Here is a 261,915-nt window from a genome sequence, read left to right as displayed (position 1 = left end):
GGGCCCGCACGATCGAGCTATTTTTTTGTTTTCGTATCTAAAGCGGACAATATATCATCTTTCTTAATTATTTTTTTTTTTAAAAAATCAAACGATACGTCGTTTGTATTGCCTAGCTTCCAGCCATTGTGGTGGTCAAAAGAACTGGACTAATGGTTTTTTTGACCAAAACATTATAGGGATTATAAGAAACATGATAAATCTATTTATAGCTTTAAAAACACCAAAAAAACCTTCTCAAAACATGAAATCAACTTGAAACAACTTTTTCTTACCTCTTTCAAGGTAAAAAAATAAGAAAAATAAAGTTTTAAACCAAAATTAATTATTCCCTTTAATTTTGGAAACTAAAGTGACCTATTATTTATAATTTGTGAAGTATAGGGACTATAATAATAAAAAAATTGCCTAGCCTTTTAAAGGCTCCTATTCCCCTCGTATCTTTTTATTTTGGTGTCTCATCTTTCAACTCTATCCTTTCCTAACAAATTGACATATAATTTAGTCTAATAAGGGTCAAATAAAAAAGAAATGAAAAAAAAAGGGATGGAAAAAATAGCACTGTGAACAGTCTGCTCATAGTGCCATGTGAAAGGATCCACAATATATTTTTTACAAATATCTTCTATGCGATTTAGTTTTTATGTTAATTATTATTGCGATATATAACATAATTGAATTCAATACATGTTAATAGCTCTCTTTTTCTCTTACTTTAATCTTTAATTTTTATAATTTTAATATTTTAATCTAAATTATATTATTAAACCTGATCTACTAAGTTAATTAGGAAAACTCAAGAATTGAGTTTCTAGTTGAACTTCCTAAGACAATTTATACCCAGCTTTTCCCAAGATAAATGTAACTCGTAGCTTTATACAAACCATAATACCTTGGAGATCTAGTTCTCAAACAGATGGAATCTGACCATTTCATCAACTTCAACACACCAGACCCTTTAATTGGCCTCCCTTCCTAGCAAACCCATCAAACAAAATATTACAAGTAACCGCATTTGGTGTCAACCTCATCTCTAAAGCTGCGTTCAACAACTCCATCACCTAATTTGATCTGCCTACCTTGCAAAACCCATCCATCATGGCAGTATATGCATAAATATCAGGTTATTTCCTTTCTCAAACAAATTGGAAAACACGACACCTGTCCTCGCACCATGCCTCTTTTAGATCACAGCACAGAAGTTTTCATCAGATATCCCGAGTGCACAGATAAAACACACAACTTCCAGGAAGCCAGCTGCTAGGTTAATTTGCGTGGGAGATTTTCATTAAATATACAAATCATGCCCGACATCCCCTTCACACTTTTAGCACTAGGCCGTATGTTTCCAAGAAATCTTACCTTAATCTAGAAATGTAATTGCAACATATAAACTATATTGTCGAAAAAGAGAGAAGCAAACCTTGTTGTCCTTTTTCCTGCTATGGACTTCACTTCTCTAGGATCAAATCCGATGAACTTCAAACACCACTAAACCTTAAAACTTCACTTCAAAAATCAAACACTAATGTATTAGATTCTTGGGATTCAAATAAACTCGTTTGTGAATTCACAGGAATTACCTGTAATTTTGATAAATCAGTCAAACTTAGAGGGTAATCCTTTATCTGGGTGATTTTATAAAATTATTTTTTGACTAAAGATACAAGGTATAATTTTTTAAATTAAATCACGGTCAAATCTTAAAAGTTTTTTTTAGTTATCCCTAAGATTATTCCTTTTCCAACTCAATCTCCAGGTGGAGTCACAACTATGATCTGAACTTTTAAAATCAACCACCACTCTTTTTACAATAAGTACATGCTTTAACGGCTAAATAAAAATAATAAACACAGCTAAACAATTATTTCCATTGCAGGAACAAACAAGACCTTAAGTAGCAATCACTTTTATTTACGCACGCTCAAATTATACTCACGTACTCCTACACACTCGTTTTCTCTCTAGGGAGCAGTCAACGAGCTCTAGCAAAATTGATTTGCTCATTCAGGACTTTGGGAGTTGAGGGGGAAAAAAAGGCCCAGAAAAAGCTCCCCACTGTTGGATCACATAGCTGGTAAAGGGAGGAGGCATGCGACAAATCCTGTAAATACGTACATGATTTATATAGGCAACTAATCAAGCCAAAAATAGGATTATCTCGGCAATCACATGTAGCTTGCAGAACTCAAATATCACGCAAGAAGCTGTGGCGCCACAGTCATTAATTTTTACCAACAGCCATAGTTTATATATATATATATATATATATTATATGAAAATTGTTACTTTGTAAATGAATTGGCCGAGGACAAGGAGAACACTGAGGCCACTAAGAGATGTTCCCTTCATGCGCCATGTTAAACCTCATCTCGAATTGTGCAGAGAATGAATAGGGAAACTCGAAACACCCACTCCAACATATAGAAGTACCAGTCAACATTTTGAAAATAAACCATATTTTTATGTACACCAAACTTCACCTCAAATAAATAAATAAAATTTGAAGTTGGAATGATGGGTGACATTCATTTCTCAAATAATACACCAGAAAGTGATGTATCCCAAGGAGTCCAGCTGGTGAAGCCAGAACCAGAAGGGAATATTAGTGCAGAGTACTGCACACAAACACACAGAGAGAAAGAAAGAGGGAGCGGTGTCAGGACTGGCAAGACTTCAGAATAGATTCCACAACAGGAACAGACCGATCCATATTATAGCTACAGTATTATTCCACAGGAGAGGGTTCCATTGACCCCATCCCGTGAAGTTCTACTCCGTACTGGTAACTTTACAATTTGCATGCAATGAAAATAGATCGAGCAAGCATTTAGGTATTGGCAAGTGGTTGAAGGGATTTGTTTAATTTTTTTATATTTTGGGTTCAAACCTTATTATGTATGCCTGTCATTCTCGCGGTGTTTTATATGCTCACTGGGTTTGCAGGATGTTCAATGAGCTGTGACATTAGTCATGGTATACGCAAGCTATCCGAACACCCATGTAAATAAAAAAAAAATACATCGAGCATAATAAAATAGGTGCTTCTATATTTTCTTTCTTCGTAGTTTTCATTTTTATTTCAGACAGAGAGGCGGCTGCCCCAATACATTGGGCGCTGTGGACTCTTATTTGTATGGTCTTCTCTTCTCTTCTCCTCTCCTTGTCCACTGCTTCTACTGTTTCTTCCTCTTGGATTAGCGATAAAGATCATTACAGAATCGCAGTTTAAGGACCTTCACTTTCTAGTTTCAACTTTCAAGCCTCTATCCTTGAGATCTAGAAGTTCACGCTTGAATAAACTAAAGGGTGTTTGGACTGTTATATACTTACGATCACCACCCAAGATTCTTTCATGGTGCGGTGTCCAATGAAAAGGGTCTGTGGTCCTCGATCATACCCATCACTAAAGTACCAAGAGATGAAAAATAAAAGAAAATTAACGAAACATTAATTTTATTTTAAATATTTTTTCTTCGTGCAAATCATGACCACTATTTGATGATTTTTTGGTGGATTTAATTTGGGTGTTTCTATATGCATATATGAACGACTCTTTATTAATTTGGTGCTAAAAATGACAAGGCACGTCCTTAATGGTTTTTAGGTAAACCTTATTTACGGTAATATGACAGAATATCATTCTGTTTTTTTATTTGTTATTGGCATTGTCAGCTTTAAAGTAAACATCAATTTTATCAGTTGGTACGATTCTAATAATTAAAATAACAAATATTTATATCAAATAATTTTATTTAATCATAAAAGTTAGATGGTAGCAGTTTTTTCCTAAAAAACAATAATGATGATGACAAATTGAGGTTGGTTTTGATTTTTAAGATTTATTTGATTTTCATTTTTTGAGTTATTTTGGGGTTGTTAGGTGTTTTATTTGATTGTTTTTGGTGTTTCGAGGTATTTTGGATGAAAGTGACAACTTTTTATGTTTTTCATTAATTTAATTAATTTATTTTTAATTAATTAATTAGTTAAAATATATGAATTTAATAGATTTTTAAACAATTAATTTTTTTTGAATAAGAGTATAACAATTTTTTTAAAATAATATTAGCATGTTTTTTTAAAATCTTATTTAGTTTTTTTTTTAATGGAATATATTTTATTATTATATAATTAAATAAAATTTATTTTAAAAAATATTAATATTAAGTTTATGACTTAGATCGTACACTCGGTAGATTAGCTTGGATTTTGTTTTCTACTTTTGGAGCAATTTTTAACTTTCGCTGACTTTATTGAACGAGTGCAATTAATACATGGAGGAGGCATGCTCCCTATAAATTGACACCAAGCCTCCCCCCATAATTAAGTTCACCCCCCTGCTGTGAAGAAAATGCCATTAACTACTCCACGACTGCAAGGTCCAAGGACATACCCTCCAAAATCATCGTATACAGCAAGCAAAACGTTGTCTCTTACCTTTACAAACAATATTTAGACATGTGGATCGCTGATTTTCCTCAATATCACACCAAACAATTTGACGAGACAACAAATTTGAGTTGGCTAGCTTGAGTGTTTAACCAAAAATTCAAAAACAAACAGCACCATTAAGCACTCCCCTACGTGCAACATAAGAACATGGGCTAATTAAAACCCCCAAGAAAAAACAATGCCTGAACCTTTAAGAGCATGATTGCCCATTGTATTCTTGCACGATAAAAGAAGGCAGGCTGTAGTCTGTAGATAGCTGACCGAGGAATGTCCCTCCCTTAAATAAATAACTGACTGTCACCAACTTTCATTGAACTTCCCGCAAACCGTCGGAACACTTCCGGCATTCCCTTTGGCAATCGCGTCTTTACCGGATCTCGTCCAAGAAAAAAAAAATGCTCTCATTTTCAAGAGTTTGCAGCTGACAGGAAGGAATTTTTCTTTTTCAAAGTAATATAGTCCTTTAATCGTATGGATAAAGGTTCTTATTTCCTAATATTTTTTAATATAATAGCAACCAATCGAATGATACTAATGTTTTTTTTAATCCTTACAGTGAAGGTTTATTCTTTGGAGTTAAGTTAGGACTAAATTTATTATTTGTTTTTTTTTTCTTCACTTGGAACAATATTATTTTAATATATAAAAAAAAACATTTTACCAAACAAATACTATCAGACTCCCGGTTACCTCCGAATCTTCCTCCGTTTTAGATTTTTCTAATAGTCCTAATCAAGACCTAACATTAACTGACCTTTAATTAATTATTTGGCAGCGTGTGCTCCACGCTCAATCCATTGTGTGTGTAATGTTGAATCCCAATAAGGTGATGTGGACTAAATGAAACCCATAGTGGTTTCCTTGTGCTGACAGATCTGGTCCCACACAGGGCTTTGTTCAAGATCCCCACGCGCAGTTACAGCCAGTGTATGTAGAATTGCAGTGTTTCTACACCCTTAAAATTCCACTACTATTCTTTTGCTCTCCCTCCCTCAAATGGTCTCTCTCTCTTATTATTATTATTATTCCTTTAAAATCTCAACCCCTAATCTCTCCGTCTCTTTCCCTGTCTATCTTATGCACCCTCCTCTCTCTTTCTTGTTTAGTTTTCTTTAAATACACATAAACATCCTGATTCTTAGTTGCTGAAAGGAAGGAATGACAGCACCAAATATGGCAGCAATCACAGCATCTTTGGAGAGGTCTCTTCAAAACTGTTCTCTAAATCACCACCGGCACCATCAAAGTAGTGGTGGAAGAGAAGAGAGGTCATCAAGTTCAGATGAGACAGATTCACAAAATCATTTACTACAGAACTCTGATACCTCCTTGGAGCTTAAGTCACATCTCTCTCTTCCTTACCACTGGGAACAATGTTTAGATTTAAAGGTAAATAGACCCTTTTAAATCATAAAGTCACTGCCCTATCTATAATTACAGTTATAATAAATGCAGATCTTGTATTTGGGTTTCCGTTTTGTTTTGTTATATGGTGTCTTTTTATTCATCAGTAGTGTCTTTCATTCACTGACTTGTATTTAATGCTTTCTTTCCGGTCTCACCTCCTTCCCCATATATACTCGGATTAAAAAAAATAGGGCTTTTATCCCTTGAAAGAACCCTAAAAGGGATCAATAATACTTTTCTTCGTTAATAGTTCTGGTATTGCCATCTTTGAATGTGCCCCTTTTGGTTTGCATTTCTAGAGTGAAAAAAGAAAAACCATGTCCAGATAAATTATGTTTCCTTTATGGTGAATGCTGTTGAAATTAATATGTAACAAAGGAATGAATTTTCACAGTTTGATCTTGTGTGGGTCTTTGATATATATAGGGTCGGTAACATTTTGATGAAGACGGTCAAGAGTCAAGACCAGCGTAGCGTTTGTGGGTGTATAATTATGTCAATATTGGATGATAATAGGCAACAGAAAAACACTTCCTTCTTGATAGCTAAATTGTGGTGGTCATCACTTGTTGTCTGTTCTTCTTTCTTAAATATTCTCAGAAATTGCATCTTTGTTGTTTATGGTGCTACTTTTTGATGGGTGTAAATGCAGACAGGGGAGATATACTACATAAACTGGAGGAATGGAATGAAAGCAAGGGAAGATCCAAGGATCACACAAGATTACAATGGTGATTTCTACTCAGAAGATGACAGCTCGTATGATAGTGAGGAGTCATCATCAGAATCCTCTCCTCCTTCCTCAAAAGAGCATTTTAATAATAGACTAGAGAAAGAAGATCATGTCTTGGTGGTGGCTGGTTGCAAGAGCTGCTTTATGTATTTCATGGTCCCAAAACAGGTGGAAGATTGCCCCAAGTGTGACGGCCAGCTTCTTCACTTCGACAGATCTGAAAATGGGTCTCCTTGAATAAGATTTCTTGTTTGATTCTTTTTCTTTAATTTATTTCCATGGGTTTCTTTTTCTCTCTAAAAACTCATTTGTATGCCTTTGATAGAATTTCAATGTGGAATGATCATGAAATGCGTGACAAATGAGTTGTATACCTGTTAGTTTACTACTAATATTCCACCAGATCTTTCCTTTTCTTCTTCTCGTTCCCTGTTAATTTTTTATTCATTACTTTTATTACAGAAGCCATTGAAATTGCTGAAGAGTCCTCTCGAGTGCTAGTGTCAAGATCAATATATATAAATCACAGTGCTCTCGGTTCATGCTTGCAACTTGTAGATTTCCTTCTCTTTCTTCCTTTCATTTTTTTAACTTCAATGGAAAGATTATTTTTTCTCCATGTTAATTAAGAGATTAATGCCATTTGAGAATGCTTGGAATGCACTTCATACTGTTAATGTTTGTTTCTGCCTATTCTTAATATCAGTATGCTAAACCACTACCAAATTGGAAACGAAGTAGTTCATTTAGTAATGTCAAGGGGCTTGAGCTTGCAATCTCCTGATTTTTTCAAGTTTGATTAGAAAAAAGGCCATGTTGTTTAAGTTTGATTGTATCCAGATTGAATGCGTAAAATCATTCGCACATAGAGTATAAGTTATTTAGATTGATGAAACTTCAGGCCTTATGTAAGAAAAGTGTCGTTCGACCATGTGACAACCTACACCAAAGTTGCCGCATTAACGATGTCCGAAGGGTTGTAATCCGGGATGGCTTCATGGGACTCGTGTAGAATATTTCTACCTCGGATTCTAAGTTTCTAACTAGTTAAAGGTGCATATTGCCATCTTGAAAATAAACCATACACAGTTTCCTGCATTAATTTCGCAATACTGTCTCTCCTGCATTAATTTCGCAATACTGTCTCCTGTATGCTCTCACTTTTATAGTAGCCTGTATGATGTACAACTTGAATCATTACAAAATCTATTATGATCTGTAAATACATGGGTTCTTTAAAGGTATAAGGGGTGAGGCAGTGTTGTATATTGCAGTGTCCAGATAGGGAACATGTGTTATAGAAAGAGAGAGGGCTAGGAGGAAAAGTGGGCGATTTTAGAGAAAGAGTATGTTTTTAGCTGGAAAGCGTGTGGAAGTGCTGTAAAGGGTCAAGCTTGCGCACACCTACTTAGAAAAGGGGTAAAATCCAAATGTGTAAAATTAAAAACACTACAAGTAAGGAGAAAAAAATACGAGATTAGAGAGAGAAGCTGTCAAGGAGACTAATGGTTTCCAAATAGTCCCATAATTGAGATAATGAATCAGCTATTTATAAGTAGATAAGAGCACCTGACTCTATCAATATTTTGACAACTGTGCGATGTTATGTATCTAGGAGAGATACATGGCTGACATTCTCATTTATCCTTAGAAAAGGTTAAAGGTAAGCTGACGACGACACCCAGCACTCCTAAAATATCCACCAAGTTTACTATTGTGAGCTTCAAAGATAATAACCCTCGAGGAATACTCAAACGATTCCCTTCGAAAATATTATCCTCTAGCACAGCATAATAATTGAAAAGATAATTTCTTAAGGTTAATAATTATTATATAATGAAATAAAAATATATGTTGGGATCTTATATATATGATATCTTAAATATTTATTGGGTTAAATTTATTCTAAACAATCATCAATTTTTTTAAAACGTCAAAATTTTATTAATATCAATATTCATTCAAAAATATTTTTACAACAATATTAAATATATCACTACTCAGATGAAGGTGGAGGTGAAGGGAGGAAATCTTGAGCCAAAAGATCCGGAATGAGGAGCAGGATAATGAAAAGCCATATATTCCATCATTTTCTCCCAATTCTTCATATTTTCTTCTTCTAATTTGGCTTTCATTTGTTCTTCTAATTTGGCTACTCACCTCGACTTATTCTAGGATTCTCACTTTAAATTCTAGCACTGATTGGCTAGGGTCGGATTGGTATGCAGCCCCTCATGCCTCTACTTGATTTTTATTGGACCATTAATTACTATAACCTCTAACCACAACTGGGGATCACGAGGAGGATATGTAGAAATATTTTTTTCATGTTTTTCAGCCATTATTGTGTTATATGTTTCCTATAAAACAAAAAAAGCAAGTCCATCATAATTAAAAAAAAATTACAATGAATATTTTTGCTTTGCTATTTACAAACTTCTTCATCCCTTTTTTGCTATCCGCTTTCCTTATATGAGTTATCTCATATAATTCCATTAGAGTATGCTCGTGTTCAAACAATTTTTTCTACAAAATAAAAAAGTTGTAAAAAAAATCTAAAAAATAAATAGTAAATCAAAACCAGGTGCCTTACATGGTTGACAACTAGAAGCGTTCCACCAGTTCATTTACTCACCGAACCTATGTTTCTTTGTTTCGATATTGCGACCTGAATTGTGAGTGTCTTTTAAAGTATTCTGGTGCTATAAATTTTTGAAACTTCTCCCAATTATCCTTTATGACGTGACTTAGTCTATACTTTATACATATTGCGATATCATCAAAGTTGATTTTGTTTTTCTTATATTTATGGGCATCATACCATAAACCATATAACTTGGTGCAAAATTTTTAATAAATATACATAAGATTAGGAGGTTTAAATTTAAAATTTTAAATATAATTTTTTTTAATTGCTTGATACTTATCTAATTGCGTTGTGATAATATGGCTTGCATAAGGATGCCATGAATATTTGTTAGATTTTAGATATATAAAAAACATTCAAATTGGTGATTTTTTTTTATTTAAACACAAATATCTAAATAAAACATAAAAATACATACACTAAAAAAAAAATGTAGACAATAAACTAGAAATAAAATAAAATGTTAATATACATTAAATGTATATATCAATATAACACGTGTCATTTCATTATCACACTAACATATACTTGATATAATCTAACAAAATCATTTGATTAAAAACAATCGTCATTTAAACAACAAAAATAAAAATAAGGACCTCCAGAGAAGAAACCTAAAAATCTACACATCAAATATACAGCAATCTAAATCACATAGGATGTTTCCCCGTTCAAAATATATAGGTTTTGATATAACACAGTTAATTGAGAAAATTTCAAAATATTAATTAACTGGTCTAGTTGTGGCTAACCACTGTGAGTATTTGTCATATCCACATTGGTTGTTGGTTTAGAAAGTATTAGGAGGGGTAGTAGTAGTTATGAATCATGATTGCGCTGTTGAATGTTCATTGCGTGCCACGTTTTGTTTCCATTTTGTTTTATTTGACGAATTTCTTTTCTAATTATGATATTGCGGACTTTAGACTCGTAGCGCTGAGCTGACAAGATTTACCTCCGATTTAATTAGAAAAGTATAGGAGAATTGAAGCAGTCAGCACTCAGGACTCAAGACCAGGACAGAGAAAGTTCAATGCACGTTAAACTACTTGAACATTAAGAAAACCCGAGCACGCTTTCAAGGTCAACGATCATCTGACTTTCTGGATCAAAAGGAGCCATTATAGATTATACATTTATAGCTGAAGTTTTGCGGTCAAAACTTCATTTAAGCTGGCTTGACTAGCTAGAGATGCATGAATGTTGAACGTCGGGCATCAAAGTCTTGCTAAGTTAATTTTTATATTTTGCTGGGATATAAATATTTTTAATATGCTACTTGCCATTATGATTTAATGAATGAATGATTCATCATAAAAGCAAAAGAAAGTGTAATTTGGGTGTTTGAGAGAAGATATAATACGATTTCATTATCAAATAATGAAGAAGCTATTCTAAATGGTATAAAATATTGTTCTTGGTCTATCAAAGAAATTAAATAATGAGGGGGGATTCGTTCATACTATATCATGATTTGATGCTAAAAAAAATTGATTTATCGTTGGGGACAGAACTAGCATTTTGCCTACGGCCCTCCATACTCTTGGAATTTCTTCGTTTCACCCCTAAATTTGAAGGTTATTTCACAAATGATTTCTATTTGGCTCTTTTTTCAAGGCCGTGCCAGACACAGACGTTAATAAAGAAAATGAACGAGAAACCTCTTGTACTGTTCTCTTATGTTTAAAAGAAACGAGTCTGTATCACCATAAAGGCGTAACAAGCTCTTTTGAAAAAGAAAAATGGTTTACCATATTTCTAATGGAAACTCACTGCTCATAGTTTATTAATTCATCCCTTTACCAGAAAATGAAAGACAAATAAAATTTACCATCATGCGTCCGACAAGATTTGAAAAAAAAAACCAGGAAATATAATTCTAGTCAATATTATACATTCTACTCTTTTGATTTAATTTTTTTTTGTTGGAATACAGTGTGAATCATGTTTTTTTAAAATTTAAATTTTTTAAAAAATTTATTTTTTTAATATTTTTAGATTATTTTAATATATTAATATAAAAATATTTTTTAAAAAATAAAAAATATTATTTTAAAATATTTACAAGAAAAAGTACTTTAAATTATGATTATTACCACAGTATAAAGTACTCCTTCAGCGAACTACATCAGTATTGCCCCGGATAGCGAAGCATGAGGGGCTGCATGCTGCTGGGTTATTTGTCAACATATGGAGAAACCATGTTTGGTCCCTATAAATTGAGCAGTATATCAGTTTGGTGCTTATCAGTTAAAAATTCACTATCACTCATTTAATTTCTGAAAGATTGCATGAAGACCCTGCAAGTTGAGCATTATTTCTGGTCCGTAATTATATGTTTAAATTGCTCTCCCCCACCCCAATCTAGGTAGACACTTTATCCCATTTTGGGTGTTCAGTGTTAATTCATTAACTAATAAAATTACGAAACATCGTTAAGGAGGGTTAAACTTAGCATTGAACCTTTCTTAACAGAAAACCAAAACACAATCCAAGTGTTTTATAATTTTTTTAAAACAACATTTTAAATTTTTAAATCGACATCAAAGAATCATCCCATTTTATTATCAATTTACGTTTACAGATATATCATTATAATAAAACGATAAAAATATATGTGATTCACCTGCAAGTGTTATAAAAAGAAGAAGAAGCAGAAATGTGATACTTTCCTATAGAAAAGAGTAGATGGTTCTACAAAAGTGGTGAAGAGTTTTAAAATTCAATTTAGTAATTAAGGTAATGGATTAGATAATTGGTTCAAATAATCCGATCTATTTTTTGTAATCAACCTATCTGGTGACTTGATATGAAAAATCTAAAGAGTTGATAATTGATAGCAGATGATGTTTGGTAAACTAGATGACCGGTAGTTATGATAGTAGTCAATGGTGCCTGGAAAGTCAGGTGATCAGTAGCTGATACTTGTAAAAGATTCTCTTTGATGGACGTGAGGACTCTTTGATGGTAAAGTTAGTATCTTTATAGAGAGAAAATGCAAAAATATTCTAGAGAGACATGCTCTAAAAAATATATATGCAGTAGAGAACGTAGAGATTGTGAACCTTTAACTTGAAGGATTTATCATTTATGGTGTATTTATAACCTATGAATTTTATCATTTCGTAGAGAGAAGAGGCTGAGGTGTAATTTTATCTTTGTGATATTTTAAGTCGTATCCTATTCAAAATAATACGTATTGGATCAATATAAATTTTGATAGATCCACATGTGATCTCAAAAAAATTCCTGACAAGTGCTGGGCTCGAGTTCATTAGAGATGAGAAATGGATCTGAGTGTGCTGTTTGAACCCAAATATGTTAGGCTCGAGCATGAAAGTCTGAGCCTATAGGGATGCTGGGGTGCACACCCAGCACCAAGGGTGCTGGGTGTGACAGTATAACCAATAGAGGCACGTGCTCAATTGGACTCGAGGGGTAGCCCGAGCCTAGGCTTTTTGGGTGTTGAGCTCGGTCTATCACGTTCAAGTTCACTCTCCTTGAGCCCCTGTTATATTTTGAGCTCGGGATACTGAGCTTGAGTCTAAATGGTGTTCTTGTTGAGTTTATTTTATTTGGATTCATTAAATTGATTGAAGTAAAGTGATGCTAAATAAACAAGGAGGTATAAGAATAAAAAAAAGATTAAGGAGTGGAAATCTTGCTTCTTAGATCTGGTTCATCCTGAATAAACACTTACATTGTGCTCAAGGTTAGAAACTTTTGGAGTGTGAAGCAAACAGGAAATTGCACATGGTATTGGAGGAAGCTTCTTAAACTTAGAGAGCTGGTTTGTGATTAATTCTACTACATCTTAGGGAATGGCAAACGAGTCAGTTGATGGTGGCACAATTAGCTTCCAGCTGGAGTTCTTGTTTAAGTTTATGGGCTGAGATTACTTATACAAGAACCCAGGATACCATCTGATCGATGCCAGGTTAGTGGAAGTCATTTGAGGATGGAAACTGGTAATGACCTAGTGCTAGATCTGATGCTCTCGCTGAGGTGCAAATGGTTATGTGTGGTGTTCTATTTCCTGATCCTGCTACAGATGATAAGCTGATTTGGAAAGCAAATACTAATGGTGAGTTTTCAGTTCGGAGTGCTTAGGAATTATTAGATGTAAGAACCCTAGAGTTAGTTGGCTTAAATCAATCTGGGGTTCTTTGAGTATCCTTGCTCAAAGGCTATCTAGAGTTATGTCTCCCTGAGATCTGGATATCGCAGAAGTCCAGGGAGCTGGTCTTCCGATTACAAGTGGGTCGTCGTGGCAAATTTGCAAAGATACAATCTAGGAACAAATCTTGGGACTTATTAGTATGGAATCAAGTCTATCACAAGTCCTACACATCACCAATCATAACAAGCCACTTCATCAAGCAATTCAAGTCAAAAAAATCTCAACGAATCCCCGTCCTAACTTAAATTATGTAAAACTTATCGAATAACTAAAATCAAGTTTGTCTTCTTCTTCACCAAAGCTTCAAAAATATCTCAAAATAGGCAAATTCAAAAATAGTACACGACAGCGACGTTAATTAATTAATAAAGTAGTAACCCATAACAGCCCAAACATCCTGACCATGGCGTGCTCTCCAATTCCAATGCTACCGTGAACACAATCGTATATAGATATTTAGAAGAATATCAAAACAGGGTTGTATTGATTTTGAAAGTATTTATTTTTTTTAAAAAATATATATTAAAATAATATATATATTTTTTTAAAATTTATTTTTGATATCAATATATTAAAATTATTTAAAAATTTTAATTTAAAATTAAAAAAAATATATATATTTTTAAAAATACTATTGGACTTTAATATCAAATGAGACCTTACGGTTATTTGACTAATTGCTTCTTTTATAGGTAAAATCAATTGATTATAATAATAATTAAAAAAAAATGATACTCTAAAATAATGACGGGTGTTATGATATATGTTTTTCAAAATATTTTTATTAGGAAATGTATTAAAATAATATTTTTTATTTTTTAAAATTTATGCATGTCAAAATAATTCTAATTTCTTTTTAATTTTTTTTTATAAGAAAACCGGGCTGCAAAAACAAATAGTGCTGAGAAGAGTATAGTCATAATCCTCATTACATACAAATTAATATACATTACAAAGCTAGCATCAAATTGTTTGATGCAGTAACAAACAATTCACGGAATCAAGAAAAGTATAAAATACATTAAAACTCTCGAATAAACAAACCTCTCAATTAAAAAACTTCACCATGAAACGAACGCAAATCCAAACAGCTGACAATCTTAAACACCTCTTCTGCGTAATGGCAGCTGCAAGTCCTTGCTGATAACTGTGTGTGTGTGTGTGTGTGTGTGTGTGTGTATTATTAGCAGCTAAATTTTCTCACAAGTCAGCAAAATAAAGCTACAATCTAGGAACAAATTTTAGACTTAATCAGATGGAATCAAGCTTTGTAGTAGGATGAGCTCAAATTTATATATTTTTTTATCAATGAAAATGTTCAATTATAAAATAAAATAAAAGTAAAAATAAAAGATTTGTTACCGTTTAATTATATACTAACAATTCAAACACGGAATATTATGAGCAGCCTTTTCAATTTACAGTACTTTACAGGTCCGGGAGTCACAGGTGTGAAGGGTTACTGGTCTCCATACCATGTTGATATATCTTGCCAAATCTCTAGCGGGTTTTTTTTACTGTTTCCAGTGCAGATGCAAGAAGGACATGGACACATTCTACTTTTATTTTGAACAAAAAACAGCATATGACTATATGAGAAATAAATTTGTATTTCAAGTGCAGTCGAGAATAAGTTTTTCCCTTTGCCAAAAGATTCAAGAAAGTGGAAATTGACAACGTATACGAAGCTCGAAACACTACTATAAACAAAAAGGCCTGGCATGCAAACAGATGAGAGACGAGTCAGTTGTGTGGTCTGAGGAGGTGAGGCCCTTCGTCCTAAAAGATTCGAATTTCAGACACAGGGAGAGATGCCCTTGACATGGTCCATGGGGGTAGGTCACTCATAGCTGGAATTAAGTACTAGGGACTACATGCATGAAGAAAACAAAGAATCCTTTTCTTTTACTTTCTTGACAGGAGAGAGGGATCTAAGGCTGAACTGTGAGGGATCGAATAAAGCGAAGATATTGCTATTATCGTTTCCAACAAAGTAAATCATACTTCCATTGTCCTAAATATTTTGATAGAAACATGTATATTTATATCATCACCCTTGTTTGATCAAGGTTGCAGGGTGCGCGCGGGGAAAGAGAGGAGGGTAGCTCCTGCTAAGCTGTCTCTTGTTCTTAATTTGTGTTTTCTTGACGCATGTATAGTTCTTCTGAAGTTCGATGGTTATATCAATATGGATTATTCAGAAACAAGGCCAAGTATACTGGTTATTTTCTTATCCCTTGTTTAACAGAAGACTTAACGTGTTTTGGGTATCCAATATAGAGTATATATAGGCAGATAGCTCCCATGTTTTTTCCATTTTAAACCCAAACATTCCATATCTTTAATGATTTAGAACAGATTAATACAGGTATACCTGTTGTTTCCTTCTCCTAATTAATTTTCTATTTTTCTTTGATTGTTTTTTAACAATCTCTTACAGCTGGGCTAGAAGACAATTGATCAGTTGGTCAAGGGGCTGATGTCGGAAGTTCAAAGGGAAGATAAGGACCCGCTTCCCCTGAAAACCTTTATCTTTTATAATACACACAGTTCTGGCTAGGGAATCTAGGTTTGTCTGTTCCAGTATCCTATCCTTGTTCTTCCCCTGAAAACCTTTATCTTTCTTCCATATTTTGCATCCTTTCCTATATATATATATATGGTATAAGGCTAATTACTCCTTTTGATGTTGCTCAGAAATCAGAATACCGACACTACTGAGCATGGGAGACATATTATTTAGAAAAGTTAAACCCGTCATATAATTTTTTTGAATTGTGTAAATATTTTTTTTATATTAATTCCAATGACAAAAAATCATTTAAAAAAGTCATTTGTATTTTAACATTAATAAAACTATTTATTGATTATAACTGACTAATACAACTCCAATCAAAATACGTTTTTTTTTTTACATAAAAATATATTAAACAAATTTTTAACACTTTTAACCAATATATAGGCATAACTCTCCAACATATAAATGTCATTTTGTTTCTTCAATAGCTCTTCTCTTGAAGCTGTAAAAATAAGAGATGAAAGCAAAAAAAAAAACGGAAAAAAAAAGAAGAAAAGTCTTTTTCTTTGGGCTTTCCATTTAGCACATCCATTGGAGATGCCCTTACAATGTATACATTTAACTTAGACCATTAGTTTGAAACGAAATAATTCAAACCCAATAATCTATAAATTAATACAGGAACTCGTTGATGCTCGCATTATAGCAAACACTAGCTATTTAATATGTGAGTGAGATATTTTTTTTTTAATAAAAAAAGAAAAATTGAACATGCAAGTTTTTTTACATAAAAATATTAAGTGCAAATAAAAAAATTATACACCTATTTAATTAAACAAATCAAGAATCATTTGTGTTAATAAATAAAAAAAATATATCATTAACAATAACTAGATATGTATATGAAAAAGTCAAGATGTAGATGTATATTAAAATATTTGATCTTGCAACATAGATCATTTATCCAATTATATTAAACAACTTTGTTTATTTATATCAACTTTTTATTTAATTAAATGATAATATAAATAGACACACACATAAAATTAATTGAATAAAATCAAAGAAAAAATATATCTCGCAAGGTTGCACTTATTGCAAATACTATCCAAAAATAAATTTTAATTATATAAAACATAAAAAAAACTATGAATGAATTAGAATAATCTCTTAAAAAATTATACAAATACAAAATAATTAAAAAAAAACAAACAAACACTATTTTAAAAAAGCTAAATACAAAAAATAAAAAATCAAAGAGAATGGATATTAATTTAAATATAAATTATAAAATTATTTAAAATAAACATATAAAAAAGCATGTTTTTTCAAAAAATAAAATTTTAAAAGAAAGAAGTCGGGCATCATTTAGCCTGGCTTGTTCAATTAGTAAGGGTCACGCGCATGTCTGCAAGACCAAGCCAGTGCGTGAGCCCTAAATTTTAAAAAATACAATCGGAGCCGATGACATGTTATCTATCCTAATATTTTTTGAATTTTTTTTTTTAGATTGACATGTTCCTAGATTTTGGTCACTGTAGTAGCTAAAAAAAATAGGGTTTTTGTTTATTTTTAAATCAAAAACTTATTTTCAATTAATTTTTTACCCAAAACACCTAGGAAAAAAAAACTTGTCAAACCATAGATGGCCTTAAATAACAAAAAGCACGTGGGAACTCGATACCTCCATTTTGCAAAGAATCGCAATTCTAGTTTTGGAAAAAATATAATGTTTGAAATATTATTTAATACAGAAATGTCTAGCATTTCAAATTCCTTTTTTCTAAAAAAATCTTAAATCTCTCCATATAAAATGCACCTAAAGTGGTAGTGGATGACTCCTTATATATCACAAAATGGAAATACAAAAAACAACTCTCTCTTGGGAAAAACTATATTATAAAGGGAAGAGGTCGTTAACATACTTATTTTAACCTCGACGGTCCTTAAATACCTTTGTTATCTTAAAATCCTTTAATTTATTTTCTCTTCTGACCATTAGATCTGGGAGTTGATTATTACCATCGTTGAAGAAATCTTTCTTATAGCATCAAAAACCCACATAAGGGATACGTAAAATGGAAACCTAAGAAGACCTCATCAAGAATAATATTAAAAAAATCATATAAATTGTAAATCAAATTAAAACACATCACGTCTACAGTTGATCCAGAATTATTAAAGAATACACATTAAATTAATTTGTACATATTTTACCAACAGACACTGGGATTGAAAGATTCAACAAGAGATTACTGTAAATGATATACACAATCCAACAAATACAAGCTGATCTGTTTAGCTTGTAAACCGGCAACAAGAATTCAAAAGAGTATCTCATCTTTTATCCTTAGCTGATGCAACAAACTTTCCGTAGCTGATGCAACAAAACTCTGTAATCTACAGTTAATGCAAACCGTATACTATGTATTTAAACAGCACCAAGAATACAGAATAAAGTATCAAATTCTATTATCTCAATTGATCTACTTCTTTATGGTATCAGAGCCTTTGCTCTAACGAGATTAATTCTATTCCTTTTCTTTCTTCACCTTTCTTCTTTTTCATTTTTTTTTCTCCATGGCTGAACCCAACAATTTCACAACAGCAACCCCTACGCTTACCACTTCACTCCCTGATTCTCCCACTCCTCTTATTTCTCTTACCAGTGGTCAACTCCCTCTTAAACTTACTCATTTGAACTATCCTTCATGGCGTGCTCAATTTAATTCTCTTCTTTTCGGATATGATTTGCAAGGCTTTCTTGATGGAACCAATCCTTGTCCTGATCGCACCTCTGCCATCTTTTCACCATGGATGCGTCAAGATCAACTTTTACTACATGTTATCCGTATTTCAGTCTCTGACTCTATTGCTCCTCTTATTGCATCAGCTAAAGCCTCAAAAGAGGCATGGGACAAGCTTACTCGTCTTTATGCCAGCCGCTCCAGATCACGTGTCATGAGCCTTAAAGAACGACTTGTTCGTCCTCGTGATTCAAGTTCTCTCAATGAATATCTCCTTTCCATTAAAACCGTTGCTGATGAATTAGCCCTCATTGACACCCCTATATCAGATGATGATATTACAATTGCTATACTCAATGGTGTTGGTCCTGAATTCAAAGAACTCACAGCAGGTATTCGTGCTCGGGAACACCCTATCTCCTATGAAGAACTTCATGATAAATTAATTGATTATGAGGCATATCTTAAAAGAGAGGATTTAAGATCCACTCCATCAGTGTTGTCAGCTAACTCTACTCAGCGTTTTAATTCTAATCGTGGTTATCAGTCCACATGGTCTTCAAATCGCAAAGCTCCACAACGCTTTAATTCTCAATCCTCGTGGTCCACTCCACGTCAGTTTCATTCTCCCAATCAGGCTTCTCCCTGGCAATCTCATCACAACACCTATCAGCGCCGTGGCTACAAAGGAATTTGCCAATTCTGTGACCAACAAGGTCATAGTGCGAAACAATGTCCCCGTACCAAGGGTCTCCTTGGTCCCTCACCTGCTGTTCACTGCACCACCACAAACACTGCCACTAGACAACCTTGGCTACTGGACTCTGCTGCCACCAACCATGTCACTGCTGATCTTCAAAATCTATCCCTCCAATCGCCTTATGATGGCCCTGATTCTATTCTCATTGGTGACGGTACAGGTTTGAGTATTACTCATTCTGGTTCCACTCAGATTAATCCCTTCACTATCTCAAATGTTCTCTGTGTTCCTTCAATACAGAAAAATCTAGTGTCTGTATCTCAATTTTGCAAACAACATCTGACTTCTATTGAATTTTTTTCTTCTCATTTTTCTGTGAAGGACCTCCGCACAGGGCAGATTCTTCTTCAAGGCCCGAATAAGAATGATGTTTATGAATGGCCTCAAACTCTGCATGTGCAACCGTCTGCTATGGTTGGTGTTAAAACATCAGTGAGTGAGTGGCATAAAAGGCTTGGTCACCCATCTTCTCGTACTCTTCAATCTTTACTTCAGCAATTTTCCTTACCAATTTCATCCAAAAAAAATCTGTGCTCCACGTTATGTTCCTCTTGTCAATGCAATAAAAGTCACAAGCTTCCCTTTACAGTGTCATCTCTAAAAAGTCATGGTCCTCTTGAAATTATTTATACTGATGTATGGGGTCCTGCCTCTGTTGACTCAATTGATCAAAACAAATATTTCATTATTTTTGTCGATCATTTCACTAAATACATTTGGCTTTATCCAATTAAATACAAATCTGATGTCTATACTATTTTTCCAACATTCAAAAATCTTGTTGAAAACTATTTCAAAGCCAAAATCATTTCCATTTATTCTGACGGCGGGGGTGAGTTTCAAAAACTCAAACCTATTTTCGCAAAATATGGCATCTCTCATCTCATGACACCACCTCATACACCTCAACACAATGGTATTGCCGAACGGCGACATCGTCATATTGTTGAGACAGGTCTAACTCTTCTTCATCAGTCAAATCTTCCTCTTAAATTCTGGTCTCATGCCTTCCAAACAGCTACATACCTTATCAATCGCCTTCCCACACCTATTTTAAATAATCGATCCCCGTTTCACGCTCTTTTTAGTGAAATTCCAAACTATTCCAAGCTTCGAATTTTTGGTTGTCTATGTTATCCTTGGTTACGTCCATATAACAATCACAAGCTTGAACCTCGTTCTCGACCTTGTATTTTTCTCGGTTATTCCCTCAACCAAAGTGCATACAAATGCTTTGACCCATCAACAAATCGTATTTTTATATCGCGTCATGTGGTCTTCGATGAAACTGTTTTTCCATACCTCTCCTCCAATCAACAACCCACTTCCACAACACAAAATTCTTCTCCTCCGTCAGATAATTTATCTCCAATTCTTGTCCCGCTCCTTACTGGTTCCATGCAGCACCAACCATCGCAGCTTCCAACAATAATACCATGCACAGTTCCAAGGTCTCTAGACATATCTTCTTCTTCGGGCACTGAAGATACTGCCCCAGCGGTCTCTCACAATCCTCCATCCCCACCTGCTCCTTTTATTGCCCCATCATCTCACCCCCACAGAGCACATCCCATGGTAACCCGTTCCCAACATGGCATTGTTAAACCAAACCGTAACCTTAATGCCACCACCAGACATACCCTCCCTACCACAGACGAACCCTCATGTGCATCACAAGCTCTTCGTGACCCGAAATGGCGTGCTGCCATGTCAGATGAATTCAATGCCTTACTACGTAATGGCACATGGGACCTTGTTCCTCCATCTTCCTCAATCAACTTGGTTGGCTGTAAGTGGGTGTTCAGAATCAAAAGAAACTCAGATGGCACAGTAAGTCGTTACAAGGCACGTTTGTTTGCAAAGGGGTTTCACCAGCGGCCGGGCATTGATTATACCGAAACTTTCAGTCCTGTCATCAAGCCCACGACTATCCGAATTGTTCTTAGCCTTGTTGTTACCAATGGCTGGCCACTTCGTCAACTGGATATTAATAACGCTTTTCTTCATGGAACGTTGTCTGAAGCAGTGTATATGTCTCAGCCTCCAGGATTTATTGATTCCCAGTTTCCGACTCATATCTGTCAACTTCGTAAAGCACTCTATGGTCTTCGACAAGCCCCCAGGGCCTGGTATCATGAACTTCGATCCTTCTTGCTGTCTTATGGTTTTACAAATGCTGTCTCAGATCCTTCTCTGTTTATATATCATCATCATGCACAACTCATATATTTTCTGGTATACGTTGATGACTTAATTGTAACTGGCAATGATTCCTCTTTTGTCAAAAGCTTCATCACAGCTCTGTCAACAAAATTCTCAGTTAAGGATCTCGGCTTACTCCACTACTTCCTAGGTGTTGCAGTGCTGCCTACCACCTCAGGTCTGTTTCTTTCACAGCATAAATATATACATGACCTATTGGTTCGCACGGGCATGGAAGGGGCCAAAGAAGTTGGCACTCCCCTAATTACCACTGGCTCTCTTGTCCTTAAAGATGGATCACCACTTGCCAATGCCAGTGAATATAGGAGTGTCATTGGGGCATTGCAATATTTAAACCTCACTCACCCAGATATATCATTTGTTGTAAACAAGCTTTCTCAATTCATGCATTGCCCCACTGAAAACCACTGGACAGCCACCAAACGTCTGCTGCGATATCTTAAAGGCACCATCTTTCACGGTCTCCATCTTCGCAGGCATCGCACTCCTTCATTGCATGCCTTTTCTGATGCTGATTGGGCTGGCAACGTAGATGACCGAACCTCAACAACAGCTTATGTAATATTTCTTGGTGGTAATCCTGTCTCATGGAGTTCAAGGAAACAAAAATCAGTTGCAAGATCTTCAACAGAAGCTGAGTACAGAGCCATTGCTACCACTGCTGCAGAACTTGCATGGATACAATCTCTCCTGGCAGAACTCCATTTTACTGTCTCATGCACACCAGTAATATATTGTGATAATATCAGTGCTAATTATGTTTGTGCTAATCCGGTATTTCACTCTCGCATGAAGCATATTGCCATTGATTTCCACTTTGTCCGTGACAAAGTAGCTACTGGCTCTCTACGTGTATCTCATGTTGCCACAGCTGATCAGCTAGCCGATGCCTTGACTAAGCCTCTGTCCAGACAACGCCTCTCTCTTTTATTGTCCAAGATTGGTATCTCCGATGGGAGCACCATCTTGCGGGGGTGTGTAAATGATATACACAATCCAACAAATACAAGCTGATCTGTTTAGCTTGTAAACCGGCAACAAGAATTCAAAAGAGTATCTCATCTTTTATCCTTAGCTGATGCAACAAACTTTCCGTAACTGATGCAACAAAACTCTGTAATCTACAGTTAATGCAAACCGTATACTATGTATTTAAACAGCACCAAGAATACAGAATAAAGTATCAAATTCTATTATCTCAATTGATCTACTTCTTTAATTACTACCCATATATTAATTATCTCGTCCTTTTAATAATTAACTGACAGTTGGGTTTGGAGGGCCAGGAATTATTTGCCGTCCCTTGCAGTGTGGTACTAAGCTCAATGATCCGCAAAAGCCCATTACATATACAGCAGAACCTGGATGCCATATTAAGCCTAGGGTCGGCAAAGGCCCATTACATAATGGGCCTAGATTGAATGTATCGGACTCTTGGGTTATGTTAGAATCCAAATTCTAAAATCATATTGCATCTCATTTTCGTTTTTCTCGACTCCCTTTTCGGTAATGGTATATCATATCTCATAGGATAAAAAAAAATTCAATTAAAAAAGAATGAGGATGGAAGTTATTTTTAATTTTCTTAATGATTTAATATTATTGAACTTAAAAAAAAAAAAGAATAAGTCCTGATAAAATATAAAAAACTTGACTATTCTATCAAACTCAGTTTTTTTTTTTGTTTTTTTCTTCGGCAGAAATGAAATAATTAATAGTCATTTAGTCATTTAATATTGAAATGCACTATATTTGTAAGTATTTCTTAAGAAAAAAAAATGACGTTACAAGCATTTATTGAGTATTTTTTTTATACATATAATATAATTTTTAATCACAAAAGACCCTTATAAATACCTATCAATTTTTACAAATACACATTCATCAGAATTATTTATTATTATTCTTATTCATTTATAATATAGAGATTTGTAGGACACTGCAAACGTCTATTGAAACAGAAACAACCATTTATAAACGTAATTTAATATAAATTAAATTGATAATGTCCAGTATAAAAGTATTAGATACAAAATTCTGTGTGGTGCAGAACCTGTGACAGACTGACAGTGTTCGATTTGTTACTGTTACAAACTGGTTTTCATGAATGATATTGGGCATATTATGGTACTAAAGAATTAGGGAAAAAACAAATGGTTGTTAAATAAACATTTTCATCGTCAAACTTTAGATCGAGCTTTAATGTGTCGATAATATAATATATTGAAATGTTTAGCTTCTTGATTTTTCCTACCTTAGCATTTTGTTGCAATTCAATGGAGATCCATTATGAAAATAACTATAAATGTAGTAATAAGAATCTGTGCCTTCAGATATTCTTACCTTGTAGCAGCTCCATGCCTCCTGGCCTGAAGGGGCAGAATAGCATAGTGGACGATCACTGCAGAAAGCCACTCGAGCAAATTGATAGATAGAGGGATCCAGCAACAGGGCCAGTAGAAGTTGATAGGTAACAGGCAGAAGTCTTCTCCAGTTTCTCACTAGGATCAGTTTCAAATATCAGTATGAAGAGAGATTCAAAGCCACCCTCTGTTAGTGCTCTCGCTGTCAGGTTTCCCCAAGCAGCTTCTGGAACAGACGGTCCTGCCTTCACTGCAATTTTAGATTTAGATAATCAGCAAACATACTTGTACTTGAAATAAAGTTTGATGTTCAGTTCACCTTGATCGTGCTCAAATACCGATTGCTCACAATAAATTAGCTATATTTAGGATTTGTTGTATCAACTTACAGTGGTGCCAGATGTTACGGGCTGTCGTCTCTGCCTTCTTGCCCCATTCATGGAACTTATGAATCACAACAGGTTCAAAGATTTTATGGCTTGACTTCTCTGATTTTTCTACAGCAGTATAAGCCACTTAAGGATACTAATAGATTTGTTGGTACTCAACGGCAACCCATAAGGCAGCTTGCCGGTTGTCAGGGTGGACATTAGGTGCTGGTGGTGGTCCCATGATGTGGGTGCCCCATTTCTTGGTTTTCTAATCCGGTAATGGTGGTGGATGAAGCTGCGAACCCTCTGTGACAGTGGACGATGGGGGTGGTTCAAGAAATTCTGCTCCTGTAGCTTTAGGAGCTGATAATGGTTGGAGTGGTACTTCATGCTGCTGTGTCTGTCGAGGTGTGCTTGTCATTCTGACCGGCTAGAACTGGATGGAAGGTAGATGTGGCAAGAGCAAAAACTAGCAGTGCGAGATTGAATTTTCCTTTGTAAAGGCCGATTGTTTTTATGGAGCTTGTAGAGCGCTGTCCAAATATAGAGGTTCAAGGTTTGGGTGTTCTACAGCCTCCACACACGTATTTCTTTGCATTGAAGAAAACAGATAAACCAGCCTTCTAGAGTGGAAACATCCTTAGCCTGTTAGCCACGTGCTCCCTCGAGAAGGGCTATCTAGATGAACAGGTGGCAATTCCAGAGAACTTTTTGGCCGCTTTGACCGATTGAAATTATCAGGAGAAGAATCGAAGTTTATAGACAGACACCATTGATTAATTTAATAGCTATGCTGTTTTTTGTTTAAATATCCGAATATGCTATCAGCAACCTTAATTTAATGGATCATGTCAAGGGACCTCATAAACTGATCCTATTCTAATTTAACTATGCATTTGCGTAACTCTTAATTATCTGTCTTCGAAAGTTACCACTTTAACTGATCCTATTCTAATTTAACTATGCATTTGCGTGCTCTTAATTATCTGTCTTCGAAAGTTACCAATTCACAAGAATATCAGAATCACGGCGTTTTGCTGGAAGAACTTCATTTTAGACAGTCCTATCTGAATATATGTAGGTTGAAGAGTCCATCATGTTTCATAGACGATATACTGTGCTCCAGCAATCAAACAACGACGGTTTTTGCTGCGTAAAAGTTTTCCTTTCAACAACACTGCCAAATGCAGAGGGATTATCTCAACTTGCACATTGGATAAACCTTCTTATATTTTCTTTGATCACGTCATGTTATTGTCCTTGACCATTTGATAACCTTTGGATGAAATGGAAAGACAATACTACCAATTAACTTTAAGATAAGATCACGGGGTTTTTTGGAGTTCCAATTCTCGCAATTATTAACGTTCACTAAAACTGAAATGAACCCATTATAGAATTCACAAGCCATCCGGGTCTCTCTCTTTTTTTTCTTTAATGTTGACATCATTTCATTCATAGAAACTCGAGTTTTGAGGAGTCTTTGAGTATTTAGCCCGCTATCTCCGTTCACGATGCTGTTAAGGCTTTTGCATATTAAGAAATGGAAAACGATGTTGAATGCGGTGGAGGGTGGGAAAAGTATATCAGAAAACATATCCAAATGCAACTCCGTTTTCAAAAATCTACATAACTATATAAAGTATAAACAACAATCAAAGAAAAGAATACATGATAGAAGAGGATAAATGAACGACAAGAGGAAAACCAAAAGAAAACTCCCTTCAGACAACAAACAATAAATCCACTAGAAACAGTGAAGATCGAAATTTTGAAGGGTATGCAGGATTCAACTCCAAATGCAATCATTGGCTAAGCAACAACTGGTTGAATTGCAATTCCTGCTTCCTTGAAACTTGACACGCTCTCTGATAGATTTTGCAAGGCTTTCTCGAAATTAACGAAACCCATAAACCAGAAGTCGTGCCCATCGGTGCTGACAATTTGAATGTACTTCCTTGATGGATTTTCCAGCATGGTCTCCGAGCTGACTCTGCTTATTTTGTCCAAGGGTATCATAAGCTGCTCAAAATAAGTTATTATTGAATTCATCAGTACCATGATATACACGGATGGCTATAGCAAGATCGAAAATTTAGTTTGAGCTTTGATTGCCAAAGATATTTAGTTTTGTTTTGCTGTATCTCCGTGAACTACACTTTTATATATGCACGATTTCTCTCAACTTGATCACCTTTTGTTTGCAATTTAACAGAGCTTAACTATATATAATAATAATAGCTATGAATGTAGTAAAATCTATCCGACTTGGTGTCTAGCGATGTATATACCTTGTAGTAGCTCCAGGCCTCCTCTCCTGAAGGAGCAGTATGGCACAGAGGACGGTCACTGCAGAACGCGACTCGAGCAGTTGATAGATAGAGCGTCCCGGCAACAGGGCCAGTAGATGTTGACAGGTAACAAGCAAAAGTCTTCTTCAGCTTCTCATTAGGATCGGTTTCAAATATATGCTTGAAGAGAGACTCGAAGCCACCCTCTGTTATTGCTTTCGCCGTCAGGTTTACCTTACCCCAGGCAGCTTTTGGCACAGATGGCCCTGTGCTAACTGCATTAAAGTGTATGTGCAGGTGCGTGTTAAAAACAGATCAGAAATAAGATTGGAAGATACACTTGAACTAAATTTGTTGTCTGCTTTGACGCCAGAAAATCGCTACTCTATCATGGTCACGGTCACAGTGATGATCAATTAGATAAATTTAATACTTTATGGTTTGTGAACATCGACTTACGATTGTGCCACATGTTACGGGCTACGGTCTCTGCCTTCTTGCCCCATTCCTGAAACTTATGGATCACAGGCTCAAAAGATTTCTGGGTTGACATTTCTGATTTGTCAATGGGAGTATAAACCAGGTATGGGTGCTCGGGGATTTGCTGGTGCTCACTGGCATTCCATAAGGCAGCCTGTTGGTTGTCAGGGTGGACGTTAGGAGCTGCTGCTGGTCCCATGATGTGGGTGCCCCATTTCTTGGGATTCTCATCCGATGCTGGTGGGTGACCATTAGGGTGGGATTCCTCCGTGACAGTGGCAGATGAGGTTGGTTCGTGGAATTCTGCCTCTTGATCAGCCTTAGGTGGTGGTGGAGGTACTTGTTGGGTTTCTGCCTCTTGAGGAGTGCCTGTCATCTTTACTGAATGGAAGGTAAAAGTGGGAAAACACAAAAAGCGGCAGCTCAAGATTGGTTATCTGATTCAGTGAGAACTCTTTGGAAGATTTGATGGTTAAATTAGTGCTAATAAACTGTTGATTTATAGAAGTTCAATTCATGGGTTATCCATATTGGACAATTTGCAGACGCGGTTTCGTTTTCGTTGCAATGAAGAAAGATGAGAAATCAACCTTCTAGATTAGCAAGAATGTGTTCAGCCTCTTTAGCCTGCCGTATAAATTATGCTCTTTCTAGATATTTTGAAAACGGGTGCCTTTGTCAAAGCACCGCTTGATATTATCACGGGTAGAAAAGAAGGTTTGTCTGCTTTGCATCAACAAATTAATAAAATATCTAAAAAAATATTAATTTTTCGCTTGTTGACCGATTGATCATCACGGTAAGAAAGGAAGGTTTGGCTGCTTTGCTTTGAAATACCCAAACATGTCATCAGGCGAAAGCAACATCTCTCTCTCTCTTTTTAATGGACAGAATCCTAAGGTATTGGTTAACATTGAAATATTTATAGTTTTTTAAATTATTTTTTATTTAAAAATATATTAAAATATCTCAATGACATCTTTTTCATGAAAAGAAATTTAATGGCATTAAAATCGATATTTTTTATGATAAAAATGTAGTTAACCAACAATTTTATCTTTTTTATTTTATTTTTTTATGACTATTTTTCGGATTTCAAAGGTTATGAAGTGAAAGGTAAAATAAATGAATTTTAGAGAACAAATGTGAAACTCATTAAAAAAAACCAAAAAGTAAAACTTGAAATTATTGGGATCAGACTATAATTCCCCGTGCCAAACTGAAAAGGGGTTGCATTTGTTTGGTCGTGTCAATGTTGGTTCCTGTTGTTTTAATTTTTTAAGATTGATAAAATCTTAGAAAATATATCATGAAGGAACCTCAAAAAAGTCTTCAGCTTATAGGACTAATCTTGGTTAGGTCTAAATATATTTTTCATCTAGATTAAATCCTCTATGTATTAATGAATTCTCAATCAAATCATTATGTTAATTTAGGTTAATGTAATGGTTAAGTATGGGATGATGAGAATAAATTATACTAATCAATACAAGAGTTTTGTATTTTATATATATGTATATATATATGTATGTATGTATGTATATATATGTATATATGTATATATAAAGTTTGGTCTACATGTGAGATTCACGTGATTCAAAAGTAAAAATCTTTGAAAATTTGCTTGTTTTTGTAAAAGAATATAAAATAAAAATCACATCATCATCAAGTATTACTTAATAGTATCGATCATTAATTCATTCTTACATTGCGGATTTAATTATTGTGGATCTAATCTAAACTAGCTTCGAAGTTTGGGGATTCTTACAAGGTTTGCCTAGCAAAAGGAAATTGAAGGAATAATTAGGTGGGAGTAGTAATCATAGTTTAATCTAAAGCCGATAAATATTTACCCAACACGAATGGATGAATATTTTTTTTATGATTGCCTTACTGGATAGATAATGAGTATAGTATAAATATTGTAAAATCTGATTCAAAACTTGCTTTAACCTAACTACGAAATATATATGTATATTATATTATTATATTTGTAGAATATTTAGATTTTTTTTAATATATATAATCATTTGCTATTCATTATCTATTAGAAAAAATATAGATATTTATATCTAACTCATCGTATCCATATCCAAAATAAATAATTATAAACTATAGATTATCTATTAAAAAGAAACATCGATATCCATGTCTAACTCGTTGAATCTCGAATATTCATTAGTATTTTTTATTTATTTAAGTAGTTATCGTATTAGGTGTTCCGCACATGATTAGCATTGGTTGTCAGGGTGGACATTAGATGCAGGCGGTGGTACCATGACGTGGCTGCCCCATTTCTTGGTTTCCTCATCCGATATTGGTGGTGGTTGAAGCGGCGACCCCTCTGTGACAGTGGACGATGAGGGTGGCTCATGAGATTCGGCTCCTGTAGCTTTAGGAGCTGATAATGCTGGGACTGGTACTTCATGTTGCTGTACCTGTTGAGGTGAGCTTGTCATTTTGACCGCCTAGAACTGAATGGAAGGTAGATGTGGCAAGAGCAAAAACTATCAGTGCGATATTGAAGAAAGCAGATTTTTTTTTTTTTTATTATTTTTGATGAATTGAAGAAAGTAGATGAATCAACCTTCTAGATTGAAAGTGTCCTTAGCCTGTTAGCCAGATGACTCTTCCGAGGAGGACTATCTAGGTGAACAGGTGGCAATGCCAAATAACTTTTTGGCCGACTGAAATTATCAGGAGAAGAATCGAATAGGTTTCTAGCTAGACACCATTAATAAATTTAACAGCCTGGCTGTTTTTGTTTATGATGTAATATCTAGAGTGAATGAAAATTAGGATTTTAAAATACTAATAAGTTTGGGATTTAATAATTTTCAATAAAAAGAATAAGTTAAACATCCCTATTTTTAGTCTTAATTTAAGAAAATTGATCGTTACATGAATTCAACTAGCATTGGAATTCATATATTAAGCAAATCCTTGTAAATCTTAACAATTAAATAACTATTATAATAAAAATATTTATTTCATATAATTAAAAAGAAATATAGTGTCTCTTGTCATTCCCTACTACTTGCAAAAAATACTCATCCTCTAGTTAAATATTAAAAATTAAACTCATTCTTAAAAGATTGAAACTATATTTCAACTCCCTCCTCGACCATGTTATCTTTAAGATAATAAGTCAAGTTATAAATTTTAAAATTATATATTTTTGTATCAATTTTTTTTTTTAATACTCTCTCAAATCCATCAGCTTATAAATTAACTTTGAAATTATTGGTAGTCTTTGGTAATAATTTTATGATTTATTAGAGTTTCTACTTCTTGCATGTACTTTTCAATGTTCTAAATTATGATTTCTATCCCACAATCCTTTTTTAATAAAGAGCAATATAATTAATGGTGTTTGATTATGCTATTCTAATTTATTTATTTTTTGGAGGTTGTCTGACTTAAATAATCTTTTTTTAGATAGTGTTTTGTTAGTGTTTCAAAATAAAAAGGACAGAGATAATTAAAATAAAAGAGACATGATGAAAAAAAGATAGAGATAGAATTTTGTTTGATAGTTATGATTCCTAAACTAAACAAATCCTTGTAAATTTTAATAATTAAATAAATGTTATAATAAAAATAATGATGTCATAAATTAACAAACAATATCCCACGATTAGTTTAAATATCCGGCTATGCTATCAGCAACCTTAATTTAATGGATCACGTAAAAGGGACCTCGTAAACTGATCCTATTCTAATTTAACTATGCATTTGCGTAACTCTTAAGTATCTGTGTCTTCGAAAGTTACCATTTCACCTCCGGTAGTTATTAACCTGTCTATTTCACAATTCGGTTGATTTGTGTATTGCTAAAACTCAAGCTGATAAGTATTAATACTAATTAAGGAGTTGAGGAAGCAATCATATCCTTTGCCGACATTGTGCCCGATCGGCTGGTAATTGTCTATTTTCTCTACAATTGATTTGTCATATCCTTCGCCGATATAGTGCCCGATCGGTTGATTTGTTAAGTAGCCACCGGCATGGAGCTTTTTTACCTTTTGTGATTCACTTTCAATGATTTGTGGTGGCAGCCTGCAACTCCGCTATTAATTCACTTTCCGCGGTGGGGATGGATTCTCTGCTCTTAGCATTTCCTGAAAAAACTTCATTTTAGACAGTCCTATCATGTTTTATAGACTATATACTGTGCTCTAGCAATCAAATTACGACGGTTTTGGCCAAGTAAAAGTTTTCCTTTCAACGACACTGCCCACTGCAGAAGGATTATCTCAACTTGCACATTGGATAAACCTCCTTAGATTTTCTTTGATCACGTCATGTTATTTTTGTTGACCATTTGAAATTATTTGGATGTTAAGATCAAATCACGGCGTTTTTTGGAATTCCAATTCTTGCAAATATTAACGTTCACAAAAAAACTGAAATGATCGAACCCATTATAGAATTGAAGCCCTTAAATGACAAGCCATCCGGGTCTCTCTCTGTTTTCTTTAATGTTGACAGCATTTCATTCATGTCATTCATATAACCTCGAATTTTGAGGAGTCTTTAAGTATTTAGCCCCCTATACTGTTAACAATGCTGTTGAGGCTTTTCCAAATTAAGAATGCGGTGGGAGGGTGGAGAAAGTATATCAGAAAATATATCCAAATGCAACTCCGTTTTCAAAAATCTACACAACTATATAAACAACAATCAAAGAAAAGAATACATGATAGAAGAGGATAAATGAATGACAACAGGAAAACCAAAAGAAAACTCCCTTCAGACAACAAACAATAAATCCAATAGAAACAGTGAAAATCAAAATTTTGAAGGGCATGAAGGATTCAACTCCAAATGCAATCATTGGCTAAACAACAACTGGTTGAATTGCAATTCCTGCTTCCTTGAAACTTGACACGCTCTCTGATAGATTTTGCAAGGCTTTCTCGAAATTAACGAAACCCATAAACCAGAAGTCGTGCCCATCGGTGCTTACAAGTTGAATGTACTTCCTTGGTGGATTTTCCAGCATGGTCTCCGAGCTGACTCTGCTTATTTTTTCCAAGGGTATCATAACCTGCTCAAAATAAATTATTATTGAATTCATCAGTACCATGATATACACGGATGGCTATAGCAAGATAGAAAACTTAGTTTGAGGTTTATTGACAAATATTTGTATTTTTGTTTCGCTGTATCTCCGTGAACCTACCCTTTTATAAATGCACGATTTCTCTCAACTTCACCTTTTTTTGGAATTTAACAGAGCTTAACTATATATAATAATAGCTATGAATGTAGTAAAATCTATCCGACTTGGTGTCTAGCGATGCATTTACCTTGTAGTAGCTCCAGGCCTCCTCCCCTGAAGGAGCAGTATGGCACAGAGGACGGTCGCTGCAGAACGCGACTCGAGCAGTTGATAGATAGAGCGTCCCGGCAACAGGGCCAGTAGATGTTGAGAGGTAACAAGCAAAACTCTTCTTCAGCTTCTCATTAGGATCGGTGGTTTCAAATATATGCTTGAAGAGAGACTCAAAGCCACCCTCTGTCATTGCTTTCACCGTCAGGTTTACCTTACCCCAGGCAGCTTGTGGCACAGATGGCCCTGTGCTAACTGCATTAAAGTGTATGTGCAGGTGCGTGTTAAAACATATCAGAAATAAGATTGGAAGATACACTTGAACTAAATTTGTTGTCCGCTTTGATGCCAGAAAATCGCTACTCTATCATGGTCACAGTCACTGTAATGATCAATTAGCTAAATTTAATATTTCATGGTTTGTGAACATCAACTTACGATTGTGCCAGATGTTTCGGGCTACGGTCTCTGCCATCTTGCCCCATTCTTGAAACTTATGGATCACAGGTTCAAAAGATTTCTGGGTTGACTTTTCTGATTTGTCAATGGGAGTATAAACCAGGTATGGGTGCTCGGGGATTTGCTGGTGCTCACTGGCATTCCATAAGGCAGCCTGTTGGTTGTCAGGGTGGAAATTAGGTGCTGCTGGAGGCCCCATGATGTGGGTGCCCCATTTCTTGGTTTTCTCATCCGATGCTGGTGGGTGATCCTTAGGGTGGGATTCCTCCGTGACAGTGGCAGATGAGGTTGGTTCATGGAATTCTGCCTCTTGATCAGCCTTTGGAGATGGTGGTGGTGGAGGTACTTGTTGGGTTTCTGTCTCTTGAGGAGTGCCTGTCATCTTTACTAAATGGAATTGAATGGAAGGTAAAGGGGGAAAACACAAAAAGCGGCAGATCAAGATTAGTTATCTGATTCAGTGAGAACTCTTTGGAAGATTTGATGGTTTGGTTGGTGCTAATAAACTCTTGCTTTATAGAAGTTCAATTCATGGGTTATCCATATTATATAATTTCTAGACACGGTTTCGTTTTCTTTGCAATGAAGAAAGATGAAAAATCAACCTTCTAGATTAGCAATAATGTTTTCAGCGTCTTTAGCCAGCCATATTGTATAAATTATGCTCTTTCTAGATATTTTGCAAAAGGGGTGCCAATGTCAAAGCACTGCTTGATATTATCACGAATAGAAAAGAAGGTTTGTCTGCTTTGCATCAACAAATTATTATGAATGGAAAATATCTAAAAAATACTAATTTAATATTTTGAATTATGCTCTGTCCAGATGTAGGATATTTTGAAAACGGATGACAATTTAGGATATTTCTAGATTAGCCAAAAAAAACTATATCTAGGTGCATGTTGTTAATATTTTTCTAGTAAAAAAATTAAATTGAATGGATTCTGAAGTAGGTTCAAATGTAATTAGAATAATTCAAATGTAATTAGAATAATTAGTAAAAATATAATTTAACTAAAAAAATTTAAGATGGTATTTTTATATATATAAAAAAAAACATTGAAGTGAAAACATATTAGATCGACCTGAGTTAATTCAAGTTCATCTATCAAATACCCAACTTGAATTATAAAACCATAATAACCACATATAAAACGAATTGAAAAAAGTTAAGTGCTGAATTTCTAATCAACTCAATATTTTGTTAAATTTTTTAAAGTACATAATTAAAAAAATAACCTCATTTAACCTACTAAACTTACGACTCAAGTCATGAAACAAGGATTAGCTTATATAAAGTAAAACAAAATAAATTATGAAGTCTTATTCTTAATAAATCAAATGTTGAAGAATGAAATTAAAATTAAATAATTAAAAAATAACAAAAAAAAACTTAAATCAACCCGGGTCAACTTTCCAAACCTATAACTCAAATCATAGGACTGAGATAATATCATAGAAAATAAATAAATAAAAATTGACCTTGGTTAAATCGAGTTAACATATCAAACTCGTGAATCAATTTAAGAAATTTAGATAACTCCATTGAAAGCAAATCAAAACAAATTATAAAACTCAATTCTCAATCAAGCAATTTAAAAATGATAAAATTAAAAAAAAATAGTAAAATAACTTAAATCTACCTAAGTTAACCAACAAAACTTGTGACCCGAGTAATAAGACCGGGATAACCTTGAAATAAATAATTAAGTTTAATTTATAATCAAACCAATGTTAAAATATAAAATTAAAAAAATACTAATTAAAAAGAAAACTCAGTAAACTTGGCTAACAAACCAAACTAATAATTTGTGATATAATAAACAGTAAAGAAATCATCTATTTTAGTATTTTTTTAATAATAATTTGTTTATGTTATCAGCCTGTTAAACCATATAAATTATGCCCGTAGGATATTTTTGACAACAGACGCCAAAACTTTGAGACCAAGGGACTTCACAAACGGGTTCTATTAAGACAGGTGCATTTGTCAATAATTTCTAGATCCTTCTTTTAGCAGCCCCATGTTGACCAGTTACAAGGATTATTGTTTGAAATATTAAATTTTATGATACATCTAAATCCAATCATTAAGACTTGGTTTGTAAATTCGATATGGTGGGTGCTGACGTGTCATGTTGTGTCTCGTGGCTTTTACAATCCGCCACATAAGAAAAAGTTTACTGGTTGGGTATGACATGGCATCCTTGAATGGGTGAGGAGACCTTTTTGATCATTGACTATTTAAAGGGACTTGACCAAGAGGACATCCGTGGTCGATGTAACATATTCATCAGCTTTAATGACAAATCGTACATACATTACATGCAAATTCTCGAAGCATGTGACATTGTTTTTTACGTAACCACTAAGAATATTTCGTAATATATTAATAATGCCCGAATACATTTATGTTTTAAAAAGTTTTTTAAAAAGATTAAATTTAATTTAATTTTTTTTATTTTAAATTAATATTTTTAAAATTATATACTGATGTTAAAAATAATTTTTAAAAAATAAAAAAAATTATTTTAATACATTTCCAAATAAAAAATACTTTAAAAAATAATTATAACTACACCCCAAACACCTATTAAATAAAAAAAACAAATTTTAGCTACATATAACATGGGAGATTGGATTCTCCACTTCAAACATTTTATGTTTTTATAAATTCAAATATTATAAATTAAATTGGTATATTTTTAATTTTCATAACTATTAATTAAACTGAAAAACTTATAGTATACTATAACTAGGTATAAAATCTCAATCATAACACTCTATCGAAAAACTAGATTTTAATGGTATAAAGTTACCAACTCATTATTATTTTTTTCAATTCCTTAATTTCATTATTTCTTCAAATTCATCTATCAAAATATATAAAATCATTTCCAATGATTTTCTATCAATCTAACATTCACTCCTTAAAAGTGATTAGAAATTAGTATCATAAAAACTCTAATTCCTAAACTTTTTTTTTAATCCTAATATATATATATATATATATATATATATATATATATATCAAAACATGTGAAATATTTTATTTATCCCTCAACCATAGTCACCTATAATTACTCATTAAACGATAATGTTGTCCTTTCCTATTCAATTTTTCATGGTATCACAGAGACATTAGTAGCCTCCATTGATGAGTCAGCCTTCTACAAACACAACAGGAAATACATAGCATCAACAAGTTACATGTAGTAGCAGAAGATCGGTCATACCAACAGCAGAAAAAACTCCAGCGACAGCAACTTCAAAAGATGCACAGCAATAGTAGCAACCGTTAAGATTGTCCAAAAATATTAGAAAATAATAATTACTTAATAATCCCTCTTCAATGACTGAACCTAAACTCTAAATTTAAAGAAATTTTGAGAGGAAAAACAAAAGTTTAAAACCATAACACAATGCTGGAAAATAAAGTACAAAGAAGTGTCAAAACAATACAGAATTAACCAACCTCAAACATTCTTCTTCAGCTCCTTTTTTATAGATAAATTTAGAAACTAAAAGTTAATGGACATCCCTGCTAATAATTTTAATTACGCACAATAAGCTAGAATTAAATATAAATATTTTTATATTTAAATTTTATGACTTTTGAGTTGAGAAAATTTGTTTATGAAACCTCAAAAGAGTTTTGGAAAAACTTGCCAAATCTTTCTTGTCATTAACTGGACAAAGTGGTGGGCTAGGCTAAAAAATATATTTTTTATTACCAAGTTTAAATTTTAGTTGGAAAAAAATAATATTTTATTATATAAAAAATTATTTTACAATGAATCTAAACTTGTGTCTAGGCCTAGACGCATACATGTGTAAGTTTAATCCCAAAGCTCAATTTGCTTAGGACATCTTCCTTTTAAAAGGTTTGGTGCTTTTTAAATTCAATTTTAACTTTTTAACTTTTCATTAAATAAACATAAAAAAAGGTTTTGTTTTTTTTTCTGTGTAGAATAGAAATTTTTTTAGAAAGTTTTTGGTTTTACAAAAATATATTAACCCATGATTTTTTTAAATTAATTTCTCATTAACCCATATTTTTTTAAATCATGTTAATGTTCCATATTAAATTACTTAAATTGAAAATTACTTTTTAATAAAATTTTAACCCAAAAAGTGAGTATACTCCACTTTTAATTTGGTTTTAAATATGTCCATTTAACCATATTCTTAGATAAAATTTCCAACAATACAACACATCATTAGTAGCCCCTTAAAAGTTGTAATAGTTATTGCAACAATAAACAACAATAACTACTTTTTTTTCTAGAACTAACCTTAACAACGGGACGTCAAATTAAGATCTTAGATGAGGTAGTATGGTATTTTTTTTAGGGGCATATGAAGATTTCCCAACTTGGAATCAATAAGATCAAGTTATATGCAATTTTTTTAATGGCACATGAAAAGTAAAACTTGCCTTTGAAGAACTTGTAATAGTTATCCGAAAATTATCAGATTAAATCAAGTTATATGCAATTTCAAGATATTGAAGACTTGCACTTCTTTCTCAAAAAAAAATAAAGAACAGACATCCTCGAATTGGCTTCGTTTGTGAAGTTTCAAAAACTACTTAGTGTTTGAACTCTAGAAGAACCCCGACTCTACGGTAGTGCCTGTTTGGCATTGCGGCCAAACCGGCTTTTTGAAAAAATTTAAATTTTTTTTTTTTTGCTAAAATTAAGTGCGGTTTGTACTTTTTGAATCGTTTTGATGTGCTGATGTTAAAAATAAATTTTAAAAAATAAAAAAATATTATTGACATGTTTTTTGGCATGAAAAGCTATTTGAAAAGCAGGTGGTGGTGCGTCTTTATTATGCTTCTTTTTTTTGCTGCTGATCTCACATCGAGAACAGCTCCTTGACAGTTGACCATATTTAAGATAGAGCCTTTATTTCTAAATGAGTGTTTAAGAACATTAATTTAAGGAAAGTATTGTTAAGATACGAAAAGGTTTTCTAGATAAAAAAAAAATGTGATTAAATTTTTATATAACTAGTTAATTAAAATTCTCAATGAACTAGAATTTAAAGTCCTTGTTGAAAAAAGGATATTTTGAACTTATAATCTATCTATAAATATATAAATATAAGGGGCAATAAATGCTGTTAAGGCTTTTGCAAATTGAGAAATGGAAAACGATGTTGAATGCGGTGGGAGGGTGGGGAAAGTATATCAGAAAATATATCCAAATGCAACTCCGTTATCAAAAATCTACATAACTATATAAACAACAATAAAAAAAGAAAAAAAGAATACATGATAGAAGAGGATAAATGAACGACAAGAGGAAAACCAAAAGAAAATGCCCTTCAGACATGAGACAACAAACAATAAATCCACTAGAAACAGTGAAGATCAAAATTTTGAAGGGCGTGCGCGATTCAATTCCAAATGCAATCATTGGCTAAGCAACAACTGGTTGAATTGCAATTCCTGCTTCCTTGAAACTTGACACGCTCTCTGATAGATTTTGCAAGGCTTTCTCGAAATTAACGAAACCCATAAACCAGAAGTCGTGCCCATCGGTGCTGACAATTTGAATGTACTTCCTTGATGGATTTTCCAGCATGGTCTCCGAGCTGACTCTGCTTATTTTTTCCAAGGGTATCATAACCTGCCCAAAATAAATTATTATTGAATTCATTATTAGTACCATGATATACACGGATGGCTATGGCAAGATAGAAAATTTAGTTTGAGCTTTGATTAGTACCTTTTGTTTGGAATTTAACAGAGCTTAACTATATATATAATAATAGCTTTGAATGTAGTAAAATCTATCCGAATTGGTGTCTAGCTAGCATGTATTTACCTTGTAGTAGCTCCAGGCCTCCTCTCCTGAAGGAGCAGTATGGCACAGAGGACGGTCACTGCAGAACGCGACGCGAGCAGTTGATAGATAGAGCGTCCCGGCAACAGGGCCAGTAGATGTTGACAGGTAACAAGCAAAAGTCTTCTTCAGCTTCTCATTAGGATCGGTTTCAAATATTTGCTTGAAGAGAGACTCAAAGCCACCCTCTGTGATTGCTTTCGCCGTCAGGTTTACCTTACCCCAGGCAGATTGTGGCACAGATGGCCCTGTGCTAACTGCATTAAAGTGTATGTGCAGGTGCGTGTTAAAACAGGTCAGAAATAAGATTGGAAGATACACTTGAACTGAATTTGTTGTCCGCTTTGACGCCAGAAAATCGCTACTCTTTCATGGTCACAGTCACAGTGATGATCAATTAGCTAAATTTAATACTTCATGGTTTGTGAACATCAACTTACGATTGTGCCACATGTTACGGGCTACGGTCTCTGCCTTCTTGCCCCATTCCTGAAACTTATGGATCACAGGTTCAAAAGATTTCTGGGTTGACTTTTCTGATTTGTCAATGGGAGTATAAACCAGGTATGGGTGCTCGGGGATTTGCTGGTGCTCACTGGCATTCCATAAGGCAGCCTGTTGGTTGTCAGGGTGGACGTTAGGAGCTGCTGCTGGTCCCATGATGTGGGTTCCCCATTTCTTCGGCTTCTCATCCAATGCTGGTGGGTGATCATTAGGTTGGGATTCCTCCGTGACAGTGGCAGATGAGGTTGGTTCATGGAATTCTGCCTCTTGATCAGCCTTAGGTGGTGGTGGTGGTGGTGGTGGTGGTGGTGGAGGTACTTGTTGGGTTTCTGCCTCTTGATATTCAGCCTTAGGAGACGGTGGTGGTGGTGGGTGTTGGGTTTCTGTCTCTAGAGGAGTGCTTGTCATCTTTTACTGAATGGAAGGTAAAAGTGGGAAAACACAAAAAGCGGCAGTTCAAGATTGGTTATCTGATAAAAGTGGGAAAACACAAAAAGCGGCAGTTCAAGATTGGTTATCTGATTCAGTGAGAACTCTTTGGAAGAAATGATGGTTTGATTGGTGCTAATAAACTGTTGATTTATAGAAGTTCAATTCATGGGTTATCCATATTATATAATTTCCAGACACGGTTTCGTTTTCGATGCAATGAAGAAAGATGAGAAATCAACCTTCTAGATTAGCAAGAATGTGTACAGCCTCTTTAGCCAGCCATATAAACTATGCTCTTTCTAGATATTTTGAAAACGGGTGCCAATGTCAAAGCACCGCTTGATATTATCACGGATAGAAAAGAAGGTTTGTCTGCTTTGCATCTACAAATTAACAAAATATCTAAAAAAATATTAATTTAATATTTTTATATAAAAACAATTTTAAATAATAAAAATTGTCATAATATCAAATACATAATTATACAAAATTAGTACTCCTTTTTTATATAAAAAAATTTATTTAGAATAATATTTAATATTTTGTATGAAATTGAAGATAAATAAATTTAATTAATGCTATAAGATCAAGGTAAAATTTTATTAAAAAATAATATAAATAGAAAACGTATTTTTAAATTTTCATTAACATATTTTTAATTTTTAATATAAACAGATATTTGTTTTCCATAAAATTCAGCTCACGTTCACCGGTCAGGGCTCGCCGACTTGAAGCAGGATAATGCGCCACTTCTTCGTATATAAAAATTTAAAAAGCGAAACCCTCCGCCGCCTATGACGAAGGAAACCTTAAGAACTTAATGTGGCATTTACAGTCACATGGGCTTTACATCCCAAGAGGATCTTTTCGGCCCTCAAACGCTAAAAACTATGCTTCGGCCTTTTTAGGTCTCAACGTTAATGGGTCTCATAAACTCTTAGCCCAGTCCATATAGGCAAAATGCATGATAAAATTAAAACTTAAAACGACAGGGACCAAATTGTAATGTTTCATGCCAAAGTGAAAAGGGCTGCATTTGTTTGGTCGTGTCATTGCTGATCCCTGTTGTTTCAATTTTCTAAAATTGATAAAATCTAAACTAAAAGAATGATTTTGGACCAGGACCTGAAGATAAATATAATATCTTCCGTCTCGTTTAACGGAGCTTTGAACTGTAACGTAATATTTTTTTGAATGGGAAATAGCTCGAAGTTCATCTTTGTTGTTTGCTAGAGGTATGATAGGACGGAGAGAGATCCACTGATAAGGCGGTTTTGGTGAGATTTCTATGCCGAAAGGAGGGCATTTCTCAGCGACGGAGTTCTTCCTAACCGCCCCTTATCAGTCGCGCTCCTTCTTCTCGTTTTGAAGAAATAGAAATAAATCAAGGTTTGAAGCCTAGGGGTTTCACCATCTGCTCTAACAGACTCTGCCTTCTCCGGGCATCTTAGTCGGGAATCAAATTCTCTTTCTAAAGAACTTCCTTTGTTCCACCGTATCTTCTTCCTTCCTCTCAAAACAAAGGATTCTATGAGTTCCTCCTTCCCTGCTTACCAGTCCTATATAACCACTTCTTTTTTCATTATCTTCTTCTTCCGTCTCTTATCTTTTAGTTACTTTGAGAGATGGGCAAAACTTTCCTGTTTATTCTGGTTTTTCTTTTCCTTTTTATTTATCATTTCATCACTAACTCTCTTTTTTTTAATATATAAAAAAAAAACATCACACTAAAAATAAAATATGTAAGAGTACCAAGCAATTATAAAATGAATTGCACCGAAACGATATTTTTAATATATATTGAAAAATATGAAAAAAAAGGTCAAATTAAAAGAAACATAAACTTAAAAAAATCACTTGTTTTTATATAAAAAAAACAATAGAATTAATTTGAGCTTCATGTGATTTCTTAACAGTTTCATTGACTAAATTAATCGAATTGATGAAGGATTTGCAACAACTAGAAAGAAAAAAAAGACTAGACTTAGTTGCACTGTGTCAATTTACAGTATAGTTAAATGTTGAGAAATAGTAAGAGAAAAATAAAATTGGCTGTTTTTTTTAGTTTATACTAGTTTGTATATCAAGTGAGGGGATTTTATTTTTTTAAAATGTGAAAACAATATATAGGTTTTAAGAAAATTCTTTGGTATTGATGTATTGTTATTAAACTTGAAAACACAGCTGTTTTGAATTTTTTATGGGGATAAATTTTTCTATTAATGTATCTCTTGTTTATCTTGGTCAATGCAATATTTTTAATTGAAAAAAAAATTTTGTTTAAAAAAATAATAATTTATGATTGTTAAAACATGTTAACAAATAATCTCAAAATAACATGTTCACATTTTGAGTGATTAAAAGCTAAAAAAAACATAAATATGATAAAATCACATTCAAAATTAAATTAAATTCTTAATAATAAAAAAAATTATTTTTAATGTGTTTTCATGAAAAATTTATTGTTAGTATTATTATTTTTAAATAAATTTCATAAAAAATTTAAAAAATTATGAAAATTCAAATAAAAATTTGTAATAATATTTAAAAATGATATCAGACGTAATTAATAAAAAAATCTTAGAGTTAAAAAAGACAACGAGAAGCTAATAAAAAAAGCGATTCATGCTACAACAAGAAACACACAACAAACAAGATAAGCAAAAAATTGAACGCCGTGGAGTATCCAGCTGTAATTACATAATCGGCTAAACAACAACGGGCTGAATTGCGCATTCTGCTTCCCTGAGATTCGACGCCTTCTCCAAGAGATGGTGGGATTGATAAATACTCGGAAATATATGAAAGAGAAGACTGAATTGTATAATTATCATTGAATAACTTTGTCTATACAAATAGCCTTACATAACAAGCTTATGCAACCCACGTTTAACAATCCTTAGAAACATGGCAAGACTAAATCAAATAAATAACAACACCCTTCATAGTAGGGATTTATTAGACTAAACAATAACAAACCAAATCAACTGGGATGCCTTCTCAAATTTGACGAAACCCATGAACCAGAATTCGTACCCGTCAATGGTGACAATCTGAATGTACTTCTCTGGTGGACTTTCTTTCATGGTAACTGGGTTGACTGTGCTCATTTTTCCCAAGGGTATCGTAACCTGCTCAAAGAAGTTTTCATTATTGAATTAATTAATACCAATATAGATGTTACTTTACATTTGTAACTCGTAACTACATGAAGATCCATGATCAAGAAAAACTTCAATGCACTAAAACATGTCAGGATTTCTGCCTCGCAATTTATTTACCTTGTAGTAGCTCCAAGCCTCCTCTCCTGAAGGAGAAGGATGGCACAGACGACGGTCACTGCAGAAAGCGACTCGAGCAGTTGATAGATAGAGCGTCCCGGCAACTGGGCCAGTAGATGTGGAAAGGTAACAAGCAAAAGTCTTCATCAGCTTCTCATTAGGACCAGTTTCGAAAATCTGCTTGAAGAGAGACTCAAAGCCACCCTCTTTGATTGCTTTTGCGGTCAGGTTTACCTTACCCCACGCAGCTTGTGGCACAGATGGCCCTGTTTTAACTGCAATCAAATGTAAAAGTAGATATATGTTAGAAGTAGTTCTCACAAACAAGAAAAAAAATTGTGTCAGCTCGTATGGCAGAAACTCGATATACTGGCGTTATAACATGCTCATTTCGCCGCGATCATATGATATACATTATCAAGGTCAAGTTCGGATTTTATGAATGATTGCATATCAACTTACGATTGTGCCAGATGTTACGGGCTGTGGTCTCTGTTTTCTTGCCCCATTCTTGGAATTTCTGAATCACAGGTTCCAATGATTTCTGGGCTGACTTTTGTGATTTTTCTGTATAAACCAGGTATGGATGCTCGTAGATTTGCTGGTGCTCACTGTCATTCCATAAGGCAGCTTGTTGATTTTCAGAGTGGACGTTAGGTGCCGCTGGGGCTCCCATGATGTGTGTTCCCCATTTCTTGGTTTCCTCGTCTGATGCCGGTGGTTGATTATTAGGCTGTGATTCTTCTGTGACAGAGGTTGCTTCATGGAATTCTGCCTCTTTGGCTTCAGGAGATGATTGTACTGTTGGGTATGACACACGTTGGGCTTCTGTCTCTTGAGGGGTGCGTCTCATCTTTACTTAAATGGAATTGAACGGGAGGTGGATTTTGGGCAAAAGAGAAAAGCTGGCAGTTCAAAATTGATATATTCTTGCAGTGGGCTTTTGTAAGATTTGATTGTTTTTAGCACTAAAGCGCTAGGAGAGCTGCCCTTTATGGAGGTTCATACTACAGTACACGGTTTCAACACGTGCGTGAAAGTTAGCCTGGGAGACTTGATTTCAACTTTGAGAGTTTGACTTTGTTGAATGACATGATAGTATTTTGTTAAACACGTACAGCGACTCATCTTTTCGATTCTGGACATGGACCGATCATATAACTGATGATGAGGCTGGACTGTGCAGCCCAAATGCAAAGCCCATGTACCAGAAGAACTACACCTGGCTCTCTCTTTTAGGTTATCAAATAAAACGATACCATTTTAGTTATAAGAAAATCAATGTAAAACCTAATCTTAATTAAATTATAAATCGATGAATAATCAAATTAACCCATTAAGCTAAGATTTATAAATGAATTTTACAACATGAGATAAATAAAATAAAAATTAAGCTTTTGACGTTCAACACGTGATAATGAATGATGGACACGTGTTATAAACATGCATTGAAATTATTTTGATAAACAAAACCTATTTAAAAAAGACTCAATATCTTTGTTTCTGTATGATCATATCTGTATCTAGCCTGTATTATTTTTTTATTTTTTTTAATTAATTTTTTTTCTCAACGTCATCACTCAATATTGAACAGATTGAGAATTGAGCTTCATAATTATTTTTTAATTTTATTTCTATAGGATTTATTATGATCTCATGACCCGAGTTACTAGTTTTACAAATTAACTAGGTTGACTCAGGTTTTTTTTATCCTTGTTTTTAATTGATTTGTTTTTCAATTTCATTCTTCAACATTGAATTGATTAAGAATGGAACTTTATAAGTTTTTTTATTTGCTTTCTATGGAATTATTTCAATCTCCTAACCCAGATTTTGCAAGTTAACCCTAGTTGACTCCTGTCAATTTTTATCCTTTTATTATTTTTTTCATTTAATCATTTATATTTGATTGATTAAGAATTGAGATTTATAACTATTTTTTTTATTTTCTTTCAACAGGGCTATCATGGTTTTATGACTCAAGTCACGAATTAGGTTAGTTAACTCGAGGTTTTTTTTCCTTTTTTTGTTATTTTTTTTTAATTTTAATTTTCAATATTGAGTTATTAGAAATTAGATTTTATAATTTGTTTCAGTTTGCATTTTATAAGATTATCTCAGTTTCTTGACACGAGTCACAAGTTTGGTCGGTTGACTCGAGTTCACTCAAGTGGTTTTTTATATCTTTTTTTTTATCCTTTAATATTGGATTGATTGAGAATTAATCTTCATAATTTATTTTGATTTATTTTATATAAAATTATCCTAAACTCATAACTCAAGTTTGACAAGTTAATCTGGGTTGACTCAGCTCATTTATTTAATTAAATTTTATTTTTAATTTCATCATTTAATATTGAATTAAATGAATATTAATTTTAATATTTTTTCAATTTATTTTTATGGAGTTATTAAGATCTCACGATCTAAGTAGTGGATTTGACAAATGAAACCAAGTTAATCCAAGTCAATTTAATATATAAAAAATATTTTCTTGATTTTTTGTTAATTTGAACTATATTGTTATCAATTTTTTTGAATTATCTTTAAATATATCAAGTTGATCAGATCATTTTATTTTATTTTTACTATAAAAAAAAAACATATCAATATCACTTGGATTTTTTTTCTATATTAAAAAAAAATACCCGGACCAAAACTTAGCGTAGAAAGGTAAGGGCCTAGTGTATCCTAAGATGAGAAGTTGATATTTTGAAGCTAGAAAGGTAGTTATGGTCTGTCTGGTCCGTTGACACAACGATTGAACTTTGAAGAGAGATTAGGTAATTAAACCAATAATTAAAACCTTAATAAGAGATCACGTCAGTAATCTCACTGGGAAACTGCCTGCTGAGGTAACCACAATTACGTTTTAAAAGGTGCTATTTATTTTGTTTCAAACAGCTTTTCCATCTCTGCACTCTATTCTTCACTCTCTCTGCTGTCAAAACCTCTAGCAAAATGAGTGGCCACCACCACCACCACCATTCACCACCGCCGCAAGGTAAGTCTCCAAGAGTTGACCATGTTCACCCTTTCTTTTTGGTTCAATTTTCCCTCTAGCAAAATTGATTTTTTGTTTCCAGCAAGAAGAAGACCGGGGTGCATATGCATTTTTTTGTGACAATGTTTTATGAAATTCAGGGATTCCACCTCCATATCCTCCGCCAGATTTTCAACCCCCGCCAGTGCCTGCACCACCTCCACCTGGTTATCAAAGCTATTTCTATGAAGGGCCCCCGCCTCCTCCTCCACCCTCTCACGCGTACCATGTTCGTCATGATCATGGGGGAAGTAGTGGTTGCTGTTCATTCCTAAGAGGATGGTACGTGTGATCTCTGACTCTATTAGTTTTTGGCTCCGCGTCTCTTAAACAAGTATGATGATGCAAATTGTTTCTTGTTTTTCATAGATCTGGAGTGCATCTCATTTGGGTCTAATTAAGCTTCCGTTGAAATTAATTTTACCCATGTTATTGATCCTTTAAAAGTTGTTGTAGAAACAGGCGACCATGTCTCCATTGGTGTTACTTCTTAGAGAGTGGTTGTTTTGTTTTGTTTTGTGTTGCTTTCTCCCTAACTCGACCAGTCGTTCTCCCCATTAAGCAGAGGAACTTACACCAACCTTTACCGGATCGAAATTTGGATGTCTGTAACAACTATCTCTTATGTATGTATATGAATGTGAAAAAGAAGAACTTCCCTTATAAGTGGTGTGGTTACAGATTATGGAGTCCAATCGATTTGGATTAACCATTTCGAAGTTCAAAATAAAAGGCAAAGGAATCAACTGTTTACGATGTAAATGCAGTATTTTTCATTCTGAAATATATTAAAATAATATATTTTTAAAAAAAAAATTAAAAATTATTTTTAATATTAATGCATTAAAATAATCTTAAAATATCAAAAAATTATTCATTTGAATAAAAAATATATATAAATATATAAATTTTTTTAAAAAATATTTTTAAAATGCAAAAACAAATAGCATTAAACTATAAGTGATGGTATAAAGAAGACATTTGGCTTATTTGGTATCCTTTGCTAGAACACAATTAGAGGAAGTGGTTATTTTGTCAAAATGGTTTTTTGATAGGAGAAAATGTAGTATTTCATGCTTAAATCCTTGATCTGGTGGTATTTCGAAGCCCTGTTGAGATGAGATTTTAACATACCATTCCCAGTAAACAGCTCTTCAAGTTGAATTGTGTTGCTCACCAAGAATCATCCACTTGGTGAGACTCGCTTTTTTTCTGTTGAGATTCATCCTAGTGGTAAGGAAATTGATGTTGCTGTGGTCTAACTGCAGCTTGGTGATGATTTATATAGCATCTAGCTGAGAGCAGAGGAAACCTTTATGAGCCTATTATTGATAGAGTAGAAGTATTTGAGTGAGCTACGAGACGACACCATGATTTTCCCCGCACCAAGGTTTTTCACATAAAAAAATTATTATTTTCTTTGATTGCTTTCTTGGCTTGATTTCTTACGTTGGTTTGATATTGCATGTTCGATTGCTTACTGAGATTCCGTTTTATTGCACAAAGAGGAAAAGGTTTTGACTTTATCGTGAGGATTTGTTGGGGGGTCGCTGGTGTGAGAGTGATTAGAAAGCTTTTCATAAGGTCTTAATGGCTTTCAGAAAGCTCAAGTTTGTGTGTTTAGAAAGGACTCGTACACGATCAAAAAAACAACCAAACTACAAGTCCCAAGTACTTTTCCCTCTTTAGATGTATGGCCTTCAGCCTCCGACTTGTAACTTGCAGAGTATTCTGCAGAAGTTGTACGGAATGTAGTTTTAATATACACAAGGGGAAAAAAAGTTGGTGAATTCGTATTGTAGATCATATGGAGAACCATCATTATGAACAGAAAATTCAAAATTACTCTCTCAAACTCTTACTTCAAAAACATTTTGGGATAGGGGTGATCTATAATTTCTTACGGGAACAAGAACAGGTCCAATATCAGAAGGACTAATACAAAACTTGTTTGCCCCCAAGGAGGTAGGTCCGCCCCTGCAAATAGAGAACATGCTTGCCAGGGCTAAACCCTAGCTTGTTTAATTTGATTGTATACCACAGCCATATGAATAATTTAAAAAACACTTGCACAAGCTTATTCAATTTAAACTCTTGAAGTAATTCATAGCAGAAGAAACTCCACCGAGCATGCAGGTAAATTATTCATGAACTAGTATGGAATGCAGGACGGAGAGAGTGCGGGTTAAGGCACAATATTCAAAACTTAAGATGGAAAGGAGCCTCAGAAATCTGAACTCCCTATGGATATAGGCCCATTAGAAGAAAGTCATTATTAGAATAATGTCTTGCTATCTTAGCAATCAAAATACCGTTGTGTTAGCATTTGCATCTACTTGCACAGCTTATTTTTTACTAATCTTGATTCACATGTAAAGTAAATGTGCAATTGAACGTAAATCCTCCTGGTGCTTATGAGTTATTCGATCTGTTCACAAGCTAGAAAATGATTTTGATTCTTTCTCCATGATTAAATTATCTCTAGATGTATCTTAGTTCTTCTTATCTTCCTTCACTTATCTTCTAATCCCTCCATACTTGCAGTTTGGCTGCTCTTTGTTGTTGCTGTGTTTGGGAAGAGTGCTGCTGCTGCCTTTAGGCCTTTTTATGTGTCTGGTATTTTACTTTCACGGAATTTGGCTGTTCTGTTTTAGAATGTAGTTTGGCTGTTCTTTTTTTCTCTTCAAAACTGGAGAACCAGCATGCATATTACATTTATTTTGTTGTGTCTTTATTGACTATCATGTCGATCTTAGTTCGTGGGAGTTCACAACGTTTTTGATAGAGAAACAACGTTGGTGTTGGTGATTCTCCATTCAACTTCATTAAGCTTTCCGTATAGCCAGTTTCTGGTTTTATCGACCAAACCATAGATGTGTATAATCATAAACTTGCCACAACTTAACTAAAGAAATCCTCTGACTGTTAAAACGCAGTGATATGAGATTATTTTCAAAAAGAGTTCAAAAATCCAGATAACCATTTTATCTGTTCTTCCCCCAATCATGTCAAAACCCCATTAACTAGATATGATTAGCATATGGATCTTTCTTTATTTTTTTGCAAAATGTTGAGAAATATGGTTAGTATCATACAGAAAGCAATTCTTTCGCTGTTTTTTGAAACATGTAGATAAATCTGATCGTTAATAAATCATATTGTTACAAGCTGTCAACTCCCAAGGTAGATAGACTGACAAATCTTCAACAAGGCTGGCAAATCTACAAAACAGATACTCCATTGATCTTGATAAATACACTAATTTATTTTAGTTGAGGTTTTCAATTGCCACAAATAACAATGGCGTGGAAATATTAATAAAGTAATCAAGGATTCGATCATCATTGATCCAATCAATCAGGAACAAGTCTTTTGCTTGAATCAGGCGTTGTTTATTTATGCTTTGTGCAACAGTTGCAGGGCGCGTAATGTTTATTAATACATTACCCAAATAGATTTTCTTTAAGTTGGCCGGTGCACGATGTCTTCACTATTAAAATTAGAAAAAATAAATAAATTGGGATTAATAATTATAGTTCCAAAAATTAGGATTAGGTTGCACATAAAAATAAAACGAAAAGGAAAGAAAAGGAGAAGGAAGAGGAAAGAAAGTTTCAACCTTTTGAGTTCGTTTTGGTTAATCCATCGTGTTAAGCATTATTATTAAATTTAGTCTAACTCATCAACTTTAAAACCTTTGCATCCGACTTATAATTTAACTTTGATTTAAAATTAAATTATATAAAAATTATTTTGATATGTCTCAATTAACTTAATAAATTCAAATATAATCTGAATAATAAGTAAAAAAACATAGTTTGAATTTAAAAGAATAATAATCAAATGACATTTTTAAAACATTAGAATGACAACTTGTTAGATTGAACTAGATTTTATAGCACAACATGTTAAACCTGTGACTCGGGTCATGAACTCCAATAAGTTTAAGAATATTTTTTTAAATTATTTTTTATTTAATCATACAGTAATAAAATTAAAGATATACTTATAAAATCAAGTGCAAATCAAATGTTAGAACGTTTATTTGAGACTGCAATAATCTCATAGAAAGTAAACCGAGATAAATTAAAAAAATAAATCCAAAATCAAATAAAAATTGAAAGATGATAGAAAAAAAAATCAAAAATAAAAGGAACACTTGCTTCACTCTTCATGTGAACAATGCACCTTAATTTTCAAAATCAAATAAAAATTGAAATATGAAAAAAAAAACAAAAAAAAAGGGACACTTGCTTCACTCTTCATGTGAACAATGCACCTGAATTTTTTTAGTTCGTAGTATGATCTTTCAGAGATTGCAATGGAGCAACTTCACCATTATTTTAAAACTTGATTAGACCTAATAAGTTAATTCAAGGTTAAATCAACTTAGATTTTTGTAAGCATATAAAAAATTAATTTAATATAAAAAACTAGGTAACCCGGCTAAAATTATTGAACTCATGGAACTTACTCTGAAATAATCCCTCAATCAAGTTCAAAAACTACGCACAAGTTATATTTCCTACATCCATGCCTTACATTAATTTGGGAAGGAGAAGAAAACTTTTTTTTCATGGCGTTTGGGGATTTCTCATTAATTAAAGATAATATTTTTTATATTTATAATTAATATTTTATAGTTAATATCAATAAAAGAAAAGTAATAAAAAATTGAGTTTTACAATAACTCTCATACACAATGAAATAAAAATTATATATATATATATATATATATATATATAAATACAACAACAAATTTATTTTGAATGATCAATTATTCTAAATATATATAAAACGAAAGATCAATATATATATAAAAGAAAAGTCATCCTTAGTCTTGTATATATAGAAGACTAAGGATGACTTTTCTTTTATATATAATACGAGATGACATGCCCGTGCGCTGCCGCGGGCTTATAAAATAAATACACTTGATAGTGTTATAACTGTGAACCAATGCTAGATAAGTAATAGAAATTAAAGGTATGATAGAGCAAATATTTCATGACGGAAAGATACAATGCTTTCACAACATGATTTAGCTTTTTAGTTAATAAAAAGAAAAAAAAAATTACAAAGCTAAATTCTCTATCAACTTAATATTAAAAAAAAACCAATAAAGATAATTTTGGAAGGAAAAAAACCCATGAGAAAAAATATTGCAACAATTGACAATGTTGTGTAAGGAAAACTATAGCGCTTTTTCCAATAAAATAAAATAAAAAACCATTTAGAGAAATATTGTAGCAATCCACAGTGTTTTGTGAGAAAAACTACAACGCTTTCCTCATATGATTTAGCTTTATTGTAATTATAATTTTTAACCAACTCAATATTAAAAAAAAAATCGACAAAGATAATTTTGAAAAAAATAATAAAAAAATCAATGGGAAAACACTGCAACAATTCATAGTGTTTTAAAGAAAAAAAAATATAAAGCTAAATTCTTAATCAGCTCAATATTAAAAAAAAATCGACAGAGACAATTTTAGAAAAAAAAAAAACAAAACAAACACCAAAAAAGAGAAAAATATCATGTTGGAAACACTGTAGCAATTCACAGTGTTTTGTGATGAAAGTTACAGTGCTTCCGCACATTATTTAACCTTATTTGTAATGATTTATAATTGTAATTCACAAACAACTCAATATTAAAAAAAAATGAAAAGGATAATTTGAAAAAAATTATAACAAAAAAAAACCATGCGGAGAGACACTGTAGCAATCCATAATGTTTTTATGAGCAAAGCTACAATGCTTTCCCCACATGATTAAGCTTTATTACAAAGTTAAATTCTTACCAACTCAATATTAGAAAAAATAAAATGGACGAAGATAATTTTGGAAAAAATATTATAAAAAAAGAAAACACAAGAAACTGGAAAAAAAAAACCATATGAGGAAAAATTGTATTAATCCATAGTGTTTTGTGAGGAAAAACTTGTAATTGCAATTCTTAACCAGCTTAATATTTAAAAAATAAAATTGACGAAGATAATTTTAGGGAAAAACATAACAAAAACAGGAAAAAACCATGTGAGAAAAAAAACTGTAGCAATCAACAGTAATTTTTGAGGAAATTTACAGTGCTTTCCTCACATATTATAACTGTAATTTTTAACCAGCTCCATATTAAAAAATAAAATAAAAAAGATAATTTCAGAGAAAAAAAAAAAACCATGCAGAGAAACATTGTAGAAATCAACAATGTTTTTAAAGAAAAAAAATTACAAAACTAAACTCTCAATTAGCTCAATATTAAAAAAAAAAATCGACAAATATAATTTTAAAAAATAAAAAAATAAAATAGAAAAAATATGTGAAAAAACATCGCAGCACTCCACAGTATTTTAATGAAAAAAATTAGAAAGCAAACATTTTAACCAAGTCAATATTTAAAAGTTAAAATTAACAAAATTAATTTTGAAAAAAAAATTAATAAAAAATGAAAAAAAGAAAAAATAGGAAAGTTGAAAAAAAAAGTAAATTTGAAAAAAAAAAAAAAAAAAAGAAACGGAAAAAAAGAGGAAAAGTTAGGAAAAAAAAAACAAAAAAGGAGTAAAGCACTGTTAAAAAATGAAAAAGTAGAAAAGTTGAAAAAAAAAAGTAAATTTAAAAAAAAAAAAAAGAAAAGAAACGGAAAAAAAAAGAAAAAGAAGGAAAGCACTGTGGATTACTGTTGTAATCCACAGTGCTTTGTGTGTGGGGGAACAGTGATTCCCCCACACCATTTAGATATTGTTAATATAAATATAAACCCTTCTTAAGTCGGTTATACTCTGAATTAGTATGGCGGCATCTGGGTGTTGGTGACTTTGATTAATCTTCTCATAGAATATTAGTAAAATTGGAAATTTAAAAGCAAGTAGAAACTTGGGGACAAAGCATCCGGCCAATTAAATAGGCACCAACAAGAGCATATATTCGTCGTCAAATCACCTTCCAATCAACAGCAGTCCTACGCAAACCTTTCTCAAAAAACCCTAAGCAATTCCCACTACAATGGCACCACCATCTCTCCTTGGGCCTCCAGAGATCAAGAAGCCAACGCCAACGCCCACTCCACCACAGCAAGCCTCAACAACTGTACGTAATCCCTTTGTAGATCTCATGGTAGACAATTTCAATAAAACCACTGTTAATCAATCACCACGAATGGGTTACACTGAAAATATGTCAGCCACCTTTCTCTCCTCGGGCAACCCCTGTCTTGATTTATTTTTCCATGTAGTACCAAATACCCCACCGGAATCCCTCGAGAAAAGAATACACTCTGCCTGGAACCACAACCCCTTGACCACCCTCAAACTCATCTGTAACCTTAGAGGTGTCCGTGGAACCGGAAAATCTGATAAAGAAGGGTTTTACACATCAGCAATCTGGCTACACAACAACCACCCCAAAACTCTAGCCTGCAATATTCCATCCATGGCGGATTTCGGTTACTTTAAGGATTTGCCTGAAATTCTTTACCGACTTTTAGAAGGGCCTGATGTGAGAAAGATCCAAAAACAAGAGTGGAGGCAGAGAAAAGGCAGAAAGACTGGAAGGAGAGCGGGATTTAAGATTGGGCAACCAGAGACTCTAGCGCCATTTCAACGCAACAAGAAAAAGCCTACGAATGCTAAATCGTCAAGAAATGCTGGGCCTAGCATTCCCATTCATATCAGAATCCAGAATGAAAAGAGAGAGGCTGAGATGGAGAAAGAGAATGCAAGTATTGCCAGGAAAGAGAGAAGGGCAGCCATGGCGAAGAAGGTTATTGAAAGATATAGTCATGACCCTGATTATCGGTTCTTATATGAGGGCATATCGGATTTCTTTGCGGGTTGCCTTAAGACTGATATGCAACACTTGAATTCTAGTAATACAACAAAGGTCAGTCTTGCTGCGAAATGGTGCCCCTCTATTGATTCTTCCTTTGATCGATCAACTCTGTTGTGTGAGAGTATTGCAAGGAAGGTATTTCCTAGAGAATCTTATCCTGAATATGAAGGAATCGAAGAGGCACATTATGCTTATCGTGTTCGTGATCGATTGAGGAAGGAGGTTTTGGTTCCACTTCGTAAGGTTCTTGAGTTGCCTGAGGTTTATATCGGTGCTAATAGATGGGATTCCATCCCATACAATAGAGTTGCTTCTGTGGCCATGAAGTTCTACAAGAAAAAGTTTTTTAAGCATGATGCAGAGCGTTTCAGACAGTATTTGGAAGATGTGAAAGCTGGAAAGACCAAGATTGCAGCAGGTGCATTGCTGCCTCATGAGATCATCGAGTCTTTGAACGATGACGATGGTGGAGAAGTAGCAGAGCTGCAGTGGAAGAGAATCGTTGATGATTTATTGCAGAAAGGGAAGATGAAAAACTGTATAGCTGTCTGTGATGTGTCCGGTAGCATGTCTGGGACTCCAATGGAGGTTTCTGTGGCACTTGGTCTGTTGGTTTCAGAGCTATGTGAAGAGCCATGGAAGGGTAAGCTAATTACATTCAGTCAAAACCCCATGCTTCAAATGGTTGAAGGAGATAGTCTTCTACAGAAGACTAAGTTTGTGAGGAGCATTGAGTGGGGCATGAACACTAATTTCCAAAAGGTGTTTGATCTTATTTTGCAAGTTGCTGTTAATGGTAATTTGAGAGAGGATCAAATGATCAAGAGGGTGTTTGTGTTTAGTGACATGGAATTTGATCAAGCTTCCTGCGATCCTTGGGAAACAGACTATCAAGTCATTGCAAGGAAGTTTACTGAAAAGGGTTATGGTAATGTAATCCCAGAGATTGTGTTTTGGAATTTGAGAGACTCAAGGGCTACACCAGTACCTGGTACACAGAAGGGAGTTGCACTTGTGAGTGGGTTTTCTAAAAATTTGATGAAATTGTTTTTGGACGGAGATGGTGAAATAAGCCCTGAAGCTGTTATGAAAGAGGCCATCGCTGGGGAAGAGTATCAGAAGTTGGTTGTGCTTGATTGATATGGTTGTCTGTATATAAAGAAAAACAAAAACATGAAAAGAAGCTTATTTCCGGTTCATAATTTTTCCTTTCCTGAGCTCTGGAACATGGCAGATATAATCATCCCTACCCCACTAGCATAACTCAAAATGTAAATTACCCGAGTTCTTAATATAAATTTTTTTTTTTCTCTCTAATTTTTTCTTTTCTCGCCTTCATAGTAACAGTCATCTTTTATTTTCTTTCCCTTCTCTCTATTCTTCAATTTCACATAAATTATTATTATTATTATTTAGGAAGCTATATTGTTGTGGAAATTATTTAGGAAGTTATTAGTTTGGCTTGAATTTCAAGTTTACTTGGACATTAAAATTAATATTCTCCATATAATCACTTTAATTGTAATTTTTTACTTGTTGATACACAATTTCAATACAAGTTTATCTCAAACTTTTCATCAATTTATCTTTCTTGCAATTTACTTTAGGAGTTATTTATTTCTAGATAAGTGTAAAATTAAAGTTTACTAACCATTTTGGAAATAATTGAATATAATTTGATCATGCGTTTCAGATAGCCTTTACGGTCAATTAATTTATTAAAATTGAATGTTTATTATTTAAACTATACTTTATAGTTTGATAATTATATTATTTTATGTCTGATATGAACAGTGCTTGGTTAATCCATGTTTGTGTGATATGATTTGATCCATTAGTTTTCTTAAAACCTTAATCTCTTAGTAACCTATTCAATCCATTGGTCTTAGAGAAACATTTTGATCTAATTTATTACTTCTTGCTTTAATTAAATACATGTGAGACTTGCATCTGTTTGGTCACAAGGCAATAACACCTCCTCACCTAAGTATTACTTTCAGATGTTCAAAAGAAAAAAGAGTTGAATCGGTAACATATAAATTACTAAGACAATTAAATATCTGTTCATTAATTTTCCTAGCCAAGTTAATTAATTGAAGAAAAGGATTCATAGAGACGTTCTTGTTGTTAACTATCCCCTGCAGCTGCATTGTTGCATCAGGAGATATCCCAGCTGCAATTAAGAACATACAGCTATGATGTTACTCTTAAGAATCATCTGTCCCTATAACCAAACCAAACAATAGCATGCTAGCCTCTAGAGATGCATTAAGAAATCCTGTTTAGTGTACATCGGACTGGAACACTCGTGCAGAGAACACAAGTCTTTCATCGTACAGTACACCCATCCTAGAAAGATAGAACAGTAGCACACAAAGCCATATCTGTTACATTCTATTTTCTGCTCAAAGCTATCAAATTTATGCCTAAACAACTGATATTAGGATAGCCAATCTCTTTTTCTTGAGCTGTTAGTTCCATTTAGCATTATTTAATGCTCAATCTAGACACTAATAAGTGCCGTTAAACCAAACACTTATTGAAGGTAGAGAATAACAGTGGCTAAATCAGAATTAAACCAAGGAATCTTCAATAAATTCAAATCTTCCATACTCCAAGGTTCTCACCCACCCATCTCATCGTTATGTAAATGAAGATCAAGGGACAATCAGAAAGAGCATTCAAATGAAAACACCATCCTTAACCTACAATGATTGTGGCGATAATTATCCAAAAGACACCACTAATGGAAGGAGGAGTGATTTAAATTCTTATGCCACATACCAAATCTAACGCCTCCTTTATTCTAAAATCCACACTTGTATAACGGATTGGACTGTGCAGCTTCCATCCCGCTACCATTTTGATCCCAACACCAATTATCAAGGTAATTAAGTAAATCCTAGCAGTTTCCACGTTGACACTCCAAGTGAATCAACAACTTGAGAGAACATTAAAAAAAAAGATGTTTATAAGGTGGAATTGTATATAATTACCGGCAATTGGCAGAAGGGAAGGCGGGGACTTTGAGTGATCAGGTTCCAGATCAAAACTGACAAAGCTAAGCGTTCCCCTGAAGAAGAAATCAAAGTTTTGGGCTTAGTGAAGCTGGAGATCAGTCTCTCGGGGACATGATAGACTGGAGCACTGCAAAATGCCGAATGCTCTGTACCTTGTACGGCGCTAACTTTTAACCAGACCAGAGACAGCAGATTAGAGGCTGTTTGGTAACGAGGTTAAACTGTTTTTTGAACAAATTTAAATTTTTTTTTTTTTTTGTTAAAATTAAATGTTGTTTTTTCTTTTTAGATCGTTTTGATGTACTGATATCAAAAATAATTTTTAAAAAATAAAAAAATATTATTAGCATGCTTTTCATGAAAAACTATTTAAAAAACAACCGTTACCACATTCACAAGCACCCTAAATGAATACTTGGCTTTCTCTCTTAATCCCTCCAGATTATTAACGGAAATTGAAAGTCTGTTTTTAGTTGATGGAAAATGGACCGGGCTTCGAATGTTTGATTCACCTTTTACCCCGTCAGCATTCAGTGGGCTTTAATTTACACAGCAATATGCGTATGCAAGCCCAGGGTATTATATCCTGACGATTTTGTACGTTTGCTGCGTTGCTTGTATAAGCTTCCGTTCGTTCATAAAAATATATACTGCAGGTTAATTCATTTATTTTATTAATTAGTCTTCACTAGATCTGTGTTTTTTCTCATAGGTGGAAAAAATATTCATGCAATGCAACCAAGTTTTGAAGTAAAAATTTTCATGCATAGACCTGAATTAGACAAATAAACTGGTATGATTTTATTCGATAATGAAAATGTAGGTAATCACCGCAAATAAATTAAATTAAACAAAAACAAAATTATGAGAACCTAAAAAAATTATCAATCAAAATGGAAAAAGCAAAGAAGCTCAAGCTTCATATCCCAGCCAACCCGGTGCAAAAGAACAAAAATGAAAATAAATAAATTATTTAAGTCAATCTAAATTATCATAGAGATAAGAAAACATAGTCAAATTTCCAACCAGTCCTATGCCAAAGGATAAGAATAAAAAATATATATTACAAAAGCACCAAAAATAAAAAATAGCAATCAAAATAATGAGGATTGTATTTAAATAAAAAAGGACAACTTATATTTTTTTATTGAATAATAAAATTAAAAAAAAAAGTTCATAACATGATCCAAAAAAACAGCATTTAAAAGAACGAGAATTAAATTTTAAAAAGATAAGATAAGAGGAAAACTTTCATTTTATTGATCGATTGGTGAAATTAAAAAAAAAAACTTAAATTTTATAAAAAAGAACTAGAATAAAAATTTAGTGATCAAAAGAATAAAAATCAAATCTAAAATGATAATAAAATGAGAGAATAACTCAAAATTTTTGACAGGGCATCATGAATTTCAAGAATATGAGAGGGAGAAGAGAAAGGAGAAAGAAAACATCACTAGCAATAAACTATGGTGAACCGATCTACATGCACCTCCATGCATTGAAGATAACAACTAGTTGCATCTATAGCCATCGTGGAGGATCGTTTTTTGAAATCGAAAGAGGTTGCATGAGAAGCTAAGTGTGTTGTGGCATCCCTTACTCTCCAGCTTTTGCAATGCACGTGCTAGCCGATCTTGCCTTTCCCATAAACTAAAGTCCCACATATTTGTTTCAGCATCCAATATGGTTCATAAAGTCCTAATTGTTCTAAATTAACATAATATAAACATATTTTGACAAATTGATTCTCAACTAATCACCAAGTATTTTCATCGACATTGCAAGACCCTTATATCTAAAAAACCAAAATAAAACATTAAGTCAACTAAAAAAAACATAAAAGGATCTAAGAAAAATGACAAAAAACATTTACCTTAATTGTACAACCGAGTCCTTGATAGGACAAAACTAAAAGGGCTGAATATTTATCAAAATCTTAAATTTGATTCTTAAAATTTTAATTGCTATAAGCTAATAAAATTGAATTTTATTTCTCAAAACTGAGCATCAACCAAGTAATGGAATATTTCCATAACAACTCAAGGTCCCTATTCATAGATAGAAAAAACAATATGCCTACCCTAAACCCATATTATTGCAATTTCAAATGATTTTTTTTATTAAAAAAATAAAAGGCTAAAACATAAAATACTGAATAATAAAAACATTATGGATTATTGTTGTAATCCACGATGATTTTTTTTTGGATTCCAATGACTTTAAAAGGAGATTTAGTTTTTTATTTTATTTTAATGTTTATGTAAACTAATTTGTTTTATATATTGTCCTTTTTAATAATCCTATACTATTTTTCAATAATTTTTTGTTATGAAAAAGTAAAAGAAAAAAAGGACAAGCAAGCAATATTAAAACATAGTTATTAAACCCTGTGTCAATAAAGATAAATAATGCAAATCCCTTTCACTAATTCACTTTGCTAAAAAGTTCAACAAAAAAAAAAACAACATAGTAGCAAAATCAATTAACTATGTCTTGAGATATGTATATATATATATATATATATATATATATATATATATATATATATATTAACTTGAACTATCCAAATCATCAAATAATCTATTTCCAAAACATATTAGGTTTTGAAAAATCATAAATGTCCATATACTAAATGCTTAATTTAATGAACTTGTCGTTTCTTTTTGTTTGAAAAGGACGAAGAAGAGTAATTTCGTTCTATGAAACGACGCAAAATGCGTGGAAAACGTTTCTGAGAATTTGAGAATTAAAATTAACTATAAAATTATTCGAGAATTCTGATGCAGTCACGTTTTCTTTTTTTAAAAAAAGAAGAAGAAGAAAAACGCAGAAATGAACTAGAAAAACAAATTAAGTTATACTAAAGCAGTAATTCTAGCAAGTGAGCACATGAAGTTTCGGTGGTACCTTCCTATCCATTTCCATCTCTACGAGACTGCTGCCACACTCGTATGACACGTGGCCTCACTCGCTCAATAAAATATGAAATTAAACGCAATCAAAAGAGCACGTTTTACTTTTAAATATTGTGTGATTTGATTCGAATATGTTTTAATCACGTTACTTGTACATCGACAACTTTATCGACATTATTTGTTTACTCATATCAATTGTTTTCTATCTGTCTCCACCCTCCGCTCCGGACCCATTCAAGACTCAATAAATTCAAGGCCCAGTATCCATTGAAGCAGCTCAAAATGCTGATAAATATGGTAGAATAATTAAATAGTAATACAAATATTAATAATTCGACCATAAATTAAATTAAAAATTTTGAGTCAACCCATTCGAGCTGGGTCAAAGGGTTAGAGACCATGTTTGGTTTCTATATTTTTTTGTTAAAAGGCTTTTGAGTTTAAAGGTATGCTAGACAAGCATCCCTTTAGTCTCTTCTTGGTATTTTTATTATAAAGAAAAATAAGTTTTTGCTAAATAAAATTTAAAAGAATAAATAAAATATTTTTTTCTTGCATATAGCTAAAATTTCTAAAGTTAATTTAAGTATTTTTGTAAATCAACTCCTAAAATAATTAAATAATTTCTCAACAGTTTAAACATGATCCATGCCTAAAATAACACATCCTTTTTTTAAGCAACCTGCCCATCCGCTTTTAGAACTACTTTTTGCGCAATCATTACACATTCTTAACATCGTTACAAATGAAGAGCTCACACAAACCAAATTATTGGTATATAATCAATAATAATCATGTTCATAGAGGATTCTAATTAAACATGCTAGTGCCGGGACCACGGGGATTTTTAAATAATGTTTTGCTAAAAGCATGTTTATAATTTTTAGAATTGAATTCAATTCAAAGGAATAAATCAATTTTTGTGTTTATAATTTTTTTGAGGATATTTATTTAAATTTTAAATAGAATTTAGATAGTACAAAAATAAAAAAAAAAATAAATAAGAGGAGAGACCCTCTAATTTGTAAATCAATTCCTTTTAAAATTAACACTAAAAATATTATTATAAAAATACCCCTTTTTTTTTCTTTTAAAAAAAACTTCTCTTGAATGAAAATTCACTTGTTCACTTTCCAAAGAAAACTTGAGAGTTCATAGTATATCGAAATTTACAAAATTCCTCCCTGCAGGTTGAATTCATAATTCCACACATTCACCTGACTGAAAGATTTCAGTATTTGGGGCCAGCGCAGTATTATAACTCGAACTAGTGTTTGATTGCATTTCAGAATTTATTATGTATAACATATCTGTATTTTCTACTGGCTTGCTTTTTATCAAGATTACTCTATTTATTTTTATATTTTAAAAATATTTTTTTTAAAATTAATTTTTTTAAAATTTTAAATTAATATATTTTAAGTGTTTTTAGATATTTTAATACGCTGATATTAAATATAATTTTTTTTAAAATTAAAAATTTTAATTTAATATATTTCTTAAAAAACAATTATAATCACGACTCATGCAGCTTAGTTTTCTTGGGATTGATTTACGTTGCTTAGTTTTCCTGTAAAGTGAAAGTAAAAGACAAGGGCATGGCTTGCGATGTTGAATATAAACAAATAACCTTTCTGATTGAGTTGAAAATAAGTTAAGAGAACTATTTAAAAAATACTTCAGTCATTTGGTATTATGGTTACGGGTGAGTTTCATCTATAACCATGATTTTTCTTATTTAATAAAGTAAAAAATATTTTGTTTTTTGATAGGACCCATCATTTATTAAAGTTGTGCCACAAGTTTATTAAAAGCTACATTTTGCTGCTTCTCCATGTAGTGGAGAGTGAACTCCTTTGTTCATGTGAATAGTGGAGTTTACTCTCCATTGTTCCGACTACTATTCCGGCTAGATTAAGTCTGATCTAACGCTAAATGCATTGAACCAGGTCCGACCTGGTTAAAAAAAATTTAAATTTTATTTTTTTTAATTGTATTTTATTCAAAAAATTAGAAGGAGATCACTTGATGACATAGCATTTACAGAATTTGATCGCAATCCTAATTTTATTCCTGCTGGGTCTGATCGAGTTAAAAAAAAATTTAATTTTAATTTTAATTTTTAATTGTGTTTTATTCGAAAAATTAAAAGGGGATTGTTTGATGACGTGATATTTACAAAAATTTGATTGCAGTCCTAATTTCATTCTTGATGATATTTTTACTTGATACTGTTGCGTGCTTACTAAACAATGAAAAATATAATCTTTGTTGGATAGATTTCGTACATGATGAAATTACACATAGTTTAATGGAATAATAAAAAATATTTGATATCAGTATTATTTATTTCATGATGTAATAACAGTAGTTAAATCTATAATATTTAAATTAAAAACCAACAATATTCATATATATATATATATATTAATTATTTTATAACCTCAATTTGAAAAATGTTTTTTTAATCAAACACATTAATTACTTTTTGTTTAACCTCAATTTCAATCACAGTTTTAACCAAGCATATATTTTTCCAAACTAACATCAACTAAAAGTATTTTTTATAAAATAATTGTTTTCAAACCACAACCACAACAAATATCAAAATACCAAACACACCCTTCACGTGGAACGCCGGCATGAAGGAGCTCGGTGTGATATTTTATTTATAAATAATTTATTCACTAAAAAAATTGTATCATGCAACTCTGAATTAATAATAACATCATTAAAATTGCTAATTCAATTTAATTTTATAATTATTCTAAATAATATAATCATGTAATTTAATATTTATTTAAAATATAAAAATCACAATAAACTATCAATTAAATTTGTTATTGAATTCCATACCTGCCGCAAAGAATATTCCGTTTTCATGTTTGATTTGTTCTATAAAGCAAGTCGGGAAAAGTAATTGCTTGAGCAAGAGTCATGCTTCTCTCCCGGAAAATCAAGCAAGACGACCCTTACGCGTGCCATCTTGTGAGGAATAATAAATAACCTCCAGGCAACACCTTCAAAACATCTACATACGGTGGTCACAAGACTCGCAACTGCTCCATGTACTTATTATATAAATATAAAGTAGAAATGAAACATGTAGCCCCAAACAAGGACGTGTAAATAAATAAACGAAACACGTAGACGACATGGAAATAGTTCACATCCACGGCTTTCACGGGCATTAAAAGCACGTTGAAACTGCAAATAGCTGAGCCGCGCTACTGCCGCTGCTTTTCGTGGAGTTTCCAGTGCAAATCGCGTGCCTGGTAAGAAGAGACATCTGCTGTACATCGGCAGATTCGGCACTACAGCTGGTTGCGTGTGCTGGAGGGTAAGGTATTATCGAGGGCCCTCCCTGCCAATTAAATCACGACCTTGACCCCTTCCTTCACGACGGGTTTAGCATCACGTTGTTTGTATGCCAAGATACCAAATGGCGTTGCTTACTTGGTTTTTATAAAATCAAACCTTTTTTTCGAGTCAATTATCGAGTCTCTGCCACTAATCTATGTCACGCGCCTCTCGACTAGGCATTGTGTTAATTATTTCCTAAGTGCTAGTTTGTTGAATTGCTTGCACAGGGGGGATGACTTTGCCGTCACGCTTGGGATATTTTAGAGGCAACAGTAACTAGACGGAGACCCGTAGATTTGAACACATGGTCACAGTATCTCGAACGATTTCGGTCACATGCTCCTTGAGCCCGTCCTTTTTTGCGTTCACGTTACTTGATGTTGTGCTCACAGCTGCCCATCTGCTGACTAGCGTCTAAACCACCGAGCTCCATGTTTCTTGAGCCCCGTTTTTCCTATCAGTCTAGCCCGTTGATTTGGTCATCGCGCGTGGATCATATTTAGTTCTCTAGATCGTCAACATTCAACTGTGTTGAAAGTTAAATAATGTATACTCTACTATTTGAGACTACTTGTCCACTGTGTTGAGAGAAGGAGCATGGTGTGCATTATTGACCGAGGACACTCCGGACTTTCTAAACGGAATGAAAAATATGGCACAGTTGTTTAAAATAGAAATCTCACCAACTTATTTTTGTTATCAGGGATATGTCAATTCTCATTCAGTCCACAGAGAATGTTTTTCTTCTTTGCGATTTTTTTTTTTATGTTTCTATTACTTTCGGTTGGATAATGAGTAATCCCCTTTTTTTATTTTAATAAAATTTGAATTAATTCTTTTATTTATTTTTAAAAAATCATTATATTATTATATTCTCAAACAAGCTCTGTGGGCTGTACTGGAGAAGTGAAGTGAGTTTATGCTATATAAAATATAATTTGAGAGTAAGAGTGGAGATTTTCGTGTTTTTTCGTTTTTTCTTTGCTTTTTAGGGGAGGTGAGAGGGAAGTGGAGCCAAACAAATTACCATACGTTTCTGGAATAGGGAGATATTTTCATTATTGTACCAAACAATTAAAGAAATAAATATGTTTTCATGTAAGATCTTCTCGAACGAGACAACAGCATATTTTGTAAATGTCTCGGAATAAATATTGTCATGACCTGAGATAATAGTCGACTTTTTCGTAAAAATATTCAAAATTGTTTTCTTTTTATGCACATTTTATATTACTTATGATTCATGGGTTTTTATCAACAATGAACTAAATGATATTGAAAAAGCAATCAGCTTAATTTTATTTATAATTATTTATTTGTACAAAAATAGTTTGACAAAGTAACAAGAAAAATAAGAGTACATTATTTAAAAAAAAACCGGTACAAATATATTTATATATGTAAGTTATAAGATTTCGATGATTAATTAATTAAGATATACAAAAACTAATCCAAATATTTACATTAATAAAATATATATATTCATCATTTGATCTTGTTTAAACAATGTTTTGTAACGAATAGCAAAAAAATCCTCATTGTGAAGGAAAACATGGGAATCAAATAAAATTACAATTTAATTACTGTATTTTTAGATGGAAAATATTATTTATTATAATTGTATAATGATGAAATTTCTTTTGATTATAAATAATATGGTTGTAATTGTTTTTTAAAGTATTTTTTTATTCGAAAATATATTAAAAATAATATTTTTTATTTTTAAAAATTAATTTTGATATAAAAAAATATTAATTTAAAATAAATAATAAAAAATTAAATGTTTTAAAAATTCTTTTAAACGCACCTCCACAGCAGTGGGAGCAAACAATGTGTTTCCGCATTTCCGGCCTTCATACACTGCCAGCCATCTACAATGTAACGACGACCCCAACCACTTGTTAGCTGGGAAATTGATTCGAGGAGAGAGAGAGAGAGAGAGAGAGCAGGCAAAACAAGAGCAACCGAGAATTTTAGTTTTTTCATAAAATGTTAAGATAGATGCTGACCCATTATTTAAAGTGTAATTTTTAAATGCAATAAAAAAAAGTGAATTACGAAAAATCTTGAAGATAATCTAAATCTTTTTTTTTTTTTTTTAATGTCTCTGAAATATTTAAAAGAATACTCCCTAACCAATTTAAAACACACATCAATGCAATGTAAGTAGATAAAAGGAAAAATTCAAAATAGCACAATGAAGAAAAAAAAAAAAACATGTATTGAAAATGCAAATTGCATGAGAAGAAAATTGAAATGAAATTGTGGTTATTTTTTTAAAATATTTTTTATAGTTAAAAATATTTTATTAATTTTTAAAAAGTTATTTTTATAATTAATACATTAAAATATAATTAATATTTTAAAAAAAATATAGCTATTAAAATTTAAAATAAAAAATAAAAAAATTAAATTTAAAAAAATATTTTTAAAATATAAAAACAAACGGTTTATAATAACGGAGTCACAAGCGCCACATCGTTTTAGACTTCCTTGTGCTACTAAACAACTCACCCTAGGTGCGGAGCTGTACCGGCCTTTTGTGTGACTGGCACGGAAACCACGTGGAAGAGGAGTCGCCAATAAATTTTTAATGAGACCCGGCCCACTTCCCATCTCCTAGAATTGTCAAGCTACTTCTCTCTGTCAATTCGTGCATTTTAGAATTAAGAAAGTTGTCTCAACATTTCCCAGTTTAAATAGCAAGACCCACTCGTCTCGTCTGTGCAGGCAGATAGCACTTGTTTTCTGAACAGTCAACGAAAAATTAAGGAAAGCAAAAGAAAATGTCGAGAGCAACCGTTGAACTTGATTTCTTTGGCATGAGCAAAGAGAACCGCTCCTCCTCTTCCAAATCCAAGTCTTTTAATCGCCAAAGGAAGCTTTCGAGGTACTGTTTTTGATTTTTTCCATTCTAATTCTTCTTCCACTATTATAATTCATTCTTCTTAACAATTTTCTCGTTGGGTTTTGTAGATATTCAGAGTGCCATTTCGCAAAATAAATCACCGAGCTTCTAAAATCTGTGATTGCCTCTGCGTTCTGCTTCCAACAAGGCTGCTCCAGCTTAACGGCAAGCAGTTGTCAAACAACGCATTCTCTCTGTGCCATCTACTCCTAACAAGCAGCTTCTCCGTTTCCTGCTTTGCCATGTCTATTTCCTCTCCCAGGTACTCAACTCTCAACTGACAGTTCTGCCTAATGAGCGTTTTTTCTTTCGGGGTAATGTTTTTAGCGTTTAATACTTAATATACTCGTGTTCTAGGCTCAATTTGGAAGAATCTCCGAAACCGCAAAAAAAACACCCTTGACAATTTTCTACAACGGAACCGTCGCTGTTTTCGATGTCCCTCAAGACAAGGTATGTAAAATATTATGAATTTTGTTTGCACTAATAAATGCCTACAAGTTGTTTCTTGTTTATTTCCTTTGTTAGATTATTAATTTTTTTTGTCAAAAAAAATTTATACAGGCGGAGAACATTTTGAAGTTTGCTGAAAAGGGATTCTCCAAGACCGTTGTTGAATCAGTAGCCGATCCAAGAGCAGATCACCAACAAAAGCTTCTTGAGAGTCTTGATGGAGGTTTGTGCTTGTTATTATTTTTTTGTTGCTGCCCGTACAAATTTGTGTGGGAATGTTTTTCAACCTTTACATATGCCAATGGTTAAATACTGACAACGGAAGCATTTGCTGCTGGTTTGTTGAACAGATCTGCCAATAGCTAGAAGGAAATCACTGCAGAGGTTTTTGGAGAAAAGAAAAGAGAGGTAATATTCTATCCTTCCTCCCTTTTTTTTTTTTTTTTTTCCCGACTTCATTCTGAAAATAAGGTGGTTTTTATTTTTGTTTTTGCACATAGCATAGATTGATTTTTAATTTTATTTTTAGATAGATGATGAATGCTTCGGATGGCACATATTTGTATCTATCAATTCATTTTGTTTGGTAAGTAGAATCTAGCTTTAATTTGTTTAGATTTTAGGCTGATATTATCTCTTCTTTTCTTCTGTAAAAGACTTGGTTATCTGGGATTTTTTAATGTATTTTTTTTAAAAAATAGCAAATCTTATGCTTAATCAAATTGTGATTAGTTAGGTGTTATTAACAAGATATAAATATGTATATTGTAGTGTATTAACCATTTAACAGATATTGTAATTCGAAACATGTTATCATAGCCAGATCGCCCAATCACTAGATTCTGAATCGTTATATTATTTAAACATTAAAAAATATTCCTATTAAAAATCATAATTACATGGAAGGTGCCCCAGTGATTGAATTTTCTTAATTAAATAATAATAATAATAAAAATTAAAAAATAAAAAAGATGCGACATTGTTTTAGACATCGGTAAGATCTCCTTGTTTGTGTTGCTCTCCGGAGCTTTATAAACAGAACGCGTTTTTGATGGTTTTGCAGGTTGACTTCGGCGACCCCATATGCTTGCACACCTACGACGCGTTTTTAAGGCGGGAAGGCCATGAAGAACCGGAAAGATGAGAAAGATGGTCTAAACAACAAGAAAAGGAAAAAAAAAACAAAACAGATATCGGAATATTTTTTCCATCTTTTTTCTAGCCGGTCGGCGTCTAAACTGCCTTTCCTCTTTTGAGTTTTGACTGATAGCGATAACGATAGAAGGACTAAATCTTTAGATTAAATAATAATTATTATATATGGGCTTAGTAGGTCCATGGTTGTGTTTCAGAGTAACGTTTTAGTAATTTTCATTTGGCTTTACCTAAAATACTCGTCATCTCACCTTCGGCGTGGTTCCTATGGTCTCCGTGTCTATCTCGGGCCATATTTTTTATTATGTCAGAAGATTGAGATCACATGTATCCTACTAATCATTCTGGAATTTTTTTTTTTAAATATATATATATATATATTTATAGTTGTTGGGTTGTTTAGTTCTTTTTGTCTGCCTTTGTTGGTTTAATTTATAAATATTTTTTAATACTATTATATGGATCCTTGTTCATCTGATGCTGACTCTAGTTAAGAGATTTATTTTCGCGAAAATGTTGAAGAAAGATGACTTTAGTAACAACTATGTTTCATAATTATTATTTAAACACGCACGTTTGTTAACGATACTGAAATGCAGTTGCCTATTGGTCGACAACAACTGCAATAAATATTATTTTTTTGTCGACCGGTGCTAATGGATCATAAAAATTATATTTAAAAATATTTTTATAATGTATTAAAATAATATATATATTTTTATTTTTAAAATCTATTTTTGATATATAATAAAAAACATAAAAAAATAATTTTTAAAAATCAATCTAAAAAAAAAACGTTTTCTATCCACAAATCCAAACACTATCGTTCAAGGGCATGGATGGGACCTTAAAAGTTTTGAAAAATTTCAATTTCTCAATTTTTTAGTTTTTCAAAATAGCAAAGCATTTGGCATCCCGATAAAAAAAGAATATCATATCTTCACTTTATTCTTCTTAACTTTAATTTCTTGCAATTGTAATCTCGGAGCACTCATGTCAAATATCAAAAGGCAGAAACTTAAGCGTTTATATTAGTGCGAGATATTTTTTTTAATTTCTTAAAGCCTCGATGCTTGTTAACATGTTTTCTAGGTAATGTTTTTTTTTTTTTTTAAAAAAATTATGTTATCTAGAATAGAAACGAATTCAATTAAGTAATTTCCTATCCTTTTACACGTCAAAAAACTAACTTAAACCAATGGGAAACCATCACCCTCCCTACAGTCTAAAGTCTTTACCGTCGCAGTTCCTTGTGGATGGATTAGCTAGGTGGCGGCGGCGGCACTCTTGAATGAGCCAGTTCATCGCTAGAGGAAAACTTTTGGCCTTCTTTTTTGGCTTCCAGGCAAGATGGCCGGAATTCAGACGGTGATGCGGTGGTCATCATCAAGTCTTTTCGTGGACCGTGCAAGATAAAGGGAACTACGGATAACCTAAACATCATGTATGTTAAATGTGCACCTCTCCCTCCATTTTTAATATTACTGCGTGGCATTCCACAGCTTATGAACAGCCAGCATTTTATGAATAAAAGAATGGAACGCAATAATTGAGAAACACTAGGGCTTGGGTAAGCACCGTTTCCGGTGGGCTGCCTGGCAAAAGCAAGTGGTTTGAGTGTCAACATTTCCAAACGTGATCAATGTTGTCTGCAACTGTTCACCGTGACGGGCAACCCATCCTAGAGAATATTCTTATCAAGTCCTTTTGCGCGAAACACGCTGTTTTCCAAGTAGAGTTGTAGGGTCTTGGTCGGATTGGATTCAGATTTTTCAGTTCTTCCTATCCCACTTTTTCAACGAGCATCTCTCTATCCAAAAAAATAAATAAAATGAATTTATGAATCAAAATAAATATTTATAAAAAAATTGGATCAAATTTATTGTTGTCTGTGTTTTACGGTTTAGTCTCATTTATTTTGATTTGGGATTTTATCATAATTTCTATTCTAATTTCATCTAATTAGGATCTCTATCAAACTACTCTAAAAAAAGGCGTTTCACTATTTATATAAATAATGAAGCAGATACAGAACATAATGTTTTTTGGAGTTGTAGATAATATGTACAAAGAACGTGCCTGTGAGTAGGGCTTGTGCGTGCTAGAGAGTGAAAGAATGACCTGTCGTTTTTTTGAGCCAGTGATGCTTGCATTTCTATTAACATATATGTTAAACAAGTAGGCAAATCAATATTTTTTTTTTGTGTAAAATGCAAGGATAAGAAGATGAATTAAGAAATTATTTGTAAGAAAAGGAAGACACGGACCAAATTAAAATATTCATGTTTCTTCAACTATAAGGACCAAAATGCACATTAATAGAATATTCCATACTCCACAGCGTTAGTGATACCAACCAAAGAAAAGACCAAAGAATGACAATCATGTAACATGCCGGGATAATATGAATACAACAAACAGTTCTGTGACTTTTTAAATACATTAAAAAGAAAGAAACTACAAGAAATATAAAGTTAACCAAATTATTATTGCTTCATTTCACATGAAGATGAGATGGTGGGATGATCCATGGATTATTTTCATAATAAGTTTTGTATTATCATGAAATATAAAAACAAAACTCTGCAATTTCTGGTAAGAAAATAAAGTTTCGTTTAATGTCCATGGCTCACTAAGCATGATTATAAAAGAATTGAAAATACTAAAAATCCCAATTTCAGTGTTCATGGCACAGTTATTAGATTGGCCTTGTCTGGCAGGCCAACTCGGAATCACAGGCTTTGATTAAGTTTGTTTTATTGAAAATTTAGGCTTGTAATTGGTTTAGAGTAAAATTTATTCACAATAATTTTGGTTAAGAAAAAAATACATTTTTTAAAAAAGAAAACTGCCAGGTTTTGCTGGACACCCTGGTTGACACAGGTCAAACAGTTTTCTTCCGGCCAATTGGTGATCCGGATTTTATTCTTTTGAATATAAGAGACCCAACTGAAACCCGGATCATCCAGATCCCGGGTTGATCCAAGAAGGCCGGGGCCGGTAATAATTAATACTTCAAATCGAAGTAAAAAAGGAAGAGATCCAAGTTTTAAGCACATACAACAAGGTTTTGGATCCATTTATCTATACGCTTGAATAGAGAGCGAGATCTACAAGGACAAATAAAGCAGATTAAGGTTTTACTTCTCAAGAGCATGGAGTCTGGAGAATCAAGTCTCCCATTGTTCACATTTAGACTAATCAAGGCATACGAGTTAGAATTAAACGAATAAAAACAAACCTCAGCTTAGCTGACGAAATAAATGACAAAAATAATGAAAATATGGGGTTAAATCCAAGCAAAACTAGGTTGTCGAGGCATCAAAAGCAACGGGAAAAAGCAAACTCAAACTGAAAAAGCAAAATGGGAATGGAGAGATGAGCATCAGTTTTAAAAAGCTCGAATTTTGAAGCTTCATGGATTAATCAGCAATCAAAATATTAATATCCTCATCACCTGCTCAAATCCTCCGTATCTTCCCATATAAAGTCAAAACAACAAACAAGAGAAAGAGGCAGCTAAGTTACACAAAGTGTAGAGCGAAAGCACAAAACAAATATGAAATCAGATAAAAAATCTCGAATCTCGCTTTAGTCTTCCGAATTGAGAACGCAGCGGCTGTAAGGTACTTTATATAGAGCAGAGAGGATCCGGAAACCCTAATCACTAAAACAAACATAAAACCGACGCCGTTTCTTCTTACAACTTGAACGCGCGCCGTCTATAGAAGAAGCACTTGCGGCTTCTAAGGTACTCCAATGTTTCACGTTTTATCGTCTGAATACATAAACTCCAACTTTTATCATATAAGTTTCATTGGATCATCTAATGAAAGGATAATTATAAAAATAAAATCTTTTATATTATTATTACCAGTTAGAATTTAAAGAATTATATTATATATCCCTAGTTAACACAAATTTCAATTCTAATGAGTTAAACATAATACTCTCATGTATATTAAAAATAAAAATACTACTACAAAAGATTTAGCTCAAGACAAGCTTATAATATTAGTTTAAAGGCAAATTAATTATTATTAATTTGATGACGAAGCTTTAATATAAATATTATAAAAGCTCTTTAATAGTATCCAATCATGCATGTCCCTTACCTCCTTTATTAACTTTTCTTTAATGCAAAATGGTCCCTAATTAGAAGCAACCATTGGGGAAAAAAAAACAGAAATAAACTCTTGCATGATGAGTATACTACAACAACATGATTTGTAATGAGTTTTGTGTCAGCAAATTATATAGATTTATGTATATGATGCATTTGTTTATTTATTTTTTATTAGCTCACAGTTCATCAAACAAATAGTTTATCATTCATGCGTCAAAAACACATATGATTTGAGAATAATTAATGAGTTTATAAATTTGATTTTCTCTTCTATTTTATTTGAGAAAATAATTTTGTTTTTTTGTTGTTGTTGATAAAACAGCTAAAATTTAAAAATAAAAGGAGGCAGTGTAATGGATTATCATGGCATAGCAGTAGCCTGTTAAACATGTTCAGAGTGTAGGGTCTGGGCCAGAACTGCACAGATCACTGCATGCTTTGTCCAATGGGACGTCAAAACTACGGGCTGGGTCTGCACGGCCCGGCCCTTATGCCTCAATCTCAATCTCTATTCCTCGTTCACCCCCCTCCACTGTAGCCGTTGATGGCCTTCACTCATTATGCTCTTCCGTTTATCCCTTCCAAATTTCTGTTAACCAAAATCAAAAGCGCATGATCAGATTGCTTCGCTCTAAATTACTACAACATCCTAATCACTGTAAATCCAACACCGCATTATGCATCATCACTCAACGTACGTTCTTAGCCCAACGCACTTCTTATTCTTCACCAGAATTCAACACTTACATTTATGGTTCTTTACTCCAAAGTTGTATCCGAAACGGTGACTACGCCACCGGAAAATATCTTCATTGTGAGATTATAAAGAAGGGTAATTGCTTAGACTTGTTTGCTAACAACATTCTTTTAAATTTCTATGTAAAATACGACTCATTACCTGATGCAGCTAAGCTGTTCGATGAAATTCCTGACAGAAATACGGTTTCTTTTGTTACTTTGATTCAAGGTTATAGTCAGTGTCTTAGATTTTCTGAAGCTATTGGGCTGTTTTCTAGGTTACACGGAGAGGGTCATGAGCTTAACCCTTTTGTTTTTAGTACTGTTTTGAAGCTGCTTGTCAGTGCTGAGTGGGCTAAATTGGGGTTTAGTGTCCATGCTTGTGTTTACAAGCTTGGTTTTAATTCTGACGCCTTTGTGGGTACTGCTTTGATTGATTGTTACTCTGTTTGTGGGTACGCTGAATGTGCAAGACAAGTTTTTGACGCGATTGAATACAAGGATATGGTTTCTTGGACTGGGATGGTTGCTTGTTATGTAGAGAATGAGTGTTTTGAAGAGTCTTTGAAGCTTTTTTCACGGATGAGGATAGTTGGGTTTAAACCGAATAATTTTACCTTTGCGAGTGTGTTGAAGGCTTGTGTTGGGCTGGAGGTGTTTAATGTGGGAAAGGCTGTACATGGATGTGCTTTCAAAACATCTTATTTGGAAGAACTTTTTGTTGGTGTTGAATTGATTGACTTGTACATCAAATCCAGGGATGTTGATGATGCTTTACAGGTGTTTGAAGAGATGCCTAAAGATGATGTGATTCCTTGGAGTTTTATGATTGCTCGGTATGCTCAGAGTGAGCAGAGTGAAGAGGCTATTGAGATGTTTTGTAGGATGAGGCGAGGTTTGGTGCTTCCTAATCAGTTTACACTGGCTAGTTTACTGCAAGCATGTGCGAGCTTGGTGGATTTGCAATTGGGGAATCAAATCCATTGCCATGTAGTTAAGGTTGGTTTAGATATGAATGTTTTTGTATCAAATGCTCTAATGGATATGTATGCTAAATGTGGAAGGATGGAGAACTCATTGCAACTATTTTCAGAATCACCTAACTGTACTGATGTGAGTTGGAATACGGTGATTGTTGGCTATGTGCAGGCAGGCAATGGGGAGAAGGCATTGAGTTTGTTTAAAGATATGCTTGAATGCCAAGTTCAGGGAACGGAAGTGACATACTCTAGCGTGCTTCGTGCATGTGCTGGTATTGCTGCCTTGGAACCAGGCAGTCAGATTCATTCCTTGTCAGTGAAAACTATTTATGACAAGAACACTGTGGTTGGCAATGCTTTGATAGATATGTATGCCAAATGTGGAAACATTAAAGATGCACGTTTAGTATTTGACACGCTAAGGGAACATGATCAAGTGTCATGGAACGCTATGATTTCAGGATATTCTGTGCATGGACTATATGGGGAAGCTCTAAAAACTTTTGAATTGATGCTGGAAACAGAGTGTAAACCAGACAAGGTAACTTTTGTTGGTATCCTGTCAGCGTGTAGCAATGCCGGACTCTTAGATAGAGGACAAGCTTATTTTAAATCGATGGTAGAAGAATATGACATTGAACCATGTGCAGAGCACTACACTTGTATGGTCTGGCTTTTAGGGAGATCGGGTCATCTTGAAAAGGCTGCTAAGTTGGTTCACGAAATTCCATTTGAGCCTAGTGTTATGGTGTGGCGGGCCTTACTCAGTGCTTGTGTCATCCATAACGATGTTGAACTTGGAAGAATTTCTGCCCAGCGTGTTCTTGAGATAGAACCAGAAGACGAGGCAACACATGTATTATTGTCAAACATATATGCTAATGCAAGGAGGTGGGGAAATGTGGCCTCCATTAGGACAAGCATGAAAAGGAAAGGAATCAGGAAAGAACCAGGCCTAAGTTGGATTGAGAACCAGGGTAGGGTTCATTATTTTTCTGTGGGGGACACTTCACATCCCGACACAAAATTGATCAACGGGATGCTGGAGTGGTTGAACATGAAAGCCAGGAATGAAGGTTATGTTCCTGATTTTAGTTCTGTTTTGCTTGATGTGGAGGATGTTGACAAGGAACAGCGATTGTGGGTCCACAGTGAAAGACTAGCTTTAGCCTATGGTCTAATTAGAACACCATCCATAAGCCCTCTTCGAATTATAAAGAATCTCCGAATATGTGCAGACTGTCATGCTGCAATAAAATTAATATCAAAGATCGTGCAGCGTGATATCATTATCAGAGATATGAATCGTTTCCATCACTTTCATGAGGGAATTTGCTCTTGTGGTGATTACTGGTGATTGATGTAAAAAGGTAGATTTTGGTTTTTTGGGAGCTAGACTTTCCATCTGCATGACAAAGTTCCTAATCATGGTGGTTCATTAATTATAAGGAAGCCTCTGCCTTCTGCTTTTTAGTCATGAAATCAAATCCATCAACATTTATGTCCATGCAGTGCTAAACTCTGACCTAACATGCAGTTGCACGTCAGCCATATATTAGCTCAGCTGCAAAAGGTACAAAAATAGTGAAACAACTCCGTCTAACTTTTTATGATACATTTTAGTTTGGGAGTTGGTCATATGATTTAATGTGCAAACAAGCACCGAAGTTTCCTGAACTCAGATGAATGCTGTGCGAATCATCTGTTGAACTTGGGTGCCTCATTCTTGTCTTTAGTAATTGCCTGTTGTTGGTTGATTCTGTTTTTGCCCTTTATACTTCTCCAAAGCTTCCAGTTTATATGCTCAAAAATATTTTGTGCGTGCATTCTGGGAAGATGAGGTTGATTAGAGAATGTATGGGGTCACTTTTCTATGCCAGTTGAATCCCTGAAATGATATATTGTGTGTCTTGTATAAATACATTGGAAGGAGTTAATCTTGTGTAGGGACTGGTTCTTGTGTAACTCAATGGATTGATTTTTTTTCCCATCAATTACAATGACAATGTTAATTTTTGGCGCTGGCAATTTTTTTTGTGCTAATTTATGTATTTGAAAGAAGTGGCAGCTCAACAAGATGCTCAAATTTGTGGAAATATTTTTATCCCTTATGCTTTCAATAGGTTCTGCTAATTATATCAAGAATAATCTAATCAATAAGGCTTAGGAGGCGATGTTTAGTTGAACAGCTTGGTCTTCATGATAGGTGGTTTTCAGGAAACATGATATTTAAAATATGAAGGCCCTTACATCTAATAAATTGAGAGCTTCCTTTATTACATAGCTGGCTGACTGGATTCAAGCATTATCTTTTGCATGGAAATGTTATCTTTAATTTTTCTATCATTTTCCGCACAAAAAAGAAAAAGAAGAGGATGTTACAGCCTGATTTTGTTATTTGGAATGTTCACAATTGACCTCAAATGTTCTTGCAGCTTTGGCATTGATCACAATGGATAGATTCTTTCACCCTAGAAAATGAAGTTCAGGAGGTATGAATCTACAACCAGTCTATCTATATATTGATTGATCTTCTTGAAGTGGTATTTTTTTTTTTAATTTGGTTTAGGATAGCTAGCTTCTTTTGAACTATATCTTGAGTGATTGATGTGATGCATCCCCAATTATTCACATCCGGTGCAGAAATTTATTGCCTTCGAGAAGGACGTGATTGTATAAAAGATGCACGTGTCTAAGAAAAGTGCTTCATGCATCCTTCTGGATTTTCTTGTTGGCTGTCCTATTATGATTGTTGTAGTTGATGAAAGCGCCTTTAAGCTCTGCCTTCGCTGAGGGACTACACACTTACTCTTTGACAGTTTAAACTTACAAAAGGGCAAGAGAGTGAACTGCCTTTATCCTCTCAAAATGTGCTTTAACTTTAGAATTTTGGTTTTGGAAGTGTTTATTTTAGTTGCTTTTTAAAGAGTTATTGATCATCAGAACACGAGGTCTCTTAATATTGAAGCTTGCTACACTGATGCCTTGTTAAATGTATATGATGCATCTTCCAGGTTTCATCTGGGTAAATTTATCCATTTTGGGGAAAGAAAAAAAAAACAGAGAGAATGAATTTTTAATGAAGTTTTTGGAATCAAATTGCCTCCCATATTGGTTTAAATATAACAAATTTGGTTCAAAACACTGCCTTCAATGATTATTCCCGAGGCAGCAATGGCTAGAGTTTTTTCATGCAAACATATGTTACAATTTGCCGTCCATGTTTTATGCTTGTTAAATCATCTACTTTCGATCATTGAAGTTGTCCTGGTGAGGCTTGGTGGAACCAAGTTATTATTTGTTTTGTGCAATAAACAAAAATGAAGAAAATGCCCTAGCATTGTATGCATGGTGGCATTTTTATGAATTAAACAGTCATGTTCTATGTGAGTATTGAAGGGTTAGAAATGGCAATGACAGTGATGAAGATGTTTCTGCAGTTGGGGAGAGGGAGAATTAAGAAAAATGAAGGAAAAAGAGAAGAAAGATACAAATCTGTGAAATTAAAAGCAGAACTGAAATTCATAAAATAATTACGAAGAGCTAGAAAGGCATGCAACACGATATAATTAGAAAAGAGAAGTCTAACCACTGCTTATTGCGGTGACTGCAAAAAATTACGTGTAGATTGGAAAGAGATGAAGAAAGAGGGAACTAGTTAAGACCAAAGCCAATTGCGATGCATGTAACAACACATGGTGGAGGGCCCGTATGTAATGTCCATGTGATTTGTCTGCTCAAAATTTCATAATCATTGTTAACAGTATACGGAGTGACTAGAATATAATGTATTCCACTGATGATAATGTGCTGTTGGCTCTTTGTGTAGTCCTCATCGTATGTTTGGATTTGTAATCATAGTTCTTGACAAGCATGCCATCCCATGAATTTAGCACCATCCATCATTTTCGTACCACATTCAAAGTTGTGGGCAATGAGACATCTTTATTTAAATCCTATTTGGTTCGTCTTTAGGTCAAACTGAGAATATGGTGCTCATTGACCACAACAATATCTTGTCCTCAGGGACCTTGCTCATGTTTCATTCAGATCCTTCAATGTTTGCAGTCATTGATAGCGGATGATATTCGTGATATGTCTCTCTAGCATGTATGTGCTCACAATTACTATTATATCACAATTTGCATCTGTATGGTTCATACTTCCGCTCGTACATGGCAGAAGGCATCATTTCACACTTTGGAAAAGTTCTAGATATGTTGGAATCCTCAGTGCTCTTCTTAGGACTTCTGGTTTGTTAGTCATGTTTCAAATAAAATCACTAGCATTATTGATGTCTTGACTCTTGAGATCCCTTCTCATCTTCCAAAATCATGTTATAGCCCATAGAGGATAGAGAAAATTTGCCATGCTAGCAAGTTCACTGCATCTCAAATTTTTACTGGATGAAAGGGCTATGGTAACACTGATGTTTCAACAGTCCCTCATTCCCCCTTACCGTATTTTAGTTGATCATGGACTTGGACTTATCATCCGAGAAAATTATCTTTTTTTTAACTTGCCCTAGCCTCTATTGTTAAATATTTGAATCTACTACTATTACTCCTGATGTGTTTAAATCTTTTTGATTGCTGTTCTAGTATTACTCTGCATGAAGCTTTGCTAAAGTTAGTGGTATCCACTGTGCTATGTTCGCTCATCATGAAGACAGATGCAGAAAGCTTTTGACGCATTTGAGCTTCTAATATGCGCTTCATATGGAGAATTGTAAAGGTTTCCATTGCTTGTTTTATAAGCCCAAATTAGATGAGTGGATATCGATTCCAGAAATGTCAAGGAAGCTGGATCCTTGTTTTTTTAAGCTTATAATGAACTGGCTTCTCTTTTTTATTAGTTTGGAGCCGAATTATCATCACTAATTTCCTAGCTCTTCTCATTTTGCTTAGGAACTTTTAAGAAAGCAGCAGTTGGACTTACAGATCAGGGGACCTCCTATGTTGGTGAGTATCCTCGTCAGAATAGAATTGACGAACCAACTATAACGATTTGGTGCTCTAGTTTTACCACTCTCAACTGGTTTTTACTAATTATGTCAATCTTAACATGAATTGCCAATTGACTTGGTTTCTATTTCGTCTTACTAACCATAATTTTTTAGCTCTCATCTTTCTCCTCGTGAGTGCGAAAGTGGAGTAAAGATTAAATCAGATTTATATCCATGACTTTGCGAGTATTAGAGCGTCTTTCTCATGGACTAAACATCTTGTTGCATCGGTAAATGATAAAGGTAGGAAACCATCCTTGTTGGACAGTTAATGAAAACGACCTCACCTTGCTTTCAGAATTAGCAAGGCCCAAGTGACAAGCAAGATTATCACTCAGGTAAACGATTTTTTTAAAATTTTATTGCAAATGACCTAACATTACCTTTAAGTTTGTGATCTTGAGGGAAGGTTTGGTAACAAGCATGTTGCTCCTATTTAGTTTCCCACGGTCAAGCTGTTTCTCTCAATTGAATAGATAACAGTTACACATTCCGGCAAGCTTAATAATTAGCATCGGCTACCATGAAGAAATAGAATATGGAAAAATGTAGGTGCCAATCCAGGAGCCACATGCAGGCTGGTGTCCTGTAAGCTGCCAATAACTAGTAAGGAAAGCGGAGAAAATTTACAATTGCACCCCTTTTTCTCCCTTACGAAAACCTCTTTTGCCATGTTTGGTACGTATGAGGTTAAAAATTTAGAGAAACAAAAATATTAAGAGTAAAGATCTAATAGTTCAAAGTGTTACAAGAGTAAAACAATAATATCAATAGATGAAAAGTTAAAGATGTTTGATAAGAATTGAAAAAAATATGGATAATAGTGAATCCCACTTAAATTAAAGCAAATGTAATATTAAATATAATTGTAAAAAAAATATTAAATAATATATATTTACGGTTTAAAAAGGGCGGGGGGGGGGGGGTGGGGAACACGGAAAATTAAACCCTTTTACTCTCTCCTCTCCAAGGTTAATATTTAACTCCCCCTTTGAGGGTTAAATGTTAACCTCCTTTTAATCTTTTCCTCCTCTAAAAAATGTATAAAACATGAGTAATTAAACAGTGTGAACAATGATAAATTTCTGTCTCCTTTACCCTCTCACCTACCAAATATATCCTAAACCTGAGCTAACTGGTAATTTTTCATCTCCTTTGCTCTCCTACCAAACAGGTCCTAGATCTAAGCTATCGGTTAAATTATTCTAGAGCCCACTTTATTTCTCTTACTACTAGACCATGGTGAGACAAAACTTCAGAAAGTATTTACATAAATATTTCAAGTAAAACTTAATGTTTCATATCCATGGAGTCTCATGTTTGACAATTCCCAGCTTATTTTTGTGGCCATCACAAGATTAAAAGCTTCCTTCTCCAGTACTGTGAAAGGTTAAGGGAGATATACCTCAAGGTTAAGAGAGTAGCGAAGTTTTGGATGTATTCGAGGGTTTAATTATTTTTAAACAGCTATGATGATTTGTGTTTTTTACATATTTTTTTTTATTCATCTTAATTAGGTGTTTTTATACATGCTTGTACCTATTAAAAAAAATCCTCAAGATCTAGAGTTTTGAGCATTTCCACAGAAGTACCACAGAACTGAGTTGGTTCTTTCTCCAAATACTATCACTCTCCTAAGTTTGATTTCACCAAAAGAACAGAAATTTTCCTTCTTGTTTTATGCTAAAAGAATTTATCTAAATATGAAGACGGTAATTCTTTCTCGTTTTTTTTTTTTTTGCCTTGAAAAAGAAATAAAAGATTAAGCATATATATGATGTTGGGAGAAACAGGTGTCAGGTGAATCTCAGAGAAAGACACTTGAAGGCTGTAAAGGAATAGCCGACCAACATGGACCGCTTTGTAGGAATATATCCTGTCATGTCTAACTGAAAATTGATGGAATTGCTTAGGCGTTGTTAAAATTAATATTTTAGCAACAGAGAAAAAAATACACACACACACACGTAAATGATACCCAATTTTTAGCGTGGCAGGTAGCATTCCTAGTCCTAGCCTGTTTTATTCACGAGGATCAAAATCCCCTTGTTTTAGAATTTCAATTTAAGTTGGAGTTGGAGTGAGCATGCACAACACTCCACCCATAAGAAAAGAAAAAAGAAAGCATCATGGCCAGGGGCGGAAGCAAGGGGGGGCTAGCAGGGCCCGGGCCCTCCCCTGCAACACAATTTTTTTTTAATGCTGGGTATTAGTAATTAAATGTGAGGAGATGCTATATTTTTTATTTTAATGAGGTGAGCTTTAAATTTAAATTAAGTGTGATTTTATTTTTGATTTCTTTTGAATTTACTCTTTACTACGTGTGAAGGGAAAAAATATAAAAATATTATTTTATAAAATAAAAAACAGAGACACTAATTTACCGTAATATAAATCTTGCAGCTGATCAAAACATAAATCACGAGCAAAATTTTTCTACAAAAAGATCGATGCAAAGCCACCGATTAATTTGTTTTTCATCAAACAAAACAAGGTAATTTAAATTTAAAATCTAATTTTGTTTTGTTTTGAAACGTTTGTTAATAATTTGATGATGTTTTTTTTTATATATATATAATTCTATCATTTTTGCTCCTTTTTTTTCTCAGATCTGCTAGTTCTACCAATTATTTTTTTTGAATTCTTGTTATAGTGATTTTTTTTTCTTCTAATTAATTAGATATATTTTACTGGTTTGTTTTGATTGTGCTTGAATATATATATATATATATATATATATATATATATATATATATAGCAGAGCCATCAAAATTATCAATTTTTTCTTATGATAAATGTTTTGATTTTAGGTTGAAACATGAACAAAATAAGAAGAATTGATTTTTTTTTTTAAAAAAATATTGATAACTCACAGCATATTGAACGAACTTTTTCAGTGATAAGGATTGTTAAAATAAGCCTTCGCAATCCATAAGATGGAGGATGATTTTCTTACAAATTATTTGATTGTCTATATAGAAAACAAATTGTTGAAAGATTCGCAATTGATATGATAATCGATGATTTCTATTCTATAAAAGAACGACGAGCACAGTTAAAATAACTATGTAAAAATCATTCTTTATTATTTTTTGCTTTATTTTAAAGTTTATCAAACATAAATAATGATTCGCTTTAGATAGTGTTTCTTATATATTTTGTATGTTTATATTTAATAGGTATAAAAATCAACAACATTAAAGTAATAGATATATTATTAAGATGAAATTAACATTATGGCTTTGACTTAATTTGATATTGCTCCAAATATTTTACCTTTGTTTTACAACTTATGTACAATAAATTAAAACAAATATTATATCTTGTTATATTAATTTTGGCCCCCCCTAACAAATAATCCTAACTCCGCCACTGATCATGGCATTCAATTTCAACGGATATATGAGCTTAGCCATGAAGTTTTTGCTAACCTAATAAAAAGAAGGTGGAAGATGAAAGAAATAAGGTAAACTCTTAGCTAGCTAGCTCTCAAGCTACACTGCATGGACGTCAGCTAGGAATAAAGGCAACAATTGACAGATAACGTTAACCAAATTCTTCATACACACACACAATATGTTCTTGTTTTCATAGTCATGACCTTTTCTTCCATTAATTTGTTTCCTGACATTTTGACCACAAGCTTTTGAAAACTACATATATACACAACCACAGCCATTTATCACTTGAGCTGTGTACACAAAATGTACAACAGTACCTGTTGCTTTAAGCTACATGAACACTCTCCAATGGCCATTGCCCTTTGAATATCCGATCAGATCATACCTTTGGCATTAACTTGAAGTCACAGAATCAAATGTGCATTAATACACAATTATTTTTATATTAATATATAAAAATAGCAGCCAACTAAGGCTTCCCTGTACATGGAAACAGTCAGGTCACGTATTTAAGTTTAAAAAGAAGGCACTATAAAAACAAATCTCTCAAGATATCCCATCCTATAAGATAAACGGTAACCTTCGAATCCAAGAAAATAAAAAAACGTGTGCTGATTACTTTTCCCTCAGTGTTTCCACATTGTGTATTTCATTGGTTCATTGACTAAGATGATCCATTTCATCAAAGAACCTAATATATATAGCTAGTGGGAGGAATATATGTGCTATGTTACAAGCCAATAATGTGACAAAAGATTGTGCACAAATAAAGTGCGGAGCCATATTGGCAAGATTCACGTTCGCATATGAATACTATTATCGGTGCATATATATTTGTATGTTTTTTTTATTTTTCTTAGCTAGTTATCATTATTAGTTTTATTTATTTATTTTGACCTTTTGATGATATATAGATCAAACGTCGACGTGACTCAACTATGACAAATCCATTCATGTTTTATATTCCGTCCCCCACATGAACTATATAATCAACTAAGATATGCATGGACCCCATCTTCCCACGAAGTTCAAGATTTGCAGACAGAAACAAAATGTAATTTTGATACCTTGATCTTTTGGTGTATTTGTTTATTAAAAAGTGGTTTTTTTCTCTAGAAAAGTGGGTTCTTATTATTTATTTAATATTTAAGAATTTTATAAAAAATAAGTTGTAAAATATTTTTTAATATTTAGTCATGTTATAAAAAATAAGTTAAAAAATAATTTATTAATTTTTTTTATTATTTTCAAGATTATTAAAATAATAGAGACCAAAGCTAACATATAAAAAAAATTAAAGAAGGTTGAAATTAAAAAAATTAATTTCATAAATTATTTCAAATAAAATAAATAGTAATCAGAATAATGAAAATTAAATTTGACAAATAAAAAATTTAAAAGATAATGAAATTAAAATTTTCTTTTTAATTTTATAAATTATTTTAAATAAAATAAATACTAATAAAAAGAATATGGACAAACATGATCGATAAAAAAAATTTTAATTAAAAAAATAAGAGAAAAATAAATGGAAATAAAAAGAATAAGAACTAAAATTGATAGAAAAATCAAATTGTAACAAATTATAAGAGATGAAATTAAAAAAAAAACTTAAAATAAAATATACAATAATAAAAAAAACTATAAATTAAATTTGATATAACTAATAAATAATACTAACTAACTAGTACCGCAAGTAGGAAAAAACCAACAAAGCACACACATTCGATCAGTATCTTTTTGTTAAAAAAAATTGATATAAAAAAAGATAAAGAAGATATTTATGGGGAAAATAAGGATAAGGATAAGGATAAAAATAAAGATAAATTTATTTTTTAAATAATTTTTATTCTTTCTAAAATGCGAATAACAAGGAAATATATATATATATATATAGGAAATATATATATATATATATATATATATATAATATATATATATATATATATATATATATATATATATGTCCTCTCTATATTAGTTATATTCATTTTTCTAATTTTAAAAGAGAAACCAAATACTATGATACATTTTCGCTGTCAAATTCAATAGAAAATAGAAATAAAAATGGCGGCAATGAAAAAAGAGAAAGAGCAGGAGGAGAAGGATACGTGGTGATGAAGATGTAGGGGAAGGGGGGGTCCACAGAGGAGCCCCCATGAACTCCGGCTTTGCACGCGCAGTCAGGTAATTGGGACCCACGTAGAAACAGACCCCCAGCACGTCCATGCAAAAATAAAAAATAAAAAAAAAGGATTAAGAGCGTGGAATTTTATGGACCCCAAGGCTGCCGGTATTGTCTGGGAAACCGGAGGCTGCATGCTTCTTACCTTGAACCATCGACCACCGTAGAGCTAGAATCCCTTCTCTGTCAATCTGGGTGGTTGTTTTTTCCGAGAGGTGGTGGGCTTCATCATTATTGTTTCTCATAAACATGGAGCAATGCAGAGTCCACGCTTTCAAGACTTAATTTTAACGGTGTGTGGCACTGACCCCAATACACACTACAAAGTGTGTTTCTTTTACCACTTCCCGAAAACAAATGCAGAGTTGATTGGTTTGTTTGCATGTTTGATTCTTTTTAGCGACTGATCTCCTTTGTTTTTGAGATTTGTCTATGGAAAGGAGGTGCATGGATTAATTACCGAGGAGAAATAATATAATTGCTCTTAATCATTTACTGTGTCTCGCGCCACAACATGAATTAGATTTATTTTAAAAAATAAAAAATTATTTAATAATCTTATTACATCGGGTTAATCTAACTCATTTCCTAACATTAGCTTAAGATTAAACTTCATAAACGCTATTTAACATGATTTAGTTGACACGATAATTTTAAAAAATATCTTTGTCAATTGTTAAAATTAACATACAAAATTTTTTTAATTTAAAATTAAATTGTGTGATAATTGTTATGACATGACAAAAATAACTTGGTTTGTTTAAAGACAATTTAACCAATCAGTAAATAAAACATGAAGATGAAATTAAGAAAAAATGATAAGATTGATGGGAAAAAACCTCTCGACTCAACTTCCTATTAGCCTGAGTTTATAATTAAATCGTGTGAAAGTTGTCTCAGCATGATTCAATTGACTTACAGTTAAATTGAATAACTTTTAAAAAAAGATAGAGTATTAAATTTAAAAAATAATAAAATAAAAATAAAAATAATCCAGTTGACTTTGATTGATGTTAGCTTTTTTCATAAAACATTCACATATATATTAATGAAATAATTACTCCTTTTCATGTTTTATCAATCAGTTAATATTTATAAATCCATAATTTTTCATGTTACTTTATAACTTGTTTGTTTGTTTCCTATTTTGTTTACTGCAGTACTGGAAATACTTTTAGTATTTCTAAAAAGGAAATTGCTGAAAAAATAGGTGTATTAAATTTGGAGACTAATGATTATATACTGCTTTTAATTCCCTGTTGTCCTGATTGGTGCGATCGCCCTCATATTGTGCTAAGCTCGTCACTCAAATGTAGTGACTATATATATATATATATATATATATATATATATATATATATATAATAACGATACAATTAATGCTATTAATTATCATATCATTGATCAGCTATGGATGCACAAGCATCCCATTAATTAAAAACATCATGTTTTATGAACCAGCTGGGAAAATAATAGAGAAAAGTACTTTGCTCTTGAATGCCACATGAACGAACACAGATCGATGGTGTGTGAAAATAAAAATAAAAATAAAAATAATTTCTATCGGTTTTCCATAGGAAATCACTAGCAGAAGTACTTTAGCGTCAGAACAAAAAGCTTTGTTTTTACCGGCTAATGAACTTCAGTTAATGTTTGGAAGGAGGGCGGGTCTAGCTTCGAAACCTACTATAAGGAAGGATTAATATGAACATTATCACATAGATAAAAAAAAAATTATATTTTAAAGTATAATTTAATTGATCAAGTTTTGAGTTTATTTTTTAATAATTATAAATTTAATTTTTTTCAGAGTTATTAGAAACTTTCATAATTATTAACTTCAAGACCTATAAAAATTAATCAAAATATATATATGTAAATTAATTCGGATATTTATATTAATAAAAAAAAATCATGAGGGATTCTAAATAAATGCTAAAATTGATTCTGTCATCTCTTGAGAAAAATCAAGAGGCCACTACCAATGCGAATGTGAGTAGTGAATTAGAGAGAAAAATGCATCTCAAGGGGAAAAGAAAAGGAAGATAGAGTTGAAAATAAAATGGACCCAAAATATATAAAAGAATAAAAATTAAGTGGTTAGAATCAGAGATAACGCATAGGAACAGAAGTCCACATCAATTAAATAGCATAGGATTTAGAGAGAGAGATGATTAATAGGATTTTGTTAATTAAGTCATTAATTTGTACCTTCAGAAAAGGAGCTTCAAGTTAAAATAACAACTCATATGTTCAACGACGTCGTCACTTCTCCTTATAGTTTATTCTTGTGTGTGTTTATTTTTCTTCTATCCATCTTTCGTGGATATTTTTTTTAATTAGCGTATTATCTTTTAATATGTTTGATTTATTATTTTTATATTTTAAAAAATGTTTCTAAAAGACTTGAATTTTAAATGAATTATATTTTGATATTTTCGAATCATTTTAATATATTAATAAAAAAAAATAAAATTTCGCTTTCATGCAAAAATGAAGTTATAGTGTTAGTAAAAGTTGGGTTGTGAAACATAAAAAGTAAAAGAGAGAGAGAGAGAGAGAAGGGGAAAAGGTGATGGAGCTCCAAGTCAATAGTAGTGTAATTGCAAGTACCCTTTTTCGTAGTAAAATTCATAATAAAGATAAATGTAAATAATGATAGCATGGAAGAAAGTGGATGGAGTTGTCAAAAAAGCGAATCTCTGAACCAGCCGGCCAAGAAAAAGAGGCAACACAATAGACATACATCCTTTTATATACAAACGTAGGGGCTTCGAAATGATGAGGTTTGTGTGAAAATTGATGATGTGTGTGGGGAGCAGTGTAGAACAACCTCATAAATTATTAATTAAGAACAAGAGGAAACAGTAAAATAAAATATAAGTTTTTTGAAATGTTTTTGATCAAATTAATGAAGTTTGAAGAATTGGGACTCAATTTAGAATGAGTATTTAAGTTTGGGACTAAGTTAAGCTTTCACCAAACTACTATATAAATTTCAAATATGTTTAAAATAAATACGAGCTAGGTTTATATGATTTCGTTGGTTCATATCCACAAAAGTTTGAACGTAAAACGCCTCATGGCTAAACTATAGAAAGATTGTACAGATTCATTTAAACATACTCTGCTTTCGAAGAGAGTAATGACAATTACGTATATTTAAGAATATAATTATGGTTATTTTTTTAAATATTTTTTATTTTTAACAAATTATTTTTTATATCAACTCATTAAAATAATATAAAAATATAAAAAAATATTAATTTAAAATAAATAAACAAAATAAATTTTAAATTTTTTTAAAAATAGTTTTAAATCATACAATCAAACAGAAATATCTCATAGGTAATGAGAATGTCCCCAAAGGAAAGATTGTACAGATGAGGACAAACCGCAAATCAAAATGTGGAGTACCATGACGATATCCAATTGATTGACCTACCACGATAGTCTTCAAGTAAATCTTTCGAGATTTCACGCAGCTTTTTCATCAAAGATAAATGCCTTGGAGAATATTTTCATTTCAGAATATTCTCTTTGATTTCTCATAAAAAAAATGCCCACATGATGCCTAGTTGCCTAAAGTTAGCCACCGGTTACCATAACAATGCAAGAACATTTCCTCAGGGTGAAAATTGAGTTTCTACAATTACACTTAAGCCACAATTATAATTGTTGATACATGAGAATTGAAACATAGAAAAATATTTCCTTACAAATTAAATGAATCAATTCCTTTAAATTGCTCCGATAGATGCATGATTTTTCTCCATAAATTCCCGAGTTGATTCTTGTGATATGAAAGGACAACATAATTCCCAGCATTCTCTAATAACTTGTAGAATAATTGGGTTGAGGGACTTGATTGCCTTCATCTTTAGATAAAAAGAAAGTGCTTCTAGATTTATACTAGATGATCTTGCTTGCTTAATTTATCTATCACAACGAGGAAAAACACATATTATGGATCGATAGAAAATTTTCATTTGAAATTTAAGAAATGTTTTTGATAAATTAATTAATTTTCCAAATTCCATCTACCAATAATAATTTATCTATAACATTTCTTCTAATTCTATCTCAAATATACACCGATGTTCGGAAATGTTTTCTAAAATTGTTTATAACTGCAATTGAAAATTCAATTTAGAAACTTTTGGGATTTAAGTAAAATAAATTTAATTTGTCACTTAATAAAATTAAGTATGATTTTGTAACTTACATGTTAGAATTAAAAAAAAAATGGATAATTTATTGAGTACCAATTAGTTTTTGCTAATTTTATGGTTAAGTTGGGAATTAAAAAAAAAAATAAATTTATGTGAAATTGATAATGATTAAATATATTAATTTAGATTGAATAAGTCTAAATTGAAGAAATGATAGATAATTTGTTGGATTCCAATTAATTTAGTCAATTTAGAGAAAATCAAATTAATGTGTAACTAATAATAATTAGTATATTAATTGATTATTCTTGAATTGAATAAATAATAAGTAATTAGTTGGGTATCGGTTATTATCTTTTTTTTTTGTCAACTTTAAAGTTTAGTTGAAAATTTTAAAAAAATTAAATTTGTATGGAATTGATAAGAATTAGATTAAGTATGTTTCAACTTATAAAGTTATAATTGAATTATAAATTTTTAAATTGAAGGAATTGAGTTACTTTGAGATTTAAGAAATGATGGGTTATTAAGTTGTTAGTTGATATTATTAGTTGATCTGCGTAAGTTAATTGTGACTCTTTTTTAAAAAGAAGGATAAGAATGTCTATTCACTTTAAGGAGTCCCCGTTTATGAAAGAAGTGCCCCCATCAACGTCCATGTAAAAACGAATAATATTGTGTAGAAGTGAGAAGGCGTTTCTTGTAATCAAAGGGAACATGCACTGCAAAGTGTGGTAATCCAGAAAAGAGGGGTTTATCGAAAAGTTGGCCCCCTTTTCACTTTTGAACGATCACCCCGCAACCCACTATGGAGAGGCTATGCCAAAAGACTATCCAACAAGCCTGCAAAAGGGATCCTCTCTCTCTCTCTCTCTCTCTCTCTCTGTTTTTTTTTTTTTTAATCGATCCACCATCGGTGTAGACAGAACCCTACCATTGTAGTTAATACCAGTCCCTGTCACGGCAACGCAAAAGAAAGCATGTTCATGAGCTATTGCTTGTGAAATGAGAGAGAGAGGGAGTTACATTGTACATTTGTCGACGCGCTATGACCTAGTTTTAAGATTTGTTTTTACTATATATCACACCCTATCTCAGCGGTCAATTCATTTAAGCTTTATGGTACTACGTCAATTTCGAATTAAAAACATCTATCTGCTTTCAATGTATGAATTATTAACTTGGTCTGAGTTTTCGGATCAATCTATCTTACTTGTAAAGGGCGTGGAGTTTTCTGCTTTGCGTCCATGTATGTTTATAAATTCCTGACACTAAAATACAACACAACTGTGGGATACAACATTAATAAGATAAATGTAGAGGTACCTGTTTCTCTTGATCATTCGTCACTTAATTCATTATTCAACATCACCTTGATCCAATCATGTAGAGAAATATATAGCTTTTTGATTAAGACGCGTGCCTGCAGTTAAACAATTTTGACATAAGATTATAATTATTTATTATCATTCCCCCCTTGGCAATTTTAGAAGCTAAGTTCCCACAAGTTACAAGTTTCTTTGCTTAGAGGAGGATTTAATATCCTAAAAGTTGTCCATGGTGGCTCATATGCATGGCTTGCATTTGGGGACATGTATAGGCCTTACGTACCATTCCCTCACTTCTCAAGCTACATGGAATGATTGATAAAAGAAATGATCAAGTGCATGGAAATGGTTTACAGCGCCAAAAGACATGGACGTATTGGCACAAATGTCAGCTACTCAGCTCCATCATTTCATAGCTCGGTTTCTGGGATAGCTTCTGCAAAACTTTTGTATGAACTGGTTTCTTTTGTTAGGATACTATATATAGTTATTCTGCTTGATTTTAAGTGTTAATAATAATGATCCTGCAAGACAAAATTAATAAACCCGGTTGCTTGCTAATCAGTGGACAATCTCGCTCAAATTGGAACACAGCAGTGCACAAAAGTTAGTCATCCACAATCCACACTGGCGTAGCTTGTTTGGAACTAGGAAAAGGGTTTATATATATCAATTCATTTTCTGTCAAGGAATTCCAGTATATATTTGTAATCAATTGAAAAATCATCTAATACATATAAGTTTTTTAATCCTAAATTGTTAAGTTATATTTTACATTTAAAGTATTCTGGTTATTTGATTGCTCTGAAAATTTTAATTTATAAAAAACATAAAAAAAATTAAACAGTGTTGATAGTACAGAATATAAGCTTGGAATTATAAGAACAATACTAGAGTTCGGATAGCTAATATTAAATTTAATATCTGATTTTTAAAAATTTAAAATTCTTTTAGTTGATAAATACAAAAGAACTCGAAAACATCCTTCTTCTTTTTTATTGGAAAAGTATAATTCATTAATAACCAAAAAGAGTATAAATATAATATAACTTGAGACAATTTTTATGAAAATAAACACTTGGTATATTGAACAATACGTATTGATTTTTAGGATAAATAACCCATTCACTTCATTTCACTTTGGTTTCTCCGAACTGTCCCTTTTCAAACTTTTCATGATATCTCACAAGTCAAGGAATAACCTACCACCACAATTCAAGTTGATAGTTAAATACGTTCGAGTAAGAGCATGAACTCTACCTTACACATAAGCCTTTGATCTTCCGCTATTGGATGAAAATAACGCTTATATTATAATAAAGAATTAACCTTGAATTCAAAAGTTTAATTTGTCAAGACAAGATAAATCCTGCATTTTTTCCTTAAAGGAATAAATAGTTGTATTTGTTAAACAGCTGGTGGATAGTTGAACTAGCACTTAATTTATAATATGTTGTTTTCAATTATTCTTTTAATTGAATTTGCTTACTATTTTTTTAAAATATATATAATATTAGATTGAAGGAGAAATATAGTAATGATTTTTGATGCATTCGAATTTCAATCTAGATTTATAGTTGAAAACAAAATTATTTATTTATGATCGAATTTTTACGAATGATTTGCATTAGAAACTCCTAATTGATTCTAAGCACTTAAGTGTTCGAGGTGATTAATAAGTAATTTTCCATTTTTAGTTAACCAACCGATTTGAAACTACTTCTCTGCCTTGCTATTTTTCCGATTGCAATAAGCTCGATCTCGCTAATTTCCAATTACCAACAGCAGCTGTCTCTTGCAATTTGATTAGTCATTTTATTGGTAGAAAAGGGAATGTCTTTTCAACAACTGTTGCCAAGATGTTGGCAAATTCAAATTTATAATATCTTTGCAAGAGAAATTGTGCGGTTGGTAAGTAATTTAAAATTCAAAAACGACACGCCCTCCCCTCTCTCCTCTTATTTCTTTTTTTTTTTTTCCTCCTAAGCAGCTCTCTCTCTCTCACACATTTTCTACAACCATCATCGAGCACCTATGAAAGCACCCGAGCATCGTAATAATGGTTAGATTATGTAGAAAACTCGTCTGAGTAGTTCAAAATTAGTTTTTTTTTTTTAATCCGCGGCGCAAGGTTCGGGTTTTTTTTTTTTACCTAGAAAAAAATGTAAAACTATCAAGCAGTTAAAAACTTGATATAAACAAGATATTTTTAAAATATTAAGATAACAATGATATTTTTTAAATAAAAATATATATTGAGACAATGTTTATGGACATTTTGTGCAAGGAACCTGTTTTATAATTGCTATTATTATATATTTAATACTTTATTGACCCGTTTTAGGAGTATTTAAATTTAATTATATTTAACTTCTTTCATGGATAGCATTTAGTTGTTTTGAAAACTACTGGGGGTGTATTGTAAAATATAAAACTACAAGAACAAAAATCAAATATTGATGAATCTTTTACATCAGGCCTTGGGGCAAGACTGAAGTTTACTCTGAATTCCACGATGAAGAGATCGAAGAACATCATCGTGAATTCTTTTTGTTTCATTTCTGAAAAAATCTCTTTCCTAGTAGAATTTTTGTTTTCGTTTTGCGGGAACGGTGGTACGCGATTGGTAATTGCCTGGCTTATCCAAGCTAATTATTACATGGAATTACTCTGTGGTCCTGTTGATGCAAGGCAGAAATTCACAAACTGTAGTGCATAGGGGGTTATAAAATCGAGGAGGGGTGAGCTTGTAAGGTTTATATGTGTGTGTGCACGCGCGTACTTGAGGTTTGACAATTATTGGCCATGGCTCAGGTTTCTGAAGCAGAGCAGAAGGGAAGTACGCACATGCATTCAAAGCCCGAAGACAAGCCTTTGCTCCTCTGTGCTCAATTACCTGCACTTGCCCGCCAGACGCCATGCATACTCTCTCTCTCTCTCTCTCTCTCTCTCTCTCGTTTTCAGCAAATTTAAACCCCCCACTTCTATTATCCCTAGCTTCTTCACTCACATGCATGGACTGAGATGGGCACTCATTGTTCCACATGCACATGCAAACAGAACTCTTTCTCTCTCCCTTCTTCAGAGTAAACACACGCAAATACAGAGACATGCCTACTGTATTGACTAGCTATATAGCTTCGTAGGTGGTGTGGTTTGTGTATTGTGTTTTGGGTCGCACTGTAGAGGAGTGAGTGATGATGATGGTATTCATGATGGCATGATGACGAGATTAAAAGCAAAATTACTTTTATAATTATACCTCAATTACTCCATCTCCATCTATTTAGTAGTGGGAGGGGAGAGACGAGAACCAACCCCACTTTTCTCTAATGGGAACATGCATTAGCATATTGAAAAAGTTATTGTTGATTGGTCCCCGCTTTGTACGAAACTTGAAATAATTTCCGTGGACTCTGATACATGAAATCATCTCTCTTTTGTGTCTTAAAAGTAATGAGAGAGAGGATCCCATGCATGATTATTACGTATACACCAATACATATGCTTTGATATATATATTTCTTCCCTTCCTTCCTTTCTAAAGGCGGAGTTTGATGTTTAGACATTGGTTGTTCTCTCTTCTCTTCTTTTGCTGCCTTTAATTTTGTTCACTGATGATGCGATGCAGTCAGTATATCCTTTGCGGACCCAACAAAATACCCTCCCCACCTTTTGCAAAAATTAACTCTCTCTACTGTTGGTTTTGTACTGTGTCGTCATCGCCATTGATTTTCTTTGCTATAATAACGTGCAAATTAAGAGGTGTTAATTTGCTAGTTGCAAAACTCTCAACTCTCATCGCAACAAAAGAGGGGGGGCCGGGGGGATTCTTCTTTTTTGTAGGGAAAAACAAAACGGCTAATGGAGAATCTTCTGACATTGCACCAGATATCCTGGATTTATGTCCAGGATTAATGGTTTCATACATAGTGTTTGCGGGAGCGTCTAGTTTTAGTCCCACTTTAGGTTCGAATTATTATGTCCAATGAGGTCAGTAGGAACTCTAGTCAATAAATAATTTAAGTTTCAGTAGGATCTACATCCTCGTTGAGAAAATAGGGTGCATATCATGAGTAGAGCCGAATAATTCCTGGATAAAATTATAAATAATGTTTTTTAAAAATATTTTATTATATATATATGTATGACAAGAATAACCTTGAATAATTTTCATTTTGTACTTGGGATTTTTTTTGTTAGGTGAAAACAGTTTTTATTTTTTAAAGTATAATTCACAGATATACTTTACTTAATTTTGAGGTATTTAGCCATTGCCCATTGGCAAGTAGCTGTTATAGTTTAAGCCGGCTTTGCATATCATAATTAATTTAACATATATATGCAATGTGTTTAAATAAGACCTAATTAATGATTAGTGAACTAGACAATTACTCCATCACTTAAAAATTGTTGGCCCATCTGATATTGGAGGATGCTGTGTGACTTATGATTATTAACCTAAATGAAATTCACAAAGTAATATATCTCTTTTAAAAACTGGGATAAATTTCAGGAGGTATTTTCAATATTGCTAAGTGTGCACATGCAATATAATTTATGTGGTTCAACTATATATAAACATATGAAATGAAACTTTGGGGAACTTATCAGTACCGCTTCATATTCTTGAATCTTGAGGGTGAATTTTAGGTAGAAAAATGTCACTATTATTTCCCCTTAGCTTTCATGCTTTTGTTCCAAGCTCAAGTCATTCAATGCCCATGCACTGTCAACAGAGGTTAATTAACTGTCTTACCTTTACCTCTTCTGTATTTGGAATGGGATGATATATAGTCCCCATTGGAGTACACAGTCAGATCCTTAAAAAAATCTTTGAATTTGATAATTGAGTTCAAATTCCATCAACATTCTCATTCTGTCAAGAAGCTAACAGTAGCAGGTTCGAAACCGAGATATCATCTAATCTCAATGTTACTACAATGTTGAAAAACAGCCTTAACAATACTCCATCTATGCATAAAAGAAGTAGGGTTTCTGATCTAGGAGTTTGAGATATAGAGCTAGGTAGAATTGTCTCATCAATGAATATATATAGCATCATTCCACTATAAAAGACCAGGCACGCAAAGTAATCTGCTTTTCAATAGCTTGCTAGCATGTCAATATATGTAATCCCATATGGAGTATAATTCAGAGTTTCAGTTAGAGAATTCGTTGATTGACCACTCTTTGAAAAGCGCCTTTGTTTGTTTCTTTTGGAAAACACAAGAAAAGGCATAAAATTATTAGTATTCTGAGAGAGAGAGAGGAGAAAAGACCATGTTTGATGGTCTGAAAAGCGAATTAGCAGCTTTTCAGGAATGAAGAGATCAGGCTGCTGCCAAGAGAGCTCCTTGCATCGAACCCCATTGTTCCATTTAAAAATCACATAACTCCTGTCAAGCTCTAGCAACTATACTATATGAGTATAAATGGATGCTGAAGCTATGGGAGTGTGCGTGATGTATATGCATTTACATTGTGAGAGAGAGAGAGAGAGAGAGAGAGAGAGAGAGAGATGATTATAAGAGTCCCGTACAGTACAGTTGTTGCAGGGAGGGTGGGAAGCACATGCTTATGCAAAGGAAAAGCCCACGTCGTCGTGTGCTTTTCGATTCTCGGGTTGTGGGGAAACACCATCATGCATGCCGAAGTCCCCAGTTAATGTTATTTATTTCTAATAATTACCTCTTAATTAACAGCACACATACTCTAATTAATTCCTTTCTTTATCCAGTGATTGTTTAACATCGTGTTACAGGTACTTTTTAACTATTTTTTATTTTTTTTTATATTCAGCACATTTAAATTATTAAAAAATATTTTAAAATTAAAAAAATCTAAAAACAAAAATTATCTCACGGACCGTAGCTAGTATCTTATGTTTAAATTGACAGGTAACGTCATTATGCCATTCCACTAGCTCGTAAGGCTGTTCGCAAAAGCATTCTTTGAACACATCTGGGAATGTAATTTCGATAGAGAGATACTACTTTATATTAAACAATGGTAACGTATATGTTTTGCGTTTAGTAAAAGCAATATTAATTTCTCTTTTTTTTTTTTTTGGTTTTCTGTAATAGCATTAACTCTGTGTTTTTCAAACCCGGTGCTAATTAATTAAATGTGACATAAATTGATTAAAATTGTTTCTAACTAATTTTCTTTTTCTCTCGGAGTAAAGTCATCCATGAAGCCTTTGCAATAGCTTAGATTCTTAAATTATACATGTCCTGAGTTTTTTGGGAATTAGGAAATTGCTTAGTATCCTTTAATTTGAGTTTATTTAGCAGTATGATTAATGTTACTTTTCAAATAATTTTTTATATTAAAATTGATATTTTTTTATTTTTTTTTAAAATTATTTTTGACATCAACATATTAAAATAATTTAAAAATACTAAAAATATATTAATTTGAAGTTAATAAAAAATAAAATAAAAATTTAAATTTTTAAAAATATTTTTAAAATATATAAACAGGCTTTCATCTAGCTAAGCTAAGTACATAAGAGTTGTTTTATGTCCGTATGCTTCAAAAGTACATCAACATATCTCTTGACGAGAAAAAAAATATATATGTATTTTTAATTTACTAAAGAATATATATATGTGTGTGTGGCTTGAGGAATATTAAATAGAAGAATGTGATGGATGGAATAGAACGTACCAACTGCATCTTATTAATTTGAAAGGGTAAGACGCGTGGAATCTTTTCAAGCAAGGGACCAAAATGAATGAGAGACCGGATCGATGGAATCAGTCTTTTTTAGCTGTCTGATTTCCGCAATAATCCTGATTGTATTGTAAGTTAGTTGTTTTTTAGATAACGTTTCTTAGGGGAAAAAAGATGGAGACATTTAGGATCATATTTTCTACATCCGGCTCTGTTTAAGGTTTGGATCCTAAATTTTAATCAAATCATTAAATTTTGATCAAATTTTTTGAATTATTTTTTTTAAAATTAAAATGATATTTTTTTAGTAAAAACAAAAATACAAAAATCAACGAGTCACAACCAGGTTTTTGACCGGGTCTTACCAGGTTAACCATGTTTTTTTTTTTTTTTTTTTCAACCCAGCCTGATTCTAGTTTCGGATTGGTTGGATTTCGAGTCGATCTCTTGGACCGAATCAAATTTAAAAAACATATTTAAGATTATTCGAGACATTTGTTAGGGGGTATGAAAAAAATAGTCAAGATATTTTTTTTGATTTTAAACTGCAATTTTAAACTTGATATTTGATGTGTACATAAACATATTCTTAAGTAGATATATATATATATATATATATATATATATATTTGTATGTTATTATTTCTGTCTTTTTTAATAACCGTGAAAGACTTAACAAGCAAAGCATTATTAAAAGTTGATTAAAACTCCAATATATCTAATCCTCCTACTCCTGCTATTGTGGCTAAAAAGGAACTTTTTCGTGATATTCTAAAAAGAGCGAGCCTTTTTAGTCATTTTCTCCTTGGAACATGCCCTAAAGCCTAAAGGTGTTAATTAGCTGGATGACCCTTCCAAAAATTTTATTATTCTTATTCCTATTCCTTTTTCCTCATTATAAAACGGCTAGAGCATAATATATTTCGTCGATTCTTGATTTATAAATTAAGTAAAAAAAATATTACCCTTCGACCACCTTAAGAATATAGTATAAAAACAATAAATATTATGGAGTAGCATTAATATTTTTTAACATAACTGACTGACTGGCCACCATCTCTCTTTCTTTTCTTTTCCTCTCTTTTCTTTCTCTCTCTTCTGCAACTATTTCATCATCTCACAAGCTTCCAAACAAAGAGAATTAATGGAAAGTTGCAAGTTTTATTCTCCTTGTTGTCTTTGGATATGTTTACGATGATACATCAAATAAAAACCCTTATCTGGTTAATGGGTATCTCTCTCTCTATTGATTCCATAATTTTAGCGCATACTTATGGCAACATCAACTATAGATCCCTCTTCCCAATATAGTCGTTCTAACACTTATAATCAGTTTGGAAACCTTCTTCATATCCATGGCTTACTTTGAGATCAAGAACAAGAATCATCATCATTTATATAGGCGGTTTGGGTTTCCAGCTTCTCCTTGGATATGACCATGGTTCCTGCTCAAAGTCTTTCTAAACAGCAACAGCAACAGCATCAGCATCAAATTTGTGATGGTGGTTATTTTGGTGAGGATGTCCGTACTTTTAAAGAGGGCCTTGGTCTTATGAGCAGATTAGAAGGTTATGACTCTTGTGTTAGCGAAGCTTGCTTATTAGGATCTGATCTAGTGGTGGCTAATATTCCCATGGCTGAAGATGAATCAAGAACTAACAGTCTTAATAATGAAGCTGGCTCAAGCTCAAAAGATGTTCAAGAAGAGAGACATGAAGGGTGGCTCCAATTGAGTATAGGCGGTCACACAACAACAGCAACACCAACAAGCCATGAGGGCAAGCACGATCATCATCATCATCATCATCATCAACAACAACAACAACAGCAGCAACAACAGCTAGTACTTGATTCTACAAGTAGAAGAGGAGGGTTGATAGAGCTTGATCTACTACCAGGTAGCAGTAGTAGAGTTTCACATCAAGCGAGGCCATTGAGTAGTCCTGTTTTTCACGTTCCTGATTTTAGAGCTCCTCCAAGGCCAGTCCCAAGTCATGTCACTAATTTTAGCAATACATCTTTATTCTTTCAACACCATCCAGCAGCAACTAGCTCAACCTATCCTCTTCATCAAGAGATAAACTGGCCATTTAGGCCTATGTTGCCCAATATAGCGACCGCCTCATCTTCTCCGCCATCCTCTTCTTCGTCTTTGATGCCATTGGGGTCCTATTTTTCGCGTCCGTTCCAAGTAAATAGTACTGGCATGGATTTTGCAGGACCGAGCTCCGACTTTAAAGTAATCGATCCTCCAAGAAGATCCCATTCTGGCATTTGGTTTATGCTACAAGCGTCTCAAAATCAGTAAGTGCAAAAGGAAAAGAGAAGACAAACGAGAAGCACATAGAAAGATTAGCCCCACCATTTTGTTTTTGTTTCTTTCTATCTTTTGTTTTCCTAAGTTAACTTTCAAATGTTTTTTATATCCAATTGGCTGCTTTGTAGTGATTTGTTTTTTATGTTCAAATTCAGAACGAAAGAACCCTTCTTGCCGCAAATATCCAAGAGCTACCTGAGAATCAAGTAACATATTTTATCTTCTCTACCTTTTCTTTTCTTTTCTTTTTTGTCTCTTTTTTGGTTCCCTTAATTTTGGGGGGGTTTAATATCTTTTTATATACTAATGGAATTGAAAATCCTTTTTGTCCATAGATATAATTTTTCTTTTTTGTTTCGATATTTGAAACCTTAGGGATGGAAGGATGACAGTTCGGTTATTAATGAAGTATCTGGTTAACAAGCTGAGACTGGATAGCGAATCAGAGGTATTTACATTTCCTTTTCTATTTCAGTGAATGCATAAAAGTAGTAGTTGATGGTACTGTGCTTTCTATCTTATCTTGCATATCTCATTTACCTAAGATCGGCAAGGCACAGACAAATAGAAGAACCAAAAATAGGAAACAAGCATATCTGTTCGAATTACTAGTTTTAATTAGACGAATATAGACAAGGGTGGTGTTAGAGAAATGACAGAAACAGCAGAGCTAAATGCGTTTCTCTAGCGGTATTTATTGTGTCTGATAACTTGATATTTAGGTGAGAAGTATATTTCTAGGTAGCCATCTTCTCTTTTTGTATCATCGGGCCATAATCTATTCTTGCAGGGATCGATGGTATAAGAACAAATTAAAATGTTTGTCTAAACAAGGTGTTGAGCCTTCTAAACTGGTCATGAATGCGGTGTTTAGTTAGTTATGGATGTTTTCCTAGACAAGATTGAAGAGGTGTAGGGTTTAAGTGTATTAATTTAGAGATAATATAGAGAACTACCTACCACCTTCTTTCCTATGACCACCAAAATAAATTGAAATCATGAGTAGCCTTTCATCCTTCACAAACGGGATTAATCAGCACTATATATTATTTTAGACCACAACATTTATCTTACTTATGAAAGCCATGTTTCAATGATATTAGATCTCCCACAAATAACGTATATGTGCAACAATAAAGTGAAGTAAAGCAGTACTATAACACTTAAGCATCTAGGATGGGTTGAAATGCAAAACCTTGGAGAAGAAACCCTAGCCCCTAGCTCGTTTTCTCGCTCTTTTACTCCTTTATTGCCTGTTTTAAGATAAAGTACTGCTCGGGAAGTCCGGAATTGTCTTGGTAAATTACACATAATCGAGGGTTAGTGGCTTGTTTATCTCTAAGAATTGAATACCGTAGAGGATTTGTCTTTAGTATCTCTATTGATACTTAGTGATATTTGCACTGTTAGGAATGGGATTATCGATAATTTCTCTGATTCTTACATCTTTAACTATTAGGAATGGGATTATTGATTACTTATCTGATACTTGTATCCTTAATGATTAACAAAACTCAAATTTTCCATCATGCAACGAAGAAAACTGCACTGGAGAAGGGTAATTGATATAGCTGAGAATTATTTCAGTCAGTATATTAAGGATCAAACATGTCCTAATTAATAAATAGATTTTGAATTAATTTCCTATATATGTTATCAAAAACAAAAAAAAAAACTCATTCTAAATTGAGTCCCAATTCTTCAAATTTCAATCTTTCTGTTATGATATTGGGATGCTGTAGGATTAAGATAGACTTATTTAGTCAATCTTTCGGTTCTTTAAAAAAAAAAAAAAAACATTTCGCCTACCCAATGCACTACGTGCATTGTATATGGAACAATCATATACATATTAAAAGGTGTATAGGTCTTACATGGAGCAAGGCAAATAATTGACGTATGAAAGTACCGGATATATATATAATAGATTAACTTTGTATTTTTTTCATTATTAGGGACATTATTATATACGATATAATTTGTGCATGGGAGGCATCATTAAAGGCGATTTGAGTTTTCATATCATATATATTCATTGCAGGCATAATTTTGTGTCCATCATTTACACAATGCTTCTCATGCACACTTCACAGAATACCCACTAGCTATTTCTTTCATTATTGCTATATATATATATATATATATATATTAGCATAAATCAGGCTCCTTACAAAAATTAATTGAGTATTTTTATGAAACATGTTCAGATACAAAGGTTTAATTGCTTGAAATTCGTGTTTCCTGATCTCTAACACATATTTAATAAATATCTTTTACTATATATCCTTAAACGCATTGAATATCGCTGGCTCAAAAATGCTTAGAGCTTCCATGAATCATATATGGAACGAATCATCTTCAATTTTAGGTAAATTGCAAAGTGAAGTTTTTTTTGGGAGCGTAAAAAAGAAAGCGTGCATAGCATGTAAATTAAAAGGGGGGCTATTGATCTATAAGCACCTATTTTCTTATGCATATTATTTGATAAATATTATGAGGATGTGGATTCTTGTTGATATACATGACAAAAATTAATCTTAACTATATATAATTAAAATAAAAGTTCTTAGAAAGGACATTTTTTGGCACATATATTTTTTAGATCGGATTAACTATTCTGCAAGCTCTAGATAAAATCCTTTCCAGCTGCCAAAAAACTCTAGATAATTCTTATTTCAAAATTAATAAATTTAGAGAGAAAAACATATCTGTGCTGTGCCAAAGGTAGATTTAGCATAGGGATAGTGGAATTATGTTTCATAGACAAAATGTTCTCTCATAAGAGTCTCATAGAGTGAAATGAACCTGTGATCTTATTGTTTGTTGTTATTTCAATTCTGTCTCATCGGAAAACCATCGACTTCCATTGCGTATCGCAATTATATACTCTATGGAAACTTTTCCTAGTGCACCCAAGACTGCCTTCTTATTGAAATATTGCAGTATCGTGCTGATAAACCAACGGGAGATATTAACATTTAAGGATTCATGATTCGCACTAAATAAAAGGAGCTAAATTTAATAAATGTTGCTATTCATACCTTGCTGGTTTACTTTGAAAAATTCTAAAGGCTAATATATAAATATTGTAAAGCTTTACGTCGAAAACGAATTCTGAATTAATTCAGCAACATTTTATTTGATTTAAAATGGTGTGTGCATGCATGTTTTACTTCAGTGTTTGTGTATTAACTGCTAAAAACTGCAACTTAATATAGAAATTAGTAGCAATACACTGTACGCGTGCCTGTCAAGTGCTTTCACTGCTCTGTGTTACATACAAGTAATTAAAGAAAAACTAGAAAGAACTCTAATCCATAAGGGAAAACATTTAGTCATAGAGCTTGTCTTCGGGCAGTAACTTCTCCATCGTATAGTAAAGCCAAAAAGTTGAATAGAAGAAGTTGAGTCATGTGGATCAATTAATAGTGTTCTTCTAGTACATGTTCGATCTTGCGCTGAAAAATTTCTCCAATTTGTGTTGATGTTGGTGCGATTTTCATCTCATCATACCTCTTTTTTTTTCCCTTTCTGATAGAAGACGATTACAATAAAAGGTAGTGCGTGTTTACTTGATCTAGCAAGAGCCATCCATTCTCCCTTGACTTCTACGGCTAGCAATGCTTAGGTTTGTTTCTAGGGTAACATACAAGAAAGAGAAGAGGATGTCAAGACGTATCATTAAAAAACTCGAACCTGGATGGATATATATATATATATATATATATATATATATATATATATATATAAGCACGTAGTGTTAGTTGAGTTCTCCATTCCTTGTCCTAGGTGGTTATTGCATACAGCATGTTTATCTGTTGTCTTCGTTACCTACAGCACATAAATATTCATAGGTTGTAACTTGACATGCTCAAAGTTCCATTTTGTTTTTATATATAATGTAGTTTTGAGTATAAGTTTGTAATTAGGTCAACCCTTATCTGATGATTAATTTGGATCATGCCCATATTCTTTTTTTAAAAAAAAAATTGATGTTGCTTTCTTGCCATGCCATGCCATGAAGCAAGGAGATATATGCGGTTAACACGATATCTTATACACAACAAACCAACCACCAAAAACCATCCGAACTCTTCTTTGTCTCTTTCTAGTCTTGAATGAGAGAGAGAGAGAGAGAGCATCCATCTGTTTTATATTCTTACCTAAGCTAAAGTACACACCTAATCACTAAAAAATCATCCATGTTATAAAGTATTGTTGTTATCTAAGTAACATGAAAAATTCAACATTCTTCTTTGCTTTTATAGAATTAGAACCGTTTCATGTTAATCAAACCAGATAGTTGGTATACATAGGCTGGTCAACTTAACTATGCCATCGATTTGGCGAGTTCCTCTTGGTGTCGGATCGATCCACCGCCCAAGAGACACATTAATAAAACCAGTTCCATAAAGTTTCTTCTAGGAAGTAATCAGTTAATGCCGTCCAGAATATGCAAGCCATCTTCTTTGAACACAAATATGCATGCAACGAAGTACTCAATGATTTAACCTTTTCAAGTGGGTGTGAAAGACGAGGTCGAGCTTATAATTGCATCCGAGGATTACAATGAGCCCTGGCTAGCTCTGCTAATAATCCGTTTTAGCGTAATTTAAGGAGTCTGTCCACACAAATTAATCAGTTTAGATTATTACCTATGTGAATCTAGATACTCACTTGATCATGATAACTTGTTTTCACACACACACACACACACACACACACCCACACCCATATAATCAATACGTGAGAAAGCCAAAAAGATGTCTTCATGGTGGAAAGTGTTGCTTCCTTTTTGAAAACTCTTCAAGCTAGCATTGACTTTAAGATATGTATAAAATTATCATCAACTTGGATGTGGGTTGTCCTGGCTTAGTTGACACTTGCTAACATAACAAAAGGGGGGGTTGATACTAGCACATCATATGAAATCATATCGTAGGGCCTAAAAAACCACACGTGGAGCATGTCATCATGGAAAACCCCCTCTCCAATCTGCATGCGTTACCTCTCCCCTTCGTCACGCTTTCGCTTCTTGCAGCTCAGCTTTTACCCCCCCCCCCCGGCCCTCTCCTTTTCCTTGGGATTATTGTGCTTAAAAAGACCCCATCATCAAAACACCTTAAGTGGTGCGCTTTGATCGAACCATAGACGACCCCATCTTCATCATCGCCATCATCATATCCCTCTCTCGCCAACCACAAGAATGAACTCCACTAAATGAAGAAAATTTTAAAAAATCCTTTCGTATGTTTTTACGTCGGAGGAAAGCAATGCATGAGTGAATAATCCACAACAGAATCATTCCAAGTTGTTGAAAAAGAACAAGAATAAAAGGCATTAAAAGACAGATAAGTCTCCTCCACGAAAATAAATTCTTTGTAGTTGGTGAAATCACGGTATGCATGCAAAATAAATTAAATATTTAATCCTTTGTAATTCTCAACAAATACCTGTCAAACAAAGGGTTGTTTGGACATGTTTTATCTTGCATAGATCCCAAGGAAGGAAAAACCAAACAATATATTAGTTCATGGAAGAATATTGACCGTATGATATCATTAGGGCTATTTTGTTGGTCGACTAAGCTACGTGAAGTAGACGTGCATGACATGAGACTGATGCATGGTTAGGTTTTATTGAAGCTAAAAACAAATCTTATTTATTTGTTTATTTTAATTTTTCCGTGGTTAGCGGGTCCATTACAAATTCTCCTTTTAGACTATGGTTACCGGTTAGGTTATAAAATCTTTGATGGTGTTTTATATAGTATAATAATAAAAATAAAAATAAAGTCTAAGCGCTCATGATTTTGGCTTACGAGCAAAGTCTAGGTGGGTCCCGTAATGATTAAACCCGGGCAGTGTTTGAGTCGTGGGTGAGGGGACGGGCAGCCCAAAAGGGTGGGTTGTCATGGCTGACCGCTGACCGAGTAAAAAGAACGGAATTTTAAGGGTAGAGCAGACGTTACAAAGATATACATGTATGGGGCCATGGCAAAGACGTTACCTAGTGACAAAGCATGACTTCAAAATACATCTCTTTTTTTAATGAATATATATATATATATATATATATATATATATATATTGAAAGAAAATTATGAATATTCAACTTCATATGATGTTCTCTTATTGAATATTTAAAATAAAAAAAAAACTATGAATCTTCAACTTCAAAATGCATCATAAATATTTATTTATACCTATTTGAATATCTCTATTTTTATTTTTTTTTGTGTTAAAAAAATCAAAGTCGCCATTAGCAACTTGTTTGCATTAATGTGCATAGATGCTTGCATCTTTCGTTACTTCCAAGTGATGATTTTGGAGTTACCTAGCTAGATGCTTACTGTTTTTTTAATTATTATTATTATTAGGGATTACAAAATTAACTTAGAAGCACACGATCAAGAAAAGAATTGATCTAGACGTAGTAATTTCTAGCTTGCTAGACCAATCGACGATTAGCAGTCGTGATGCTCTCCCTTGTCAAACAAGAGGAGAGAAGGAATCGATCGGCATGTTCTTGTTTTGACTATTTAGTATTTAAAAGTTAAAAAAAAAACAATTAATAATTACAAAGAAACAACGATATTCTTCCAATATATATGCACGGTGATAATGATGAGTAGGTATCATTACAATATCAAGCCCTTAAATATTTTTTGCTTTCATGCCTATGTGTTTAATGTAATTTAAATTATATACCTCGGCTAGCTGGCTAACGTGTCGTGTATTTTGGTGCGTGTGGATGATTATGATTTGATAAAAGCAGGTAGAGATGACGTGTAGAGGGCAACAGCTTCTTCCTTTCTTGACACTGCAGCATGTTAGGGATAACATCTGGAGCCCCAGAGAGGCACTCGCTTTGCTTCCAGAATCCTCAACCTCGGATCATGTCATGGTGCTGCACTATGGTAGAACTGCTTAAACGAGCCCCCAGAAATTCCTCGCTAGTTAATCCTCTCTCACTTGTATCGTTGTTAAGTTATCCGAACACTCTTTCTTCTTTTCTTTTCTTTTTTTCCGGCTAATGGGCTCTGCTATTTATTTTTATTTTTAATTTTTAATTCACTTCTCTAATTGGAGAAAATAGTTTGGAATACCCCGAAATGATGTTTACAATTTTGGGGTAAATAACATAACCGAAAATGTATTTCCAAGCTATGCGGGCTTGATCGATATTTAATTAAAATTGTTTTGTTAACGAGCACAAACTCCATCGAATACATCCTTTTCTTTATGACTTGTTTTCCTCGGTAAATCTTTTTCACATCTTTTTTCTATCCCATGATCCTTTTCGAAGGCCGTGCTGTCCAAAATACTCGTTGTTAAATAAAGCTTGACCGAGGACAAGTCTTAGCCCGGTTAGAGCATAAGCAACTTGATCCTACAGCATTCTTGTCTTGGTATTACACTGGCGCGCTGGGCTTGCTTGCATGTCAACCCTCCCCAACGTCGAGGATTGCTGACTGCGACCGAACTAAAGGATTGGAAACAGGCAAGAGGTGTCGTCTTAAAGTCAGAAAACCACCTCCATAATGACGCAGAACAAATCACAAGGAGAGAAAGGCGAAGGCACATCCACCCCCAGAACTCCAGTAGCATCCCCCAAAATATAGCAAACGTCAGTGTCAAACTGATACATGTAAAAAACCATGTCAAAGCACCGATTCGGTTCCGAATTCCTAGTCATTCCCGCACAATATACACAGAACTGCTACTCAGCTTTTCCAAATTACAATGTGAAGTCTCCATAGGTTACAATTGCAAATATTGAATATTGCTGAAAGCTTAATAATTTACAAGTTTCATCAACAGAAGACTTGGTACTGATTTTCAACTTCACTTCATCTTTAAACTGCTAAGACTCCACCCATCAGACACTTCGGATGCTCACCTGGACCTTAGACTGTAGAGGCTCCCCTCCACACGAGTATAATTTACTATTGGGGTAATACTAAGGATGCTTAGAATTTTTGAAAACATTCCGTACTGAACATGCCACATCACCAAGTAACGTAAAAAATTCCAAGCATCCCTCGCATCACTCTACAAATTACTATGTTACCACATTCGAAGACATTCTTCAGAACCACAAATCCATTATGAAATCTTTATTAAAAACCACCAAAACAAATCAGTGTACAACTTTCATTAAAACATACAGACAAAATACAAGCACGTTACAATTTAAGCAAGATATACCTCAAATAGCATTGAAGAAAGAAACCAAAGCGCAACTAATTTCAGAGAGATGCACAAATGATTTTAAAGGGGGATGAGGCTTCAGGAGTGACCCCCCCCCCCCATCATTTAGGTAAAGGATACGACCTTCATTGTCCATAAATATATCAATCAGGGACCCTAAGAGTCTTTAGCTTGCAGCTCTAGTGAGAGGCTAAGGACAAGAGCCAGGAGCCCAAAAGAGGGGTGCATGAAAGGAAATCCATTGATTATAGCATTCAACCAAACTACAGAAGCAATATGTGACATTATTAGAAACCTTGTAACACTAACAGAAGAAGGGGAAAGGCAGCTAAACCTTACTAACTTAAATGAAACAATCAAAAAGAATGGAAAACAATCAGGTAGAAATTTAAGATCGAAAGTACCTAATGGGTTTGTGATAGGTGGGTCAAAATTATAAATGGCTCTGCACATACAATTAGTACCTTCAATAGAGTAAAAAGTTTCTTCATATACCACTCACATTCAAAGAACAGTCGATTGCAGCACTGCTTTTTCCAGCCATGGGTGACAATAACTCTAACATCTAAGATCAGTTCTAGAAGGAACAAAATCATTCCAGAGGAGGCAGACACAAAACACTTATGATGTAAATGCTTTCCATGTACAGTGCATTGAGTTCTTCATTCAAAACGGATTTGTAAACTTTCCACACCACAAGCCAGCACATTATTTGTTAGGAGTCCATTTGGCATACAAATTGTTTTAAGTTTCAGCTTTTAGATTCTAAACGTTGCCATCTTCATTAATCAAAGAAATTGCTTCGAGTGTTTTGACAAACATACTTCTAACTTAAACTGTTTCCATTACATGTTCTCTACAAAGAAGAAAATCTTGGGAGATGATATTTTTCTGTTACCATTCATACCTGTCAAGATTACACCAAACCTTGAGCCATTCATTAGCAGAACCGTAAGTCATGAAAGAAAATCAACAATTGAGGTATAAGTATTGACTTAGAAATACATACACGTATAGTTTCATCCTAAAATGTTCTTGCAAGCCTATGAGTTGTCCCAAAAACAAGATGGCAATTTTACTTCTCTAAGACAAATTACATAAACAAGGTACAACCAAGCTCAGATTAAAGTGGGAGTGGATTCAGAGATTTGTTATATAAAACTTTCCTCAAACAAGAGGCGCATCCCAAGATAAATTTAGTCTTTTAACAGAAGGGATAAACAGGTTAACTGGTCGTCATATATGGCGCGTGCCAAAGCATGATCAGGATGCACCACCATTCTGGGCTTAAAATGGAAAATCAGCCAATGAATCCAAATGGAGTAACCATTAAAAGCAGTGGTGGAGTTGATCATCGATATTAATGAAGAATACAAAATTTTGACCTTGGTAACAGAGGAGCAGTATGGCAAGTCTAATGACACAATTGCATAACCTTAATAACAAAAAAAATTAGCACTCACACACAAGCATTACACCCAAAAAAAAAGATAGCAACGATTACACAATCATCTCAATCTCCAAACATAGAAAGATATAGTTTCAGCCTTTAAAACGATTACACCACAATCAGACAGCAAAATGACTCGATAATAACTATATCAAGAACGCACATCACATAGATAGGAAAGCCAAATGGCATTGCTAAGAAATAACTATCTTAAAGTGCGTGCAGCATGTACCTGTCCAACATGTGTGCTATAAACATGAAATGAGTGATAAACTTTCCATCTTCGTCTTCCAAATAAATTAACCTCACACTGATCATGAAATACTGTAGAAAGTACTATCAAACAAGTCAAATGCAAGATTAAAGAAAAGGGAACAGCACAAACTAGAAATCAATACCAAGAAACTACCACTTGATTCCAAGACTATACCATCATTGTTATTAGTCAAAAAAGATATAGTTCAAACCATCTCAGACATGCATTTTTGTCTATTATCACAATTCATCCATGACCGTGGTTTTTATACTAAAAAAGAAAGTTACACCAATTATACTAAAAGATATAAACTCAGGGGGAAAAAAAGAATAGAAAAGTTCATAACTCACGGAAACCCCTTTCGAAGCTTCTGGATTGCAGAATACAGTTTCCTTCTTGAACCAACCGCATTTATTCCCATATCTTTCAAATCCTCCAATGTCAATAATGGCAACACTTGATCATCCACTTCATGTATCTCAAAAACCGGCGCGTATCGACTTAAACCTAACTCAATCAACCAAGTCCTAACTCCTTCCCATTTTCGCTCCGAATTATTATCATTATCATTATTCTCCATTTCTATTCCTTCATTTTCCCTACTCTCTGTAACCCTAACTCGACCAGAGCCCGTAACCATTCTCCGATTCCCGTGCCAGAAATCTAAACCAACATTGTCAGCAGAATGGACTGGACTTTGGTCTTTTGTAGGACTATCAGAATCAAGATCGAATTCCCGAACAAACCCTTCCTCTCCATTTGAATTCTCCAAATTATTATCTCCTTCTTCGATTCTTGAATTCGATGAAATCCAATTCGATCTCACTCTCTTCGTTGTCGCTCTCTTCGCTTTCCTTCTATGTCCGAACTCGACAAGATTCAACTCTCCGTTTTGACTATTTTTAATGACCTCGTGTTCTTCAATCTCGTTGTCGTTCCCGTTAACGAGATGAGTTAAAGAGCGTGCTTTGATTGATTTCGAAGATTCTTTAGGGATGCGCCACGTGTTGTGTTGCGGATGCAGCAGCTTTGTTGAGCGTCGCATGTGCGATTCGTATGCTGTTTGATGGTGATGGTCGCCGATCTCGCCGAGACGGACGCTTGGTCGACGTTGCCGTTTGAGTGCTGGTGGCGGTGGCCCTCGGTTTTCTGATTGAGCTAGAGCTGTTGTTGTTGCAGTTGTGGTGGGCTCTGTGGCGGTGGGTGCTGTTGTGGTAGCAGTGCCGGTGGTGATTGGGCCTTCCGGTGGAAGTAACTCGGCGGCCATTTTTTGATGAGAGAGTGAAAGTGTCTGTTTAGAGTCTTTAGACTGAACTGTGCGTAGGATAAGGGTTTGGATAGGAGAATCTGGTGCTTTCTGGAGTATCGTGTGTTTTTATTCTGGACCGTTTGATGACGGATATGGTTTTAGGTGATTTTTAAGGAAATATCGGGGTCACGGCCAGTGACACAGGAAGGTGCTTTGCTAGGCCCAGCTTGACGTTCTTTCTATTTTGGGCTGATAAGGCTATGTTTGGTTACCCAAGTAAGAACTCATTTCAACGAAAAGGTACATCAAGTTTTCATGGTACTGTTTGGTTATAAATTTCATCACAATATCTCAAGATTTTTTTTCTTGCTATTATAAATTAATGAAGAGTATGTGATGATTGCTAAGACCAGTAAATTAAGTTTTATAATTTCATCTTTTAAGAAAAATTCATGTTAAGTTATGCTGTATTTATATCACATTCTTCATATATTTAAAGAATTAGTTGGTTTATTTTAGTTTATACAAAAATATTTCATAATATATATTTTTCTAAATTGAAAAAATAAATTATAATTTTATTATATTTTTCCTGACGTTAACTTATTGTAAATCAAATTATAGTTCGATTATACAAGTAGAAAATATAATTGCTAGTATTTGTAAATTTTGTATTTATATACAAAAGTCTGATTACCATTAGTTTAATGAGGTTCTCAGAACCCTTTCCAATAACTCTTGCAATTGACAATAATGAAATTGTATGCTAACAAAGTTTTGACTATATAAAAATATATATAAAAAAAAATTGGGTGAAAATCTATTAAAAAAACGCATGCATGATAAAACTTTTTGTAAAGTTTTTTGCTAACAAAAAGAAAAGATAAATAATAAATTCCCAAATGTAATATTATGATATTATGAAAAAAAATATGATGAAGCACAAGCTTGTTTGAAAGAAAACTAAATAAATTTAACATGCGAATCTAGCAAAAGCATTATAGAATTATTGGTAATTTACTTTTCAATGAATGATCGTTTTTGTAATTTTATCTCGTCATTATTTTATGCAAACCTAGCGCGGCCGGGAAGTGGAGGGAACCACGAATAATTTAATTATATATCTTATGTACGATACCCAACACAACCAAGCCCGTCTAGCTCAGTTGGTAGAGCGCAAGGCTCTTAACCTTGTGGTCGTGGGTTCGAGCCCCACGGTGGGCGAATTGGTTTTTTTACTTTTTTTCGCATTCTTCCCGTTCCACAGAACCATAATCTCGAAATTTTATTTTTCATAGAAATAACAATGCTTTTCTTTCTTTTTTAAAATGAAAATATGATGTAGTTCGAGGGTCATGTAGTTTTATCGATACTTTCTTATAAATACGAAAATTATAATCTCTAAACAAATTATATTCCTGATTTGTGGATCTAATTTGTTTTGGAGCTTGAAAAGGCAGTTTTCATGAATTTTTATATGATCAAATGATGGGTGATTGAGGGGTCAACCAAGACATAAAAAAAGTTTAGTCATTGATTTATTTTTTATTTAAAATTGTGGTTTGTAATTGTTTTTTAAAAGTGATTTTTATATTGAAAAATATTAAAATGATATTTATTTTATTTTAAAAAATTTATTTATAAGATCAGCGTATTAAAATGTTCTAAAATATATATTAAAAAAATAAATTTTATTAAAAAAATAAATTTTTATGGAGCATAATTTACATCACATTTTCAAATGAAGCTGATATGATGAAAACCGCCGGAAGGAAAACATTGAAAATGGGATAAAAAATTAAAGGGGTCACTTGATATAAATTGAATTTTTTACCCGAGGTTGTGACAAGAAACCTCGAGAAATAAATTAAAATTTACCTCAAACGTAATTATGTTACTATTCCGTGGCACGTTAAAGAAAATCTTAAAAGAGGAAGGCCTGTTCTGCATTTCTAGAAATGTCTAAATTGACTGTGGATTTAAATTGTAATTTTTTATTTTATTTTGTTCTTTGAGCTTTTCTTTCTCTTTAATTGCATTCATTTGAGACCAAATTAATGACTAATAACTCCTAGTTTATTTAAAGATTACATAGCTCATAGAAAAAGGATTAAAACAAAAAACACATGAAAATCAGGTTTTCATTACTTTACTTTACTTTACTTTGGTTTTCATTACTTTTCAGCCTTTTAGTTTTTTGAATTTTATTTTTTGATCCAGAATTTTATTTTCTTTATTTTTTTAGTTTCTAATTTAAGATATAAGAAATAAAATTGCTAAAAAAATATCAAACAAGGTATCAGTTAATCATATTTTAACTATAAAAAAATGATTATTGATGTTAACATATTCTATTTGACTATAAGAGTTTTATTGGGGTGTTTTATACCCTTCATCTTGTCAAAACAATAGATTGAAATTAAGAAATGATTTTTCCTTTTGGTTTGGCTTTGTGTTTTAAAACAAATTCTATGTTGTTTTTATTTGATTTGTCCTGAGAATTGTTTTAGTGTTTTTAAATAAAAAAATATTTATATTTTTCAAGTTTGATTTTTCAACCACCTGTTGGAAATAAGATGGTAGATAAAACGTTGCTTATCTTTAAAAAAAAATATGAGATGAACAACATGTCATCCATCTAGACCCCAACATATGTTTTTTTTTTTTTTACTTTATCTTATTTATTTCTTTAAATAAAAATTAATTAAAATAGATTCATTCAATTTATATGGAGGATGCTCGACTTAGTGGGTATTCAATTTTAATTTAGATTAATTAAAATAAATAATTTTTTTTGTGATGGTTTTTCACGAAACATCATTTAAGTTTTACTTGGTTTACAAATTATACTGAAACATGCTTTTTCTCATACCAGTTAGCAATTTTTTTAGCTTTCCTACAAGATTTGTTTTTATTGATTTCATTTAATTGCTATCCCAATCACTTTTGGTTTATAAAATATTAAATTATTCCAAATCAATTTGATTATAACTAAAAAAAACAACATCGACAATGTTTTTTTTATACTCTGGGTGCACAGTGAAAAACTGGGAGCTCTTTAGGTTTATATTTATATATATATATATATATATATATAACAGACCTCTGCTAATCCATATGCAATTGACGCTCAATTTCATACATTCATAGGAGATAGTACCGTAGTTATTAACTATATATCAATTCAATGAGTTGATCCAATAATTTATTAACTTGAAACTTGATTTGAATTGAGTTTCATTTCAAATTTTCTTAGAGATTGATTCGATTAAAACATGTTGACCAACTAGGTAAACTCTAAGGAATTTTTTAAAATTCTATTTGTCCAAGATCACCCCTTAACCTATTCCCAACATCCCGAGTCAACCGAAGTCTATTATTTCTCACCAGTAAGAAGACAAATAACACATACATTAAATATAAGCAAACTTCAAGGACATGGAACGTGCTTAAAACTGAGTCAGAGATTACTTTCTTTGGTAGACAGACCCCACACGGGAGACGACTCAACTTGAACATTGACTCAAGTAATACAAAAGTACATGTGATAAATAAACTGATTTCGTTGCCCTATCTGAATGCAATGCACATGAGCTCATAAACAGTCTCGAGGCTCTAACATGAGATCATTAAAAGTTAGATGGAGTGTTTTCCCTAGCAGGACGACTTCTTGAACTAATCTGCGTGTTTGCTTGATCCATGTATTCCTGGGCTGCTTGTTATGCATCAGTGATATTCTATAAGACAAGCCTGCACATATGATGTTGCAATCCGACAACGACACTCTACAAAAACAATTTGTTTGACAATCCAACATGGTTTACGAAGCAAGTGTGTGTGTTCTGAATCTCAGAAGATCACGTGATTTACTACCAGTAAACTAAAATGAAATATAATTAGAAATAAAATTAGAATTGTGATCAAATTCTGTAATTGTTATGTCATCAAGTAATTTTTATTTAATTTCATGGTATCATTGAATAATATTTAACACTAGTTTTTCGAATAAAATACAATTAAAAAATTAAAAATATTTTTTATTTTACTGGGTCGGACCCGCTTTAATGCATGTTGAGTTTTGGACCGGACCCGGTCTGGCCAGACAAGATCCAACCGGAATAGTGTAACATAAACAGTGTATCAATGTACACTGTTCATGCTAATTGCACTGTTCAGTGAACAATGTAATTAGCATGAACAGTGCGTGAAAAGTAGGAACTCCTTACTTTTCTTTCTTTACGTTTCGGACGCAAGAATAATGTGGAACCCATGAACAGTAAATCTCATTTTTATCTTTACCAAACGGCTTAAATCTGTTGTTTAATTAAAACGCAGTTACAGCTGGATAAACAAAAAGGCTCTTGTAATACTCGAAACATGTATTTATACTAGTTTATAATACTTCAAGAGACTTAAAAAATAAATATATTTTTAATAGTTACGTGCCACACCTAGAAGAGATCTAGGAAAATTAAACGAAACTTCGAATGAAATTCCAACACTTTGGAGTTCTGGATTCCTCAAAAGTGGGATTATCAGAATTGGGAACATGATTTTATGATGTTTTGCCTTGCATTTGAGTACTGCTTTGATAATGCTCTTTAGTAGTTCTTGAGGTGTGGCTGTAACAAGGAAGGGAGCATGGAGGATCCAGATTCTAGAATAGACGGCAATTGAAGTTCCGAGGTAAATAGCTCCTGGAATTGGCATGTTGATAAGGGAGGAATCAGTTATACTACAGGAGAAGCTTTGAAATCTAAATAACATGATAAATATTTAATTACCTGCCATGCTTGTGTCTCCCTGTTGAAGTTCACTTCAAACTCATCAATGAACGCTCCATTAAGCAAATCAAGTTGTGCTTCAAAAGACTGAACAGAGAAATATTCATGAGATTGCTAATTGCATACCAATATGAAGAGGCCATTTTAGGCAGTGCCTTCATTAGTTCTTACCTGCACTCGATCTTTTAGAAACTGGACGTATCTGATTATCTCATCCAGTACGCTAGCCTTGCCAGTTATCTGTTAATTATATGACAACCAATTGAAATAAAAACAGAATAATCGGTATTAGCAGACGACTTGGAAATTATATTTACCGTATCACATCCAGGAACTAGAGATTGCAGCAGCTTCATCCTTGAACTGATTCTCTCTCTTCTCACCTTCAAAACCATGTTTCATAAAGAATAAATAAGACAATCTGGCCGCTAATTAATTAAAAGCGAGCAGGTTCAATTAATCTGTCCTTTAATCAATTACCCTTTCAGCAAGGCTATGACTGTCTGTTGCTTCACCCCTCCTTGCCCTGACGTGAACGTAGCCTGTTGGAGGCTCAACAGGAACTTTCTTCTGTTTTTTTGCTGGCCTCACCCTCTTTGCATTTCTTGAGACAGAACTGTTTGGGTTTAGTTTCTGCCTTTTGCTTTCTCTTTTTACCTGATCACAGCCAACGAAATACAATAATGTCGTCATCAACATCAATCATATAATTTTCATGTAAACGACTGTCATGTCTTAATGAAGTACCTTTATGGCTGGCGACGAGTGCTTTCTCAATTGCCACAATGATGGGGTCATCGCCTGACTAACTTGATTTTCTTCGCAGCACTGAAGATCAACTGCCATGGACGAACTTGAATTATGCCTTGCAATCGTTGAAGAGTGGTCTGCAGTGCTTATGGAAGGGACTTTCGCAATGCTGTTGTCATCAGCATGGATAGTTTCAAGGATTCTTTCAGCATGCAAAGGGCTCTCCTGGAGACATTCATATAGAAGATTTGGAGAAAACAAAGTTCCGCTAAAAATGGTGTTTGAATCGAGCTGAAACTCGTCAACAACAGAAGCAGGATGCTGTTGCTGGTAAGAAAAAACTGCCATTTTGGGGTCTTCAAACTAAATTCTAAGTTGGCAGCAAAGCAGATGAGAGCTGGCACCTGGCAGGAAGAGGAAGGGACCGGTCGGTCTCGAAAAATTAAGAACCAATATATAGACGCCAAATACTGGAGGCGGTGGGGTATGGTGGAGTAATTTACTCACGGGATTTAAGGTTATAACAGTAAATAGCTTTTTTTAACTAGTTCTTGTTTTATATATAATGAGATAACATGTCTATCTACTTCTCCACGTTTATAAAATAAATATATTTAATAGTGTTATAATTATAAATAATAGAAACTAAAAATATTATAAAGCTAATATTTTATTATGAAAAAAAAGTTATATTAGGGATTAAAAATTTAGGGACTGAACAAAATAATTTGTAGTAATTCACAGTTTTTTGTGAGGAAAAATAAAGTGTTTTCGCCACATGATTTAGTTTTTCTATTAATAAAAAACAAAAAAATTACAAAGCTAAATTCTCAAACAACTTAATATTAAAAAAAAATCGACAAAGATAATTTTGGAATGAAAAAAAACCCATGATAAAAAATATTGTAGCAATTGACAATGTTTTGTGAGGAAAATTACAATGTTTTTTTCCCAATACAATCGACAAAGATAATTTTAGAAACAATCATAAAAAAACCATTTAGAGAAATATTGTAGCAATATACAATGTTTTATAAGAAAAACAACAACGCTTTCCTCGTATAATTTAGTTTTATTGTAATTATAATTTTTAACCAACTCAATATTAAACAAAATCGATAAAGATAATTTTGGAAAAAATTATGTGGGAAAATACTATAGCAATTCACGGTGTTTTAAAAAAAAATTACAAAATTAAATTATCAATCAGCTCAATATTAAAAAAAAAATTGACAGAGATAATTTTTGAAAAAAAAAACACAAAAAAATCATGTTAGAAATACTGTAGCAATTCACAGTGTTTTGTGATGAAAGCTACAGTATTTCCCCACATGATTTAACCTTATTTGTAATGACTTATAATTATAATTTTCAACCGGCTCAATATTAAAAAAATAAAATTGACAGAGATAATTTTTAAAAAAATCATAAGAAAAAAAAAACTATATTAAGAGACACTGTAACAATCCACAGTGTTTTGTGAAGAGAGCTACAGTGTTTTCTCCATATGACTAAACTTTATTACAAAGTTAGATTCTAACTTGTTCAATATTAAAAAAAATAACATCAAAAAATATAATTTTGACAACAACTATTATAAAAAAAAAACACAAAAAAATAGAAAAAAATCATGTGAGGAAAAATTGTATCAATCCATAATGTTTTGTGAAGAAAGTTACAATGTTTTTCTCACATGATTTAGCCTTACTTGTATTTACTTGTAATTGTAATTCTTAACCAACTTAATATTAAAAAAAAATTAACAAAGATAATTTAAAAAAAAAACATAAAAAAACACACAAAAAAAACTATATAGAAAAAACATTGTAGCAATCTACACTAATTTGCGAGGAAAATTGCAGTGCTCCCCTCACATATTCTAATTGTAATTCTTAACCAGCTTAATATTAAAAAATAAAATCAAAAGAAAGAATTTTGGAGAAAATCATAAAAAAAAAAAACAAGGAATACACTGTAGTTACTTTTGTAATCCACAGTGCATTAGGTGTTGGTAAATATTAAATTCTCCATACCTTTTAGCTTATTACTTAATTATTTCTTATATTCTATAAACTAACTAATTGATTAATTTTAATAAACTATATAGCATCGAGCAGCTATAATTAACTCATTAACTAATCGAGATGTTTAAAAATGATGTAAAACTTGTATAAACCACATGGTAGCCACTCCCAAATATTGTTAGAGTCCATGTACTTTTTTTAATATTTCAAGGATCCTGGTATTATCATTTTTTATATTTATAATGTTATATGATTGTCTTTATTAAGCAATTTCATAATGACAAGTGTAAATTACTAAGAAATTTTATCGTGTTATTAATAGCATCATAATAATTATTTTTAAATTTATTTTTTAAAAATAGATGTAATCAGAAAATAAAAATTATAGGTAAAGATATTCTTAATACTTTTGATGTATTATGAGTTTTTTTTTTGTGTTTGTTTTTTTAAAAAATGTTAATTCAACGGTAATTTTTTTTGTAAACTACCTACAACATATAATATTTCATTAATGTATATTTTAGTTCTTAAAAAATCTTAAATATTTAACTTATATATATGTAGAGAGATCTAGTGAATAAACTCCTTTAAAATACTAAAATCACCTTTCACAATAATTCTCAGGTATCCATATTTAGGCGTTTACTACAAAGACGACAACTTCCTATGGAAGGATAGTATTCATAAAATGACAACACTGAGAACTCAAATTCAAGAAAAAACAACTAGAATCTGAATGCCTCAGCATCCCTCCCTCCGTGCCTGTTAACTCTATAATACTAGCACAATTGGATTGCCGTACCTTCCGGAAAGACTTTTCGTGTTGACCTGAATTTTATTAAGCATTTGCAATCCTAGATACTGGTGCAAAACCAGGGGTTGTGCTTTGGTTTGAAACTAGGAAATTATCGCCACCGTCCAGATTTGAGGTTGCTGGACTCCCAGCCTGTTAAACACCGACCACTAGAGAGATCCGACCATCAAACGATCAACAGTATAAGCCATAGTTTTAAGATCCGGCCAGGTTCAAAGTCCGGGTTCCGGGTTTTGACCTGATCGTCGGGTCAATTTTTGTAAAAAAAATCAAAACGACATCGTTTTAGTAAAAAACATAAAAAATAAAAGTCAACGGGTTTGCAGCCGGGTCTTGACCGGATCGTCGGGTCATACCATGTTTTTTTTTTATTATTTTTTCTTCAACCCAGCCCTGTTCTAGCTCAAGATCCCGGGTCGACCTGCCGAACTGGGCTGGCTTTTCAAAACTATGGTATGAGCATCTCTTAATTTATGCGAGAAGAGGAGATGACCCTTTTGCTTCGCTATCATCTAAACGACACCGATTTCGACCATAATGTTTAAGGACAGAAGGTGCAGGGGATGCTATATCACTGCTGGATAATGGATATTTCATGTTCATCTGTAGTGTATTCTTAAATAATTTCTCATTTAATTATTTGGATAAATTATAATGACTAACTTTATACCCTTATAGGACATCCGATAGGATGCCATATTTCTATTTCACAACCGCTGTGAAACCTTCCTTCTATCCATATCTCTTTCTTTCTTGAAAAGCTAAACCACGTTTCCCTTACTTGTATTTCATTATTCCAATCTGTCAGTGTATATTAAGAACTTGGAGTGTGAAAATAAAAATAAAAAGCAAAACGAAGAGGAAACAAATTTTGCCAAGTGCCAACAGTACTTTCTGCATTAAGAACAAATAGATAGAGAAAGAGAAACTCAGAGACACACAACCTGCTGATGCTGATGCAGCCCTTCTTTTAGCTCCATTAATCACTCCCCCCCTATAATCTCATGAAAATATATCAATGTTTTATAATTTACTGGAAAGTTGTCTGTTTTAAAATCTACTTAAAATACAGTTTTTTTTATATAAAAAAAAAAAAACAAAACTATATCATTTCAACTCTGACAAGGCGTTGAAGGTCAAGAGAACTTATGCTCCTTTAAAAAACTCTTTCCTTCTGCAATTTCACAACTAATACTGTGGATGAATCAATTTAATAAGCAAATTATAAGGATGTTTGATAGTGTGATTATAGTTATTTTTTAAAGTGTTTTTTTATTTAAAAATATATTAAAATAATATTTTTTTAATTTTAAAATTTTATTTTTTATATAAATACATAAAAAATATATAAAAGAATTAATTTTTAATAAAAAAAATATTTTTTATCCAGTCTCCATATATTTGAGACGCAATCCTAATCGGCAATCAAGAAGTCACTTTAAGGCATGTTTGGGGGTATAATCGCGGTTACTTTTCATTTAGAAAAGTATCAAAATAATATTTTTATAATTTTTAAAAAAGTATTGTTGATATCAGCGTATCAAAATAATCTAAAAATATTAAAAAATTATTAATTTAAAATAAAAAAAATTATATTTTTTTAAAAATGTTTTTGAAATGTAAAAACATGTGATAAAATTCCATCAACTCTGCTAGCTAAGAATTTACCATATGACATTGGAGCTAAAACAACCAAGTAAAATTAAAAGATAGGTGAAAATTTTCTTCTAAAGATTACAACTAGAACTTTTACGCAACCTTTCACAAAGCTAAGTTTAAGAGTCGAATTCATGAAACATCACGAACTTTCTTGGAAACAGATTGAATCAAAGCAATGAAATTTAATCAAACAAAGTCAGCTAGCACATTCATCAAATTACCGACGAAATTCAGCGCAAGTAAATCACGTTTCTCGTAGGCATTGGCTTTGTGTTTGCATGATAATATACCAGTGAACGTAAAGACATTTCTAATTTATTTAACAGAGTATGTTACAAAGCAAAGAAATAATATGATTTAAAGAAACTTTGTGCTATACATGTACGCTCTTGATCGACAGAGACACGACACAAATGATATTGAAAAATTACATTACAGTTTTGAAAGATTAACATAGATATCTGTTGCCTATGCTCTGGACAACAGGAACTTATCCTTAAAAGAGTGGGGTTAGTAGACAAGGCATTGCCTGCTTCTTCTTTTTTTTTAAAAAAAAACACATAATATAATGGACTTTTTTTTTTCTTGTACATCTCCAAAGTCAGTGAATGGCACATGGTTCATGGAGAAGTGTTTGTTTTGAATACAGATAAACATAAAGCGAAAAATGAGCCACGGAGAGAGAAGGCAGTGCTCTATTGAGAAATGGGATGCCTGATCTCATGAGCAATAGAGTGCATGCATGCAAGCACGGTGGTATTTCCTTATACTCAACCGTGTTACAGAGCAATTGGCCCCCACTCCGACGTGGGCTGCTCATTAAAAACGGGAAGAATGCTTTCAAGAAAGCAAGCATAGCCGCCGGTAGCTGTTTGGTTCTGGGAAAAATAACGTTGTGCACCAAAAGATAGTATCTGGGCAAAAGATGTTTCGTAGAAAGCGTTCCAACGTGTCTAGCATGTTTTTTGCCTTGGATCGAAGAGCTGTTGACATCCTACTGGCTAGCTCCTAGGATGTATTGCTTTGAAAAATTGGAGCATGCAACGGAATTATCAAACCTTTGAAATAATGCCATGCTCACGGGTTGGCTTTTTGACAAGGATACAGCTATATTTTTATCTTGTTTTGTGTTTTAAAAATATTTATATTTTTTATTTTTTATTTTTTATTTATTTTAAATTAATATATTTTTAATATTTTTAAATTATTTTGATGTTTTAATGTTAAAAATAATTTTTAAAAATTAATAAAATTTTATTAATATATATTTGAATACGAAAAGTCAAGTCATGCTAGAAAAGTGACGTATTTTGTTCTTATTAATTATTTGGATTGTTATATTTGTGCTGCATAAATCTTTTGTAGGAATATTTATGAATAAACGGCATAGAGTTAATTAAATCCAGGTCTGTATTGCACGAAGCAATTAGAGTGTGTTTGGCATTGCGGTAGCTGTTGTAGTTGTGGTTTGAAAAAAATTATTTTATAAAAAGTACTTTTAATTGAGGTTGGTTTGAAAAATAGGTGTTTGGTTAAAACTATGATTGGAATTGAGGTTGAATAAAAAGTAGTTTAATGTGTTTGGTTAAGAATGCTTTTGAAATTAAAGTTATAAAATAATTTTAAAATATATATATTAATATTGATGGTTTTTAATTTAAATGTTGTAGATTTAACTATTGTTATTATTTCATGAAATAAATAATACTTTATATGAAATATTTTTTATTATTCCGTTAAACCATCTACAATTCCATTACGTACAAAATTCATCCGACAAGAACTACAATTTCTATAATTTTTTGAGCGTGCAATAAAATTAGATAAAATATTATCAGGAATAAAATTGATTTGATATTACAATGCGAGTGAATTTAATTCACTCTAAACTAGTTTTTCAGGAAAAAAATATTATTTACATGACAATACAAGTAAATTTAATTAATTCTAAACTAGTTCTTTTTTTTAAATGTACAAAAAATAAATATATTGAAAAAAAAAAACTCACGCGAACAGTGCAATTCACTTGCACTATTCGTGTGCACAGTGCAATTCACTTGCACTGTGCATGCAAACAGTGCAAGTAAATTGCACTGTGCATATGAGACCTCAACATTAAAAAGCAGCTCAGAGCTGCTGCGCAAAAATCACGCTGGAAACGTGAATTGTTATGGGGCCCACTAAATTTAAATTGCGTTTTTGATGTAACCAAGCATTGTGTTTGCTGTGGTTGCTTCAAACGCAGAAGCAACCACGCAAACAAACGTAATTTTAATTGGCCTAAATCCCATTATTTAATTTCTATTTAACTTTTGGATCGTGATTGTGATTAAATTTTACTAGTAGATTCTACGAATGCAATTCTATAAGATGTTGGTTTGCTATAATTAGCCAAGGTCCAAATTAGATCTAAAAAGTATTGTCCATGCATTTTTGTTATTTTTCTTTTTATTTTTGGATTTTCTAATTTATTTAGAATTTAGATTTTTTTTATTTTTAAAATTTTATAATCTATTTAAATTGATTTTTAGATTTATTTAAAACGTTGTCAACCAAAAATAAAATATTTAATATAAAATTCTGAATTAAAATTTTTATATGATAGCCATACTGGACACAATTACCAAACCTATACAATAACGCATGCTCAAAAGTAGGCTTTTGACAAGAAGCATGCCCTGCGGAACCGGGCGCGGTTACATCTAAGTAATTAAATTCTTAGGAACATTATATAATATATATTCCACATTTTCGATAGGTAATCGATTTAAAATCTTAATCAATGTTGGATTTTTTAAATAAATACTAAGCATGACTTGATATTGTATTTTTTTTATTAAAAAAGGCTTAATAAAAAACTAATAAGAATGAAAATGAAATATAATTTAAAATATAAATATATTCTATATTCTTAAATGTATTCAAATGTTTAAATGTTGCATATTTTTTTTCTAATAGAAAAAAATTTAAATTATGTTAATATTGATTTAATATAATCTAGTTGACTTTATATGTCAAAAATTAATTTATACAATCTATAAAATTATAGTTTGACTAAAAAAATTAAAATAATATTTTTTTAATATTAAATTCACTTGTTAATCAATATGTCAAGAATTTTTTTTTAAAAAAAACTTATGTTTAATAATATACTCGGATAAATCAGATGAGAGTAGATGAGAGTTGATGGAGAATATTTGTTTAGTTTTTGTGATTGGACACAATATAAAAGTGATTATCCACAAAACTTAATTATAAAAGTTAATTTTTTTTGTTTTTTTAAATTTATTTTAATGGATCCCACTTGAAACTCAGTCTCGAACTCTAAAACAAGTACACACGTAGAATGCTAGCTAGGCTGGTTGAATTTTTGATGTTTGGTCAATTACAGCTAATGTAGTGGATTGCTCAGTGCATGGCGTCCAGTCGGAGTGGTTCTCAAATTGATGGGCCACCGTTTTTAATTTGGCGGTATCTTGATTCCGCTGATTATGACTGAATTATCGTTGATATTTTGAATCCTTTGAGAAATGAAACTTTCCCGTAAAAAATCTGGGAAATTAGCGCATATATTTTTTTCCCCAGAAAAATAGCATATCTATGCGGTACTCTACTAGTATATATTGTTCTCCACGGTGCAACTCGAATTTATTTTTTTGTTTTTTAAAATCAAACAAGGTTAAAAATGGATCAAGTAACTTGACCCGGTCTGGATCATATTTGAAATTAACCAACCAAACAGAGATTTAAAAATATTGAAGGTAATAAAAGAAAATCGTTCAAGCTTTACTAAAGGATAGAGAGGAGAGAGAACATCGACGACGCCCTGTTGTCTAATCCTCTAAACTTGAACTCCATGATATTGTCTGTACAAAAAGTAGAAAAAAAGGAGCTCCCTTGGAGATTCTGACTGGGAGAAGAAAGACAAAGATGGCAAGTTTATAATCAATATAACAATATAGGTGCTCTATACTTGTAGCTGTCCCGCCGTTTCTTTAGCGGTTACTGGGAGGTTTTGTTACTATGTCTTTTAATTTTATCCTGGAAAAAAATAATTAAAATCTAAAATTAACTAGAAAAATAATTAAAATAAAAAAATAACAACATTTCTTAGATTTAATTTTAGAATCTTCTGAACTTTGTTACTATATATATATATATATATATATATATATATATATATATATATACACACACACAATCAAATAATCAATTCAAATAACCTGATCAATGATAGAAACAAGCATAAAAAAGCATCAAACAATCAACACAATAAATAAAAAGATAAAGTTAAGAAAGTGTGCACGGGGATTTTTTAGAGATTTAGATAATAATCTACTCCTTTTCATGAACCATCCTTCAAGAGTTTAATATCACATACAATCTTTTTAGTGAGCTTATCAATGAGCTTCCTTGTTTTTTGCTTCTTTTTTTTCCTTGCAATAGTATGTTTTTTTTAAATAATGACTTATAGAAATCACGAGATAAGTGGCTCGTGTTATGCTGAGGGTTAGGAATTTTATTTTCTAATAAAAAAATATCAAGGAAATGATAATTTAAATCAATATGGGTTAACATAACTAACATGTAACTTGGGATAAGAGATCAAGATAACCCATAAACAAAAAAAAAAAAAAAAAAGAGAAAAAACTACAAAGCTCGAGGTCCAATAACCTAACATCAAATGATGAAATAAGAAAAAATAATTTTTTTAAAAATAATATCAAAGAAAAAAACTCGAGTCAACCCATGTTAATTTAATTAACCAACCACTTGCAATATGAAATTGAGATAAAAAAAAAATTAAACTCTTAAAATAATGGCCTAGTAAAAAAAATCAAGTTCAATAAAAACAAAATATTGAAAAACAACTCAAACTAGTATGGGTTAACTTGACTACCTCACACTCGGGAGAGCCTCGCAGAAAAATAACAAAACTTAAGGGCCAATAATCTAATGCTAAATTATAAAATTAAAAAAACAAATCAATTTCAAAAAAAAGATCAAGAAAAAAATTAAGTAAAACCGAGTTAACTCGATTAACCCGCCACCCAAGATATGAGATTGGGATTACCCAATAAAAAAAATAGAACAAATAATGAAGTTTAAGGCCCAATAACTTGATGTTAAATAATTATTTTGATAAAAATAATCAATTTTCAATGAAAGGATTGATAAAATGAAATTAAATCACACTAGGTCATGAGATTAAGATTACCATGTAGAAAGAAAGATATGAAAAAATAACAAAGTAAAATTTCTATCACAAAGCAATTTAAAATCCAAATAATGCAAACTAAATTTGACATAAAAACTAAATGAGAAAAAAAAATTAGGGACTAAATTGAAAAACGATAAAGAAAAGAATAAAAAATAGTAATAAAAAAATTAGATCAAAATTAGATAAAAAAAATCTAAATAAAATAAGATGTTGATGGACAAAATTGAAAAAACATGATCAATAAAAAAGGATAAAAAAAATAGCAATAAAAAATAAGGATCAAAATTGGATAAAGAAAACAAATGCAATAAAATGATGAGCTGCGAGATTGAAAAACAAATAAATCAAGAAAATAATAAAACATCAAATAGAGCAATCAAAAGAATAAGAACCAAATTATATATAAAAATCAAATCAAGTAAAATTCTCAGGGGTGAAATTGAAAAGAAATCTAAAATTCAAAACGCATCAAAAGCAAAGCAAATAGTAATTAGAAGAATAAAGGCAAAAATTGATAAAATTACAAACTAGATGACACAATTGTTTTTTGAAAGAGTTGTCATGAATTTCTAGGCTAAAGGAGAGAAAAATGAGGAAAAAAAATCCATCCAAGTCCAACTATATTTTCCGTTACTTGCATATACACCACACCACTAGAAAAATAACGGCACACGTCGCTACCTGGATGGTAGAATTTGGTAGCCAAATGACCCTGCACACGTTGCTTGAAGAATGTGTTGACCATCATGTGCTGACGTATGCTTAACACGTGTCGCACCCTCACAGCTCGTAAACCATGGAGTCAAAATTTTGAAATTTTAAAATGTCCTCGATTATAATCAAGGCTTTTTTCAAGGATGTGTGCGGATTTATTACTCCCAATAATATTTTGGATATTCATCCTTTAAGGATTTCTTTATCCAAACATTAACGATGAATAACATATGAATTCCCCCCAAAATAAGATTTTTATAGTTTTTGGAATATTGGCCAATACCCTGTGGAGTTTTACAAACATGTTGTAAAATCCAGAAATGCAAGAAAATAATTTTTTGTTGTGTTTACGAAATCCATGCGAAAACACCTTTTTAAAACTTCCAATATTTTTTGTATATAAAAAAAAACGTTTAAAACATGTTAGGGTATTGGTCGTATGCAACACACAAGAAAACATTTTTTGATATGTATGTATATTTGCTGCCGTTGCGTCGAAAACCAGGTATTCTAAATACTAGATTTGTATCTTTACGGTATAAAAATACAAACCAACATTAAGCCATTTTGACAGAAATATGCAGGAAAATCAACAATATTTTTTCAAAGATTTTTCAGAATATTATATATATATTTTATTTTTATATATATATATATACACACACATATATAATATAATATAGTATATTTTATAATATATAATATAATATATTATGTGGGCTGGGCCGGCCCAAATAAATGAGCCAGACTCAGCCCAGCAGGAATTGGGCCGAAACAAGCCTGTACTGGTTACTGTACACATAATAACCGGGTTACTGTGTGCACAATAACCAATTAATTAATTAGCTAGTTACTGTGCACATACACAGTAACCGGGTAATTATTTTCTTGCTTGCAGAACATGCATAGTGCACGTTCTGCATGCAAGAAGATGAACAGTAAAACGAGATAAGGGGCAGATGGTTGACTTGTGGCGGTTCTGAAGGCGGTGCTACTAGCGGTTGCTGACCGGAGGATGGCTGGGATGGTGGTCGGCCTTTCTTCCTTTTTCTCTGTGTTTGTTTTTGTACTCTGTTCTCCTTTGCTTCCTTTTTCCTTCTGCTCCCAACTGTGCTGTTGTCGACTAGGAAGACTGTGGCAGCTGGTGGTGATGGCTTGGGGAGTAGCTTGGGCGGTGGTCTGTGGCTGGGGAGCTCGGTGACTGTAATTGTTCTTTCCTCTCTACAGCGGCTCCTTCTCTTCTGTTTTTGGCCCTCTCCTCTGTCTCCGCTCAAAAACTTCACCTCTCGTCCTCTGTTTTGGTTTCTCTCTTCTCTATACTCTCACAATACCTCTTCTCGTTTCAAACTTCCCTCTCTTTTCAGTTTTAAAAATAACTCCTCCCCCTCTGCTGGTGTTGAGACCAGCATTTATAGGCTAGAAGGGAGCGGGCTGTTGTTGTGCGTGGGGAGCAGGGGAGCGGCCTGCTGTCGGGCGGCTTTGTAGGGCATGCCTGTGCTGTTTTCCAGTCATATGGCGTAGGGCTTTAGCAGCAGCATGCGGTCACTATTTCCTTGTTTCAAGGGAGCGTGGGGCTTTAGGCAACGTGAGGAAATAGAAAGAGAGAGATGAACAGTGTATGTTAAAATAACACTGATTATTTTTATTATTATTATTATTATTATTATTGTGGGTATCCGAAAATGGATTATAACAACACTCATCGATAATTTTTAAAAAATATTATTTAAATTGTAAAAATTACAAAATCCCCTAAGAAATCCTTAAAAAACAATCATAAGGAAAACACTAAAACACCCCTGAAGCCGGTCTTTGTATTTTTTTTTTTTGCAAGGACAATCTTGTTATTTTACTATTTAAACAAAAAAAAAACGATGAAGAAGCCCCTCTGTGTAAGTCTATTTGTTTACAAGGGTATTAGAATAATTTTACTAAGTAATTTTGAAAAGACAAAAAAAATCCCTCGACCAAAAGGTTAACATTTTTTGCTTTTAAGGGAAATAAAATACTTTAACTGTGAAAAAAAAGCGTATCGATTAATTTGTCCTAAATTAATATTGTAATGTCCAATAAATCTTCTTGAAAAGATAATTTTATCTCCAATTGCAAGCTTTGTCCGTTTTTTTGAGAAGAATAAAAATATTATTTTAATTCACAGTAATACGTGTCTTTAACGATAATGATTAATTGATAACTTTTAGTATTTTTAATAAAAGCAAGTTTGGACAGCATGATGGATTGGAACCTTGAAGTGCATTTTTTAATTTTTATTTTTTTTCTAAATAAATAAATGGAAAACATGTTGTTTAACATAGCACATGAAAATAAAGATACAAGGAACCAAGCACCATAAAACCACAGTTTTAAAATCCAGACTGGCCCGGCGAGTCGATCCAGGATCTGGCTGATTCGGGCCTAGAACCGGTCTGAGTATAGGTAAAAACCCACTTAGAAGATGACCGGTAAAACATGGTCGACCCGGGCTACCCGGTCAAACCCGGCTGAAGGGTTTAAAGTATCATCGTTTGGGGACACAAACGATGAAGAACAACGATGCAGAATTGGGGACACAAACTCATAAAGAAAAACCTAATTAACGGAAGATTAATTTCAATTACAGAGGAGTAGAAGACATCTTAACAACTGTTGTTTCTCAAAAACCCATTTCACTACACACAAATATACACTTACAACTCAAGAGTAAGAGCATATCACTTTGTGAGATCGGAACCCTATGATGAGTTCACGGAAATAAATTTTGTTGATGGGTTGCCTTTCACGGACCCATTGATTGAGAAACGAAGCGGTGGTGATCCTTTAATCTACGATTGACGATTCTGTTATACAGCTCGTTCATTGCGTCTGTACATGGCTATTTTATTCTTCCAGTTGAGGTTGTTGTTGAGCACGAAGGAAGAATCACTTATGAATGGCTGTCTTCTACTACGCATTACAATGTTATTCATTACGCTTTGCTCCAAAAAGTGAAAGGGGCATGACATTTATATTATAGATTAGTTCTTTTAATTTGCAAGATAAAAAGAATAGTTTCTTCTTTGTTTTAAAACTAGTTAATTACTCCTAAAATCCATTTTATGTTGGTTTTTAATTTATTTTTTAAATGGTAAATAATATAAAAAGATTGCCCATAAATAAATTAAAAAATAATATTAAATTGAGGCACGAGTCAATAAACTAATTCATTAGTTTTTAAAATTACATAAATTGTTCATTTATTTTGTAAAATTAGAGGAATCTCAATGTTAATGTAAAAGCAATAATATTTATGCAAAATTAGATGTTTTTTTTTGGGTTGACCCTAGTCAATCCATCTGACCCGTGACCTGATCACCAGACTAGATAGATGACCGGGTCGGGTTTTAAAACTATGCATAAAACATAAAGAATTTGTAGCTGAATTTAATAAAAAAATAAATTAATATCAAAATTAAAAAAATGAACTCCAATTTGAATTAAGGAACCAAGCACCATAAAGCATAAAGAACTTGTAGCTGAATTTATTAAAATCGAAAATAATTTAATATCAAAATTAAAAAAACTGAACTACAATTCGAATTAAGATCAAAATCGAAATCGAATAATGAGAAAGAGAGCAAACGCGATTTCTTTTCTTACATCTGATAAGCTAGTTCTTTTTTTAATCCAACTTTAATTTATGAAAATCAATTGATTTTAAGGGTTTTTTTATATATATTTTTTGGCAAAACATATGCTTGCACAAGTCATCTTCCGCTATTTTTTTTAGGTGAATCAGCTTCTCGGAATTGTAGTCATGATTTTATTTTTTTTAAGTATTTTTAACATAATCATATCAAAAAAATAAAAAAATTAACTAAAAATAAAAATAAAAAATTTATTTTTTTTCAAAAATATTTTTTAAATACAAAAATAAACTGCTTCGAAGCGAGAGGAAGCCACACTGCTATGGCCTGAACCAACGAGGGACCAAGAAGCAGAAAATCTAAAGATCGAGGATGTAGGTTTCGATTGTTCAGGGTGTTTATACCGAGTAGCCTTAAATTTAACTAAGAGAACTTTATCAAGTACATGTACTTTTTTTATTTTGGTCATCATCTCTTCTCAAAATCCTAATTATCACATTCAATCTTCCTTGATTCAGGCTATCATTATCGAACAACTCTTGAAAATTCTGTGAAATGACAGTTGTAGTTGCATGGAGGACCCATTTATGCTTTCACCATCCTCTCTTATACCATGTTTGAAATCTTTCTTTCACTCAAATAGTTATAATTATAATTATAATGAAAGATTCGATCTTTTTTTTTTTTCTTTTTTTTTCACTTCTTGAAATGTTTTGCAGATTCGGCATTGCAGCAACTCTGTTGTAGCAGTTGCATCAACCACTGAACATAAAGAAGAGGGTCATCTTCCAGTAATTAATTCCGCCTCCAAAAAAGAAAAAGGTGTGTTTTGTGCTTCTTTTTGTTGTTTTAAATATTGGGTTATGTTTAATTTTTCGTATTTGAAGTAGTAAATGGTGAAACAAAGGCACCTGAATGGAAGAAGCTGGACGCTGAAGAACTTGGAATCAGTAATTCAATGATATCAAGACCTACAAGAGTTGTGCTTAATGGGCTCAAGAAGAAAGGTTGGATCATCTATATGTGCTATTATTCTTGTTTTTGTTGTTTTTATTTGAAATGCATTACTTGTATTGTTAGATATGAAAATGATCCTTGCTTGGTGTAGGATATGAGGTCTACCTTGTTGGAGGTTGTGTAAGGGATCTTATCTTAAAGAGAATCCCAAAAGACTTTGATGTTATAACTTCAGCTGAACTTAAGCAGGTTTTCTCTACCTAAATTCTTTGTTTTTTTTTTTTTTCCTTTTCCCAGTGTATTGACAATTGGTTTCGTTGGAAATTGGAAAGGCATCACATAATTAAACAATTACACTGTACCTTTTGTCGGGCGACATAAAGCTTGATGGCTAGAATGAATTTTTTGAAATGTAATTGAGAACTATACAAGCTCATTGTCGAAGGAGCTGGATGATGCTTGCAAAGATAAAAATTATGCCTTTTTAGATCCTACTGTGGAAGTAAAACGGCGTTCTATTTCCCTGCCCTGGTCAGTGGTCACACACATCACCGTCTAGAACTTTAAATTCCCTCCAATCTCCATTAATCTCTAACAAATATGTTATGGATACCTGTATGAATTGATCTCACTTATGAAATTCATCAATGTGAAATCGATCGGTATTCATAAATGTTATACGAAATCTATCTCAGATTGCATTCTTCTGGCTTGATCAATATTCTTGCCAATTCCGGGCCTTCATGCTTACTTTCATTTTTTTTTTTTTTTTTGTGGAGATGCTAATTATGCACATTAAACATTCTTGCCATCGCAGGTAAGAAAAGCCTTTCATCGATGTGAAATTGTTGGGAAACGGTTTCCTATATGCCACGTGCATTTGGATGATGCCATTGTGGAGGTTTGTCTATAACCTTCTATTCCATATTCAAATACTTGGCCAATAAAGTGCCCCCACCCCAGTAAGTTTATTTCCTGCGTTAAGAAAAAGTGATCATGATCAGGTCTTATTCTGTGATATTTCCAGTCTACTTGTGCATTTTTAATTTCCTTTAGTCTACCTACATGTTTAGGTTTAATGGAGTCTGTTTATTTAATAGGTTTCAAGTTTTAGCACTTCTCAATTGAAGTCTGATGGGAAATTCAATGGTAATGTCAGAAAACCTCGAGGTTGCAGTGAGCGTGATTTTATTCGATGGAGGAACTGCTTGCAGCGGGACTTTACAATCAACGGGTACATCTTTGATACTTGCATTTTTCAAGTTGGGATTAACAGATATCTGGCATTGGTTGTCTTTCTTTTAGCAAATTATGTTAGATAAGTTGTCTGAGAACTTTGCATAATTACTTGAAGGCAATTTTGTAACTTTGATTTTGTGATTCCCGTATGCTTTTGGCAGGTTGATTCTTGATCCATATGCGAACATAGTGTATGACTATATGGGAGGAATTACAGACATCAAGAAAACCAAAGTATGCACGCATCTGATAGAATTTCTGGTTCACAAGTTGATCGAGGCATGTTGAAATTGCTAATGACATTCATCTTTTAATGGTTATCTGTAGGTCCGCACAATAATACCTGCAAATCTTTCTTTCGTGGAGGATAGTGGTGAGTTTCTACCTCCTTATTAAGTGGTTAGTTTTTCTAGTTTACTGTTTGATGTACTGTGCTTTTGCCGAACATGATGCTCAATAGTACCGTTTTAAAGTGCTTGTACTCATTTTTTAGATAAATCATCTAATCCTGTCACTAATTAATCCCCAGGTCGCATTTTACGTGCAATCAGAATTGCTGCCCGTTTACATTTTGGTTTTTCTAGAGATCTTGCTCTTTCTCTAAAAGAGCTTTCTCATTCTGTGCTTAGGCTGGACAAGGTATTAATTTCCTCTTCCGAGTCTTTTAATGTCATTGGTAATTTCACTTCAGTTTTTTTTCTTCCATGTGCTTGTAGGGTAGGATACTCTTGGAACTGAATTATATGTTGGCATATGGATCTGCAGAAGCTTCTTTGAGATTAATGTGGAGATTTGGACTTCTAGAGATCCTTCTACCCATCCAAGTATCATGTTTCCCTTCTTGATATACAATGTAAAATTGGTGTCCATGAAATATTTAACTAGCTTCATGATGCAGGCATCTTATTTTGTTTCCCAAGGCTTTCGAAGACGGGATGAGAGATCTAATATGCTTCTGGTATGTGAAGATGCATGTTGTTATAATTGTGTTCTGCTTACACCTGTCCTTGTTTTACTGCCACTGTTTGCTGTCAAATATGTTGCATCATAGATGTTGTAGGTTGATTTTTTGCACATGCTGCGTTCCATCTGTCTTCTTCTAGCAAACAACACCATCATCTTATTCTTATCTCCTGCACTCTCATTGTCTTTAATAATACTGTTTTGTCTTTGTAAGACATCCCCCCTCTGTAGCATCTATACTAACGTAATTGCCTCTTCTTTGTGTTTTTTCAGTCTTTGTTTTCCAATCTTGATAGACTAGTAGCACCTGATCGGCCATGCCACTCTAGCTTATGGTGAGATGTAGTTGGTACTGCTGCAGTCTTATGGTCAAGTTTTTTTTACTTTTAATCGTTTATACGAAGATTCTGTTTTCTGGTTTGCATAATTAGTCACATTTAAAAAGTAGTCTATTGTTTGATAATCAATATAGTGTTGTGCAATCTGCATCCTGAGCTGTGATAAGGATTGTACCGAGTTGAAGTAAAGAAGGTGGACTGTTTCAAGATTTTGGATTTATACTTCCAATCCTTCAGGATAACTGTTGCAGTGTGTATTCTAATGATTGATATGTTATGCATGCATGTCTGGAATAGTTACAAGATAATTAATAGATTACATTGCACAGGTTAGGCATTTTCGCTTTCCATAAGGCTCTGGTTGATCAGCCTCAAGATCCATTGGTAGTTACTGCATTTAGCCTTGCTGTCCACAGTGGTGGATCTTTACTGGAATCCGTGGAAATTGCAAGGAGGATATCCCAGCCATATAAATCCAGTTTCCCTGAATTATTGGAAGCACGGAATCCAGATTCAAATAATGCATTGGTGCATAAAACCATCAATTTTGCTGCATTGGTCAAAACTGCGTTATGCAATATGACTGATGGATGTTATGTCTCTAAAGCAATGGCAAAATACCCCAAAGCACCGTCCTCAGATTTGGTGAGGATTCAGTTCTACAATTCATCTCTCTTGTCTTATTACACCAGCTCTGCTTTTGTTTAGCAACATAAATGAATCAGTTATCTGTGTCATACTAATGTGAATGAGACCTAAACATCTGTACATAATCAATGTACCTTTGTGCATCTATAAATAAACGAGAACAATCAAAACCATCAATATATTATCCATTTAACTTCCATTTTGTTTATTTGATTTGATTTGGACTAGTCTTCAATGCACCAACTATATGTAGATGAAGCCTAAGCATAAATGAGATGACCTGTTCCTCGTCCTTGCAAGAAGTTTAATCAGATATGTAACATGCACTATATTGATTCATCATTCTGAACCAATGGACTGTTTTTAAGGGTATTATTATTATTATTAGCAGCCACTTGATGGTTTTATTTTAATGTATGCTGGTGCTGCGTCTAAATTTTCAGGTTTTCATCCCCATGGCCTTGTTTCTAAGAGTGAGTAAGATTTTTGAATGCGTTAGAAGGGGCATGGAGGCAAGATTTGTGCACCGACAGGGGCGGAAGATTGACTATGAGTCTTTGGCAATGGGTAGCTTGGAGGAGGTTAGACATGTATTTGCAAGGATAGTTTTCGACACTGTTTACCCTCCAAACCAAAGCAATGAGAACTATGTTGCTAATCAAAGACCTTGACCGTACATTATTACCATTTGATTAATGACTTATTTTCCATCCAATCTATCAGAGTTTTTATATGCCCTCTGCATGATATAAGTGGTGTTTTTCGCGTCATCATATACCATCTGGGGAGACAAGCTAGGTTTTACGTGATATTGAAGTTAACACAAGCACCTCGAGAGATGAAAATTAGATCTGAAGTTTTTTAAATGCTATGATTGCTTGGTTTTTCCCCAGTGGTTTTTTAGTACACCATCCCTGATTCTGTCAGCTTTATAACCCTCTGTCTGAAGCAAGCTCTCGACGGTGGTTTTTGTTCAAATCCAAGCTCCCAGTCACCGGCAACCAATCCAAAGGTAGTGCAATAGTCAGCATAGGGTATGCGAAGGGCAGAGTTGCGTCTGTGAAGGTGGTTTTTTGGAAAAATGTCGTTAAACCTTCCAAGGGTTCGGTTGATCCTGGTAACACTTTCCCTCTTATATTTAAAAAATTATATTTACATATCGTGAAAGTCAGATTTAAAATTTGTTAAAAGACTAAAATATTCCTAATCTGATTCTTTTTTTTTCCACCTCTCTATATTTTTTTTTCACTTCTTTTCTTTCTTTCTTTTTCCATGTCTGGATCAATACTGAATTTTATTCTGTTTCACTGGTTCTAGTTTAAAAAATAGAATAAATTTCATTTTGCTTAAAATTTTAATTCAATCTTATAATCACAAATTTGACAAGTTAATATAATTGATTCAAAAAAAATTTTGTTAATTGATTTCTTTTAATTTTATCATTAAATATCTTTATTATTTAATTGATTATAAATTAAAATTTATCGATTATTTTGGTTTTTTTCTATGAAATTATTATAATCTTATTATTTGAATCTGTCTTATATTTTTTTAACTCCAAGTATATCTTTATCAAATGTTCAAGTTGTTTTTGAACTCGTCGAGTCATATAGGTCAACTCTTATATTTTTATTTGTATTTGAAATTTAAAATACATGATATCTATATATATATATATATATATATATATAATGACGAGAGAGAGGAAGTGTTACACTGTAGGGCTTTACGTTCCAAGAGGGTGACTGAGCCTTTAAATTTGTGACATCTTGGTGTATTCATGGGGATCATGAGTCAATGGCGTATTATCGGTGTTAGAAAAGTTCCAGTTATTGCATGCATAGACCAAGTTTCAACCTACTCTACAACTTGTCGTGACTCGTGAAGGAAAAGAATAAGGAGAAAACTTCTTGTTGAGTAGTGAGGTGGGCCTTGTGCTGGCCTGTTGCTCTTGAAACAATTCAAGAAAAATTTGTTTCTCAGCTTTTTATATTTTATATTGTTTTTTAAAAGTAATTTGTTTTTATAAATATATTAAAATATTTTTAATATATTTTATTTTTATTTTTAATATCAATATATCAAAATCATAAAAAAATACTAAATATTTAATTTAACACTTTTTTCAAGTAAAACATGCTTTTAAAGTACATTTAAAAACAAAAGATACCATTATTCTAGACACTCGGCTTTATAAAAAAGAAAGCAAGATTGTGGACTTCTCATTGGAATAACATCTCATTAACATATACGAAAAAGGACTTGTTATCTCACTGTGATAATAAACATTGAAATGTCAAGGTTTTTTTTTACTTTGGTCCTTGAAAGTTTTAAGGACTTTTTTTATTTAAAATTTAGTTTTTTTTCAATTTTATTTTTTAATATTAAATTTATTGGATGTTGGACTTTATAATTTATTTTCTATAAAATTATCCTGGTATCATTACCTAAATTACAAGTTTTGCAGGTTAATTGTATTGACTCGGGTTATTTTTTTCTCAACATATCATTTAATATTGTATTGATTGAGAATTGGGTTTTGTGATTGTTTTTAGATTTTTTTTTTATATGGTTAACATGATCTCGTGACCCAAGTCGCGAGTTTTACAAGGTAGCTAGGTTGATTGGACTTTATAATTTATCTTAATTTGTTTTTTATAAAATTATCTTGGTATCATTACCTAAATTATAAGTTTTGTAGATTAATTGTATTGACTCAGGTTATTTTTTTGTTATTTTTTTCTCAACATCATCATTTAATATTATATTGATTGAGAATTGGGTTTCATGACTGTTTTTAGATTTGTTTTTTATATGGTTAACATGATCTCATAGCCCAGATCGTGAGTTTTGCAATGTAGTTAGGTTGACTGGAGTTTTTTTTGTCATTTTTTTAATTAAATATATATTTTTTTAATTTTATCCTTCAGTATTGAGTTGATTTTGAATTAAACTTTATAATTTTATTTGATTTGTTTTATATTGATTTATCTCATTTTTTTATTTGTGTTTGACAAGTTAATCTAGGGTGACTCGGATTGTTTTTTTTTTTTAATTTAATCAGTCAACATTGTATTGGCCTAGTTTTGGGTTTCGTGTTTTTTTTTTATTATTATTTTCTTTCTATTAGGATATCACAATCTTATGAAATGTGGCATGATTCAGATTGCAAGTTTAGTCAGATGACTCAATTTTTTTGTTATTTTTTTAATTTCATACTTCAACATTGGATTTATTGAAATCTGAGCTTTATAATTTATTTTTATTTGCTTTTATTTGATTATTTTAGTCTTATGACCCATGTTCCCGAGTTGACTTGGCTTATTTTTTAGTTAAATTTTAATTTTTAATTTTTAATATTAGGTTAATTGAGAATTGTATTTAATATTATCTCTTTTGTTATTAGTTTTCTACATGGTTATAAGAGTCTAATGATTTGGATAACGGATTTGACAAGCCAATTCAAGTTGATTTAAGTCAGTCTAATAAACTGTCATTTTAATATTTTAAAAATAACATCATCTTAATTTTTTTCAAGTCAAACTATATTTTTATAAGTTATCCGAGTTATTTTTAGGCTTGTTATGTCAGTCAAGTCATATCATGTTAAATCATATATAGTTTTTTTTTACTAAAAAAATATATTAATAATACATGAATATTTTTTTTTACATAAAAAAACCAATCCAACCTATATTATAGCTCGAGAAATGATCTAGGGAAATATTGAAACTCTTGACTACGTTCAAAATAGGCTCTGTCTAATTTAATCCATTTACCTTGATAAAAATATGAATTTGATGCTTATTTTAGTATTTTGTGATAAATTTGATGTGTTTGTATTAAAAAAAAATATTTCATTACATTTTAAAACAACAAAAAATCAAAACATGCACTGGATCACATTATCAAACATGCAAAAACTCTAAAGCAATTGATTGAATTGACTTCGTGGGACTACAATTGGATGCTTGCAATTTGCAAATCTAGTTGTGGTCGTGAAGTGACAAGTTCTCTAGCAACTATTTTTTTTGTATTTCCTTTCCTGTTTAATTTTTGACAAATATATCATCTTGTCCCGTCCTTATGTATACATATGAGAATTACTTGGCAATCTTCTTCTTTTATCATGGTCAACGGAAGGGTCCTATGTCTAGTATTGTGTTTCAAATGGATTTTGGATAAATTTTGATTTTTTGATTTATTTATTTTTTATATAATTTTAAGTTGTATTGATGTGTTGATATTAAAAATAATTTTTTTAAAAAATAAAAAAAAATATTATTTTAATATATTTATAAACAAAAAATATTTTAAAAAATAATCGTTCTTGTATTCTTATACATTATCAAAAAGTTGACAATAAAGATAAGGGAAGTTGACAATAAAGATAAGGGATAATTAATAAAAACCATACACAGTAGTGGTTTGAGATCCCTTTCTTAAAATGGAAACTCTTCCATGGAGAAGAAGAACATGGTGTCTTCTTTTTATCAATAGAGCTTCTAAATATTCTTGTACGGTCAGATAAAAAACTGCATTTATTTTTTCTATAGATATTCAGATTAAATTGCGTGTATTTTAATTAATTTTATGAGTCTTGAAATTAATAATTATATAAGTTTCTAGTGGTTCTAAAATTTGTAAGACTCGAACTGATAATTTTTGAAAAGTAAATTTAAAATCTAACTAGTTAAATTAGACCCTTTAAAATTAAAAGCTGCTATTATTCTCACTCTACTATTTCATCAATATTTTTAATCTATCATGCTATTTTTTTTTTAAATCCCAATTTTACTGTAGATGAAATTACAATGAATCAAGACTGCATGTATATCTCATCATCGAGGCGGCATTAACTAGTGCAAGGTTTCGCATTCAAACAAGGAAGCTACTAAAAAAGAAGACACAAATTCCTGATCTCTCTGATATTTTTTTGGGGCACTCGAGTTTTTGGAGTTTTTAATGTTGATATTTGGAATTTTGAATTTTTTTTTTGGAAATTTCAGAATTTCTGTCGCGTAGAAATTGAATATTCCTTTCTTTCACCTGTAAAAAGGTCTTAAAAATTGAACTCCATCCGCCACCACCACCACCGCCGACCACTGTTACTGGTCAGTGGCACCATTCATTACGCTCTAATTTACTCACTTTATGTGTAATTAACTACAGATTAATCCCTCCTTTCAATTTGATTTCAAATCACGCATTTTGACTATAGTTTTAACTAACGACGTCAATGGTTAAATTAGTAAAAACCTATGCAGGCATGAGTGACTGAGAGCTAGTCACGAGTACATTAAATTTATTGTTATCTAAACTAGAGTGGTAACAATAAATTTACTATCATCAATATATCTAAAAGAGAGTGTTACATTCCATGCAACTGATATTTAATAAAAAGAAAAATAATACACTTTGGTCCCTTGAGTTTTTTTTTTTTTTTACATATTTTGTTTCTGTAATTTTAGTTGCTTACATTTCAGTTTTAAAAAATGCTAATTTTACAGCAATATTTAACACTCCCATCAATTTTCATTAAATTTACACTATCTAACATAAATATTCTACAACAATAATCAAGAAGTTTAAATTATTGCTGTGGAATAGTTATGCTAGATAGGTTGAGAGTTTGATTTAATATACAAGGTATTAAGCTTAATTACCCATGTGTCGTTAAATTCTTATCTTATAGTTGAGTTCAAATGAGTTTTTTATGGATGTGTAATTGAATTGATCTTTTATTATTATTATTAATAAGCTTGTTGAATATGATTTGTTATCTATATATATAGCTGAATTGATCTTATCTTATTAAATAAGTTTATTAAATATGATTTGTTGAGTTGATTTTTTTTTTTGTAGAGAGTTGAGAGGTTGCAAAAATTACCTCAGCCATATTTTTTTAAATAAGTCATAAGTGATTCTTCTAAATAAATTTTCTAATAGGCTATTTCCCAAAATAATATGCATATTGTGTCACTTTAAATTCTATTTCTAGAAAAAAAAATCCAATTATAAAATTGTAAATTTTAAAGGCTGATTTAATATAAAATTAAGATTAAGATGGAATTTTTGAGAATGTGATGGTGATTATTTTTTAAAATATTTTTTATTTAAAAATATATTAAAATAATAATTTTTTATTTTTTTAAAATTTATTTTAAATATTAATACATTAAAAAAATTAATTAAAAAAATTAATTTTAATTTTAATAAAAACCAAGTTGAAACTTAATCCGGATTTACTTTTGTACTTAAAAGATGAAGACCTACCTTTTCCAGATCGATGACGTGTAGGGTCCAGATCTAAAACCCATGATTCGCATTGCACTACCTCCTTACAAGAAACCCTCTCCTCTCCTCGTTCATCTTTCTTCCAATATCGTCGTCACCTATCCTACATTAATCCAAGTCGTTGTTTTTTCTCCCTCTCCCCTCCTTGCTCTCTAAAAATAAAAAAGAACAGAAAAAATATAACTTTTAACTTCACATCTCTATTTTTATTTACAACAACAAACAGATCTGAAATCCAAGATAAGAATTTTGAAAAGTTAGAAAGTTTGAACTGAAATTTGTTGATCTTCATATCTTTGAAATAAAGAAAAGAAAACGAAATCGAACTATTCTGTTTGTCTTTGTATTCAAGATTCATGAAATCTGTTAGATTCTTATCGATTATTTTTTCTTGATTGTGGAGTAGATGTTTAGATCCTGTTGAATTCTAGTATATTGAAAAGAAGAAAACCCTAGATAGGTAGCGATGGGTAAAAATGAGACCGCCGCCGCCAACGGCAGTGGTAAAATGGAAGACGTGGAAGAAGGGGAAATATCGGATACAGCATCAGTGGAAGAGATCAGTGAAGATGATTTTAATAAGCAAGAAGTTGTTGTAGTGAAAGAAACACCATCATCCACCACCACCAACAACAACAACAGCAAACAGAAAGTTTGGACGGTGAGAGATCTGTACAAGTATCAAGTTGGAGGTGGATACATGTCTGGCTTGTATAATCTTGCTTGGGCACAAGCTGTTCAAAATAAGCCATTAAATGAGCTGTTTGTTGAGGTGGAAGTTGATGATAGTTCCAAGAAATCATCGGTGTCTTCTGTGAATAGCAGTAAAGAAGATAAGAGAACTGTTGTGATCGATGATAGTGGTGATGAGATGGACGTGGTTAAAGTTATTGATATCGAGAAAGAGGAAGGGGAGTTAGAGGAAGGAGAAATTGATTTGGATTCGGAGGGGAACAGTGAGGGAGGAATGGTGAGTGTTGATACTGAGAAGAGGGTAAAGTCCATTCGTGAAGATTTGGAGATTGTTTGTGTGATTAAAGATGACAAGTAAGTGTGTGATCTTGTTACTGAAAGTGTGTGAATTTTTGTAGAAATGAAGACTGTGAAATACTTGGTGAAGGTAATTGCTATAATGGGATTGATTGTTTTGTTGGGATCTTTTTGTAGGTCATTTGAGGCTGTTTGTTTGAAACTGCATAACGCATTGGAGAGCTTGAAGGAATTGGTCAGGGTAAATGAAAATGGTTTTCCCTCAAAAGATAGTCTTGTTCGGTTGCTGTTCACTGCAATTGGAGCTGTTAATTCGGTGAGGCACTTAAAGAATATTTTTTCTACTCAATTTCATTCTTTAAGGAGTATTTATCGTTATATACATTTTGGTAAAGCTGTTCTATTTAATGCTAATTTGTGATGCTGTTGGAAACTTTTTGGAAACTGAATTGTTGTTCATCGCAGTTTTTTAGCTCGATGAACCAAAAATTAAAGGAGCAGAATAAGGGCGTGTTCATGAGGTTTGGACTTTGTCATGTTCGTTATTTTGTTTCATCAGATTTTTCGTACGTCAATTTTTTAGATGTCTCATCATTGGATCTTCTGGTTACAGGTTTCTTTCCCTTGTAAATAGCCATGATCCTTCATTTCTCTCTCCTGAGCATACCAAAGAGGTGTGTGATTTCTGTAACTTCGACTTTAGGATTGTTAGTCTTTGTTTTCCTACAAAGTGGCATGCTGCTAATTATGGGGGGATTGTTTGTATCTCCAAGGAAACATAAATAATATGTCTATTTTCACAGATTGAGCTCATGGTTTCCTCACTGGATTCTCATGATATTTTGTCAAGTTCAAGTGCTGGTGAAGAGAGAGAAACACAGGTTTCTGGTAAAGTGCACGAGAGGGATAATGATTCCTTATCGAAAACTGCAGGTTACGATTTGACTACTATGAATAGATTACCTTCTGCTGCTGAATCTTTTGTTCATAATAAGCCCAACTTTTCAATAGAACCTCCTAAACCAGGTGTACCTAGTTTTAAGAGCAGAGGAGTTTTGCTTCCTTTGCTCGACCTCAAAAAATTTCATGATGAAGACAGTCTTCCTTCACCAACACGGGAAACAGCACCTTCTTTTCCTGTTCAAAGATTATTGCCTATTGGGGATGGAATGATTAGTTCTGGGTTGCCTGTGCCTAAGGTGGCCTCTATCACAGAAGAGCCTAGAGTGCATCCCTATGAAACTGATGCACTCAAAGCTGTTTCCAGCTATCAACAAAAATTCAATCTTAATTCTTTTTTCACAAATGAACTTCCAAGCCCAACACCTTCGGAAGAATCTGGCAATGGGGATGGTGATACTGCTGGGGAGGTTTCTAGTTCATCAACTGTTAACTACAGAACTGTAAATCCACCTGTTTCAGATAGAAAAAGTGCTTCTCCTTCTCCACCACCACCACCACCACCACCTCCCCCTCCCCCTCCCCCTCCCCACCTCAACAATTCGTGCATTCGTGTTGTTATCCCCACTAGGAATTCTGCACCAGTGAGTTCTGGGAATAGTTCAACCGTGAAAGCATCAGCAAAGAGCAGGGACCCTAGGCTTCGATATGTTAATACTGATGCCAGTGCTTTGGACCAGAACCAGCGTACCTTGCTGATGGTGAATAACCCACCTAGAGCGGAACCTTCTGGAGCAATAGCAGGTTCAAGGAAGCAGAAGGTAGAGGAGGATGTTTTGGATGGTACTTCATTGAAAAGGCAAAGAAATTCATTTGATAATTTTGGTGTTGTTAGGGACATTAGAAGTATGACTGGAACTGGTGGCTGGTTAGAGGACACTGATATGGCTGAACCTCAAACTGTGAACAAAAATCAGTGGGCAGAGAATGCAGAACCTGGTCAAAGAATAAATAATGGAGTTGTTTGTCCTAGTACTGGTAGTGTTATGTCCAATGTGAGTTGTAGTGGCAATGTGCAGGTGCCAGTTATGGGAATTAACACCATTGCTGGAAGTGAACAGGCAGCAGTGACAAGCACTACTACAGCATCTCTACCTGATTTATTGAAGGACATCACTGTGAATCCGACAATGCTGATAAATATACTTAAGATGGGACAACAACAGAGATTAGCATTAGATGGGCAGCAGAAGCTTGCTGATCCTGCAAAAAGTACATCACATCCTCCAAGTTCAAACTCGGTACTTGGAGCACTTCCTGAGGTGAATGCTGTTTCCTCAGTGCCCTCAGGGATTTTGCCAAGATCTGCAGGAAAGGCCCAGGTTCCTTCTCAAATAGCTACAACGGTAAGTACTTAATTGTATGCCTGAGCATCGTGAAATGATGATTATTTTTTCCAAGAATGTGCTTAGTTGGGAATGGAGCTAAGTTGAGTGGAACCACGTGCCTCTTTGGAGTGCCTATGCAGTTGGATTTTGTTTGATCTTGAAATTAGTTTCATATTATATATATATATATATATATATATGTGTGTGTGTGTGTGTGCGTGCTGGAACAAGATCTTTACAAGTACAAAAAATATGTTAAATTTTATTGACGTGGTCTTGATTGCTTTTCTTCCTCTGGTATAATACAATAAGTAAATAAAATAAAACCTGTTGTGATTAGTATTAAACAGTTACAAAATTTTCAAAATAACTTTCCTAGTATGTTGAAGACTTCTTAATGATATCTGGACTTGGACCCTGCAGGATGAGTCAGGAAAAATTCGAATGAAACCACGAGATCCTCGTCGTGTTCTCCATAATAATGCACTCCAGAGGGCTGGGAGCTTGGGATCCGAACAATTTAAAACAACAACCCTTACATCCACCACCCAAGGGACTAAAGATAATCAAAACTTGCAAAAACAAGAGGGGCTAGCAGAATTGAAGCCAGTTGTGCCACCTGATATTTCCTCGCCATTTACAAAGAGCTTGAAAAATATTGCTGATATTGTATCTGTTTCTCAAACATGTACAACTCCACCTTTTGTTTCTCAGAATGTTGCATCCCAACCTGTTCAAATTAAGTCAGACAGAGTGGATGGCAAAACTGGAATTTCAAATTCTGACCAGAAAATGGGACCTGCTTCATCTCCTGAAGTGGTTGCAGCAAGTTCTCTTTCACAGAACACTTGGGAAGATGTTGAGCATCTTTTTGAAGGGTATGATGACCAGCAAAAAGCTGCTATACAGAGAGAGAGAGCAAGAAGGATAGAAGAACAGAAGAAACTATTTGCTGCACGCAAGCTCTGCCTTGTTTTGGATCTGGATCATACACTTCTCAATTCAGCCAAGGCAATTCTCCTTTTGTTGTGTAAATATGGCCCCTTTTTCCCTTCAGGATAACAGCTGACAAACAAGTTCTTTTGTATTAATTCAGCAATTTCTCACCCTTTCAGTTTGTCGAAGTAGACCCTGTGCATGATGAGATTTTGAGGAAAAAAGAAGAACAAGATCGTGAAAAGCCATACAGACATCTCTTTCGCTTTCCTCATATGGGGATGTGGACGAAATTGCGTCCTGGGATCTGGAATTTCTTAGAAAAGGTAACTTCAGTCAGGTTCAAGAACTGATTTGGGGCTTGATGTATTTTATGCAAACTAATGCAATTCTTGTTCTGCAATTAGGCTAGTAAACTGTATGAGCTACATCTTTACACAATGGGAAACAAGTTATATGCTACAGAGATGGCTAAAGTGCTTGATCCAAAAGGGGTTTTGTTTGCTGGACGAGTTGTCTCCAGGGGTGATGATGGAGATCTTTTAGATGGTGATGAAAGGGTTCCCAAGAGCAAGGATCTTGAAGGGGTGTTGGGTATGGAGTCGGGTGTCGTTATCATAGATGATTCGTTGAGAGTGTGGCCCCATAACAAATTGAACTTGATAGTTGTAGAAAGGCAAGTATCATGAATCTCATTGGAGACCATCATTTCTATGAAAGCATTTATTTCTATTGGTTGCATCTTTTTTTCTCCCTTTACCCATTTACCCATCGGTGCTGCAGGTATATCTATTTCCCTTGCAGTAGACGGCAGTTTGGGCTTCCTGGTCCTTCTCTTTTGGAGATTGACCATGATGAGAGACCGGAAGATGGAACTTTGGCATGCTCTTTAGCGGTGAGGCAAATCTTGTACTTGCCCTGAGATTCGTGCTACTGAACTTACAAACCCTATATCTTTTGTTTTTTGTTTGAAATAGGTTATTGAGAGAATACATCAAAACTTTTTCACCCATCATTCATTAGATGAAGCAGATGTAAGAAATATCCTTGCCTCAGAGCAGAGAAAAATTTTGGCTGGCTGTCGTATAGTTTTTAGTAGGGTGTTTCCAGTTGGTGAAGTCAACCCCCACCTTCATCCACTGTGGCAGACAGCTGAACAGTTTGGTGCTGTCTGCACGAACCAGATAGACGAACAGGTTACTCATGTAGTTGCCAATTCCCTTGGGACTGATAAGGTAACGCAACTGATTTTGCTCCGCTTTTCAGCAAGGATTGAAATCTAAATCAGAATTACTTATAACCGGTTTAAAATTTTGAAAAATGCAAGATACTGCAGGCCCTTCTCAGGGAAAAAAGAAGAAGAAATGAAAATAAACTGGGTGATTTAAATCATTCTTGTGCATTTTTTCTCCTTGATGTGAGATGTCTTTTGGAAGGGTAAATGTTTAGTTGTGTTTTAAGTCAGAGGCATGATTTCTATTGTTTTGAACAGGTGAATTGGGCTCTTTCCACGGGAAGATTCGTTGTCCATCCTGGCTGGTGAGAGTGTTCTCTATTGTTGAGTTTGGTTATGCAGCTTTGTACTGTTTTTCACATTTGACCAATGCCTTCACTTTTTCACCCTCGACCCTCTTAATTATCACAGGGTGGAAGCATCAGCTTTGCTTTATCGAAGAGCCAATGAGCAAGATTTTGCCATTAAACCATAACAATCACCAACATGACCCCCCTATCTGTTAAAAACTAAACCTGATTAACATGAAATCAAGATTTCATTAAGTGGAGATGCATTATCGGGATGTGAAGGTGAAGTTTCGGGCCAGACAGTTTGACATAGTTTTGACTTTGGGAATCCGCCCATTTTGTTGCCAATAATCTGAAGAGTTCAAATGGGAAATGACCGAGTGTCGTTGACCCTTGCAAGCTGTGGTGGCGACGTTGAAGGAAATTTACCTTCGGGGCAAGTCATGAAATTTGCCCTGGCAAGCCATCAATATACTATGGGAGAGTGATTTAAGGTCAGGAGACCAAAATCTAAAATTAACAAAGAAAATGACAGCTAAAGAGCGAGAAGTCATTACAGTGAGAAGGAGTGGGGTGACGGGGCGGGGGAAATGGAGCTGCGAGGGATAAATGATAAATGGGGTGGAAACGCGCCCTGCTCGTGCTATGTATAGGATTGAGATATTTTTTTGAAGTTGCAGATACGAAATTCCGAGTGGGTAGTGGTTGTCACTTGTCAGTTCCATTTAGCGTATGTGGCCCGTATGCTTTCCGTATTTGGAGGTGGCAAAGTGTGTGAATCGCCTATGCTTTACCTTGTGGCTGTAGCCTCTGTACGTTACCCTTTTTGTTGCTTTAATTTCTTTTCAAATGCCTGGGGTAAAAATAAAAATAAAAATAGGTAAAGAATGTGGAGATTGATGTATTCTTGAAGTGTAAGTGGTTGATGGTAGTTCGCCGCGTATCAATTTAAGGTAAAGGGGGTCATGTAAAATAAAATTATGGATGATGGTGTATAATAGCTTCCTTGAAAGGGAGCACCCATCACGATATTGTTTAACCAGGATTGTCAAAACGAGTGCTGCTGCCAACTGGTACTTTGCTTCTGGTGAAGCCATGGCCTTTCTTCCTTGTCTTCATGGCACAATCTGTCAGGAGTTGCTATAAATTGGTTGGTTGCCGACACTGGCAAGAGGACCACGGGAACTTGAATCAAACGATGTTCCATGTCTGGCTGCTGTTATTGTAGATGGTGGGTCTCCCAAGCATCCACGGGCTTCAATTTCCCGTGCTTCCTGAGATGGTGGATATATTTAGAGCAAGCTGCCTGCAGTTTTTCGTTTTGTCGGGAGAATCGACTCCCCTTCTCCTCCGAGGCATACGATCTGGCTCCGTAAGAACTTGCTTTTCATGGCAAATTGGAATCTGCTTGCAATGGCTTTCACGTTGTCAATCAGCCAATTAGGCAGACTTTGGAATATTAAAAGGCTAGAAAATGAATTTTATGTTACAATAACGATATAAATACTCCAAAATATCGCAATCTGCATGCCGCCCTGCACACAAGCTACCAGACATCTTACATGATATCGACTCCAACTAGAGACTTTTAAATGAATTTATTTTTTTAATCGAAGCTTTAATTCTCCAAACTATTTCACATAAAAAAAAACCTGATATGGGCTAGACCCATACAAAAGGCTTTCAGTCTAATCAAGCATAAGCAGGCTCCAACTCCAAGGCTTCAGAGTGAAAAAAGAAAGAAAATACTTGGAACATTTTGGGCGAGGATTTTCGTATCCCTGCCAATTACGAATTCTCTCTTTAGGTGTGTTTTCCGTGGTTCAAACGGAGTTTTCAAAAGGTTTTGATTTTTTTATTTTAAATTATCTTTTTTAATATTTTAAAATTATTTTAATGTGTTGATATTAAATATATATTTTTTTAAAAAATATTTTAATATGTTTTTAAGTGTTATTTTAAAAAAACACTTTAAAAATACATGCTTTCTTATTTTCCAAACATCCAGGAGGGTTATTAGTCAAGTTTGAAATTTAAAGAAATGGGGGTCCCTTGTTGTTGGAGTGTGAAAGAGTTCTAGAGGAGGTTGGTGTCCTTGAAGGTTTAACGCTCGTTATCAAATCTACCATTCTGCTTGCTTTGGTCTTATATCCAAGCTTTCACTCGACGAGGTTTCTTGGGACGGACCTTTCTCTGAGAAACAACTGTATTCAATGGAGGAGCAGGACAAAGATGACAAATCTGCTTCTTTTTCATGGTGGTCTGATAGCCATAAGCGTCCTCAACAATCCCAATGGCTTCAAGCTACCCTCTCAGGTTTTTCTCCCTGTCTCTCTAGGCTTTCATTCCTGATTCTTGAATAAATGTTCTATTCATTATAATGGTTATTTATCATGCTTTTCCTTTATGCAAATATTATTGCCATCTTCTCTCTGGATTACTAGCAATTCTTCACTTCTTTGCCAAGCTAAGATTAAAACAATTCCGCCTCTGCTTTTAATGACCCGTCTTGCTGCAAATTATATCCTTCAATGCACAAAAGCATTGCTATTAGCTAGGAGATACATCTCTTACCTCTCTAATGCTATCTTTATGGCTTCATCTGCTAATAAATTGTGAAGTTTGTGACAAAATGCAGATTTGGATAACAAGACTAAAACGATCCTAAATATTATACAATACGATGGGGATTCATTTGCAAAGAGAGCTGAGATGTTTTATCAGAGAAGACCGGAGCTTCTAAACCTGGTGCACGACTTGCACAAATCCTACCGTTCTTTAGCAGAAAAGTACTATCATCTTAGATCTGAATGCGTTTATGTTTCCCATTTGAGATCAATATCATCCTCTTCGTCATTAAACTCCTCCAAACAAGTTCAACTCTTCCAGGCATGTAACGAAGAAAATGCTGGAAGCACCAAATCGGAAGCACCAACTTCCCTTCCTGACTCGGTTGCAGAAGAAAAACATAGTATTAGACGGGAAAATGAGTCCATGTCAAGTGAACAAAACAAGATCCTGAAGACCGATCGTGATGATGACAGGAGCGTTGATGGAAGTGGGCTGGAAAAGATCATTAATGGTATTGGATTGAATGGAAACATTGATGGCGGTGATTTCCAAATGAAAAGCCTCGAAAAGGAGAAACTGCGGAATGAATTAAGGCTACAGGTCTCAGAACTTATAGATGATAGTTTGCAGCAACAGAGTGAGCTAATAAAGAGAAATGATGAGAAGAGAGAAGTGATCAAGCATCTTCGTGCCCAAATCAGCAGGCTAATGGAAGAGAACAGGGTCCTGAAGAGTTATCTACCAAGCTACAAGGTGGATATGAAACGGAACACCAAATCTCATGTATCAAAGCTGAAGGGGCTAAATTGCATTGGCAATTTTGAGGGCTAATTTGCATTTCGCACGAGTTTCGGTTGATAACCTAATAATGCAATCAAGTATCAGTTTAAAATGCCACCATTTCCTTAAGCTTTTTCGAACTGGCAGCCCTTCATTGCATTTCATTCCATTATAAAATGCCGAACTTCCTCTTCATCTTTTGTCTCTTGTTTTCCTATTTTGCTGCAAAGTGATGCAACTTCCATGGTGTTCATTGGCTTTCATTTTATTTTTTATTTTTTATGAGATAACAATAATACTTGTATGCAAGAAAGGATGTGCAAATAATGCCTTATCAATGATTTATTTGATTTGGATTTTATTTTATTATATTTTATTTTCTTGGTTCGAGCATTGGATATTTGGATTTTATTTGACTGTTTAACATAGATCTCTCTATCTTTCGAGCATTTTATTTTGTCCCCTGAATTGCTTCACTTTTAATTCATGGATCCTACGTGGAAATGGTGATTTCTAATGAAACAATTTAAAATAATTTTAGATAGTCACCTGTGCGCAGACGACTAATCATGTTTGTTTATTGGAATGAACCTTTTATGCTATGTATTGATCCGAATTTCTTGCTGGTTGCAAGTCTAGTTTACGAGATGCACATTAACACAGCTGATCACACCAATAGATAATAGGGTTTATTAAATTTCAAAATCCTCAATTATAGGTAGACTCTAATACATGAAATCTTAAAAATGTAATAATTGAGGCTTTAACGTGAGAGAATGATAAAATCAAATGAAAACAACATTTTCTAATAGTATTGTTTATAACCATCTAGAGGGATAAATAAAATGAATGAAGGGTCAAGATGCAGCTATTGCCTATTAGAATTTAGAACACTAAACCATCCCTAATCTGACCGTTAAAATAAGGCATTCCCATTCTATAGCTGCATTCTGGAAAGATATAGCATATCATTTTTTTTTCCCAACATAAGCAATGCTGGTGTTTTAAAGAACTAAAAAGAAATTAACATCTTGATCATTGATTTGATAAGTTCAATAAACTTGTTTAATTTAATGATATAATTAGAAAAAAATATCCAAAAAAAATAAGATAAACATAAAAAAAAAAATAATAATCATCTATAAAAAATAAAATGTTAATATCACAAGAAAAGAATAAAGAAAAATCCATTAGAGACTCACGATTTTTCCATTGTGGGCATTACCCTATCATCATTGATGGTTCTACCATTAATGTGAAAGGTAGATATTAAAAAAGATCACACAAACTGTTAAAAGCAACAACTCATAAAATAAATAAAATAAAATATCATAAAATGAATACGTCATCAATCAAATAAACGAGCAATTACAAGAACTGTACAACCTTTAGCTCCACAACTCAAGGTGTCTTTCAATTTGCAGCAGTTATCATGTCATCGTCCCACACATCATCCAACATGAGCAAAAACTTCTTACCACCTAACTTCTCTATTTTGTGTGTGTGTGTTGATTATCAAATTGTTGAACGTTTGGAGAAGTTGCTAGAATGGACTCAATGCTGACTATTGTCAATCCTTTTATGTTGAAATCAACACACACACACACACACACACTCCCAAATCCCCAAATCAAAATGCCCTTTCTATTCTTCATCGTCGTTGACTAATTCAGCAAGTGTTGTTTTACCCGGTAAGAGAATAACTTGAGATTTTAAACAAAAGGGCAGCATGAAATTTACAGTGAAGTAAAGAATGTTTTTTTTTTTAAAATTTTTTTTTTTCTTAGAAATATATTAAAATTATATTTTTTATTTTTTAAAAATAATTTTTGATATTAACACATCAAAACAATATTAAAACACTAAAAAATAAATTAAAAGCAAATAAATAAAAAAATCAATTTTTTTAAAAATACTTTTAAAATATAAAAATAAACAAATTCTAAAAACAGAATCTGCAATGCTTGGAACCGGATAAAGGATGGGATATGAAGACTCAGGAGATTTTGAACGCTGCATATTTGAATTTGGACGGAAATGTTGATTTTAATGAGTTTGAATTAATGATGCGATGAACTCATAAACATTAAAATTTTGTCTTTGAATATTGTCAATTATATATTCTTTAATCTCGTTATTGTCTCTCATTGCTCTTCGATTCAAGATGCAGGATATCATCATAAACCAAATTTACAGCAGCTGGTGGTTAGGGTTTGGTGAGAGAGGAGGAATGGGAAAGAGAAAGAATGAGAATCTTGCGACCACAATTGAAAGATTAAAAAATTAAAAGGGGATGAAATAATTTTTTTCTTTTTCTTTTATAAATTATTTCAAATAAAATAAATAATAATTAAAAAAACATAAACCAAATTTTAAAAAATAAATAAATTGAAGAGCTGTTTCGAAATTTTAAAGATTTTAAAGTATGAAAATCAAAAAGTGAAGAAAAAAGAGAAACTATCAGCGTTAAACCAAAAGGCTGTTGGCCATGCACACTGCTTATATAATGAAGGGGTTGCCAAAATAATTTAAACATCGCCATAAAATGAGATGTTTAGTTCCCAAACAGTGATAACAAGTTTCTAAAATAATATTTATTTTTATTAAAAGACCCATGAGTCCACTTAATACTAATAATAATAAAAAAAAAACATGATAAAGAAGAGAAATCTATGGAAGATAGTTTAATAGATTTTGCTTTTAATGTTAATTAACTCATTTTACCATGTAAAAAATATTGAAAAGACTAAAAAATCTTGTTTCTAAGTTTAAATTTTGTGATTTAAAAGGTAATTAAATTATTTTATTGGATAAAAAAATAAAAAAAACTAATCTATCCTCATGTGATTTAAAAATAACAATTATATCATAGTAAAAATATGAATTAAGGACAAATCTATCATTACAAATTTGTCATCCATGAGCATATGCAGAATAATTTAACGGTACGACAGCGGTCACGACTAGACTATACAGCTTAAAATATCAACCTAATGAAAAAAAATCTTTTTTTTTTGTTCTGATAAAATTTAAATAAATGTTGCCGAACACTGATTGTGGGAAGGCACCCGCTCCTTGAAAATGATATGTTTCGGAAGTCTAAATGTATTTGTAGAATGTATTGCCGGCATTAACCCGCCGCTACTCTTTACATTCAACCACTTCCACCTCTTGTATTTTATGGCATTACATTTGTCATATAAGTTCTCTTAGGCTTTGCTGCTTGTATCTCAATTGAGTGCACTGTAGATATAATTAACCATTTTGCGTGCCGTTAATTTTTGAATTTTTTTTTAATATTTTGAATATTTTAATGTATCAATGTTAAAAATAAATAAATAAATAAAATATTATTTTAATATATTTTTAAACAAAAATCATTTTAAAAACAACATTTATCCATGCCCCAACCAACTAACCAACTATTTAGCTTAACCTAACTTAACCAAATAAATCATATATATTAAGCATAAAAATCACATAGTATGATCATAAAAACATTCTAACATGGGGTGGAGATTCATCCCAATATATCATCTAAATATATATAAATGTGAGAAATACAATATTTTGTGTTTTTGTACTTGAGATATATTTTGAATAGACAACACTAATCTCATGCCAATGTAATGGACCGACACATAGGACTCACCCTTTTTTTTCCAGACCCTTTGAAGTTCAAATCCGAGGGAGCTCCACCATCCTAAAAAACAACAAAAAGAATGAAATCATCAGAGAATTTTCCAACAAATCACAGACAAGCTTCAAGTATTTTCTTTAAACCCCAAAATAAATCAATTTTTATTTAAAAGAAATTTATGAAATAATAAAACACTTAGGCCGACAAATACCTCATTAATGTGTTTCCTTCTTTTTGCTTTTTAAAGTTTGTTTTTATTTTACAAATTATTAAATTAATATTTTAATGAATTAATATTAAAAATAAAAATATTATTTTAATTAAAAAATATTTTTAAAAACATTTTTTACAACACCAAAAAAAAAAACGTGGCTATAAATAGTATTAAAGTTAGCAGTTGAGGCAAAGCTTACAACATCAACATACCAATTACCACCTCCACTTCTCTCTCCACAAACAGTGCAGCATTGCATTTCTCCACAAAGATCTAGGCAGCAAGCCAGCCCCTATAAAAGAGTGTGTGTGTGTGTATTTTAAAAAGATCCTTTTGATTTTTCTCACTCGGACTTCTACCACTCTATTTATTCATGGACCGGCAAAGAACTGAAAGCCCGCTCTACACGCGCCAATGGACCAGCGACTCAGGCGCTTCTCCGATGGCGGCAATGGTGCCAAATGCGCGTCACGGTCACCACGCGCGATCCTCTTCCGCTTCCGGATTCTCCACCATCAAGCGAAACCAGAATGTAGCGGCTAAAGCTGCGGCTCAGCGGCTAGCTCAAGTCATGGCTTCTCAAACTGCTGACGACGACGACGACGACGACGAAGGCGATGATCTAGGGTTTCGTTACAGTGCTCCTCCGCCTCTGTCTCTCTCGAGGAATGCTAATAGTAACAGTAATAATGTTATTGCTACAAGTAAAGCTTCGGTTACCACTGCGTCTTCAAGGATCAATAGATCTCCTTCACCTGCGGTAACTTCCTTTTCTTACCTTTTTTTTGGTTAATTTCTTTTTCACTGCAGCGAATTTGTTTCGATTCTGATTGAAAGAAAATGAAGTGTTGATTTTAAACGAATTAAGGAATGATTTAATTGTCTGCTATAAGTAAAGTTGGCATTTAGCGGCGGGAGTTAAGTCGAAAATTATGGATGTTAGATTTGTATTAACTTCAGCTTTCTGTAATTACAGCTCTATAACTTGGAAATTAAGGTGATACTTAATTCTTTTTTGGTATTGTGGTTCTTTCTTATACAAGAATGCATGATGTGCAAAAATGTGTAGGAAAAGTATATGCTAATTGGATTTTTTTTTGGTGGGTTCTGAATTTAGTTAGCTAGGAATTTTGAAGAGACTGCGGCGGGTCGGTCGACATCAGCTGGAAGGCCAGCAATGTCGCTTAGAACTGCAGCAGCAGTACCACCAGTGCCATTGAGCAAAGGATCGTTGAGGACTGCGGTTTCTTTACCGCCGATAGATCCTCCGAGAAATGGGCATAGAGATGGTAAAAGGTAAAATTAGAGAACTAAAACATTTATTCTGCTTTAACAGTGGATGTTCAAATTCTATCAGAATGACCTTTTTCTTTTTTGGAAAAGAATTATGGAATTCGTTGTATCAATTATCAACTATGTGATGCTACTTTTTTCCATGTTTTGTTACCTAACCTGTAACTTAAGTTGTGGGAGTTTCTTGTAATTATGAAAACATGATGCCAGTAATGGAAATGCAACACTTTTGTATGGGTTAAGGTAGAGATATAAGGTCGTGGTTTTATGTAGTCTAGTCATGCAGCTTCCTGGTCTGGCTCTGAATTAAAGGAATATCTTGGTCTTGAGGTGTAGCTAAGGAACTGGACTCGTTTAGTCTCTGCAAGGCCTAGCTTTGAAGTGGGGTTGCCAACAAAAAGACAATGTCTTTTTTTTCCCCTAACAACCAAGCTCTATCTAGCTTGAGCAATGCCCTCCTTGGTTCTGAAACATGCATCACCTAGCAGGACCAATATTTAGATAAGCTAGTCTTTGGCTTTTCACTAAAGGATGCGTGATTTTATGATATGACAATTTGGAGGCGTGAATTGTCATGATTACAGATTCTTGTCAGAAGTGGTAAATTTTAACTCAAAAGACACAGGAGATCAACACGAGGCTTCTGCACTCCGTGATGAAGTATGTACTCACCAGATTCTTGTTATTTGTTTTTCTCCCCTCTATGTGCAACAATCAATAGGTATTCTCTTAGAGACATAAAATGGATTTTGTTTACTATAATGAAGATTCCATGATAAGATTGATTCATTTTGCAGCTTGATATGCTACAAGAAGAGAATGGAAACATCCTCGAGAAGGTACAGTTGTTTTGATTTTTTTATTTTTCCAAACTAGTAATGAAGCCACATATGGTACAATTAAACCTGTATTTATTGTACAGCTCAGGCTTGAGGAAGAGAGATGCAAGGAAGTGGATGCCAGAGTCAAGGAGCTTGAGAAACAGGTGCTAAGTAGTTTCCATATTTTAAAGCACGTCTTAAAGCCTCAGCATATTGGCATCTTTTTGCTTGACTTGCATATAGCCTAAGGGTGCATTTCTTACAAGGTTTAAAGATAAAAATATACTGTTGTGTTAATAATTATAAGAGTTTTCCCAATGTGTGCTTGAGGGCGCACACATTGAAGGTTTTAAATTTCATTCCTGGTAAAAATGTCAATAAACAATGTGCTGTTGTTGATTATGACAATTTTTCATTACAGAGGAGTGACCTATAACTTCTAAGCCCGTGGAAGATAGAAAAAAAAAGAAGACGACCTTCACTCCTCTGCAACCAATATACCACTGCCCATTTTCAACCAAAAAGGTTTAAATAACCAACCGCCAATAAAAAAACTACCCTTATTTACCCATATGAACCCACCCTTAAAGTAGCACTCCTCATTCTAAACTTCACGCTGAACAGTGTTTTTCTTCCTAAACCTTGCTCTTTTACTTGATATTGGGTTTTACAGGTGTTGCTTTGAATTTGAAAGCCTCGCAGGTAATTCTTTCAGGTTCCCAACCTCCAATTTCATTAACACGTGCACTTTGCTGCTTGTCCTGGTTCCTCAGGTTGCTGCTCTTGGAGAAGGAGTATCTTTAGAAGCTAAGTTGCTGAGCAGGTTAGTTGTTCTGACAACTCTGGTGGTTCTTTATCTTTGTTAATATTCATGTAATGACATCTTGTGCTGTCATCTGCAGAAAGGAAGCTGCATTGCGACAAAGAGAGGTAATGAGGATGTATCCTTATGCTAGACTTGTCAATTTAGGTCACTGTCGCTATTTTAGCTTACCGAGGAGGACAAACTAAGACTTTTATTTGGACCATTAAATCATTGGAACTCCTGTGTTTAGACTTTTGATTCTGAGGTTCGAATGGCAGTAAGGAGGGGTATTTTGTCCATTTGTTTTAGGACCATGATGGTTTTCTTGCTGTATTAGCTTTAACAATGTTAAAGGCCCAAAGATCATACTCATTTTCTTTAAATTTTGTTCTGTTCTTCAGGCTGCCCTTAAGGATGCAAAACAAAATAATATGGTGGATAAGGAAATTGCATCTATTCGATCTGAAATAGAGGTAAGTAAGTCATCATGTGGTCCTTTAACACCTCTTAGATATTTTTCTGCATTTCTAAGTTCCTAACTCATCATAACTTTATGTGTACATTTCTTGCTTAAATCAGAATGCAAAAGATGAGGCATCAGTCGTTGTGCAACAGCTGCGGGGAGCTGAATCTGAAGTAAAGGCCCTTCATTCAATGACACAAAGAATGATATTGACCCAGAAAGAAATGGTTTGTGTCGGAATAGATTCAAATGGCTCCTTAATAATATATTAGAAACCATTAATTGTGTATCTGCATTTTAGGAAGAGGTTGTCCTTAAGAGGTGTTGGCTTGCTCGATACTGGGGCTTAGCTGCAAAATATGGTAATCTACTGGTCAATGTTTTGTTTTCTTATGTCGTATTGGAAATAACCTTTTGTTTTTAAATTTGTCTTGGTCTTTTTTTTCTGCATGAATTATGAGGCAATATTTTAACGAACTTTTCCCACAGTTTTATGTGCTATGACTTCTTTTAATTTACTATATACAATGGCTTGTTTAATATACTTTGTGCCTGACACCGAGCAGTTCATCCATCACACCTACCCATTTCATGTAATTCTCTTCATATTTATAGGTATCTGTGGGGATGTTGCTGTGTCAAAGCATGAATACTGGTCATCCTTAGCACCGCTTCCATTTGAGGTTGTTGTCTCTGCTGGACAAAAGGCCAAGGAGGAATGTTGGGAAAAAGGCTAGTACTTGCTATTTGGCTTTTGCAGTTGCTACTGTGTTTTCACTGGATAACAGTTTTAATGGGGTCAATGTGTTGGCTTGAACTGCTCTATTGTTTGTATCAAACTTTCTTTGGTATCTAATACTAGTAACTTTGAGTAGGTGAGGAGGACAGTGAGAAGAGAAGCACACTTGCTCATGACTTGAGTGATCTAACTGGAGAAGGAAATATTGAGAGTATGCTTTCAGTTGAAATGGGTTTGAAGGAGCTTGCTTCCTTGAAGGTTTATGTTATTCATTACTTGTCTTTCAACCATATTCTTCCATCTTATGTTTATTTTTGAGTTTCAATATGATGCACAACAAGCATTGTTTTTCATTCAGCCCCCTTCCATCTTTATTAACTGTTATCTTTGAACTATATAAGGTTTCTGGTTTTGCAAAGTGTTTTGGTGTTCTGATATTATATGTATTGTGTCACTTTCAAGGTTGAGGTTGCTATTGTGCTTGCACTGGCCCAACAGCGGCGAGCAAACGCTCTTAGACTGTCCATCTCAGGTATGAGTTGGCCTGTTGACATGCTGCTGATGCTGGCTTAAATTGTTAGATTTTATTCCTTATCACAGTGTTGTTTATGCTATTGTATCTTGCTGACATGCCCTTTCTGTTTCTTTCAGATGTCAAATCACATGGTGATCCAAAGTATATGGAAGCATTCGGTGAGTAGTATTTGGGCTACTTCTTGCATTTACCTTATAATCTACTTGGCTGAAATATGTAGTGCTATTGCCACACTTAAAGTTGACAAGCACTACCTTTCACTCGCCTTTTTTTTTTTATATCTTTTTTGGTCAGACCCATCATTTGCTGTTTCGAGATCACAGTTGTATATAATTCAAATCCATCATTTTTCTTGCAGAATTGAGTCCAGAGGAGTCTGAAGACGTTCTTTTCAAGGAGGTCTGGCTTTATTTATCATTTAACCACTGTTGTAATTTGTTTTCTAGAATTATGTACTTTATTTGGTTGGTGGAACTGCATTGTGAAATATGCAAGTTTCCAATATTTCTGCGATTGATTCAGTTTCCTGATGTTGCGATTAAATCTTCTTGTATATTGCTGTTGTTACTGGCCTCTTCTAAACAGTGGTATATTATAGAGTTTGGTGTCTGGTTGAAAATCTCAATTGGTGATTGACATTCTTCAGGTGCAAATTTGTAGAGAGAATTGATTAGTATCCGTGTGCCCCTTTGGAATCTTAACAAATAAGCTGGTGTATTTCTTTATTCTTTACTTATCTGTTCGGTTTTTTCCTGTGAAAAAACCTACCTGTGAATGGCCCATGGTATCGAATAATTGACAGCTTCAAAAATTGTTAGTTTCTGCACAGTAATGTCCATGCATTTTCTGTCCCGATTTAACACCAACACAGATAAGGGAGGAGCAAGTTTTTGTGTTGTGCTGAATCTGAGTAAGTTACAATATACTTGCACAGGCATGGCTTACATATTTTTGGAGAAGAGCCAAAGCCCATGGTATAGAGGAGGACACTGCTAAAGAATGACTTCAGTTTTGGATTAGCCGCAGCGTACACTCGCCAAGTTCACATGATGCTGTTGACGGTAATCTTCCCCTGTCCTTGATAGTTTGATGCTTGCATGTAGTTGTTGTACAGTTCTATGATAAGCATGCAGAGAAGATTGTATAACCGTGACACTTTTACTGGACTCACTAGAAGGCATTGTAAAATTACCATCTGCCAAATTCTTTCATTTTTCCATATCATTGACTCATCACTTATCTTGAGTATTCCATCTCAGTGGAGCAAGGCCTAACGGAGCTCAGGAAGTTGGGAATAGAGCATCGACTGTGGGAAGCATCTCGTAAAGAAATAGATCAGGGCTCTTAACACAGAAATCTTCCGGGTAACTGAAGGGCTCTGGTTGATGATGGCGAAACCTTACGCCATCAATTTTCTTCTCGATTTGTTTTACTGGGTTTTTCTTCTGTTTGTTGAAGCACCTACACATGTTGCAGAGAATTTACATGTTGCGTGGCTCTGGTCCTCACCTGCTAAATGCTATATAAAGTGGTTCATCTGTTTAGATGTTGTATATATACACGCACACATCTACATACAGGGATGGCATTTACATGAAAAAGTTAAATACAGTTTTGTTCAAATTGTAGAGAGCTTGCCATGGAAGCTTTGGAATTGAATATTTTCAATCTTGTTTGTGTACCTAATAATGCACACGGCTTAATTAAAGTTGAAAGGAACTAGCTATGCTCATTTTGATCAATCATCTTCTTGTCACAAGACTAACAGAAATAACAAGAGCTGAAATTTTCTTTTGGGTTCGCCTTTCCTCGTCGGAAACCAAAAGGAGAACTTTCATGAAATAAAATTGGTAAGGTTTGGACGAATATTTGTCTGCACTGCAGTGGGGTCTCAAAAGGTTTTGCTGGGTTCTGGCGCAAAACCTGACAATTTAAGAGCCAAGTTTAAATTTAGGCGGAAATTTGTGTAGGAGAGGGGAGGAGTTGAACTAGAAGGGAGCTGCGCTGTTTGGTTTGAGGACAGCTGAAACGATGGGGTTTTTAACGGAGGGTTGAGTCCCCGGTTATAGTTCCAAGTATCAGATGAGTGGGTTGGGATTCTATTCCTGACAAGGGGCGGAGTTATTTGCATTGAATCATCCTGAGATCTAAATACGGCAAGAAAATAACTCATCTTGTTAGCTCTTCCTGGTCAAAATTTGTTGACATCGTGAAGATTAAAAAAAGAAGAAGAGAGAAATGCGAAGCTGATATGACGCTTGGGTGATGAACAAGCTGATGCACGTAAATTGCTTTGTGACAAAATGGTTGTGGTGATTGTGACTTGAAAAAAAAAAAACTAGAAAGTGAATAGCAGAATGAGTCTCCTTTATGAAGTAGGCTGAGCATGAAGAAAGAAATTCTAGATCATTGGCAGCCATATGCTGCACATTGGATCCATTTTAATAGTGAATGGTATTTTTTTTAAAAAGTATTGATATGGTCAAATGAGGTTTTTTTTTTAAAAAAAAAATATTGAGATTATGATATATTAAATTGATTTAGGTTAATTTATTAAATCTATTATTGAATCATAAGATTATGATAATTCTGTAAAAAACAAATCAAAATAAATTATGAAAAACATTTCTTAATTAATTCAATATTAAAAAATAAAATTTAAAAATAAAATAAAAAAGGATAAGAAAAACTATTTGATTCAACTCAGGGTAACATGCTAAATCCGTAACTCGAGTCATGAGATCGAGATAACTCCATAAAAAAATAAAAAAATTACAAAGCCCAATTTCTAACCATTCTAATGTTGAAGGATGAAATTGAAAAAGAATCGATTAAAAAATGACAAAAAAACAACTCAGGTCAATCTGGGTTAATATGTTAAAACTATTATCTGGATCATGAGACCAATAAATTCATAAAATAAATAAATAAATAAATAAATTATAGAGCTTCATTTCTAACATATCCAATGTTGAAAGTTGAAATTGAGAAAACAAACCTAATCCATGAAATCAGGATAACTTCATATAAAGCAAATTAAAACAATATTATGAAGTCCAATTTCCAAAATAACCTAATATTGAAAGTTAAATTTGACAAAAAAAACTAAATAAAAAAAGAACATTAGTTGTTGGAAGGTGAAATTAAAAAAAAATATTAAGTTTAAAAAACCAAAGAAATAAACAGAGTCAACCTGTAAAACCCATTACTAGAGCTAGTTTAATTGAGGGTAACCATATGGAAAGAAAATGAAAATTTTTTATTAAGCCCAATTAAAAAAAAATAAAAAATGAATAGATTCAACTCTTGTTAATTCGCCAAATCTATAATCTGGGTCATGATATCAGGATAATTTCACAAAATTTTTTTATAAAACTCAATTTTCAACCAGCTCAACATTGAAAGATAAAATAAAAAATCAATTAGAAAAAATAATAAAAAAAGATATGAGTCTACCTAAGTTAATCTGTTAAATTTGTGACCTAAATCATGAGATTGTGATAAATTCATGAAAAATCAATCAAAATAAATTATAAAGCCTTATCTTTAACATATCTATTGTTGTTGGTTAAAAAAAATAAAAATTATGAGACTATTATATAACCCAAAAAAAAAAAATTGAAAATAAAAATGGTAAAGTATAATTACCAAAACAGTCTAATATTGAAAATAAAAAATAAAAATAAAATTCTTTTAGTAAGCAATGTTTCGTGAGTACAGTGATGTTTTTTTGATCCTTTTGACGATACACTTCAGTTGTTGGTTATATAAATAGGTTTTAAACTAACCTGTTGATATAGATAAGAACAGAGAAAGAGCATAATGATCATGTTCTCCATCGAGAGCTCCTTTTGTAGCCCCTTTGTGAATATTTTGTCAATTAGAATATCAACTTAGATTAAATCCCAAAAAGCAAGCTTATGTGGAGCCACTTGGGTTTTGTCACTTCTCTTGTGCAACGTTATAAAATGGCAGTCTGGGTGGCTTCGAAACGTTTCGATTTGGAATTCGATAATGAGCCCTTTTATTTTATTTTAAATATGGATGTTTTTAATATAATTTCTCACGCTCTAAATTTCTCTCGTGTGAGTCTCTCTCCACTCCTTCTCTGCCCCTGTAGCTAAAGTATAAAGCAAGCTCACACCACAACCCTAACCTTATACTAAAAAGTGTAAGGGCAGATTGACGTTTCGAGATGGTCATGTGCGCCTCAATATAATATAGGCATTACCTTCTTGATGGACACTCTAGGCAGAGAAAAACAAGCTTTTTTGGGTTAAAAGGTGCGCATGGGGAAAGAAGCGAGAAAGACTAAAAATTCTAAAAAAAGGTTATTTTGACCTAATCCTCTCCTGTCTACCATTTCTTCACTTTCTACCTAGTTGGTGACATGGTTAATCCCTTTTGTTCCCATTAAAATCTCTTTCCATTGGCCGGAGTATACCGACTACTTGTTCAATTTGATGTGAAGCAGATCTGCTAGAAACATCCCACTAAGTTGTTTTTCCCCACATTTCTTAGAGTGAAATGATTGCAAGAGATTAGATTATACTTTAACGTCGAGAAAGTTTGTATGGGATTTAGTTCAGGCGGAGATGGGCCATCGTAATGGACAAATGGAGGTTGGTTGAGGAGGTTCCAAGAGATGAATGCGAGGTCTGTGCTCTACCTTTCCTTCCGACGGTTTTGCCTTTTGTCTCCATGAATTGGTGGTCTCTGGCTAGGGTGGAAAATTGTCATCTCCTATAAGCATGCGTGGCATGGATGGAAACATCTTCTCCAACAAGCTCAAGTGGAAATCACCCTGACCTCATCATCACCTCAGACATAGAGAGGCAAGGTGTGTGTGTGTGTGTGTGTGTGTGTACACACACACCTTGCCTCTCTATGTCTGAGGTGATGATGAGGTCAAGGTGTGTGTGTGTCCTGGACATATTTATTGAAGTTATCGTTTTGTCCTTCCAGACAAAATATTGTATAGACTGGTTATATGATCTTTTTATTAAAGTCTATTAGTTATTATTAGATTAATTTGAGATATTTTTTTTTATCTCTTAAAAACATTATAAAATGATTAAATTAGAATTAAAAGCACAATTTATTAAACTAGAATCTAGGTTTTTTTTTTTTTTTTTTTTTTTACATTTTCAAGCATAATAAAATGACTCAATTACCCTTAAAATAAAAAAAATTAACTTGCATCCAATGGTGTTTTTTGTATTTTTATCATGTTTTTTTTAGTTATAATCAAGTTTACTTAAGGGCAAGTTGGTTTTTTAATAAATATATAATATAAATAAAAAGGTGGCCATCATTTGGGATGCCTCCACGCTCTTCAAGCATCGCGTGGGGAGGCTTTATATGGCCAAATGTTGTCTTTTGTTGTGATGTTTGAATAGTCTTGGCAACCCTTTATTGTCTAGACGAACGTGTGGTTAACAAATCTCTGATTTGATATCAACGATTTTTTTCCTTTATTTTTCTTTTTTTTTTTCAGTTTTCGTGCATGACCCTTTAAATTCTCAAAATAACTCTTCAATTTGTTTTATTTTTTTGATGTGGTCTATATTATTTTGCTTACTATTTTTTTATTTGAAACAATTTATAAAATTAAATCTTTTTTTTTTTACTTTATAATCCTTCAATTTTTTTATCTGTCAGATTTAGTTCTAATTCTTTTTATTGCTATTTATTTTTTTTTTGAATTTATTTTGAATTAATTTTTTTTCAATTACATCCTGTAAAACTTGATTTCAAATTATTTTTATGTCAAATATGGTTCTTATTCTTTTAATTGATATTTCTTTTATATTAGATCCTTTTTTATAAAAACTTTCCTTTTCAATTTTACCCCTTAAAATTTTTCTTATCATAATTTTTTTGATCTTGAATCTGGCTTCATGATTTTTCAAGTTTGTCTTATATGGAATAATCTTAATTCCAAGACCCAAGCCACAAGTTTGAAAAGATAGTCTATGTTGACCTAACACTTTTTTATGTCATTTTTGTAAATTTTTTTCAATTCAATTCTTTAATATTGGATTTGTTGAGGATTAGGTTTCGTTATTTTCTCTCTCTTTCATTTCTATGTTATGGGTTTCATAGGTTAACCCATGTTAACTTGATGTATTTTTTTTGTTTGATTTATCTATTATTTTTGTTTATTTTTTTATCATATTATTAAATTAATCAAGCTTATTGGATTTAGTCAAAGTCAATGACCTAACTCTCGTATTTTTTTTGTTTTTTTTTTAATTAAAAAAACACTATTATTTTCTAAGCATTTTTTTAACATAAAAAAAAAAATTTGATTTAGCTCACACCGTAGCGTGTGTCACCAATCTAATTACCTATGGCTAGATCACCTCGTAAAATTAATTTCAATAAAAATCTTTTATTTGCATTATACTCCCCAAGATTTTGAGGAGTTTTTAGCTTCAACAAATGCTCAAAAGAAAGAAGTAGGTGGAGGCGCAAATTTTAGAATTCTCAAAAGGCTGAGAGTTTTCTCAACTTTTAGAGAAAAATACCTTTCTTCGTACTCACAACCATGATGAAACTTATGGGACATTACAGACTTATTATTTTGAATTGATGCCACGATATCCTATGCTCGCAAACAAATGTCTGATGCGTGATAAACTTCGAATATTTTTCACTTTTGACCAGATGGGCAAATTATAAATGATTGTTACATTGATTTTTGGCTCATTTCTGAAACTTTTATAACTTTTACGTACTAATCATGTCTGTGGAGCTAAATTTAATTGCATTACGGAGGAATTTATAGAATAGCTTTTTAGGTAACATGTAGTTACTGTTCGTTTTTAAATAATTTTTTTATATTAAAATATATATTAATAATTTTTATTTTATTTTTTAAAAATTATTTTTGATGTCAGCATAATTAAAATAATTTGAAAAACACTAAAAATATATTAATTTTAAGTTAATAAAAATATATAAAACAATTAAATTTTTTAAATATACTTTTAAAACACAAACAAACAGCTGATCGTCCTTTAAAAAGCAGAGGCATGTGCTTGTCATCTGCGGTTTTAGATAGAAAAGAGTATAAAAAAAGGTATGGCATATCAGCCATAATTATGATCCGAAGATTGGAGTCTCAGATATCTTTGTTCCAGCACTACATGTATGCCTGTACGAGGGAAATAGAAATATGGGAAAAGAGAGTGACAATATTCATTAAGAAAGTAACTTAGCTTTCTCCCTGTATGAAATTACAATAGAATCATCGAGAGGCCATGCATCGCCATGAGGAAAATATAAAAAAGTTGGAAAAAATAAATAAAAGTTAAACTATGCTTATATTACAAGCCTCGCAAAAGCTTACTCGAAGCACATTTCCCAACCATGCCTGCCAGCCGACCACCTCTCATTTCTCCCTTTATTTTTCTCATTTTCTTTTTAAAAAAGTTAAAACGGCCACCAAAAACAAGTTACTAGGTACAAGATCACCTACGCCCTATAAGAGAAAGGGGGTCGAATTCATGTGTATGCACGTTGACAACCTTTTTTTTCCTTTCCTCTTCAATTTCCTCGATGTATTTTTTAGATTTGGGGAAAAAAAATTGTTTAATTGTCTTGACAAGACTCCCTCGTCTTACATTCACACGAGAAATCAGTGAAGAGATCTTAGCTCGCATTGCTTTTTATATACGAGAAAGAAGATCAAATTAATTATTTTAGAGGGGGGGGGGGGGAAGCACTTAATAATTGCTTTGAATAATATTTAATTAATTATTGTAATCTTTTTTATTTGAAAAAAACCATATAAGATTTATACCAAACAATTCCAATAGAGTACTCGTTTTATCCTTAAGTATGGTTAATTATATTGATTTGTATAAGGTTAAACGATTTGGATGATTTTATCTCCCTTGTCAAGATCTTTACTTGGACTCTAAGTTCGGCTTTTCGTATTAAATATTCGATCTACCAGGCTTTACCATATCTAATGAAATCCTTTTCTCTCTCTCTCATTGATTGATTTAATTTAATTTTTAAATTAAATTTAAAAAAAAAAGAAAAAAAAACTGACTTAGAATGACCATTCACCATGCTGGGATAAGTGGATTGCACTGTTCATCTATAATGCAATTTTTACCTTTCCTAAAGCACATAAATGTACACTTGGGCCTATACTTTTTATTTTTATCTTTCTCATCTATGGCTCTTGTAATTTTTATGTTTATATTCCGGTCATCAAACTTTATTTTCTGCACATTTCAATTTCTTATAATTAAAAACAATCATAAAAAATAAAGAGAACATAAAAAGTTTTCCACTAGTCACATTCCAACCATAAAAAAGATACATTTTGGTGTCAACATTTAAAAAATTTATTTTGATTTTGAGTTTTTATACTCATTGTGGAGCTTGTTATGTGGTTGGGAATGGGGTTATTTAGATTTCTAATTTTTTTTTATATGTTTTCATATTAAAACAAGTTAAAGTTTGGTTTTTGAGATTCTAAATCTTGGACTTCTAATTTTTTAATTATTGAAGATGAGAATAAAATCATGAACTCATATGATGGGTTTGACTATGGTAGCTCTTCCCTGTTCTTTTTAATTTCTTAATATTAAAAAAAATCATTTTCAATTAAAATAACTACAATGAAATTTTAAAATTTATAGGATGATACCATATATTTCAAATAAGATTAGAGGTTTTTAATAGTAATGATTATAATTATTTTATAAATAATTATATATGTATATTTTAAAAAAATCATGAAATGTTCAACGAGAACAAATTATTTAATTTTTGTTGCAAAGTTTTTATTAAATTTTTACATATTAATTATTCTTTTTATTTTCACATACGACATAAAAATTATCAATGCATAATTTGTTTGTGATTTATTAAAAAAATCATGTTATGAAAAAAAATATATTTTTATATATTTTAAAAAATAAATATACAAACAAAAAAAAAAACTATTTGGTCGACATGATTGTGTCTCAACATTCGTTGAAAATCTTTTTTCACGTCAAAGATGCATTTTTCCCTGTGTTGGTATGAACATAATTTTATCTTCATATATCATAACGAATGTTCTATACAAATCAAGTAAAATGCCTGAAACACATTCACTCAAGTTTTGTTTTGTGATAAAAAATTCTAAAATTGGATAAACACTATTCATTGTCTGAAATAGAAATTAAGTTAGTAAAATCTAATTTATTTTCCAAAAGAAGAAGAAATGATTGTTAATTTCTTCCGCCACGCAATGAATAAAAGATCGACCTAGATGAACCCTTCTGGTCGGCAACCGGGGTCTTTTTCAGGTAGGGTTTCATATCCATTCTTATAACAAGGTGACGTAGCTGAAGTAGCTCCAGGGAGGAATAAAGATATATAGGGGCAAAAAAAAAAAAAAAAAAGGTTTGTCATAATGCTATCTACTAGCAATCTACTCCTCCTCCACTTTTCCTTCTCAGGGAAGCAATTCTTTATGTTTCGATGGCCCATTTACAGGTCCCATTAATGGCGGAAGCAGAGAGAAAGAAGTCCGGTGAATGAATTGGGTTTGTTGAGTGCCAAGAAAAGACTCTTTTACTTGTACAGAGATCAGACAAAATGAAAGGTTTTAAGACAGGTCAAACAAAGTAAAACACCCCAAAAGATTCTTCTTTACTATGCAGAGAAAATATAAAGTTAGAATATTATTATTATAGCTTCAATTGCTCGTCCAGTACTATAGATGCGGTTTAACTTTCTCTGGATTTTATGTCTCCAGAAAAGGCTCGGACTCGCCAACAGTATCAGAGAAACATGTATGGAGAGATCTGGGCTTGTACTTTGTTTGCATATGATGCAGGCTTGATGACTGGAGCCATTGTTTCTGGGAAAACCAAACTCATGAATAATGATTCTGTCCATCTCTGTTTTTGAATTTTCAAACCATTCTCTTGAGATCGAGCAGATTTGGTTGTATATGAGATACAATCACAGGTGCTGTCATGTTCATCAAAAAATGGCTGCCTGATCTGAAAAAAGAAAAAGAAAAAGATGGCGTGCCAGAAAAAGCTCCTTTATGGTGGAAGCATACTGCGTGGTACCAAAACTGATACTATAATTTATGGTGTTTACGTTGTAATTACTGGATATTTAAATGAGATAGACGCAAATAACATTTTAAATGAGATGGACAGAGAAATTGATGGTTTTTTTATAAATAAAATAATAAAATAGAGCGGGAATACATATAATTTTTATTTTTCTATTTGTGTTTATTTCTCTCCTATGCTGTAAATATTAAGTAAATATAGCTTGAGCATCAATACTGTTTTGGTAAGGTTTTTTGGGGTCATTTCTGGGTTTATAAACCCTAAAAAGAAATATAGTTTTGGTGATTCATGATTTGGGTTTTGGTGGGGTGATATGATGATTCAAATTTTGATTTTTTTTTTAAATTTCTAAAACAGTTGTTTCAGCCTTTTTTTTTGTTAGAATAACTGATCCAAATAATATTATTTTCATAAAAAAATAAGTAAAAAAAAATTACTTATTTTTTATTTTATTTTATTCAAGTCTGAGTTGGTGAATTATTAGGTTGATTCACCGTGTTAATTTAGATTTATGATAATGTTTTTGATAATTGTAGCTTCTGTGATTAAATTCAGGTTTTTAATAAGTTATTTGCGAATGTGTTTGATGAAGGTTTTTTTTTTTTTTTAATTTATTTTTTAAAATTTTTATATTATTTTGATGTTATAATTTTAAAAATAAATATTATTTTAATATATTTTTAAAAAACAAATAGCACTGTTATATCCTCTGTCTTCCAGAGCGCATTCTCTCTTTTCATTTTCACTTGACAGTCACACATCATTTGCTGACTGAAACATCAAGTCAGCACCCATCTGTTTCTGCTCCAGCCCTCTCTTCTCAAAGGGACAAAACTTAATGAGTGCATCTTAAAATTAAAAATAAGAAGAAGAAAAACCCCCAAAACACAGATTCCCCCTTTCTTCTCCCTCTCTTCTCTTTTTATATAATGCCCCCCAATGAGCAATGCCTTAGCTGCCTCTCTCTCTTCTCTTTTTGCACACTCTCTCTCCTTCTAGGTTCTTTGCAATCAAGTGTGAAGCCATGGCTTATGTGTCAAGAGAATTAATGGCATTGCCTCTAGCTTTACTTGTATGCTTTTTCATAGGAGTAGAGTCTAGTTTTTCACAGTTTGACAGAATCACCCAGTTACCTGGTCAACCTCCAGTCTGGTTCCAGCAGTATTCAGGTTATGTGACCGTCGATGAGAAAAAACAAAAAGCACTCTTTTACTACTTTGCTGAAGCTGAACTAGATTGTGCTTCTAAGCCTCTTGTTCTCTGGCTAAATGGAGGTAAAGAAATTCCAGCTTCTATCCCACTAATTCCATGCAAAAGATTAGAGTTTTCTGTTGGGCTTTGGTTCTCAATTTGTTTCATTGTTGTTTGCAGGGCCAGGTTGCTCTTCCTTGGGAGTTGGGGCATTTTCTGAGAATGGACCGTTTAGGCCTAGTGGGGAGGTGTTGGTCAAGAACCAGTATAGCTGGAATAGAGGTAAACAAAGTGCAAATGTTTATATTACAATATGATATTGATTTTGTTCTTTGCATTAAACAATACACAACGTGCTGATCTTAGAGTAAATAATCATTATATCGCAGAAGCCAATATATTGTATTTGGAGACACCAATTGGAGTTGGGTTCTCTTACTCTACTAATGCTTCTTCATATGAAGGTGTCAATGACAAGATCACTGGTATGTTTCCACCAAGTTCTTGATTCTTCTTTCCTTGTCTGTTAAGTGTAATTGGTCTATCAAATCCATAATGTTTATATTACTTTCTCATTTTTACGTTTAAATCTCGCTAAAGAGAAGGGAAACAAAAACTTTCTATTCAAATTTTTTTGATTTGCACAAGAAACAGAATTTCTGCACCAAAGATTCAAAGTCAACTTCTTTTCTTTCTTTTGTAGTCTCAATTTATTTCTCGCTCTGGGTTTTCTTTTTTTCTTCTTGTTGTTTTCTATTTGTTTTTCTAAGTCATTTGAGTTCTTTGTAAGAATTTTATTCTCATCTCACTATGTCATAGCACTGTATAATTTCTTTTTTTGTTTTACGGATATGCTTATTTTTTAATCGTTTACATTCTGGGTTGACAAAGGATGACCTTTATAGACATTTTACCTCTCATTTTGAAGCTATTTTTGTTTTTGTTACCTATATAGCTAGGGACAACCTGGTGTTCCTGCAGAAATGGTTTGTCAATTTTCCACATTACAGAAACAGAAGTTTGTTCATTACAGGAGAAAGCTATGCTGGTATTATTTTCATGCTCAAGGCAAAACTTTTTTTTTCTTCAGTCAAAACAGGTTAGAAATAAATGGGGTTTAATCTTATACTTCAATCCTATTCATGATTAGGTCACTATGTGCCCCAGCTGGCAGATCTCATGCTTCAATTCAACAGAAAGGAGAAACTGTTCAATTTGAAAGGAATTGCTGTGAGTAGTAATAAGAAAAATTTCTCCCTCCATTCTGTCAGTAATTCTGTTTTTTTTTTTTTTTTTTCTCGTTTGTATTTGTCAAACCAAATCTCCTCTTCTGTTAAAAGAGTTATTTTTTGTTTTTGATAATTCTATTATTCTTTTTTATTTTCAATTAATCAAAACCTTTTAAATTGCAGATGGGGAATCCAGTTTTAGAGTACGCCACAGACTTCAATTCGAGGGCCGAGTTCTTCTGGTCTCATGGATTGATATCAGACACAACATACAAAATGTTCACTACAGTTTGTAACTACTCGCGATATGTAAGCGAATACTACAGAGGTTCACTTTCTCCTCAATGTTCAACAGTGATGAGTCAAGTGACAAGAGAAACCAGTAGATTTGTTGACAAGTATGATGTTACCCTCGATGTCTGTATATCATCAGCTCTCTCACAGACAAAAATCCTTAGCCCCCAGGTCAGCAAAATCTATCATTTTTCAACTGCAAAAATTGTTTGAGTTGACTCGCTGACTGTTCAATTTGTTCAATCTGATCAGCAACAACTTGGAGACAATATAGATGTATGTGTGGAAGATGAGACAGTTAATTATCTCAACAGGCCAGATGTGCAGAAGGCTCTCCATGCACGTCTTGTTGGAGTCCGTCGATGGGATGTTTGCAGCAAGTAATTCTCTATCACAGAAATGAGTTTCAGTATGATGTGCTAATGTGAAAGCAGCCAACAAGAAACTTCCAATTTTAGAATTTCATGGAAAAATCAATGAGATGACAGAAGCATTTCTCGTTTATTTTTCTAAAGTGTTTGATAATTTTGCTCTCACTGTTCAGCATTCTTGATTACGAGCTCCTTGACGTGGAGATACCAACAATCACTATTGTAGGCAGACTCATTAAGGCAGGAATTCCGGTCTTGGTTTATAGGTAACTCACCACCTTGTTAGTCTGCTATGTTCTGTTTGTGAAGTTGGAGAATGGAATTTAGTCAAGGTTGATCATAGAAATCATGAGACATTTGTTCTTAAAATACAGTGGAGACCAAGATTCTGTCATCCCACTGACCGGAAGCCGAACACTAGTTCACGGACTGGCAGAGGAATTGGGACTGCAAACCACAGTGCCTTACCGAGTTTGGTTTGAAGGGCAGCAGGTAACTGTCACGTTTGAAGATTGATTACAATTTAAGAATTTGCTAGGTTATTTGTTTTAACTGGATAGTATTTGATTGGTTTTCTTACCTTCAGGTTGGTGGGTGGACTCAAGTTTATGGTAATATCCTATCCTTCGCCACCATCAGAGGAGCATCCCATGAAGCTCCATTTTCACAGCCTGAAAGATCGCTAGTTCTGTTCAAGGCATTCTTGGGAGGCCAGCCTCTACCAGAAGCTTTCTGATCTGCAGATCACTTCATTACAGGAAATACATATTCAATTGTAAGTAGACAAGGGATTGCTATTGCAAAAGGCAGTTCTCAATTGCCCGAGAATGAGAATTGCACTGGACTGTTTGTTTCTTTGGTTTCTATTTTTGTAAAGAACTCGAGTAAAGAAAGAACCTGCCTTGTTTTGTGTTTTGAACTTGACTTGGCTAGCTTGTCAACCCAAAACTTTATCGAAGTTATTCTGAAACAATGGTTTTCTTGCACATAAAAATGCTTCCCTTCAGAATGAATATCTACAGAATTTACATAGAACGGCATGATAAAGCAGTACACAATCCACAGATCAGGACAATACTCCATGAAACTTGTCCAAAATGTTGACCATGGAGGCTGTTTGATGTTTTTTTCAACACGACAACAAAACTATCTGTAGTGTTTTCAACGGGAAATAGTACACGCATGGTCAAGAGGAAACTCCAGGAGGTTTTGCAATGGAGTCTTTAGACTGCCGGGGACATCTACGGCAGGGGGGCGTCGAGCTGCATCTTCATAAAAGCTGCAATGCAAAGCTAGTACCTTCCTATGTGCATTTTAATTAACAATTAACCGCACTTTATTGATGTTCCTTTTATAAATGACTTTGCTATGAGGTATGGACTATCTGTTCAGACTTCACAGAGAGGCCCCATGCATTTAATTATGAAAAACAAGGGTTTCTTTCAAATAATTGAAACATGCCCTACAATCTGGTGGCTGCTATAATAGCTTCAATTTCTTACGAAAAAGCAAATAAAATATTTTTTCATACATAATTCAGTGAAAGATAATATAAATTGGATCCAATAAAGTTGCGTGAAGAGAAGATCTTACAGCTAGCATGTAAGAAAAGATTAAAAACAAGTTGCGGATGTAGAAACATAATAATCTAAACACTGAATTTATCCATGAGAAGGGTACATATATAAATTACATGCTTCAAGTCAGGATGGGATCTTGAATTTAAGAATCTGGACCATTGGATCATGGGCGAGTAGGTTGATGATCAATTATGCTAATAATTATACATGTATATTACTAAAACTTAATGCTTTCATGTGCGTATTGATCTTGGTATGCTCACAAAAATATTTAAGTTAATAAAAGAATATAAATGTCTGAATCCCATTATTTCTAAACAATTTTTTTTTTATAAAGTTAACCTTTAGTTTAAATAGATTTAATCAAGTTAATTGAATTTTAATAAATTAATTTTTATTCAATTCAATTTTAATTCTAATAGAACATTCAGATTTGAAAACGTGATTATATCCGTATTTTTAAAAAATATAAATATTTTAATATGTTTTACATTTTAAAAAAAAACTATAACAATAACATTTTACAAATCCACGTGAAGTTCGTTGCTCGATGCCTTTGTAGCGGCGAACACGTATGTCACGCTGCGAAAACTCATTGGCAGCAAGCAAGCATTCATTCAATTCGGGAGCTGCTCCTCGATTCAAGGTGTATCGAGACCCCGTAGGCCGTAACTCGACGCCTAAAAAAACTAGCTATACTTTAAGGGGAAAACTCATTCACAGCAAGCATTCATACTTCTAGCTGTACTTTTTAGATACAAACTAGCTATCTGAACCGTGGGTAGTTTTTTTTTTTTTTTAATAAAAAAAATTTAGATATGTAGGTTTCTTGATATCTTTTTTTTTTATCCATAAAAAGATATATTATAAATAAATTTTTTATGTAAATATATAATTAAATAAATTGATAAATATATGTAAAAATAAATGTAAAAAAAAAGTCACAATAATTATAAAAAAAATCAAAAAAAAAAAAAATCAAGAGATCAATGTAATTAAAATATTTGATGTTGTAATATGAGACATTTACTGGTTGTGTTTAACGAATTTATTTATTAAATTTATTTTTTTATTTAATCAAACAATAATAAAAATAGACACATACATGAAATTGATTGAATAACATAAAAAAAGAATAAAAAAAATTATGCAAGACTGCACATATTATAAATATTATCTAAAAAAAATATTTTTTGAAACTACCATTGACACACGTGCCATTAAAAAAGCGCATGTGCTGGCATGTGGAGAGCACGCACCAACAATTTTTTTGAATATTTATATTAATTATTCAAAATAAAAGGACCAAAATTCCATCAATTAATGTGAAATTATATAAAAAAAACACCACTATAAAAGGATGAAAAAGCTCTTAAACACGACTTATTTTTTCTTGAATCCAAGGGCAAAAATGTCTTTTTATTATTTTAAAAAATAAAAAGACAAAAACACCCTTAATCAACCCTTTTATATATTTTTTTACTCGAAGGACCATTTAGTCATTTCACTATTTTTAAAAAATTAAAAAGATACATATACCTCTTATCAATTCCTTAATGATAGATGAGCTATTTGGAAAGGTTAAATTACCCCCAACCCCAACAACTTTTTTTTTTTTTTTTTTCAAAAAAACAAAAATATAATTTTAGTACAGCAATGAGCCAATGAATAGTTTTTTGTGTTTATATCTACAATAACTTCCCTGCACGTTTAGAGTTTTGCTAATGTAATATCAAACATTTAATATAATTGTTGTGGGAAATCTAATTAGTAGTATTTTGATCTATCTAAATAACAAAGCTAGATTATATATGGAATAGAAATGACAATTTATGGAATAAGAATAACATTATTGAATTATATCACTTTTATTGTATGATGCGCTTTGATAGTTCGGCTTAGGTGTTCAGGTTTTAGATCATCAACTATCTCATTCTGGAAAAAAGATGTTCGAAATTTCAAAACCGGTCCAAGATTTTGCTATCTCATTTCGTTCTAGAAAAAGCATTTCGAGGCAATGCCTCTAGAGAAAGCAAAGCACTTGGATAGTTTGGCCAAGTGCACTCGTACGTGGGGCATCCCCTTTTTTTTTTTTTTTTTTTCTTTTTTCTTCCTCCTCCTTGGTCTCACTTTCAAACTCCCATTTGAGAGGGAAAAAAGGGTCCCTAGTAACTTCTGCGTGAAGAGCTAGAGCTCGGCACAATTTACCATTTCTTTGCTCTTCCTTTTATTTCTTTATTTTCTTTTCTCATTAACTCATAGCGTGATTCCTTAAATAGGGCAAATAACTCTCCTAGTAAAGTAATATTCTATCTAGAAGAGAATAGTGCAAAAGCATCCTCATTTAGCTTGCTTTGTGCATCCTTCACTAATGAGAATTCCAATCTACTTGTGATCTTCTTTTTTATTAAACCATCACACTAAGATAGTTCTTCGGAAAAGCAATCATGGATTTGCTTGGCCTCATAAGTAAACATCCTAGCTCTGCCAGACTCCCATTGTTTACAGTAATGACTATTTGCCACTTCCACTACTGATCATCTACCAACAAAAAAAAAAAAAGAGTAAAAACCAATACAAATTGGCATTGATTACAAATATCAACGAATTTTTCGAACAATAATAATGCCCTTAATCCGTGACTGTAGTTGCAAACCTGCTTGTAGAATGCTGGGAAACTACAACTGGGGCTTCAACCTGCATACTTAAGCAACTGAACTCTAAAGCTAGTATTGGTTTTGACAACATCACAGATATGGTCAGGTTCTGTCTCTCATGCTCACTCAATGACTCTTCAGCGTCTTGCTTTGATGTTAGAGATGGCCTTGATACTTTTGCTGCCCTCACTGCTCGTACTCTATCAGAAAAACAGTGCAATCAAAAGGTGTCCATTCGAAATCAAAAACACTGGCGTCATCTTCACAGATATTTTTCCGTGAACTTTTTCTACAGATGAAGTGATCGTTTTTTTTATACTCAGAGGAGCTGTGTGAGAAAATCTCTTATTCAACATGGGCCAATCAATGTATGGAACAAGATGCTCTGGAGTTCTCCATTCTTTTAAAGCAAACATGAGTGATTACTTTTTAGGATGATCAGAGCAACTGGAATCCAGTTGTGTTCGATTCCAAGTATGCTTTTGTTGTTACTAGACGAGGACCTACTCAGCCAAATTCTGTTCTCTCTCCAAAGCATATCCAATATATAAGTTTAACAAGTGCAAGAGTATAGATGTATACCTGCATTCAATATTGCAAGAATATTTCAAAAGGCTTGGGTTATACTCTGTACGTCCACTGCAATTTCACAGCATATAGAAGCTATGAGATGACATGCTCATAGCGCATGGCGATTTTTAAACGCCAGTTCAGATGAATATTTACCTGAAACTTGGTAGCGACATTTTTATTGCTGGCCCCTTCCATTTGTCGAATTTCATCCCTGGAACTACCATCAATAAGTCCATAACCAAGACAAGAAATAATCAATCACAAAAATCATAGTAAAAACTAAAATATAAGAAAACCAAAGAACGGGGATATCAGTTATGCGAGGACAGTGATTCCCCTTTCGTATTGGGTCAAGCTCTGGGAGCAAGTAAGCTTCCAAGAGGACATAAAAGCTCTTATACATAGAACTCCACAGCCAACCAGAGAGAAATGATGTTATTTTCCTAGGAGGAACTCAAAAACTTGCGATGAGAATAATGTTGCCTGACAAGAAGTGGTTAATATCCTAGTTGTGTCATTTTCTACATTGATGCTTCTATAAGCCAGGGCCATTTTCCTGAACTTCTTAATGTGAACAGAAGCTATCTATGGATAGGGTCAAACTTACAAGCTAGCAAAACGACTGAACAGAGAAAACCAGCCTATGCCAAGATTACATCACTTAGAAGAAGCCTCCAAGCTTACAACAGGCACCAGATTCAAACTACGTAGGTAAGAAACAGTCACTTGTATGATACATCCACGTGAACACAACTGAAAGATAAACAATTCTTCACGCAACAGCAAAGATCGAGCAAGTGCCTCCAACTTGACAAGAAAAATTGAAAAGGTTTTAAAAATTTATGGCATTGACAGGAACTTCGAACAAAAAGGGTTGTTTATGGAAAAATACCTACTTGTACTAACAACAGCCACTTAATTTTGGCTGTAGCTAGAAATAATTATGACTGTAGCATACTCACCAACAGCCGTAAGGTTGATGTTGCAGATATCAGTTGTGGAACGATCATTAGTTTCAGTTACTAGAACATCCATGCAGCTCTTTGTACTAGAACTTGCCGTGCCCAAACCAATCTTGTCAAGAAAGCCACTAAATTTGCTCTTTCTTTGCCTTGGAACTGCTGTGATTTTCTGTTTCAAAAGAGCAAATTATAAACATAAAACAAGTTTCGCATTTGCTGAAACATTGATGTAAACTTCTCATGGAATTTGCAGCGGTTCTTGCATTACTTTGATTCAAATGAAGGTATAACCATGATCCATCGTAGAAGATAATGTATGGCACAACTGAATGCTTTCCTACATTGGGGGATAGCACCATCCTAAGCAATATAATCTAACGAGGCATTATTTCAAGTATAATTCACTGTCATCAACTAGCATGCACACCGGGTTAATTATTAGCACAGAGCTATCAACTGTTCAAAATTATGAAATTTCCTGCATGCTAAGAAGGATTTTTTTAAATTAAATAAAATTCACTAGAGCAATGAGCAATTCTTTTTCTAATTTTCTTTGTTCTTTTACATTGAAAATGAAAGTATAACTGCAGAAAATATGTACACAGAACAAGAATCACCTTGGAAAACTTGGCAACTTGACTGGGAAGCCCTACCTCCTGCAAGAGAACGTGAAAGAAAGATTAGAGATATGACAAAACTTTCTTTCAATTGCCAGCAGCTAAGTGGCAAAGAAGCACCATGATCATGCATAATGTCACAACATCAACTCACCAGGGCTGAGTCAGTTGTAGCTTTAGGGAATATGCAAGCAGGCGAGTTTTATCTTCTACGTGCTCACAAAAACTAAAGACTTTTTTTTTTTTCAAAAACCATGCAAATCAAGCAATAACACAAAATAAAAGGGATACAAAAACTTGAAGCAATTCGGAAAATCTTCTTCTATAAAAACTTTGCTAGCAAATATTGGAGATTATATCCACGAATCCAGCACACACAAATATGTCACTATACAAAACTCGGTTACACCCAAGAAAATTCTCACAAAAAATATGCCATTCTTATTGATTTCTTCACAGCCTACACAAAAACAACACAGCTAGGACTTCATAAATAATCTCGTGACTTCCTCATTTTCAGCTTACACACACACACACACATAGAGAGAGAGAGGGAGAGGGGTAGGGGTAGGGGTAGGTTGCTACAAAATCAATAATAACTAGAAAAAGTTTTACTTTCCAAATCACAACAATTGTTTATTTCCTCTTTCTACAAAGATTCCGTTGTTCAGTTGAAGCCATATTTTAACAAATCTACACCTTCGCTCGTATCTTGCAAGTTCCTTCACGTGAAAATCTTCTATAGTACCATTAAACATCAAAGCCAAACTAACTATCTTCTTGGATGCAATTGAACATTAATCACTGTCAAATCACCACAGCTAAGCACCTATAACCACGAGAATCAAGTTGTTTAATTGGAATTTAACTCTTTTAAGTTTTGGTACGTGCAAGCATCTTCATTGTACCATCATGCATCTTAATTTTAACACTGCCAATCCCAGTAACTTCACTTTCATACCATCTACTAGTGCTACAGAATCTCCATCATATTCTTTAATTAAAGATATCAAACCATTCTTTCTTCGAACAAATATGAACGATGCATGCAGAATCTAAAATTCATGAATTTTTCAAAACTTCCGCACCTTTATGAACCATGAGAACATCATCATCGATCATTGCTCTCATCTTTCATGGCAATCGCAGCATCTCTTACTTACTTCTTGTGACCTAGCTTCAATTCTCATAGGTCGGCTTTCATCTTCTCACAGTGATACTGAATATATTCATGACAATAAAGGAATTCCTATTATCAGAATGTGCTACAAGAGCACCACCTTCATTGTCACCACCCCCATTAATATGCTTGTTAATTTTTTCTTTGAACTACAAAGCTACTTTAACTTCCTCGACTGAAATTATATCTCAACCAGATAAAAAAAAAAAAAAAGCGTCTCTGAGATACCTGTTTGAATCTGGCAGGGAGCACAACAATACAAGGACTTCATCTTCCCTTTCAACCGTAACATCAATTGACCTCAAATCCACAACAATTGAATTAAATTCATCAAGATGAGTCTTAATTGATGCACCTTCTTCCATCCATAACATAAACAAACAGTGTTTCAAATACAAATTATTTGTAAGGGATTTCATCATGCATAAAGACTCCAACTTAAGCCATAAACTAGCAGCAATCTTTTCACTATGAACCTCATCAGATAAACAAATACGGATAGTTGGCAAGGCTCTTTCGTCCATATGTATCCTTTGGTCATCCATCATCTTTGTAGGCATTTTCTCCATACCTAGCAATGACTTTTGCAACCTTTGTTGTGTCACACGCATCTACATTTGTCATAATTCAAAAGTTTTTCTTCCTTATTAGGACACTTGTTTTTTCCCTTTTCAACAAGAATCTCATCACTCAATTTGAACTGTATTTTTACTAAAAGAAAGAGCAATTTGCATCCAAATGTCTATCTTGCAATTAATTATTTTTGGTTCCTTTAGGCCTCAAAGATGTGTCCATGCTCTTAATGCATTGGCAAGAATCTCATCATTCAATTTGAACTGTATTTTTACTAAAAGAAAGAGCAATTTGCATCCAAATGTCTATCTTGCATTTAATTATTTTTGGTTCCTTTTGGCCTCAAAGATGTGTCAATGCTCTTAATGCAATTTCTTTCAAATTACTTATCATCTCACCCTAGCAAATAGAGACCAGCATCTTTCAATCTATTCAAACAGTAAGGCCATAAGTTAACGGAATTCATTTATATTAAAATATTAAAATTCATAATTCCACAAGAAATTTGTTGACCTCCCACCTTTCGTCCATGATCACAAGCATCACCACTGTTTACAAGCACCCTGGCTGCCCATCTGTCGAGACAAGAAAAAAAAAGGCTTCTAAAATAGTTTAAATTGCGTTGATAGCTTCTAATATATGATGTCAAAGACTTGAAACAATCTTAGAAATGTGAAAAAGCAAACTGCTAATATCTTGAATCGTCTTTAGGCCCACTGTATTGAAAACCAGGTGCTTCGGTTCAGCTTGAAAAACATGTCTTTGGGATGCTATCTGAACAGAGTACAGCAACTTGACCAGTTGCTCAGGCCACTTGACGAAAAATATACAACAATTATGATGCCTTTAGTTGATTCCTATAATAATAATATTGTTAAGACACTACAGGGGACATGCATGTTTCAAAGTTGACCGGCCCAATATAGCTCAAAAGGTTGTTATGATTGCCTTTATGGAACTGAGATGGAAAAACCAAAATCAAGATTCATCTGCTCCGGGCCTTGCTACTTTTTTTACAAGCACAAAAAGATTCCTTGTCCACATTCACTTACAGTATATTATTAAGAACAAGAAGGGATGGGATGCTAAACTTACGCACAAGATGTTGGGGGGTTCCACACTGTTCCTGCAATCACCACAAGCTGCAGAAAGGGGGGAAACCAAAAGAAAAGAAAATTAAAACTTTCTTCCATTTCTGCCGGTGCTCAATGAATCAAGCAAGTGCCTACAACTTTTCCCTTCTAGCTCATTGAGTCATGCCATAGAAGAAATGTATGACCATAAAACCAAATCAATAAGTTTCTTAAGCAAACAATTGTGAAGATCATAGAACCTCATCAAAAACCCCAGCTGGACTGTCTTCATAGCTAGCAAGAAAAAAACCTCCAAGAGTGTATCTGCAGTGTGAATTAACAGTGAAAATTGGAAATCTTGAAACCCAACACTTTCCCTTTAAAGTTCAAACAACATTTACAACAAACAAACATTACCCAAATGCTTCAACTAATCTGAACTCTTTCGGAATGAATGCTCGAGCAGTTTCGGATTTAACAAGATGAAGCTGGTACAAGGCACTGAAATGGGAATCACACCTTTCATTAAACAATATTTATAAACGGGAATGATGTAAATCATACCAGTCACAGAAATAGACCAAAAAAAAAAACTAAATTAAGACTTGCTGGATACGTGCCTGCCTTTAAATAGCCAAGGAGGCTTGCCATAGCCTGAGGAACATTTTGTTTCTGCAACTTCCATTTCAGATAGGCTCAAAACAGCCAAGATTTGGAGATGCCAATAGTCTAATTGAACTGCATGAAAAATACGGCAAACGAAATTTAACGAAGTTGTATTGTTTAATTTTATTGAAATGAAATTCTAAAAACCGTAAAAAATCTGAATTGGAATAGGACTACATTTCCCTGAGTATCATAGCATACAATGATTGAAGACAAGTCATTAGATACATGGAAGACACAGACATGCAAACTGTCGAAATGTTAAACAGAAAACTTACTTGTTTCCTTGCTTTTTGGACAAAACAGGTCTCGATGAGCATACTAAAGCAGATAAATCTTTCCACCACCTTTAAATGGCATTTGTTTTTTTATGTTCATCTTTTATCAACCTCCATATTACATGACAATTCACGGAACTATTCGAATCTGAGAGATACCTGATGTTTCAACATTAGCAATTCAGTAAAAGAACATGCATATATGCTAAAAAAGAAAACTGAAATCACCCAAAACAAATGAGCATACTAAATAAATAAAGGGAAGAAAAAAATGAAGAGACGCAGAGTAAGTAAAACCCACCTTCCCTTTACTTGATGAAGTGTCCAGAGTGGAGAGGAGAGACAGAGTGTCTAGCTTAGTGCTTACAGGCAGCTAGCTAGGATTTCAGTGCAAATAGCGTGCGAGAGTGTGATGAGAAGGACAGGGTATGGGGTAAGCAATCAGCAGTACGAGCAGAAGTGGATAGGATTTTATCCATTCATTAATAATGAGCTTTAAGGCGCCAACTGAATTTAACAATACCATGCCATCATCTGCCTCTGTTTTAACTCGACCACTACTTTCTTTTGTTTGTTTCTTTCGTTAAATTTATGGTCTATTCTTCTTCTTCTTTTCTTCATCCAATAACTGTTTCTTCGATTGCTTTCACGGTATAATAATGACGCCACGCAGCCATGTGGATTCATGTCTTTTATGCATAAAAAGGCTGCTTAAACATCTAACTACAAAACATCTTGCAACTCTGTATATCTTCACGAATTAAGATTAATTGTACCGAAGATATTGGACGTGCGTATATTGTGTTGATAGAATATCTCGACTAAATGAATAATCTATGATGTTTCACTCAACGAAACACTCCTATGATGCAGCATAATCTCGGCAACAGTCTATTAATTTTATTGACATGTTAATTTTGGTGAATGGATCGTTTCCGAAGTGAATAAGCTACTTGGGACTCGATTGCAAAAAAACAAAAAATAGCCTTCCTGTGTTGCAAAAGTTGGTTTATTTTTCTCAGGTGAATTCCTATTGTATCATCCAACCATAAAAGGAGGAGGAAAAAACCTACCTGCTATACATGGGATGATATTAAAGTGGTTAAAAATATGTTTTTTTTAGTAGATAAATACATAAAATAAAGCCCTTTTGATTATGTAATTGAAAACTCTTTCTCTAAAGTTTCATTATCGAAAAATATTAAAAAATATATTAATCTTAACTTAAATATGTTCTAAAAGTATAAATAATTTAGTAGAAAGAATAAATAATTGTACCACTTATCGCGTTTTATCCAATATTGAATAAATAATCAATCAAGTTGCCAAAGCAACCATACGGAAGTTTAGTATGAACAGCAGCATCACACGGTGCCATATGGACCCCCAAAAAAGCATAATCACACATAATATAATCAAATCTATCGCAGTCATGAACAGAAAATCCCCAAGTTTGCAGCTTGCTTGTATTTGATACCCTCAAACGTGGCAGCTCACAAAGCCTCACCTTTACACTGTACATTCGTACTTTATAGCCCCACCAAAAAATAATAGCATAGTAGAGGTAATTTCGCATCATCATTTGCAAGTGCACCAATCTGTCACTGATGACCTTGTATAAACTATTCTCATACCATGATTGGTTCATATTGCACTTGCGAGAAATGACGGGGCTGCAGTAGCAAAATCCATGTGGTAACAGATCTTGTCAAGCAAGTCATGCGTGCACTCGTGGCAGCAGTGCAGAGCACACAACTCTGTTTCACTTTCCTACTCTCCATGCATTATGAGACGAATGAATCTGTTGTGATGCAACGTTGTGTAGGATCACCGGTAGTCATTGCAAGAACAGTCCCCTAACTTGAAGTGATGGAAACTGAAAGAATCTCTAACGATGATTTCACGTCCTGTGATCAACGACACTTGTTTACCAAAATCATGGCAGTCCTTGCAAGCCCTGAGGTTCTTGAAAAGAACAACAGGAGCATTACTTGGTGTAGATATGAGACCAAATGCTATTGCAAATCTCTCACTATGGACTAGAGGCTGTTCTTTCCTCCCTGGCAAACTATCTGATACACCTCTCAAAAGGTCAGTTTCATCTTTATAACAGAATCATTCAATGCTTCCAGCTTCCAATTTTGAATAGGTATCTTCCGTCAGAGGGTGGTGCTTATCGCCCTCTATAAACTGGAGCACTTTACCCATTACAGTAATCCAACTGCAGCTAACCTCCTTCCTCAAACTTCTTTGTGTCATCATCTTTCTAACACTAGCTGCTTCTTTCCATTTCCTAAATGAAACATACAGGTTAAACACAAGAATATATAACCTGAAGTATCCTCTAGTTACAGTTGAAAGAGGTTTTCAGCTGCAAGTTCCCCAATCTCAAGATTCCTATTGGTTCAGCACCCACCCAACAAATATTTCCAACTCTTTGCATGTGATGAAAATGGCACACTCCTTATTAGTTCAAGTGCTTCTTGCAGAAAACCAGCTCGGGAATATATACCAACCATACAATCATAATGATCAACAGTTGGAACAACACCGTACTCGCTACTCATCAACTCCAAATCTTGTCTGCCCTCCGTGACCAGAGCCGAATGACTACAAGCAGTTAAAACAGCAATAAATGTAACTTCGTTTGATCTAACACCACAATACTGTATCCTTTTGAAATGCTTTGGAGCTTCAGCAGCCTTACCTTGACAAGCATAACCAGCAATTATAGCAGTCCAAGCCATTGCCCCGGGTACATCTATTGATTCAAAGACTCGAGTGGCATAATCTAATCTGCCACAACTTGAAAACATGGTAATCATTGCACTCTTTCCATGTTGATATGCAATTAGAGTGCTTTTTATTGCATCTGCATGAGCTTGGGCACCACTGTTGAAATCTGTGAGTGCAGAGCATGCTTGGAAAATGCTTGTATAAGTGAAGGAATTTATATCCACACTTCTAGTCCTCCATGATTCAAAAGTTTCGAGAGCTTCCTCAAATTCACACATTTGGCAATAACCAGTGTTCAAAGCACTCCAAGAAACATCATCGGTTCATTGATACACTCAAATGCTTTAGAAGCATATTTCTAACTTGGAACATTTAACATACAAGTCCACAAGAGGAGTTCCCAAAGAAATTTCAAATTCCAACCCAAGTTTAAGAGTATGACCATGAATTTGCCTCCCAAAAACTCAACTCCTCTAGGCCAGCACACGCTTTTCGAACAATCGAGAACACATGCTCCTCCAATTCAACACCTTGATTGACCATCTTAGCAAACAAAGCCAAAGCATCCATTTGCCTCTCAGCTTGAGTGTACCCCACCATTAACCCAGTCCAAGTTAATGCATTCTTTTCACTCACTTTGTTGAAAACAAGCTCAGCTCCCTCTGACCAACCACATTTCAAGTGCGCATCATTGCATAACCTACTAACCTACTTCTTATAGCATGAGAATGTATCATCTATTTACCAATCTCCAAATTGAAAGGATTTAGCAAAGACCGTAAAAGCCCATTATAAGTGGACCCATTCGGTTAGCTTTAGCTTTATCAAAAACATCATTTTCAGCATAAGCTGATATAATGGTATTCCAAGAAACCAGATTCCTTTCACTCATTTCATCAAACACCTTTTGTGCGTCAACTAAGCTTCCACGTTCACAAACATTGACAGCACTAGATTCTCGGCTAACCCAAATGGGACTTTCACTGTTCTTTGTATTACTTCATGAATCAATCTCCCATCCAATAAAGTTTAAACTTTCCACACGCTTCCAACAAGCATCGATAAGAACGAGGGCTGACAGAAATACCAGCCTCCTCCATTTGTTTGAGAAATTCACGAGCTTCCTTGAGCTTTCCCTCTTTAGATAGAGAAATCAAGTGGACACTCTCAATTTGAGCTTTGTTATTATTTTCATGGGTTTTGAGTGAAGGAGGAATTGATTTTAGAGAGACCATGATGGCATTTGAGTAAATTTTGCTGCAGCTTTTATTTTTAGTGGAATCTTGTCATGAGCTATGATTAGTGGCTAAGGATTGAGAAATGGCGCTGCGAAACAGTAGTGGACAATCATTGAATACAGGGAATGTTCAGAAACTTTGAATTTTTGGATAATAAAAATATGTGAAGAACTCTTGTTAAAATAAGTTGTTATCGCTATACAGGAGCTGAAGAAGATGTATTGACGAAAGAAGGACAAAACAGCCGTAGCTTGTGTAATAACAATGCGATGAACGACAAGTTGCTCATACAGGATTTTTTTTTTTTTTTTTCTTAATGGCCGTTTAATTTCATACCGGTTTCTATTTTTTATTGTTTTTTTTTAATTTTTTGAACTAGAAATAGAAATATAAAGTTTTTTTAAAAAAAATGGAATATGCAATCACAATCTGCATCCACTATAACAACTTTTGAAAATCATTCTGCTCTGGCATGAATCAAGAGGGCTAGGGCCTTGGCTTGGGTGCCCTAGCCCCAAGGTTACAAATTTCTGCCCCTCCCTGTTCTTTATTATAGCATATTTCGTCCATTTTTTTCCGAAAAATTTATTTAACCCCTAAAAAATGAAAAATCGATTCCTTTGTTTCAGAAGATTTTTACTTTTATCGAGATTTTCTCTTGTTAGTTCAAAAGAAGAAGAGGAAGAAGACATTTTTTTTCTTAATAAGTTTAACATATAAAAACTTAACTCTCCTCTTGATTGACTACCAATTTAGTCCTTTTTTTCTAGCAAAAAAATGTTTTATCCATGAAAAAGTAAAAACAATGTTTATTTATGTTCATGCATAAAAAAATAACTTCATATATATATGAAACACATTTTCTCTATTTCCTAGCAAGAAAAGAATTTTTAGCATAACAACAAACCCATTTATGTTTCTAAACACTCATTGAAAGAAAAATATAACTTTATATTTTTTTTTTTGTAGTACGATACATTTGATATTAGTTTCATTACATCAGATGACTTAACAGGTTTCATAGCTTAATATAAGTAAAACTATGTGTGCTTATTAAAGAATTCATTTGATGGCTTGAAGCAGTTATTGAGACAATGGTATAAAAGGTTTGATATTTTATGCTTGAACATGGTTACTTTAAAAGTGACTATGATAGATGTGTGTATTTGAGAAAGCTCTCAAATGATTTATTTATGTATTTGTTGTATATTGATGACATTTTAATTGCCTCAAAATATGTTTGAGATCAACGATTTGAAGGATTGATTGACTGGTGAGTTTAAAATGAAGAATTTAGGCACAATAAAGAAGATTTTAGTTATATATATACACATTTATCAAAGCATTGAATAATTATACTTGTCATAAAAGAAGTATCTTGAGAAGATACTTGAGTATTTTGGTATGCAAGACTGCAAGTCAGTGGGTACTTTACTTGCAGCCCATTTTAGGTTATCTTCAGCTTTGTCACAAAAAAATAAAAAGGAGAATGAGCACATGCCTGATGTTCCATATGCTAATGTAATCATGATTATTATGTATGCTAAGATGTGCCCTTATCCAAATATTTTGACATGTTGTTAGTTGTTCGGCAAGTTTATAGAAAATCTTTATAAAGTTTACTAGCAAGCCTTTAAAAGGATATTTCATTATCTTAGAGGCACTATAGATGTTGATTTGGTATATAAAAAGAGTAGTAGCACTAGAAATGATGTTGAGGGCTTTGTAAATTCATATTACGCTGGTAAATTCAATAAGAGAAAGTCATTTATAGGTTATGTCTCACTCTTTAAGGGTGTGCCATCAGTTGAAAAGCAAGTTTTCAATCCATTATTTCCTTATCTACAATAGAGGCTGGGTATATGGCATTGACAAATACGATGAAAGAAACTTTATGTCATTAGAAATAGTGTTAAGGATATTGTAAATTCATATTATACTGGTGATTTGTATAAGAGAAGGTTACTAACAGGTGATGTTTCACTCTTTCAAGGTATGTCATTAGCTGGAAAACAATCTTGCAATCCATTGTTGCCTTGTCTACAATATAGGCTAAGCATAATTTATTGACATAGGTAATGAAATAAGCTTTATGGCTGAAAGATTTGATTTGTAATTTTGATTTGTCACATGAGTTGACTATTATACATTATGATAGTTAGATTGTTATTCATCTTATCAAGAACCGAATGTATCATAAAAGAACCAAATATATCGATATCATGTATCACTATGTAGATATCATGTCATATGGTATTGTATTTCTTAAGAAGATTGGTACATTTAGAACTTTACAGTATAATGACACAAGTTATCCATGCAATCAAGTTCAAACATTACTTAGACTTGATTTGTGTAATACTTGAGAGATGTTTAGTAAAGGTGATTAAAAAAGAGTTCAAGTTTTGTAAATAGACTCAATTTAATCTAAGGTGAAGATTTATTATGTTTGTTTTAAATTATAGGTTCAAGTGAGAAAATAAATATTTACATACTTTTTTATATAAAAAAATTTATGTGCTTAGTCCATATTTAAAAGCCAAAAGTTTTTATATTTAATGTTAAAGTTTATTTGTGAGTACTTATATTTTCTACACTTCGCTAAAGGGAGGATAGAAAAATTAGTTTTGGGTTACTTTCAAGATTTTGAATAAAAGTAATTTTATGGATCTTTTTATAATAATCTCATACGTTCTAATTGTAAATTTCTATTATTGTCTTCTCCATGGAGTAAGTAAATCTAAGTTGTTAAACATCATGAATTAATTGTTAGTTGATTTGAAATTCTAGAACTCTTTCCGCTACAGAGTCACTTGGATTATATGATTCGAATCATTTCACATGATAAATCTTCTTTTTCCCTGGACGCTTCACATTATTTGCTTCTTCCATGGCAGGGTCTCCATGTTCTTCGAACGAATGGAGTCAATGTGCAGATGATCTCACAAGGAGCATCAAAGGTCTTTCAAATGAACAATTTGTCCAGCATTTATGCATCGATGTCTTGGTTTTAACAAATATTTTCTTTGTATCAGGTGAACATCTCTTTGATAGTAAATGACAGTGAAGCTGAAAAATGCGTGAAGGCCCTTCATCAATCCTTTTTTGAGAGAGGTGATATACTCGAGTTAACACAGCCTGCAGGTTTGGGAATGGCTCTCCTTCTCCGATGCAAGTAGATAGTCGACGGCCACTTTATTTAGTTAGTTGCTATAAGAATTATAATGTCTTCTTGGCTGTTTTGATTATGTTTAAATGCCTTTATTTCGATGTTGCAACTGAGCATGGCCACTGAATCCTGCTCCTCTCAGGAATGCTTCTATTCGATCATGTTCCCCGAATTTATCTCAAGCAAGGCCAGCCATTGTTTTTTTTATCGTGGAGATCAATTTGAACACTGGTTAAACAACACCGAGCTTAGATTTGTGGCTTGCCTAATCTTTTTGTGCCACTGAATTACACAAATACAACAGAAGCAGAAAGGAAAGAAAAAAGCCCAGCCATTGTTGGTTGTTGCTTGAAGCAAGGAAGGTGGCCAATAAGAGGTAAGAGAACGGCAAAGATAATTAGTGAAATAATACAAACTGGTATGGGAAAAATATTTAAAAAAAAAAAAAAAAAACAGACAGTGATAGGGCATTGCCTACACCACAATCCAAAAACTGACGGGAACAGACAGACGAGAGCTTGTGTCTAGCAATTCTTTTTCCGGGCATATATAACAGAGGAAAGGGTGGACATCGTGCCCTGGTCTGCCCCTAGTATACATACATATCCAAGCATTCTAAAGCTGATAGAAACAACTGGTGCTGTTTTTCCACACCTCCCCCAAAAGTGACAATAAAAAAATGAACAGTACATAGGCAGCGTTATCTATCTACCAAACAGACATGCTGCATAAGAAGAAAAGCCTAGAAGAGGGGCATCGTAACTGCCTCAAATCTGACATCCTGGCCATGATGCAACGACTTCGCTTGTATCACCTTTCCGGCCTCATTACCTGAAAAAACATTAGGGAATAAAAAGATTTCCTAGCCTGCTTGGTCTTTCCAAAAAGGAAAAAATGAGGATGCCGCTGAAGTTGGAAAAGGTGTGGGAAAATCATTTGACCACAAAATGCAAAACGAGATTAGAAGTTTAAATCTAAAAGAAAATAGAAATACTTTTGAGTTTAAGGTGGTTCAACAAGATCTTGGTCGTTGATTAGCCATTAAAAATGTACATGCCATTCCCTGCACCAAATTTTCAGATGTTTCTCAAATTATGGTTTGGGTATCCAAGTAGATGCATCTCTAACCTTGCTGCCAGTCATGTAGCACAAGCCTTGACACTCCGAGGGACTCACAGCTGGAAGATGCTTCGAAATTCGATTTTCCAAATCAACCATTTGGTCTGTACTTCGTGAATTTCCCTCGGCTTCAAGATTCAGGGAACGTGGCTCCATCCTGTTTATCTCCTCTCTAGTATAGATAAAGATCCTGCGGACCATGCTACAGAATTCCCTACATCATACAAAAAACAGCGACTTGGTTCAAGTTGCGAAAGTCTGGCAGGCTACATAGCATGATCATAAGATTAACACCGTGAAGAAGTGATTTGCTGATCAATTCATGTTCAAACAGAAAAATAGGACCCAGGTTTGAGTTCTTACTGCCAGGGATCATCTCCTACAAGCATCATATCACCCTCATCATCAGTAAAAACAATCAGCCAATCTTTGTTAGGAGCAACTAATTCACCATTGAATTCAAAAATCTGATCCAGTTCTGCTGTCAATTCATTGTAGCCGTTAAACTTTGCCAGGTCCAGAGACCTCCCTACAGCAGTCCCCTGCTTGTGAACCTAAACCAATAAAGGCCACACATACAGATTGCAGTTTCTTATCCAAAGTAAAGAAGAAAATATTCTCAATAAAAGGAGTTTTACTCAATCACTGCATTAAAATAGGTAACAACCTTTACACATCTTCTTGCTGAACCACCCTCAGGCTTGCCCTGGACATCTTTTGAATATAAAGAAGAGGCTTGGAAAATGTTCTCTTGTTCCTCACATCTAGCATTCTTTGGATGCTTTAATTGCTCCAAATATCTATCAGAACCCAACAATTGTAGATGATCTGATGCAACATTGATTTGATGTTGTGGTTTATCCGCGGAGTGCCTGTGAATAGTGGCTGGTTCCAGCGCCTTAGAATTCCCAAAAAGGGAGACACCAAAAAGTTTGTAATTATCATCTTTAGCTGTTCTCTCATTACATTGTTGAAAAGGAAGATGCTGTGGTTTAGATCTCGATGGATGAGGAGAACTGTCTGCATATGGAAAAGGCAAGAACCGGCTTCCATGCTGTTGTTGTGTATCTTTATCTTTTGCCGCCTGCGCTTCCATGCTAGATGCCAAAATGTTAAATGGGTGGCCTGTGTACATCATGGGAGCTGAATGCCAGTTGAACATGCTTTTTTCATCTGAAGTAAGCTTACTGGGTTGGTCAACATCATCAGAGTACAGCCCAAAGAAAGGGCGACTGGATTCATAAGATTTAAGCAGGGTTCCAGTTCCTGTCGTTGGGTTCATGAGTTTTGCACCATGCATTAATTAAGGAATCCTGTCATCTGGTTCAAATCTCCTATTATCAAAAGTGCTCTGGTCCTTACCTTGAGATAGAACCCATGGAGGATTGTGACTATTGTCCGAGTAATTCTTCCCAGTGGGTGTGTTTCTCAAGGTCAAGATTTCTTGATGTTGCATGTGTCTTGAAGGACCGTTATCTAGTTGACATTAGTATAACCAGAGATATTCATAACCAGAAAATGACAAATGAAGTGTACAGACTTGTAGGTTGCTAGTTATACCTTTCTTGGTAAGAGCAGAGGAGTCTGCAGATGATGTCACCGTGTTTGGACGGTGCCTTTTCAATCGGCACCCAGAAACGGGATCCATAGAAGGAGCCAAAGCAGGTTCTACTTTCCAAGGGGAAACCCTGTCTGGACGGTGAACAGGAGAAGTTTCATCCCAATGAACCTAAAGCAAGTGTGAGGAGGTTTTAGCAAACACAAAGCAAAAGAAAAATAATCAACATTCCAATAAGCTATAGATATGCAACCACCTTGAGGCATCTCCAATTTGAGCGAGGCCACTTCTTTGGATCTGCCTCTTCAACTCCAATCACAGTGCCAGAGAACCTGGCCACAGATGATGAAAAGACATATTAATGCCTCCCCATCCCCCTTCTACAACTGACATTTTTTTTTTCTTTCCTTTTGCAGGTGGAAGTTCAAGTCCAAGTCATTTAAAAATGGGAAGGTTTCAAAATCATACCTTTGCTCAGGAGCGTCATCTGCTTCAAATCTCATTTTGAATCTCATCCCTATAGCGTAGTTGATCTTGACAGACTCCATATATTTGTCAACTGGAATAATAAACTCCGCAGGACTAGTCCTGAAACAGATCGAATGCATGAAGTAAACCATGGACACAGGATGATCAAAATGCATACTACAAACCATGCATATCATCCAGAACCCTACTCAATTTTAAAATATGTAACAATCTCACCAGTTTATATAAAGAGATACAAGGAAACATCTTTTGCCGATGTCGATAAATTGCAAATAAAGAACAAGTCACAAACCTTGGTTTATAATAGACAGTGAACATTGATCCTGTTGAAACAGCATGCCATGCAGTTGCAAGGATACCAATATGCATGCTGTGACTAGATATTACAGAAGAAGGGATTTTGCTTGGCTGTCTCAGGGCACGTCTTACCCCTACACGAAGCTCTTCAGTTTCACCCCTGGAAATAAAAACCCAGAAATCAATGATGCTGTATTGGCTTGCCATAGAATCAGCTCTGACAGGTAAACCTGCTAAAATTGTTTCAAAAAGGTGCCAAAACTATTCCTGGGTTGCAATGTGAAAATACTTGAGGGCAAGCTAGGGCTAGCCAGCTTCAAAGCGATTGGAAATGAAGATTATAGCAAACCTAAGAAAAATAAAAGCATCTCCTGCCACGAGCTTTTTGGCACTGACAAAGAGACTCCAGCCACTTTGAAGAAGGTGCCTTCGTGGTTGACCTGCAATTTGGAATTCACAATAATGCATTACCAACTTAATTAAATCAGATGAGAACTATTCCACATGGCCACTATAGCATGTAAATAAGCATGTATATTACCGAGGAATAGGTAATATCTTATCTAATAAATCAGGATCAACAAGCTGTAAAAATGAGACAATCAACTAGAACTCGACAGAAGATCAAAGTGAAAGACTTCTTGCATCACTTCTCAAGAGAAAATCTACTCATTTATTAAAAAGGAAAGTCGACAGTTGACTAATTTTAGAGGAGCAGAGCAGAGCCACACTGTTAGAGGTTAGAACCAAGAGTCCTAGATAACCAATCATTGATCCAAGGTTTTGAAAACATGCACAGAAGGGGATAATCAATCCTTAAACTGACAGTACTCAACACAAATGAAGATAGAGCAAGCAAACTTCAACATGTACAAAGATGGTTGCTTAACCAGAGAAACCGGTAACAAGATGATCCGTAAAAGCACAAATCATATTCAAAGAAATCAATTCCAACCTGATAACAATTACCTCGAAATATATGGCGGAAACGCCACTCATTTCCATGCAAATCTTTGGCTGCCAACTCCTGCACTGGAGGTTGTAGGGACATGTCCTGTTAGAGAAACAATAAAGCCATTAATAACATTAACCCAAAAGAGACGAAACATCCGACATTGGCGTAAGAAAAGGAACCAGACCAATGGAGGTAGGCATTCATCAGCATGCCGTTTCAATACTGAAAATCCACCATGAGTGCTTGTATCCGACGCTGTAAGCATCTTACAGAAGGAATGCACCCGAGGACGTGCAGGCAGAGGCGGCAAATCCTCCTCCTCCACCAACTCCACATCTTGCTGGCAAGTTTGCATAATTTTAACAGCATTTAGTTTTTTTCAATTAACATCAGAAGATTTTAAATATCTAAGAAATACAAGAACAAATCATACTTGAGTTTCAGGAAGCAAAATGACTTGAGCAAACACTTCATCTGTATCCAGTTCAGCCTGCAATTAAAAAAACGAGCGCATAAAATCCTAACTCAGTGAACCCTAATTCTACAGATAGTATCATTTACATTACCTTCAATTGAACATTAACCACACGACAGAGGATTTTCGGAGAGAGATTATAAGCTGGCATTTGCTGATCATCAGCAACCTGATTCGTCGATGCTTCAACCTACGATACACACCACAAAAAATAACATAAAAATATGCACAAAAAAACACAGAGAGAGAGAGAGAGAGAGAGAATTGAGGGTGCAAATGAAAGCGAACCTGCTCAATATGACCTTGAGGAAAGTAGTAAACAAGCTCTCCCTGGCGAGGCACTGTCACTACCGGACCTGCACAAGCGTGCCATAGCTCCTTGTACAGTGCATCTTCTGATCCTACTCGAGCCAAAACAACAACAGCAATAATCCAGTAAAACCTAAAAAAATCAAAAGAAAAGGAAAGGAAATCATTGTCAATTATCATAGGTACCTTCGCAAGCCACCGGAAAACTCCAGCCCCTGCTCGCAATTCCATTGCGGTTAATATCCACAGAATTACTTCCGTTAATCATTATTTCAACCAAAACTAATAGTATTCGTCTGTTTTTGAACTAGAAACTAATAATTAATTATTCCAGGGAATGATTCTACGGAAAGTGTAACGGCAACAGCAGCGCAATCAAAATGAACTTCCGCTTCACTTGAAGCAACAACAAGAGCCAGAACTTTACGGTCCGTTTGGCTTCACAAGAAGAAAAGGAAAAGAAATAGTAGTAAAAATCTGATCTAATAATAATAATAGTGTCCTTTCTTTGCTTCTCTGCTTCACTTTCTCTCTCTTCTGCAACCGTCTCAGCAATAGTCGCTGCCATTACCACTCGTACACTGTTTCTGTGTCTCTCTTTCTCTGCAAGCCTCACAAATAGTACTGCGCTTTTATTTTCGAAAAAATGAAATGAAATTTCTCTCTCTACGTCTCTGCCTTCAGTGAAGTCTGATCCTGCAATTATTTCAAACCTAGTGGAATTATTGTCCGTTTCTAGGCTACCGGTACCTCAGGTTATCGCACCCTTCTTTGCGTGTATTATGGTACAATATTTTTAATTAAAAATATATTAAAACAACATTATTTTTTTTTTACAGCATCCCATAAAAACATTTAAAAATGTTTTTTCAAGAATAAATTTAATTACCTCAGATAACAAATATTTTAAAAAACATTATAACCAAAAAAACACAAAAGCTAACGAATCACAGTAATCAGTACTGTCCTCTGCTTAACAGGCAATGTAATTAACAACCGGGGAATCACCGCTTACGTTAGCGGCGTTGTTGATTACGTTTTGCGTGTCTATGTTTGATTGGTTGACACCGGACGACGTTTGTCCTTGGAAACGTTGTTCTGATTTTGGGGAGAGATTTTGTCTCGTTATTAACATGCAGATAATCGGATTTAAATAAGGGAAAAAATGTAGATGTCAGTGTACAGTGAATCACCTGCCACTGCTGAGAAAAACATGCAAAACTGAAGACACGTTTCAGGAAATTAGATGGAGACGACGACATTACAGTGGTGGGGATGGCACAAACGTGAAAATGTAAGAGCAGAATTCATGCGACGAGATCAGACGTTATAGTCATCATGAACCTCCAGGTTCTCATTCGTCTGTTTTTTTTGTCAAATGCAAGCAACCAAAGAAATGGCCTCTCGCTTTTACTTGTGGTCCACTATTCATGTAATGCATTGTGATGGAGAATGGAAGTCTTTTTTGTTTTAAAATATATTAAATATTTTTTTTTATTTTTTTATTTTAATGTCATTATATTAAAATTATAAAAAAATAACTAAAAAAATACGAATTTAAAAAAATTATATGTTAAAAACACTTTCAAAATGTATATTGTTTATCTACATGGTTGCACCATGCTCTTGCAAAATTTACTTAAAATTAATATTTTTAATTTTTTTTATTATTATTATGTTTTTATGTTAAAATTAAATTTTTTAAATATACAAAATATTATTTTAATATATTTTTAAATAAAAAATATTTTAAAAAACAATCACTTCTACATATATCAAATACCACTGTTATCCGTTTGGAATTACAGTCCAATTATATTTTTAAAATTTTTTAAAAAATAATTTTTTTAGTTTCAAATTTTTTTATGTTTTTTTAATGAATATTAAAATGAAAATTTAAAAAATAAAAAATATATATTATTTTAATATATTTCAAATAAAAATTATTTTAAAAATTAACATTTATAATATTCATAAACATGCATTTAAATATGATTTTGAGCACAAAAACAAAAGGGCTCTAAAGTTTCACACTTGCAACTTTTTATTTCGGAGACTGAGCGATTCTCATCACAAATAATAGTGTGAATGAAAAGAATCTTTTAATCAAATAAAAAATATCAAAAATCAATTTTAATTTAATAATTTGAATTTGAATTATTATAAGAGTTTTTAATATATAATTTATATTATTTTTTAATATTTTACTTCAAATAAAAACTTTTTGAACTTGAAATTTACACATGTTAATATTATTTTATACTTATTTTTTATGAAATAATTATAAATGATAAAATTTGAACTCGTGATATCTTGATCATCAGGGCAGCACAGCTCTAATACTATAACAAATTAAAAATTATTTTAATGTAATAACTTAAATTATAAAATAAAAACTTAAAATATAATTTATATTATTGGCTCATATCCTTTATTTTTCCTTTTTTTTTTTTTAGCCCTTCTTTTTGCAAGTAGAACAACAATAGGATTGAGGGTGGTGTGTGGAAATCACTAAAAATGTTATTTTTCGGAAGAATATGACATAAACTCATAGAGAAGTATTTCGATGGGCATGAAAAATGAGGATCGGTCTCTTGGCTGATTCATTGGGTTGAGGGATTAAATAAACCTTTTTTTAAAATAGTTTTCAAATCCCATCTTCCCCGATATACAAAATTCCTTCTCTTCCATTTTTTTAGCTCACCAATTAGAATCAGAAAGTTTTGATAGCCATCAAGAACAATATTGCAGGATACATATAAAAATAATGTTAAAAATTGAGGTTATAAAAAAGTCTGCATTTCATATTTCTTTTCCTTACCAGATAATCGGGTCTTGCGACTTGCCAGAGCATAGAAAAAGTTCATTGCGTTGGCCATGGGGGAAAGCTCTGCAAAAAAGTTTAGTATGTCCACTTGATTTGTCTTCTAGCAGCAGTGTTGAGTCATATCAACCCAGCCAGGAATCTGGTTTAATAAGAAAAGAAAAGGAAAAAAATCAGGGAGGAGGAGGAGGAAATAACGTTTGAGACTTCGAGTTTGTTTGTCGAGCCAAAGTCGAGCACCGGTGATCAAGCTAACCTGTCAGTCATCTATCGCTTTGAAATGCCAAATTTATATCTTGATTTTGTTGCCTTTTGCTGCAGTCTTGAATATATGATTCTTTGAACAAGATACTAAAATTATTTACTTCGTACGTATATTCTTGTCCAAAGATATGTAGTTGCCGCGTAGCAGTTGAAGTATGATCCATCCCCGAGTCATTTCATTTTCTCAGATGTGATAAGGAAAGCATCGACTTACTTTTCTGCCTTTGGACAATAGTTTTCGCTCCTTCACTTCCTTTCTTCTTTTTTTCCTTCTTTTTTGTCCTTTTACTCTTTGCTAAGAAGCATCAACTTCATTTTACAACGCAAGTGCATTCGAAATTTAGTCAAGTCTTTTCCACAGGTGATAATTGAAAATAACTGTAAATTTTGCTGTGAAGAAGACCTTTTACCGGGTGAACCTGAAGCCTCTCACACTGCAATATTTTACTCTAAGCTAACTCTCTTCACTCATCACTGCCAATCAATACGACACCCATAATTGAAGGTGGTTTGCACGGTGCAATGGGCACGAAGGGCTTTATGATCGTAAAGACATGGTACCCCATACAAGGGGACTATGAACTGCATGGTGTACAATAATTTATGTGACGTAAATAAATGGCTCTGTCCGGCCCTGCCCTGCCGGTGGTTGAACTAGTTTCAGGTGGGGTTTCCCACAACGTTAGAGCTGATCGAGATAACTCACACGAGCTCATGGTCCTTCGTGTTTATGGAGAGCAGCTTAAACTTATTTTTGGCAGGTGGTTTAGAAATAAGCTTCGACCTTACCCAGCAACTGGATTTTCAGCTTGACTCGTTAATTTTGTCTTCGTTTCCTTTTCTCATGTTCACTGTTATGTGTTTTTTTTTTAAAGTGCTATTTGATCTCGACGACAGTGACTATTCCATATAAAGTCACCATGATCTGGGTACGGACTTCCTCCAGCTTCAAAAGCTAAGCTGAAAAAACAGCATGGTGAACGCATGCTTTACAAATTTGTTTTTAGATGGTGGTTTATTAGTGATTATAATTTAAAATACTTTTTTGTTTAAAAATATATTAAAATAATATTTTTTTATTTTTAAAAAAATTATTTTAATATTAGTATATTAAAAAAACTTAAAAATTTTAAAAATCATGATTTCTCCAGAGTTCGAAGGAGTATCTTTATCTTTCCCGTGATTCAGGCTGTGCGCGTGCGTGTAACAGCTATGTATAATAGAAAAGCCATCTAAAAAACATACAGATTGATTCCAATCGTTGATAATTTGCTTGCTTGTGATCATAATCAGGACATTACTGTTTTACATTGTCTAATTAACACATCAATATTTGTTTTGAGGAAAATATTTTTACCAGAAAAACATTTTCCTAAAAAATGAGTCATTATTTGAATATATTAAAAATATATATTTTTCTATTATATATATTATTTTTCATTCATAGTTAATAATAAAATAAAATAAATTATAATATTTTTTTTTTATAAAAATGATAGTGGTAGTTAGATGACAATATGAATAAAAATTATAGTTATATTATTTATAATAATAATAATAATAATATGATGATGATGATGATTGTAGGATGGTAGCTGTTGTTATAATGGTGGTGCTAATAAAATCTTTATATCTTGATTTGCATTAGGTGCATGTGCGTAATTCATTATGCATATAGATATATATAACAGTTTAATTATTTATTTATTTTTTTCAAAAAAATATCAATGGCATTGGTGTCTCTGGCATTTTGCTTTTTCACAATGCCCATTAATAATTAAGGAACTGATTGAGGGTATATATGTTTTTTATAATTTTTTTGAACACAATAAAATAACTCAATTATCCTTAAAGTCAATATTTTTACAACTAACAAGCAAGGATATTTCTATCTTTTCACTTTTTTAAACATGGTAAAATTATGGTTTTGCCCTAGAAAAAAAATAAAATAAAACATGAGTCTAAGAGTCTTATGGTTTTTTCAATATCCATGAAGGACAATTTGATCTTTTTACATATATTAAATATTATTTTATTAGAAAAAATTATTGGTGCTTGGAAAGTGTCTGCGCACTTTAAACACTACGAGCACTGCATTACAACCACAAATCTTCTTTCATTGTGTTATTTGAATCATTTATGTGTCCTTTCCCTGTTGCTGGAACACATATTGAATATTGATGGTGGTGAGGTAGTTTATTGCTAGTTTCTTTTTTATATTTTCTATGTCCTCCCCAAAAACTTATAACTTTGTTTTCTTTATTGTTTATATTTTAATTTTAGTTCTTATTCCTTTTCTTTTTAATTTTTATTCTTAGCTGTTTTGTAAAAAAATCATTTGTTTTTAATTTCATTATTCAATTTTAATTTTTCACATATTGTTTTTTTTTTTTCTATTCGGTCCTTATTCTTTTGATATCTATTTTTGTTTTTGGTTTTTTTATAAAGGTTTTATTGGTTTTCAATTTCATCATTTTATCCAAATTTATGGTGTATTATTTTTTTCAATTTGATCCTTATTCTTTTAGTTTTTTATCCTTTTATTAGAGTTACTTTTCTTTTCATTTCACCCCAGTCAAAAAATTGTAATTGCACATTACTTTATTTTGAATTTTATACTCATTATCATCTAGTTATTTGATTCATGATTTATTACAAATTATATTTTGTTTTTTTTTTAAATTATAGTGGTCTTTTTAACGTGTGTTCTTATATATATATGTATATATATAAAAGTGTAAATTAAAAAAACTTATACAAACATCTAACTTAAATAAATCGAGAATCATGTATGTTAATAATAAATAAATAAAGACAAAATTGAAAAAGTCGAGAGACAGATATAGATCAAAATATTTAACCTCGCAACACAGGCCTTTGACATGGTTATATTTAATGACTTTATTTATCAAAATCAAGTTTTTATTTAATCAAAAGATAATAGAAAAAACACATGTGAAATTGATTTACTAAAATAAAAGTGAAAAAATATTTTGCAAGGTTATATATATTAGAAATATTATCCAAAAATAAATATTTTTTATTTATATAAAACATAAAAAAGAAAAATTATAGATGAATTAAAATAATCTCTTCAAAAATTAAATGCATAAAAAAACTAAAAATTAATCATTATTTAAAAAACACTAAATAAACAAAATTTAAAAAAAAAATAAGGGAGAAGAGGTATCCATTTAACTATAAATTAGAAATTTATTTAAAAAACACATATTAAAAAAAGACACCAATTAAAAAATGAAAATTATAAAAAAAGTGATAAAAGGAAGAAGAAAAAGGCAAGGCATTATTTGTCCAACAAGCAAGGCTAGCATGCCTAACCCATTTCAAAAGGGCCTGACCATGTGGGCCTTCAATTATTTTTTTAATTTTTGATGGGGAAGAGAACATGCCCTGGATTTTTTGAGAAAAATTAAATTTAGGATACGCGTTATCTAGTTTTCTTGAAAAATCAGAGATGATAATTTGCAGCCTAGAAAACAATTTTTCAACTCATTTTTGACCCAACACACCTAAAAAATACTCTATACATTTTGATAAATTCATCCGTGGCTAAAAAAAAACCATCCAAAACCTCAAACTCAAATCGAAAACAAAAATATTCTCAAGCTCAAATATTTTTTTAGAAAATTAAAATGTGAAAAACACTTAATAGAACTCTCTTTGTCAAATATAACTCATTAACACCAATGTCAATTGTTTTTATAACCAGAATCAATATTAACGATGATTTTCTCTTTCTATCATGGAATTCGATGACTTTTTCTTTTATCTCTTAAACCATGAACTAAAAAATAAAAAAAAATAAAGTTTTGAACCAGAATTGATTTAAAAAAACTTCAAAAATTAGAGGGACCCGAGTTTTATAATTAAAAAAATATGATGACTAAGTTGAACATTTCGCAAAGAAGTTCAAAAACACCACCTATCTTCCCCATGTGTTTTATTTTGATCATTTTTCTTTCAATTTTATGTTTCTTTAATAATTTTAGTTAAATTAGCTTTCAATCAGGTGGGTATAATTAAAAAGATTGAAAAAAAAAAAACTCATGGCACAGTAGTGCCCATGAGTGTGTCTACAGTGCTTAGATGAAAAAATATTTCTTCCATACCTTTTAGGAATTCTTACAAACAAGTATTTAAGCAAACCCAAAGTTTAAAATTTTTCGTAATCATTTGCATCAATTTGGACAAGTAATTTGCTAGGGTAATAATAAATGAATTGGTTCCTCGTTAATTGTCTTGAATAGGAAATGATAAATTCATCACACAAATTCCTCGCACATAAATATACAAATACGTTTTGGTCTCGAAATTTTATAAAATATAAAGTTTCATTTACACATTCTCTCTCTGTATTGGTGTGGTTACAAGGATAGATGTATAGAGTTGCTAACTGAAGAAAGTAATTAAAAGATAATAGATCAATTCAGCCAAGGATACAAACAATATTTGGAAGAAAAGAAGAGCATGCTTTGTAAACGGGTGTTTGTAAGAGTAATAACTGTTATTTTTATTTAGAAAAATATTAAAATAATATTTTTATTTAAAAAAAAAAATATTTTTAATTTCAACATATTAAAACAATTTAAAAACACTAAAAAAATTAATTTGAACTAAAAACAAATTTAAACTTTCATGAAAATCAAGTTGAAACTCACTTTCAAATACCTCCTAACTCGAATGTCAATGCTCCACGAACCAAATTATCTGGGGGTGTTTGAGGGTGTGATAACAGTTACTTTTTAAAGTGTTTTTCACTTAAAAATATATTAAAAAAATATTTTTTTAAAAAAATATTTTTAATATCATTGTATTAAAAAAATAACAAAACATTAAAAAATTAATTTTAAACTTAAAAAAATATATTTTAAAAAAATACAAATTCAAACTCGTTTACATTTCCCGTGGCATTCGGTCCGTTGCATGACACCAATTTCATGTGGAAATCGTGGAGAAAGTGCATTATTATTAAAAGAATCATGTCTATATAGTGACCTCAAGCCCAAGAGGAGAGCAAACATAGAATCACCATGGGCTTTGAAGATTTCCAAGTTTTGGGCTCATGAAGCCTTCCCATTTACATAGGCCACCCCATATCTTCAGCCAGCGAACCTCGAGGCGCTTTGCAAATTTACCAGTGAGGCATCTCCATCTCTAACAAGGATGGTGGAGGCATTCTTCTCTACGACCCAAATGGACTTCGACTTTGCTCACCACCACTCCCTGTCCCAGTCGCAGTCCCACCCATTTATGCTTCTTTCCGGGCCTCCTTCCTGGTAATCGCTTATCCTCCCCCGATTTATTATAGTTTTCCAAGGTGTAATTATTTCAAGAGTGAATTTGCAGCGGGAAAACGTCTCTACTTTTCCAGTTCGCTTACAACGTCGCGTTAGAAGCTGAGGATGATCGCAAAGTGGTCTTCATATGTCACCGTAGCAGGATAGAAAGCGCCCCTCCTTTTCTTTCTCAGGTAAGAACTACTCTCCCTTGTAGAAAAAAAAAGTATTATTGTTTCTTTGTTTCTCTGGGGTATAACCATCTTCTGATAGAGTGAATACTTCTTAAATGTTTCAGGGTATTCAACCGTCTTCTGATATCTTTAAACGCATTCAAATGAAGTAAATAATCCACGCACTGTTAATTATCTTAAGCATGGCTTGCATTTGAGCTGCAATTGTAATCATTGATCGATTCACTTTTTTGAAAGGTATGTGGAAGACGATGAAGGAATCAAGAAGTATTTTGCTGCATTCCACCTGCATGATACATTTCCTCTATCTGTGGTTGTTGATGATTTTGGAGACTTTTTCTATGAAAGGTATGCCCTTTTCTTCATTTTCCAATTTTCTCCCGGTGTGAGAGGTTATGTACTGAATTTACTATGGTTAACTTCATTTGGGTTTTCTTACTTTCCGAAATTCTTTTAAGGAAATGCCAAGAGAGATATGGTAATCCTCGTGGAAGAGACTTAGCACTGGTTCGGATTTTAGCTTTGTGCCACAATGCAGTAATGTCCTCAAAGTAAGCTTTTTTAGTTAATACTGCAACTGTACTGCTTGAGTTTCATAATCTTTTATTAAAAGTTAAAACTAGAGATATCTGATTTAAGTTGTTGGAATCGCAGTGACAAAGGACACTGCAAGCTTTTGATCTCTGATACACACCATGGAGACTCCCCGAGGTTGCTCTTCCTCTATAAAAGATGGGTTCCATCCATTTTCACGATCAAAGGTTTGTTCAACAAAATGATATTTATTTTGTTTTTTGCTGCCTCCGATACCATATTGGTGTGTCTCATTTCTTCGTTTACAATATGGCTGATTGTTTATACTGAAGGTGATGGCAATGGATCATTTCTTCTAAAAAATTACAGCAACGTGGGAAGTGACAACACCGAGAAAAGGAAGATTGCGAAGTACTCGTTAGTTTATCAGCGTCTGTTGTTGGAAGGGATAATTGAGGATGAGGAGATAGACAATCATGCTGTTGTTAGTGCTAGTGTAGAGCAATTAATCGCCGCCAAATGATGTTATATGATTCCAACAACATTACGGGTATGCTATCAACAAGCAGTTCTTTTGGATTATGTGACTTCTCTTTCCAGTTTCCAGTAAAAGATGTGCCAATATGTGTTTATCTTGTACCTTGGTTTTGCAAATCGAAATGTTCATTTCCAGCATTTGATAGTTCTCAACACTTGAGCAGAAGCGTGCCTTTCTTCCTTCCTTGCTTCCCGTGATTAGCTTCATCGGATTCTTTTGTAATTAGTCATGGTTATTCCTGCAACTAAAGTTTACAGCACTCCCATCTTCTTCTTGAGTTGTTTTTACCCTTAGTCGCGCTTCTAGTTTCATTAAAATTGTCACTACATTTTACAATATGAATGTGAATTCGGTCAAATGCAAGCCACAAACTCGCACTTCTGCTGTGGCTTGGCTCGTTAAAATGCTTCGCGTAGTTTCAATATCCGATGCAACTGACATACAACCTGAACTTGAAATTATCATTTTTCCTCTCTATTAACTTCATAATCATTTCCAGCCCTGCGCATCACAGTGCACAAGAATATTTGATAGTATAGAAAGCTAAATTCACAATAAGTTTACTTCCAAGAACTTTAGTATGGACACTACCAAAAGATTCAATTCACAGAGTCAAAGAAAAGGAAGTCACGAACATGGTAGGGTGACACTCGTATTTATTTTTCTTGATAAGATATTACTAGTAAACTCATCCCTGATAAAATATCCAGGGTCACAGAACTCTCCTCCAAGATCATCACAAGCCTCCTCTTGGAACACCCTGTAATGAAAAGAAAAAAATGCTCGTTAGAATAAGAAAAAAATGCTCGTTAGAATCTCAGATTTTTTGTTCAATTCTTCTCATTGCAAATCCTTAAAACTTGTAAAATGAGAAATGGGATCCTAAGGTCTTACGTCTTGGGACTATTGTACTCTAAATATTCTCAGTCAATCTGCTCTGAAGTGCTGCGAGGAGTATTTCTAGCTTCTGGTTTGAGCTTCACTTCAGGATACATCTCAACATCGCAAGCTTCCCCTCCTATTGTCTCACAAGCCTCAGCTGGGAAAACACTGGACAAAACATGTAAAGAAAGTAAATTGTTAATCATAACTTAAAGTTCAAGAAAGGAAACTGAGGGTGATGGAGGACAGAACATACGAGGAAAAGGAGCTGTAATCAACTGTTGAGGTGTCGTTTGCCACTGGTGAACTTGCTTTGATCGGGGGCATTTGGGAGTCCGTAACCTCGAGACGGCCCTCTGTGGCGAAGCCAAGCTTTTGTTAGGTGTTACAGGAGGGACAAGTGGTGGTGCAAGAAATATGGCTGCCTGCATTTTCTATGAACCGTGTGTGGAATTAGAGCTTGAAGCCACTAAGTTTGGTAATACAGGGCACCACATTAAAAGCATCAAAATATAGTACTTTCAACATAGCACCGCGTTGCCAACAAGCACCTAGCCGTTGTAATTCTATCTTCCCTTTGTGTTCATGAAGAACCATACTACCATAAATTAATTCATTTAGTTCTGGTTTGTTAGATTCGATAATTTGATTTTAAATGTAGTTCGATTTATTTGCTTGCAAATATTGAAATCCAAAATAACAAAAAGAGAATTTGATATTTTAAACTCATATCTTTAACCCAAGTTTATGAAAAATCATATCGAAAAAATTAAAAATATAACATATAATGCTAATATTTAGCATTATAGTAGTTATTATTTTTTATTTAAAAATTAATCAAAATAATATTTTTTATTTTATTTTTTAAAATTCATTTTTAATATTATTATATCAAAACAATATAAAAATATATAAAAAATTAATTTAAAGAAAAAAAAAAAAAAAAACCCTCGGGTACCTAATTTGTTAAAAAGAAAAGAAGCAGAGCCCCGTGCCATCATTGAAACCAGACGACATGGTTTGCACTTTGCACACCGGTCGATATATTGTCTCAGACATATCATTTTACCATCCTCCAATGCAATAATTAACTTTGGATCAATTATTTCTACGAGTCTCTCACAAACGACAAAATGGCAACAGGAAGAGCTGCTAGCAGCCTGTGACCCGGCCTTGCATGAAAAATGAGGGATTATCTGGTATTGTAATATTATTGTTATGTTTTAAAATATATGAAAGTGATACCAAAATATATAAAAAATAATTTTAAATAATTTTTTGTTCTTTTTTGTAATTCACCGTTTGTGCGTTCCCAAATAACGCAGCAAGTGCCCGTGTAAATCCACACAAAGGAATGGTTGGTGATTACAGCTGGCTGTAAGGGGCAATTGACACTTTCTATTATTACTCAACTTAAAGCCTTTCGCAGCATGTTCCTGCTTTTGGTCCCGGAAGCATGACCTTTCCGATGTCTCGGTATCCCATTTCATGCTTTTTTGCAGGCTTTTCATGCTCCCAAGGCATACCCCCATCATCAGGTACATTTTACCATATACATGCTCCCTGCCAGGCTCATCCAATCAACTTTCACTCTCCAATATAAACAGGAGAAATCCCAGGGAGACATTTACAGGAGACACATAGCTGGAGTTCACGATTCCAAACCATTAAGTTCTGCTAAGTTCATACTAGAATATATGCTTTTGAGCTTTATTGGTGGTAGTAACATGCATGCGTGAACTGTCCACATGAAGAAGATATTCTAGCTGTTTAATGAATTAAAAAGGCGAAGAAAAGGTGTCATTCTTAACCCAGAAAGGAGAAAAGCAAGAATAAACTGCACTGCATTCAGCTTCAATGAAATGAAATGAACAAAAAAAAACAGTTTGGATGGTCTTGCGATATTAAAATGGCCGTCCCAAACTCAAACAAGTTCCCACATGAAAAGGCATATTGCCAAGCATGTATTGACACGTTGCATATGCAATAAAATCTACTTCCGCCCTAGTTCTATCTGATGCAGTGAAGTTTAAAGGTTCATGAACATTGACAAGTTGCCTACACAGGCAACATTCGACAGATCAATCCACGATTGGATCTAATTTGATGCAATAAAGTTCAAAGGTTCCTGTTGCTTTGGAATTGACAGCACCCTTAATAGACAAAGTAGATAAACAGAGAACCGCGTGATTTTTCAAGGTAAAAGGAAGTGCAATTTCAAAAAAGTTTCGTTCAAACAAAGACAGCCAACACAATCCCACCATCGTTAGAAGATAGAACACGATAATGCAGATTGTGTCCCACGTAGTCGATTGATGATGAGTTTTTTCCTCTAAAGTAAGTAATCTCCTTGACTTGCCAATCTTCAGTCACAGCACTGGTTAGGTATACAACACTGTAAACTACTGTATGATAATTAGCAGAACTTGGAAATTCAAGAATTGGTGGAAACCAAAGAAAAAAAGCGACCATAGGGCTCCACATCATGACCTCTTTACCAATCTGATAAGAGTTGGTCTACATGAACTGCAAACCAAAGAACTCAACAAAATTCCAATTTGACCTGTGTTTTTAGCGATTTTACTTACATTTCCTTTAAAAACTGTGCAGTTGGGATAGCATGGGGACAAGCTCGTCACTTGAAGGCCTGTCTGCAGGCATTTCTGATTGACAAACAACAGCAATTCTCACTGCCATAAGCATCTCATCTTCCTCAACTTCTTCCCCAAGAAGACTCTTGTCAAGCGCCTCTCGCGCCTCCCCTGCTTGTTGCAAATGTCGAAGCCAACGACCCAAACTACCCCCACTAGCTGATTCCCCAAAGAATGGATCTGTAGGGTCTCTCCCAGTTAGCAAAACACCCAATATCATCCCAAAGCTGAAAACATCACTTTTATCCGAGTACCTATCAAATTGGAAATATCCATTCATCTTTGTTATACAACCACATAAAGAAGTTTTAGCTTTAAAACACAGCATGCATCAGAAATAAAAGAAAGCAATCATGCATATCGTAAAAAAATAAAAGCTAAAGATCATGGCTGAACACATTCTAAACCCCAGCAAATTAGCATCAAGAAATCCCAGTAAAAGCATACCAGGTGGAGACATCTTAAAGGTACTTTAGCTAAGAGAGATTAATTTTGTTTATAAAGGTGCTTAGCGAATTCCATTTGCTTCCCATTCGTTTATTAGCGAGATTAGCTTTCACTTTAGTCAGATGATTCATCTTGTTTACAGTCTAATAAAACAGTTGAATCTTCAAAGACACCAAGGAGAACCATGAAGCAAGTTAAACGTTAATAAAATTAACTATCAGATTGTTAAGCTGCCAAAAGAAACGCAATAATTAGAAACCATTCTGATGCAGAGACCATGCATAGTGATGAAGATGAAGCTCCCACATGTTTGAACTTTGAAGTATTACAATTACAAGTCATCGAGTCATATCATAATTACCGCTGAATAGAAGTGCAGCAAATTAATTTCATGTACCTGCAATCTTGTAAACACTCAGGAGCACTATATCCAGACGTAGCTCTATCCAAATTAGGCGTAAGCTTAGCCAGTCCAAAATCAGCCAACCTTGGTTCAAACTCAGCATCCAAAATCACATTCCTGGGCTTCAAATTATAATGCAAAATCTGAGGGGCGCATTCAAAATGAAGATACCTAAGCCCTTTAATAACCCCAACGGCAATCCGAAGCCGAACTTCCCATCCGAGTTGCAACTCATTCTCTCTCACTCTATTCATTGCATCTTCGAGACTCCCGGTTGGCACATAATCATAAACCAAAGAGAACCTATCTGGCTCGCGAACATAAGCCCTTAAACTCATCAGATTCCGATGTCTCAAACTAGCTAGCATTTCCAGCTCCTGCTGTATCCTTCTCTTGACTGATTTGCTCTGCCTCTCAGGGGAGCCAATCTCAAATGGCTCGAACCTCTTGACAGCAATGGTTAGCCCATTGTCCAGTGCGGTCCTGTAATACTTTCCATTGGAGCTTGAACCTAGCAATTGATTCTCATTTTCAAGAGCTGATTGAAGACTTTTAGGAGTGATTTTTGGAGAAAATATAACTGGGCCTTTGAGAATCGGAGTTCTCTTCATGTACCGGACCAAGAAACGGACTACAAAAGCAAAAACAACGGCTCCTATTAATCCAGTCAAGACTCCTAAGAAGATGCTTACAAGTATTCTCTTGAGTCCATTCTTGGATTGGGTTGGAGTAGAAGGTGATGGAGGTGTGACTTTACTACTTTCTTGACACTGTACACTTGCGTAGCACAAGCAAAGAACGAACAGAAAAAGCAGTGAAGCTGTGACTTTGCTATTGCTAACTCGAATACTGTATCTTCTTTTCTCCATTAGGACCTAAAAGGTCTCAAGACCTCCCACAGGACCCTATAAATGATACCACAAGCTCAACAAAATCTCCACAACCCACATCTTCAAAACTCCTTATAACTCAAGATTTTCGCTTAAACCCAAGAACCATTAATCATAAAGCTTCAATCTTTAGCATTCTCAAGGACACCAACTCCAAGGAGCTTGAAAACGAGAAACCCAGGAGTTTCAAGAGGACCAGTTTCTTAAAGAAACCCCATCATATATATTACGCCATATTTGTTAAGAGAACCTTTTTCCAAGTGCTGGAAACTAAGGGATAATATGAGATAAAAATCGAATCCCAACTCAAAATCTTCACCAGAAAGAAACCAAGAATCTTAACGTCACTGATTCCCACTTCTTCGGTGAATTTCACACTAAGAGAGCTGCACTCACTGTACGCATTGGTTACTGCCCCCAAAATACACCACATTTCACCAAGGAAAAGGTCTTCAACAAACCCCAGAAACACAAAAACATCAGAAATGATACAATCTTCTTTTCTTCTAATAGTAAGTCAGAGTAGTGACTGTTCGTTTTCTTTGACTACCTCAAGAACAAAATCAAAAGGCCCTCGACTGCTTGCTGTTATAAAGAAAGAAAACAGTTAATATAATACTAAAAGTAGCAGGTAGAGAAACAAAAAAGAACTACAGCAGCTACTTGCTAGCTAAAGCCTCCTCCTATGGGAGTCTCTTTCTTTTCCAGTTTCTCTCTCTAGAAAATAAACAACACATTCAGTGTGTGAGACTCTCTCTCTCTCTCTCTCTCTCTCTCTCGATTTTCTTACAAATGAGAGAGGGAAACGGACTCTCAATCTTTCTTTTGTTTCTCTTTCTCATGAGGGCAAAACTTGCTAGGGGTGTTAGAAAAAAAAAAAAAAGATTTCGTTTATAATATTTGTATTATTTGATGATTCATGAAACTCGGAAAATATAAATATTATTAATGATAATAAATTAAAAAATTTTTAAAATGCGGATTAAATAATAAATTATAATTTTTATAATCTAATTAACTCGATTTAACTTATATATTATTTTATTTTATTGTTTTTACATTTAATAAGATACAGAATTAAAATTTATTTTTTATTTCATTTTAAAATATTTTTACTTTAAATTTCTTGTGAATGGGTTTTCTAGTAAATGTTTTTAAGATAATAGAAGGTAGTTTATCTTTTTACCCGAGTAAAAAGATGTAATAATTTAAGGCATGAAAATTATATTTAAGGTATCATGATAATTATAATTAACAAGTTTGTCTAATATTATATTCAAGCAGCCCAAATTTAAAAAAAAAAATCGAATAGATCATATTTTTTAATTTATAAAATATCCAAAAATAAATTGAATACAATTTTAAATCCATCCTCAACAATCCTAAAACTTGGGGTTCCCTTCCCTTCCCTTCCCTTCCCGCCTTTCAGAAGACCAGAGCAGAGCTGGGTCCATAGCCATGTACGGACAGGCATCCCTCGTGTCCTTATCACCAGGCCGAAAGCGAAACATCGAACTCTGTTTGGGTGCGAGCGAGCGAGCGAGGGACAGCGTAAAGGAGGAGTTCATTTGTTGATGTCTTGATGAGATCTTGACCGTTGATATGGCAAGGAAGGAACATCACGGGAATCTGTGCTGGAAGGAGGTTTTTACTTTTTATGATTATTAAACAAATGCCACTGTCTTGTCGTAGGATTTGTAATTGTATATTTCTTTTCTTCACCCGATAAGAAGTGCATTTCCCTGTCGTTCTTTCTTTCTCTTTATATATATATATATATTATTTTATTTTTTTTATAAAATTATTCCCTTTAGTCACAACTCACAACTAGTATTATTGATGCTATTGTTGAATTTCCTCATATTTATCATATGTTGCTGCTAAGTTATCTCCATTAATCATTTGCTTGTTGTAACAATACTCTCGTCTTCAAAAAATTCTTTTCGTCAAGAATCAATTTTAAATTCTGAAAATTGTTCGGACAATTCTTCTAATTCTTTCCAAGTGGCATCCTCTTCAAATAATTTTGTTTATTGCATAAGCCTCATCAGCCATCACAATTGCACGGTTGCTTTTCTTCATCGTCTTTCTATCCAAGACAACAACATGTTTAACCTTAATACTGTCACCCTCATCTGTCATTGGTAGTACTCAAGTAATAATTATACCATTGCCCGACTAATTAACGTTAGTGTTAGTTATTAATTGTTAACGTTAACCAGTCCCCTTTGCTGCTTAACTCATTACAGTGTCGTTTTGCAGAGAACACCTCCCTTGAACGGTAGCAATTTCAGGGAGGACCAGTTCCTTTCACCCCCTTTTCTTTTATCATCAGGAGGAACGTTTCCTTGAATTGACTCCCTCAATCCTAACTACTCTTTCCTAAATCAGTCACGAACCGGCTCCCTTTCTCAAGTCTGACAGCTCTGCCGCGTATCAGGTCATCAGAGATATGGCTGGTCATCATACCAGGGCTTCTCTTTAACCTGCTCATGCCTGTCAGGTACGTTCAAGTGTCTAGTCAATCACAGGCTGCTGGGGACTGTTCCAAGTTTCTCAATTCAATTCTCTCAAGTTAATTAAAAAGTTGGTTTTCAGTTCAATTCCACAGCACTTGATTCTAATTAAAAAATTTGAGGGTTTTTTTTTTTTTTGTTTTTCTGGGTGGTGCAAACTTCCATTCACAAGAAAGCTTCACTAGAATAAATCAAATGTACAAATACACAATGCCCTACACCTAAATCCTCTCAGCTCCACCACAAAAAGTAACAAAACAAGCTGATTAAACAAAACCATTTCACATAGCAGACCCTTTCGTTCTCACCAGGGGGAGATTATCAATACAACCTTGACCGACTAATTTTGCAGAGATGCCCCTGGGGCAGGCATGCCAACCTACCACTCTCCTCTATTTCAAACCCTGCTTACATCTTCAATGGAGATTAAACTTAAAAATATACTTACAAAAAAAAAAAGCATAATACCACAAGCCAATTTATGTTTCAACTCTCCAGCTTCATTGTTGTCGCCAATCAAATATATTCCTCTCTCGAGCATGTCAACCATTTGAGTCTGATAATAATGCAAGGACCTCACTCTCATCAAAGCCAGACTCTATGGCAAGCTCGAGCGGGGTTTTACCTTCACCATTAACAGCTCGTGGATCTGCTCCCCTGCAAATGCATTAGGACAATTTAGTAAAGCATTTCATAGATCTTAATAATGCTTTTTTTTTTTCCTTGAAAGAAGCATGCTGGACAGAGTGATGCGCATATCAAAGATGATAAGTGATAAACTGTATAGCACATGCGTGATGCAATCATGACAAGACATGGATTGGTAAAATTCACCTTGAGAGGAGCAATTTTGCAAGGAAAGGTCTGCCTCTGAGAATACAACGGTGGAGCGGTGTCTGACCTCTAGAATCGGTTGAATTTATATTCGCACCATACTGTAAGAGGAGTTCTAGCATGCCAATGTCGGCTGTTTCACAAGCAAGGTGAAGCAAGGTACAACCATCTAGATCCTCCAAGGTCAGGCCTTCACTTGACCCTGCAAAGTTTAAAGAGCTAGTGGAAGACCTATCTAATGAATTCCCCGTTGAGTAGCTAGAGAGCTGTTCAGGGTTTGTCTGCTCTTGCAATAGCATAGCTTTAGCAAGTGTTAGGGAAGAGCTACAAGATGACTGCTCATACACAGCACTGACATCTGCTTCATGTTGAACAATAAGACGGTATACAGCCTTCTTGTCATTGGCACGAACAGCTTCCCAGATCTGTTGGGCCACTGATTGACTATTTTGGTTGTCTCTAGGCTTGCGAACAAATACCTTTTCCGCATACTGTCATCCAAAGGAAACCAAGATTTCACTTTCAAGTTCTAACATGTCCACAATAGCTTATCCCAATCATAAAAAAGAAAGAAACCATGAACAATTATCTGCAACTAAAAGAACAGATTCTAGAAGTGAAAGCCAGGGACAAAGTTATTAGTTAAACCTTTGCATGGATAAACTTCTCCTTTACAGATATAGAATCGGCAGGATTGGGTTTGCCGATAAAGAGCAGCTGTGGTTTATCGGACTTGAATGAGCTTCACCCGCAGAACATTCATGAATATTAGCAACGAGTAATAGAAGTAATTATATACAGCTTGAGATAAAAGGGGATGTTTATTTCAATCATGGTTCTTTACCCTGTGGGGATGAGTTCAACCTGCAAGGCACTTCTTGATTGCAATAATTCCTCCCAGACTGAGTTTGCAAAGGCATTTCCCAGAGACTGGAACAAACTTATGACTGATGGCTCCCACACCTTGACATCGAGTGTAAGTGACCTTACCTGCAATTAAATTCAACAGATTAAGACTGCAATTAAATTCAACAGATTAAGAGCTGGACAGATGAACAGACAATATTCATATCACCAGTAGGAATTAACAATGGACATAACCAGAGCACCTTCAAGAATAGTGCTGTCCATAACAATCAGCATATACTCAAACCCCGTCTAATCTGGCTAAGATAATTATCCAATTATACAGCAACTTTGCCAAATTATTTTAAGATGAAAGACATAGACGCTTAGGACCAGCATACAATCTTCTGGTTGTTGATAAAGTGAAAAGTGAAAAACAGTAGTAATTGACAAGTCAATCAAGTCATCCCAAAGTCTGTCCACCTAGCTAATATTCTTCAGGCTACTGAATCTGGTGTGAATGAAGGAAAATGATAGCAAACTGCTTTATTTAATGATTATTCTAACTGCTCGAAGCAGCTTTCACAGATACTGGTTTATATTGCTGTCCAACAAGCGTTTCATACCACCCACATTCTTCCAACATTAATGGCATCATGTTTATTAAGAAATAAGTATGGCTCACAAAGCAATACTGCAAAAAATCAAATCTTTCAAACTTGAAAAGAAGTTTACCTTTGATATATGTACACCAAGATTACGGTGAACACCAGAACATTCAATGCAAATAAGAACTCCAAGATTTAGAGATGCCCAATCTGGCTCAGGGGCGCCGCAATCAGCACATTTATCATTTCCACAAACTCTTTGCAACACATCAATTGGCTTCTCTGCACTGGTTCGTTGCTGTTGCGAACTTCTCAATGCTCGTTCATGATGTAAGGCAGCATGGCTCCTCTCAGATGCATATTCATCAACAGCAGAAGGATCAAAATCAGTACTTTCAAATGAACTACTCTCACTGGCAGACCGATGATGACCACTTCCCAGGGGACTAGCCGAGAGACACTGAAATTTAACAAAACTACACTCATAAAAAAGTCTTGAGAATTAAAATGCCAACAATGCTCTGAAGTTACCCTCTCAGGAGCTTGTGAGCTTAGTAGTGAAGCAATAACCCCTGTTATCTTTTCAATCCAATCCATTTGATCCAGTGCACTCTCTGCCTGCACTGACATGCATAAATAGGCATTGTTAAGGATCTATTGCAGAAAACATCCTTAATTACACATCATCTTATCCGTCCCTGCCAGAAATCAACAATGGTGATTATATTTAAAATGCAAGGCAGCTTTTACTCACAAGTCACATGTACAAGATACATCCCACATCATACCTGCAATGTGTAGTTCTTCGTTGGTGAGATGATCCTGAAGCAAAATCGCAGATCTGACTGGTCAGCATCAACTTTGATTGTTGATGTAAGAAGGTTCACAGTGTGATGAGCAACAGACTTTTCATCATGCACTCCACCATGATGGTGAGAAGAAAGCCATCGACTTAACAATCCAGATCCAAGCTCAGAGCTGTTCCTTTGACCAGAAAGTTGACCGCCAGAACCCTATAAAACATATCAAGCATGATGAAAAAATCCAGTAGGCATCGAGAACAGAATAAACTTCAAGTACTCTATACATAAACTTATTTTTCACATAATTACTCACTGAAGGTTTGCTGCTCTGTTTACGATAGTAATAAAGCATTCCTCGGCTATCAAGAACAAAAAATCTTCTTTTCCAGTCACCTCTCAAGCTAGAGGATCGTTTTGACAGATAACCTTGTCTGATAGTTTGAACCTGAAAGTTTGCTTCTTTGTTTTAGAAGTAAAATTCACCTGGAAAAGAATTGGATCTGTAAAAGTTTCCTCATAGGTGAAAAAGTTCTACACACCTTCCCCTTTGCAGCGGATTGCATAACAGCCTCTATCATTTTGTGTGAACTTCTACCAATGGCTTGTATACCGTCTCCATTTGGAGATCCATTAGAACCATTGGAAGACCATCTACTCTCACGATCAATTTGTCTCTTGTACTCTTGCATCCTTTCATTGAGAGATGCCTGCTCATAGTTAGATCTTTCTCTTGATTGTTGAGCATAAGTCAAAACCTGCAAAAACAACAAGAGACGTCTTGTTTCCATGAGTCAACTAAGAAAAGACTTGTTGCCTTTTTTGTTCTTTATTTCTTTACCATTGTGCTTGCCATGTGCCATGTTCACCCAAGACCTTACAGTTCAACATACAAAATTAATGACATGTAGGAAGTCCAGATAAGTTAAAAACTAACCAAAATCAATTCCCATCAAACAAATTTAGGCACATAAATGCAAGTTGAATACTTAGATATTAGCTAGTCATTGAGACAACCAACCCTGTCAAAGTCTCGCCTCTGTACACATCCTCATACTTGCCAATCCACAAGTATTTACTTGTATAAAATAGAGCCTCTTCAAAATTGTAGAGGTCACCACACCAACCTTCCTCACCATTCAAACATCCCAAAAGCTAAGATTTATATTGGAGCACAAGATTGTGAAGCTTCTAAGATGGCCAGAGCTCACATATTATTGTTGGTTGATTCTAAGAAATGCCATTCACAGTGTAATGGTATTAGCTTCTTTGCTGGACTGTTGGTCTTCAGGCCTGCCCTATAGAAAAGAATGAATAAGGAGTGGCCTATCGATGAATAAGCAGCTCGAATACATCTCCTTTCACCACCCTCCCTTGTCAGCCCTCACTTAAATGGCAAAGTCGTTTGATGACTAAAATCCAATGGAGCTTCTGAATGGCATAATCATCCTTCTATTCTTCTTCTCTTTCCTTCTTATTCTTTCTTTCTCTCTTTTTTTTTGGCAGGAAGTATGAACAAAACATAGTCTTCCTCAAAACAATAATCAGATTTCACATATTTTGAATATAATGACATGACTATTGGAAGAGTTGACTGTAATCTACAGAAATACATAGTAATAATAAACCTGATGAATGTATGGCTCCATTTGATGCAAAAGCTCATAGCCCTGCAAGCAACAAAGGTTTTACATGAGCATATGCATGATAATGTTTAAAGCAAGTCCATAAAGTACAGAAGTACCACCATGTGTCCTACCTGTTTGAAGTAACGAAGATGTGCATCCATTGTCCCACTGACTGCTTCCAAAAATTCAAACCTCTTCTTTGCTTCGACATTAGAAATAGCAGTTACCTGGATGCAGAGTGAGCAGATTATAAAATCCAAGTTCTTGAAATATCAGAATAAGTGTTAATATTAACTATATTAAGTTCTTTTAAAAAAAGGAATGGTAGATGAAGTGGCTAGTTTGGGTTTTACTTACTAGATTAAAGCGAGCTTGCTCAAACACAGCCCTTGCATTATGAAGCTCCTGGTACATATCAAAACTCAATTAGAAATATAAAATGGAGGACGTTCAAGATCACAGCCATAGATAAGAACCGCAGCAAAATCATAATACCTCCTCTAAAAGAATAGCCACATCAGACCTCGTGCCTTTCCTCAGTGACAGAAACTTCTCACGAGCCTGTCACATATGTGAACATTAACTACAAACAAGAGACTATTTTGCATAGATTCAAGTATGGAACTTCATGGCTCAAGTTGCATTTTGTATATCCACCCTATTAGCAATGGCCATGTGTAAACAACTCGAACATCCCCAAAATCTAGTTAACATTGCATGAGCAAGTCATCAACGTGATGCAACATCCATGTTACTGTGGATACTGCACATCTTGAGTTCCTATTCCACAGCTCATGGTGAAATATGCGTAACATACCAGGCCAAACAGAGCTTTGGAAGCACAAAGTCAATTATCCTTCGATAACTCAAACCTTACCTCCCAAAGCAACATAAAGATACATACATGTATGTGTGTGTTTATCTTTTCTTTTACGTGTGATGCAGCAGATTTCAGCTCAATTCCAGTTAGTGTATTAAATTTGTCGGCCTAAAAGTTGTGCAATTCAATTGCATGCTGTGTTTGACTTCACTTACCATTGCAGGTTGCAAAGATAGCTTGGGATGATAATAAACTTAATTGTAGCATTATTGCAATAGCAAAGATTTCCTTAGACTGAACAAAGACCATTATAGGTTCTTCCCAACATTTCTCACTAGCAGTCAACTTCATAGTAAATGGTACTAAAAGTCTAGAATTATTCTGAAAAAATGTTCATTCAATCAAATGGCATCTAAAAAGATGGCAAGATATTAAAAATCTTATAAAGAGGGAAATACCTGGTCGTAAAGAAGGCTAGCCTTGTCAAAACGCTTCCTTGCTTCCTGCATTAAGAGAAGATTTTTTAAAGTAGCAATTAAACGCAATATCCAGGAGTTGGGGAGCGTTAAAGCATATAGACACATCAAATGAAACCATGAAAACAAATTTGCAATTTCACAACAGGGAAACCATAAAACTCCTAAGATATCTCACAATAATCGAGAGTTGAACAAACAATTTGGAGAATATGGATCTTATGGGAGAGAGCAGCACAGAAAGTTGGATGGCTATCAATAAATCAATCCTAAATGGTACTATATTCAAGTTACAATATAAGGAAAGTCACATCACAGCCTTGCAAAATTTATATTTTGCATGAACTTGGTTGCTTGGCCTTCCCCCCAGATTTGCATGACATTCATTGACCATCATAAGGAGACAATGATAGGCATTTGGCAATATTAAGTACCTTCACCTCAAGCAAATCAATGTTGACAAAGTGTAATAATCTGTCATTCAGCATATGTTCAACCTGAAAAGCAAAAGCAAAGGAGCTCAGGTCACACCAGAGAACAAAACCATTTTTTTCTTAAGAAAGAGCAAGAACTGGATCGTTTTCTCCAGATAAGCTCAATAAATGCCAGCTATTGTACCTAAAATTCTGTGTTCTATGTAGCATGGGTTCAAATACTCTATTTGAGCTCAGGATTACTAGATGCCTATGCTTTCTCCAGCTGATTATCTAGGACTTGCATTAGATGTGAAGTTTATTACAAGTTTTTATCATCAAGAAGTTCTTGTATGAATGATCTTATTTTACTGCTCTATTTGAAACGTTATCTAGAAAGATCCCGTTTATCAGGCGCTCAAATGGGTTGTAAAGGGAAAGAAGTTGGACATGTATGCAATAGTCTTGCCCTTTGACAACAAACTTCAGCATACGAACTAAGTACAGGAATTGTAACAGAAGTTACACATTTTTTTAAGTCCAATTAACTAAGCCTAAGCTATAACAATAAGAACAGAATCACTTCTAGAAGAAGAGATGTTAATGTGTCAAGCATTCAGTGCAATAAATTACAAAATGTTACCTGGGATCGGAGAACTTCTTTGTATGTCCCAATTTCTCTCAAGGCTATGGTGAATTTGGTCATAACAGGGCCTACATTAGCACAAGATGTTCAATCAATAATCTCAATAAACACAATTAAAATTTCAACACTACCAAGATTAACCAGGGCGAACTAAGACATCCTACAAACTGAAATGAGTACTGCACTTGATTGGCAACAACTAATCAAGCAACAGAGAAGAAAAAGTCTTGGTGCTTGCAACTCTCCAATGACACAACAGAGTATGTCCATCATCATCTGAGCCAAAACAAATAAATAGAATTTCAAGTAAAAACACCTCCAAAAGCCAAACTAATAGGATCGTTATGCCCTCCACCAAATGTTTCTAAAGCACTAGCAAAACCAACGTCCCCATCATATGCCTCCCCCAGCCCTTCACTGCAAGCAAGGAAAAAAAGAGCACAAAGGTAAATTCTTCACAAACCCATTGCTTGTAACATAGATAAGTGAGAGAAAGAAAGAAAATGCAACTGCATATAATGCCAAACAGATTCACAGTCTTGACTAACTTGGAATATTTAAACAAACTTGACCACCTTAAAAAAACATAAATTCATATAAAAACTGTTTTATCTTTAAGCAGGGACTCTTAGTGATGAATTTCAGGACTTAGGGTGCTATGAAGAATAAGAAAAGGGATGCGGTTTCAGGTTTCAGCTATGAATTTGCTTTCTTAATTTTGGGAATCATGTCCTGCACTCCTGTCTATGTCTAAATAACTGGGTTCTGAAGCAAGAAGATCAAATCCAGGAATCCTGAGCCCTGTAATGCATAGGTCCTTCAATTCAGGTCCACATGCAACTTGCAACTAGAAGTCTAAAAGAGTGGTGGGTAGTTTACAAATACTTGAGTGACTGCCAACAGCTGCTAGCTTTTATTATAGTGTCAACTGATCTAAAAAAATAAGAATATAAAACATTGCAAGGAAATTCCAACATCGTTTAATTAGCTAAATACTATGAATAGAGGCTTTTCTTTTTATAATGCCAATCAAAGCAAAAAAAAAACGTTGAGAACATACGTGTATTTTCTACATCCTTTGTAGAACTTTAAACTTCTCTCCCTCAATGATTCAGCATCTTCTTCCAGTGATTGTATCTGCTCCACCAAATAAATTATCAAGAGCCCGCTATACCACGGGACAAGCAATTTATTGCAAAATAAATTTGGAAAAATATATTTTAGAGGGGAAAAATATAAAAGGAAAGTATCAACAGGAGACATATTGGAGTAGCAATGGTAAAGCCGAATTATTAATGCAGATCTATTTTCTCCTAAATATCAGACAAATTACTAAAACATTTCAAGCACACACCACACATGATCATATTCATTCCACAAATAAAATTTCCTTTAATAAAATAACAACAACAGCAATAGATATTTTATTTCTCTTTCCGTGAATAGATGCCCTATATTTAACAAAACACAATCAATTAAACGTTCTAATTCATTTTCCCTTAAATAAAATATTAAAACAACTGGAGAAATCGAAGGGGGAAAAATGGACACCACTGCTACAAGTAGCTGGCAATCATCAAGGTTACTTTAACAAAGCTTCAATTCCTTACAAAAGAAGCACACGGAAAGAGAGAGAGAAGGCAAGAGCACAAACCTGCTTTCGAAACATAGGAGAGTCATCGAGCTTTGTGAAATGCATTTTTGATACCTCGATTCTTCACTATTGACTCTAATTAACATTCCAACAAATGCTCGATCGAACCTAGTATCATCACAATTGACTTGAGATCTTGCCTTCTTTCACTCCGATCCCAATCGTCACTTCATAAAAATATACTAATCAAAAACTTTAGAGAGCTCTTATTTTTACATATATTTTTATCTTCTTGCTTTTTTTGCTTGTTTGTTTATTCTGGTTTTTAAAAACCCTAGGAGAGTGGGCAAAAGAAGAAGAAAGAAACCCTAGGCGAGGAAAGAAAACACGAGATTTGTGTGTGTTTAAGTCAGTCTTGGAAATTGAGTGGATCTATCAAGCCACTTCATTCATTAAAACCTGGAATTGTCGAACGGACAGAGACACAAACACAACAGCACAAAAGCATAGATAAAAGCACTAAACACACCGAGAGAGAGAGAGAGAGAGAGGGTCTCTGTTTTTTTTTTTTTTTTGGATTCTTTTTATTTTTCTTTTGGCCAAATTGGGACTTTACTTTTCAGTTTTGCGAGCCAAATTTAGTGGGGAGATGGCGATTTTAACAGAGTTCGAGGATTAAGATTTCCCACCAAACAACGTCGTTTCAATCTTCAAATCCAACGGTGTCGTTTAGCAGCGCCCATTCGAGTAGCTTGAGAACGGTCTGAGAGCTACTGACAGTGGTTACCTTTACACGGTAAGAAAGAAGCATGGAAGACCAGTTTCACCAACGCCCTTACAAGCGCGTGTAGTCTTCAACCAGTCAATACCAAAGTACCTGAGCAACGGAGCCAGTAAATGATAAGAAGGTGAGTTTGAGTGGAGGCTTTGGGCGTGGGGTAGAGGAGCATCGAATCTGAAAGATGCTGCTGTCGAGCACACTCAGCATGGGAAGTAGCGGGCCCCAGACAAAATTTCTCTCTTCTCTACTTACCATTCTCGAGTGGAGACACGAAGAAAATGACAGCACCACCAGTAAGTACTGCCCGGCTACCCCTGAAAGGGAAAAAAGAAACAAGAAAATGGATTCAAAATATTTATTACAACTTAAAAAAACTATGACAGCGATGCCACTCCCTCCTTCCGTATCTTAAAAACGGAGAAGCATCCTTCATTCCTTCGAGCTGCTGGGACCGGTATACGACGACTGCTCGGTAATCACGCACCGTTGAGGCACCATGTGTGTTTTTCAAGTGCTCTTGACAATACCCAGAAAATTACAGGAACCTGCTGTTTATTTTTAAGAAAAAGTTTTTTTTATCAATTAAATGAAACCTCGGGATAATTATATTTTATACTCAACATTCATGTTGGCATGGATTGTAAGCTACGTGAAAATAAAAGTTTATTAACTAATAACGCAATAGTTGTTGAAAAGTGGTAATTGCATGCACTAAGGTAGTGTTTGGGAACGCGGTTGAAACCGTATTTTCATAAAATTTAAAAAAAAAATTATTTTTATTTTTTATTAAAATTTAATATGGTTTGTACGTTTTGGATCGTTTTGATGTGCTGATGTCAAAAATAATTTTTAAAAAATAAAAAAATAACATTAACATATATTTTAACACAAAAAATTATTTAAAAAGCAACCATTACTATACTGTCAAACATATTCTAAAATAAATGAAAAAAAATCCCAGTAAGTGTTTTGATATGATACATAAACCTCCAACAAACGCGTCAATCTTGCAAGTGAAGATGTGTCATGCATCTTTGACATTGTAGATAATAATCTCGAGATGTATTCAAGCAAAGCATATACAAAAAGAGGCATGGAAAGTACCAGAAAAAAAAGGTGATTATTCTCCCACAAAACAAATCAAAGGAATCAATGGTGTCAATCAATCATCTCTTTTCTCTCTTCGTTACTTGATGCTGCTGCACGAGCGTGGCAGGAGTCATGTCAAAACGGAATAATATATACATATATTTGTTAATTGAAAGTAAGTACTGTGGTGGGCTAAGCAGCTAAAAAAAAGTATATGTTATTTTAGCAAATCATTTTTTTATAAGCTCCATGTACCTTGACCATATGAAATTTGGTTAGAGTTAAGGGTAATTTTTTTTTATTTAGTTTGGTTTTTATAAAAAAAATAATTAAATCAAAATTATTTTTTTTAAATTGAAACTAGTTTGAACCGACCGGTTTTGATTCGGTTTTTTAGACAAAAATCGGTTTAAACTAGTTTGGCTCGGTTTTTTCAGTTTTCCCGGTTTTGTCTTGGTTTTTTTGTTTGGGTTTGGTTCAGTTCAGTTTTTTTGGTTTTGAACTTATAAAACCGAACCGAACTGGTCGGTTTTTTTAAAATTTTAATCGATTTTTTTTAAAATTTGATTTTTTCAATTATTTTTTTAAAATTTTCTCAATTTAATTAGTTTTTTTTTCACACCCCTAATTAAAGTCTATTGATCTAAAATCACTTCACCTGCCTAGTGTGACGCTGGCTTTTTATTGGCTGTTCAGAGCATCAAATTTTAGATGTGGAACTAGTTACTTGCCCTGCTTCATTGCGGTTACGGATTCGAGAAGTTAGTAATGTTTTTGCAAGTTTTTTATAGTAAACATTAATCTCAATCTGATATAATTAAAAACAAATCTAGTTGTTGAAAATCTTAAGCATGCTGTTTCCTTTAACATTAAAAAAAAAGGGTAGATCCTGAGGGACTTTTATCTAGTGTCATTAATCCTGGTATAGTAAATCAACCTTTGTAAACCTCAAGTTAAATTAAAAAAAAAACATGTAAGTAGAGTGTATTTTAAACAAGTTTAAATGAATATTTAAAATTTCACAGAATAAATTAATAAGATAAAATGAAATAAAAATCATTAGTAGCGGACCCTTAGGATCGAGAGTAAAAATAAGTAAGTATAAATTTTCAATTACAATAGAGATTTCAAATGAAAAAATAAATAAATAAAATAACTAATAATGTAAATCGAGGATGAGATAAACTCAAAAAGGTTAGTTAAGAAATACAAATAAATTTGTTTCAATTCAGTATAAAATTTTATCGAAAACTCAGAGAATTACCTATAACTGATTTTTGGTCAATGGCAAAAATGTAATTTTGAGAAAAATTCCAGCCCCCTCCCCTGTATTCAACCCGCTAGCCATGGATGAAAGAATGAGAGCTTCTTATTCTTTTCTTCATTGTTTTTATGCAAACTTCTTGTGTACAAACCAAGTTTAGATTCTCATATATAGATTACTACAATTTAACTCGTGAACACAAGATTAGAGAGTGTTTAAAGTGAAAGAAAGTGAGGGTTAGTGAGAGAAAACAAGAAAATTGAAAGAGAAAGAGGAGAAACCTGCAAAGGAGAGGGCAAATTGGGTTCAAACTTATTTGGTAGAGTATCTCATACCCTTTAATCTATGTTATTTAAGTTGGGGGGTATGGTTTTTTCACCCAATATTTATGAGGAAAATGTAAAGTTTCGTGTAAAATAGGTAATAAAATGGAACAATTAAGAATAGAGTAAATTAGTGATGGTGATTAAAAACAAATCCAAGAACAATGCAATACTCTAGGGCCGAACAAAATTGAGGGAATAGGAGGGAGGAAGATTTGAGTAAATCTTTTGAACTTTCATGTTATTTAATTCGATGACATGTGTGCGAATTATAAGGGAAAGAGTGAAATTGATTTAAAAGGTAAGCGCATAGGTTATATTATAGAAATTTGGAAAAAAAATATACACCTTGATGTCAAATACTCAAGTTTATATTAACTAACATCCGGATAAATAAAAGAAATAAAAATAACTACAAGAAATTAAAGATTATGGAGATTCCAAATATACACACGCACACTTTGAAATGTTGAATGTGGCTAAGTTAATGGAAAGGCATCAAGAACGAGAAATTTAAAATTGGATATATTGTTTCGAATGCATGTTGGGAAGAAATGTAACATATAGGTTGAAAAGTGTTTTTTGTGAAATATTGACGAGTTGTGCAAGAGTATGTGATAGTATTTGTTGAGAACAATTTGTTTTGGATTGGTATTTGGGAATTTTGAAGAGACTAGTTAATGAAGGCATGTATTGGTCAAATAGTCAATATGAAAATTGTAAAATTATAAATGGGTGGAGATATTAATTGAAAAAATAGTTTAAAAACTGGACATAAAAAACAAGATTAATAAATGGATTGATGGTGGTAATTTTTTTTATTGGGAAAGGTACCAATAACAAGATTTTAGATCGAATGAGCTAGATTGACAGAAAAAATAATAGGGTGCTCTTCACCCTACACTTTATATTTAAATAATAGTATCCTTAAGTTATTTATCTTTAATGTGTCTTTCATCTCGAATATCAAAAACAATAAATGTAAAAGGCCAGAAAAGAAAAATAAAAGAGAATTATAAGAGAATTCAAAAAGAAAATCGATAAGCTAACCACATTCTATTGTGAGAAAATTTATGAGTCGATCATATGAGTATGGGTTATCGATTGAAAATCAATAAGCCAACCATGTGACTGGGGTTGTCATGAGTAAATTGACAAGCTAATCAGATGAGTGGGGCCACCAATCAAAAATCAACAAGCCAATCATGTGAGTGGGGCTATCGTACGAAGATTGACGAGTCGACCATATAAGTGCAGGGCGCCGATCGGGAATTGATCAGTCGTCCATGTGAGTGGGTTTATCATAAAGAAATTGATGAGTCGATCACATGAGTGGGGATTATTGATTAGAAATCAATAAGTCGATCACGTGAGTGGAGCTATTATAAGGAAATTAATGAGCTGACCACATGAATATGGATCACCAATAAAAAATTGATAAGATAACCATATGAGTAGGATTATCATAAAAAAAATTGATAAACTAGTTTGCGAGCGTAGGCTAAGATTATGAATAATTATTAATAGATCTCTGAAAATGAACCTTTAAATTCGGTGTTCCTTGAGTGCTCTCATAAAAGAGATTTAAAACATGGCCTGAATTAATGTGATCATATAAGATTGGTCACACTATCGATAAAACACCAGTGCCACACAATATAAGCTTATCAATGAGAGGTAACTATAAGTGTGATAGGAAAAGTAAATTACTGGAATAAGATTAAAAGTGAAGAGTTAGAAAGTAATTAATATGGTCAGTATTGACCAGGATAGAATACAAAGGAATTGTGTTGTCGATAATGATGAGGTGGATTTTATTGCAGTGATTTATATAGGTTGGAAATTATTGTATATTGTTAAACTATGTGTAATTTGTAATTATATATATATATTTGAAATCCGGTCCAGCAAGTTGACTCGAGACCTAGAACTGAAACCGGTCCAAGTTGGAAAAAAAAAACAGGGGAAGAAAAACCTAGTATGACTTGGCTAACTCGGTTGGTTAACCTGACAAGATCTGGTTGCAATCCGTTGATTTTTGTTTTTTTTAAAAAAAAACAATGTTGTTTTGATTTTTTTTTTAAAAAATAATCCGAACAACTCGATCAAAACATCAAACCCGGATCTTGAACCGGATTGAGTCAAAAAAATATGATAGACTAGGTGATGAATGGCTAGCAGTAAAGTCATGTACCCTACCATGCTTTTCTTAACTTCATGAAAATATTGATCCAAGACGTTCAAAAAAATATTCCATGTATCCTATAGTTTTAATGTACTTGATTTGATTTTATTCATATTAAAGAACACAACTTTTATTCCGATAAGCAACAGCCGATTTTAAAATATATACATGCATGACTTGAAGAAAAACTTAAATTATCATTCATTCATCGCGATTCTTTTCGTGATAAAAGATATTCTCAAGCTAATTTTTATATTTTTTAATGATAAAAATATCCTCAAAGCTAATTTTTATAAGCTAAAACTCAAAGAAAAGCTCCCCACTTCCTGAAAAAACCGAAAGGGCGTAGAGAGAAACTCTGTGACGACAACTATGGCCTATGTTGTTTTCTTTTTGACCAGCTGCCTTTCTTTTCTTCTCTTTTTATATGTTCACAGTCAAATTTGTCAGGTTAAGCCTTTACTTTTTTGAAGAAAATTTGGTTGGCTCTAGATGCTCTCTGCATCTCGTGTCACCATATTTGTCATTTTTGGACGAAGGACAAAGCTTTGCAACAGTTTGTAGCCCGCGTCTTTATTTGATTGGAAAAAAATAAATATTTTTATATTTAAAAATATAATTAGAGTTGTTTTTTTTAAATATTTTTTACTTAAAAATATATTAAAATATTTTTTTTTATTTTTAAAAATTATTTTTGATATTAGTGCATCAAAATGATCTAAAAACACAAAGAAAATATTAATTTTAAATAAAAAAAAATATTTAAATTTTTTTAAAAACAATTTTTAAATTCAAAATTAAAATAATTAAAGTATTCAATGTCAAGCAATGTTACCACTCCATCTAAAGATCATTATCCAGCCCTAGACGGAAAGTATTAAACCCCCTCGAATAAATGTTGTTTTATAACCAAGAAACAAAGTTAAAAATCTAAAACGTTTTTTTTTTCATTATTTTGTGTAAGAATTAATCACGGAATTTTAAATTTGATTCTATGCTCATGGACTACGGTAGAAATTTTAAAACAATAAATTTATAATTAAATTTCATTTCAAAATAGAACAGATTCTTAGATTTTTTTTAAATTATTTTTAATATCAACACATCAAAATGATTTGAAAATATATAAAAAATAATTTTTAATAAAAAATAATTTAAATTTTAAAAGAACATGATTGTGCCTTGAGTGCCAACCTAGTCCTGGACATTACCTTGTACATCTAAAAAAAATGGAGGATTTTTATAGTGATTCATTTTTCATATAAATAGAGATGCAACTATCTTTATTTGGAAAAGAAATTATTATTTCAATTACGTCCTTTAATTGTCTAATTGAATAGAATCAGACGACGAAGGAAAACAGTCCCTGATCAACACACTGTACCCTACATGGCTACATCCATTTCCGCTGGGCCTGGTGGTGACGTAATTTTCTCCGGGTCCAATTCCGGGCGCTAAAAAAATTGCAAATCGTTCCTGTGCTCGGTTTGATTCGATCCTCCTCGAAAGGAAAGCCACCATGTGGAAAAGCCATGGCGGTGGTGTACGAATTCTTCTTTGCTGGGGACATGATCTGCTAGAAAAAGCCTATGACTTTTGCCACCAGAGTGCTGTCCGCTTTACTGCCTTCCGGTTACCAGGACTGCTTTTTTAAACGGTATCCAATAACATCAATAGCTGTGGCGCACGGATTGTCGAAGATTCATTTGGTTTTCGAGATAATAATTGACCACTGGTGCACTGGCCGAAGTGACCAGGTTGAGAGCAACCAGCTGTTGGCACCATCAATTTTTATTTTTGTTCTTTTTCTCACCAATGGCTTTGCAACTCAAACTAAAACTTGAGTTTTAATTCTATCTTTATTTAAAAAAAAAACTAAAATGGATAAGCTATTTACTGTGCATATAGAATCAGAAATATTGTGGATTATATCGACGTGTCTTTTTTACTTCTCGGCAAAATCTACAAGAGTTGTTTTTAACTTTTTAGGGGTATTTTCCTAAATTATTGAGAGCAAATTGGTCTATACAGAGACAAGGGTTGCTTTCAAGGGTATTTTCCTGAATTAATTGAGAGAAAATTGGTCTATACCTTTCAAGGGTATTTTCCTGAATTAATTGGGAGCAAATTGGTCTATATAGAGACAAGGGTTACTTTCAAGGGTATTTTCCTGAATTAATTGAGAGCAAATTGGTCTACACACCTTTTTTTACATGGTACAATAACTTCTTTACCCTTGAAAAAAATTGGCTTTTATCTCTTATTTAGAGGCTTTTTTTTACTTTTCAGGTTTAATTGCACAACAAATTATTGAAATTACTTGTAGAAGCCAAAAAAAAACAAATAATGATATGCCAGGGTATTTGTGTATTTTCTCTTTGTTTTTCAGTAATAATAGATCTGACAAAGAAGTTGATGCATCTTTTTAACAAATATATAATATTATTTAAATAATTTATAGGAAGGCGCGTGGGAGTTCCAGGGAAGTTGTGGCGGCGAGTGCAGAGGCTTTGCTTGGCCAAACAGTGCTTCTAAGGCAACAATAGAATCCTCCCAACGGTCCTTACCGTTGAGTTTTTTCATATGTTAAATTTAGTTACTAATTTTTATTACAATTTATTTTGTTTAAAATGGTTTTTAAAATAGATTATTTTTTTTAATTTTATCATTTTTAAGTTTTTTTTAATCAAATTTTATCATTATTTTTTATTGCTATTTTTTTTACCTTGAATTTTTTCTAGTGTAATTTTTTTTTACGATTTTATTATTTAATATCAAATTTATCGGGTGTTGAGCTTATTAATTGAGTTCAAGTCTAGAGTTAATGGGTTGCAAGCTTGATATATTAAACCGGGCTTGCTTAGTTTTTTTCCTTTTTAATTTGTTTTTATTTCATTATTCATTAATTTTTTACTTTTTACAAGATTTTTCAGTCATTTTAAGAAAAACATAGGTTACCTTGGTTTTTTTTTTTTTTCCAATCTCTGCTAGATCTTTTTTTTTTAAAGAATTATTTTTAATTAAATTAATTTATTTTATTATTTAATATTAATTCATCGGATATTGAGTTTTTTAGTGGAGTCTAGATATGAAATTTGACAGCTCACGAATTTAAGAGATTAAATAAATTTTAAAAGAATCACTCGAACTTACTTAATTTTTTTTTAACTTATTTTTTTCATTTCCATTCTCAAACATGATCCGTAATATTTTGGAAAACATAGAACACATCCAATCCTTTATACTCCAGCCTAAATTCACAGAATTCTTAAAACTTGGACAGAGAAAGTCAAAACTCACGCCCAATATACTAGGCCACGATCTCATAGAAACCCAGAAAATCAAAGCACAAGGCCCAAAATGTAAACCACCACACATAATTGTAAAACCCGACCCAACCCAACAAATTATCTCTAGAAATCTATGAATCGAAATCTGATCGAGTCAATGCTAGCTGAATTTGCAAGAACTTTATTCCGATGAAACGACCAAGTTTTCAATGACCCGACTAAACCAGGGCCGACTCAAGTGTAAGCCAAAAAAAAAAAACTAACAGCAAAACATTGTCGTTGTGTAAAAATTCTTTAAAACATCTGCTTTGTTTGTATCTATTTTGATTCAGAGATTGTTTCTCATGAAGCTGTGGACTTGCTCCTCTAATTTGACTCCATTAAGGTGTATCATTAATGGGTATCTTTCAAATTTTGTTTTAGTATTTTTTATGAGATTATGATTTGTGGGTTTTGTTTTTAGGATGATATATTTATGTGACCAGAGACGGAATAGATTAGTTACGAGAGATTTGGTAAGGTTTTTGGAGTTTACTGTTTTAGTATTTGGAACTTTAAAAATCCTGTATTATAAATACATATCACTATATATATAAAAACAAAAGAGATCAATACAAGAAGAGCAAATAAAAAATCCTTAGAGGGGAGATACACAGAGAGCAGACAAAGAAAAGAAAAAAAAGAGAGTCGTTCATCATCATCTTCCAAGAACTATCACCTAAAAAGGAAATCTAGATAAATTATAGATATCTGTTTTTCTTTTCCTGTTTTTTTTTTTTTTTTTAAATTATAGATATCTAGATTGGTTTACATGTATTTTAATTAATTTTTTAAGATTTTAAAGTTAATATTATAAAATCTTAAAATTAATGATATAAACTTCTAATAATATTAAAATTTATATCACTTCAATTTATAATTTTTAAAAAATAAATTTAAAATCGGATGAATTATACTTCAATTCTTAAAAATTGCAAGTGTGTATCTTTCCACGTGGTCACAACTTTGGTTTTTATTAGCTGGTTCTCTTTAGAAAGCTAGGGGGGCAGTCCAGACATTAGACCGGATACTGTGGTGAGCATTTTATTTAGTTTCGACACGCCAAATTGCTTGTTATAGTTAATATTTTAATATTTATATCTACTTTTTTTAAAATATTAAAATTAAATAAAATCTACACAGTTGTATACTTTCCCAACTCCAATTCTTTCTCTTCTTCAATTTTTCTTGTTAGATTATTATTTCATATTTTTAATCACTTTTCTACCGCATCACTTATTATTTCTTTTTTTCTTCTCTTTCTCTGGCTTATTCTTCTCAAAGCTCATTACTTCGTCGTTTTAATCATTTTTCTCCTGCATCAGGGGGGCAGGACTCTTGGGATGTCAGGTTTCATGCAAGAGAACTTTTGTGTAAATGGTAGATGCTTCGGGTTTAGCTTAAGACAAAGGTTTCTCTTATGGTTTTTGTGTTGTATTATGATGCTGGGGAGAAAAGGAAATACGCATGTTATGGTAAGGCATTCGAATCATGGAAAAACAAGTACTTGGCATCTTGTTTGGATTTGTGGCTTGTAAAAATTCATGGAACGTACAATGTCCTTAGGTCATATTATTCTGAGAAAAGAAAAAAAATAAAATCTTTTGTTAACAAATTCTCTTTTAACTAAAAATCATTAAACGGCTAAATACCTTTCATTTTGCAAGGCCAAGTTTCTTAAAAATTATGTTTTTGCATGTGTGTGTGTTTCGATCGCTACCTTTTTTTATATAAAAAATTCAACAATAATTTTTGTGGATTTTGTATGTTTTAGCATTTTACAATTTTTTTTGGTTTGGTACTTTTACCAAACAAAATAAAATAAAAATTGTTTTGCATGCACATGTGAATTTTGTAATAGTTCATTAGAATTTGACCACAATTAAATGGCCTAATAGACTGAAACATCTAAATTTTTAAAATAATAAAATCATCAACCTTGTTTTTCTAAATAAATAAAAAAAATACATGTTACTCATGTTTGAGGCAAAAGGACTCATTACAAGCCATTGCGTTGAGCATTAAAAAACAATAACACAATTCCTCATTAGTCAAGAAAAATAAAAATTTTCAATTTATTTTTTTATTAATTAACACTAGAATTGAGAATAATAACTTGAATTGATATCAACCAATACCAAAATTAGAAATATCATCATAATATTTATTGACGTCATAGAATATAATATTCATATTCATCAATGCTAGAATCAGAAATATTCTTGGCATTCACTAACATTAGAGTTAGAAATAATAGCATCAGATTTGAAAATAACTTTGAACCTTAATATTCATTAATGCTAAAATTAGAAAGGACTCTTCTTCATGTAATACTTATTAATACTGGAGTTGAAGGCATTTGTAGTTAAATATCCATTAATGTCAGGGTTAAGAATATTATAGACAGACCATCAATAACATAACATAACAGACCCTTAGCAATTTAAAACAAAACTAACAATGCAACTTACTTTAGATATGATGTTTTAGGGGTGATAATAGCTTTTATTTAGTGTAACTAATTTTATACCATAAAATTTATGTGTACTAGCTTTTCTAATGATTATAATATTAAACATTACTTCTTAAATTAAAAAATAATACTAGATATCTATTTTTTTTTCCAATAATGTTATGAGAACTTTGGGGTGAGGGTGGGGGGGATAGTGAAGAAATTCAGGGAATGAGAAGGAAGCTCATATGGAGGGAATGGTGGATGGGAAAAAATATAAGAAAACTTGTTGATAATGGAGGAAATGGTGTGTTTTAAATGTTTGAATCATGTTTATAAATTATAATATTTTAGCTTTTAAATTGTGATTTGTCTTTTGAATTGCTTAAAAATTTTAAGTTTTGCAAACCTTTAATAATATTTATAAAATCTGATTGGAATAACATACCGACCTAAAATTTAGCTTAGTTTGGGTTATTCGTTGAATCGGCTAAGTTCTTTAGTCAAATTATTGGACTTACTGAGGTTTTACAAAACCTCTTTTTATCTTCTCTCATTTTTCTTTTCAACATTTCATTATAAATTTGCAAGTAACAATAAAAGGAAATAAAAATCAAAGAAAGTCTTATGAACCCTTTTAAAAAAAGCAAATTTGAGAGTCCTGGTTACATTTATCATTTAAAATCCCAAATTACTTTTGGATTGAAACAAGAAAAATCAAGAATTTTTTGCAAGGACATAATATATAATCCCATAGATTGAAACTAAAAACAACCAGCAAATTAAAAAAAATAATATATAGTCACGATTCATTGTACACACAAATCCATCAAACTGAAACAAGAACAACCAGGAATTTCTTTTAAGAAAAACCCAATCATACCCCTGCCATCTTTCATCTCTTCCACTAATACCCCATTAACCATCCATAACTTTAACAATACATCCACCACCAATAATACCCTCTACATCGTCAAGAGCACCCCAAGTAGCACCAATAACTTCCACCAACATCCTACAATCCCTAGGTGATTGTGATTAGATCTAATGCTGTCAACAATAGAAATAACAATCAGTACAAGAGCAATAATAACAACCACCATCGATAGTATCAATAACAACCATCGTAGTAGGAAGAACAATCACCATTAATGGCAACAATAATAATTATCATTTATGATAAAAGGTGGCAATAAGAGCCAACGTCCACGACATTAACATAGAGGCAATGCCAAAGGTGACAAAAGGTGCAGGATAATGAAAGAAGGAAATTTCAAAATTGATCAATTCCATCTTTAACATGGAGGCGAGAACAAAGACACAACACGTAATAAATTTTGCAAAACACATACAGTAAGTAAAATTTAAGTCAACAATAATAACCGTGTTAATGATTTACATTAAGAAAATATAATAAATATATAACTTTTTTTTATTAGCGTAGGTGCCCGGGCCAACTTATGCGCACCTCGACTAATTTCACGGGCTTTGAAATTATCGACCATGTAAGTCTCCAGTAGACATGAGATTTGTGAGACTCGAACTGGTAACCTCTAGAAAACAAATCTAGAATCTAACCAGTTGAGTTACACCCTTTAAAGTTAATAAATATATAACTTTTAACATGTATGTTATTAACCCATTGAGTTGATTTAGCAACATGTGGATTAACTTGGAGACCGGTGACCCAAATTCTTTATTAACAAGTCCGATATACTTTTAATATAAAATGTCATTAGTAATTTACCCTACCATTTCAAAAAATATAAAATGGATAGTTAAACCGTTTATGTTTCAAACGACAATATTAATTAGCACTTGAGGTGTTTAAGAGCTTGTATTCGTATAAAACATATGCAAAAAGTTATAAAAAATAAAACAACAATCCAAAACCTAAGCCAAAAAAAAAAACCTCCCGCACCGGCGCTTGTGTGGGAAAGAGAGACGGCGAATGCCTGAGACGAAGGGGACAGCTGGGTTCGTGGTCGGTGATTAACATCATTGGTAAGAGAGAGAAGTCACGTCGCTGGAGTTTTTTTGGGTCGCTGGCTGGATTTTCTTTGCATGATGAAGAGAGGCGAGGGAAATAATGAAAATTGTTTCGGGGTTGTCGGCAAAAATAGAAAGAAGAGAAGAAAGAGAGCAGAATATGGCTAAGTATTTGACCATCTCCAGGAAACAAATAAAATTAAGAAAATAAAAATTGGAATTATAATGTAATTGTAATTTGTAGTGTAATGTAAAGGCTTCTTGTGGAGAGTGCAAGAGATAAGATCTCTTTGACTAAAAATTTCTAAATTTTATTTAAAAATATTTTAAAAATATAAAAATAAACAGTTTTAATAGCTAAACAAGACGCTTCAGGAAAGTGATCACTAATCTGAAATTCTTAAGAATCCAAAACAAATCACTTTCACAAAGCGAAAGAGGAATAAAGAGAAATGATATGTTTGACTTTAGATTACGTGGCTTCTCTTTAAAGGTGCTAGAGAAAAGGAAATATTTTTAAAAAACTCACAATATCATTTCAATAATAAATAAAGATAAAATAAAATAAAAATTTCAAAACTACTTATAAAACATAAAAAATAAACAGCTCGTGATATTTGTTTCAGAATCACTTGCTTTTGACTCCTTTTTTTTTTTTTTTTCCCAATCTTCTATGGCTTTTCATTCAAAAGCATGATTCAAAGTATTTATTAATATTTAAAAACTAATATCACTCACAAATGATCTTACAGTTATTTTAAAAATCTATAATTTTATAACTTTGGACCACGTTTAAAGAAAAAAAAAGGAAAAATTATATATATAAAAATAAGAATTACAAAAAATTAAAACGCTGTCATTTCGTAAAAGTCATCTTCGTTTTTTTTTTTTTTTTAATATAATTACAAAAATTATATAATTAAATTGTTTTGTTCACTCCAATAACTAGGTCTTTTATCGGGTAACGGGTAAGATTCTGAACCGAATTTGAACGTGCACACGCACCGATTCAGAACCCCTACAGTTACCACAAGACGGTGCTTGGTCTACACCATCACCCCCTCTCTGCCTTGTTTAAACCACCGCCACCGATCCGAAAATAAAAATAATGCGAAAATCACAATCGTCAGAGTTTTATATTTACCGCCACCGTCGTTGATTGCAGGGAGGAGAAAGAATGGATAACAGTTTCAAAGACCGAGTTGATAAAATCTTCGGCTCTCTCACGCCCTCTTCTTCGTCTAAACCACCACCTTCTTCGTCTAAACCACAACCTTCTTCGTCTCTCCAGTCAGGTTTATGGTCTCTCACCGACGATGCGATCGAGAGGAAAGAGTGGAAGAGAGACGTTTCTTCTCTCTCTGCATCCTTCGATAGAGACGAAATACCCTGCGCCGCGTCTTTTGATAAGTTAAAAAAGGAGAGGAAAAAGAAGAACTTTGAGCTTGATGATGACATGGATGAGCTTGATGATGACGAAGACGATGGAGAGTTGAACCGGTCGGAAGATGGTTTGGAGGATTGGGATATTCGGTCTTCGATTGGTTTGGACCCTACTCTTGATAATGAGGTAGAAATTTTTTCTTCAGTCTGTCATTTTTTGTTATCAATTTTCTTGATTTGCTCTTCTTAGACATCAGAGCTACGGAATTTGCTTGCTTAACAAATTAGTTTAGGCATCCTAGAAAGTTTTGAGAAGACAAATGTGACAATGTTAAAATTCTGGCTATTAAAATTTCAATAACTGGAAACAGTATATCTTTGGATTTGTAGGCCTGGCATGATACTAGATCGAGTTGATTGCATTGCTCATGTATTCATTTTAGTAGATGCATAAATTTTAGGTTGAAAATTTTAGTCAGATTCTTATTTTGCATAGCATTATTTCGTGTGTGCCTGTGCGTATTTGTTTCTTCTTCTTTGGCATGGCCGGCGAATGATGATCGAGGGACACTATGTTATTACTCTGTCACATGTGAAGAGAGCTCGGATTAGGCTAAGAGGCTGATTTTTTATTTTGATTTTGAAAACCATGATCCCTATTAATGGAATCCCACTGAACAAACTTTCTAGTCTTTTCAATATTTCCTCCTTTTTTTTCCCTTCCAATTCTAAGAAATACAAAAGAACTTCCGATGCTTTAATAAACCTGTCAAGTCTGCTTCGAGGTGAAACATACCGTGTAGGTGAATGAAGAAGTCAGAGTATGTTCATATGAAACAATCCCTAGAAAGCTCTCTAGGATAACCAGAAGGATGGAAAGCCTTTCCCCTAGTAGGAGTCTTAGGTTATGTATCAAATTCCTAGACTGGGAAGTCTGAAACTCCTGAATCTATTATATTTAGATGATTATGAATTGTTGGATTGTGAAAAGAAGAGAGACTAGAACTAATTTTATTCCTATACTTCACCGTCTTTCCTTAGATCTACTTGGTTTCTTTCTTGCTTAGCTGTGACCTTTAACGGAGGCTGACATATTACTGGGTTTCAACTGATGCAGGAGGAGGAAGATGAGTATGATAAAGTGGCTGAGGGAAGAGAAAATGCTGGAGAGCGCCTGTATATGAAGGATGTTACTGATCAAGGCTCTTATTTAAACTATTACAATGTGATTTCCAAGTCATCACATGCTAATAGGGATTCACGTGCCAATCACCTGGCAGCAGAAATTAGGCTGCAAGAAGATCAAGTTGAAGCTCAAACACTAAATTCTCACAATGATTGTGATAAAGCTATGGAATGCCAGGCAAAGGCATCCAACGAATGTGGTGGTGGGCAACTGAAGTCTATATTGAAAAGGAAACAGTGTAATTCAGATTTCAAGTCATGCAAACGTGTCAGGTTTGAACCTGGTTGTGGAACTGTACATAAAGAAGAAGCATCGGTAGAAATTCAAGACATTTCCATCAACACCTCTTCAGCAAATGATTTGGTTTCAGAAGATCAATCCTTCACTGTTCAGAATGCTCCTGGAGTTCCAGATTATTTAAGGAATCCTTCAAAGTATACCCGTTACAGTTTTGATCCATCCACTGAAGTTGATGAAAAATCCAATACTCGAGCTTACATGGACTTTAGTAAGCTGGTCAAACATTCTAAATCCACAGAATCAGAGCTGGAGGAAGCTTCATCTGATCTTCCAAAATCGGTGACCTTTATCCCAAAGAAAAAGTCAGATGAAATAAAAGCTGTAACTAGTGACAACATGGTTAAGCAGGATAAGGGACATCATAACGATCACCATGCATATGCCCCAAACTTCCCTATTAGCATTGCAGCTGGGGAATCCCAAGAGTCTGAAGCTGGTGCTGTGGCGGAAAATGAACCAGAAAGAATTGTCTTAGACAGAAATAATAGTTTCCATAAACCTGCTCGCAGGTATCGAACAAAGTCAAGCTCGGATGACTTTGATCCTTGATATATTTTGAGGTTTCTGCAGTCCTACTTACTAGATTTCACGAAAGAAATCTCATTGCCCTTTCATATTACCGACCTTATGCCTCCATAGAATCCTGTTTCCAGCAAGTTTTGGGCTGGCTTTTTTTCTACTACTATGCTGGTTATCATGAAAATTTGGTTCATACTGTAAAAGAAGGGGGGATGGTTAAGTATTTGCGTTTCCCCTTGAATGAAATCCCAAATTATTATTGTACAGGAGCGGATCTCTTCGCTTGATTTATGCATGTTCTGTTGGAATTAAGCTCATGCATCAGCAGATTGCAGGTGTCGTCTGCCAAGCTTGTTTTTATCCGTTGTTTTTATTTCTTGATGATCTGTAAAATTTCTGCAACCCGACATGTTGGATTTCTGCACAGAAATCTCATTTTGTTTTCCATAGTGACTTCATGCAATTCTCCTCAGTTTTGTTTCACACGATTCCAAGCCTGGCTGCTTTCCCTATTATGCAGGTTTGTATGATAATGAAGATTTGGTTTACAACATGTATGATATCACAACTCATCATTTGCAGAAGCAAACTCACATTTCATTATTTGGTTTATGCATGTCATGATGGAAATTCAGCTTCGACGAGTACATTTGTTAATGTTGCTGCATCACCAAGTTGCAGATGTCGTCCAAGCTTGGGTGGGGTGGTGCCATTTTTTGCACTAGTGTCGGAATGTATGCTCCTCGTCAGTTTAAATTTTCTGGTAGCTCGTCTGGATCGAAAACCATGGCTTACGGTTTCTATTCATTGGTACCTAGGAATAACAGGAACCTCACTCGACTTGTGGAAAATAGCAATATATTCCATCGACAGTGGCCATCTGGACCTTGTAGATATCAGAAAATACCATATCACAATTGATTTACGCGCATCGGTAGAGGGCCAAAAATTCGAAACAAATATTTTCGACAATTTACAGGGAGTGGAGGCATTGAAAGGCCTGTACGATGAACTTGTCCATTTAAATGACAATAGAGATCGCAATGCATGTAAGGAATGGCTTCTGTAGCTTAAAATAACGAGTAACCTGTACAAATCCTCAAACATCCAAGTCATAACAATAAAGAAGCAGAAATGTGGTGGTGTATATGCTTATCTCTGAGTTTATTATCTACCCAAGGACCCTGTGGCCTATAATGGCACCGGAGCCCAAAAAGGTGGGGAACTGTAAGGAAAAATACTAAAAACAAATAATACAAGGTGTGAAATAAGGTCCTAAGATAAACCATCAAAATCAATTCACCAATACTTCACCCCCCCAGCTAAATCTATGGAACTAGGAACTTTGTTATGTACACATCACCTATCTGGCTTTAGCTACAACTTATCAGCTATTTTCCCAAGGGCATCCGCAAGCTTATTAAGAACAGCAACCAAGCCATCTGCATGGTCCTTCCTCTGCTCCCGGTCCAACTGAAAATTGGTGTTCTGAGCTTCAAGCTGAGCGGTCAGCATCTTGCCATTCCTTTCCAAGACATGAATCAAATGGCTATGTGAGCTGATGGTTTCCTCACCCCCATCTATTGCAAACCGTTTTCGTTTCCGATCCTCATGTGAAGCAGAACCCATCTCAGGATTTGTAGAATGTCCCTTATCATTTAGTGAACCTGCAACGTGCAAAAAAAGATGAGCACATTTCTCTGCATGTAAAACAGGTCTACGGTCAAGTTTCAAAGACCAAGCCAAGATGCAAAATGGTTAATCACCAACTTTTTCTCAAAACCAGCAATAGAAAAAAAACTGAACGTTTCATACAAATATACATCAGTGCTTCTCAATTGACTATTTTGATCATCGAAGCAGCTCAGTTCCAGGGAATGGAAAAATATACACACTGGTGCAGGTACACAAACTCTAAACAAGAAAGTCGATTTTTTTGACAGACTACGGTTGTAAAAGAACCACTTTCTATATTGAAACAAGAATTCCACATAAACTTTCCCCGTAATAAAACTTCACGATGTATAATGCAATTAGTTGTGACAGCACAGCTGAAAATTAGTAGGCTTGTAACCTTGGAAAACACAGATGACATGGATTAAAGGCAGATTGTGACAAACTGATGTAAAAGTCAACTCGAAGTCCGAAAAGACAATCTAAAGATCACGGGGTCACAATCCAGCCATGACCCTTAATCCACATGATCATTATTTTTTCATTTGAAACAATCATCCCTGTTCAGGTATTCGTGGCAAAGAATCTGCTACGTATTCATTCACATAAAACATAGTGACTTGAAAAAGAAGAAGTCGTTGCTAAAGTACATCGAAGATTTAATTAGAGCTCGTCCTAACCACATATTCCGGTGGAAGGCTGGAGCTACGACTCCACCTCACACTCAATCATGAATAAACTTGCAATAAGACCAGTGATTCCATAAAAGAATATGGATTGAGAAAGAAGCACAAAAAACATAGCCAATATGAAAAATAAACAACCATCAGACCAGAGCATTCATTACCTTGAGCTTGACTTGCTTGTGGAGCTGGTTGGTACTGTTTCTCTGTACACGACAACAAGCCAAACAAAGAGCTAAAAATATCAGCAACTATATTATTTTCCCCTGTTAAAAACTGACAATCTAAAATCTTTGTTATGGATAATAAATAAATAGAAAAGAAAAGGTTTTTTTTTATATAAAAAAAAGTCCACACAAAATGGCCCGTGTTAAAATCCTACCGCCAACTTCATAACATAATCATCTACCACTAAAAATCTTAAATCTTTAGTAACCAAACAAAATTTACAGAACCAAAACCACAATTATTATATAAACCCAGAAACCTCGAATTTCCAAAAAAAAGAAACCCTCCAACACCAAAAAAATTACCTGAAATCGGCGTCGGAATAGCAACCGCCGCCTTTATCGGCTGCAATTCCTTAACTACCGCCTCCGGACTCCTTCCTCCTTCCTCTTGCTCAAAATCCGAAAACAACCCATCCTCCGGCGCTGCACTCCGTCCACTATCAAAAACCACCCCCTCCGTTATTGTCTCCGCCTCTACCGCCGCCGAAGATGGCGCCAAAGCTAGTGCCAATCCCTGGACCGTACCACCACCACCATCGAGTATATCATATACCTCCCTATCAAAAAACCCAGGCAACTTCCTTTCTCTTCTCAAATCATTCCTCATGGACCAAAACGACTCCGTTTCATCTCTTATTGAAGCCTCCCATTCCTTTATCTTTTTATAATCACCAGCTAAATTGCTCCATCTTTTGCGACACTGAACCGGTCCCCGGTTCACCCCATGTTTTTTACAGTAAGTAGATACCGAAGCCCATTTTGGTTCCACTTGACCCGGCCCGATGCCCATACCCGATGCCCGGCCTCTTCGGACTCTGTTTTCTGCCACTCTCTTGCCCTGTATGAGTACTAGGATTTCTTGCCGGGTCCAACGAGGGAGTCTCGGTGCTTTGTTCCCGTCATCTCCGCCGTCACGGATGCTGGAGTCGACGCCGTTAGTTCTTTCGCCGTCAACGGAGTTTTGGGTTGGGGTTAAGTTTAATTGCTGCTCTAGAGCCATAATTAAAGAAAATAATGAAAGGGGATTTTTTTTTTCCTTTAATTTCTCGAAAGGCACGTGACTTAACGGAGGGTGGGGAAGTAACGGCGTTCTAAGGAAGAGCCGTTACGGCGTTTAGAGGAGGAGGGGTCATCAATCTTTCATCCTCCCCGTAATAACAGAATTGAGAGGAGAGAAACCGAGAGAGAGGTTTTGCGTTACGGGATTGGTGTGGTACTTTTCTCCCTCCCTCTTCTCTCTTTCTCTCTCTTTTTAAATTTTTTTATTATTTACAACAGAGGTATTGACCGGGTGGTGCCTTTCAATCCCTAATTAAGGGTAGTCAATTGCGTGATTGATCGAGGGTTATATCTTTAATTTCTCAATTAATTAAGGGTAGTTTGATAAGCTTAGGGCATAGTTGATTTGGACTAGGGGTGCCCTTCCTATTAAGTACTTTTCAAGGGCCCATTAACAGGTCATTATCTTTGAGTAAAATAAGATTAATTCTAACACGTTTTATTGGGCCACCTCTCACTTGCTACGTATCTCGTTTTTCATCAAAAATGTGTTGGTTCTCTTGCCCACGGTTTCGCAAATGCTCTTTAATTAATTAACATTTTTGTTTTACGATCAATTAATAAATATATTAATCCTAATTGGAGAGAGCTCTCGAGAGAGAAAAAAACAATCTCTACTTTTAAAATAAAATATAATTATTCCCTGGGATTTTTATCTACAAGTGCAAAAGATTCTACTTTTTTTTTAGCTTCCTATTCAACCATGGTGTGGACTAAAATGCTGATAAGGGCATCCTACCCTACCACTAAGACAGATTTGTCAATCCCTGCCTCTCTAATCTCACTCAATCTTTTTCCCTAATCCTCACTTATGAGCATGCCCCATGATTTAAAGCCACTTTTAGCTGGCTAGATTTGGAAGGAGAGAGTTTCATTTGGTGCATTACCTCCTTTTTCCTGCCTTTCTTTTCTTCTTATCGTCTTCCTGGCTAATTAAATGAATTAACCCATCTGGTTTCTTGATGAACAATATATTATACAAGTGTCTGATTGTAGAAGAAAGCTTCTTCCACGTAGGAGGGGCAACGCTAGGATAAGGGGGTTAGTGAAGGGTCACATTCTTCCTGCGATGCAGTGGGGACCAGGTTGATGATCATGGCCCCTCCATTTCCCTGGGCTTATATGCAATATGAAGAGAGAGACTAACCTATAATTGCTGCGTTTATTGGTTGATCCTCTCCTTCTATTTTATATTATAATAATCTTGTAACAACTTATCTCATATGAAATATGTTAAAATTGATTTTTATTTTGTTAGTTATATGATTGCGAAAAGGAATTGCAAGCTTAATTTATAGCCATTAATGATTTGATAGATGATGTTCTTACCAAACATTGAGCTCTATACATTTTGCTTCTTTTTTTTTTTACGTGGATATCCGGGCCAGCTTACGCGCACCACAACTAATCCCATGACCCACTAAACACCTTGCAAATCCAGTGGGCATGTAAGACACCACGGGGATGACAGGCGTGCATATGAGGACTCGAACTCAGGAGCAGCGGAAGGAGACAAGCTCCTCCCATCGCCAAGCCAAGGCCCTCAATGCTTTTCTTTTCCTTTTCTTATTTAAGTTGGTTGTGTGCTCTCACTTAACTTGTAGAGGCATATTAGAGCCCAATACTAGCGAGGAGGTCTAATTAAGAGATTTTCTAACTATACAAGAAAATATATTTTTCTTGTTTTGTATTTTTTTTTTATTCTAGTTTGAGACATACTTCCCATGTTTCGTATTTTTCATGTTTGTGCTAGGGTTAGCTTACAAGCATGCACATTTATAAACTTGTAATGTACCAAAAATAGATTAAATCTAATACAAAAATTCACAACAAAGAGCCAGGCAAATTATTTTCTGCCAAATTATCTTCTTTATCTCCCTTCCTTTTCTTTTCATTCCCTTAATTTTAAACACATCGACTTAAGAAGAACAGTTGCCCCTTCATCAAAGGATCTTCAACCTCATCACAACACATGAAAAAATACACACTGATTTATTGATAAAAAGAAAAGTACACGAGCATGAATTAACTATTTTTAATGATTATACTTGTTTTAAACTAGTTTCTGGATTAAAAAAACATGTTAGATATTGCTTGAAAAGATTAAACACCCGATTAGATTTGATGCTACCAGCGCAATCACATGATGTTTTTGATGACTTAATTTCCACCTCAAGGCTGATGAAATCATTGTAAGAGATTACAGTTACCTCACGCAAATGGCTGGTTGATTAAGCAGCATTCTAGCTATGGTCACATGCATTGTCTAGAGTAATCAACTAAAGCCAAACAAATTATGCTCAATTCTTGATTAGACCGTAGGACCACACCATGATCAAGAGTCCCAGCAATTTCTTGAACAGCTCTTGGTCTTTCTTTTGTGGCTTGTGGAACTGACAGCAGGTGTGGGTCCAAAATGGTTTCTTAATCACCAGAATTATCTTCTAATTATGGCGTTTGCTACTAGTACCGATTAAGGAGTAAGTGATGTTTCCCACGCTGAATATTATTGATTTGTAAACTTAATCACAACTCAAAGAAAACAGGGTATCTCTTTGTGCGTGACCTGTTTCGATTGGATTGATTGGCTTCTCGAGGAGTTAAGCACGGTCGTGTCTCATGGTTACTTTTCCAGGCCAAATCAATGGGAAGTTAGTAGTGGTTGGATCTCCGTGTTCCAGAGTCTTTGGTTTTTTCAAGCATCCCTCGGTGATGATTCGACTATTAAAGACTCTCCAAAGAGTTTGTATTGGTTTTTTATTATGATTTGATTGGACCAGTATTTCCTTGTTTGTTCTAGTTTTAGGCTTTTAACCCCAATTTTTTATATATAAAAAAAACATCATGAAAATAATTAAGAAAAGGAAAACAATTTTTTTCATCATAGAAGTCAGTCATATCCCATGAGCCATAAGAAACAATATATCTCAGCAATACTAAACTAGACAAATTTCCCCTTGCGTCGCTGACTTGATAATTGAGCATGCCTATGGGGTTCGGTCTCAAATATATAGGAAGGTTTCAAACGTAGCAACTTCATTTTGATATATATATGAACTTGATTGTGTAGATCAAGATGGTTGGGTTTTGACTTAGTAAGCATATACGTCCGTGAAGTCCAAACTTTCAATTTGAGGATCATAGCAGCATGCTTCCTCCTAATATCCAATTACAACAAATGAGATTATTTGTCAATAAAAAATGGTGCTGGCGAGGTTTTTGCAGCTCAAGAAAAGCCTAATAACAAATATTTAGTATCCCACAGTCCCGAGACAATGAGTTATTGGTGGCATGTCACCCTTAGTAATGGCAACAAGGTGGTTTCAGACCAATTTTTGGACCATAAGATACGGTATTAGGTAACAAAAGACAGAGTGATAGGCATGTGTCAATGCATCATTGCCCTCCCAGGTCTTCCATTTAGGCAAAACATAAGAAATTTAGAACACGCAATGTGGTTTTACTAATTTGTGAATAACCCGTCAAGACACGCCTGCTAGGTAACAAGTGAACATATAGCTTTGCATGCATTTTTCTCATCGTTTGACGGGTCCAAGTAAAAGACAAATCACAAGTAGTGGAAGTGGGCCAGTAATTCACCATCGAAAACGCATTTGATCTGTTCTTGAGCTAAGGGTAATTGGGTGGGGGCGATCATAACGTCTCTGGATTGGAAGAAAAAGGAGTTGGATCAACTCTACTCTTTCGTTTTGGTAAAAGGGATCAACGTGTGTGCCGTCGTCAACATGGCTATGTCTTTGTAATCCCATCGTTGACAAAAGACTAACACAGTAACAGCAGATCGGAAAATGGAATCTCCCCAAAAGAAAAACGCAAAGTGACGTCCATGCAGCCACCAGCACTAAGAAAAAAGCAAGAGATGCATACCACACTTTACAATTTATATGCCTTCTCCAATGCTTTTATTCACATCTTGTAAACAAATAATCAGGACCACATAGAGAGCCGTGGTTCGAGGAATAGGCCAAACGGATTCAGCAAGATCGGAGAGGATTGGTTCGGTCCTTTTGACTCTGGCTCTGTGTGCTACTATTATGTCTGAGTTAGGTCGCAGAGTCCATGGCGAGCCAGCAAATTGTTTGCGCCATATCAAGTGATTCACAGCCAAAAAGATGGTGAAATAAATGTTACAGAATGGCTACTTGGGTTTCCACTTCACCAGTCAACTCTCGACTCCTACAGGGATGCAGCTGGTGATGGTATCAAAATTTAAGCATCTCTCTCCCCCGCGAATTTAAGTATCCTTCAGTGGAAGAGATCACAAATCACTTTTTTGTTTATTTAATCTCTCTTTCCATCGACTAATGGATCAATCTTACTTTTGTTTGTTTGATACAGTACAGTAAAAAGAGGATGATACACCTTCACACAATTTATTCTTTTAGCTATGTCATTTGTGTTTTGCTAAGAGTCCGATAAAAAGAGAGAGAAAATAATGTTCGGCCAATGCAATCACATTTTAAAGAAATGAAAAAATCAATGTTCGACTATAAAAATAACAAAAAAAATTAGCAAAAATAGGAAAAATTAATGTGAGAGAGAGAGAGAGAGAGAGAGAGAGAGAGAGAGAGAGAGAGAGAGAGAGAGAGAGAGAGAGAGAGAGAGAGAGAGAGAATATGACAAAAAGAAAATCGAAAGAAAATTATAAATTCTATTTTAAGAAAAAACCAATATTGAATTATGAGATGAAAATAATTAAAGAAAATAATAATTATAAATCAAAAAATGGTTTAAATCCACTTGAATCAACCATTCAAACTCATGAGTTATGAGATTGAAATAACTCGATAAAAAATAAAAAATTATAAAACTTAATTTTTTAAAAAATCAATATCAGATTATGAGATGGAAAAAAAATTTTAAAAATAAGAATTAATATCAGCCCTTTTAGCTAATAAAACATGTGCCTTGAGCCACAAGGAAAGGATGCTATAAGAAATTTAATAATATAGTGGTAATTCTACACCGCTGGATGGAAAACGCTGCACGCACTGACAAAACACGTTAACATCCTTTCATACATTGTTATATACTCGGCACGTGCCTAACAAGTTTCAAATTTAAATATTTTTTAATTATTGTAAGAAACCAATTTATCTCTCCTCTAATCTAGTTATAACAAAAAAAAAACAAATGAAAATACTGAAAAAAGGCCCAAAGCAAGCCTAAATTAATTTTGATACAAGGGTAAGTTTTTAATTTTAGTGTACTAATAATATAAAATCTAAAAAAAACCCTTTAGTAACTAATTATCTAATGCTTTGCTTTTAAGGGTAGTGAAGATGTTTCACTGTTAAAAAAGATAAAGACTTTTCTACCCCTAATCAAAATAAAAATGATAAATAAAACTCATGAAATATATGTGAAGTTAGTTTTTTATGCTGATTTGTTGAAAGACAAAAATATCAATCACTATTACCATCTACAATAAAAATTCTCTAGTGCTACAATATTTTTCCCAAAACCTACAAGTTTTGGTAATAATTGTTGTATTGCCATATGTCTATATATGACTTTAATTTAGTACAAGACATACTTGAAAATGTGATAAATATTTCTTTTCAAAATGTTTTTTACTTGAAAATACATTAAAATTAAAATAAAAAATTACTAAAATAATATTTATTTTATTTTATTTTTTATATAAAAATACAGTCAATCCACACTATCAAATAGCCAAAAGTCTCAAGCTTTAAATAATTTAATAATAAGCTAATCATTTGCCACACTAGTGCAATTCATAGGCTTTCAAAGATTCTCTCCTCCATAAGTGTGCATGCCTGTATGGAACACCACCTGACCATTTCTCCCACACTTAAAATTACAATCACGTCCATGCTTACCTGGCCTTTAAGTTTTGTTAATGAATTCAACCTTGTTATGGATCATGTGTCAGCCTCTTTGCCTGTATTCAAGGAAACAACGATCAGGCAGAAAACATCAAATGACAGCTCCAGTTCGGGTAGATATGTTTCCATCAACCGGAAGTTCCCACAACACAACCTTAATTATGCACTTCTATTGGCCACCAAAGCACCAATTTAATCCACCTCCCCCCCATGAAGATGAAGCAGCCTAAACACCGGTATGCAGCTTTGAAGAGGTTTGGAGGGTTTTATGAATGATAGCAACATCCATGAACAAGTTTTGGCATCGAAGAAAGCCTCTAGAGCACCCCTTGGGGATCATCAATAGCAAAGACACAGTGAGGTTCCTGTGATTTGCAGTGTTGCTGGCTACAATTCGCCCTATGAGTGTGAGAATCGTGCTAATGAAGTCATGCTATGATTTGATTAATATTGACTAACCATTTGTACCAACAGTAATGTAATGGAGGGAAAAGGCAAGAAAAGAAATGAGCCATCTTTATCAAAGGATATTACCCAATTCCTTGGGATTTCCCTTTTCTGGTGCACAAACGTGCTCCCCTTTTCTTTGGTTACCCACAGAAAAATTAATTCATACCAGGATTGGTAATTGGCACTACACGCGCGGAAAGCAGGGCCTATCATTTCAAACATTGGATTTTACGCAATCCAAAAAGAATAATTATTAGTGTAGTGAAAGCATAAAATACACATAGTTCTGACTTTATCAAACAGGAAAAAAATGATATTAATTGCTCTTCGCTTTCATTACATTTCTACCAAGTATACACCGATTTCGTTTTGACTATAAATAACTAATACTTATCATAAGACCCTGTGGAGGAGGCAAGATGCAGTCCAAAAGGCCGCACGCATACAGGTAGGGATGTAACAAAATGCAACCCCTTGATAATTACCAAAGAATGACAAGAAATAAGATATTCATCAGAAAATATTTGATGCATCTCAGCTAATCAAAACACATCAAGCCAAATAAATTATAGTATATAATAAGCATTCTGTACAAAGGAATACCAAGCAATGGTGTTATTTATTTATTTCAAAAGAAATGTGTATACAAGCTGTAATCTAAGTTTATAAACCTTTGTCTTACCTAATATAAGCGCCCCCGACACTCATCTGTGCCACAGTAGCATGGCGACTGTTTTAGTTTCCCATCAGGACCAACAACACTATCAAGCGCGTAACCATAGTCATAAGTAAGTTCCTGTTTGCAACATAGAAAAACCATCTTTTATTCTTAATTTTTTTCGATGCCTAGGAGATGACATATCACATAAAAAGCAAGCCCAGGTTATAACACCAAGCGTAAACAAAACAAAAACTATTTATTACAATACTGGGTTAACATGAGGTAAAAAAAGGAGCTTATAACAAATATCAGGAAAAAAAACTCGAAAGACATCCAATCCAAAGTGAATGGAAGAGAAACATAAATGGAACCTTACTTGCATAGGAAGTATATCGTCTGCAGCAAATAGCACAATACGAGCAAGTCGGATATCATGGTGGGTGCTCAAAATGCACTGGACAAATAGGTTGGGCTGACAACTATGATTAATAAATCTGGTAACATTACCACAAGAGCCAGCGTCTATACAAAACTCAGATTCACTTTCATCCATCTTGACATCTACTTTCTTCAGAGGATCAATTGCAGGTGCAGACCCATCACCTTTTCGCCTCTGCAAGAAAATACATTTATATTCCATTGCAAATGAACAAAAGGAATGGAAACACAAGGGCTCTGGCAACAAGCACTATAATAAGAACCAAGCTAAACAAGAAGTCGAATGCATATTCAAGCGCAGTTTGGTCTTGAATAACAATGAGAACAAGTTGGTAAATAGCGCCAAAGGCTAACAATTGATATTTACTTGTTAACTCTCAGTTTTAGCAAGCACGATGACCACTAAGTACTTGCAAAATATTGTCCATGACCAAGTATATAAAGCTATCACAACAAGTTAGTATTATAATTTTCATGCTTCCCACAATCCTATGTCATACACAGGTTAAGACAAGATATGGAAATGATATTTCCTTGAATGATGGTACTAGTACCTCTCTTCCCCCTATTTCATTCATTGTATGCCAGCAGTCAATATCAAATATAAATTCATTCCCAGAGACGTTATCCAACTCATCATTCCTCCTAAGAATTCCAAAGTATTCACACACCGGAGCACCAGAAGGAATTACATCCCAAGACCTAACAGCCCATCCTTTGTTCGCTGTACGATAGACCTGTTCAAAGAAAATTTCCCAATAAATATGATGACTTGTGCTGAAAAGAAATTGGTTCTTGAACAAGTGTAAATACCTCAAGTTGGTACTTCAATCCACGCTGAGAGACACGGTTAATGCAACTAGGTCCACAGCTACATCCAGGACCACATTCAAACACCACATCCTTTGCTTCAATCAGTCTGTAAAATATATATATTCAAGCACCAATATGGGCAAGATGAAGAGTAAACACATCAATCTTTATAAAACAAAAGGACTAGATCAGACAATTGAGACATGATAAAGCATCATGAAAAGGTTGAAATATAGAAGAGACAACAAGGTATAAGGTACACCTATAATGGAAAGGCTTAAAGTGGTAAAAAGTTTTTGTGCCTCAACTTATTGAAAGTTTGGCCAAAAAAATCAGAGCAGAGAATCTAATTCATATGACTGGATCCATCTAGTTTTTTGGCTGGGACTTGGGTGAGTTGAGTATCAGCACAAATAAAAACAATTGGAGTGGAAAAAAATATCTCATTGTTTCCCTTTCTTTAATAAGCAAAACTTCATTTATTTCAAAATGAAAATGTACCATTCTAATAAGCAACCAAAAAAATGAATTTTATAAGAACCACATTCAAATCTCACCTGCCACCATCTTTGTCCACATATGGAAAGTCAGAGCCATTAAGTCGAGCACAAGAACAAGACCTTGGATTTGTACATTTTCCTTTACAATCACACCCGGAGGCACTTGGAGGAATGATCACATTCCTTGCAACTTGAACAGACTTGATATATTTAAAGCCTATAATTTCAAAATTAAATCATTGACAAAGACAACATAGATAAATTTGTTTAATTTATTTACATGCCAACAAACAAGAGGAGACCAATCAAATAAGAAAAAAAAAAAAAAAAGCAGACTAAGTAGAAAAGAAGGGGCACAAAAATCACCTATAAAAGAAAATAGAGAATTTCTTTTTGGCTAGAGGAAAGAGTTTCTCTGCTAAAGAAAAATACAAGAAATTTGCGTTCTGATAGCGGAATTCAAAATATAATTGCTAAACCTGAAACGAGCAAGTTGTTTGTGTCTGCATTCATGTTAATGATAGATTAATGCATGGTATTATTAGTACCACATACTTACATCAAATGTGCCTGAAAAGAAAATTGCAAAAAACCAACCATCACATTATCACAATTGTTCACAAGAACTAAATGCTCCAGCTCACCAAACAACACGTGGAAAAACCAACAAATGCAATAACCCTACAATGGTGTAAAGTCACTTTTCATTGAACGGTTAAATTAGATAACTAGAAACTCTTCTTTTATTAAAACAATCTATCATGTTATGTCAAACTGTGGCTAACATCTTCTAGCAATGTAGGCACCAAGAGCAACACTTCAGGGCCAAAATGACTCTAAAGTCCCATGTGAGGCATCAATTAATTACATATTATGCCCGTAACCAGTGTGCTCAAGGACTGCTCGGAGATTAAAAAGCAAACACATAGCTGAAGATGTCATCATATTCTTTTTATTTATTTTTCATTATGATGTACCATTATTATTTATTTCATGATATGTCCTGGCCGCAATGCTGTCATTAGTTTAGCTGTAAACAAGACATGTCTGCCATGCTTGGGAACAACCAAGAAAGACCAGAAAGACCACCATCTTCCTTGTATGATGATGGTCGTATACTTGATGAAAATGATGATTATGACCTACACAAATAAAATCTCAATTCTTACATTTGATGAAAATGATGATTACGACATACAAATAAAATTTCAAGTAGTTTTTATACTTTTTATGATGGAGTCCTTGTTTATAACCAGCATATTCTCAAAGTACAAGAGAACAGAGTGAAAAAGTTATGTTTTAGTGGCTTGATGATTTGTTTGGACGCTATTAAATATTCCAAACTAAAATAACAGCTTATGTAGAAGTTGGATATGAAGTCCTTGTACCACCACGCAATCTTGTATTATATATTATAAATCTCTTAATATTAGTCACTTTACAGTTTATATTAAAGTTTGAAATCTTGCTTCTCTCAGATGCATGACAGCCACTTAAGCCAGGAGCCCCTGCGTACTTAGTGCTAGTGCTTTTACTGGCAATGCTTGCTACTGGGATTCAGTGACTGCCCTAACGAAGGTCAATTCCTTCAAACAGAAAATTATGTTCCATTGAAACAAATACCATTTTTCATGGTATGCTAAAAGAGAGCGTGTTTGAAAAGGTAGATGTCAAAAACTTGACGAAAGCCAATGCTATAACTGCAACAACTGCCATCTTATCAATACAGTAAGACCTAATTGAGTAATAATAATAAATAAGACTATTACTAACTGGGTACTTGAGAAAGGTATGAAAAACATTAAACATTAAAATTAAAATTAGTGACTGCCATGTTCCTAGAACCTTGAGATTTGTAAAATGTTAGATTAGCAATTAAGTTACAATCAGAAAGAAAATCGAAAGACTCTATCTTGCAAAATTAGTTGAGAGAAAAACCAACTTGTTGTGTTTCAATATTAAACCACGCTATCTCAAGTTTTGTTGATGTTCACATTTAATTGCAAATAATAGGAAACTTAAAATAAGCAAATAATAGTAAAAAAAATGTAATTCTATCTTTTATAAATAAACGCTTCATAGCTTTTCATCTCCCTCTTCCAGCTGATGGAAAACTAAATCCAGGATTTGATTCTGATATCCAAATACAATCTTGTGAGACTGTTAACATTTTTCAAGGTAATAAACACAAGCAATGTGAATGCAAAAGGTAAATGATTTTTTCTGTAGAGAGATTTTTTTTTTCCTTGTGACACAGCACTCACCTGAAATATACAAGCAAATCTATTTTGATAATTATATATATATATATATATATATATATAAAATTGTCTGTCTACCAGATTCACCTCCCTCAGAAAAGCATAAGTTGGTCAGTAACTTGCCTGGAGGTGCTATAGGAGGATTATCAATTACATTGATAACAGGAATAGGTATGTCTTCTTTCCCAAAAGAGATGTCCTCACACACCAAGCTTGGAAAATAAAATACTTATGTCAGTTTACACAATGTAAGCATGGACATGAAAATAGTACATATTCAGTTACATCACAGCTCTACAGGTTTCATACCCATGCAATTTGCCAATAGTTCTTTCTCGTTCAAAACAAACCTAAAACAGAAGCAACAAATAGGTTCAGGTAATACAAATGACTACCAAGCTGAACACACTGGATAATGAAAACTCAACATAGCAATGTCTGAAAAGCACATAGCTTAAAATTACTGATTTATTTGCAGTAAAGTATGGGACATAAATCACCACATCCAACTACATATTGGACTAAACGAGCAAATATTAGAGGGAAATACTATAAGATGGCATTATTCTGACAAAAAGAACTTACACAGAACAAAAGGAAAGAAAAGGGCAAAACAAAAACAAGGAGGAGCAATGTTCATGAAAGCATAACTAATAGAATTCTCATTGCACATCAGTATATGATATTTGAAATTAAAACTATTATGACCCATGAAAGAACAGGTAAACTCTTTTTTTAGGTTATAAAATAGGATGAAAAGCTCACCTCATCTATCTCAACCAAACAGGTAAACTCTTTTAGGTTATTAAATAGGAGCAATATTAAAGCATATCAACTAAACAGGTAAACTCTTTTTTTAGGTTATAAAATAGGATGAAAAGGTCACCTCGTCTATCTCAACTTTGGGCTGCCCTTGAAGTCGTTTCAAACGGTACTTAGAAACAGTAAACCCAGAAGCCCTTTTAAAAGACCAGCAACGTACAACCTGTGGACAGAATGAAAAATTAGCTGAACGCACTTTAGATTGCCATACCAAAGTTGAAGCACGTTCAAAATCTTACATGTGCAGCACAAACTACGCATTAGAATGGCTTCAGGTATCATTGACCAACACTCGTCCAACATTATTAACTCAGCCATGTAGCATTAGTAAATATAATAATGAACACATCGCTTAAATCATGAAAAATGTAAATGATTTCCCTCTATGCTTATCCAATACTCAATATTCGATCCACTTAAAAAGAATGCATTGCACTGTACTCTTTGTTTTTTCTTTATTATTCAATTACGCCATTAGGTAGTGACCATTACTTTCTTTCCTTAAAATTTCCACAGCAGTTAAACAATTCCAAATATTTTTCAAATCTTTCATTTCCCTATGACTCATTGAATGCTATTGTCCAGAAAAATGGTGGTCCAAAGACCTCTTTCAACACACACAAAAAAAAAAGCACTAATTGCAAAGAAAAGCTTCAATATTTCAGGCTTCAACCTACCAAAATATCAGTTTTACCATCTAAACAGCTCAAGAAACAGGTCACCAGGAGCAATCAAAAATTCATTTCTAAGAAATCAGAGCTATGAGGGGAAAAAATTAAAAATAAGTTGCACTAAATTTTTTCTGGAACATACCACCATCAAATCAGTAAAATGATGCAAAAATCACAGATGCATCAAAATAGACAGTTTTAAGAGGGAAGAAAACGAGATTTTTAATGAGTCTGCCATATATAAAAAGCAATAAAAACAAAGGCTTTTCCAAACTGGAAGCCAATTATGAGATGGGAGGCACAGGGAAAAGACATGCAGATGATGTGATATATTAGCTTAGGAAAGGCAACAGAAGTAAAATTTGGTAAAACCTTTGGCAATTGCAAGCTAGAAATTCAGCCATTTATAAGATTGACGTCTTTTAGAAAACCCAGAATATGTGATTAGGATGTAGGCACAAGTGGACCATCAACAGATACAATGCAAATATAATTTTACATGCCAACCATATAAAACTCTTTAAAGCAAGTAAATTTTGATAATGCCAACCTTGTACAAACCACAATATGTGTAAACTTTTCCACTTTGATTATCACCACGTTTTTGCTCACAGATGACCCTGACAGGTACAGATTGCTCCATATTATTCTGCAAGAAGATCAAAATGAAAATTGAGTAATAGATTCCATAAAACACACAAAATGGATTTGAAAGTTGACAACATATCTGTACCAAGTAACAGTGAGGACAGTTGAGAATACGTGAAGTTAGATCATGATGGATTCCCAGTCATGAAATATTGACATTAACGAGTCTATTGCTATTATAACCATCAAATCATAACTTAGAAGGTTGTTTACTACCAGTAGAAGATTTAATCAATTATGAGAATAAATAAGCTATATGAACAAAGTTCAAGAAAGCAGCTCATACAAGTGGTTATATCAATATGAATAAAGAGCATCTGTTTAGACTTTAGAGGGGGCAAAGCACACAAAGGGATCCCCATGGTTTGTGTATTTTTTAAAATAAATGAACAAAACTGAACACTGATCAGTGATCAGTACAAAAATAATAAAACATTTTTCATAGAACCAAGTAGGAAGTATCATTTCACCAAAAGAAAGAAGAATGCAGAAAGAAAGAAAGAACTTTCTGTAGCTTCAGCTCAGTCACTTTCCAAGTATGAACATAATTACATCATTAACATGGTTCCCAAACTCTCCACCATGATGGACATGTACGGAGACGAATGGTCACTAGGAAGGGGATGGGACCAAAGTCAATACCCTAACCCTGTCTCTCTCTTCATATGAAGAGCCTAAAGTTTTGCTTTGCGCTCACTTAAAAACATGAACTAATAATGTAGTATAACAAGAAAGGAGATCAATATCATTTAAAAGGGACACTACCATGAACACTTATAATACCTCAAGAGCCAAATTACTACAATGCATAACTTGATCTTTAGTTTGACTCTTACTACCATTCATGTTGTTTCTGTCTTGGCCTGTATACACCACTTCATTTAAACAATCAACACCGTCTTGATATTGTCCACATAACACAATTGCTACTGCTACTGGGCTGCTATACTCACAGTGCTTATTCTGCAAATATTACAAGAGATAAATGAACATTAAAGAGGTGCAAAAGTTTGCATTGAGTATAGTTTCATAAGCCCTAATGAAGTTAAAACATCTGGAAAGCAGCAAGCATTAAACCGGAAAAAGGAAGTAGCAGTTTGAACAAAGATTTAAGTAGCTGGTAGAATTGTCCCTTTCTTTTTTCTGCTTTAATGAAGTTGAACATCTGGAAAGCAGCAAGCATTAAACCAGAGGAAGGAAGGAGCAGTTTAAATAAAGATTTAAATAGCTGGTAGAATTGTCCCTTTCTTTTTTCTGGTTTAATGCTGCTTGTTTTCTAAATATGCTAGTAGTTCGCTTGTACTTGGATTTGACTGAGATTTTGTGCAGAAATTTGGGTTTAGAGCAAAAGAAACCTATATTTGTTTATTGTTTACACTAACAGTAAGCTTAAACAATTTTTTTCAGCCAGTTGCAAGAAAACCTTACTTCATTGATGATGATGCTCAATTCATTTGACAAAATGTTTCAGCTGTTGCAATTTTCATTTCGTTAACTATTGGTGCTATTTCCTATTCCTTGGAGTACTTTTATCACCTTTGGTTCAGCTTATGTTTACTCTACTGCAAACAGGGTCACGATTTCATGAGCAATCCCAACCAGGACCGCATTTCAATGGCAAGATTGCTTATCACTTTAATTCTTCACTTTGTTCGATAAACTAATCTTCCTGGATGATGAATAAGCAGAGGGAACACAAATAGAATCATAAAGAATTTCTAGCAGATAAATACCCTCAACAAACACAAGCATCATCCCTCAAGTAAGCAGGAATTAAAGCATGACCAATTTCTTTTCACATAGTCATGCGTGTTTTGAAATTTTCTAAGTTACTTCACATAGCAATTCAACTATATGTCATGAATTTATGAAGCAATTGTAGATTTTTTTTTTTCCTGGACCCATTGCTCCTCATTGATGCATGGACACCTCTCAAGTCTCAACTCTTACGTGTCTAGGAAAATTCATGTAAAGGGATGTTCTAATCATAGATATAAATAAAACTTTCAAAATTTTCTTCAAAACATGTAAGAGATGATAAAACTAATTTGACAAGTCAGTTATTAAAGCACCACAACTTGAACAAAAATGGCAGAAAATGCCATTGAAGCCCTATAATCTTAAAAGGAAAACAATTGATTATTAGGGAATGAGGTTCCAAGAAATAAGGGTGGAGGTTTCATATCACGTATTAAAATGCCAAAATACCACGTTTCACTATGCAGGACTTTCTAGCCCAGGAAAAATGAATCCAGCAGACCAGAGCTATGAAAATTAAATTAGTATCATAAAGGAAACAGGAAAATGTATTTCTTGCAATCCAAATAAAAAGAAAAGTAGATGCAAACCAATTTGCCACAAAGCTTGCGTATGTAATCAATTCCATTCGACCAATGTCCATGGAAACCTGTAGCCACCATATCATCTCGAGAGAAGAATTTATGCCCAACAGTAATACCTGCAAGATGCTCATAGCTAAGATATATTCATGCATATCAAGGCAAATCAATGCAAAAAAAGAGAGCATAATGCAACTATGATTTACCCACCAGGTAGATAAGCAACTTGTTTTTCAGTGTATGATTGTTCGTTCTTCTTTGACGCCTACCATGAATGACCAAAAAAGAAAGAAAGAAATCATTGTTCCATACATAATAACAAAAGAGAATGATTCAAAACTCCAACATTATCTGAGAGAACTAGACGGAACAGATTTTCAAAATGATTTTGACAAATGGTCAGCTCATGCAGCTGGGAACTAGCATTAGCAACACAACATAGCATATGCGCGTGATAAAAGACTAATCATTCATTATGATTAAGTACTTTTTATGTCTGCTGGTTATGCGTATTCACCACCTTTACGGCAAAATAAAGAAAAACAAATCTTGCAAAGCATTTCATTTTTGTTGGCTAATCCACAGCTATAAACTTGAAGGAAGTGGGATTGCTACAAACTTGCCTTGGAAATTTCCTTCAGAATTGGTTGATTTGAAGTACACTTAGCGGTGGATGAATTTCCCTTCTGCAAAGTTTTCATAGCATTAGCATAACAATCACAAAGACCAAGATCTTCCTCCAGAGAGAGAGAGAGAGAGTTGGGAGATGAAATGGAGAAAGTGGTTTCTAGAGAAGTGGGCACAAGATAGTCAATTTGTTCTACATGAATGGTTCTATTCACCAAATAATTTTCCCAAAAGAATAGGCATAAATTTCTTAAAAAATATGAGATATGATATATTACAAGAGGCAAAAATGGGAAGTTATTAGTAATTTTTACCTCAAATTATTGCAAATACTTGTGCAGCTTTAGTCATAAAAATGGCAAACAAAAAGCATATGGTGGAAGAGGTTTAGTTAAAAGCTTATGCACAAGAGAAGTTTAGTTAAAAGCTTATGCACAAGAGCATAAATGAACTGCAATGTGCTTCCATTCCATGTTCCCCCATCATCTTTTTATGGAGAAAATGTTAGTGGAACCGAGGAACAAGAATCTTAATACCTCATTTGCATTAGTCTAAAACATTAATTAAAAACAACAAAACAGGAAATGCATGTTACCATAACTTTTTGACTATATTGACTAGTTTCCCAAGTTTAAGATTTGAATATAGTCTTAAAGGAAAAGATCAAAGCCCACCAAAGAGAAAACAGAGGGGGGTGAAAATGAGAAGGCTTGCATACTCACATTATCAGTATAATCAGCAACCTGAGGATCTCTGGCCTCTACCTTCTCATATCTCTTCTCTTCTTCCTGCGTTAGCACCAAGTAGCTGCTTAGCGTGATCCCAGATTAAATTACTTACAAAGAGAAATCAAGAAATAGAAGTTATCAATTCCCCAAAATAGTGAACTATGGGTTTTCTTGAAAAATTTATATTTCCAAATAAGGTTATGACCATTTATCAAAAATTAATTAGCTATTGAGAAACAAATAAAAACTATTTTGTAAAACTAGCAAGAAAAAAAAAATGCATCGTCACACTTCATTACACAAGCAATGTTACAAGTCAAATTTAGCATTAGTATTGGGATCACATATTCCAAAGTACAGTATATTCAGAAATTTATCAATGCTGAATGAAACTCTGGATGCCACTCCGTCTTAGACCATCAACACATCAAGTTAAAAGGCTGAAAAGTAAATTTCCTAATTAAGTTAATGAAATGAAACACAGTAATTGGATTATTCTGTAAATGCAAAAGCTACTATTTCAGCGATTTGTTTGAAAGTTTTCCCCAGGTAAAAGTTTTGAGAGCATCATTAAATCAATGTACAACAGTTATTGTTGCAAAATCACTTCCTATTCACAGCATTCCATTTTGTAGTTTGAATCGCAGCTAAAACCACAGACCAGCTATTTTTTTTCAGTCCAGTTAAACTACAGTCAATGTTTCATTCTTTTATTTGCATTCCCTTAACATTCAAGTCATTGCATTTAAAGTTGCACTGCCACAACAAAACAGTGCCTTGCCACTATTTAGCCAAGAGGAGGAAACAGCAAAGGAATATTTCATGTAATTTTTAGGATTACTAAAACAAATACATAAGCACCCACTTATCAGTTCCATAAAAGATCCTTATAAAAGCAATCACCTGAACACAGCTAAGGTGATGATTATTAAAAGTCCTTGCTGTCTCTTTCACTGCTGTACAGGCCTTCTGTTTGGTACTATCAGCTACAAAACTTTGATAGTCCGTCCATTTCAGATTAGCATTGTTTTCTAACTCAATTTCTGTGTCATCGAATTTAAAAGGCAAGGAACCAAGGGCCAGACCACTTCTTTTGAGCCCATCTTCTCCGCCTTTTCTATCGATATCAGGTAGCCATTCTTGCGTTGGATGATTAATGTAGCTCCTTCTCTTGCCAGCATTATCTCCAGGGGATTCTAAATGTCTCTTCCGATTATAATCTCCAGTTTCTTTCTTGCAAACATCATGTTTAGGAGCATCTAACTCCCTCCTCTGATCTCCATCATATAATGGCCTGCTCATATCAGGTATGCTTTCAAGTCTTGGACACCATCTTCTCTCTCCAGGCCCCGTTGACTCTCCTTCAACTTCTTTCTTGCAGATATCGAGTTCAGGAGCATCTAACTTCATGCTCTGACCTTCAAAATAGCACGGCCTTTTCTCTTGAGGCTTATTTTTAAGCCTAGGGCTGCATCTTCTCTCTAGAGACCCCCTGGACTCAACTTTTTGAACTCGTTGTGCAATGTTCTTTGTCACAGAAACGTCAATTGCTTCACTTGAAGGATCTTGCTTAATACATTCATAACTGGGAATCTTGCTTTCTTTGCAAGGACTCTTCATAGTTAATCCCAATATCCGAATTCTACATTTAGAAAAACAATCAGCATGTTTTCCAAAGCAGGAATCAGGAACTGGCAACCCTACTAGATCTACCTTCTAATTCACATATTCGGTATTTCGAAACTCTACGCATTTAATCTCTTATAGAGACAAAAAAAAAAAAAAAACAATGGCTTCAGAAGAAAAAAAATTATATATATCTAGTACTTTCAAGAACCCAAAAGAAAAAAGACACAGAGACTGCATAAAAGAAAAACCCAAGTCCTCAAATATCCTGCATTGCATTAAAGTAGTAGTGCCGATTAATTTCCTAAATAAAATTCCTCCTACTTAGTGCAGTACATTAACAAGCAAAATCGAAAGAAAAAAATTATGTATCCAGGATTTGCTGAGATTAAAAAAAAAAAAAGAAACGGATCAATGCAAGTATAAAATTGAGTTGGTCGTCGAAAGTCTGAGACTTTATTTATAATAATAAAAACAAATTTGCAATGTAAATTGAATTTCAAGTCAAAAGGAACGCACCAGCAGGAGCAACTCCAGGGAGAACACTGGAGAGAGGTACGGAGAATGGGAGAGAGAGATAGAAAGCAGAAAACCTCGGGACTAACGTAGCGTAGGGTTTTTAAAACCAGCGGAATTTGGATTTGAGGATCATACACGGCAAAAACACCCGGCGGGAATTCTAGCCAAGAAGCAAATACCTACGCTGTCCACTCCACTCCTTGCTGCTAGAAGGAAGGGGCGTTAAATTTTTGTTTTTGGTTGTTTTTTAAATATTTTTAATTTAAAAATATATTAAAATAATATTTTTTTATTAAATAATATTTTTTATTTTAAAATTAAAAATATAAAAAAAAATTATTAAAATTCTATCACAAACACAATCCCAAAACTTATACTAATAAACTTTTTTTTATTTTTTTTACCGGTGTTGGGACTTGGGAGGGTTGATGTAAATCAGTTTATTAATTTTGTGGTCAGGAATTAAACCTGAAATTAACCACAAAAAAGAAAAAAAGAAAAAACAGTGGTACTAATTTATTTATTTATTATCATAAAGGTCATCGTCATGTCTTCTTAAAATACTAGGAAATTTATTTATAAACATTTATTTTTCATATAAAATTATTATTTTTTTTATTAATTTCATTACTTCCTATCAAACTTAAATTTTATCATGAAGATTTGATTTATTTATGCTAATTCAACTTAAAAATCTTCTCTGTTTATTTTTATATTTAAAAAATATTTTTAAAAAAATATAAATTTTTAATTTTTAAAAAAAAATAATATTTTTTTGATATTTTTAAATTATTTTTATATGTTAATATTAAAAATAATTTTTAAATAAAAAAAATAATATATTTTTAAATAAAAAATATTTTAAAAAATAATTATAATTACACCATCAAATTATTATTATGATGAGAAAGTAAGGTATATTTTTCAGATTGGTGGCATGCTTGCAAAGTAGAGCTGCCTTCCCATTGAAGCCCACTTGAAAGCTTGGGCCAGTCTAGATAAATTCATGCCACCAGTAGATATGCTTGCCCAATAATAAATCCACCCGATGAGCAAGATAGACTGGATCGAGGTTTTCTATGAATTTTCTGCGCTATAATTTTCTTTTTTCCTTTAGAAAATCATCAACGTGATGGAATGAAATCTGAAGACAGTGCTAATTAAAAAGAGGATAATAGTTATTAGTTATTACTACATCATTTATCAGCATTACGTTGCGGCGTTGATTAATTTTAAAAATTATATATTAAGCATTTTTAATGTGATTTCGAAAAGTAAAAAAATATATATATAAAAAAAAACTGACATGATATGACGAGGTCAATTTAACAAATTTAAAAATAATTTTAGACAACTAGAAAAAATATAATTTGATTAAAATATCTAGATGACATCTTGTTTTTTTAAAAATTGAGATGATAATAGGTTAATATGTAAAATTTATAACCCAGGTCATGAGACCGTGATAGTTCCGTAAAAAAAATTTTAAAAAAAATTGAAATCTAATTATTGGTCAATCCAATATTAAATGATAAAATTAAAAAAAAAATCAATTTAAAAAATAATAAAAAATTACCTCAGTTAACCCGGGTTAATCTGTCAAGCCTGAGTCAAGAAATCGAAATAACCCAATAAAAAGTAAATTAAGATAAATTATAAAGTTCAATTTTTAATCAATTAATTGTTAAATGATATTTAAATTAAAAATATATATATAAAAGATATATATATAAAAAAAAAGACTTGTGTTAACAAGAGTCAATGTGCAAAACTCATTATTCAAACCATGATAATTTCATAAATCGCAAACCAAAACAAACTATAAAATTTAATTCATAATTAACCCAATATTGAAATATAAGACTGAGACAAAAATTCAATTAAAATAAAAAAAAAAATATAAAAAATCCCGAGTCAATTAGATTAATCTATGAAAGCTGCGACTCAAATCATGGGATAACTCTATAAAAAAAATTAAAAAAATAAATTATAAAGTTTATTTTCTAATAAATTTTATTGTTAAATAACAAAATAAAATAAAAATTCAATAAATAATATTACTCTGTGACAAGACATGAAAAATAATTGAATCTCCTCCTGTAGTTTTTGTTAATTATTCTATCATATCCTTGCACTAGACAATTTTTATAAATGTTTTACTCCTTTCTTGAATGCTGAACATAACTTCTTCTTTCTTTTTTTTTAAAAAAAACGTAAATCCTAAAGAGAGATCAACCTGCAAAGGTGCGTGGAACTTGTAATTAAACAAGTTTTGAAGTTAGTTGGCTATGAAATGGATCTAACCGGATGAGTACAGGAATATTGTTTCGTCCATGATTACACAATTGCTATCTTAACTCGTCATTCACCTATGCGAAAGCCAGCTCCTGTACTGGTGGACTGGCTGGTGCCGGGGCTGACTTGACTCGGGAAGAAATTGTTTAGCAATATAATTGTAGTTATTTTTTAAATAAATTTTTATATTAAAATATATGTTAATAATATTTTTTTTAAAAAAATATTTTTGATATTAACATATCAAGAAGATTTGAAAACACTAAAAACATATTAATTTGAAATTAATAAAAAATAAAAAAATTTAATTTTTTTTTAAATATTTTTAAAATATAAAAACAAACATGTTTGATTCTCATAAGGTTTTGCAGGGAGATTCTTGTAAAGGAGTTTTAGGCCTCGTTTGTTTGCTGGAAAGTAGTTTCCTTTTTGAAAGTGAATTCTAATAAAGTATTTTTCGATATTTGGTAGTGTAATGAAAAATAAGTTGGAAAATATTTTTCAGTATTTGGTTATGTCATGGAAAATGAGATGAAAAATAACTTATAATATTTTATTTTTTCTCAAGTTTATTAAAACAATGAGGAACAAATCTTGCAAATTAAAAAGTTAAATGAGAATGAAATTGAAAAAAAATATAATTTCATAAATTATCTCAAATAAAATAAATAATAATCAAAATAATAGAGATCAAATCTAAAAAAAATTTAAAAAATGAAAGATGAAGAAATTAAAACAATAATAACTAACATTTCATAAATTATTTCAAATAAAATAAGTAACAATCAAAAGAATGAGGATCAAATTTGATAGATAAAAAATTTCAATAAAAAAATAATAAGGAAAAAACAAATAACAATTATAAAAATAAGGACCAAAGTTAATATAAAAATAAAATTTTAAGAGATGAAATTGAAAAATAAATATTCAAAACAAAATATATATAGCAATTAAAAG

General features: G+C 33.5%; 23 protein-coding genes, 2 long non-coding RNA genes, 3 other non-coding genes and 3 pseudogenes across 45 annotated transcripts; 13 read left to right on the top strand and 18 right to left on the bottom strand.

The window, feature by feature from the left end:
* The first annotated feature begins 5,446 nt into the window (after nucleotides 1-5,446).
* LOC118054451 (protein CURLY FLAG LEAF 1) lies at nucleotides 5,447-7,010 on the top strand. Its single transcript, XM_035066046.2, has 2 exons — nucleotides 5,447-5,844; nucleotides 6,515-7,010. The coding sequence occupies exons 1-2, from the start codon at nucleotides 5,614-5,616 to the stop codon at nucleotides 6,830-6,832; spliced, it is 549 nt and encodes a 182-aa protein (XP_034921937.1). The 5' UTR covers nucleotides 5,447-5,613; the 3' UTR covers nucleotides 6,833-7,010.
* Nucleotides 7,011-23,282: 16,272 nt separating this feature from the next.
* Nucleotides 23,283-25,882, bottom strand: LOC118054561 (GEM-like protein 5; annotated as a pseudogene).
* Nucleotides 25,883-26,018: 136 nt separating this feature from the next.
* LOC118054449 (GEM-like protein 5) lies at nucleotides 26,019-27,776 on the bottom strand. The gene is made up of 3 exons (XM_035066045.2): nucleotides 27,155-27,776; nucleotides 26,696-26,970; nucleotides 26,019-26,426 (listed from the first exon to the last, which is right to left on the bottom strand). Exons 1-3 carry the CDS (start codon nucleotides 27,549-27,551, stop codon nucleotides 26,217-26,219), a joined length of 882 nt encoding a protein of 293 aa, XP_034921936.1. The 5' UTR covers nucleotides 27,552-27,776; the 3' UTR covers nucleotides 26,019-26,216.
* Nucleotides 27,777-31,806: 4,030 nt separating this feature from the next.
* LOC118054448 (GEM-like protein 5) lies at nucleotides 31,807-33,586 on the bottom strand. Its single transcript, XM_035066044.2, has 3 exons — nucleotides 32,949-33,586; nucleotides 32,488-32,765; nucleotides 31,807-32,225 (listed from the first exon to the last, which is right to left on the bottom strand). Exons 1-3 carry the CDS (start codon nucleotides 33,349-33,351, stop codon nucleotides 32,016-32,018), a joined length of 891 nt encoding a protein of 296 aa, XP_034921935.1. The 5' UTR covers nucleotides 33,352-33,586; the 3' UTR covers nucleotides 31,807-32,015.
* Nucleotides 33,587-38,173: 4,587 nt separating this feature from the next.
* Nucleotides 38,174-39,907, bottom strand: LOC118054447 (GEM-like protein 5). Its single transcript, XM_073408334.1, has 4 exons — nucleotides 39,849-39,907; nucleotides 39,262-39,800; nucleotides 38,804-39,078; nucleotides 38,174-38,605 (listed from the first exon to the last, which is right to left on the bottom strand). The coding sequence occupies exons 2-4, from the start codon at nucleotides 39,731-39,733 to the stop codon at nucleotides 38,396-38,398; spliced, it is 957 nt and encodes a 318-aa protein (XP_073264435.1). The 5' UTR covers nucleotides 39,734-39,800; nucleotides 39,849-39,907; the 3' UTR covers nucleotides 38,174-38,395.
* A 2,534-nt stretch (nucleotides 39,908-42,441) lies between these two features.
* Nucleotides 42,442-43,986, bottom strand: LOC118054446 (GEM-like protein 5). Its single transcript, XM_035066042.2, has 3 exons — nucleotides 43,501-43,986; nucleotides 43,039-43,313; nucleotides 42,442-42,888 (listed from the first exon to the last, which is right to left on the bottom strand). Exons 1-3 carry the CDS (start codon nucleotides 43,889-43,891, stop codon nucleotides 42,721-42,723), a joined length of 834 nt encoding a protein of 277 aa, XP_034921933.1. The 5' UTR covers nucleotides 43,892-43,986; the 3' UTR covers nucleotides 42,442-42,720.
* An 8,959-nt stretch (nucleotides 43,987-52,945) lies between these two features.
* Nucleotides 52,946-55,223, top strand: LOC118054443 (uncharacterized). Its single transcript, XM_035066039.2, has one exon. The coding sequence runs from the start codon at nucleotides 53,087-53,089 to the stop codon at nucleotides 55,049-55,051; it is 1,965 nt and encodes a 654-aa protein (XP_034921930.1). The 5' UTR covers nucleotides 52,946-53,086; the 3' UTR covers nucleotides 55,052-55,223.
* A 573-nt stretch (nucleotides 55,224-55,796) lies between these two features.
* On the bottom strand, nucleotides 55,797-57,131 carry LOC118054444 (uncharacterized). The gene is made up of 2 exons (XR_004688519.2): nucleotides 56,908-57,131; nucleotides 55,797-56,084 (listed from the first exon to the last, which is right to left on the bottom strand). It is a non-coding gene; the product is annotated as an uncharacterized lncRNA (long non-coding RNA).
* Nucleotides 57,132-66,500: 9,369 nt separating this feature from the next.
* LOC118054442 (uncharacterized) lies at nucleotides 66,501-67,809 on the top strand. The gene is made up of 4 exons (XR_004688518.2): nucleotides 66,501-66,570; nucleotides 66,682-66,793; nucleotides 66,921-66,978; nucleotides 67,634-67,809. It is a non-coding gene; the product is annotated as an uncharacterized lncRNA (long non-coding RNA).
* A 3,295-nt stretch (nucleotides 67,810-71,104) lies between these two features.
* Nucleotides 71,105-71,188, bottom strand: LOC118054756 (small nucleolar RNA SNORD36). Its single transcript, XR_004688547.1, has one exon. It is a non-coding gene; the product is annotated as a small nucleolar RNA SNORD36 (small nucleolar RNA).
* Nucleotides 71,189-72,378: 1,190 nt separating this feature from the next.
* Nucleotides 72,379-79,424, top strand: LOC118054440 (putative pentatricopeptide repeat-containing protein At5g13230, mitochondrial). 5 transcript variants are annotated; one of them, XM_035066037.2, is made up of 3 exons: nucleotides 72,379-75,142; nucleotides 76,005-76,061; nucleotides 78,477-79,424. In XM_035066037.2, the coding sequence occupies exon 1, from the start codon at nucleotides 72,464-72,466 to the stop codon at nucleotides 74,924-74,926; it is 2,463 nt and encodes an 820-aa protein (XP_034921928.1). In that variant the 5' UTR covers nucleotides 72,379-72,463; the 3' UTR covers nucleotides 74,927-75,142; nucleotides 76,005-76,061; nucleotides 78,477-79,424. The 5 variants fall into 5 exon arrangements, with proteins under 5 accessions (XP_034921928.1, XP_034921927.1, XP_073264391.1 ...); XM_035066036.2 differs by lacking the exon at nucleotides 78,477-79,424 and adding an exon at nucleotides 78,171-78,423; XM_073408290.1 differs by lacking the exon at nucleotides 78,477-79,424 and adding an exon at nucleotides 77,010-78,423.
* Nucleotides 79,425-97,382: 17,958 nt separating this feature from the next.
* Nucleotides 97,383-105,669, top strand: LOC118054438 (uncharacterized). 2 transcript variants are annotated; one of them, XM_035066032.2, is made up of 4 exons: nucleotides 97,383-98,642; nucleotides 98,811-98,861; nucleotides 99,031-99,103; nucleotides 105,433-105,669. In XM_035066032.2, the coding sequence occupies exons 1-4, from the start codon at nucleotides 97,771-97,773 to the stop codon at nucleotides 105,586-105,588; spliced, it is 1,152 nt and encodes a 383-aa protein (XP_034921923.1). In that variant the 5' UTR covers nucleotides 97,383-97,770; the 3' UTR covers nucleotides 105,589-105,669. The 2 variants fall into 2 exon arrangements, with proteins under 2 accessions (XP_034921923.1, XP_034921922.1); XM_035066031.2 differs by having other exon boundaries at nucleotides 105,430-105,669.
* A 3,061-nt stretch (nucleotides 105,670-108,730) lies between these two features.
* LOC118054439 (uncharacterized) lies at nucleotides 108,731-109,953 on the bottom strand. Its single transcript, XM_035066033.2, has one exon. The coding sequence runs from the start codon at nucleotides 109,839-109,841 to the stop codon at nucleotides 108,921-108,923; it is 921 nt and encodes a 306-aa protein (XP_034921924.1). The 5' UTR covers nucleotides 109,842-109,953; the 3' UTR covers nucleotides 108,731-108,920.
* Nucleotides 109,954-110,974: 1,021 nt separating this feature from the next.
* On the top strand, nucleotides 110,975-111,047 carry TRNAK-CUU (transfer RNA lysine (anticodon CUU)). The gene has a single exon. It is a non-coding gene; the product is annotated as a tRNA-Lys (tRNA).
* Nucleotides 111,048-114,310: 3,263 nt separating this feature from the next.
* LOC118054560 (uncharacterized) lies at nucleotides 114,311-114,849 on the bottom strand. The gene is made up of 3 exons (XR_012169392.1): nucleotides 114,779-114,849; nucleotides 114,608-114,694; nucleotides 114,311-114,520 (listed from the first exon to the last, which is right to left on the bottom strand). It is a non-coding gene; the product is annotated as an uncharacterized protein (transcript).
* Nucleotides 114,850-115,075: 226 nt separating this feature from the next.
* On the bottom strand, nucleotides 115,076-115,705 carry LOC140954246 (uncharacterized). The gene is made up of 2 exons (XM_073408370.1): nucleotides 115,355-115,705; nucleotides 115,076-115,264 (listed from the first exon to the last, which is right to left on the bottom strand). Exons 1-2 carry the CDS (start codon nucleotides 115,703-115,705, stop codon nucleotides 115,076-115,078), a joined length of 540 nt encoding a protein of 179 aa, XP_073264471.1.
* Nucleotides 115,706-129,725: 14,020 nt separating this feature from the next.
* LOC118054437 (uncharacterized) lies at nucleotides 129,726-134,290 on the top strand. Of its 6 annotated transcripts, XM_035066029.2 has the most exons (15): nucleotides 129,726-129,786; nucleotides 129,931-130,027; nucleotides 130,132-130,234; nucleotides 130,300-130,419; nucleotides 130,521-130,618; nucleotides 131,187-131,270; nucleotides 131,470-131,603; nucleotides 131,770-131,842; nucleotides 131,936-131,981; nucleotides 132,138-132,247; nucleotides 132,325-132,432; nucleotides 132,507-132,566; nucleotides 132,845-132,906; nucleotides 133,239-133,554; nucleotides 134,001-134,290. In XM_035066029.2, exons 2-15 carry the CDS (start codon nucleotides 129,968-129,970, stop codon nucleotides 134,226-134,228), a joined length of 1,602 nt encoding a protein of 533 aa, XP_034921920.1. In that variant the 5' UTR covers nucleotides 129,726-129,786; nucleotides 129,931-129,967; the 3' UTR covers nucleotides 134,229-134,290. The 6 variants fall into 6 exon arrangements, with proteins under 6 accessions (XP_034921920.1, XP_073264007.1, XP_073264008.1 ...); XM_073407905.1 differs by lacking the exons at nucleotides 129,726-129,786; nucleotides 134,001-134,290 and adding an exon at nucleotides 133,786-133,990 and having other exon boundaries at nucleotides 129,833-130,027; XM_035066030.2 differs by lacking the exon at nucleotides 129,726-129,786 and having other exon boundaries at nucleotides 129,835-130,027; nucleotides 130,303-130,419.
* A 5,640-nt stretch (nucleotides 134,291-139,930) lies between these two features.
* Nucleotides 139,931-146,504, top strand: LOC118054436 (RNA polymerase II C-terminal domain phosphatase-like 3). Its single transcript, XM_035066028.2, has 12 exons — nucleotides 139,931-140,901; nucleotides 141,022-141,160; nucleotides 141,310-141,365; nucleotides 141,458-141,518; nucleotides 141,648-143,150; nucleotides 143,556-144,143; nucleotides 144,248-144,394; nucleotides 144,476-144,744; nucleotides 144,852-144,963; nucleotides 145,046-145,303; nucleotides 145,561-145,607; nucleotides 145,714-146,504. Exons 1-12 carry the CDS (start codon nucleotides 140,321-140,323, stop codon nucleotides 145,775-145,777), a joined length of 3,825 nt encoding a protein of 1,274 aa, XP_034921919.1. The 5' UTR covers nucleotides 139,931-140,320; the 3' UTR covers nucleotides 145,778-146,504.
* Nucleotides 146,505-147,696: 1,192 nt separating this feature from the next.
* Nucleotides 147,697-149,326, top strand: LOC118054434 (protein NETWORKED 3A). The gene is made up of 2 exons (XM_035066026.2): nucleotides 147,697-147,908; nucleotides 148,231-149,326. Exons 1-2 carry the CDS (start codon nucleotides 147,806-147,808, stop codon nucleotides 148,992-148,994), a joined length of 867 nt encoding a protein of 288 aa, XP_034921917.1. The 5' UTR covers nucleotides 147,697-147,805; the 3' UTR covers nucleotides 148,995-149,326.
* Nucleotides 149,327-153,001: 3,675 nt separating this feature from the next.
* On the top strand, nucleotides 153,002-159,195 carry LOC118054433 (coiled-coil domain-containing protein SCD2). Its single transcript, XM_073408268.1, has 18 exons — nucleotides 153,002-153,557; nucleotides 153,774-153,794; nucleotides 153,915-154,093; nucleotides 154,675-154,750; nucleotides 154,888-154,929; nucleotides 155,013-155,075; nucleotides 155,685-155,734; nucleotides 155,814-155,841; nucleotides 156,118-156,189; nucleotides 156,296-156,406; nucleotides 156,481-156,541; nucleotides 156,795-156,911; nucleotides 157,055-157,176; nucleotides 157,381-157,450; nucleotides 157,570-157,611; nucleotides 157,812-157,852; nucleotides 158,388-158,514; nucleotides 158,713-159,195. The coding sequence occupies exons 1-17, from the start codon at nucleotides 153,171-153,173 to the stop codon at nucleotides 158,454-158,456; spliced, it is 1,551 nt and encodes a 516-aa protein (XP_073264369.1). The 5' UTR covers nucleotides 153,002-153,170; the 3' UTR covers nucleotides 158,457-158,514; nucleotides 158,713-159,195.
* Nucleotides 159,196-168,366: 9,171 nt separating this feature from the next.
* On the top strand, nucleotides 168,367-172,011 carry LOC118054432 (serine carboxypeptidase-like 45). Of its 2 annotated transcripts, XM_035066024.2 has the most exons (11): nucleotides 168,367-168,824; nucleotides 168,922-169,023; nucleotides 169,131-169,226; nucleotides 169,697-169,789; nucleotides 169,892-169,971; nucleotides 170,154-170,435; nucleotides 170,517-170,644; nucleotides 170,809-170,901; nucleotides 171,010-171,127; nucleotides 171,222-171,410; nucleotides 171,643-172,011. In XM_035066024.2, exons 1-10 carry the CDS (start codon nucleotides 168,575-168,577, stop codon nucleotides 171,369-171,371), a joined length of 1,392 nt encoding a protein of 463 aa, XP_034921915.1. In that variant the 5' UTR covers nucleotides 168,367-168,574; the 3' UTR covers nucleotides 171,372-171,410; nucleotides 171,643-172,011. The 2 variants fall into 2 exon arrangements, with proteins under 2 accessions (XP_034921915.1, XP_034921914.1); XM_035066023.2 differs by lacking the exon at nucleotides 171,643-172,011 and having other exon boundaries at nucleotides 168,368-168,824; nucleotides 171,222-171,554.
* A 2,573-nt stretch (nucleotides 172,012-174,584) lies between these two features.
* On the bottom strand, nucleotides 174,585-181,447 carry LOC118054430 (protein NEOXANTHIN-DEFICIENT 1). Of its 5 annotated transcripts, XM_035066022.2 has the most exons (13): nucleotides 181,096-181,385; nucleotides 180,795-180,953; nucleotides 180,471-180,588; nucleotides 180,268-180,351; nucleotides 180,111-180,174; nucleotides 179,873-179,919; nucleotides 179,298-179,352; nucleotides 177,025-177,063; nucleotides 176,408-176,576; nucleotides 175,599-175,662; nucleotides 175,455-175,511; nucleotides 174,872-175,072; nucleotides 174,585-174,756 (listed from the first exon to the last, which is right to left on the bottom strand). In XM_035066022.2, the coding sequence occupies exons 3-13, from the start codon at nucleotides 180,533-180,535 to the stop codon at nucleotides 174,753-174,755; spliced, it is 849 nt and encodes a 282-aa protein (XP_034921913.1). In that variant the 5' UTR covers nucleotides 180,536-180,588; nucleotides 180,795-180,953; nucleotides 181,096-181,385; the 3' UTR covers nucleotides 174,585-174,752. The 5 variants fall into 5 exon arrangements, 4 of the variants coding, with proteins under 4 accessions (XP_034921913.1, XP_034921909.1, XP_034921912.1 ...); XM_035066018.2 differs by lacking the exon at nucleotides 174,585-174,756 and having other exon boundaries at nucleotides 174,777-175,072; nucleotides 181,096-181,388; XM_035066021.2 differs by lacking the exon at nucleotides 174,585-174,756 and having other exon boundaries at nucleotides 174,777-175,072; nucleotides 175,599-175,656; nucleotides 181,096-181,367.
* Nucleotides 181,448-182,056: 609 nt separating this feature from the next.
* On the bottom strand, nucleotides 182,057-185,057 carry LOC118054559 (pentatricopeptide repeat-containing protein At5g13270, chloroplastic-like; annotated as a pseudogene).
* A 3,257-nt stretch (nucleotides 185,058-188,314) lies between these two features.
* Nucleotides 188,315-193,844, bottom strand: LOC118054429 (auxin response factor 2B). Of its 2 annotated transcripts, XM_035066017.2 has the most exons (16): nucleotides 193,326-193,841; nucleotides 193,119-193,231; nucleotides 192,922-193,020; nucleotides 192,789-192,845; nucleotides 192,540-192,695; nucleotides 192,370-192,454; nucleotides 191,750-191,840; nucleotides 191,396-191,560; nucleotides 191,083-191,202; nucleotides 190,871-190,946; nucleotides 190,617-190,785; nucleotides 190,419-190,532; nucleotides 189,724-190,322; nucleotides 189,420-189,610; nucleotides 189,066-189,270; nucleotides 188,315-188,768 (listed from the first exon to the last, which is right to left on the bottom strand). In XM_035066017.2, exons 1-16 carry the CDS (start codon nucleotides 193,405-193,407, stop codon nucleotides 188,748-188,750), a joined length of 2,343 nt encoding a protein of 780 aa, XP_034921908.1. In that variant the 5' UTR covers nucleotides 193,408-193,841; the 3' UTR covers nucleotides 188,315-188,747. The 2 variants fall into 2 exon arrangements, with proteins under 2 accessions (XP_034921908.1, XP_034921906.1); XM_035066015.2 differs by lacking the exon at nucleotides 188,315-188,768 and having other exon boundaries at nucleotides 188,775-189,270; nucleotides 193,119-193,844.
* Nucleotides 193,845-201,352: 7,508 nt separating this feature from the next.
* Nucleotides 201,353-202,934, top strand: LOC118054427 (uncharacterized). Its single transcript, XM_035066013.2, has 7 exons — nucleotides 201,353-201,524; nucleotides 201,595-201,718; nucleotides 201,823-201,866; nucleotides 201,956-202,066; nucleotides 202,177-202,269; nucleotides 202,373-202,479; nucleotides 202,585-202,934. Exons 1-7 carry the CDS (start codon nucleotides 201,412-201,414, stop codon nucleotides 202,773-202,775), a joined length of 783 nt encoding a protein of 260 aa, XP_034921904.1. The 5' UTR covers nucleotides 201,353-201,411; the 3' UTR covers nucleotides 202,776-202,934.
* Nucleotides 202,935-203,314: 380 nt separating this feature from the next.
* LOC118054428 (light-regulated protein, chloroplastic-like) lies at nucleotides 203,315-204,264 on the bottom strand (annotated as a pseudogene).
* Nucleotides 204,265-205,605: 1,341 nt separating this feature from the next.
* LOC118054426 (inactive leucine-rich repeat receptor-like protein kinase CORYNE) lies at nucleotides 205,606-208,883 on the bottom strand. The gene is made up of 2 exons (XM_035066012.2): nucleotides 207,168-208,883; nucleotides 205,606-206,577 (listed from the first exon to the last, which is right to left on the bottom strand). Exons 1-2 carry the CDS (start codon nucleotides 208,040-208,042, stop codon nucleotides 206,268-206,270), a joined length of 1,185 nt encoding a protein of 394 aa, XP_034921903.1. The 5' UTR covers nucleotides 208,043-208,883; the 3' UTR covers nucleotides 205,606-206,267.
* A 1,860-nt stretch (nucleotides 208,884-210,743) lies between these two features.
* Nucleotides 210,744-219,850, bottom strand: LOC118054425 (ADP-ribosylation factor GTPase-activating protein AGD3). The gene is made up of 19 exons (XM_035066011.2): nucleotides 219,305-219,850; nucleotides 218,711-218,787; nucleotides 217,967-218,067; nucleotides 217,648-217,718; nucleotides 217,026-217,088; nucleotides 216,574-216,618; nucleotides 215,791-215,856; nucleotides 215,653-215,700; nucleotides 215,427-215,522; nucleotides 215,296-215,337; nucleotides 214,210-214,425; nucleotides 213,984-214,115; nucleotides 213,656-213,880; nucleotides 213,399-213,485; nucleotides 212,995-213,327; nucleotides 212,258-212,403; nucleotides 212,062-212,155; nucleotides 211,414-211,904; nucleotides 210,744-211,236 (listed from the first exon to the last, which is right to left on the bottom strand). Exons 1-19 carry the CDS (start codon nucleotides 219,347-219,349, stop codon nucleotides 211,122-211,124), a joined length of 2,493 nt encoding a protein of 830 aa, XP_034921902.1. The 5' UTR covers nucleotides 219,350-219,850; the 3' UTR covers nucleotides 210,744-211,121.
* Nucleotides 219,851-233,598: 13,748 nt separating this feature from the next.
* On the top strand, nucleotides 233,599-236,527 carry LOC118054424 (uncharacterized). Its single transcript, XM_035066010.2, has 2 exons — nucleotides 233,599-234,226; nucleotides 235,157-236,527. Exons 1-2 carry the CDS (start codon nucleotides 233,834-233,836, stop codon nucleotides 236,072-236,074), a joined length of 1,311 nt encoding a protein of 436 aa, XP_034921901.1. The 5' UTR covers nucleotides 233,599-233,833; the 3' UTR covers nucleotides 236,075-236,527.
* A 644-nt stretch (nucleotides 236,528-237,171) lies between these two features.
* On the bottom strand, nucleotides 237,172-239,922 carry LOC118054423 (trihelix transcription factor ASR3). Its single transcript, XM_035066009.2, has 3 exons — nucleotides 238,935-239,922; nucleotides 238,566-238,607; nucleotides 237,172-237,711 (listed from the first exon to the last, which is right to left on the bottom strand). Exons 1-3 carry the CDS (start codon nucleotides 239,629-239,631, stop codon nucleotides 237,422-237,424), a joined length of 1,029 nt encoding a protein of 342 aa, XP_034921900.1. The 5' UTR covers nucleotides 239,632-239,922; the 3' UTR covers nucleotides 237,172-237,421.
* Nucleotides 239,923-245,385: 5,463 nt separating this feature from the next.
* Nucleotides 245,386-258,893, bottom strand: LOC118054422 (histone-lysine N-methyltransferase, H3 lysine-9 specific SUVH4). 2 transcript variants are annotated; one of them, XM_035066004.2, is made up of 17 exons: nucleotides 258,664-258,893; nucleotides 257,422-258,160; nucleotides 256,513-256,578; nucleotides 255,787-255,849; nucleotides 255,374-255,428; nucleotides 255,173-255,282; nucleotides 253,608-253,787; nucleotides 252,727-252,825; nucleotides 251,570-251,668; nucleotides 250,993-251,033; nucleotides 250,807-250,895; nucleotides 248,480-248,639; nucleotides 247,923-248,028; nucleotides 247,664-247,846; nucleotides 247,048-247,284; nucleotides 246,693-246,806; nucleotides 245,386-245,616 (listed from the first exon to the last, which is right to left on the bottom strand). In XM_035066004.2, exons 2-16 carry the CDS (start codon nucleotides 258,136-258,138, stop codon nucleotides 246,693-246,695), a joined length of 2,319 nt encoding a protein of 772 aa, XP_034921895.1. In that variant the 5' UTR covers nucleotides 258,139-258,160; nucleotides 258,664-258,893; the 3' UTR covers nucleotides 245,386-245,616. The 2 variants fall into 2 exon arrangements, with proteins under 2 accessions (XP_034921895.1, XP_034921894.1); XM_035066003.2 differs by lacking the exon at nucleotides 245,386-245,616 and adding an exon at nucleotides 246,302-246,483.
* Nucleotides 258,894-261,915: the final 3,022 nt, after the last annotated feature.

Source organism: Populus alba, chromosome 3 (genome assembly GCF_005239225.2).
Source record: "Populus alba chromosome 3, ASM523922v2, whole genome shotgun sequence".
Lineage (NCBI taxonomy): Eukaryota > Viridiplantae > Streptophyta > Magnoliopsida > Malpighiales > Salicaceae > Populus > Populus alba.
Note: the sequence above shows the minus strand (reverse complement) of the source record. Positions and strands in the feature narration are given on the sequence as shown.

Coding starts and splice junctions, on each gene's coding strand:
- LOC118054434 (XM_035066026.2), top strand. CDS start 147,806: ATGGAGGAGCAGGACAAAGATGACAAATCTGCTTCTTTTTCATGGTGG. Junction 147,909..148,230: donor GCTTCAAGCTACCCTCTCAG/GTTTTTCTCCCT, acceptor GACAAAATGCAG/ATTTGGATAACAAGACTAAA.
- LOC118054436 (XM_035066028.2), top strand. CDS start 140,321: ATGGGTAAAAATGAGACCGCCGCCGCCAACGGCAGTGGTAAAATGGAA. Junction 140,902..141,021: donor TGTGTGATTAAAGATGACAA/GTAAGTGTGTGA, acceptor ATCTTTTTGTAG/GTCATTTGAGGCTGTTTGTT. Junction 143,151..143,555: donor CTTCTCAAATAGCTACAACG/GTAAGTACTTAA, acceptor TGGACCCTGCAG/GATGAGTCAGGAAAAATTCG.
- LOC118054443 (XM_035066039.2), top strand. CDS start 53,087: ATGGCACCACCATCTCTCCTTGGGCCTCCAGAGATCAAGAAGCCAACG.
- LOC118054438 (XM_035066031.2), top strand. CDS start 97,771: ATGACCATGGTTCCTGCTCAAAGTCTTTCTAAACAGCAACAGCAACAG. Junction 98,643..98,810: donor CTACAAGCGTCTCAAAATCA/GTAAGTGCAAAA, acceptor GTTCAAATTCAG/AACGAAAGAACCCTTCTTGC. Junction 99,104..105,429: donor GACTGGATAGCGAATCAGAG/GTATTTACATTT, acceptor ATTTGATAAAAG/CAGGTAGAGATGACGTGTAG.
- LOC118054433 (XM_073408268.1), top strand. CDS start 153,171: ATGGACCGGCAAAGAACTGAAAGCCCGCTCTACACGCGCCAATGGACC. Junction 154,751..154,887: donor CTTCTGCACTCCGTGATGAA/GTATGTACTCAC, acceptor TTCATTTTGCAG/CTTGATATGCTACAAGAAGA. Junction 157,451..157,569: donor TCTTAGACTGTCCATCTCAG/GTATGAGTTGGC, acceptor TGTTTCTTTCAG/ATGTCAAATCACATGGTGAT.
- LOC118054422 (XM_035066004.2), bottom strand. CDS start 258,138: ATGAAGAGTCCTTGCAAAGAAAGCAAGATTCCCAGTTATGAATGTATT. Junction 256,579..257,421: donor ATCACCTTAGCTGTGTTCAG/GTGATTGCTTTT, acceptor GTGCTAACGCAG/GAAGAAGAGAAGAGATATGA. Junction 246,807..247,047: donor ACGATATACTTCCTATGCAA/GTAAGGTTCCAT, acceptor TGTTGCAAACAG/GAACTTACTTATGACTATGG.
- LOC118054447 (XM_073408334.1), bottom strand. CDS start 39,733: ATGACAAGCACTCCTCTAGAGACAGAAACCCAACACCCACCACCACCA. Junction 39,079..39,261: donor CCGTAACATGTGGCACAATC/GTAAGTTGATGT, acceptor ACTTTAATGCAG/TTAGCACAGGGCCATCTGTG. Junction 38,606..38,803: donor AGGCCTGGAGCTACTACAAG/GTAAATACATGC, acceptor TATTTTGGGCAG/GTTATGATACCCTTGGAAAA.
- LOC118054451 (XM_035066046.2), top strand. CDS start 5,614: ATGACAGCACCAAATATGGCAGCAATCACAGCATCTTTGGAGAGGTCT. Junction 5,845..6,514: donor AACAATGTTTAGATTTAAAG/GTAAATAGACCC, acceptor GTGTAAATGCAG/ACAGGGGAGATATACTACAT.
- LOC118054446 (XM_035066042.2), bottom strand. CDS start 43,891: ATGAGACGCACCCCTCAAGAGACAGAAGCCCAACGTGTGTCATACCCA. Junction 43,314..43,500: donor CCGTAACATCTGGCACAATC/GTAAGTTGATAT, acceptor ATTTGATTGCAG/TTAAAACAGGGCCATCTGTG. Junction 42,889..43,038: donor AGGCTTGGAGCTACTACAAG/GTAAATAAATTG, acceptor TTCTTTGAGCAG/GTTACGATACCCTTGGGAAA.
- LOC118054440 (XM_035066037.2), top strand. CDS start 72,464: ATGATCAGATTGCTTCGCTCTAAATTACTACAACATCCTAATCACTGT.
- LOC118054425 (XM_035066011.2), bottom strand. CDS start 219,349: ATGCATTTCACAAAGCTCGATGACTCTCCTATGTTTCGAAAGCAG. Junction 212,404..212,994: donor TTGGTGTACATATATCAAAG/GTAAACTTCTTT, acceptor ATTTAATTGCAG/GTAAGGTCACTTACACTCGA. Junction 211,237..211,413: donor GCAAAATTGCTCCTCTCAAG/GTGAATTTTACC, acceptor ATGCATTTGCAG/GGGAGCAGATCCACGAGCTG.
- LOC118054439 (XM_035066033.2), bottom strand. CDS start 109,841: ATGGCCGCCGAGTTACTTCCACCGGAAGGCCCAATCACCACCGGCACT.
- LOC140954246 (XM_073408370.1), bottom strand. CDS start 115,705: ATGGCAGTTTTTTCTTACCAGCAACAGCATCCTGCTTCTGTTGTTGAC. Junction 115,265..115,354: donor ACTCGTCGCCAGCCATAAAG/GTACTTCATTAA, acceptor GGCTGTGATCAG/GTAAAAAGAGAAAGCAAAAG.
- LOC118054432 (XM_035066024.2), top strand. CDS start 168,575: ATGGCTTATGTGTCAAGAGAATTAATGGCATTGCCTCTAGCTTTACTT. Junction 169,227..169,696: donor TGTCAATGACAAGATCACTG/GTATGTTTCCAC, acceptor TTACCTATATAG/CTAGGGACAACCTGGTGTTC. Junction 169,790..169,891: donor TACAGGAGAAAGCTATGCTG/GTATTATTTTCA, acceptor ATTCATGATTAG/GTCACTATGTGCCCCAGCTG.
- LOC118054430 (XM_035066019.2), bottom strand. CDS start 180,535: ATGGAAGTTGCAGAAACAAAATGTTCCTCAGGCTATGGCAAGCCTCCT. Junction 179,353..179,872: donor AACCCCCCAACATCTTGTGC/GTAAGTTTAGCA, acceptor TTGTCTCGACAG/ATGGGCAGCCAGGGTGCTTG. Junction 175,663..176,407: donor CATCAACCTTACGGCTGTTG/GTGAGTATGCTA, acceptor TATTGATGGTAG/TTCCAGGGATGAAATTCGAC.
- LOC118054423 (XM_035066009.2), bottom strand. CDS start 239,631: ATGGCTCTAGAGCAGCAATTAAACTTAACCCCAACCCAAAACTCCGTT. Junction 238,608..238,934: donor TATTCCGACGCCGATTTCAG/GTAATTTTTTTG, acceptor TGTCGTGTACAG/AGAAACAGTACCAACCAGCT. Junction 237,712..238,565: donor ACAAGCAAGTCAAGCTCAAG/GTAATGAATGCT, acceptor TGCACGTTGCAG/GTTCACTAAATGATAAGGGA.
- LOC118054429 (XM_035066015.2), bottom strand. CDS start 193,370: ATGGAATTGCGAGCAGGGGCTGGAGTTTTCCGGTGGCTTGCGAAGGTA. Junction 191,203..191,395: donor ACTGTCTATTATAAACCAAG/GTTTGTGACTTG, acceptor GATCTGTTTCAG/GACTAGTCCTGCGGAGTTTA. Junction 190,323..190,418: donor TCCATGGGTTCTATCTCAAG/GTAAGGACCAGA, acceptor ACCCAACGACAG/GAACTGGAACCCTGCTTAAA.
- LOC118054437 (XM_035066029.2), top strand. CDS start 129,968: ATGACAGTTGTAGTTGCATGGAGGACCCATTTATGCTTTCACCATCCT. Junction 131,271..131,469: donor TGGATGATGCCATTGTGGAG/GTTTGTCTATAA, acceptor TTTATTTAATAG/GTTTCAAGTTTTAGCACTTC. Junction 132,907..133,238: donor CCATGCCACTCTAGCTTATG/GTGAGATGTAGT, acceptor TACATTGCACAG/GTTAGGCATTTTCGCTTTCC.
- LOC118054426 (XM_035066012.2), bottom strand. CDS start 208,042: ATGGAGAAAAGAAGATACAGTATTCGAGTTAGCAATAGCAAAGTCACA. Junction 206,578..207,167: donor GAGTGTTTACAAGATTGCAG/GTACATGAAATT, acceptor CCAATTTGATAG/GTACTCGGATAAAAGTGATG.
- LOC118054427 (XM_035066013.2), top strand. CDS start 201,412: ATGGTGGAGGCATTCTTCTCTACGACCCAAATGGACTTCGACTTTGCT. Junction 201,867..201,955: donor TTTAAACGCATTCAAATGAA/GTAAATAATCCA, acceptor CTTTTTTGAAAG/GTATGTGGAAGACGATGAAG. Junction 202,067..202,176: donor GGAGACTTTTTCTATGAAAG/GTATGCCCTTTT, acceptor AATTCTTTTAAG/GAAATGCCAAGAGAGATATG.
- LOC118054424 (XM_035066010.2), top strand. CDS start 233,834: ATGGATAACAGTTTCAAAGACCGAGTTGATAAAATCTTCGGCTCTCTC. Junction 234,227..235,156: donor ACCCTACTCTTGATAATGAG/GTAGAAATTTTT, acceptor CAACTGATGCAG/GAGGAGGAAGATGAGTATGA.
- LOC118054449 (XM_035066045.2), bottom strand. CDS start 27,551: ATGACAGGCACTCCTCAAGAGGCAGAAACCCAACAAGTACCTCCACCA. Junction 26,971..27,154: donor CCGTAACATGTGGCACAATC/GTAAGTCGATGT, acceptor ACTTTAATGCAG/TTAGCACAGGGCCATCTGTG. Junction 26,427..26,695: donor AGGCCTGGAGCTACTACAAG/GTATATACATCG, acceptor TATTTTGAGCAG/CTTATGATACCCTTGGACAA.
- LOC118054448 (XM_035066044.2), bottom strand. CDS start 33,351: ATGACAGGCACTCCTCAAGAGACAGAAACCCAACAAGTACCTCCACCA. Junction 32,766..32,948: donor CCGAAACATCTGGCACAATC/GTAAGTTGATGT, acceptor ACTTTAATGCAG/TTAGCACAGGGCCATCTGTG. Junction 32,226..32,487: donor AGGCCTGGAGCTACTACAAG/GTAAATGCATCG, acceptor TATTTTGAGCAG/GTTATGATACCCTTGGAAAA.